The sequence below is a fragment of the Silurus meridionalis genome, chromosome 22 (genome assembly GCF_014805685.1).
Source record: "Silurus meridionalis isolate SWU-2019-XX chromosome 22, ASM1480568v1, whole genome shotgun sequence".
NCBI classification, from domain to species: Eukaryota; Metazoa; Chordata; class Actinopteri; order Siluriformes; family Siluridae; genus Silurus; species Silurus meridionalis.
This window is the reverse complement of record NC_060905.1, coordinates 10810834-11096184: the sequence shown is the minus strand read 5'-3', so window position 1 is coordinate 11096184 and position 285351 is coordinate 10810834. Positions and strand designations below refer to the sequence as shown.

General features: G+C 37.1%; 23 protein-coding genes across 37 annotated transcripts in view; 19 read left to right on the top strand and 4 right to left on the bottom strand.

The window, feature by feature from the left end:
- The first annotated feature begins 848 nt into the window (after positions 1 to 848).
- Positions 849 to 15385, top strand: yrk (Yes-related kinase). 3 transcript variants are annotated; one of them, XM_046834322.1, is made up of 13 exons: positions 849 to 993; positions 6222 to 6258; positions 6461 to 6775; positions 6900 to 7002; positions 8939 to 9037; positions 9685 to 9788; positions 9903 to 10052; positions 11379 to 11543; positions 12799 to 12978; positions 13058 to 13134; positions 13508 to 13661; positions 13907 to 14038; positions 14490 to 15385. In XM_046834322.1, exons 3-13 carry the CDS (start codon positions 6538 to 6540, stop codon positions 14696 to 14698), a joined length of 1611 nt encoding a protein of 536 aa, XP_046690278.1. In that variant the 5' UTR covers positions 849 to 993; positions 6222 to 6258; positions 6461 to 6537; the 3' UTR covers positions 14699 to 15385. The 3 variants fall into 3 exon arrangements, with proteins under 3 accessions (XP_046690278.1, XP_046690279.1, XP_046690280.1); XM_046834323.1 differs by lacking the exon at positions 11379 to 11543 and adding an exon at positions 11795 to 11950 and having other exon boundaries at positions 850 to 993; XM_046834324.1 differs by lacking the exon at positions 11379 to 11543 and having other exon boundaries at positions 850 to 993.
- Positions 15386 to 15525: 140 nt separating this feature from the next.
- ahdc1 (AT hook, DNA binding motif, containing 1) lies at positions 15526 to 40502 on the top strand. Of its 2 annotated transcripts, XM_046834321.1 has the most exons (6): positions 15526 to 17988; positions 23035 to 23118; positions 32164 to 32282; positions 34291 to 34325; positions 34454 to 38952; positions 39160 to 40502. In XM_046834321.1, exon 5 carries the CDS (start codon positions 34677 to 34679, stop codon positions 38922 to 38924), a length of 4248 nt encoding a protein of 1415 aa, XP_046690277.1. In that variant the 5' UTR covers positions 15526 to 17988; positions 23035 to 23118; positions 32164 to 32282; positions 34291 to 34325; positions 34454 to 34676; the 3' UTR covers positions 38925 to 38952; positions 39160 to 40502. The 2 variants fall into 2 exon arrangements, with proteins under 2 accessions (XP_046690277.1, XP_046690275.1); XM_046834319.1 differs by lacking the exon at positions 32164 to 32282.
- Positions 40503 to 43800: 3298 nt separating this feature from the next.
- LOC124376368 (probable methyltransferase-like protein 24) lies at positions 43801 to 50341 on the top strand. Its single transcript, XM_046835418.1, has 5 exons — positions 43801 to 44229; positions 44827 to 44925; positions 45218 to 45339; positions 46854 to 47088; positions 49011 to 50341. Exons 1-5 carry the CDS (start codon positions 43801 to 43803, stop codon positions 49323 to 49325), a joined length of 1200 nt encoding a protein of 399 aa, XP_046691374.1. The 3' UTR covers positions 49326 to 50341.
- A 2088-nt stretch (positions 50342 to 52429) lies between these two features.
- wasf2 (WASP family member 2) lies at positions 52430 to 61029 on the top strand. Its single transcript, XM_046835262.1, has 9 exons — positions 52430 to 52586; positions 54681 to 54838; positions 54968 to 55102; positions 55231 to 55384; positions 56754 to 56871; positions 56970 to 57091; positions 57178 to 57351; positions 57443 to 57909; positions 59504 to 61029. Exons 2-9 carry the CDS (start codon positions 54706 to 54708, stop codon positions 59659 to 59661), a joined length of 1461 nt encoding a protein of 486 aa, XP_046691218.1. The 5' UTR covers positions 52430 to 52586; positions 54681 to 54705; the 3' UTR covers positions 59662 to 61029.
- A 908-nt stretch (positions 61030 to 61937) lies between these two features.
- On the bottom strand, positions 61938 to 65653 carry gpr3 (G protein-coupled receptor 3). Its single transcript, XM_046834356.1, has 2 exons — positions 65069 to 65653; positions 61938 to 64077 (listed from the first exon to the last, which is right to left on the bottom strand). The coding sequence occupies exon 2, from the start codon at positions 64073 to 64075 to the stop codon at positions 63095 to 63097; it is 981 nt and encodes a 326-aa protein (XP_046690312.1). The 5' UTR covers positions 64076 to 64077; positions 65069 to 65653; the 3' UTR covers positions 61938 to 63094.
- Positions 65654 to 67339: 1686 nt separating this feature from the next.
- On the top strand, positions 67340 to 71014 carry cd164l2 (CD164 sialomucin-like 2). Its single transcript, XM_046834407.1, has 6 exons — positions 67340 to 68269; positions 68831 to 68923; positions 69808 to 69885; positions 69983 to 70015; positions 70171 to 70322; positions 70585 to 71014. Exons 1-5 carry the CDS (start codon positions 68194 to 68196, stop codon positions 70215 to 70217), a joined length of 327 nt encoding a protein of 108 aa, XP_046690363.1. The 5' UTR covers positions 67340 to 68193; the 3' UTR covers positions 70218 to 70322; positions 70585 to 71014.
- An 11443-nt stretch (positions 71015 to 82457) lies between these two features.
- si:ch211-199g17.2 lies at positions 82458 to 148344 on the top strand. Of its 6 annotated transcripts, none has more exons than XM_046834576.1 (67): positions 82504 to 82668; positions 88460 to 88555; positions 89752 to 89820; positions 90886 to 90910; positions 91480 to 91497; positions 91636 to 91701; positions 91792 to 91928; positions 92033 to 92143; positions 92221 to 92278; positions 93416 to 93463; positions 93644 to 93712; positions 94278 to 94417; positions 94501 to 94629; positions 95677 to 95734; positions 96267 to 96347; positions 96441 to 96515; positions 97306 to 97358; positions 97507 to 97575; positions 99755 to 99779; positions 99897 to 99908; positions 100020 to 100094; positions 100330 to 100472; positions 100607 to 100708; positions 101541 to 101598; positions 101689 to 101739; positions 101867 to 101929; positions 102259 to 102398; positions 102504 to 102611; positions 102741 to 102798; positions 102914 to 102994; positions 103327 to 103842; positions 104331 to 104405; positions 128542 to 128675; positions 128772 to 128876; positions 136321 to 136378; positions 136473 to 136586; positions 136679 to 136798; positions 137426 to 137503; positions 137597 to 137730; positions 137825 to 137956; positions 138060 to 138105; positions 138365 to 138418; positions 138522 to 138578; positions 139140 to 139199; positions 139305 to 139385; positions 139505 to 139623; positions 139717 to 139827; positions 139918 to 139975; positions 140062 to 140163; positions 140314 to 140415; positions 140528 to 141232; positions 141715 to 141792; positions 141920 to 141988; positions 142073 to 142206; positions 142473 to 142580; positions 142712 to 142769; positions 143425 to 143514; positions 143654 to 143773; positions 144270 to 144338; positions 144418 to 144551; positions 145730 to 145858; positions 145984 to 146041; positions 146141 to 146221; positions 146396 to 146464; positions 146539 to 146697; positions 147615 to 147710; positions 147860 to 148344. In XM_046834576.1, the coding sequence occupies exons 2-66, from the start codon at positions 88529 to 88531 to the stop codon at positions 147674 to 147676; spliced, it is 6528 nt and encodes a 2175-aa protein (XP_046690532.1). In that variant the 5' UTR covers positions 82504 to 82668; positions 88460 to 88528; the 3' UTR covers positions 147677 to 147710; positions 147860 to 148344. The 6 variants fall into 6 exon arrangements, 5 of the variants coding, with proteins under 5 accessions (XP_046690529.1, XP_046690532.1, XP_046690531.1 ...); XM_046834575.1 differs by having other exon boundaries at positions 147857 to 148344; XM_046834573.1 differs by having other exon boundaries at positions 82458 to 82591; positions 146539 to 147710; positions 147857 to 148344.
- A 140-nt stretch (positions 148345 to 148484) lies between these two features.
- si:ch211-199g17.9 (uncharacterized protein LOC108180085 homolog) lies at positions 148485 to 155444 on the top strand. Of its 2 annotated transcripts, XM_046834580.1 has the most exons (11): positions 148485 to 149116; positions 150062 to 150153; positions 151075 to 151122; positions 151442 to 151501; positions 151648 to 151722; positions 151819 to 151866; positions 153654 to 153708; positions 154259 to 154348; positions 154524 to 154587; positions 154747 to 154813; positions 154910 to 155444. In XM_046834580.1, the coding sequence occupies exons 1-11, from the start codon at positions 149100 to 149102 to the stop codon at positions 155026 to 155028; spliced, it is 735 nt and encodes a 244-aa protein (XP_046690536.1). In that variant the 5' UTR covers positions 148485 to 149099; the 3' UTR covers positions 155029 to 155444. The 2 variants fall into 2 exon arrangements, with proteins under 2 accessions (XP_046690536.1, XP_046690537.1); XM_046834581.1 differs by lacking the exons at positions 148485 to 149116; positions 150062 to 150153 and adding an exon at positions 150565 to 150874.
- Positions 155244 to 167006, bottom strand: fam83hb (family with sequence similarity 83 member Hb). The gene is made up of 6 exons (XM_046834577.1): positions 166530 to 167006; positions 160510 to 160979; positions 160192 to 160356; positions 159965 to 160089; positions 156830 to 159854; positions 155244 to 156516 (listed from the first exon to the last, which is right to left on the bottom strand). The coding sequence occupies exons 2-6, from the start codon at positions 160957 to 160959 to the stop codon at positions 156496 to 156498; spliced, it is 3786 nt and encodes a 1261-aa protein (XP_046690533.1). The 5' UTR covers positions 160960 to 160979; positions 166530 to 167006; the 3' UTR covers positions 155244 to 156495.
- Positions 167007 to 174890: 7884 nt separating this feature from the next.
- On the top strand, positions 174891 to 192163 carry kiaa0319l (KIAA0319-like ortholog). 2 transcript variants are annotated; one of them, XM_046834579.1, is made up of 22 exons: positions 174891 to 174999; positions 178292 to 178416; positions 178539 to 178657; positions 180528 to 180880; positions 180980 to 181205; positions 181876 to 181974; positions 182074 to 182171; positions 182257 to 182344; positions 182940 to 183032; positions 183846 to 183978; positions 184676 to 184904; positions 185794 to 185917; positions 186025 to 186157; positions 186285 to 186433; positions 186562 to 186713; positions 186980 to 187118; positions 187761 to 187920; positions 188994 to 189136; positions 189330 to 189452; positions 189571 to 189661; positions 190786 to 190874; positions 190958 to 192163. In XM_046834579.1, exons 3-22 carry the CDS (start codon positions 178546 to 178548, stop codon positions 191152 to 191154), a joined length of 2931 nt encoding a protein of 976 aa, XP_046690535.1. In that variant the 5' UTR covers positions 174891 to 174999; positions 178292 to 178416; positions 178539 to 178545; the 3' UTR covers positions 191155 to 192163. The 2 variants fall into 2 exon arrangements, with proteins under 2 accessions (XP_046690535.1, XP_046690534.1); XM_046834578.1 differs by having other exon boundaries at positions 190741 to 190874.
- A 1615-nt stretch (positions 192164 to 193778) lies between these two features.
- Positions 193779 to 201203, top strand: cap1 (CAP, adenylate cyclase-associated protein 1 (yeast)). Its single transcript, XM_046834466.1, is given in 14 exon segments — positions 193779 to 193935; positions 196321 to 196428; positions 196612 to 196712; positions 196820 to 196897; positions 197001 to 197144; positions 197514 to 197599; positions 197687 to 197792; positions 197908 to 198033; positions 198036 to 198087; positions 198500 to 198675; positions 198768 to 198891; positions 199008 to 199090; positions 199725 to 199868; positions 199982 to 201203. Coding segments are annotated over 13 exon segments (1410 nt in total). The 5' UTR covers positions 193779 to 193935; positions 196321 to 196322; the 3' UTR covers positions 200066 to 201203.
- Positions 201204 to 201682: 479 nt separating this feature from the next.
- On the bottom strand, positions 201683 to 205689 carry ppt1 (palmitoyl-protein thioesterase 1 (ceroid-lipofuscinosis, neuronal 1, infantile)). 2 transcript variants are annotated; one of them, XM_046834467.1, is made up of 11 exons: positions 205598 to 205689; positions 205441 to 205518; positions 205038 to 205146; positions 203920 to 204029; positions 203640 to 203767; positions 203471 to 203541; positions 203212 to 203314; positions 202946 to 203036; positions 202716 to 202814; positions 202562 to 202633; positions 201683 to 202449 (listed from the first exon to the last, which is right to left on the bottom strand). In XM_046834467.1, the coding sequence occupies exons 2-11, from the start codon at positions 205441 to 205443 to the stop codon at positions 202327 to 202329; spliced, it is 909 nt and encodes a 302-aa protein (XP_046690423.1). In that variant the 5' UTR covers positions 205444 to 205518; positions 205598 to 205689; the 3' UTR covers positions 201683 to 202326. The 2 variants fall into 2 exon arrangements, with proteins under 2 accessions (XP_046690423.1, XP_046690424.1); XM_046834468.1 differs by having other exon boundaries at positions 205613 to 205637.
- Positions 205690 to 205770: 81 nt separating this feature from the next.
- si:ch1073-513e17.1 (sialin) lies at positions 205771 to 214184 on the top strand. Of its 3 annotated transcripts, none has more exons than XM_046834465.1 (11): positions 205771 to 205935; positions 208026 to 208180; positions 208665 to 208885; positions 209115 to 209270; positions 209371 to 209545; positions 209729 to 209847; positions 210786 to 210947; positions 211072 to 211204; positions 211388 to 211535; positions 211777 to 211867; positions 211961 to 214184. In XM_046834465.1, exons 2-11 carry the CDS (start codon positions 208087 to 208089, stop codon positions 212123 to 212125), a joined length of 1464 nt encoding a protein of 487 aa, XP_046690421.1. In that variant the 5' UTR covers positions 205771 to 205935; positions 208026 to 208086; the 3' UTR covers positions 212126 to 214184. The 3 variants fall into 3 exon arrangements, with proteins under 3 accessions (XP_046690421.1, XP_046690419.1, XP_046690420.1); XM_046834463.1 differs by having other exon boundaries at positions 205777 to 205935; positions 209037 to 209270; XM_046834464.1 differs by lacking the exon at positions 205771 to 205935 and adding an exon at positions 206261 to 207845 and having other exon boundaries at positions 209037 to 209270.
- A 5143-nt stretch (positions 214185 to 219327) lies between these two features.
- On the top strand, positions 219328 to 222510 carry LOC124375991 (elongation factor 1-alpha). Its single transcript, XM_046834834.1, has 8 exons — positions 219328 to 219466; positions 220080 to 220237; positions 220546 to 220725; positions 220809 to 221105; positions 221207 to 221357; positions 221456 to 221712; positions 221789 to 222023; positions 222113 to 222510. The coding sequence occupies exons 2-8, from the start codon at positions 220094 to 220096 to the stop codon at positions 222235 to 222237; spliced, it is 1389 nt and encodes a 462-aa protein (XP_046690790.1). The 5' UTR covers positions 219328 to 219466; positions 220080 to 220093; the 3' UTR covers positions 222238 to 222510.
- Positions 222511 to 222694: 184 nt separating this feature from the next.
- Positions 222695 to 226538, top strand: eef1a1l2 (eukaryotic translation elongation factor 1 alpha 1, like 2). Its single transcript, XM_046834835.1, has 8 exons — positions 222695 to 222802; positions 223434 to 223589; positions 224069 to 224248; positions 224370 to 224666; positions 224823 to 224973; positions 225073 to 225329; positions 225911 to 226145; positions 226220 to 226538. The coding sequence occupies exons 2-8, from the start codon at positions 223446 to 223448 to the stop codon at positions 226342 to 226344; spliced, it is 1389 nt and encodes a 462-aa protein (XP_046690791.1). The 5' UTR covers positions 222695 to 222802; positions 223434 to 223445; the 3' UTR covers positions 226345 to 226538.
- A 2785-nt stretch (positions 226539 to 229323) lies between these two features.
- On the top strand, positions 229324 to 236109 carry LOC124375754 (cyclic GMP-AMP synthase). Its single transcript, XM_046834357.1, has 7 exons — positions 229324 to 230101; positions 232252 to 232379; positions 232681 to 232901; positions 233349 to 233574; positions 234016 to 234291; positions 234771 to 234870; positions 234966 to 236109. Exons 2-7 carry the CDS (start codon positions 232271 to 232273, stop codon positions 235471 to 235473), a joined length of 1440 nt encoding a protein of 479 aa, XP_046690313.1. The 5' UTR covers positions 229324 to 230101; positions 232252 to 232270; the 3' UTR covers positions 235474 to 236109.
- A 2696-nt stretch (positions 236110 to 238805) lies between these two features.
- Positions 238806 to 241828, top strand: rpl11 (ribosomal protein L11). Its single transcript, XM_046834307.1, has 6 exons — positions 238806 to 238929; positions 239577 to 239727; positions 239822 to 239928; positions 241091 to 241222; positions 241448 to 241558; positions 241752 to 241828. The coding sequence occupies exons 1-6, from the start codon at positions 238924 to 238926 to the stop codon at positions 241779 to 241781; spliced, it is 537 nt and encodes a 178-aa protein (XP_046690263.1). The 5' UTR covers positions 238806 to 238923; the 3' UTR covers positions 241782 to 241828.
- Positions 241829 to 245546: 3718 nt separating this feature from the next.
- klhl43 (kelch-like family member 43) lies at positions 245547 to 253588 on the bottom strand. Its single transcript, XM_046834424.1, is given in 7 exon segments — positions 245547 to 246481; positions 246567 to 246742; positions 246848 to 247147; positions 248727 to 248913; positions 248915 to 249071; positions 249161 to 249841; positions 253565 to 253588. Coding segments are annotated over 6 exon segments (1977 nt in total). The 5' UTR covers positions 249573 to 249841; positions 253565 to 253588; the 3' UTR covers positions 245547 to 245736.
- Positions 253589 to 254085: 497 nt separating this feature from the next.
- eloa (elongin A) lies at positions 254086 to 261399 on the top strand. Its single transcript, XM_046834426.1, has 12 exons — positions 254086 to 254240; positions 255000 to 255056; positions 255723 to 255835; positions 256108 to 256583; positions 256742 to 257013; positions 257125 to 257248; positions 257365 to 257517; positions 258838 to 258935; positions 259063 to 259243; positions 260033 to 260168; positions 260489 to 260625; positions 260769 to 261399. Exons 1-12 carry the CDS (start codon positions 254169 to 254171, stop codon positions 260828 to 260830), a joined length of 1881 nt encoding a protein of 626 aa, XP_046690382.1. The 5' UTR covers positions 254086 to 254168; the 3' UTR covers positions 260831 to 261399.
- A 263-nt stretch (positions 261400 to 261662) lies between these two features.
- On the top strand, positions 261663 to 264834 carry pithd1 (PITH (C-terminal proteasome-interacting domain of thioredoxin-like) domain containing 1). The gene is made up of 6 exons (XM_046834430.1): positions 261663 to 262056; positions 263514 to 263557; positions 263679 to 263756; positions 263836 to 263940; positions 264081 to 264189; positions 264454 to 264834. Exons 1-6 carry the CDS (start codon positions 261856 to 261858, stop codon positions 264553 to 264555), a joined length of 639 nt encoding a protein of 212 aa, XP_046690386.1. The 5' UTR covers positions 261663 to 261855; the 3' UTR covers positions 264556 to 264834.
- Positions 264835 to 265329: 495 nt separating this feature from the next.
- lypla2 (lysophospholipase 2) lies at positions 265330 to 271172 on the top strand. Its single transcript, XM_046834428.1, has 10 exons — positions 265330 to 265419; positions 267079 to 267170; positions 267541 to 267572; positions 268053 to 268118; positions 268549 to 268596; positions 268722 to 268792; positions 268891 to 268964; positions 269149 to 269250; positions 269727 to 269903; positions 270404 to 271172. Exons 2-10 carry the CDS (start codon positions 267093 to 267095, stop codon positions 270452 to 270454), a joined length of 699 nt encoding a protein of 232 aa, XP_046690384.1. The 5' UTR covers positions 265330 to 265419; positions 267079 to 267092; the 3' UTR covers positions 270455 to 271172.
- A 2189-nt stretch (positions 271173 to 273361) lies between these two features.
- Positions 273362 to 276363, top strand: gatad1 (GATA zinc finger domain containing 1). The gene is made up of 5 exons (XM_046834427.1): positions 273362 to 273735; positions 275094 to 275216; positions 275307 to 275366; positions 275465 to 275648; positions 275726 to 276363. Exons 1-5 carry the CDS (start codon positions 273556 to 273558, stop codon positions 275911 to 275913), a joined length of 735 nt encoding a protein of 244 aa, XP_046690383.1. The 5' UTR covers positions 273362 to 273555; the 3' UTR covers positions 275914 to 276363.
- A 2671-nt stretch (positions 276364 to 279034) lies between these two features.
- LOC124375948 (protein naked cuticle homolog 2-like) overlaps positions 279035 to 285351 on the top strand; it is an 8271-nt gene continuing 1954 nt past the window's right edge. Inside the window, exons 1-5 of one of the 2 annotated variants that reach the window (XM_046834768.1) lie at positions 279035 to 279250; positions 279398 to 279424; positions 279513 to 279595; positions 284951 to 285011; positions 285231 to 285322. In XM_046834768.1, coding sequence (XP_046690724.1) covers positions 279226 to 279250; positions 279398 to 279424; positions 279513 to 279595; positions 284951 to 285011; positions 285231 to 285322 — 288 coding nt within the window. In that variant the 5' untranslated portion in view covers positions 279035 to 279225. The remainder of the gene's footprint in view (positions 279251 to 279397; positions 279425 to 279512; positions 279596 to 284950; positions 285012 to 285230; positions 285323 to 285351) is intronic. The other variant, XM_046834767.1, reaches the window with a different exon arrangement.

Sequence of the window (285351 nt, the reverse complement as noted above, 5' to 3'; positions counted from 1 at the left end):
TGTGCATTTAAACCTAAAAACGGGTCGGTGCCGAACCTAACACAAGAGTAAGGTTAAGGCATGTAGAAACCTTGCTATGCAGGTGCAATCAAATCTAAACAATCAATATAAACAAGAATTAAGAATCTGAAGTTTTGAAAGAGGTTTCATTGTTAGGGCATTGGTGCTGAAAAAAATTGCTTATCACGACTGCTCAAATGTTGTTCCAGCAGGAATAGTGACTAAGTGGCACCTGCATTTAGATGTATGGGAAATAAATCGAACAATAGGGCAAGAAATTGTGGTCAAAAGAGCACATTTACTGAACCTGATGGCCACGCATTAGAGTAATAGGAAGTAAGGGAAAAAAAGAGAAGAGCAACTATTCTTCGGGTACTTGACAATAAAGACTGTCAGTGAAAATAGTCCGTTCTGTTAAGAGCAGGATGATATAGCTGACTTGCAAAGACTTTTTGAGTTTAGTGGGAAAAACCCCAAGTGAAAATTTATGGAGGAATTGATATGGTCTGTCAAGTTATATATGTCATATAAGAAGAAAGTTGATAGATAGATAGATAGATAGATAGATAGATAGATAGATAGATAGATAGATAGATAGATAGATAGATAGATAGATAGATAGATAGATTAGCTTCTAGTTTAGAATGGACAACTTTTCATTAACTATTTTCATGTGTTCGGATGGATGGGTGGATGGATGCGTGGGAGGATGGAGGGATGGGCCGATGGTTGCTTGAACAGGTGGTGTGCTAAGTGAACTGTGTGTGTGTGTGTGTGTGTATTTGCATGTTTTTAAGGGGTGGAGATTTATCAGAAAAGTCCGCCCCCTGCACGCGCTGGACAGGAGCGCGCAGACTTTCAGCCCTTCCGGACACAGCGCGAGCGCGTCTGTGGTCAGAGCCGGCGTCTTTTCTTGAGTAAAAAAAAAAAATACCCACTCGGAATAGCGATTCATCGCCGTTTATGTACGTCGGGGTCAGGAGCTTCTTACAGGTGAGTGTCGACGTTATTATAATATTTTTTTTTGCGATCGTGTGTTAAAAAGTGAATAAGGGAAAAAAAAAATCGAGCTTATTCAGCGGGTGCGCGCGCGCCCCTGACCCTGGTGGAGTAAGGCGCAGACAGGCGGACTTAGTCCACATTGGCTCTGTGTTGAAAATATACATCATTGCATGGTTATAACTGCTTCTTGAGCGCTGTGGTTGTTGGTAGCCATTTGCTAGTTAGTTAGAAGTTTGGCACGTTTAAAACACTCACACAGGAAAAGGTTAAACCGCTGGATGCGCCGGATGATTTTGTGCAGTAGCACTTCCCTATTGTGTTGTCAGGCATGTAGGCGAACGCAGAGTTCACTGCTAAACGTTACTTGAAAGCTGACCTTTAACTCATTGGCAATGTAACTCTTATGGAGTTGCTGTTTGTGACTGTGCGCGAGTGACAGACACCTGGTGATGCTTGCGTGCTTTCACTCCGGATGTGGATGACCTCTACCCGCAAGTTTCGATTTGTATTAGAAGGCCCCCAATTTATCGTATACAGGCCAAAACCTGTTTCTGCTGTTATTTAAAAAAACGAAATTAATCTTTAGCGAGCAGCACCTTCCACTGAAATGTGTGCCAGAATGCAGTCTTTAACAGCAATTTGTTCATGCATCCCATTCATCCATCTCTCTATTCATTCATGCATTCATCTAATCTGTTTCCCCATGGATTACCTGCATTTTTCATGTCTATGTTGATAGACACCCAAGTTCAACTTAAACTACTGTATGTCCTTACAGAAAAAAAGTGAATAAATAAGTGGATGAAGTTATTAGCCTTTGTTGAAAACTAGAATGGAATGTCACTGGAACCAGATTAGGCCAGGTTCATCATTTCCTGCTCTTTTACGAGGTCACTTCCTGCCTGTAGCCTCCTGGCGCAATGGGAGGAAGTGGGCCCGACCCTATGTCCTTTCCCTGAAACAGCGAAATGTCCAAACTCAAGTAAGCCTAAGCGGACCTGTGCAATACAATCAAAATGGATCCTGAACATCACAGATCCTGTATTTGTAACTTATTGTGATAATGGAGCTGAAATTTCATGGGCTTTTTTTCTTTCAGACTTGAATCTGCTATTGTCTTTTAATTTGTGTTTCATTTCAAGGTTTGATTCGGTGAGCTTCAGTATAATTTGCAGTTAGGTTGAATGAACAGGGATTTTTTTTGTGTTATATGTCAACACTATTGGAACTGGTTTCAACAGAAATCTCATTTATATATTATAATTAATGATATATGTTTAAGAACCCTGGTTTACTTATTCATCTTCAACAGTTTCATGTGAAAAAAGGAAGTCGTTTTGTGACACTTGGACTAACACCATGTTGTGACCCATACGTCAGTGGTTTTGTTAGTTCACATTCAAGCAACACTGTAGCACAGTATACACACTTGTGCAGCATTTCTCATTTCTTTTCACACATATCTGATGCGTTGTGTTTATTATTGGAAATGCTTCATGCTTTATACGAAAATGCTTAACTAATAGAAACTATTCTGGCCGTCTGTAGTTGTGTAAAAATGTATTCAGTAGCTTAAAATTGTCCACAATTAATTTTGCAGGCATGTGTGTGTGTGTGTGTGTGTGTGTGTGTGTGTGTTCATGTATAAAAAAAAAAAAGTAGAATAACTGTTAACTTCCCTGTATCCTATCATTCCAGCTCCACTCACACAACTCTTCCTGTTAGGGGGAGGGAACTTCCTGTCCCAGAGGGAGAGAGAGCGAAAATGGAAGGGGAGAGTCAAGGGGTACAGGGCAAACAGGAAAAATAAGTAGGAAAAACAAAGAGTGAGCGAAAAATGAGAATATGTAGCAAGGCAGGTGAAGGTGAAAAAAGTTTTCGTTGCAGTTATGCTTTGTCAAACAAGCATAAATGCAATTTTTATATATGCGTTTTATGTATGTAACACTGATGGTCATACATAACATGCGCTATTGTTTCCAGATTTGTTGCGTTTCCGGTATTTTGTTGCAGGAAAGGGCGCTAGGAGTGGTGTAAGGAAGTTGGAGAGAGGAATCAGGGTGCCAAAAATGCAAGAATGTAGGCTAAGATGTAAACATCTGTTCTCATAATGATTCACACACTTGAAAGAGGTGTGTGAGCATGTGTCCAAGATCCACTGGGAGAATTGTTATCTATTGAAGATTGGACAGGAAAGGGTGTGACCGTGAGAAGTTTGTTGCTGTTTGTGAGTTTTTGTGAGAAAATAAATGAATTACCTGCCAACCCCCAAGCCACTGCCGTCTTTTTCCATTCCGTATGCCGTGTTTTTTCTACTAGTATTTTGGGAATAGGCAGTTACCACTTTTTCTTTTTTCCTTTTTTAAATTAAGCTGAATTATAATTAGGGTAAGAATGTTATCAAACAAAATCCCCTTTAACCTGTAATGATATAGTGAAATTTCTTATCATGTTAATTGCGTTGCTCAATTTGACAATGTTATCCCAATCTATTTTTGTAAATGTAACTTAGAAATGTAAGAAGATCACATGATAACTTTACCAATATATATAAAAAATATGATAAAAAATATAATCGTTATTATAAATTATAATTATAATTTTTATATACTATAAAAAATACATGTTTTTAGATAAAAATCACCAATGCTCAAAGTATTCCTAGTATGTAGGCATATTGCGATACAAATATAACAGTAAGCAACTGGTTTATGTTTAGCTTACATGTACATTATGGCACACATTTTGCTATTCGTACAATAAACTAAAGAAAAAGACTTTGGGCTAGGGCAACAACTTAGCTTTCTAATATTAGCCTCTGCTTGTTAGGGACTTAAATATTAGCTGCAATAAAAAAATGCTTTTAACTACTGCTATGTGGTTCTGTTATAATGCCTAAAAAGATTCTTGATATAAGAAAATGACTTGCCAGCGGGAGACAACAGATTTAAATTTGTTCCCATTTTATGCTTCAACACTTTACTGAGTGCTATACCTGCATATCTATGGATATATAACCTGCAATCAAACTTTCATAGATTTACGTTTAAATTTGGCTAAAACGAGGAACCATAGGAGGCAGTTGTTCTTGTTCTGCCCTCTTAAAACAGCCAGTCATTATCTCATGCAAATACTGCCCTAAAATTCAGACTACACAGGCAGCCTCCTGCCATGTAAAATGCAGGGAGAATGAATGTGGTGGTATGTACAAGATTATTGAGAAAAAAAAAGAGTATAGTTCTGTGTAACTTTACCTTTTATATACAGGAAGGAATACAAAAAGATTAAAAATTAAAAACACATCTAACAATCCTTTGTAAAACAAACTTCTCCATTCTCTTTGAAACAATGTTACAACACAAGTATGACCGTATTGATAAAGTAAATAAAATATGAATGTATTTATTACAATATTTCTGATTTGGACTGTCTTAAGAATTCGCTGTGCTATTACACAGATATTAGGTGTGGTTTTAGGTTATCACATATGGCCAGTTAAACGATATGAGATTTTCCCATGTAGATAGATGTTAGTAAAGGAACATATTCTTGACAATCAGATGAAAAACCCTGACTATAAGCATTAAATGGTTGTTTTTTTCATATCGATTTGGTGTAACTGAATTTACATATGTATGTGCCAGTAGGATGTCGCTAAAATAAGATCTTAAATCAATAATAATTTTTCCATGTTAATTCATTTTTATTTGTGATTCATTTCAACTGTAAACTTGTATCTAATAAATTCTCCAAAATAACATTTCCCACTTATTTTCTGCACAGTCCCATAGAGGGCTCATCATATTCTTATAATTTGTAAGTGGCTTTTGTGGCTCACCATCAAAGCACTGTTGTCATGAAGTTTGACAAATTGCTTTAACTTTTATATTTTTTTAAGAGCTCCATTATAAAATTAGGTATTTCTTAATCCATCATCTTGCATGACATAATGCGTGCGTTAGGCTGTCTAATAACTGCTTAATGCAGAAATTATAGTTCTAATTGTGTTTGTAATATTGGATAAAAACTCTTAAAGCCTTTTTAACATTATGCAAATTACTCCATTTTGCCTAAATCCATTCAAAGTTTATCATTGCTATCATATTTATATTTAATTAATGTCTACTACATTAAGATTTTTTTTTGTCCATTAGTATTGGTTTTAAGTGAGAAAAACAGGTCTATTAAATAAACGTTTAGGGTACGCGCTAAAAGTATTGCATTGTATATACAAAAAATTTATGAAATCACAAATACTAAAAATTTAATTTTTATTTAGTGACTTTCGCAAAAGTTGATTGAAAGCTACAAGTGACTGACTTGTTCTTCTGCAAGTGTGGTGAGGTATAGAATCAGAGTGCAGACTAAGAACAGAACTCAGAAATTAGTTTGCACACTATCTAAATTCCTAAACTAAGCAGGAAGACAAACTTCAAATAAAGTTGATCTTCAAACCTGCAGTTGATTTTGTAGTGACAAATTCAGGGAAAACTAGTGAAATACCCCTTAAAATGTAACTGGAAACCACAATATCATCTCTGGATGCTCTTTAGATCTAAATAGATATATCTAAAAGTCTCTGTGATTGTAACTTTCTCATTAGTAGTATAAACAAAAACAGAATACACATTCTTATTTGTACACTGCATTCTGTCATGTTAGTTATCCTTTGATATGCATGACACAGATCAACATATTATGGATTTTAACATGAAGAAAAGTACAACATTCTTTTTATACTGCAAGACCTTTCAGATCTTCCCCTGCTTATTCTCATGCTGTTCATAAGTAGTGTGTGTGTGTGTGTGTGTGTGTGTGTGTGTGTGTGTGTGATTCTCACACTTTTCTGTGGTGTGAGATATGTATGGTGATGGTGTGTCTGATCTTAGTTTGGTGTGCTTAAAAATTAGAAGCAGCCTCCTCTCTTTCAGATCTATGAAACACATACTCTATCTCTCTACAGGAAATAGGGGGTGGTGTTAGAGGGTTGGACAGGAAACACGGGCAACACTGACATCCTGTTCCTCTACTGATGGTCAGTCAGATAGAGATGCTCAACCAAGCTGAGAAATAGATCTGTTTACTGTCCTGAAAGCGGAATGTTGTGGTAGAAAAGAGCAACTTCCTATTTCTTTTACCGGTGGTAAAAGAGGAAGTCAGTGACTCTGTAATTATCTTTCACTTTCTGTCTCTCTGACTGTATGTCTTTCTTTCTGAAGGGAGATGGTGTGGATGAACAGATGATTTGAGAATCTGGTAAGATCCTGATTAACTGCCAAATTGCTAACACTACTGCCACCCATTTCTGGAATACAGAAATATTCATGTATAAAGACTTATTACAAAAAAACAGTGTGACACAGCATAGGAAAGTACACCAGTTAATAAAGGCTTAAGTATACTAAACTGTAGTGTCTTTCACCTTAATGAGTTGCATCTGCTGTCATTTTTTCCACAGGTCTGCTTTCTTGTCTCTTGGGCAGAAGCTCTGTTTCCAGGGTGATGAGCGATATTCTGTGAAAAATCAAGATTACTATGGGGTGTGCTTGCTGTAAGCAGAAAAAGACTGGCAAAATGGCCACTGTGTCATGTAGTGACACATGTGACACAGGAGGTGGGGACAGCATCCGTTACATTGCAGACCCTGTCCAGAGCTCAGGGGCTGACCTCATCCCCAACTTCAATGATTTCCCCAGCACAATCTCTAGCTGTAATGCTTTTCCTGCATCCAGTTTCCCCTCTAACCCTAGCCAACCACGGGCAACCATCACAGGTGTGTGTGTGTGTGTGTGTGTGTGTGTGTGTGTGTGTGTGTGTGTGCGTTTTATTATAGTAGAAGTGGACTTACTGCACATTCTAAATTTGCTAAATGTGTGTATTTATGTACCTGACTACAGGAGGAGGAGTGACAATGTTTATAGCGCTATATGATTATGATGCCAGGACAGAGGATGACCTAAGCTTTCAGAAGGGAGAAAAGTTCCACATTATTAATAACACGTAAGTAAACTTGAGAAAGCACTCGAACTATGTAAATAATTTGTCATACAATTTCATCATGAGCATTAAATATCATCTATTAAACACATTTTCCTAAAACACACAAGACTTTTCAAAGTGGGACAAAGTCAAGAAGTGACAATATATTGTACTATTTACTGTCATGTAGCCATCATTTTCCCAAGAATCTGAATGTTGTGATTGAATACTGAATGACAGGAAATTCTACTAACTATCTGGTGTTCAAAGTTTGAACTGTACCATGTGTAATGTACTGGGTGTAATGAGGAAAAGTCACTAGTTTCCCTTTAATGGAACACTGTGATTACACATAGTTTTAACTGTATTTTTGTATTCAAATACTATTGCAAAGATTGCACCAAGATGCACATAAAGTCCATAAAGTTCAAGTCCATGAAGATCATCTTATGCTTACTTTGTTTAAAGGTCTTGTGTATGTGTGTGCATAGACAAGAGGGAATCAAAGAGATTCTTAATGCCCCAGGTGGTTAGTAGAAAAAGAAAACCTTTATTGATTTATACAGTATCTCACAAAAGTGAGTAGACCCCTTACATTTCAGCAACTAGTTTCAGTTGTCATCTTTCCAGTGTGTTTGGGGTCGTTAATTTATTGGAAAACTGCATTCATTTTCTGAAGGGAAAGCAGCATGTTCTGCTGCAGAATGTCACAGTACATTTGGAATCCATGTTTCCATCAATGAACCTCTGCTCCCCAGTACCAGTAGCACTAATGCAGCCCCAGACCATGATGCTACCACCACCATGCTTGACTGTAGGCACCTGGGTGTCGCCACATATGCTGGACACCATATGAGCCAAATAACTTTATTTTGGTCTCATCAGACCACAAGACATGGTTCCAGTAATTCATGCTTTTGGACAGGTTGTCTTTAGCAAACTGTTTGCAAGCTTTCTTGTGAGCCAGCTATAGAAGAGGCTTCCTTCTGGGACGACGGCCACGCACCTGACTTGTTGCAGTGTGCGGCGTATGGATTGAGCGCTGACAAGTGAACCATCTGCTTCTGCAGCCTCTAAAGCAATGCTGCAGCACTCATGCATCTGTTTCTTGCACCTGACGCACAGCACGAGAACTCAACTTCTTTGATCAACACTTGTGAGGCCTGTTTCAAGTGGAACTCCGTCTTGGAAAACCTTTGTATTACCCTGGACACTGTACTGTAACTCAGTTCTAGGGTGTTCAGGGTCTTCTTATACGTAGCCTCGACCACCTTTGTGGAGAGCAACAATTCTAATTCTCAAATCCTCAGAGAGTTCTTTGCCATGAGGTGCCATGTTGAACATCCAGTGGTCAGTATGAGAGAATTGTACTCAAAGCACCAAATTTACCTGCATTAATACAAGATACACAAATTTGTACGGTCCTGTCAAACAGACAAAAACATGAACATGATGAATAGGACACGTAGCTTTGCATGGTTATACGACGTACAGCTGTTATCACTTAGGGTGTAGTCACTTTATTTCCGGCAATTTTGACAATAATGACTGTATTTTTAGTTATTTTTAGAGGACAATAAATATATACTGCTTTACAAGCTGCACAATAACTACTAAATTAGATCCAAGTTTCATTTCTATAGTATCGTCCGTTGAGAAGAAATAGTAAAATGGTTGCTGAAATTTGAGGGGTGTACTCATGTATGTGAGATACTATACATATAAATATACATATGCATTACAGTACAGAGAAAAATGCATTTTCCACATGAAGTTGGGGTCCGCATGAGACATGAGATGGCAGTCCTGGAACAGATAGACTTAAGAACTTTGCCCCAGACCAGTTTGGTGGAGTTCATCCTTAAACCTTAAACTTTAAACCATCAGGGGTAGAGGCTAAATCGAATTTTTGAATGTTAGACAGGTTGAAATCATGTAACAACATTTTCTTTTACAGTGAAGGTGATTGGTGGGAAGCACGCTCTTTGGACACAGGGAAGTCTGGATTCATTCCTAGTAACTATGTGGCCCCTGTGGATTCCATACAGGCGGAGGAGTGAGTAACATACTGTATATACACTCAGTTTTCCACTAACTTATAGCTACACTTATTGTCTATTTTATCTTATATCATAGATATTATATTAGTTATACATACACTGGCTCTGGGCATCTGTTACAATTCAGCATATTTCTTAGCTCCTTTCAGAAATAGAAAGAGAACATGACAGGGCCAGCAGATATTATTTAGAGAGAGACATTAGTTTCATTTAGTTAAAAAAAAAAAAAAAATCTATATATACAGTAACCCCTCGTTTATCGCGGTGGTTACATTCTAAAACCGCCCGCGATAAATGAAAAACCACGATAAACGGACATCATTATTAGAATTAATAATTATATTTTTATTAATAAATGTCATTATTTAAACATAAAACTCCATAAAAACAATTCCCTATAAGTTTTTTGGTCTATCATGCTATTTGCGAGAGACTGGGAAAATCAACGAAACAGTTTAGTTATGTGCAAATGCAATTCGCTATAAACCAGGGGTGCGGTAAAGCAGGGGATTACTGTGTGTGTGTGTATATATATATATATATATATATATATATATATATATATATATATATATATATATATATATATTACACATAGTATAGGTGTGTGGTTATATATTTAAAAGAGGATATATTTTTGTAGGTGGTATTTTGGGAAGATGGGCCGTAAGGATGCAGAACGGCAACTTCTGGGCCAGAACAGCCCTAGAGGGACCTTCTTAATAAGAGAGAGTGAGACGACTAAAGGTAGGTGACATCTCTCACTTCTATTTTTTTCCCCACTTTCTGCTCTTAACGCCTCTTTCAATTGGTACATATTTCTTTTATTTTGTTTTCTCTGACTGTTTCTCTGTCCCTCAGGAGCATACTCTCTGTCTATCAGAGACTGGGATGAAGCAAAGGGTGACCATGTAAAGCATTATAAAATCAGGAAGCTTGATAATGGTGGATATTACATCACAACCCGAAGCCAGTTTGAAACTGTGCAGCAACTGGTGCAACATTATTCAGGTCAGCTGAAACACAGCAGTTCTTCCTGCACACATACACAATGAAACACATGGTGCCAATAGTGTGTGTTCTGTAGTAGTGATCGCAGTTGTCACTACACATTTTTATATATTTACTGAATGTTACTTGCTTTCTATAATGTATAGGAGTTTCTAATAACTTCTGATGACATGATAAACTGTAAACTGAAGGGTAATGTTTGTAGGTTTATGAAAAAATAAACTCAATATACACCCAGTCCCTTTATTAGAAGCAGCTAAGCCTGTTTATTTAAGTGATTACCCAATCAGCCAATCATGTGGCGGCAATGCAGTGCCTACAGTGATGCAGTTAAAAGTCAGTTAACATTAGAAAAGAGAGAAATGTAATCTCAGTGACCATCACCTTTGCATGGTTGTTGGTGACAGACAGGCTGGATTGAGTATTTAGGAAACTGCTGGTCGTCTGGGGTTTTCACACAGGGGTTTTCACACACCCATCACTAGAGATTACAAAATGGTGCGGAAAAACAAAAGGCATCCATTGAGTGGCTGTTTTGTGGGTGAAAAACTCTTTTTGGCTGTTTTGTGTGTGGAAAACTCTGTTGATGTATTGGATAAATAACATAAACTAGTCATTCACCTCTGATCTCTGTTTCCACGTACAGAACTCACACTCGCAATTACATGTACGGGTGTTTCTGATAAAGTAGTCAATGAGTGTATATTTAACTTGGGGTACTTGGGTTAACACCAGATTTAGTGACTTACGTGTTTAAAGACTGATGCGCTTGATATAACTGTATGCAAACAGTGATGACCTATGTCAGTCTCACATTTCACTTTTTTCCCCAGTTTTCTTCCTTTGTCCTGCTTGATAAAGAACTAGTTGAACTAGTTGTCTACATACTCTTTGTTTCTAGTTTCCTCTTTCTCTTGATTTAATGTGTTTCTGACATGTTTGCTTTCAGGGTTGAGCTTAGTAAGATATTAAAATCTTGCTTGCAGACATGAAAATACACTCATTTAGCAGAGCGTATATGTCCATACAAGTGTGAAACTCAAGATACAGCAAAACCAAGGCTCTATTCCTGTCTGCCATGATACAACAGATATGTTCTCTATTTGTGTTTGTATGTATCTATGCTAAGTTTTACTTCCTTTCAGTGAGCGTTGCTCTGTGACTGTGTGTGTCTGTTATAGCCCATTTCAGCAAATACTTTGTGTTGTATGTAACTTCTTCAGATGACATTTCGTTCCCCTTGTTGCTTTTTTTCTGCGTATCTCTTTTGAATGTCTTTTGTGTGTGTATATAAATGTCACCCTTTCTGTATGTTCTTCGACTCAGATCGTGCAGCAGGGCTTTGCTGCCGTTTGATGGGCAGCTGTAGGCGGGGTATGCCTAAACTTGCTGACCTGTCAGTGAAGACTAAGGATGTTTGGGAGATTCCAAGGGAGTCACTTCAGCTAATTAAGAAACTGGGCAACGGGCAATTTGGTGAAGTGTGGATGGGTAGGAACCCCACCAACTAGAGCAGGTTTAAGGGGAAGAATAAGGGCAACCACCACAGCTAGACAATGAGGTGTATTCTCATGCTTTCCTCTACAGTTGAAGGGCTGTGTTCTGAGGATCACCCAAAAGCTGTGCAGTTGCCATTGTCCTCCTCTGATTCCTGTGTCATTGCATGCGACACCATTTCACTCTTTCTCCATCTCCACCTCTTTCCCTTTCCCTTTTTGTTTTTTTTTTACACACTTTCTTAGGTAATCATGATGGTTTATGTTACTACTTGACCACTCCATGTCCAAATTCCACACCCCAGACCCTTGGTTTGGGCAAAGATGCCTGGGAGATACCCCGAGACACCCTGCAGCTCAAGAGGAAGTTGGGTCAGGGTTGCTTTGGTGACGTCTGGATGGGTGAGATAGTTACCCCAACATCAGTGTCTGGAGCCAGAGTCTGTCCCTGCTAGCTTCAACACTGCTGCCTGTGTCTGGTGGAGGCTGTATCTGTGTCATATGCCTTGCCTTATTATGCTGATCCATGTTAGTTTAAGAATAGAGCCAATTAAAAAAACAAATTATGTTCTTTAAACAAGGAAATGTCTTTGTAGCATATCTGCACTGCTCTTTTAATATGAAATCTACAGTTTTGCAAGAAAAGCTATAGATAACATGGAGAAGATGCTGCTTAGCAACCTATAGCAGTCTTTGTGTTGCACCAGTCTATTTATGTGATCCTCACCTGCTGAGCTCAATGTAAATTTTTTTTGTAAGGTAGGAGTGACATTTATTAAAACAGTCCTTATGGTCTAGTGGAATACCTTGATAATGTTACTATTACAATTCTGAATCTCAAACTAAAGGCACAAAATTCATGCAAATCTAAACTATTTCTCCAGTATTGTAGAGAAAGCCATACACATCCACAGAATTGCTTTTTTGCTATTGATCCTTGAAATGCACAAGAGTTGTCTTTACCATGTTATTGACAGATATTTGTGCGGAAAAAACCCCAATTACCTATGCTTTACATGCTGTTTGTCTGAAGTTGCATAGCTTCTGCTTGTTCCAGTGCATCTGTCTGTCCATTTTATTTAGCCATTCTAATATTCTGGTATCAGATATAAACTGACTTTCTGATATAACCTTCTATAGCCACTACTATAGTTATCTTTTACCCCTCATCCTTTTCCTCACTCCATCTCTTAACCCATAAACCTTTTGTCTCTGTCACACTGTTTCACACTACCTTTAAATGTCTCTAGGGATGTGGAATGGCACTACTAAAGTGGCAGTGAAGACTCTGAAGCCAGGCACAATGTCTCCAGAGGCCTTCTTAGATGAAGCCCAGATCATGAAGAGACTCCGCCATGATAAACTGGTGCAACTTTATGCCGTGGTGTCAGAAGAACCAATCTACATTATCACAGAGTTTATGAGCCAAGGTAAACCTGCACACACAAACACAAAAATAATGGGCACAACAGAGACTAATCTCATTCATACTTTATATTTGTGTTTAAGGAAGCCTCTTAGATTTCCTTAAAGATGGAGAAGGCAGAAATCTGAAGCTGCCTCAGCTTGTGGACATGGCTGCACAGGTAAAAACTTAATCCTTTTACATACATTTTGTGCCAGGCCTGGCTAATAACTTAATGACTATAATTCTCAAATCACGTCTGTGTGTACTACACAAGCATTGGACTTTTGTTTGTTTAAATATTACATAATGTATTATATTTATATAATGAAATTTTAAAACGCAATAATACGTATGTTTGTGTTCGTAAATACACTAATGCATTAATAAATCATTAGCTATTAGTCAAAAGAGCACTGATATGTCTATTACTGTTTGTGTATGGTGATACATGATGAAATTACTTGAAAACCATATTGGTAATGTAATGCCTATATTTTTTGTAGGGTTTCGAGGTATTTTGCACTGATAACATTAAAACATGTTTCTAACAGATTGCAGCTGGGATGGCTTACATTGAAAGGATGAACTACATCCACAGAGACCTAAGAGCTGCCAACATCCTGGTAGGAGATAGCTTGGTCTGTAAGATAGCCGACTTTGGCCTGGCCAGACTCATCGAAGACAATGAATACACCGCCAGACAAGGTCATTTGGTTCTCTACTCTACATATACCACCCAACAATCTACTGTTCTCACTGCATTGTTTTTTGGCACTTGTTTTTTCCTCTATTCTCAACTCAACTTCCACTCTTTTGATTTACTTTTACTTAGATGAGATCTGTGTTCCTTTTTGCTGTTGTATTTTATTGCACTTCTGTATTTTATTGTCCTATTTTTCTTTTTTCATTTGTTGTGTGTAACTAATGCTATTATTTGGTGCGAGTTACAGGAGCAAAATTTCCGATAAAGTGGACTGCCCCAGAGGCGGCTCTTTATGGCAAATTCACCATCAAATCAGATGTCTGGTCATTTGGAATTCTACTGACTGAACTCATTACAAAAGGCAGAGTGCCATACCCAGGTATAATCAGTGTGTGTATTTGTAATGGTGCATTTCAAATGGATCAAAATGCTGCTCGAGTCAGTTATTTGGCGTTTTCTCGTTTTGTTTGGAAGCCCCAATTTGCATTTTGTTTGCATTTGTTGATATTTGTACTTTTCTAAACTGACAACAATACATTTAAAGTATTATGCATATAAATAATAGAATATATGAATATATGAAAACTGAATTCCTCTAACAAAAACAAACAAACAAAAGCAATTCCACAATACTTACATTGGCTCTAAAATGTATAAATGTGAGATAAATAGCAGGAGTACCTGCAAAGCATGTCAGTGTTTTAATTGAAATTGTAAGTGGAGTCATAGAGAGCTCTATATTTTTACAGAATGCTCCTATAAAATAAGTTATACTCTATACAAAAAATGGATATTTAATTAATAGTTAATTTAACTTTGTGTGTGTATAGGGATGAATAACAGGGAGGTCCTGGAGCAGGTGGAGCGTGGTTATCGTATGCCATGTCCACAAAGCTGTCCGGCCTCTCTGCATGATTTAATGTTGCAATGTTGGAGGAAGGACGCAGACGAGCGCCACACCTTTGAGTACCTGCAGGGCTTTCTGGAGGATTACTTTACTGCCACTGAACCACAATACCAGCCGGGAGAGGACCTGTAATGCCATCATGTGCAAAGTGATTTGACTGTTCTTCCAGTGCATTTAATAGGTTTCTAAAGGGATTTTCAAGTGAGGCCCTCATACTAAGTCTTGAAATGAATGTATGTGGGGATGATGTGCGAACCTTCTTCATAGAAAGTCTTTACTGAAAAATTTTAAGTAATTTTAAAGCAAAGAAGCAGTTCCTTCTGAAGTATTACATTAAAAGCATTGACACGTTTTAAAGCATATGAATACTGTGTAAGCTGAATTTGCACAGTGTTCTTGTAATGAGGAGTTCACTCAGCAAAGAAGTCAAACAAGACTTTTACAGGACTTTGGCTGCGGTAAGCATATAGGTCAGAACAAATAATCTACATGGACATATTTTTATAATGTCTTCCTAATTTCTTTAGACTGATTTTTTGCTCAGATATTTTATTGCTTTATCATTAGCCTTCTTTGAGCTACATGATTTTCATAGCTTTATCAACTTGGTAAACATAGGCTGGGAATTAGCACTGCTGTACACTGCTGAAGTTTTGCATTGGGTTAGCATTGACATGACTTTAAGGTATACCGATTATTCAGTATATCAGACACAACAGCTTTAACATCATCTTTACAATTTTATCTAACTTTGATAGTATTTTTATGTTAAAATATACCACTGATAAAAATAAAAACATAAGTGCCTATCAAACTGGAGCTTTCAAGTACTGTCAGTATTTTGTGCTTTGGATTTCTCCATCCTCAACCACATAAAGACTTCATTCATCTCACAAACACACACTGAGTGAGTGAGTGAGAGAGAGAGAGAGAGACAGAGAGAGACAGAGAGAGAGAGAGAATTATAATTTCTCAAGACTTAATGACATTTGTGTTAAAACATGGTGAATTAACAAATTGTCAGTAAACTTTAACAGTCAACATTTCTCTACAGAATATTTGTTCTTTAACTATTGGATTGACCAGATCTTGCATATATGACTTCCTGTTTAAAGGGGCACCATAGGCAATGTATTCCAAACCTCTACAAGACAAGACAAAAAAAAGCTATTTACTATTTTCACAATTTCAAGTAGTTACATAAACTACTTACAATACTAAACTAACACTAAGACTGAGAACTGTTATAGACCTGTGCACAAACAATCTGTCAGAGAAGTGTAAAGAAAAAATCTGGAAAAAACATTACTCTGTTTTGTAGCTTTTGTTTTGGAACTGGACAGTTGAGAGGAAAACAGTACATGTTGGTTTGTGTTAGGAGGCTACATGTAATCCAGAACACAACCTTGATCTGAGTGGTATTAGGCATTAGACCAGTGAGTCTCAGTAAATAATGTATAGCAAAAAATATAAACCTCAGGTAAAATACAAGCAGACAATCTTATAGTAAGTAAATGCTTCACAGTTTCACTCCAGATCCATATAAAATGCCTTACATTCCAAAGTAATGGTCATGCATGTGTACTAAGCTAAACTCAGTTGAACTGCTAAAAACACCTGGATTAAGCTGAAGTGGACTCCAGAGAAATCCACAGATATTCTGTGTGAAGAAATTGATAGATCCTTGGCTATGATTTTCACCAACATCAAACAAGAACATTCAGTATACTTTCTGAATATATTCAACATTCTTTTTTTTTTTTTTCTTTTACTAATTTTTTGCATCTTTTTGGCATTACACGGTTTAATTGCATGACAAAAGAAAGAAAGAAAGAAAGAAAGAAAGAAAGAAAAGAAAGAAAGAAAGAAAGAAAGAAAACTATCATTTTATAAGTCGGTACAATGTGTGCATAACCTTCATTTGTTAAGGCTGTTTATTTGAAATAAACCTTTTTACAAAATATTGCCAAAAACATGTAATACAATATGAATGCATTAGCCAAAACTATATTAAAGTACTATTATCAGTGTTGTTGATTTCCTAAACTCAGTTATGTTATATTCCAGATTTATGGAGAACATCATGTCACATACTGTAGATGATATATGATTATATGACTTGTTAGTAATGGGCATTACGGACAGGTTTAACGCACAGTTGCTCTCAGATGCTCATGAACACAAAACAACAGCAGCAACAGCAACATGAAATGATGCACAGCACTAAGAGGCGTGATTATACAACCCATGGGTCATTTTTGCATTTACCCAAACAAGCCACAAGATGGCAGTCAGAGATGAAATGCCAGATGCAGGCTATATGTTTGAATAGGATGTTGAACTTTTTGTTTTATGTAAATATGTAGTTAATATTCCTCTGATGATCTTGCTTATATTTCAAGCATATTAAATATTGCTAGAGACTTAAGTTAGTTCCAGGAAGATGATGTAGCCTAGTACTGCGTGCATACTTGATTTAATTTTTATTGCATATTACATTTAAACTAAGTTTCTGAGGAATCTATATAAAATGCTTTGCGATTGGAAACGCCCAACTGCAACATCTCGAACCTTAAATAATTCCCTAAAAGATTAGCTCCTAAGATTTTCCTTTTCTGTGGACCATTGTTTTTCTCCAAACCTTTATAATACCGCATTGTAACCATGTCCCAGGTGCCAATACAATTAATGTGCCCCATGAATGTTTAATGCCCTTTTTTAGACAATTCTCGTTTCCTAGAGTCTTCCTAGACAGGGTTTCTGGAAATCTTTCCAGTTTTCATTCTGTGTACACACACATGAATATTACAGAGGCAAACAGAAAGCAAGAACTTCAATACCCAGAGTCCCCCAGCAGGGACAAGCTTGCTCTACGAGTCTACGGAAGCCCAGGAGCTGCTGTTAGGCACGTTTGCACTTCGCGCTGGCGAGGTAGCGTGGAGCCAGTGGGTTTGCAGAGGAAAGAGGAACGGCGCAGGAACGCGCTCACTGCTATCTGACTCGCGTCTCCATCCCCGGACGCATCGGCGTCAGACCTGCAGCGCACGATTTGACACGTTTTGACATTTCTGAACATTTTCATTCAATCGTAGGGGCCACCTTAGGCGCTTTTCTACGTGGTTTCCTTTTTTCCCCTTCATTCTTTTCTTTTTTTGCATTTAGAGTTTTATTTCATTTTCACCAGATGTTGACAGAAAGGACGGCAGGACGCAGGACGGCAGACAGCCGACTGGGAGATGCCAGGAAGCGGCCGGGCAGTGGAGCGCGTTGTGCGCGCGGGCACCTGTGAGGCTGAAGCGGACGCTGCGTGTCCTGGTGTTCTGGCGTTGATCGGTGTGACTGGTGTCGGTGCGCGCGTGAGGAGCTCGGCGGCGGCGCCGCTGCTGCAGCAGCGTGGAGCGTAAAGCGCGTTTCGCCTCCTGGTGAGTGCGCGGCGTCGGGCTTCACGGTCCGCATTTTTTGCATAAACCAAGTCTTGCACCGAGCCGCACAAAATTTATTGTATTATTTGTAAAAAAAAAAATAAAAAAATTTGGTTACATTTCCATTAACCTCATCGCTGCCATTCATAGGTCAGCTGCGCACACGTGCTCAGGTAGCGCTTCATCCATTCCGCCCCGCTCCTCAGCCTAGTCATTCACATTGTGGATTCCCGAAGCCTCACGTCTATCATAGGTGCATGCCTGTGTTGCGTTTTCAGCGACCGCACGAGTGTTATAGGGTGTTAAAAACGTGTTTTCAGATAAAGAACAATTGTTACATGCATTCTGATACACGGATGATTGCTGAGGGGAAAATCTCAAAAATATGTCGTTTTTGGGGTTGAGTGACGGCGACGCGCGCGTCTGGTGCTGTTGTGGATGTGATTACGGATAGACGATATAGTGCACACACACACACACTCGCCCGCCCGCCTGCTCTCAAGCCCGCCTATGGTTCTCTTGATTAGTCTAGCTAATTTTGCCCCCCCGCCGCATCTCTCTCTCTCTCTCTCTCTCTCTCTCTCTCTCTCTCTCTCTCTCTCGATCTTTCAATCCGGCTATGCAGTACATCCGCAGATGCCAATTAAAGTTCACAATCGTCTGATTCTTTTCTTTTTTTTTTATTTGCCACAACAGACCACTGTTTCACATACAAAAACCACATTTTAATATCATGAATAGATTGTCCCAATAGTTAGTTCTTACAGGTGCATACAGGTGTAGGTAAGGGTACCTTAAATGTGGACAAAGGCTGCAAACCAAATGATGGTCCCTTATAGTTTGCTCCAGGGAGCTTAGTGTCCTGGGAAAACCTGTCAGGGTTTACAGCATTTCTCCTGCCACAGCTGCTTAGGTGGCATGCTATTTGGACACTCTGCATAGGGTATAGTGTGGTGTGGTGTGGTAGTGTGCTTGACTCAGGTTAAGTCATCTAGCGAAAAGTGCATGCACAATTTTTATACTCTAACACATGTTGATTATGTACTGGTTAAGAATTTTAGATCACAATAATGATACATGGAAAAATATCACAAGTCAAGAGACTGATTATTTATTCATTTATTAGCACATTGATTGATATATAACACCAAATATTTGCACCATGACATGACAACCAGTTTGGTGGTTGCTGTACGTCAGCACATGTTTTGTAAGGGTATGAAGTGCGTGTGCATGCATGTGTGTGTGTGTGTGGGTGTGTTTGTGTGTGTGTGTGTGTGCGTCCTTTAGACAGCTCTGGTCACCATGGCGACCTTTATTAAAGAAAATTTAGAAGGCCACGCCAGCTGGAGACTTCTGATTGGCAGAGACGAGAGATCCAGCATGACCTTGGTGGTAGCTGTCAAAATACTCATGTCTCTGCCATCTTACATACAGTGCAATAATCCTACATGCTCCAGAATAACTCAAGATGCTTCAGATGTAAGCAGTATGACTGCATACATAACCTCACACAATCTCACACATTCCATGAGACTACACTCCCTATCCTGCTCCTCTTACTCTTTTTGCTCTTCTCTTTTATTCACTTTCTCTCTCTTTATGTCTCTCCTGCTACCTCGCTTACTCTTTGCCAATGTTTCTCTCCCTCTCTCTCTCTCTCCATCTGTCTGGCTGCCTGGCTGACAGAGTTGGTTTTAGGAGAGTTTTCACCTTTGACTCTGGCTTAGGACAGAGTGTGTAGTGTGTGCATACATGTGCATGTGTGCCTCTGTATATGTATGTGTGTGTATGAGGAAGAGATAAAGAGAGTGAGAGAGAGATAGTGTGTGTGTGTGTGTGTGTGTGTGTGTGTGAGAGAGAGAGAGAGAGAGAGAGAGAGAAAGAGAGGAAGGTTGGGTGGGTGTAATGGGATTTGGGGCATGCAGCAAAGCTGACTTGATCTACATCACTGTGTGTGTGTGTGTGTGTGTGTGTGTGTGTGTGTGTGTGTGTGTGTGTGTGTGTGTGTGTGTGTGTAATTTTGTCTGCAGGACACTGAGCCAGGGTTTGTGGGAGGGAGGTATGGATGAGGGAAAGTGAGAGTCTGCATATGTGTCTAGGGGTTCTGTATATCTGAGTGTTCTGCATGCCTCTATACACTGAGCCAACTCTAATGAGAGACTGAACCAACTCAATTATTTAGGGGGAGCTTTGTGAGTCAGAAGATGCAGAGACAGTAGTACACACTATAGTGCAACAGATTGCAGGTCATGTGTATTAATGTTGCTAAAATACCAGATCCTTTGTGTCCATCAAATATAAAGAGATACTGTTTAGGTTGATCTGGTCTGACATGTTGCTAACTGGTAATACTGTAAGGTGAGAGCATCATATCATCTGATTCTATTGATAAAAATGACTTACATAATGACAGTTTCATTGGCATGATACTGCATTGATTCTTGATGCTTATTAGCTGAGATAGCACATAAATGTTAGGAGGAGGTATTTAAATTTCTTGAAACATTGATCTGGAAGTTTTAATGTGTTTCATGTAATATGTTAGAATAGATTGACCAAGTTGTATATGTAACCTATTATAAAGAGCATGCAAAGTCGCTCTGATTCTTTCTTTTTTTTTTATAGAGGATTCACATGTCTCCTCCAAACCACAAACTCTGACAAAAATCCTTTCCATCAGACATTGGAACAGGCACTGTGGACTAAAACAAATCCGAATCTGTTCATACAGTCTCAAAACAGGTTTTACTGAATAATTATCGGTTCTTTGAATTTTAAAATGGTCCTTTTTAATTTAGAAACACTCAGTTGTAGGGTTCTACATGGAACTTTTCAGGGTACTCCCAAAGGACCTCCTGAAAAATAAGTCTTTATATTTTGTGGGGTGGTGGCATCTGCAGCTGAGCTTCTGTTCCAAAGTTTTGCCAAGTTTAAACAGTAAAAGAAAATGATCTGTCTTGTAGAAATCCTAAAAACTATGTAAAATGATCAGGGAGAAGAGAGTACACTACCCATAGTGCATGGTTGATGTTAGACACTGTGTGTAATAATTAGATTTCCAAAACAACAACAGCACAATTAAAAGACGTAGAAATGTATTGTGTCTCTATCTTAGCAGCTACAATAAAGCAGAATATAGTATTGTATCTTATATCACATAGCACAGTGACATATACATCACCATTATTTTACATAAATCTCCAACATTCTTATTTGCATTCCATGTTCTTTAATTCACCAACTTTTGGGCTTAGTCAACTGTGAAACATTTTTGCAATAATTAGGTGTTTTTTATCCATCCAAAAATCCTGCCTGTCCCATTTAGGGTAAAAAAAACAACACCTTATATATATATATATATATATATATATATATATATATATATATATATATATATATATATATATATGTATGTGTGTACACACACACATACAGTATATATAAAAGAGGTACAATGAGGATCTAACAAAACAAACTTATTAAGCTTTCAAATCTGAATTTCTTTAATGGAATTTGGTTTTATGTGACGTGAAATGGGACAGCCAGCTAAACATCATTCATGGTTTTCTACTGTAATGCCCACTATAATACAAACTTTTACTAGGTATTTAATTCTATAATATATTGTAAAAGATATTGGGATCAATTATTTTGCCATGCTATACAGTGCAGTTGTATGCAGTTTGAGATGCAAACCTACTGGTCACTTTTCTCAGAGTGAACTTGCCATGCCTCTGCAATGATTGTGTTTGCCTAATCAATAATTGTCAATATTTTTAGCTCATAATGTATCACTGTCCTGTAGATTTAGTACCCTGGAAAGAAGTATAAGCAAATTTAAAGCACACATCTGCAATCACATTAAGGGTTATTTAATGATCAAAATAATGATCAAATATGGGATTGCATATTTGTTACCTTACTGTATTATGATGATGCAATTCCATGAAAAACAATAGAATAACTTTTAATAACAGTAACAATTTATCTTAACAAAAGGTTTCTGCACATCATAGCACCACTTGCAGTAGTTCTGAACCCTTCCTCCACCACCCCCACCCACACACACATTTTACTTTCATTCACACCTCAAGGCAATTTATCTAAGCCAATCCATCTACAGGTATGTTTTTGGTCATTTGAAGGAAACCAGAGAACACATAAAAACCATGTAGACATGGGGTGAACATTCATAGAAATTCCACCTGGGTTTAGGATTAAGGTTGAGCTGAGAACTTGAGGTTGAGGTGACAATTCCACCCACTGCGTCACCACTTTGTCCACCAGAACAGATGCACCTATTCCATCAGCCATCATTCTTCCACTGTCCATTATTATTTTGAAGTAATAAAAGTATAATATGTTGCTCATAAAAAAAAAAAAAGAGTAAGCTGTAGTTCTGGATTTGGGTTTTCTGATTGTGTTAAAGTTTGAATGTCAGATAAATAATAAAAGTGGACAGAAATAGATGTAAATGAATGAATGAATAAATAAATAAATAAATAAATAAATAAATAAATAAATAAATAAATAAAACAATTTGCTTATCCAAAAGCTTGAACTGTAGAGTAGGTGAGCACAACATAATGTAATGCCAGTTATTGTCTTTATAAAAGACCCTTCAGTTGATATGTTCAGGAAATCCTAAATTTATTTTGGATATTTATTAGAATATTTTCTTTTACATTTGATCAGAAATTAGCTATCTTTTTCGTATGTTAATTATGTAGCCTGCATGCAGTGGCCAAGACTTTATATTTCTTTGACAGAATCCTGAATGAGAACACAGAAACATAGGCTTTAGGAAATGTTTTATGCTCACTGGAGTGTTACATAAAGACAACACAGGTGAGTATGTGTAAGGAGTATGCAAAGTACTGGAGTGTAAAAAACAAAGAGATATTAAGGAGTTTTATAGCATCAGTCTATATGTTTTCTGCTCGGATGTCAACCTTGACTTTGCTTAGCCTCTCTCTTTCTCTGTCTCTGTCTCTTTCTTTCTCTCTCTCTCTCTCTCTCTCACTCTCTCTCTCTCTCTCTCAGGTAACAAACTGGCAGGATAGCATTGCCATGGAAACATGCGATTTGTGAGTGAGAAGAGAATCAGTTGAGAGAATCTAGAAAAAGGTAAGTGTGAGGTTTTTTTTGTTATGCTGCATATGTTAGCACACATTTTGAGTGGGAAGTATGTGTGTGTGTGTTGTGAGGAATATATTCCTCCCTCTGGATGTAATGAAATATGTCAGCGCATGACATGCTAAGCAGCCTGTGCAGATACCTGCATGCTTCATTTTCAAATATTAGCTCCACTCTCCTCCAAACAAAAAGAGACGTAGCCTTCGGCCCACAGTTCCTCCTCCCCCGTTTCCACGTCATCCTCACAGTCTTTTGGCAAACAGGAGATCCAACTTTTGTTAATACAATTCGCACTTCGTTTCAGGGTGACTCATTCATTCTGACTCAGTTGCTCGACCATTCATTCATTGAGATTTTATGGTGTGATTTGTGAAATTATATCGGCAGAAAAAAGTTGTAATGATACATAGGAATACAGGGCTCAAAAGATTTCTGTATAATCTAATTGGAATTGGAATCTAAGGAGGTTTTTTTCCCCTGTTAGAAGTAATGGTATGTAAATGTCACATTTTGATTGTAACATTCAGATTGATAAAATCTGCAAAGGCATTTGAAACTTATATTTAACGTTTGATATTCATACATTATTATGAATCCCGATTTACATCTTCAAATTCTTAAAAATGTATTTACAAATAACAATTCTAACGCTACATTTACACATCACAAGGGAAACTGATATTATTACTCTATTATTGAAGTTTTTGACTAAGACATCTTACTCATAACATTTTGAGGTGCATAATCAATGGGGATGATTGCATAAAGCTTGAGGTGGAGCTGAAATAAAGAGTTCCTTGAGCTGCAGAAACAAATAGTCAAAACCCAGCATGTAAAATGCCTATCTCTATCATCTCCAAACCAACAAAGTGAAATGTAGTGCAAAATAAAAGTGTGATTAATAACACAAAAAGCTCATATTTACAAAGCTGGAGAACAGGAGATGAAATGAGAGGAGAAGAGAAGAAAGAGAGAGAAGAGAGGATATGAGAAGGATGTATATGAAGTGAGAGATGTGAAAGGAAGTTGCCAGTAGAAAAGACTAAGACATCTCCATCTCAAGTAGAAAGATGATGCCTGTGTTTTCTCAAATCCATGTTTAGCTAAATTGCTTGCCTCAGTGAATTATTTTTCTAAATTTTTTTTCCATGCTTATCTGCTCAGATTTGGCACTGGCCATTAATACACTCCGAGCTGAAACATTACCAGGCACAGACAGTTCGTTTTTAAGTGGACCACAGACACTAGAGGACACTCACGTAAAGCCGAGTGTGTCATACAAAGCAGGATTCACATTCTTGGCTCTTGTTCACTGAACATTCCTTAGTGGTGTCAGTGTTACTCTCTTCATCACTTTCATAAATATTTCATGATACAATCAAGTTTGTGTAAATACCAATTGTTTTATGTGTGCAAAAGTTGCACAGGTGTTATATGCACTTTCATTTATGTGCTAGTAATATGCAATAAAAAAAAACAACATTTATAAATGAGATGAAATGTCTAACAAATAGGGAGTATTGATTTTGCAATTGATATGGACATTCATGCTAGTGAACATATCTCTACAAATATGTGCAAATATAAAATATACCTATTTTCTTTATCAATAACTATTAGTTTTACAAAAATAGGTTGAAAATATATTAAAGAACATTAAGTAATATCACAAAACAAAATTAAGGAACCCAAACTGTAATTGGATTTGCAATGAGAACAATACATTCTTTTTTCAAACAGCATGAGAGTCTGTCAATAGTTAATAGTGCTACTTAAGCAGTTAAAAGCAACCTGCTATCATGAAGCTGCAAGAAAAAAGTGATTAATTAAAGCAAAATCACGCCACTTCAATTAGTCTAGCGAGGTGCCTGTGAAAAAATATGGAGGAAAAAAAAAAGTCAAATGGTTGTAGACCTGATGCTAGCTATAAGCCTGAACTAAACTTGGCTGGTCCCCCAAGTAATGAGAACAAGATGACTCACTCATTTTAAAGTAAATGGGAGCAAGACATTTTTTTATTGCTTTCTGGTGTGAGCTGGACTTTTTCAACAATTGTTAAATCTACTTGTGGTTCAGTTCGAAATAATATATATTTATTTTCAGTGAATTCAGTAAGAGTTTATCCCTGTAGGGATGGTGGAGGAATTCACCCTCAAAAGAAATGCAGTCCGATGCAGGGCACCATGCAATCACACATATTCAGTCAAACCAAGGGCCAGTTTAGTGTACCATGATTTTGGACCATCAAAGGACACCAGGGAACCTGCAGGAAAAACTTTGAGTAGTTTTGGGTATGTTTATAAAACATATATTTTTTTCAATGACCTGCATTATTTTAGGTATTACTCTGCAGTGATATTGTCACTATGTTGTCCTGATACTGTGGGTAATCACATGTTTACTCTGCCATTTAATGATAGCCATGTTTATTAAACTCAGAATGATAACACTATGCTTTTTATTATAGGTCACTATGTTTATTACAAGTCATATTTAATATACTTTTTGGCTATGTGCAAACTATTTTGACTCGGAGTCATTCCTAACATTTTGAATCTAAATTTGAATTAGAATCGTGAAAACGATGAGCAGTGTGTTGTATTTGCACATATTTAAAGTTGTTGACTGGATACTCTTATTCTGATCAAATAACAGAGAGGCGGTGTGTCAATAGAAAACCATTAAATGAAAATAATTATTGTGTGATATATATATATATATATATATATATATATATATATATATATATATATATATATATATATATATATATATATGAACCTGGAATTATCAGTGATTGTTTTGTCAGATAACTTTACAATAAAAAATTAGGTAGGTTTCAGAAAATGTTGTGTTAATTAAATTCAGTGTGTAATTGAATGGCATAAGGGTCAGAGTAATAAAACAAACACAAGACAGGCGCTAGAAATTTGTGGGCCATTGACTGGTTAAATTAATTGATCACAGATTCATCAAGTTATCCCTGCAACCAGACAACCACCATTTTAAAAGAACACCCATGTGGACACCTAATTATCATACTAGTATGTGCTTTTGAACATCCAATTACAGAGTTTTTCACACCAATGCTGCTATAACAACTTTCACTCTTGTATCAAAGCTGATATGTGACGATTCAGCCACAACAGCATCAATCAGGTCAGAAGTTGGTGTTCGAATTCCTCCCAAAGGTGTTCAGTGAGTTTGAGGTCAGGGATCTGAGGTCACTTAAGTCCTTCTCCTCTAACCAATGTCAAAGCATGTCTTCTTAGAGCTCACTTTGTACACAGGGGAACAGATTTGGGGGGTTTAGTTCCAGTGAAGAGAAACTGTAATGCTTCAATGCATAAAGACATTCTGTACAATTGGGCACGTAGATATTAATGGCAATAGATTGCAGAAGATCTGCATATGGATGTGATGGGCAGGTGCCAACATACTTTTGGCCATGCAGTGCACTTAACAATTTTTTTGTCCAGAAGAATTCTTCATTTTCGCTATGTTCAGAGACCCATAACAATTCAAAATAAGCCTTTGAGTAAAACCCCAGCCGAAATCTAGAATCGTTCACTATCCAGAAACCTTTGAGGAATTTCTTTTTCTATAAATGCACAGTATTACATAGTTATTGCACAATAGTGTAAATATTGCAGAATATTACTTAATGTAGTGGCATAATTTAATGTGCTTTGTGGTGTAAGATATCTAGCTAGAGTCTCCTGCCAGACTTTATCTAATAACACTCCCATCAAGTATCATAAATAACCTGGAAAAGTGATGAATATCCTGAAAAGTTGCACTTGAGCAGCTGCTTTATGTCTATTACAAGAGTAAAAGATAAATCAGTCCTTGAAGCTTCTTAATTGTTGCGGCTGTTGTTAGGTAGCATTGCCTGCGATTTGATGTCACCTTGCAGCCTATTGAGAATCACTTGTTCTTTAATGAGAACCGTTAGGTGATAGAAAACAGTCATGAGTATCGATAGTTCTGGATTTTTATTAGTAACCAGACCATGTTATACTGCATTGCTACTGGAAAATCCAGCACTTCAGCACACACTCACACTCACACACACCTTTCCCAATATCTTCTAGTACTCTTTTATGTGTAAGCTTACAGCTGCTTGTCCCACTATCAAAACATTTTATCATGCAGCAATCATCATTTCTTTCTTTTTCATGAGTTCTGTGCAACCAGGTGTGTGTGTGTATGTGTGTGTGTGTGTGTGTGTGTGTGTGTGTGTGTGTGTGTGTGTGTGTGTGCACGCAAGACATAAGCCAAGCCCAAATCACATCATTTGTTTATTTGTTATTGCTATTATTATTATCTAAGAATAAGTTACTGTACAAGGAAGAGGTTGAGGTGAGGAGGGTTATGAATTCTGCTCCTCTCTCTCTTTTTGTTTACAGCTTTTTTTCTTACTGTTGCTTTTTGCTCTGTCGATCCATCTCACTCTACTTTTTCTCCCATCTCCTGTCTTTATCCTACCTTTAGTCTCTCTTGCGGACTCTATCGCCCTCCCCCCATCCACCGTCCTCTAGTTCCTCTATCTTTCTCTTTTAGTCTCTCACTACTCTGTATTTCTCCCCTGGCTCTCTCTCTCTCACTCTGTCTCTCTGTCTCTCCCTCGCTCGCTCTCGTCCACGCTCTCTCTGTCTGCTGGAAGTTAATGAGCCCAGCTCCCCCTGGGGAACACACACTTCCTTTGCCAGAAAGGGAGTGATAGAGAGACAGAAAGCTTAACTCTGAGCTGTGAGAGAGAGTGTTGGTGTGTGTGTGTGTGTGTGTGTGTGTGTGTGTGTGTGTGTGTGTGTGTGTGTGAGTGTGCATAAGTGTGTTTGTGAGTGAGTGAGTGAGTGTGTGAGTGAGCGAGCGAGCGAGTGAGTGAGTGAGTGAGTGAGACACATTGCAGAAGAAGATAGTGGGGGAAGGGGAGGGGCGCAAAGGGGAGATAAGAGAGAAACACAGAGAGGAGAATCTACAGAAAGAATAGGTAAGAGTGAATGTGTGCGGTCACCATGCTAGAAAAAAAACACAAAAGTGTGCATCAGAAAGATGAATTAGTTCCCCAGAAACGACTTTTTTTCTTTTTTCTGACTAAAGAAAGAGTGAAAAAGAGAGTAAATAAGATGGAGAGAGAGGGAGAGAGTGAAGGTGATTCACAGAGCCGCTGCGGGGTTTTCATAACGGAGTGAAAGAAGATTCTCATGAAGACACGTCCGTCCGTATGTTTGCATGTGCGCAGGCTTGCATGAGAGCTGCTCTTACCTCTGTGTGTGCTCCTGAGATGGAATGCGCACAAGGCAGCCATTGTTGTTTAAACAGGCAGCCAGCAGCCCTTCTCCTTGGCAACGGGCTCTGCAGCAGTGTCTCCCACGGCAACAGTGGAACGGGGGTGCTCTGGGTTCAGGCTGTGTGTGTATGTGTGTGTGTGTGTGTGCGTGTGTGTGTGTGTGTGTGCAGTGGTCATGTCAGGAAGTCAGGGCCGCAGTGGAGAGGCCCCTCTCCAAAATGCTAGCCTCAAGGTCTCGCTCAATATGTGTGCATGCACGTGTCAGTGTGTTTTTCCGACACAGTGTGCACTGGGAGAGAGTCAGAGGGTGAATGAGACACAGAATGGGTAGAGACAGTACAAATTGTACTGTGAAAGGATGAGTGAGAATGTGGGTTGAAAATGGTTGTAAGAGAAGATGCAGTGGAAAGTAAGGTGTTTAATAAAACGAGGGAGGGATAATGAGAAAGATAGGAGCGAAGATCTATGTGATCTATCTCTATCGTATTTCATGCATGATTTCTGGCCAAGTTCATACAAGAAAGTCATATAGTTTAGGTGCAAATGTTAAAGCCAGCTCTAAACTTACTTGACATTTTGTAACATCATTTAAGTTATGCTGTTTTTTGAATTTGTAAGCTTTTGAGGTGCAGCTTTATCTTGTTATCCTTTGAATACTTCAAGACAAGTAAAACGCCCTTCTTTTTACACACTTATAGGAAAGTTCTACTAAAGATATTTATGTATAATGATTTTTTTAAGTGGTTCATTTTGTTACATTTTTTGAATAGGAAATGCTCTGTGCTTAGATTTAACATTATACCTCTAAGAGTTTTCACAGAATGCACAACATACATTTCTACACATTTATAAGCTGCTGCGTAGTAAAAAAAAATCTAAATAAAAAAATTAACTTAAATAAATAAAGGTCATTATTTATACAGTATGTAACCAAAAAGACAATTAAATCATATGTAAGTAAGTCTCTATCTCTATTTACAACTTTTTCTAACATTAGGCAATTATCAAAATGACACTTTTTATAGCTTTACATATATTGCAGTCAATAAGACTTACTTAATTGGGTAAGCCATTAATTGTGATTGGCATTAAAAAGAAAATATAATAGATAAGCTTTATATGCTCTAAAAAGGTTTACATTAAGAAAGTGATGCATAGTAAGAGTAAAAGAAAGCAAGACAGGTCTCTCTCTCTCTCTCTCTCTCTCTCTCTCTCTCTCTCTCTCTCTCTCTCTCTCTCTGCCTGCTGTTGGATGTTTCTTTCCAGCTGGTGCTGTAGTCACATGACCCATGGAGGAGTGAAGGGTGGATTGGAGGGTCTCTGCAATTCTTAAAATAACCGCTACATGTACACTCTCACAGAAGTAATATTGCTGCAAAGAGAGAAACAGAAAGCAAGATGTAGTAAAAGTGATGTGTGTGTGTGTGTGTGTGTGTGTGTGTGTGTGTGTGTGTGTGTGTGTTGGCAGGAACTAGTGTTGAAGACAGGCTCTGATGATGAAGATTATTAGGAATTTCCTGCAGCTGGGGATGAAGGAGGAAGAAAGTAAGGGAGTGTGAGAGTGTTAGTTGGCTTGGGGGAGTGGGGTGGTGGGTGTAGGGGCCATGGAGAGGTGGGAAGAGGGAGTGGGTGAGTGAGGGAAAGAGAGAGCAGTATGAGAGACAAGCAATGAGACAGGGATAGGAAGAAGTGGAGCGCTTAAGAACGGTGAGGGAATGCTGAGTAGAAGAAGTGAAACCTGAAGAGGAGACACAGGGCAGACGAAGTGTGTTCATGTGTCTGTATACGTGTGTGTCCATATATATGTCTGTGTGTGTGTGTAGGTGATGACAGCTGTGTTTCTTCTGCAGAGTGTCACCGTGGCAATGTCTCTGTGGACTGTGTGACCCACTTCTACCTCTCTCTGTGTTTCCCTTTCTCCTTCCCCCTTTTTCTCTCCCACCTCACTCTCCATTCTGCATCTTTTCTTTTGCCCTCTCTCTCTTTCTCTCTCTCTCTCTCTCTCTCTCTCTCTCTCTCTCTGTATGTCTTGCTCACCCTCCCTCTCCTTCCATCCCCCCCATCACTTGCCCTCACACACTGTCAGGGCTGCTGCCTGTATCTTAGCAACAACTGCACTCTCGTTTGAACTGAGTGAGTGCTTTTCCCTAACACACCCACTGAAACACACGCACTTGTGTAAACACACAAATACACACATATGCACATATATACATGCACACACACACGAAGAATCATGCACTTTCACATTGCGCAAACACCCACACATACACTTGTGTAATTACACACACTCCAGAACCACCATCACTACTTAAGAGTCTCCACTTTTAAACAGGAATTCAACTCTTAATTTATCAGGAAAGGGTGAACTGAGAGCATCTGGCACAGTCTAAATACCAAAAAAGACAACTGGGACAAGACCTAGTACAATTTCTAGAAAATTAGCAGAGGGATTGTTTGTGAACAAATAAAAACTGAAAGAAAGTGATGTCTTGATTGTTTGATGCCACCATGTGATGTGACAGATTCAAAATGTTTGCATAATGCGGTGATATTTCAGTGACAAGTATCAGATATTGGGTATGTGTGTTATGCTATACAAAACATAGCTTTGCAGGCTAACATTATACTTCTACTGTTTTCTTTCAACTTATTTAGATGGCAGACTCTCTACATCAGCGGTCCCCAACCTTTTTGTATCTAAACACAATAACGTGCATATCGTATTACTAGTATGCATGTTATATAATTTAATTACAAATATAATAATTACATATATAATAAAATGTAACTCAACTCACCATAATGCAGAATCAGTGGGAGCTTATTTTTACCGATACAAAAACAAAACAAAACTATGACAAAACAAGCGCAGGAAATTGACATAAGCAGAAGTGGTCATTTCTTTAAGTTAAAAACCCGGCAGACTGTGCAAGTCAATAAAATGGAAATAAAATAAAGTTTTTATGCTATCTGGCCAGGTACCAAATGATCCATGCCCTGGTGGTTGGGGGCCCCTTATCTACATGGTTACTAAACAGATGTCTGTATGACTAGTCAGAAAACATAATATTGTTAGTTTGAAGAGCTATAAAGGTGATTGAAAATAAATTTCAATAAACCGTTATATTATATTCTGTGCAAAAGGGTTTTTTTGACCAGTGTGAATGTATGCAGTTTAAAGGCTATAGGTCTGAATAGAACTACTACTACTACTACTAATAATAATAATAATAATAATAATAATAATAATAATAATATTGCAAGTTTGAGTGAGAATAGATTATCAAATAGATAAGAATGAGAACTGGAATTTAGAGAACATGTAGGTTGTACGATGGTGTGTGTTTCTGTATGTGGTTTTCAGTGCTTTTGAGACAGTGTTTCGGTCCATCATCAGAACATTAGTCATATCTCAAGGTTTAATTTTCAAGTAGTTAAGCACTTCTTCATAAGCTTATTGCTGCATTGCAGATGTGGACAGATCGCTTCTGTAGGTTTATGACTACAGTTAATACGTGGTTGAATGTTTTCAGACGTCTATGAGTGCTTAAACGTTCTATAATCACTTTTAAAACATTACAGTAAAAACGGAACTGATGCTCTTACTGGCCAGTCATTGACTCTTGGTATTTGGTGCTTATGCCTCTGACAGCTCTGAACACAAGCAGGCTGGACAGAGTAGTGACAGAGAAGTATTGTTATTGGCTTACAGTCAGCAGATGTTTTTTTGTTACCCACAGAGCATTGTGGCAGATTCTAAAGAAAATGAGAGAAGAGGATAAGATAGCAGAGGAAAAAAACAAGAGAGAGCGAGAGAGATACAGAGAGAGAAACAGCTAAGAATGGAAGAAGAATAGCAGTAAGTAGAAAAAAGCTTGAACATGACAGTGCCGTTTCGATCGGTGAACATGTAAAATTATTAATTGCATTACTGGCAAATAAATGCCACAAATTCCTCTGTTTAAGTTGACGATACACACACGGAAAGACACACACTTTGTTTTTGAGTTATTCCAGCTCACTAGCATGCACTGGCAGAGAAATGTGTAGTGCGGCCAAAACTGAGTGAAAAGGGGAGGAGAAGCTTGAGACACACTATCTTTCTAAGGCTATGGGATGAAACGTGTGTGCGTGTGTGTGTGTGAGAGAGAGAAGAGAAGAGAAGAGAGAGAGAGAGAGAGAGAGAGAGAGGTATGTGTGTGACTATAATTAAAGTGGTGATCTGCAGTTGTACTCATTCCTGTCTTCAGACTGATGCTTAATTAATTAATAGCATTAATTAAAGAGAGAGAGAAAACACGAGAGAAACAGACAGACAGACAGAGAGAGAGAGAGAGAGAGAGAGAGAGAGAGCATGGTGATGTATGCAGCAGATCTTAGACCTGTTGGCTCTTCGAGTCTTCTAGTTGAGAAAAGTACACTCATGGAGTCTCAGTAGCACTCATGCATGATTTCATCTGGGTTCATCTCTAGAGAATACTTTTACTTGTTCTGAATTATGGAGGCTAATACAGGCTGCAGTCTGTTGAAGAAACAATATAGTTACATCTCTTTAGTTAAATAGTCTTTCAATGTTTGTAGATAGTTTGCTTCCCGGTTTCTGCTTTTCCTCAGTCTGTTTGTCTGTCTGCCAGTGCATCTTTTAGCACACAGGCATGGCAGGGTTTGTTCGGCCCAGAGCACCACAGCACATGTTTCTGCTCTACTCCTTTACTCGTCTCTCCCTGCTTCCCTTCCCCTTGCCAGTTAGTAATAAGAACCATGTGCAAAAGCAACAGTGATGGATGAAACTGTGTGTGTATTAGAGCTTGTGTGTGTGAGAAAAAGAAAGGAAGCGAGTGGGAGTGAGAGTGTGCATGGTATAGTCTTTGCAACTGTAGATGTCTGTTTGTCATTACAGACTTAGTAATTTTTGCTTTACCAAAAATATACAATACTTTGCAAGAGCTTTATGCACATTAAAAGAGTATTTTTACAATTTTAAATGAACTATGGGAAGAAAAGTTTCTAAATAGTGACACATTTAATATTTTGGGCAAGAACACAACATTACTGCATTAATACAGCCTTTGCCTTTGCTTGGAAGGTTGTTCTAGGCATCATTTTAGAGAATTGTTACAGTTCTTGATGTATTTCTTTCATAAACAATGTAAAATGGATTAAAAAAAATTTATTATTTCTTTTCACACAATGATGCACCAGGGAAAAAAAGTCATGTCAGAAAACACTTGCTTGTGGTAGGCATGCTTTTTTTTTTTTGCCTGTCTGCATATTGCCCTAAGAAAGTATGCAAAGGCACTCTGACTTCCTGGCCTTTTTCGTTCATAGATACAAGCACTGGTTTCTATGCAGCTTTCTCTTAGTAGAGGAACACTTCAGCCCTCTTGACACCACTCCTCTCATCCTACTGCTGCCCCCTGTTGATCAGTCTTTAAACTTCATTGTTTAACTTTTTCTGCATTGTCCAAGAAGCGTAGTGTGTGTGTGTGTGTGTGTGTGTGTGTGTGTGTGTGTGTGTGTGTGTGTGTTTGTGTTGGGGTGGATGTGGATGTGTGGGTGTTTAATAATTGTTTGAATTAAATACTATTTTAAGTTTGTTTTAAAACCAAAAATCAAAAATGAATTTTCTAAGGTTTGTTACTTAAAAAGGTATCATGAAAAAATATACTTCATATAATATCATTATTAATTATTTAATACATAGTCTGGTAACTGTAATGCAAGCTGTATTTCTATGGTTTTCCTAAGCAACTGCACTGGATAGGAAAACTGTAACCATGGTTACAGCTCCCCTCATATTCTATTGCCAGGGTTACAATGATTCTCTAAGTGTATCACTATGGTAACAGTTGTCCTTTTGTCCACAGGGATAACACAAAATATGACCATAGCAACGGAAATGGTAAGGACAATAGCAGTGATCATTAAAAAGAATAACCATAACATTTTAAAGTGCATCTTATTTATATTTACTCAACCATGTGTTCATTCTGTTTATATAATGTTTATACAATTTGTTTTACTCCACAGATAAACATTGGCGGATAATTTTCAAGGACTTTACTCGTGAAATCTGAAGCTCTTGTTTACTGCCAGTCTTGCACTCGTACTTGCCAAGCAAGGAACTGCAGGCTGAGAGAAAGGGACTTGCCTTTGGGTCAACTGCACATTAACAAAACATAAGCAGATATTTGCTATCTAAATTATATAAATTATATATGTGTACTTGTGATTTCAATCAATTTAAGAGGCAATGAGTCGACTGTCAGGCCGTCTGAGATCTGGAAGTATGCGTTTGGCTTGTGACGCACTAGCTGGAGAAGACTGCAGTGAAACTGAAGGCTCCTGGATGGGAGACATGGGGCCCGGAGTCACTTCTGCAGGGGCAAGTGGATCTGACCCAACTGCTTCACTGCACTATAGATTGTTTTCACCACCTTCACTTTCTAATGGTCTACGTAATCATAACGACCAGTTTCAGCGCAGAGCAAGGAGACGCAGACAGATGGACCATGTGGAGCAAATGCACATGCATGAACAAATTCACATTCCATCACACACACGCCAACAGATGCACGTACACCAACAACCAATTTCAGCCATACAAAGCACTCACACAGAACATGTGACCACACATCTACAATCCCAAATGCACATTCAAATAGATACCCATGTCCACACCGAGAGAGATGTAATGATGCACAAAAATACACATACAGAGATGGTCAGATCTTCAACTATGAAAGAGGACACCTCTCTTGTCCCAGAAGATCTGTCTATGACTCCAAAGACTGAAACATACACCTCCCTTGTTCATTCAGCCCATCCACTGCATACCAACCAACTCTCACAAAACTACTCAGCTCTTCAAACCAGCTCTGCATCTATAAGTAAGATTGATGCAGAGAACCCCTCTAATACCAGTAAACTGGAGAGAAATCCCTTAACTAACCCTGATTTAGACCATAGTTCTAGTGCAAGCCACAATCCTTTCAACACCCCTATAGAGGCTGAGAGGAAGTATACCCTTAGGAGTTCTGGTCGGCCACGTTTCCCCTGTCACCTTCGCAAGTCATCTCGTTTACGCAGAGCTGCAGAGGATAGTGTAATGAAAAGGGATTTAGAACAAAAAGAGATAGTGGAAGATAGGAACATCTGGAGAGCGGAAGAGAGTAGACAAAGAGAAGAGTGTCCTCTAGATGTTGCTATGGCCACTTCGTCCCTTGAAGTTTCCTCAGCTCCTACTAATTCGATTCATATGGTGCCAAATCATAGTATTGGAATACCATTTGGAAAGGCAGCAAGTGAAGACAGCTCTGTGATCCAGAATTCACAGAGAGCTAAGCAACGAGGTCGTTTTTTAGGTGTGAGAAAGATAGTGGTAAAAATTGCAAGAATCCCTGTGCATCTTAGTCGACGACAGAAAAGCTATAAGATTTCCTCCTTAGAGCCTGTGGCAGTCGGGTCACATGGGGAAGGTTGTACTACAGGAGACCCACCAGAAGGGGGACCTGGTGGAGAGATGGGTCCACATATTTCAAAGGAACCAACTGCTCTTCTTCGCATGAAAAACAATGGAAAGAGTGTAATGGTAATGTTTCCTCCTGGAGAGCTACCAGTCATCTTAAAACGGCGAAGAGGGCGACCACCCAAACAGGCTTTACCAGGACAGCCTGACATGCGAGAGACTAGAGCTGGGGCTGCAAGTGCTGCAGAGCCCAAAAAACCCAGGAGGCGTCGCAGAGTAAAGCTTCCTTCCCCTCTGCCCTCATATGTAAATGACACTAATGATGTTAAAGTTGAATATGCAGATGTTCTCTCTAAACTGGCTTTCTTAAACCGGCAACCTCCTAGCACTGGCCGCTGCTCCCCACCACGCTGTTGGACTCCAACTGAACCTGAGACCTTTCACACATCTGCAGAAAATCCAAATCTGTCCACACTATTGCATCGCCTCACAGGCTTTCGCAGAAGAGGTGGTCGTGCTGGCTGTATGGGAGGGAGAGGAGGGGGTATGACTGGGTGTTCAGAGTCTTTTAAGAGGTCTTTCAGTGATTTTTTTGAGACAATTGGGAAAAAGCGCAAGGTTCCTCTGTCTGAACCAGGAACTCCACGAAAAAGGGGGAAAGGGCTGAGTAGTGGGTTGAAGAGGGCAACGATGAATGAGCAAAGTAGCCTGGTGACTGGTGAAAAGATAAGAAAGCGACGTTCGCGAAAGAATGGAACATTAAAAAGTGGTCAGGGGGTTCTGGATCCAGACTGGCAAAATGGAAATAATGGGTGGGGAGAAAAGTGTAATCCAGATCCAGGTAGTTACCAGGGCTCATGTTCACCTCGTGGAAGCTTTCCGTCCTCTGACACTAGCAAAGGGGGTGTGTATAATAGCCCTGGATTGAGAGGAGCTGGAAGTGCAGAGGAAAGTCAGGGAATGTTTGCAGGATATTTTCGTTCTTTACTTGATTCGGATGACTCCTCAGATTTGCTAGACATTTCTATGTCCAGCCCTACAGGACACCAAGATGCTCGTAAAATCACTCCAGGTTATGAGGTTAGCAGTCAAGGTGCAGCCCACTGCTGGTCTCCAGCTTTCCCTAAAAGAAGCCCTAAAGTAGCAGCTGGTACTGGAGAAGGGGTATCTCTTTCTTCAGCCCAATCTCATAGCAGTTCTGCAAATAGGACACCATATATATACAGTGCATCACAAACATCCCCAACCACTTCTTTCCCAAAATCCCCTGCTCTTTCTCTCTCTCGATCACCCAGTTCTCCTCATCCTTCTTCTGGTTGTTTTTCCCAATATCCAGCCACATATAGTGGAAATGTGCCCCAAGGAGCAGGTGTTTGCCCTGTGACTCAGCAGCAGCACAGATCAAGTGACTGCAGCTTTACCTATGGCACTAAAACAACCCCTGCCTCTTCAACACAACGGCACATGAATTATTTAAGTTTTCAATCCTCTGCTAAACGACAGTATAGTGCATATCCTGGACCTACCAATGTCCCCATGCAGCAGAATGAGTCTGTTGGTCCATCATCCCCAAGTGGAAGTTACATGTCAATATCAAAGACTAGCTCCTTCTCCTCAACATCATCTCCTCCTGAAGGCTCTAGACAATACCAGTGTTCTGCCCCTTGGGTTTACAGACAAGGGGGACCTACCTGGGGTGGTGATGGATTTGGTACTCATCAGTTTCATAGCTTCTCTGACTATGGAGTCAGCGGCACAAGCTCTGAGTCCAAAGACATCCTAGACATATCAAATTACACACCCCAAAAGGCAAAACAGCGTCCCTGCCCAGACACATTTTCTGAGTCCTCTTCTGATTCCTCACACACAGGGATCGTAAGCATGGGGGGGACATTCTGCCCTAGGGATGCACCAGTATCTGAGGGGCAGTCAAGCCTGTCAAGCTTGGAGAAACTGATGTTAGATTGGAATGAAAATTCTGCAGGCCCATCATATAACTGGAGTCAGAATGTCTTGTTTCAAGGTGGGACTAAACCAGGCAGAGGCCGAAAGAAACGGTCTGAGGCACAGATTGAAAAGGAAATGGGCCATATTACACCAGGATCACCTGCAAGTCCTCCTGTGCAGGGATGTGGACCAAAGCGTAGTGCTTCTGCGGGACGCCAACCTAGGGGGAGTAGGGGCAGGGGAGGATTTTCTTCTTGCCAACGAGAGCGATCTTTACCACCAAAGCCCAAACTTCAAAAGCCTGCAACTCCACCAGCAGCAGGACCAATGACTTCATCGGGGGGATTATACCACGAAACATTAGATTATTACAGTGGAGATAGCAGTAGCCTTTCACCACTAAGCCATGCTCCTGAGCTCTGTGAATACCCCTCTCCATACTCAGCCCATACCTCGACTCCATCTTCTGATGAAAGATTTGCTCATGTTTACCCCTCAGACTCTGCCTCTCTTTCTCCCGGTCTGTCAACTCAGACAGATGTCCTTAAGCAGCACCCTAAACCAGCACCCCCTTCACAGACATATGGACATACTACCAGGACATTCAGCCCTACACTATCTCCTAGTCCTCGCCTTCCACCACAGTGTAGCTCAGCCATGAGTCCACACCGGGTGCCAAAGGACCAATTTCCACAGTATGACTCACCCAGTTACAGTAGCTCTCCTTGCTGGTATGGGCAGGGTGGGAGTGTTGCTCATAGTCCCCAGAGCTTTGAAGAGCTGCGCTCCACTGCCATCGCTATGCCCTCACACAAACGGGACATGTCTCTAATTAGCCCTGGGATGAGAGCACCATCCCATTCTCCTTACACTACACCTTTACTAAGAGGACATGCTATGTCTTCTTCTTGTGTGGGTGGAAGTCAAGACTCTTCTCCCCAGCATGAGGAGCTGAGTTATCATGGTAATATGGACAGCTATGCACCCACAGGGCACCGTTATGTGTCCCAAAGTTCCCGAGGGGGGGTTCTCTGCCAACTGTTGGATCAACCTAATGATGAAGGCTTCACTGTCACCAGCCTGTAGTTAGCATTGTTGCACCATCCCAATACAGGTGAGATTCATTATAAAAACCTGCTTGAGACAAAGATAAGCAAGCACATTAATAATTACAATATAATGTTAAATAGCACTCAGAAAGAGTTCCTAATAAATAATGCTATTGCGATGCATGGTCAAGACCATATATCATGGTCAGTAATCATAGTCAATTTGCACACTTTCTACTTTTGTTTAAACGTTGTCTCTTTCCTTTCAACAGATGATTTGGACTACACCATTTTCATATTTCTAATATTTTATAAGAATGTGCTGTTACAGAAGAAACTTGATAGATAGAATTAAGGAGATTTGGAACTGTGGACTACAAGATGATTTCTTCAGCAGTGACAATCAACACACACACACACACAAAACACATACGTGCACGCACACACACATGCACACACACATGCACACACACACACACACACACACACACTAAAACAACTGAAATAGCACATGCATACACAGATAGATGCTCCTACATGCACAAGACCAGTTGTGAAGCTTGGGTGGTGTTTTTTTCTGGATGGACAGACATACGTTAATGTCAACTAAAAGAACTCCTCCGCTGAAGTGCAGAAATCCTCAGAATGCAAATATTACTCATTTAAACAGAAACCCAGATATGCTTGCAACAGTTGTTCAATATGATGTGAGAGATCATGCAAAAGGTTTTTGGCCTTCACACCGATCTCTCTGTTTTTTTCCTCTGCTCTGGTTCTCTATATGTGTCTTTTCTGTCTCTTCTAGTCTCAACATCATCTTTGGTCACGTCAGTAGGGATTAATTACTTACTCCCCAGAATATATAACTTTTTCAGGGTTTTTGATGGTGACCCTACTCCTTACGCAGACTTTATCCCTTTTTCCCACCTTATTTGCTGTCTGCTTCAAAATACCAGCATCTGTACATAAGTCACACCAACCAAGTCAACACCAGAAATAACAATGCAATGATATAAATAACTGAAGCATAGCAATTACAGAAGTGGATAGAGTTTTGCAAAGGCTGTAAATTTATTACCAAATTATTATGAAAGTTACAGAATTTCTGTTATGTCCTTTAAGAAGTGATGTCAATTTGAAAAGTGAATTTAAATGGTTTCACTTGATCCTGTGCAAATAATTACTTATTCTAAACAAGGGTGTTTTTTTTGGCCCAATAGGATTTATCTCAATCAAATGCCTTTCCCTGTTCTTGCTCACGGCCTGCCGCATGGTCATATTTTGCCCAACACCCAGTTCTTGTCTCTGTATTTTTGTAATTTTCTGTCGGGAGGACAGACACTCATGCACTGACCCCAAAGATGCTGCTCTGGCAAAGGTGCTGAGAGGCCAGTCTTTCTAAACATGGAGGTCTGGAACTCAGGGTGTGGACAATGCCTATTCTCCTATTCATACTGCTCTCCTTCCTTTTTTCTCTCTTCACTGTTCCTATTTCTTGTGGTCTGCTGTGTCGTACAGTGATTTTTTTGTGGTGAAATACTGTATCTGTCTGTTCCATATACTGTATCTACGGTGGGAATATTTAAATACACATTCTGTTCTTATCATTGCGTAACTCTGTCCTGCCTCTGCTCTGTGGGGTGGTGTAGAGTGGTAGAGTTCTACATAATTGTCAAGCCAGGCAAAAGTGAGATAACAAAAATATATAACAAAATATATTTAATCAAAATATATAAAACAATTTATTGTTTTACAGCAATATATTTGAAATAGGGATGACAATAGGGCAGTCAGTGCGTATGGTCGCCCCAATTAACAAACCAAAAACACAACTGCATATCAGAAAATGCTAAACTTATCACCCAATAACAGATCCAGAAATAACAAATGTAAAGAGCTTCCTTGCTTGGAATTATGCTTTTTGCTGATTGGACAAGGAGAGTACAATCAACAATATAACAAAGATATGTAATCAGTCTGTTACCTAGTTAGCCTAGCAAAAAAGCAGGATTTTAGTGTTAAAACCTAATGCTGTCTTAAAGTTGACCAGACATCTAACGTTATATAAATATTCTTGATAAAATGAATCATGAATAAAGTCATTATTTTAGCTTCATAAAAATCATCTATCTGTAACATCTTCTAATTGTTTGTTTTCCATGGTTCCCCATACAGATGTACACTAAATGCAGTCAGCAAAAAGCACGTAAAATTATATGAGCATATTCATTTTTTGTTTTGATGTGATGTTTATGTGTTTCTGATATTTCTGTTGGGGTTTTACAGTTGTTTGTGTTTTTGATTTTGCAGTTGTGATTTTGGTTGCTTTTATTTGCATTATGATTTCAGGGTCCCTGGTTTGAATCTAAACTCAAATTACTGTCTGTAGAGTTTCTTTAATGTTCTCTCTGTTTGTTTGTGTGGGTTTCCTCTGTGTTGAATGGTTTCCTCCCACTGTGCAATAACATTGAGGTATGTGGAAAGGATGGTGTCCCATCAGGCTGAATTCTCTGACCTTGTACCCAAGATAGGCTACAGATAAAGAAATTATTTAAGGTGAATGAATGAATAATGTTCTTTGCCGTTATGGGCTACCACACAAACTATGCAGTCATTTTGATGTTAACAACATTAAATGTGGAAAAAAAATGAACACCCCACAGATTTCCCAAAAGGAAACAAAGTACAATCAAACCCAGACTTTTAACATACAATGAATAATTTACCAACACAAAGCAAGATCTTCTAAATAAGTAATAGCTATCATGAACTGCATCAAACCTATAAAGTTAACATAATCTTTTATTTATGTAAATTGTAACGTGCATGGTCAATTTTACTTACAGATCAAATGTTTGTGAAGCACTGCCACTTTCTGCCTGGCTGAGATTAACCAATTTGACCAACCTATTAAAAATGTAGAACTGGTTTTAAACAGTGAATGACCCCATGGACCTTTCCCATAATGAGAAAAGACTGACCAAAATTTCCTTAAAGTGGTCACACTTGAAATAGCTTTATGGATTGTGAGCTTGTGCTGAAATGGTTGTGTGAAAAAAAAAAAATGAAATTGTATAAATCTCGTTGGCTCTGTTTGTTAAAAGGACTGCAACCATACAGCAAGAAAACCTTTCCCCAATATAAAAAAAAATAAATGTGTAAGAAGAATCTTTAGCACTTAAGCGATTAGGATAATCTGTTATTTTCTATTACATTATTAAATGCTGTTTTGTATTGTTTTATTTCAAAGAAAGAAGCTTTAAACGCTGCAATTCTCTGAAATATTATATTGCAGTAACCATGTTAATTTACACATAACTATTTTAAAAAATATATTTTCAGATGTTATTATAGAACATTTCAATTACAAATGTGTTAATCATTTTAAAAAATGTGACTACAAAAAATAAAAATGCTAACATAAAAAATATACCAAAAAAAAAACCCATTTATGATAGAATTGGCTGCTGGGGATGATGAAAAGCATTAGAAATGAGGTATGTTTGCGAGATTTAGGAAAATACCCAATATTCAGCATATTAATTACAGAATTAAATTCACTACTGCAACGTTTAGACCCTCAACATATGCTAATTTGTATTTCTCTCAAAAATGTATTTTATAATACATTTGAATAAAAGGCATGTTTTACTTAAACTATCAATATATCTAAAAGCAATTTACTTCCAATATATAGATTTTTCAAAGAACCAACAATCAAGACCAATGTATCAAGCATTGCAAAAGGTATATGCCAAAAGTATTAGGACACCTGACCACCCAGTCATGGACCACCCTGAGGGTCTTCCATTAAAATGTTGCCACAAAGCTGGAAGGACACAATTGTATAGAATGTCTGGATGTGCATGGGAATTATTATTTCACATTACTGGGGAAAATGAGGGAGAAACCTCTTCTGCCATGGTTTATCAAACCAAGTTTGGTGTAGCTTCAACCCAACTGAACACATTTAGGATTAATTAAATCAAATACAGTTGGGAAAGTGGAGGTTATCACAACATCATGATTAACTCGGAAATAGGATGTTCAGCAAGCACAGGAGTGTGAGCTTATTATAGAATTTATTAGAGCTGTTTGAACACGACATTTAAACTTCGAATTCTTAAAAAAAACAATAAAGGACATTAAAAAAAGACAAAAATATATTTCCCATGAATGCAAAGTAAATGTATTGTAGGATAGGTATGTTTGTGCAGTCGGTACACTGCAGTGTCTGTTTAATCAGTGGGAATATCCAGTGTGTGTTTTAATGTGATTGCGCTTCCCGCGCGTGTTTGTGTGCGTGCATGCGTATGTGTTTGTCTGTGTCTGTATGTGATGGACTCTGTGCCTCGTTGACATTCAGCACCACTCGGGCTTTTCTGTACGAGGCGGGGTTTCACGGCGTCAGACCCTGACGCAGTGCGCGCGGTTCATACCGGGACACGAGCTGGTGCGAAGCCGGGAACGAGCACCAAAGAGAAACAGAAAGCCCAGACAAAACATGGCGTAATTTCATGCATTACACATCCATTGAATTAACCAGGCATACAGCTCAGAGGTCCGCACATTGTTCTGCATATATAACTTAGGATCAAACTGTGATGTCGTGCGTCACAAGTGAACTTTTTGTTTTAGAAACCTTTCTATCGCCCCATAATTCCTATTCCTGAAGTTTTTTTCCGAGATATATAAGTACATTAATTTGCACAAAATGGAACAAAATGAAAACATTTTAACCAATACTTTTCTTATCCCCCTATTCATTCGCAACCACACAGACTCACAGTGAACTAGTAGTTATTCGATTTTGTAGCCTATTTATAATTATTTACAAATTAAGTATAATGTTTAAAAGTGTGTTACAATTAATTGAACTGGCCACTGATGTTAAAATATTTACAAAAAATGTTATGTGGGTGGGGGGGTTGGGGGAGGAGAATGCGCATGCCACTCTCTGCAACAGAGGGACTCCAGCTGTGCAGCTCCTCTGTCCTTATTGCCCTGGAGCAGTGGAGTTTTCCACAGAGGTTCTGGCTCTCCGTCATGCAGAACTGCTTCACTCAGGGGGAGGCATGGCCGCATGCAGCAGTGCTCTGCCAAGTGTGCTCACCCTTGTTTTGTCCATACTACTGCTCCTCCAGCTTCTGGTCAGTTTGATAGTGCTCCGCGATTCGTCCGCACCCGACTTTACTGTCATCAGTATAAGTAGTCACGAATCCGGATCATTAGACTCCGGCGCGGGTGGACGCACGGATAGCGCGTCGGAACTCTGGCCAAATGAGGAGACGGCGGCACGCCTGCGCGCCTACGCCGACGAGAACGAGTTGAACTCTGGCCAGGTAAACACTGCTGAAAGCCTAATCACAACGAATGTCCACGAGGAGGCTATGCTCTTACATAGCCTACTGGCCTGAGAAAGACACCTTCACAGAAGTACCAAAAAATGCTTTGGTGGTAAACAAAAAAAAATAAAAGTAATCATATCTACTGGTGTATTTTTAAATGCACATCAATTGATTAAAACTGGGCTAGAGTAAAGGGAATCACATAAATGTCTATTTTCTCTCTGTGACTAATCTTTTCCTTTATTATGTCTCCATGGATACTATGCTGGACTGGGAAATTGTTGTATTGTTTCAGGGGGATTGTGATGAGGGATTTATCCATTGTTCTGTTTAACACATTTCTCTTAAAATCATACACATACATTGAGACCAGAGCCTTATTAAGTTTCAGGCTTGGACGAAACAAAGAGTGCATGACCCCAAAACATTCCACAACTATTTCAGCTGCCAGAGGCGTTTCACACCCAACCACCACTATTGTAAAGAAACTTTAGAAATGTAGCTCATGTAGCACACAGAGAGAAACAGAGGAAAAAACAGGATTGGGAAATTTGACAAATACTCAAGAAGCCTGTGGATTTGTTTGTGCAGGCCACAGACAGCAAATTTGTGCTTCAACCTTGGGCATCAGGACAACCATCTTTTAGTGCTGAAGTGCAGCGTCTTGTCCAATTCATTAGTACACCAGAGGTATGTGTCCTTTTAAACAGTGGTTGAAACATATGTGCACACACAAGTCACTTTCACTGTTTTTTTTATTGCCCAAATAATGGTATGCTTTAAGGTAAACACAGTAACTCAAAAGAAATCTTTAGGTTTTTTTTTCATATAAAACCTGTATTATTGTAAAAAACATATTGTTCTTCATTGAGACCAGTCAAATATCTTTACAAGGTAAGAATAGTCTACTTGCTCTTATCTTCAGTATACTTGACTTACCAATAGAAATACTACAATAGGTGCTTATGATTTGCGTCTTCAGTTGAATTGTTCCAGATGGCAGGGTTCTGGTGAGTCTGGGTTTGCATATGTTGGGGAAGGATCTGCGACTCTGTGCTTGGATTACTGGAACGCTGACAGTCCTTGTGTTGTTTACTCTTTCAGGTATGTATCCTGGATAAAGTGAGGGTTTTTTGGATAATTGAAAAACAGTGGGTCTAAAATGAAATTATTACAGTTTTTCTCAGTTGCTTTGGAGCATTTCTCAAATCATCCTTAATATTTGCAAACCAGTAAGTGCATTCTCAGAACAATTTGTACAAGCAGCACAGTACACTGAATTTCTTGCAAAAGCCTGTACTTTTCTTCAAATCCTTAGTTCATTGTTATTGTTTACAAACAAGATCATTAAAATGTTTAGTCATGTTATCAGTATGATGGTGCACAGTTTCAGTATTTCTTGATATAAACTACGGATATAGTAAAAATTTGTATTTCTTTTGTACGGCATCTCTGAATTTCAACAGCACAAATGTATTTATTTGATTGCATATTTGATTTATATTGATTGCAAGAGACAAGACACGATTCACACTTCATTGGCATTGACAGTTTTTCTCAGTTGCTTTAGATGCATTTGTCAGATCAGAAATGAAATTCTCTAAACTACATCAGAAATGAAATTCTCTAAACCACATCATTTAGTAATTTGTGCTCATCATAAAAAAATTCTTTGTTCATTACTTTGATCAAATTGTGAATGCTTTAGTACATTTATTTCATCGATTGTGTACAATTGTCTCAATTGTCTTCAAGAAACGAACAAACACTTGTATAATACAGTAAAAGTGTGAATCCTGTCTGGTCTTTTGCAATCAATATAAATCAAATATGCAATCAAATTAATTAATTTGTGCTGCTGAAATTTATAGATGCCAATCAGGAAATCAAACTTTGTGCATTTTCAGTCATTAAAATCCAAACCAAAATTTATATGAAGATATCCTGAAACTGTGCCCCATCATTCTGACAGCATGACTAAACATTTTGATGATCTTGTTTGTGAACAATGACAAAGGGACTTGTTATTCTGATGGGAATGACATGTTCATTGACACAAATACTTTCTTTTGAGAGATGAACTAAGGATTTTGAAAAAAGTATAGCCTTTTGTAAGAAATCCAATGTTTTGTGCTGTTTATACAAATTGCTTTAAGATATGCTTACGGGTTTGCAAATATTAAGGATGATTGAAAAAAATGCTCCAAAGCAACTGAGAAAAATTATAATAACTAGAGAAATCTTAGAAAAAAACCTCTAGACTGTTACACATTTTTAGCAGCATGGTGGTGCAGTAGGGAGTGTTGTTGTTTTGTGCCTGGTTCCATCCTGAGCTTGGATTACTGTATAAGTATAGTATGTTTTGCATGTTCTTTTTGTGTTGACATGGGTCATGGGTTTCCATCAGCTTCTCCTCCAAAACACAAGAGGTCTGGCTATGCTAAATTGCCTACATCTATAAATCTGTGTGAACAATGCACTCAGAAATGGACTAGATCCACTTAAAAAATTAATAAATGAAGGAAAGTTTCCAAAATGCAGCAGAGACACACAGAAGTGTTAACAAGGTACACAATTTTAAAGGGTTTTTGACAATCATGTGTGTGGTGCCTTTGCAGTCTGGACGGGAAGGACGCAGCACTTCTGGAATCTACATTACGTATGAAATGTGAAGTGCATCGCTTTGACCCTAGTACTGGGCACAAACATGGTAGTGGCTTTGGCTATGGATCTGTCCGACATCATCAAGCTTGGCTTGATTGGAGACGCCCCCATGCTAGACCCTACAGGGGAGTTTTGGGGACTATACAACACAGCCTGGTGGACATCATGGACTCACTAGGTCATAGCATGGTACTGTCATACATCTCTTTTCTCATTTTCATTCTGATGGCAGCACAGAATCCCCTGGCTGATGCTTTATCACCATGGAGATGTCTGTGGTCACGCATGGCTGCCATGGCAACAGTGTCTGGTGACTCACATCGAGATGTGATGCCCTCAGAGAATATATGTGCATGTTGTTGTTAATCTTTGATCATTAGACATAGGCTGCACTTTCTCTATGGAGAACATATATGTTCCTTAGAATAACACATAGAAAATGTTTTACTGCATGGTTAATTCTTCCAATACACATGTTCATTCCGTTGGTCATATTTTCAACAAATATCACATCGAGTAGCAAAGTGCCATTTATTGTTCAAATAAAAAATATTGTTTTTAAGGTAAAGGAGAAAGAAAATTCTGTGCTGCTGTGAGTGTTCCTGGCAACCTATAACACACAGCAGTTCAGTTAGAGAGACTCTGAAATAAGTGTCGAGAATCACAAAAAAAAAAAAAAACGACAACAAAAAAAAAAACACAGTACAAAAAAAAAACCTGATTATTAACATATGCTCATTGTCTACTTGGTTAGGAACTGGCCACATTATATGCACATTAGACACAACCAGGCATATTTGTGCTGTTTTTCTTACTGTTCTTTAGCTAGCTAGCAGACTACTGTTAGCCTTATACTTAAATTCAGTACTGAAACTTTCCCTTTCAACAAGAGCTTGCAGTAGCTAGCTAACATTGGACAGCTATCTCTCACAGTAAGGTTGTGTATTGTGTACTGTATTCACACAAATCCATCTATAGCACTACTGTAACTGTGCTCATTGTCCTTAAATGTAGCCAGGAACTTCCAGTCTATCTGATCACTGTTGCTTTGCCAACAATATACATTGAATATACTATATTTATGAAGGTTTCTATGCCTAGCATGTAATTGTAAATGTAATTGTAATTGTAATTGGTCTGTCAAACCAGATTCAATGTGTTTAAAAACAAAGCCTGATGAATCATCATTACAGTTTTTCTCAGTTGCTTTGGAGCATTTCTTAAATCATCCTTTATATTTGCAAAGTGCATTCTCAAAACAATTTGTACAAGCAACACAATACATTGGATTTTTTGCAAAAGCCTGTACTTTTCTCAAAATCTTTAGTTCAACTCTCAAAAGTAAGTATTTGTGTCAATGAACATCTCATTCCCATCAGAATAACAAGTCCTTTTGTCATTATTCACAAACAAGATCGTCAAAATGTTGTCAGTATGATGGCACACAGTTTAAGTATTTCTTGATTTAATCTGTGGTTCGGATTACAATGATTGAAAATGCACAAGGCAGAATTTATTCTGTATGGTATATATGAATTTCAACAGCGCAAATGTATTTATTTGATTTCATATTTGATTTATATTGAGTGCAAGAGACTGGACAGGATTCATACAATTCCTGTACTATACAAATGTTCGTTTGTTTCTTGGTTGTTCATCCATTTTCAGAAATTGTAATTCTGTGTTTTGCTCTGTTGCCAATTGAAGGTTCATGAGATTCACCATTGACCTGTTTAATCAACATGATATAACAACTGATATTGTAGGAAACAGCAGACAAGTGTACACAATCAATTAAATGAATGTACAAAAGCATTTACAATTTGATCAAAGCAACAAGAAATGCTTTTATGATGTGCACAAGTGATTAAATGATGTGGAGGTAAACAAGTAGTTTTAAGAATTTCATTTCCGATTTGTTAAACGCTGCAAAGTACCTGAGAAAAACTGTAATAAATACTAATTGTGATCATTATAATGTTGTATTACTACCCATATCACATGTCCCTGTAGCACCTATAAAATTGGGTGCATACTGGTATTTTATTGGAAATGTACAGGATATGCACTTTAATTATCTGTCTCTCTCCCATGTGTTTCTATATATAAAGGTGCATGTCCTGTGGGCAGATCTTGAGAGTGCAGAATGGCGTGTGCTGGAGAGTTGGGCACAGGATGGAACTCTCAGACGGATCAGTCAGCTCATTCTGACTGTACATCTACAGTGGGCAGGGTTTGAAGTGGGTGGGACTGAGGCCGGAGTAGTGCGATTCTGGTACAGTGTACTGAGTGCTCTGCATAGCTCAGGCTTCCGCCTGACCCGCTCAACTCCTGGGCCAGGACACACTGTATTGAGACAAGAACATCCCAACACACACAGTTCATACAAACTTACCTGGATCAGGAGGGGTGAACAATTTAAATGATAACCAGCAATTCTTCAGATTTAGAAAACTGTCGCAAATGCCAATGAAGAGGAAAAAGACTTTTCTAAAAGAGGAATTGGGTTGGTGGTGGTGTTATTGACAACACTAAAGTATTTTCTATAAGACCATTATATCTGGTATAAAGTGGTAAACTTGAGGTTACCAACCAAGTGACAAGGAGTGTGAGATTGTGACTAAGGTCTGCTTTCACACTTCAATCAATTTGTCAATTCTGACATAAAAAAAAAATGCAATAACTAATGTGCATATTTCATATTTTAAACATTATTCCATATTAAACAGAATTATATGTTGTCCATATTTACTATAATAACATGCATTCACAGTAAAATTTGTGAAATATAAATTAGTGAAATATACATTTACTTTGTTCCGCCAGGGGACGCTGCAGTACCCTCTATTTTGTATGTGAAACGCTTTTTACAGTTAGACGTACAGTATGCTTATGTACAGTATGCCTATACACATGTTTGTAATAATTATAAAATCTGCTCAAGCTAAATGCCATGCATGTTGAGAACTATAAATGTGTAGATAAAATTGATAGGGCCGTTTATTTACCACACATTATTATACAAATTAACGGTGCACTATAGGAATTAAAACAATTTTTAATTATATAAATTAAGCCCTTAAAAAAAACGGATTATTAAGAGATTTCTCTTTGTTGGAATTAGGCTTTTTTTTCTTTTAATAAAGTGGGAATCAATATGGTAATTAGAGCTTTGGAATAACGTTTTAAGTTATATCTTTCATAAATTTCTTTCCTTTTTTTGCCAATTATATAATGTATGTGGTGCCCTCTATTGATCAAATTTAGTTAAAGCTGTTTCTACAGAATTCTAATCGTTACCCTACCCTTACAGTATTCTAGGAGTGCAAACACCTGTCTTTGCATATTTAGAATAATTTTTCACATTAGATTTATCAACCTTTGTTGACGTAGACAATAAAAGTATATGCATCAAATAAATATTAAAGTGTATATAAATTTACATATATGAATGTGGTCTATGTGGATATAAATATCTGTTTGCAGTTTAGTAAAACTATTTGTGGTATGTTTTGATATGCCTTCCTATGATCAGAAAATACCTCCAGCATTAAAATATAAGAAGAATATGAAGCATAGCGTTTTAGCCATGGCAAGTGTGCATGCGCATGAACCCCACAGATCTACAGTAATTGTATTCATACTATCTGTGAGGACATACATTCTTAGAAATCATTCTTCATAGAAATCTATTCTGCTATTGTGTCATTTATACCCACTGGTTTACAATTGTTTATCATAATTATGTTTAACAGAACTATTTTAGTGTGCTGTATGAGTGTCACAGAATTCCATGTGATAGTCCTTAATTAGTTAAATACATTTGTATGAAAAATAAAAAAGCATCTTCTTTACTGTCATTTATCACTTAATAATCTTATTGTATTATTAAATGTTTTTACAGTTGCTTAGACTTTGAGCACAGCACTGACTGCATCTGTTACTCTCAAATCTTTGTGTGTAGATAGATAGATAGATAGATAGATAGATAGATAGATAGATAGATAGATAGATAGATAGATAGATAGATAGATAGATAGATAGATAGATAGAAAGAAAGAAATAACTTTATTGTCATGTGTACAGGTACAAATAAATGCAATTCAGCATCTACCAGAAGTGCAAATAGTAGCATTCTGCAAACTGACAAGTTCAGATACATATGGGATAAATGTGTAAATATATGTACAACAAATAACTATAAATGCTCTGGACAATGAAAAATGTGCAGAAGTTTTTGAGCAAGCACAGATAGAAGTGAAAATAAACATTTAGAATATGTGCAAGGCACAATATACGGAGGAATATGAGATATATACATTTACAATATGATATATGTACAATGGTACAAACATTATACAAAGTCTATACATACAGATGACACATATATGTAGATTATCTAGGACATGCTGTGAATTTACAATGATAGACACTTACAACATAATTACACAGAAATGATACTGAATGCACAGAGGGGAGGAGAACATCATGCCTCATGGTGGAGTGAAGGAGAACAGCGTGTCTCATGGTGGAGTGAAGGAGAACAGCATGCCTCATGGTGGAGTGAAGGAGAACAGCATGCCTCATGGTGGCGTGAAGGAGCACAGCATGCCTCATGGTGGAGTGAAGGAGCACAGCATGCCTCATGGTGGAGTGAAGGAGAACAGCATGCCTCATGGTGGAGTGAAGGAGAACATCATGCCTCATGGTGGAGTGAAGGAGAACATCATGCCTCATGGTGGAGTGAAGGAGAACAGCATGCCTCATGGTGGAGTGAAGGAGCACAGCATGCCTCTTGGTGGAGTAAAGGAGAACAGCATGCCTCATGGTGGAGTGAAGGAGAACAGCATGCCTCATGGTGGAGTGAAGGAGCACAGCATGCCTCATGGTGGAGTGAAGGAGCACAGCATGCCTCTTGGTGGAGTAAAGGAGAACAGCATGCCTCATGGTGGAGTGAAGGAGAACAGCATGCCTCATGGTGGAGTGAAGGAGCACAGCATGCCTCATGGTGGAGTAAAGGAGCACAGCATGCCTCATGGTGGAATGAAGGAAAATATCATGCCTCATGGTTTTGGGAAATAAAAAATAGTATGAACATATCTTAAAGTCTGAATGTTTTGTTATGCTATTTGTAGTTTATTTTCTGTTTTAGTAGATTGCTCTGTTCACCTAAAAATTACTTGTTGGTGGTGCACTTTGAAAACTAAGTGTATATTTGTTATTTCATTTTGGTTTTGGAAAACGATCATTGTCAAAGTACTGTCATGTTTTGCACTCCCAGCTTTGATCTGTATGTATGGAACGTAGGCATGGAGAACATTTCAGCATGTTTCGGATGTGTTGGAGCAGGCCCGGGGATCATTACATTGCGCCCCTCCCTGCGCACCAAGCAGATGTTTTTAACCCGCACGGGTGGAGCCGGAGCCCTGATTTTTAGCCCCACCCTTTGTTAAAAATTGACAGCTGTTTCAGCCAATAGCGTTACTCCTTCTATTCACACTGTGCAATAGAAAGTTAGAAAACCCGGGACTTCGCGGTCCGTGCGCGAGCGCTCTTGTGACGGTAAATGCGGACATTTTTTTATCGACTTGTAAAGTAGGAGCGAAAAAGTGAAGTAATGTTAAGGTAGCTAGATAGTTGAAAAGCACGAAAACTTCGGCGGAGAGGAGTAACTGTTTTATTTCGTGGTAAGTCATCTCCATTGGTCTGTTTTTTTCACGTTTACAAATTAGTTGGTTGTGTATAACTAGCTAGCCACACTAGCTAACAACTCACTTCCTGTTTCTGGACGTTTAGGGTGGGCCGCGATGTTTTACTTTCTAAATGGAAATAAAATTGAACTCGTCTATTTTAAGTAGTTTTCGGTGGCATAGTTTATTTGATACCCCATTAATCTTGGCTGTAGTTGTGTTGTTTTCTTTGTCTTCACATTTTAATTCTCCGTAAAAAGTCAACCAGATTTGATGTCTGAGGGCAATGACTTGCCTTTTTATGTCTACTGTAGTAGGAGCGAACTGGAAAGTTTGCAGCAGAGATTAATCACAAGGATCTCCTCTTTTCACAAAATGAATGAGTTAACATGAAGGTCCTTTTCAAAAGATCTGACTTTTCACACCATGTGTGAGACACCAAAGGTTAGAAACAGTATAATAAAATAAGGTATGCAGTGCATTCATGTAACACACCTGACAGAGTTAACCACAGTCATGACAAATGTTGGATTACATAATCTGGGTTTGTAAGAAGTATAAGGGTAGAAACATCCTTTTAAGCATTCCTGTTATGGGATTTATTTTGCATATAATGTTTACTTATAGTTACATATAATACATATGTAACCGTGTTCATTACAAACACACAAACTCACAAATATGGGTGTAATATCTAAAATTTTCAATCTGTTCCTCAAAACGAGTCCCAGATGGGACAGTGTTGCAAAATGTAGTACTTTATTGTCCCCAATACTCTATATTTACATGAAAGGAATTACACTGAGGGGGAAAAAAGCTCAATAAAGTGTAAAAACTACATGTAAACTTTTGACTGCTCAGTCTTGTGTAAAGTGTTGATATGGTGCCTGGAGTCCCCCCCCTTTCAAGTTTGGATTCAGGATGTTTAAAATGGCCAATTATACTTATCAGGACTTTAATGTGCATGTTGATCTTAGATCCTAGAGTGCTAGGAAATTAACAGTGTCTGCTAAGGCCAGATACGAGTCAGCTAGATTAGAGAGAAACTGTACTATACAATATAGTAGAACTTATTTATTTATGGTGACTTGCATAGTCAGAGTAACCTAATAATATTTTTACATTTGGTTGTTTCCATTCAGATATGTTGTGTATAAATCACTCAATATAATTCAGTGTAATGTGCATATTTGTCAGCAGTGTGACACCAGTAATTTACTGCACTCATTAGTTTATTGCTGCGGGTGAGAGATTCTCACTCGGATGGCTGTCTGTCACCTCTAAACTGAATCAAGTATCAGCTTCCTGCAGTGTATTTGTTTGACTTTAATGAAAAATTACTGTAAGGCAGAACAACTTCCACATTTTAACATGGACAATGACCTCATCTCCAACTACTTCATATAGAAATGAACAGAAAAAGTTGGGCACTCTTGCATGAACTCTGACAGTTTTTCTTTTCCTCATGTATAAAAAAAAAACGTGTCAAAATATTCTTTTATACTTCAGATAGTCCTGTGAAGTGAAAAGATGAGAAATGTTCTACTCCTGTTAATTAAAAAAAAAAAAACCCATGTGATCGTGTTTTTACACCTGAAGTTAAGAGGTGTAAAATCTTGGCATATGATTGAGCAAATTTGACACAGTTGTGACCTGGAGTCAAAAACAGCATAATTGGCCTTATCTTGTGGTAGAGGAAGATTGTTAGTTTCCAAAAAGCCTTTTGTGTGTTTCCAAAATGGTTGCAAAGTCTACTTTTTCAGGCTACATCTTTGTTTTATATTTAGGCACAATTTTTGTGTTGGAAAGGGGAACTGTTATTCCCTTATTTTCTGTTTTAACCTCTGCAGGGAGATCGTGTTGCCTGATTGAGACATTTTGCTAAAATAAAGGATGTAAACTCTGTTTAAAAAGGAACGATCCAGCAGTTTTGGTTCTGCTTTAAACCATACGGTTTGATTGTGTGTTTATAAATGGGCTGGATATGTACATGTGTATAGAAAACCACGCCAGTATGTGGGAGTAGGCTCATGAATGAGTATCTGGAATATACAATGTCAATCTGTGTCATTCATTCACTTGTGTTTTCAGGGAGGAGAGTCACTGATTTCTCATCATGCCTTTGGTGATGCGAAATATCGAGCCACGGCACCTGTGCCGTCAGACTCTGCCCACGGCCGTGAAGAGTGAGCTGGAGTGTGTGACCAACATCACACTGGCTAACATCATTCGCCAACTTGGTTCTCTCAGTGGGTCTTTCTTGTTATTTCTGTCTCTCTATTTCTTTCTCTCTTGCTTTCTTCAGGCTAGTGACACTGTTTTTGTAATGTTAGGCCTATGGTGCTATGGCTGACTTCTACGTCTGTATTATATCACAGGCAAATTTGCGGAGGATTTGTTTGGAGAGTTGTTTGTCCAGGCCAGCTTGTTCGCTGATAGAGTAAATACCCTTGGTGAAAGAGTGGACAAACTTCAGGTCAAAGTCACACAGTTGGACCCCAAAGAAGAAGAAGGTCAGATTAAAATTTATTGTGAAATGGATGATGGATACCTGTCCATGACCCCTTTAATAGTGAAGTTGTTAACTCAAACATTTTTTTTTGCTCCTTCATTGTTGTCTTTGCTGTTTTGTTGTCTTTAGTTTCACTGCAGGCAATCACCACTCGCAAAGCTTTTAGATCCAGTCTGATTCAGGATCAACAGCTCTTTACTCGTCCTTCGCTGCCTCAACCAGTGCAAGAGACTTACCAAACCTGCAATGAGCCACCTCCACTCAACATCCTCAGCACCTACAGGTTCTGCAAAGTTTATCATCTGCAGTTTTTGAAAAAAAATGTTTTGTTTTGTTTTAATCTTAAACTAAATTTAAAAAATGTATAGATTCATATCTTGCTCAATATGAAATACTTTGCATTTTATACTTTTTTTTATTGTAGTTGTATTTATTTATAGCTTTGTTACAGTCATGAATATAGCCCTTTATGCTGGCAGGCATGAAAATGAACCCACTAATTATTCTAAGCTGCACTTTCTCACAGAATATTTCCTCTGACATTCTCATAGGCATAACGTCCCAAAACACTTCAAACACTTTAGATCATATAATGGAGCTTAATACTACATTTCACTTACTGACTAGTGCAAAATGTAACTATATATGGTATGTATAGTAAAGATCTCACCTGAATTATATCAGGAGATGTAGTAGTAATCTGACCTATGCAGCTGGATACTGCTTTAATTACAAAATTCAGCTGGTGAATCCTGCAGTAATCCTTTTACAAAGTGGTTGCCTAATGTTGATTATACTGACATTTTCTCTGTTGGTGTTGCTCATTGTTTAGCGGAACGTTTTTAATAGCGTCTAATGATATTTGTTACATTTTAAATATTACTTTTTTGTTGCCATATTTAATCCTCTTTTATTTATCAAAGGAAATAGCCTTTTGATTAAAAAAAATTGTCAGACACACATTGATATTTCACAATGGTGAACCTTTGTGGAAAGAAAAGTAAGAAATGTGTGTTAAAATACAGGGGTGTGGCTTTCATGAAGTGTCTTATTATTGGGCAGTACAAGACGCTAATCATTCCATGTGCAAATGTCACTTAGATCACGTACTGTATTATTAAGAATAAAATGAACACCTATTGAGTGCAGTTTTGACCGATTACTTATACTTGGGTTCTGCTTTCAGAACACCGAGCTTTTGTTTACAGACAGTCTAAGCTAAAATGTCTGTAAAAGGGAAGAGCTCTAAAGATAGGGAAATTACCCCAGAGTGATGAGTGATGCTTCATGGGTGGCATTTATTTAAGTCAGTTTTATTTCCACAGACACAATCAAAATATGTAGAGTAAAGGACTAGGGAAGAAAAGTGAGATGGTGTCTCTTTGCAGCCCATACACACTCACAGCCTCAACTTAGCCCCAATCTACAGTGCCCACAATGCAGTACACCGTAACATAACCATTAGCTGAACTCAACATGCTCTATTCTATTTGTGGAGCTCCACCCCAAAATGTGCATTGCAAGGCAGGCCTGGATATTTAAGTGATGAGAATGGTCACTAGATATCATGGCGCTGTAATATTATAAAGGGGGACACATCATTGATAACTGCTCGTTGGATAATCCTTAATTTATTTCTGTATTTGTCACAGGGATGATGGAAAGGAAGCTCTTAAATTCTACACTGACCCATCATATTTCTTTGACCTGTGGAAAGAGCAGATGCTACAAGACACAAAAGACATCATGAAAGAAAGACGGAAACATAGGGTGAGACTAGAAACTTATGGGAACATCATTCTAATCAGTCAGCCTTATAGCAGGAATTGGTTTTTACTGTGTCTATTTGTGTATGTTTGTGAGTGTAGAAAGAGAAGAGAGAAAATCCAAACAGGAGCAACCTGAATCCTCGCAAGATCAAAACACGTAAAGAGGAATGGGAACGTCGAAAGATGGGAGAAGAGTTTGTTGTCCCTAAAACTGACGCTGGGTAAGTGAAAGTACTCAATTCTGTGATTGTGATTGTATTTGTTTAAAACTCAATATAAGCTCATCATTGTGTATGTGCACTTTCAGTCATCCTAGGGACATTGCCAATGGCAGCATTGGGTCAGGTGATGACATGGGTACAATGGATTCTGAGGGATTTGACCAAAGCACTGCCTCCTACAGTTATGATCCTGGCTCTCCGCTTCCACCTCCAGTGTTGGATGATGAAGGCTTCTTGCCACCTCCTCCCCCAGATATGACGTAAGATTTGTGTCTATTAATGCAGTCAGTAATTACAGTTTATAGTTAGAGGGCTAATTTGTACTGTTTTCTAATGCTTGTTTCGTTGCAGTTATAATGATGTACCATGTACCTCACCGCAGAGACCAGTTAGCATTTTAAGCCCAACCCATCCTCCCCCAGCCCCTCCAACAATGCCAACCTCTCCTCATGGCCGCCCTTCAGTGGCACCACCTGTTGCCCCACCACCTCCTCCACCCATGGGGATGGTTCCACCCCCACCTCCCTTAGGATTTGATGCCCCACCCTCTCCTCCTCCTGTTTTTTCCTCTATGTCTCCCTCGATTCCTCCACCACCACCCATTGCTTCCACTCTACCATCTCCACCACCTCCTCCAGCTGGGGATGGACCCCCACCTCCACCTCCACCTCCTCCACCACCAGGCCCACCACCATGCTTTGCACCATCAGCCCCTGCCCCTCCCTCTTCAGGTGGACTTTCAGCTGCCCCAGCTCCCAAGCCTCAGCCTGCTCCTGTCAGCGATGGCCGCAGCGATCTCCTGGCTGCTATTCGTCAAGGTAGGTTGAAATGTTTTACCTCTGTGTACCTCTGAGTTCGCTCGGATGAGAATGAACCTTTCCTACAGTTTTTGAAGTATGATGCACTCTGATCAACTGCACATAACTGTGTGGCTTCCCTAATGGTTTCTGCTGAAATTGCAAGTGGGGAATGGGTAGGATAATAAATACAAATAATAAAATATTACTGTTCCAGACATTGTAACCTTTATACACTTTTCATTAAAAATGTTTAAGGAGCAAATCAGACAATAAATCTGAAAAGTATGACTGCTACACTGGTTTCTTGACGTGACGTGTTATGGCATTCTTGCTATATGTCACTAAAATAATAGTTCATTTTGATGATTTTTTATAATTTAACGTGAAATCAATGTATATCCAACAATCATTAATCAAGTCTATATTTAACGTAACACTATTTAATAGGGACACATTGTTTTAAACTAACAACAAATCAGTGTGATTTCCAACTCTTTTTCTGATTAGATTAAGGTGTGATTTCTTGTATATTACAAATGATTTGATTCAGTACTTTTAAACAGTAATTTGTTTTAGCAATATAAGAAATATTAATCCTTTTATGCATTAATTATATCAGCTTGTCTCAAAGTTTCTGTAAAAGGGATATTTTCTTTTGTTGTTTTTGTACAATTTTAAGTATAAATGTATATAAGAAAAAGACTTGGATTATTTATGTACATATATTGCAAGGGACTTTTTTTCTGAGCAAGGATAGAACAGAAATCTTGAGTGAATGGAAATGCTGAATTGGAGTCTTTTGTTGCACTTACAATTACTTTCAAGTAGGTGGCAATCCCTGGGGCTGGAGTGTATTCTATTTAAGAGGCGAATGTGCAACTTTGACATTAAAACCCATGCAAATACAAAATAATGACTAAAATAGCTGCCCACTGTCGTGGTCATCATACATTAAAGAGTTGAGTGTAATTTATCAGATGCTTATTTGCCATTGATTTCATTCTCCATGAGAGCAACCTTCCATTCCCATTCACAAATAATTCTCTTTCACTTTGCTCTAGAATTTCCTGTTAATCATTTCATCTAATGCGTCAATTTCAAACATAGTTTTTTTTACAGTGCCCTGGCATTAATGCGCTAACATTTTACAGAATAAAGCAGAATTGGTGTTTTTGTTCTGATTGATAACAACCTACTACATGTAATCTATATTTGTAATTTGATACATTTTAAGACTTACATTATTGTTTTTTACCATAGTTAGGGATTTATCATTGATTGTTTTGGTACAGCTCTGATTTACTATTACCTTTCACTAAAGACTCATCACTCATGTGTTGCTTATAATTGTGCATTGTTTTCCACAATTTTCTATCGTTCTTGTGATAGCAGATTTAGTATATTTACAAATTATAAATTATGTTTGGTTTGGTCCAGACACAGACAACCTTCTTAAAAAAATTGCAATTAGAGACTAAACCACTTTGTTATTGCTTCAATACTTTAGTGATGGTGAGAACAAAAAAATCTTTTGTGAAAACATATTTATATGTGACTTAATTAAGACTTCTTGATTTCATGTATTACTAATACAAATTTTGTGTGTGTCCAGGTTTTAACCTACGTAAGGTGGAGGAGCAGAGAGAGCAGGAGAAGAGAGATGTCGCGGGCAATGATGTTGCAGCTATCTTATCTCGCCGTATCGCTGTGGAGTGCAGTGATTCTGAGGACGATTCCTCAGAGTTTGATGATGAGGAGTGGTCTGAATAAGGCTATAATATATATCATGAGGAAAAATCATTCCTGTTTGACCAAAACTCAGTTTCCCTTTAATGAGGCCAACTACAGTATATGCAAAAAGGGCCTGTGTGTGTGTGTGTGTGTGTGTGCGCGTGTGCGTGCGTGCGCATGGTCTCTTCTGACTCAGTGAATTATTTAGATGATCAGCCTGCTCTTATTTCAGAGTGCCCGTTCCTCTGTATTAAGATAGAGAGCTTTTTCTTTTTGCATCTAACTATCATATCTGTAAAACATTGGTAATAGTCACCTATTGCTTTGCTTTGTTTATACACCAAAGCCAAGTAAAATGCACAATATGAGAGAGTAAATTACATTAAACTTCTCTTTTAAAGTGTTTTTGCTCTTATGAATACATTTTCTCATGTCATTGGCTTTTATTTCGAACACTCTATTACAGAGTGAAAAGCACAAAGTCTGCAAAAATGAAATTATTAGAAATATTATAATTTGGTTTCTTGACCATCCTGTTGCTTTGCTGGTAGATGTTGTCTAGTGTCTATTTAGGTCCCTTCATTGTATCTGTCCTCTGACCTATTTTCCAGTTGTGGAATTCTAGCATTCTGTGTTCTTATCTTATGTCATTTAGCTGAATGTTTTGTCCTAATCGTTGCCGCTAAACTCTGTATGGATGTTGTGGTATTAAATTTTTGTATTCACTAATGCCAAAATCACAAGCATAGAGGCAGGAAATAAGTGTTTCAGTTCACATACAGTGAAAGGTGTATTCATTCATGCCTGCTTTATGCAATATTAATGCTCAATTGAGCTTCTTAGTATCAAAAAATAATTAGACCAGGCAAAGACTGTGATAGATAATGCAAAAGCATCTAGTCATGCCCAGGTCACCCTACCTGCCTTGTAATAATGGTGGAGTAAGTCTGTAGGCGTATACTTAACTCAGCTCAACGAACAGCCAACATTCCATTTCTTTCCATTTGTTTTCCAATGAAATTTGTTTTGTTTAAAATTTCCAGGGCATTATTTTATGCTCATTTTAAATTGTCATTTGCCTGCACTATAACCTATAAATAATTATTTGACATGCAAATCAGTATGGTTTTTTTCTTTATATACTGAAAGTGTTTTTCTTTCCAACGTGTAGCCATGATAACAGCGTTCAGGTGTATTGATTTAGAATTGTTGTTGACCTTTGGTGGTATCCTAATATTGCAGGCAAAAACCAAACTAGTATGGTTTGATTTATGTGCCTTTTTGTTTGTTTGTTTGTTTGGTTTTCTCAAAAATTATGCAATATTATGAAATCAGTTTTTATTGCATATGGTTTATAATTGTGAAGCTTTTCTATTGGTTATTAAATAAAAGCCTTAAGTTACAAAATGCTGTGTTTTGTAGCCATTTTGAGTGTGAACTGAATGTGCACTTCCAGTCATTCTGGGGATATGGTGTGTATATATATGATATGTGTGTGTATATATATGTATGTGTGTGTGTGTGTGTGTGTGTGTGTGTGTGTGTGTGTGTGTGTGTGTGTGTGTGTGTGTGTGTGTGTGTGTATATATATATATATATATATATATATATATGACACATACGTCTGCATGCATTTTTTTTCTTCAGCTCATGCATTGATGTGTACAATTTCTAGCGTGTTGCTTTGCTCCTTGTTGACTTTGCTCCATTTCCTGTACTCTTATATCTGCTCAGCATTGGTTCTGTATAGATCTCTTTCTGCTCATGTGAAAGTAAGGTAAGAAATTGTATTATAATGTGACATACTCCTTTTCTCTAAGCACAAAAATACTCTTCGGCCAATGTTCGCTGGTGCAATGTACTGTACCTTATACAGGAAAGTTGAAACTTTTCCTACAGATTAATAAATAATTTGATTTCATTACATTTGGGAGGACCTAGCTCTTAAAGCCCTGATTAATCTCAAATTAGCTTCTGTAATGAACTGTTAAGTTGACTCAGATGTGTTACCATAAAATATTAAACCATGTTTTTTGGGGTTAATAGATTGGCCTTAGGTCAAAGACCTAACACTGGCTTTTTGGCAGCCCAGGATTTTGCATTTACAACCTTCCAATCACTGTGTGACCCTTAACCGAAGTACTAGCACTAACTGTAGTCTGCCACCTTGTAACTGTGGCTGATGCATATAAGGTTCGGATTTAATAACAAGTTTATAAAGATTTATAAATAAAGTGCTAAAATATGTGTTATAATCGTATTTCTTTTAAATATGGCCTGTAAGACGTCTTCTAACATCTATTATTCTAGCGAATTGTGACATTGCTGTACGTGATAAAATAAGACACAGTAGCAGTCATTTTACTCAAAACCATTATTTATTTTAATTTTACAAACACAGATCATCTCAAAACATTTCATTAAAAAAAGAATACTCATTAGCTTGAACATTTGCACCCCGTGCAAACTGCACATACCTGAATTATAAAAAGAATGCATCCATAAATTTAACAAATGTCAAGTACATCAGTCAATAAATACATAAATAATTAAATAATTGAAATAATAACATTTAAACTAAATTGGTACAAATTGTCAAGTCATTGTAAAGTGCTATTCTTTTTTTGATTTACTCCAGTACCATCTCTGAATGTCAGAGTTTGTGAAAATAGGCACAAATTGAAGACAAATGATGCAAAACCAACTCTTAGGAAACACGCTTTTCTTTCTTTTTTTTTTTACTGGTCATGTTGTTGTACTTGGTCATTTTTCTTCTTAAGTTATAGGAAGTAAAAGATGAACACAGTTTTATTGGATGTTTTTGTAATACAAACAAACATTAAAACAGAAGAAGAATACAAGACATAAACATATGTTGGAGAGGAGTCTGAGTGAGACATCAGTTCATGTGATTCAGTTATCACAGGTCAAGTGGAAGTCTTGGCTACTTGCACAGTTTCCTAAGGAGGCAATGGTGAGGACACTTTCAGTCAAATGCTTGGACACATCTGTTCATAGAAGAGTTTACTCCCTTTTAACATTTTTTCAGAATAATACTGAATATATAATCACTATAAAACATGATGGGATTATGCAACATACATTAAATGTGTCAATAAAAAAAATGCATGTGGAAAAAAGTGTTCTTGATTAACCTTTGTATACACTTGGCATTTTCAAAACCCAATTGTATATGGGATTGTTCTCTAGGAGGTGGAAAAACAAAGGGTAAAAGTAAAGATTCTAAAAATAATTGAATATATGGGCATTAATCTTAATATTTGTCATGGGAAATGTGAGCCTTTATAAAAATATCTTTTGAACAATAAAAAATAGACAATATTTTTATTCTAGTGTGTCCAAACTTTTGCCTGGCAGTGCATGTGCATATGTGTTCGAGTCTGGTAAGTTAATTAAAGCATGATGTATCATGGCACCAAATGGCATATTTCAGATAATCTTCTGACGTCTGTTAAACGTCACTTGGCGTGTGCGTGTTTTTGTGAAATGTATTTGGAAGGCAGCAGCAGCAAGCCTGTCTCAGTGCTCGTTGTACGTGTGTGTTTCTGTAAGCATAAATCAAGGGGTTGAGCAAAGAGTTTCCTGTGACTGGCACCAGAGTGGCATATGTGTATAGGCCAGGTGATGATCCATCTCCAAGTAGACCATACAGTGCAAAAGGGATCCAGCAGCTGGCAAAGATGGCAAGGATGAGTGCGAGAGTATGCACACGTCGACGTGTGTGTATGCGTGCAGAGGGCAGTGTGTGTCTCTGCAGGGCAATCTGATGGGAGTGGCGCAGAACAACTTGGCAGATCCAGGCATTAAGCTGCAGCATCAGTGCCAGGGCCAGTAGAAAGCCCCCACATAGTGTAGCCAGATGCACTCGGGTCAGTGGCCACACTACGCTACATAATTGTTCATTATCCAAACAGTTCCAACCTAAAGCAGGAAGGGCCCCTTGCAGGCCTGCCAGAACCCATCCCATAGCCAGGGCACAGCGAGTGTGTGTATGTGTGTGGCGTGAGCCATACGTCAGGGCTCGGTGAAGAGACAGGAATCTGTCTAGGGTAATGCCCAGCAAGGAGAAAACGGATGCACTGAGTGCACTTACCAGCAGGCCCACACTAGCCAGCTCCAGTCCCCTTGAGGACACAAACCAGTGAGACATAAAGTACAGCAGCAGTCCCACACCTGCCAGGAAGTCTGCCCAAGCTAAGCTACCAATGAGCAAGAACATAGGTGCCCGCAAAGATGCTGAAGAGAGGATGGTCACTATGATGATTGCATTCTCACAGCAAATTAGAGAACCTGACACACACAGTGCCACGTCCCATGGACTCAACACTGCTGAAATCATGGGGTCAGGTGTAAGGCGAACATCAGAGAGCTGCAGCAGGGGGTCGATCTCGAACACAACCTCCAAGCCCATGTCAGTCTCATTAAGGGCCATTTCTGCAGGAGAGGAGAGAAATGATGCTTTAATGTATCATCAGTACAGAACTGCAAAGCACGTGATATGTTCTGTATATAGCAGATTATTCTGGGATACATTTTGTGGTCAGAAAGTATACAGTGTACTAATGAAATCCCATAATGCACTGCAGTAGTTTAGTATACAATTACTAAGAACACAAAGTTCTGAATAATTTTCAACAGAACAAAAGAAATCCCCCTCATATAACATTTAATAAACATTGCAGTTGCATGCTTATTATTTAAATCCAGAAAGCCAGAGAGTGTTTATATTCTTTTAACTTTCCATTTGCATATTTTATTCAACTGGCATTAGATTTTAGTAGATATAACTGGACTACTTGTTCTTAGTTTAGATTTACCTTTTCAATTCTAGTAGTCAGAAATAAACTATCAATTAACCAACTCAATATCAAATATAATGCTTTTGATTCTAGCAGATTACATCAAATGCAAGATCTAAAAAATGCACGTTGCATTTGAAAGGACACTAATAAGAATTGCTAGAGGAAGTAAAAGAAGAAGATAAGTATGTTAGGGGTACTCCAGAGGCAGTTTTTGTAGTCATGGGCTACTGACATATATCTATTTTCAACAGCAAAGATAAGTGAGGATCTTGTATATTGTATATTTGTATATTATATATTATATAATAATGACATATTCTAGCTATTCTTATTTAGAATAAAAAAATATAATAATATGTCCACGTTAACATGTTTGTTATTGTTATTAATTAAATAAAGATTTTTAGTCTAGTCGAGTCTGTTGTACTCGAACAGTTGCGGCTGAGCGATGAATCACGAGCTGAGCCGAAGCAGTACGAAGAGACACGAACTGCTGAGATTGCTCATGCACCTCTTTTCCAGAGAGCTTAAAGACGAGATGTAATTTTTCGCAGTGGAAGATAATCACCCACTTGTAATTCAGACACTTGTAAATAATTGTATTATGTTAAATGTTAACTTACTGAGGTGGTAAAGTTTGATCAAGGACAGGTTAGATGTTCCTTCAGCAATCTACCATCCAAACAGAGTGTCCGCCAGATGAGAGCTGAAATCCAAGCTCGACCTAAATCACGGAATGAAAGTCCGAGTCTCGGAGCTCTGCGTAAGAAATCCAAGTGTCTTTCCTATGCAAAAGAGAAAGAGTGCTCTGTCTGGGTTTCTGCTCCTTCTTCTCTTGTCTTCTCAGTAGTGTTCGTAAGCTCTTCTGTGTAACGCAGAGTCTGGTGGACTGAACTACCTTCATTGAGTCTCTTCTGACGTCAGTTACGACGAAGGGGGCCGAGTCCCCCCTGCACAGCCAATCACGAAGCGGCTCGAGACACGTTCAGGTGGCGTAATTTCATTCACAAAAATACCGCATTTTTTCACCCCGCCCACTGCGACGGCGAAAGAGGAGAGGCCGTGGATCACCGGCAATCAGTCATGGTATTTATGGAAGTCACGAATAATTGATATGTTGAAGTCCCTGGTAACTGATGCTATATAGTCGAAATGTGTTGCACATCCATGTTGCAAAGCAATCAGATTTACAAGGTTTACGTTAGTGAGTGTGTGTGTGTGTGTGTGTGTGTGTGTGTGTGTGTGTGTGTGTGTGCGCGCGTGTGTGTAAGAGCGAAAGAGTGAGTCACCGCTGTCCGTGGTGCTGAAAGGCACTCAAAGCGCAGAGCTGATTTGTAATGACGTCAGAAATAGTGCACGTGTGTTCTTGTTGGAGCTGTGAAATCACCTTTACTTGACTTTGTCACGATGTACTGGGAGATATTTATGCGCCACACGATGCAGCCATTCTCCAGCTTTGACTGTCTGCAATAACGTGATAGCACTAAAATGGTGACGCTATTTCCTGGCAAGTGAGCCAGGGATTCTCGCACTTTTTGGAGGGAGAGAGAGAAAGGGAGAGAGAGAGAGCGAGAGAGCGAGGGCGTCGCAGTGATAGCCTGGCCGTGCATTTCAATGAAGCAAGTGGGCGAGGAGCTGAGAGCCGGGGAAATCTCCTCTCCTCATCCCTGCCTATATAAGGATGTGCTTCCGGTGCTCTCTATCTGAAGATGAAGATTAACCCAAAAGGACAAAGTCAGGGATGCTGTACCAAGGGGAAATTTCATGGGCATTGATTAGACAGGAGATCCTAAAATATGGTTTAATAATTTCACCTTAAAAAAAAAAACATGATTCAATAAATTACAGCCTCCCTCCTAATCTCAAACAAAGAAATCCAAAATGCAGGCTGACTAAAATTGTTAAACAACAATTTCTGCTTTACACCTGTTGCTTTAGCCACAAAATCTATGTACATCACATTCATCTGATGAAATGACTGCATGATTCTGCTAGTGTGTAACAGCAGTACCACATGACATTTGATGGAACCTGCATGCTTTGTTCTGCCTTTTCCATGGTGATGGAGGAGGGGAAGGACTGAGTGCGTGGGTGAATGTGTGTGAGGAGACTGCGGATTTCCTCCCAGTTACCTAATATAACGAAACTGAGTGTATGCATGTCTAAAACTGAGTGTCCAAATCCCTCGGATATAAAGACATTCACTAAGTATACATTTGTGTACAGTAAGATCAGAGTATTGTGTATGCTACCAAAAAATGCCTGAGACTGCAGAGAGGTGAAGGGCTGAACATCATATTATGTAACTGTGCCAGACTGTTCATATCTTTGGCGCACACACAAACACACACACAGATGAGAAAATGAAAAAGCAATTCTAAGAAAGAGAGAGGCTTGAAATTAAGAGTTTTCATTTAAAATATTGTTTAAAAGAGAAAACATGTGAAGACACTTTTACAACTCAATTTTATAACATTACTGCAGAAGTATAACTGAAAAAATATAAAGAAATATAACTACCTGGACATTGTTTAGTTCCAAACTTTGCCAGAACGTTCCACTTTAAAGCAGTTTTTCAGGTTGGATGTAGATGATTTTGCAATACTTGTGAAGCCTGACACTCAAGATGTAGAATATTGACCACAGTGTAACAATGTATTCACTGAGCATCTGGATCAGCCCAGTACTACCACAGTTTTAATTCCACTTTTTTAAATAGAAGGTTCAACAATAAACATTAAAAAAGCGGCTTAAAGAAAACCAGATGTAGTAAACCAGACAAGACAATAGCCAGAAAACAAATTCACTGAGATGACATGAGAATAAACCTTTAAAATGAGCTTGTTATTGTACCTATTGAAAAATCCATAGCATAAAGCATTACAGTCTGAACAAAAGTAAGAAATTGTTCTTCTGCATTATGTAACAATCTAATATTTCAAAGCTTAGCAGCTTTTTAAGGATGAAAAAAAAATGCTTTTCTATTAACATTATAACTTTGAATGAGACATTGAAGTCAATAACTACCTCAAGGTTTTTCTCTGCTGCACATGATGTAACTGAAAGGCCATCCTTACTTACTACCTAATCAGAAAGTTTTATTATAGTATACAGCTTTGGCCCTAGTAAAATGTATTTTCTTGTGTGGAAATTAATAGGGGGTGGTTTATCAGCATTAAGTTACTATTGCCTTTTACCTGTTTTTACATTATTGAGTATCTGAGATCTTTCATCTGATTTCAATGAACCAAACAACTGTTTGTCATCAACATAGCACTGGTTATGGGTGCATGTGTGTGTATTCAAATGTACTCACTGATTAATACTGACAAGGATCAGACATTGTGGTTGAGATATTGATACAGCTTGACCAGCTGTCTGGTTGCCAAGTAACCAGTCTCACGTTACAGACCTTACAATCTATCTTATTTAGAATGCATGATGTCACACACTCAGTCACACACACTCTTGCTCACACTCCTCTCTGCATCACAGCTACCAGACTGTCCTGTTCCTCAAGGACACAACTTGGAGGCTGCTTTAACTGGTATTTTGATGTGTCATTTGCCAGCTAATACACAATAGATGCCTTTTTAGAGGTTGTGCTTACTAACTTTGGTTAGGACATTCTTGAACTCCCTGAGAGTTCTAGTTAATACAGGCTGCAGTTTTCAAAGTTTCATGCTTTAGAAAGGTTACATTTAAATTTCACATTTCTCCCTTTATTGAGTTTAGAGTGGTTGTAAGGATGAGGTGCGTCACAGTTGTGCTGTGTTGCACTGTGCTGCTAGTGCAGCTGATGATGACCAACTCACAAAATGCAGGTAAGAGTAAACATATTCAAACCCCATAAGTGCATATCACTTATGTGTATTCACTATCATAATGTAAAACAGATTATATGAATTTCCACATATAATCTACCTAAGTACTGATCCACTGGCTATTTCCTTCTTCTACTATTATTCTCTTAGTCTAGTCTAGTGCCTAAAATAGTAACTATATATAATACAACTGAAATGTTTAAAATAAATAGTGAATATTATGAAGTAAAAGGTTTTAGCTGCATGATTTCTGCTGTCATTTTAAAATGTTATAGTATTGGCTATAATTAATCAATTAGAGGTTCAATTGTTACTTGTATATATCCTGGTGCCTTGAACTATTATCTGATGGTTGGACATTTTTAACATGCTATTTTCTATGATTTCTGATGGCTGAACAAGTTTGTTTCAATTTAGGAATTGATTTGTATTGTGCTAAAATTATTGACATGTCTATAAACGGAGGTCTGTTTGCAATCTGAGCCAGCTAGTTTAATGATAATTTATAATGCTTATTTCTCAAGGATTATTATCTGCTCCTTTACTTGACAAATGATGCAGGTGAATGTTCTCAGCTGGATTCATGTGATCGATGCACCACTGGAGACCCTGCCCTCAATTTGACTAATTGTGTTTGGAAAAGCTGTGACAATGGTGAGTGATATATATATATATATATATATATATATATATATATATATATATATATATATATATATATATATTATTCTAGATCAGTCTTTGCTAGCCAAGGAGTCTTACAGTGACATGTGATTCCTTGGGGAGTGCACTTGGGAGCAGCACAGTGAATAATTTAAGTGCACACAAAGTGTCATGGCAGCCATCACACAAAGACATCATCCCCAGTAAATAATTCAGCTCTATTATCTGTTAGAAGGAAAATGGACTGTGAGGAAAATACTCTGTAGAACTGACAAAAACACAATACATAAGTTGACCTACATTGAAGAGAAGTCAGCAATTACGCAATATATTTTGTAATATTTGATGTTCCTTATATTTGAGCAGCAGTAGATAAAATATCTGCTCTGGGCAAAAAAAATCGTCTTTATATATAATAAATGCACAATACATATATTTATGAAGTGGAAATACATGGAGGAACGTATTATCCTACTCACTCTTAAAGCTTTGTCCTCATTCTCAAACTATTTAGCAAACTACAATTTTTGCTTTGTTAGAACATTGTATTATAACGTTTTAAATATTATGACGCATTTTGTGGTTATGATGTTGAAATGTAAAAAGCTAGACTTTATGTAGGGAATATATTTTTAGTCAGGCTGGTTTTGAATTGCACTAGGCTGCTTTTGTCAAGCAGGCTATATTTGCTTTTATCAAAATATACCTTTAAGTTAAAACCTTTAAGTAAAATATACCTTCCTTACTTTTGCAACTACATAGCTTCCTAATTAGTACAGAATAAAATACTTTAAGCCAAATGAATACACAGACAGATTAATTACACTGGCATTTTAAAAGGTTTTAAATATTACATTTGTTATTTTCTTGCTTAGATAATAACACAAGGTGCATACCTGTCACTGAAGACTCTGGAGACTGTGCTGTGTACAATGACACAACCTCCTGCCCAAGTAAGTATCATACTGAAATATATTTCTACAATAATTTTACACTTTACAAACACATAAGCACACTCAGCTGTGTGTATTTGGTGTTTTTGTATTTTAGCAGTTAGTGAGAGCTTTGATGAAAGTGGTTCAGGTAAACATTTTTATCTAGTTTCACCAATTTATAAAACATTTTTCTATTCAGCAAGGGTTCCTTTATCCTTTTAACTGTCCTTCTATAGTATTGCAAACATAATGTCCAATGTGTACACAATCCATTAATAACTGAAATGTCTCTCACTTGTTTAGATGATTCTTCTTCTGGCTCAGAGCCAGAGTACTCAGGCATCATTTGATCTGTCCAGCTTTATTGGTGGGATCATACTTGTGTTGTCGCTCCAAGCAGGGGCCTTCTTTGCCTTGCGCTTCCTCAAAACAAAAGACAGCACCTATGAGACCATGTAAGTGTCATATCATAATATCATCTTCTCATTTATATTTGTGCTTTTTAGCAAAAGTGTGCATATATATATATATATATATATATATATATATATATATATATATATATATATATATATATATATATATAAATGTAAAAGCATTTTAAAATAATAACTACACTATGGATAAAACACATTAGAACTCTTTCAAACAATTACCAAAATAATGTATTTCCAAATGAGTATATATACAAGTTTTTATGCACTTCTCAACATATAGTGACCAACCCCAGTGATGAGGACAAACAGCAAGCAAATGATTGACTAAAGAAAACAAACATGGAAGAAATAAACATCAAGAAATTAGTAAAGCAGAAGAGGCAGCCGAAGAAAAAGTGGCAAGAGTTGGAAGAGCAATGTGTAGTGCTCTTTTTAAGGCCTTATATATTTGTTTGGGTTTTAGTTTGTTTGATTTAGTTTTTTATTTCTATATGTTTGCAGAAGTACATGCTTTAAAATCCTTATTGATCAAACCATTATTTTATATTATCTGTCCTAGATCGTTCTCAGGTCTGTTTTAATTGATTTGTCAACTTTTTTTCCTAATTCTGTTTGTTGGTTTTGTTTGTTGGTGGACAGTTAACGTAAAATCATTAAATCATCAATATATATTGTATATAATAAATATATACAGAATAAATGAATAAGGGTTGGGTGTGATGCTTTGTCTAATGCTATATGGTTTAATTGTCTTTAAAAGTATACATGTGCTCTCTCTATTTTTTTAAGTTTTTTCTAGGTAATTTCATCATGTACAGCATGGTAAATAAATTGAGTAGTTGAACTTACGAGGTGAGTACACAATGTGACATATAGGGGGCAGTATACACGCATAAGTTATCCCTTACTGTCACATTTCACAGGTGTGCCTTTGTTAAGAGTTTATTTGTGAAATTTCTTGCCTTCTTAATGTGCTTTAGACCTTCAATAGTGCGATTAATGCTACTACAACTACTATACAAAACCACTTCAGGTGCAGAGGATAAGGTTATTAGAATTACCAGCCTCAGAAACCACCAATTGTTCACAAATCCTTCTTGGAGATCAAGTGGTAAAGAAAAAGCAAAAGCAGGTTACTTTGAAGAATCAAAAATATAATACATATTCTAGGTTAAGTAACACTTTGTGTTTGTTTCATAATTCTTTACATGCTCTTTTATTGTTTGAGGTAATCAATATTAATGTAGTATGTTGAAAATAAAAAGAAATAAATAATATATATATTAGGTCTGTCAATTGATTCAAATAATAAATTGCAATAAATTGCATGATTGTCATGAGTTAGCTCTGGATTAATCGCAATTTAAAACACACAATTTTATCTGTTTTAAATGTACCTCAAATTAATACTTTTCAAGTGTTTAATGCTGTAATCAACATAGGTGTGGGCAAATATGGATGCTTTACGCAAATGTATGTTTATTATTTGTGAAACCAGACTCAACATCAAGCAAAAAGAAATATTTTCTTGTAAATTCTTGTAAATGTTTGCAAGTAATTATGATGTTTTTTAAATATCTGAATAAAGAAAGGATGCAGTGAATAAATGTGTGCAGCGTTGAAGGTTTTAATTTTGCTTCTTCTATATTTACATTTTTTAATAAAAAATGGTCAAATGGAAATGTACACATTATTAAAAAATAGTGCCATTCAAATTGATTTGCAATAAAATTTTGTTATTAACACGTTAATCTTGACATAGTATATTTCCAAAATTATATTTCTAAAAAAAAAGTCTTGGGTCACCTGGTCATAAGTATAGTATGTAATTTTTGAGCACTGCATTCCACATTTTCCCAATTTGCTCTTATAATTTCCTCCACTCTTCTGGGAAGCTGTTCCACTAGATTTTGGAGTGTGCTTATGGATATTATGAAAGGCAAGTATTAATGTAGGTGAGGAGGCCTAGGGGGCAGTCAGTGTTCCAATTCATCCTAATTGGAACAATGTTCTATAACATGTCACTCAAGAGCGTCAAGATCTTCCTCTCCAAAGTATGTAAACCATATCTTCAAGGAGCTCACTTTGTGCAAAGGGGCATTGCCATGTTGGAACAGGTTTGGGTTTCCAAGTTTAAGTGAATGCTAAATTGTATTATGGCACATCTTAAGACATCCTGTACTATATATATATATATATATATATATATATATATATATATATATATATATATATCTATCTATCAGGGGCATAGCCATCATTTCAAAAGTGGGGGGGATGAAATGTGTAGTGTTACCTGTTTTTTTTCCCCCTCCACTAAAATAGTGAGGGGGATGAATTAACTTTTTATAAAAAGACATGTCCCCCGCGTCCTCGCATTTATGTATGTATATATTGGGACCACAATATATACATACATAAATGAATTATGATAAATAAAAAGCTGAACAGAATTTTTATATGTTGTTGTCAGGCCAGACGAACACAGACAGAAGCCGTAATAGTAATATAAAGTTTAATGAGTTCAAATACTAATAGCAGAGAAAGGGCAGCTATAGCACCAGGACAGTCACTAGAACTGGTGTAGTCCAACAAGGAAAGCAAGAATAGTAATCTGTGGTACACCAGGGACTGGCAAGGCCCACTAAGTCGGATAGACCGGGTGCCCGCACAAGGCAGCACAGAAGGTGTTCCTCCAGCATAACCTGTGAGAACAGACAGTGGCACTTTGGAAGGGAGAGGTTTATATAGGCCTGGAGTTAATGAGCGCCAGGTGCCGGCACTTAGTAGGAAGGCGATTCACTTCGTGTGGGCAGGGTGTTGAGGAGAGGTGAAGCTGGTGGTTCCCTGACAGTTGTATTTGAAAAAGGTTTAGAGACCATCATAACTTAAACTACCTCTACTAAGTTTAAGTATTTAGCCTTTTATAATGAAAGTGATTTTCTTTCTTTCTTTTTTTGAAAACTATGCATTTTGCAGAGTTTCGTTCACATTTGTAGACAAATGTATAGACAACATAGACAACACTCTGTAGACAAAATGAAAAATATAATGTGCACAGCACTGCTCTTAATCCTAGGAATTAGGGCCATTTATTATATTCATGTATATACTGATGTTGTTTACACATGTATGCCACAAAGCTTTAATGCATTTAAAGTACAGATCATGCAGCATTAACGCTACCTTTTCTGTATTCTCCTACCTACATTACACCGTGCATGACATTTTATAAAATGAGTAATATAAAAGTATAAAATGTATTTTTGGACAGTGTGCTCATTTTAACACTTATGTACACTGAAGTTTTAGTTTGTGATACTTTGAAAGGCTTGTCACTGCGGAAGCGACGATAAAAGCCTTGAAAGCACAAAATTCATCTCTTCTTGACCAAATTGTTGATCTTGTGCATGTTTGACAGTCCTCCTGAACTTGAGAGTGCACATTGTGCGCTTCACCCCCACACCTGGTGCAGTGCAATCTCCAAGACCATTCATTGTGTGCTTTCACCTATTTCATGAAAGGAGAGGGCACTGCACTGGGTCAGGCGACGTGATATTAAATACAACGCAGTGCCACTGAGGCGATAACCGGATATGAGTGCAGCCTTAGCACAGCCTTAGCACCTAAATGGCCCAACCAAAAGAGGCAGAAGTTTGGCATATAAAAAAAAAAAATTACAATCTGAAATAATATATCTACAGGAAACCCACCTATGCATTAGTGATCAGATTATGCTCAGGAAATCATAAGTGGGACACATTTTTGACTCTAATTTTAACTCTAAAGCAAAGGGCACTGCCATTTTGATGTCAAAAACATCTGATTTACGGCCTCTGCTTCTATTAAAGATCCTCAGGGTAGATATGTATTAGTCCCTGGAAGTGTATATCATGCCCCTGCCTTATTAGTTAACGTAAATGCCCCTAACTGGGATGATGTGTGTTTTATTAATAAGCTTGCTTCTTTATTGCCAGATCTTAACTCCCATCTCATTAAATTTGGTGTTTATTACATTCTAAGGGGGCCCAAGCCTTATCTACATTCATTGATCAAGCGGGGGCCGTCGATCCTTGGTGATTTTTGTTGCCACGCAGCAGAGCATATTCCTTTTTCTCACAAGTGCACCACTACTATTCAAGAATCGATTACTTCTTGAAAGATAAATCTCTACTCCCTTCTTTTGAACAAATCGATTATTTACCTATTATGGAATCAGATCATGCTCCTATGCAATTAGATCTCACTTGTAATCTAAGGTAAAATGAATGACCTCTGTGGAGACTACATACGCCCTTGTTATCAGATCCTGCATTCTGTACATTCGTAACTACTGCTAGATAACTTCCTACCACATAACAGATACGAATCAATATATTAGCATCTATGTTGTGGGAAAAACCTAAAGTAGTTATCAGGGGAGAACTAATCTCATACACTTTAACTATCAATAAAAAAATTGTAAACATAAACTAGACAATTTAACTGATTTTATTAGAAGATTAGATTGCCTCTATTCCACATCCCCCTCACCTGAACGTTATAAGAAAAGGTTGAACCTTCAATTTTAGTATAACCTGCTATCAACAACTAAAACTGAATTGTGCTTATTATGTTCTAAAGGATACATATATGAACACCGAGAAAAAGCAGGTCAAATTTTAGCCTACCAATTAAAATCTAAAGCTGCCTCTCAAATTATACCACAAATTCACAACAGTGATAATTATTTAATATTTAATCCCATTAAAATAATACAACTTTTAAGAACCTCTTTTTTAGATTTATATACTTCTGAAAGCCCTAAATTAAACTCTGAAATGCTAGAATTTTTAGAAAATGTAGTGACACCTTTTTTTTTTCTAATTTATTTATCTTAACAAATTTCCCTTATTTTCCAGTTATCACCTTCTTTTTCTTGTTTTTATGCAATTCCCCTTATCTTCGAACCCTGGTTCTCCACCTCTTCCTGTGATTCCAAATATGGAGGGAATGAAGTATTTGTATAAAACCTTCATTCCCTCAGGTACAGCTTCATTCTGTTCTCAACCTTTCATGCGTGAACAACCATTTTGCGGCCTATTTTGTCTTCCTGCATCTGCAATGTGTAAGTGTTCTGCTTTTATTCGCTTATATAATGCTATTTACTATCCTACTGTCATTGAATCAAGCTATATTCTTTACTTATTTTGTCTATACGTATATGTTTAACTGTATTGTTCTCCTTATGTTGGTACCTAGATCATACGTCATTCGTACTTTCTGAACTAACTGTTACATAATGGGTTGGGCTCACAGAGATAACATTCATAATCTTGTTACTTTTGTCGCTACATGCACATATTAATTTTTATGTTTTTTGTCATTGTGATTTCACCCTTTTTACATCGTATCTCTGTTGGTTTCCTTTTATTCAGCTTCATCTCGCAGACGTTCTGGGACATCTCTTAGGAGCATTCTCCACAGACAGTATCGTCAGTTTCAACTCTTTTACCTTGCCACTGAGATTGCCCAGTTTATTGAGCATCTCTCTACTCCAGCTGTTCCAGAGAACCCCTGTCTGCCTCCTCGCATCGTGCAGCATACTTTTACACGTGCTATGGGCACGCAGACCTCGTCTGACCTCCCCGCTGTTTATCATCAAAAGACACAAACCAACAATGAAGACTATGACAACTCCCGCATTCCTGCAACAAACCAACCGTCTCCTCCTTATGCTTCATGTTAGTCCCCTACTGATTTTTCTCCTACTTCTCCCGGGTCTGACTGGTGTTATGAGTGTGTTGGAGAAACAGAAAAAGACAACGTACAAGGCAGCTTTAAGCATGTTTATTGGGAAAAAACGAGCTTGTGGACCTCAGCCGCTGCAGAAAACATGGGTGAGTAATCATGATCAGAATCAGGTGAAGTTATGGGAGGATCATAATAATCAGGTGACAGAACCGAAGAAGTAGGAGTATAATTAATAGGAGACCAACATGAAGGGAAAGGAGGAGATGGTTTGTTGCAGGAATGCGGGTGTCGTCATCAAAGTCCTCATTATAGGTTTCGGTTTTCTGATGATAAACAGCAGGGAGGTCTGTGTGCCCATATCATACGTAAAGGTACTCTGCACGGTGCGAGGAGGCAGACAGGGGTTCTCGGGAATAGTTGGGGTAGAGAGGTGTTCAATAAATCAAGCAACCTCAGTGGCGAGAGAGAAGAGTTAAAATTTACGATACTGTCTGTGGAGAATGCTCCTAAGAGATGTCCTAGAACGTCTGCGAGTTGGAGCTGAATAAAATAAACCAACAGACATTACGATGTAAAAAGGGTGAAGTCACAGTGACTAAAACATAAAATTAATATGTGAATGTCGCAACAAAAGTTACAAGCTTATAAATGCTATCTCTGTGAAGCTCAACACACAATGTAACAATCAGTTCAAAAATACGAATGACGTATGACCTAGGTACTAACATAACCAAGCAAAACTATATAGTTAAACATATACGAATAGAGAATCTAAGTGAAATAATATAGCTCGATTCAAAGAAAGTAGTATATCAAACAGCATTATAAAAAAAAAAAAGAAAAACACTTACACATTGCAGATGCAGGAAGACAAAATAGGCCGAAAAATGGTTGTCCACACATGAAAGGCTGAGAACAGGATGAAGCGGTACCTGGCTGTACCAGAGGGAGTAAAGGTTTTATGCACATTCTTTTCTTAATTAAAAAACAGAGAAAAGGCCATAAATAAGGGTAATGGAGGTGAACAGGAAACCCAAATATGGAATCGCAGGAAGGGGTGGAGAACCAAGGTTCGAAGGTCAGGGGGAACTGAAAAAATAAGGTGAAAACAGGAAAATAAGGGGAATGCCAAGATAAAGAAATTAGAAAAAAAAAACAAAGGTAACATGTGTCTCCAGGGTATAAATATGACGGTGTGCAAAGTGTGTGTGCTATCATTTTGATGTGATGAAGTAACCACCCTCACTGGGCTCATCAGAACGTGACTGCAATAAAGAAATTTTTGCTTTTACTCATCGAAGACTGAAGATCTTTCATTGGCTGTTGAAGTCTATTTCATTTTATTTTATTAGGTTAAGAGTGCTACATTGGGAACCAACTGAAACAAAGAATCCACCCGTGATGTGTCTGCTCAGAGATGGGTTCTGAGTTTTAAACATCGTTCTTTCACTCTTTTTTATTATCCTCCCATAACTTCCCCTGAGTCTGATCCTGATTGCTCACTCATGTCTTCTGCAGCGGCAAAGGCCCACAAACTCTTCTTTCCCAATAAACATGCTTAAGTCTTCCTTGTACATTGTTTTGTTTCTCCTACACACTCATAACATCAGTCAGACACTACTCTATTTATTAGTAATTGATTATTATTATTTTAATTATACTTAGAGTAAATCCGTTACATGAGTTTGATTAAAATACAGGCTGAATAGGTTTAATTATGCTACTTTTATTGTATCTAATAGGCTCTACACTAATTATCAGGTCCAATCATTAAATTTGTTTGTTGGATTAATATTAGTTTGAATAAAACACACGCTAGATAAGTTGGATTTAGGATATTTTTCTCGACACAAACCCCTATCCATAGCTTTAAGATGCTCAATGCATTTTACTGGCCTTAAGAGTAGGGGCATTGAACATAGAGTATCTTTCAGTGGTGGGTGGTCAGGGCCAGCAAAACCTTCTCCGCTGGCCAAAACACTATCAGAAGCACTGACCTACATTTACAACCTAAATTCTAATATTTGTTCCATGAAATTGTATTAATTTATTCCCAACAGTTTATTCTCTTCATTTCGTAGTGTTTCTCTTGGCTGCACTGCTTCCAATCAGATTTTAACCTCTATGTGCTGCCATGTCAATCTAATCTGCCCAAGGGCTGCAAAGTCGCCACCAGCTTGCTCATCAGGGACAAACTTACACTTATAAAGAACATATTCATTTTTTATCACCACATTATCTGTGTAAAGCTGCTTTGAGGCAATGTTCATTGTTAAAAGCGCTATAAAAGTGCATTGAGTAAAAAATCGCTCTGTTTCTTTAACCAATCAGATTTTATATCCGCTTCACAGGGAAGCTAGCTAGCCAGGAATAGCATCAGCATTTTTCCGTCGTCTGATTGGTTGGAACTGTTACAGCCAAGTTCGACTGGCAAAACAAGCCTGTAGCGCACTGCACACATGAATAAAGCTGAGTTCGACTTTTTTATGCCTACGGAGAAAGAGAAATTTATTTAGTCTGGGACATACTTAAAAATTTGTTTTCAAGAAAAGCTAGACATCATGAGGAGAGTTTGGCCAATGGGAAAGGGTTTGTTCACCACTTCCAAAGCGGTGAATATAAGCTGTACCACTGGATTACAGCCTCTGCACAGCCCGTCACTGGTATCTTTATATGCCGATTATATATTGTATCTTTCACACCGTGCGTAGGTATTCCACAAGTAGTTAAGATATTAAATCAATTGAAACAATTTTCTGGTTATAAATGAAAATTTTTTTAAAGTGTTTGTTCCCCATAAACAATAAGGGCCTCTATATTTTGAAGAATTATATACTCTTTCACAGTGGCCATTACCTGACTTAATCCAACTCTTAATACCAATAAATAAATCTAGTAATTGTATATAAAATTTATACTTAGTTTATATTTGGATTATTTCCCACACTAAAAAAAAATCACCCCAAAGAGCAGTGACATTTCTAACATTACCTTATCTCTCCAGAAACATGCAGAGCACAGGAATCAGGGTGCACAGAGATCAGGGTGAAGGCCACTGCTTACTTGATCATTTCCAGCAGAACAGCCTTATCTTACAAAACAGATCAAGTTGCCCAGTTCCCACATACTTAGTCACATACCAGTGTTTTTCCCTCTCTGTTCAAAAATGATAATGTTTTTGCAACACTACTTTTCTCAAGGCCACCATTTAATCAGACAGAGTGGTAGCAAAGTATTGGTTTATATGATAGTAAAAGGTTACTAAATAGGGCTGGTAGGACTAGACAGACTTTAAGATGGGCTTGATGGAACTCAGAAGACATGGGTCTGTAAAAGAGATTTAGGAGAGGTCATGGAAGGGTCATTTTGTATAAAAGCGTCCACAGCAGACACTGCTGGCAAGAGAGCAGTCTAGTGGAGAATTCCAAGGTAAAAAAGATAAGAGCTGAGTTGTTCCAGGAGGACAGTTAAATCCACAGCCAAATGGGCAAGCTGACTACACAGGTGTTACGCCCAAATCAGAAAAGGTGGGCTGATGGGTAGATGATGATCTGGCAGGGCATGATAAAAGTGCAAGTGTAACCCAATGTGTAGCATAATTTGTTGACTTGAGTTGATTACTTTACTTCAACCTTATGCTTATATAATGATTCCACTGCACACTGAATTTAAGAGGCAAAAAAAGTTGTCAATATTATTATTATCAATATCCGGAAATTAGTTGGTATAAAGAACGGCATATGAATGTTTTTTGGTATAGGTGTCAGAGACTTGAGGGACACTAATCAGCCACTATGATGGCCACATTCTTGGGTCAGGCGCAGTTGTAGAAGACAGCAGAGTATCAAGAAACAGCGCATATTCAGCAGAAAGTGGCAGTACTATCCAAGTCTTTTAAGGCCTTGTTGAAGGTCACACTGTACAGGGATGTGCCCAGCTGAAATATAACAAGTTGCTTTAGCAATAATTTAAACACGTACACAGAATCATGTTATCACTAAAGTCAGACAGGATACTTACACATGGTCTGAAGAGATATGTGTGTGGGATCGCCAGATGGTCAAAAGTAAGAATCAAAAATGGCAAGGAAGTGGGAAAAATAAGATGGTTTTTGGTTATTTTTTTAGTCTAACCCTAACTAGGCTGAAGTTAATGAGAATTAGAATGATTGAACAGACCCCTAAATTATGTTTTAAAGAAGGAAGTTTTTGAGATAATGGTAACTGGGAAGGGTCAAATTTTTAGGGGTTTCCAAATATAATGGTAATCGAAGGACGCTCAAAATGCATAAATGAAGAAGATTTTCCACTTGTTTTCAGACCCTGTCTGACATGTCATGAGTATGCTCTCTGGTTGATTATGATCTTACTGTAATAAACTCTACTTTGCTTTTCCTCGTCCATGGTTCTTGAAGTCTTTTTGATAAGGATAATTTATGAGACAGCATTGGTACCAGAAAGCACAACTATTGTCGGGGCAACTTTTTGCTATGTCACTATGACAAATGTCACAGATACATGGCAAAGTATTGCAGGAAAAATCTCTTCTACACCCTACATTGATTCAAGCTAGTTCAAAGATTTAAACCATAAAATTAGAGAAAAATACTTATCGTACTTTGAATAAATAACAATCTGGATGCACAAAGACTGGATTCAGATGAGATTGTTTTTTAGCAGTCAAGCAATATGGCAAACAATTTCTGCTGGTACCAGGAGCACCATCTCCACAAACATGCAACTTGCATCAAGATCCAACTGCTCACAGTAGCCTTATATACATTTGATGCATGTTCCTCTTATCAGCCCTCATCAAATCATGTTTCCTCTTTTCCTTTCATCATAATTCTACACACATAGCCGAATTAGCTAAGTTTCCATTAAATCCAAGAAATCCTGGTACGTATGTTCCTTATGTCGTTATCCGTAGAAGGATAATTAAAAGCAATTCAAGTGCTAGGTGTTGTAGAAAACGAGTCACGGATTTTGCTTCCAGAAGATAACGGTCTTTATTAAAAGTAAAAAAAACCCGGAGTTGGTCTGCAGATCGACTGACTCTCCAGTCACAATCCAACTTTATTTATACCTGGACCACAAATTTATGTCTATACACCCCACTTCTCCATCCACACATTGTTCACCCAACATCTGTGTCTCAGTTGGACAACCCTTATATATACACAATGGTGGTGCCCCAAAGTCTAGGTACAGACACACACACACAAACTAACAAACAGCTCTTTAGGTTGGCAAACTATTTCATGCATATATATCACACATGGCATATTCTTGTACGCACACATCAGAAATACATTTTTAATAGAAGTTACAAAGACATATTGCATATGCATATGATTAACCGTATTATTTTACATCGGTTATCAAGACAATGACAAGCAAAGTGGAAAATAGAATGCTGCAATATAGAACAAGCTAAGAAATAGCAGCATTAGAAGGATGAGACAAGTACAAGCTTCCCTTGTAGCTGTAAACAGGAAACCACATGGAAACAGTGACCTTTGAGTTAGAGACTAATCAGACTTAGTTTAAGATTTAAATGTATTAAGGACAGTTAATGTATACATTTCTTCATTACATACAAGATTACATACCATAAATTTACAGAGTATCTGTTTTCATTTGATTACTTGATAATAAAAACGGTCTCTAACATTACACCAACATCAACATCTTAACAATTGTATTCAAGGATCCAACATGAAATGATACTGTATGACAGTTTTATCTGGAATATTTAAATAATACACACTACTGCATGTGTGAGTAAATGTATGTATTAACTGACACCAAGCTTTAAGTTCATTTCGATATGACCTTTCTGTGAATGTGTGAATTTGTGTGTGTGTGTGTGTGTGTGTGTGTGTGTGTGTGTGTGTGTGTGTGTGTGTGTGTGTGATGGAATCTCTCCTAAAAGAAATCTTGGGATTTTGATTTCTATAGCAAATGCTGAGTTGGCTTGCAAACCAACTGGTTGATACAAGTTTGGTTCATCCTTTTATACACAACTCTTCAGGTTGGTTTCCAAACATCACCCACCTGCTCTCTCTCTTGATCTTTTCCATATGGCTCAGGCCTAACCCAGATTACATCTAAATAAACCACACTATACTATCCTAATCTCGTATGGGTCAAATTGGTAACGGTCACAGCCCCCTCGTATATTTTATAGTAATTCAAGATTAATTTAGACCTTAATGTTATTGGTGAAGCAATTTCCTCGGCACAGACACTGAATACTATGTTTTCAATATGATGATTATGCCGCCCTTAGTCAGCAGATACAATAATATGAACTGATAACACTTAAATTAGCTGATAACATTGTAAAATTGTTGCAACTCAGACTTCAGAGTTTTAACACTACACCAGTTTCAGTTTGTATTCATGGCCCAGACGGTGTGCGACCCAGGGAGACCACGTGACCTGCGTCTATATAAATACGACTCGGTTCGATGGAGCGTGTTTCCTGTTAGCCCAAAATACGACAAAGCGATAAAGTTTATTGGCATTTCGAAGCGTCTCAACTTTGAGCAGGTTTGAATGTTTTTTTTTTATACGTATTTTTTCTTTTCGGGAAAGTCAATGAAAGCGGAGTATTTTAATCCGAGAAGGTGAGTACTGCTAGCATGGGAACTTTAGTTAAACTAATTTAGTTGATTAAAATTTAAATATGTTTACACGTCAAAAACGCAAATGCATCATTAAATAGTTTAAAATGTTTTTTTTTAATCCCCTCAGTTTTTTTAATGAGTTTAAATCCTATGTAAACTCTGCAGCGTGTGTATACCTATTCTCCGTAGTCTCACGCACGCGCAGCGACTTGGTTTGTCGTGGTTTAGTGTCTTTTTTTAATGTGGACTCCACGGAAACACTGCTCTAAGATTACTGCAAATATTCCATACTTTTAAGCGTCCTTTTCTTATTTATTCTGAGGAGAAATTCATGCATGCTGCATTACCCAAGACAGTAACAAGAAACGTGGCTTATGCCTTCCTTATTACATGTAGACATGTCCTTTTTTTAAATTATAGTTAGCTTAAGGTGCAGATTAAACTTTACTAATGCTGATATTTATTTTTCAGAGAAGAGGAAAATCCTGGAAGGGAAATTCTTTTAGGGCCTTTCTGTATTGATGTATGTACTGGTTTAAATTAAGTTTAAGCTGTTTGGATTTATGGTTCCACATGTGGTCATTTAAACCTAAACTTAAAAAATAAATCTTATGAAAGTTGTAATTGTTCAAGACAAACCAAGCTAAAATTTGCACTGAACTTTCCATAATAATTTAAATATGCAGATCGTATTCATGGTCATTGTGCTTTATTTATTTATTTTAATTGTATATGGGCCATTGTATTCTGCATACATTATATGAAAAACTTAAGTCGTGTAACAATTATGATAAAAGCTTCAGTTGCAGGTGTGTAAGCCTATATAGTAAAAACGAGCTAGCCACTGCCGCTAGAAAATAATAGAGGATTTGTATTAGGCAGGAAAAAACCGGGAGTGTGTAGTAGTGAGATCATAGGAACCCATGTTGATTAATCACAAGTACCTGTAAATTACCATATGCATACATAGCACAGCTGAATTTGTTGGTGACTTCCTCAAACCACAGATAAAAGCACTGGTCGCATTGTTGTAAGGACAATCAAACAGCAACACTGACAAAAAAAATCTTAAAGTTAAAGGATATATTGACTTGTCTATGCCAATAAAATAGATATTAATTAAGCATGCAAAAGCTAAAATCTGTTTTCCAAGTTAATGAAAGGTTAACGAAAAGATATTTAAAGCAAACTGATCTTTGAATCACTAGCCCTTTTTTCAGCTTAAAAAAAAAAAATAAAAATAGTGAGATAATTAGTCTATATAATCAGAAATAAAGATGTGCTATATCAAACAGACTTAAATAAAAAAAAAAAGATTCAGTGTAGGAATAGTTAGGTAATTATGTAAAATTTGAATAGAAGTAAACATCTAAAAATGTATATAAATTATAATATATGTATATCATAGATAACTGGTGGTTTGGAGAAAGGAGGGTGAAATGAAAATGCACTGAAATGAGTGGCCACACACACACACACACACACACTCTCAAAATCTATTGTAAAAGCTGCCATAAATGCGCACACAGAAGCAGGGCATGATCACATATGCTAAGGTGTGAATCATCAAGTTAAATGATTTTCACAGAGCCTTCATTACTTTTTCCACAAAGTATGGCTTTACAGAACATACTCTTAAGATGCCATGGCAGCTGGGTACATTGGCTGCTTTTTGATTAGGGTTAAATAGGAGTTGTTCAAGCTTCTTGAGAACGAGAAGTCTGTAAGACGCATCAACTATTCTGCCATTAGGGTTATTAAGCAAGCCATTCTTTTTCAAATCCTTGGGATAAAGCATGAAGATCCCTGTGAGAGGTTCTGGGTATGGAACATTAGTCTGATTCAGAAACCATCTGACCATAAGATGAATGTCTGCTGATATATAAAACATAGCATGAGCATAAGAATAATCACAAAGATTATTAAATATGAGGTTCATCATAAACCTTAACTTTATCAACCTACATCATAAATACAATCATTATAAACCTACACAACATACAGTGGTGTTCTAGAAATACTGTTAACACTATGGAAAATGCTAAGAAGAAAGCTATACAAATAGAAAGCCTAATGCAGAGCTCATTTAATTCATTCATGGTGGGGAAAAAGCCTCAAGGTGAAGTTAAAGGCCTTCTTAAGGCCTTGAGGTTGTGAAGCTGTTAACCATTAAATGGTGTAGGAAATTTGGAAAATAAAGTATGGAAATATTATATTACATGATTAAGTGGAGCTCTGAAGAAATTGAGAGAGAGAGAGAGAGAGAGAGCTACACATATAGCTAAACTACGAGTCAACATGACTTACACATATAGGAACAGGAACCAACACAGACACTGAGTGATGTGCAAATATTAACCATTTAAAAAAAACTAAAAAACCACCCGTGGCCGTCTGGAGATTAAGAAAGGTCAAGAAAAGGCCATCTAGTATAGTGGAGATTGTGGACAGTTAATGAGGCAGAAATTATGTTTACCTGGATAATAATAATTTGAGAGTATGTAACAGTGTTTATGTAGAGCACCATGGCCTCAAGAATATGTTAGAAACTTTGTTATTGTAATACATGTGCTTATTTGCGATTGGTGACAACCAAATAGAGGAACATTGCTGAAAAAGAAAATGTATGACTGATCTCAGTGCAGGTTTCATGTTGATGTGACTTGTGGTTGGGTGCAGACTTGCGCTCCTGTGCAGGTTGCACGCTTGTGAAACTCGTAATCCTCGTTCCAGCCGAGTTTGTCTTGCTGTCTTGCTTTACTGCCTCATCTGAATCCATTCTTCATGTAATCTGGCTGATCTTTTGCTTTTTGAAAAGTGTTGTTCCTATAATCAATAGTCTTTTGAGCTAGTCCCAGTCAATATAGAGCATTGAGATTTTCCTTCAGCAGCTCTTGTGTTCATTTGGGATCATCAGCCTCTTCTCTTTTGAAAGATCCTGTGGTGTGTGTGACTATTGAACACTTATATAGACTGCACACCACTGTGTCCACCTAAGAACTGGGATGCAAATTTTTGTTCCATCTTCATAATGACAACCTACCGGACATTAAAATCTATAATCCAACTTGAAATAAAAGTAAAAAAAAAAAAAGAAAAGAAAAGAAAATTTTACCTGAAAGAGATTACCTGTTTTGAAATGCTGCATTATCAGCAGAAGTGGTGAATGCCTTCATGTATCCCAACACAAGCATGATTTAGTATTCACCTTAACCAGTTTGTGCCTGAAATGCAAAGAAAAGCAGGGAGGGCAGAATTCATGGTCAAAATGTAGGAGGGTGAGTAGAAAAACTACAATAGTTCACTGTGGAAAATCAGAATTCTTTTTCCTGTGTACAGTCTCCTCTCAAATGATTGGAATGGCATAGGAATGACATTAAACCATCTGGGTGTGAGACAGTAGATCAGATTCTACATTGATCTGCTAAACACCTTTGAACATGGAACCTTCTGTTTGAATGTACCTGATTTTCTTTTTTTTTTCTTTTAATTTATTTTTAAGAAGTCAGAAAGATTGGAAAATGTAACTGAAATTTTTTCCCATTTGATGCACTTTAGGTTTAATTGTAGGAGATTTAGGATAATAAAATATAAAAGTATTTAAACTGTCTAGGAGAAACTCGGTGGGAGTTAATGTTGGAGTCAATGGGAGGTGAGAAGAGGAAGTAATGGCTATGCAGCGATGGGAATAAGAAGGCACAGAAAAAGCTGCGCCAATAAGCAACAAGCATGTTAACGATAACGGGAAAGTTTTAGATACTACTTAGGACTCCTGGAAATAATGGGAACTTGCATAACTAGAATAAGTGTGTTGAATTGTGATCGGATATAATCAAAAGGGGAACCATGCAAGTGTATGAAGATAGTACTGCTTTGTCTTATTGAGACAAATATGGACAATTTTTTTTTTTATTAATTTATTTGATAACGTCTCTTAATTTTTGATAATGATTGTTTCATGTAGATATTGTGTAGTTACAGGCAGAGAACCTATAACTGGTTCCAAAGCATACAGTGCAAGCATGCAGTTCTGTGTTAGCAGTTATATAGTTCAGTGTCATTATGCAGTATGTAAATGTTGTTACCTGTCTATATATTGGGCAAACCAAGAGAAATCTGACCTATTTGAGCATGTGGTGTTTTTTCTTCTTTAAGATTATAAACAGTTCGGTTCTTTTGTATTTAGTGTGTAGGTGTTGTTAAGAAATGTACATTATTCCAACTTTTTTTAGCATTTATATAGCTTAAGCCAATATCATTCAGTATTATTTAGTATACATTTATTTTGCACTATTTTTCAGTAAAATCAATATCGGTGTAGTAGTAGTTACTAATCAAGTATATGTAGTTTAAAAATGGAGACACAAACCAAACATAACAAATCAAAATGTATAAGCATGAATTGGTAGTTTAATGAAAAAATGACAAAATGATGGGGAATGTACGGAAACTCTGAAATATTGGTGATGCATGAACATTCAAGAAAAACAAGCAAGTTCCATGGCCATGTTTGAAAATTGAAACTGACGATAGAGGAACAAACCTCTCGTAGAGCACCTACCCGAAGCGTGCCCCTGAAAACTGAGCTGAACCATAAAAAAGAATGAACGAAACATATAACCAATTGCAGGAAGTCAAAGTAGGCTGCAAAATGGTTGTCCACACATGAAAGGCTGAAAACAGGATGAAGCGGTACCTGGCTGTACCAGAGGGAGTGTATGTGTATAAAACTTTCACTTCCTCAGGCTGTTCCAGAGGGAGTGAAGGTTTTATACACATACTTTTTTAATTAAAACAGTGAAAGGCTGGAAATAAGGGAAATGGAGGTGAACAGGAAACCCAAATATGGAATCACAGGAAGGGGTGGAGAACCAGGGTACGAAGATAAGGGGAACTGAAAAAAGGTGAAAACAGGAAAATAAGATACCATGTGTCTCCAGGGTATAAATATGTGTGTGCGCGTGTGCACTTGATAGTTTTGATGTGAAGTGACCAACTTCTATGGGCTCATTTGAACGTGAGTGCAATAAAGAAGTTTTTGCTTTTACTCCTCCAAGACTGAAGATCTTTCATTGGCTTTTGAGGCCTATTTTATTTTATTAGTTTGGGTGCTACATTGGGAACCAAATGAAACAAAGAATCCACCTGTGATTTGTCTGCTCAGAGATGGGTTCTGAGTTCTGACACTAAGCTAAACATGGTGCAAGAAGCATAAAAACATATCTGGAAGAATATAACCTTCACATTAAGTAAGAATAATATATGTTCTTATATCTTGACCCATTAAACAATATGTACTTAAAGTAAGGAAGTCTTAATTAGTAGTTAAAAAAATAATAAAATGAGAGGAGTAAACAGCAACACTTGTACATCGTTGAGTAATAAAAGTTGCAGAAGGAAGCACCTAAGTTATTTGGTTATGTAAATAGTTGCCAAGCGAATGCAAAAATATTGAACATGTTGGGGAAGTTAAGACGGGGGAAACACCAATGGGAGAAGTATATGAAGAAACAGAAGTGAAATGCAGGGGATGGTTTTAAACAAGGTGTGAAAAAAAACAGGAAATGTTTTAGACAAGACTAGCTTCATAAAAACACCGGATATGTTTTTTTTAAAGTAGAGTGTCCTAAAAAAAAAAAAGAATAAGTTCTGATAGTGTGCAATAAAGCAGTTGCATGTACTCAGTATATACAGTGTACTTTATTTGCTAAAAACCAGTATGTACTTTCAACGTTTATTGTTCAGTGACTGAAGCTAACCCTCTGCTTTCCTCTTTTTAACTTGTAAACAGAATTGTGATTTGGGAAATAAAAGCTTGGAGTAAAACTGAAAAATCTGACTGGATTCTGACCTGAGCAAGATGAAACCCTTACAGCTCATTTGTCAGGTCAGTTAAAGTTAATCACTCCTTGGCCTTTTTACTAACCCAGAATTAGAATTCCCTAAGTGTTTTAGTAGGCTTGTTTAAAACAAATGTTTAGAAAGTTATTTTGTAAAAATGTTTTGTGTGGTTTATATAAAAAAAATGCAAGCGAAATCTGTTAAGATACACGTTGTATACATGTACACCCCAGGTCGTGAACAAGCTGGTATATGCGAAGAAAGAATTTCACTGTGCTGTAATGTATATGTAACAGAGGCTATTATTTATATATATATATATATAGCGTATTTTCCGGACTATAAGCCGCTACTTTTCCCCCACTCTTTGAACCCCATGGCTTAAACAATGAAGCGGCTAATTTATGGATTTTTCCTGGGTTTTTCCCGGTTTTACAAGCTTCAACCCAAAAAACTGAGCCCCATAACATTAGACCAATGAAATTGCCGAACGGGTTCAGGTGAACCAATGAAACTCTTTATATTAAATCGCACTCCCACTGAATCGGGCCGCACCACATCATAAATATGGATGAGGTTCCTCTGACGTTCGACTTGCCGCTCACTCGGACTGGCAACAGGAAAGGCGTATCATTCGTCACGCTGAAAACAACCGGGCATGAAAAAACGCACTTCAACTGTGTTCTGAGCTGCACGGCATCGAGAGAAAAGCTTCACCGATGGTGATTTTTAAACGCACAAGGATGCCAAGAGATAAACTCTCGAGAGAAATTGTTGTGAAAGGAAGGAGGAAGACAGTGAATAATGACTTTCCTGGTAGGCTACTCTTTAGATACAAGTCGTGTAACAGGCACTGTCTTTCATTAAAGCCTGTGTAAAGTTCATTAGTTTCAATGTAGTCACCTTCGGCTTATAGACAGGTGCGGCTTATTTATGTTCCACACAAAAATCTTTGTAAAATTCAGTGGGTGTGGCTTATATTTGGGTGTGCTTAATAGTCCGGAAATTTGTGTGTGTGTGTGTGTGTGTGTGTGTGTGTGTGTGTGTGTGTGTGTGTGTGTGTGTGTATAATAATAAAAAATATATATGGAACAAAATACAATTTTTACCTTCTGCCAGTTGAAATTAACCTTGCAGCACGTAAAATGTTTTATTCTCATTATAACAATGAATAAAAAAAATATATTAATGTGTCCACTATAATTTTTTTTTTTTCTATTATCACTTCTTTGTTCTCTGCAGAACTGCAACATGCATTATGAGACAATTAAGGAGTTTAAGATTCATATCCGAAATCTGGGACATAAGAAGGTATGCTAATCATCATAACATTCCAAATGCTCTACACATGCTGTGGTCAATTATCAAATGTAATCGGATTTAATAACAAAGTTTAAAAATAGCAAGCTAAAAAAAACAAGGTTTAGGATCCAGGATTGTATTGTCAAAGTAAAATACTTTATTTAGCAGAAATAAGGCCAGGCAGTTCTATTGAAGCACCAAAAATGCATCTTTATATACCCTCTAATGCCCATGTTTTTTCTTATAAATCAAATAATGGTTGCAGAGCCGATTCATCATTTATTTTATTAAAACGTAACTTGATTCACTTATGTCGGGTTTCAAGACTTTCTATTTCGGGAACCACTTCAAATCCAGGCTCTCTACTCATTTGACAACCCTGCAGAAAGATAAAAACGTGATTTGTTGTGCTAATTACTACTACAGGTGTGCTGGTTCTAATCACACTCTAATTACTTCTTTGAATATATTTATTTGGCTATATACAAAAAGAATCTCATGCATGATAAAAACATATACATACATATAATAATTATAAAAAGGTCAAAAGGTTAAACAAACACCACACATACAGAGACTAACACTCCGTGGTTTTACTGTTAGTTTAACCACTGGTTCACTTGTGGGTGAAAAACTAATAGAGACAGAATAATCTGACATCAGTGAAACTGAAGAATATTTAAGGATTTTCAATGAATGGTGGGGGGGGGGAGCACACACTTCAGACAAGCTGATGCAATGTGAGCCATGCTGTTCCAGGCTATTGTTGATATCTGCTAACTTATCTCTTGCAGTTTATGCATGCATGCAGTTTTGGTTATACCACACATCCTCTTTTTCTTTACACTTCCAAATACTACAGATTTAGTCACTTACACCTTGTCCTTTCTTATCCTCGCACTTTTTCTGCACTTTACAGACGAGCAGAAGATAGACATACAAGATAAATATTACTACAAACCTCTCTAGCAAACCTCATTGTCTCTCAGCATTTACACCTCAAATGAATGAAAAACTACAAATGAATTTGAATGTAACATGATTGATTGATTGATTGCATGATTTATTCCACAGGAAGTGGCAAAACTTTATCAGACAGGTAATTTGTACTGATTTTTTTTTGCATCTGTTTGTTTACACAATTTAATGTCTCACCTTTTTATTCCCAGAGCATTCTAGACCATCCTGCCTTTTGTACAGCATGTCTCACTTTTGAATTGCATTACTAATGGCTTAAGAGAAGTTATTTTTTGAAAATTACTAAATATCTATAGGTTTAAGTTGGCATAAAGGAGTATATTCCATGTGAAAGAAAAGTATGTGATATCTGAAACAGCTGTTCTCTCTAATCATGGATGTTCAGTCAAAAATGAATGCAGTGCAAAATATTTTTAATTAAGATCTGCTATTCGAAGTTGATATTGTTACCTAATCCATTATAAAAATTTATCTTGCCAATCTTGAGCTCAACTCTCCTAATGGTAGACTTTCATAAAACTAGCAGGCAGCTAGTCTGAATCAGATTTTTCTGATGGTTGGAATAATTCTGCAAACTGGTTAAAATTTCACCAGGAAATCTAAATTTATTTTGGATAGTAATAGTTGCAATTTCTCGATCGATTAATCACTTTTGAAGTAATTATAATGTTATTTTTTGTACCTTTGTAGCAGTACATAAGGGACCAGGTAAGACATAATATAATATATTTTAAAAAATACGATAATTATATAAATATAAAATTGATTTTATCTGATCGATTATTGTTTGTGTCTGTTATTAATAATGTTATTGTCTTATGTATTAACATTTTATTTGTCCCATAGTTTACGTTCCCATGTTTGTTTTCCTTGATTACTTGAGAAATCCAAACCAGCCTAGTCCACTCATTGGTGAGTGTGGTGTGTGTCGTTGCTTGTGTGTTGTGCATTTGTTTTTATCAGTACTTTCCAGGTTTATCCACCAATTAAAATTGTGTGTAGGTTTTGACACAGTGACGATGTTCATTACTCCTGAAAAAATTGGTGCCTTTTACATGTGCCATGTATGTGAAGAGCAGCTAAGCACTGCTAACATTGTGTCACATCTGTCCTCTGATCATCATTACTTCAAGTACTTGGTAAGTGCCTGCTGTCATAGTCAACAACGATGCCATTTGCTTTTTTTTCTGAGGGTGGAAAAAAATAAGGTCTGAGGCTTGGTTTATATTTTTTTGTGGTTCAGGCCTACACTAATCCAGAGTTGTTGCAATTTGCTTGGCTCAATGACTCCTTTTCTTATCTACAATCAAGTGCTATTAAAGAGTACAACTCCACCGGTGCTGGAAAACTACGGGTAAAAAAACACTACACTGAAGAAAATAAATTTTGTTGCTGTTTTCTGTTTAAGAAGACGTGTGTGTACTTGTACAGGTTATAGAGCTGCCTAATATGATGCTGAGGAAGTATAAAAAACTGCAGTATCCTCAAGGTAAGTTCGTCTGGTTTGTGTTCATGCTCGTCTCTAGATTTAATATGAATTTTTGTACCACTTGAATTCTTAAATCTGATTGGCCAGAATATGTTGATTAATGTTCTATAGTAGCATTGCTGTAAACATCTCTTTTAATAGTGATGTAGTGTCAAATAAAAAATAGTGTAATTCAACTTGTTTAGCTTGTATTTTAATAAAACTAACTTGGAGTAACTAATCAAATATATTTAGCTAATAATGAGTGTAGAACTTATTAGATAAATGTAACATAAATAGTTTGATTAAACCTATTTTGTATACCATTATCAGACATATTTAGCCTATTCACTTCAATAACATTTAACTCAAACTAGCACATAAAGTAAAATGGGGGAATGGAGGAGGTGGGAGAGTAATCAGTAGGAGACCAGCAGGAAGGATAAGGGGAGGATAGAAAAGTTGTTGCAGGTGTGCGAGTGCGAAGGTCGCCATAGTCTTCGTCTTCAGTCTGCATCTCCTGATGACAAACATCAGGAAGGTCAGGTGAGGTCTTGGGAGGATCACATAACAAGAACTTGACACGAGATTGTGCGCACCTGGCAGAACTAAAGAAGGAACAAGAAAATAAGCCTATAAATATCATTGTTAAGGCCATACAACACGGTCAGCTCTAAGACATATAATAACTTAAAATACTGACATGAAGCTTTCAGAAGAAAGTGACGTTTAGCACAAGTTTTTTGTAGCTTGGGTTGTGGGCAGTCCACAAATATAGATGTAAATGTAAATTATAATTGTTTTATTTTTTTTTTGACTATACTAAAAAAAAAAAAAAAAAAAAAAAAAAAGACATTTGTCATTGTTAGTATTAAGATGGGCCTCACACTGGTTTTTGTTTTCCACAACCTTTGGGTAGCATCACACCAACTCGTTATTTGTTATTTTCTGTAGCATTATACTCCATCGTGTTGTATGTAGTTTTTCTTCTCAATGGTCATGGAACCTTTGCAGTCTGGTTCCAAACCTACTTTAGTAATATAATGAAATGCTGATTTATAGGAACTAAAAATTAAGAAAAATAATGTCCCTCTTAATGACAGAATCATAGTGCTCTGACTTAACAAAGTTTTTTGTCTTTTGTCCCCCCCCCCCAAGTCATGGCAGAGTTTTCCAAAACAGACAAGTTAATGGAATGTGTCAAAGGTAAAATTTATTTCACCTATTCTCATGTCTGTGTTTATATTTATTTATATATATATATATATATATATATATATATATATATATATATATATATATATATATATATATATATATATATATATATATATATATATAATAAAAATATTAATAATAATGTATTATTATTTTATCTCTACCCAGCTGGTTTACCACTGAGGAAATCCATTCAGGAGTACATTGCTGAACCTGCCAGAACTAATCCATTATTGGGTATGACATGTTTACATACAGCACTGGTCAAGAATATGTTTTAAATGGAATGTAATTTCCTATAATCAAATGTAAGTTTTAACATAAACAGCTGTTAACATTAACATTTAACAGCTGTTTTAACATTAAACACCTACAACGATTTGAGCAGAATACAATTGATCAAAGGTTTTTCAGCTACAGTGTAATTGTATCTTATATATGTATCAGGTCAATTAAAATTTTTGCACATACATACATCATTGTTTTAAACCCCTGTAGCCTAGCACATTTAAATTTGGGGCTTTAAAAATGGCAGACATTAGAATTACATGCGAAAAGGAGAATGTAGTGGAAATTTAATTTTCATCAGCTGACTTGACTAGTTTAAATTTGTCTAAAATAATGTCTCGAGTGTGACATAAAAGGGAGTTGTGCAGAACAGTGGCTGATCTTCATGCTGTGAATTTCAATGTCTGTAGCTAGTAATGTAGTGTCTAGTACTTCAACTAATGATGCATAGCATTCTATATCTTGAAGATGTCTTTGTCTTTGATGTTATGGCCTTTCTTTTTTTTTTTTCCAGGTCTGAACCTACTGCTTGAGTACTCATGTCCGAAGAAAGAGGGATTTTATGGCTATCTCTGTATTCTTTGCAAGAAACAACTTTCAGCCCCACAATGCATCTCGCATTGCATCAGTTTTGATCATGTTTATTCGTATCTGGTGAGTGCTTATGTCTAAAATATATCAATTTTAATGCAATGACTATCTTACTGAGTTTTTGCTCTGCCTTTTCTCTTTTTTAGGAAGCTGCTCACCCAGCAATTTTGGACTCTTCAAAGAGCAAATACAGTCACTATTCTTACAGTTTCCACAAGAAGATTCTTTGTCTGGCCAATCGTGCACAGACTCTTTGCCCTCCAGCAGAAATACATGTAATGTAGTATTTTTTTTTTTTTTAAACTGATGATTAAAACATTTAAGGTCTTGTTAAAGGTATAATATATTTTAATCACAAAACGTCACTGAGTAAAATGGCAAAAATCCCACTAAATCAAAGCGTTTTGTGAGACCTTATGGATACTCGTAGCTGATGTATAGTCGGAAAGCTGTATATTAACTTGGATGCATGTCCATTCATATGATGTGAGGCAACAAATAAGACAGACAAATAGATTAGGCTATAATTAAGATAAAAGGCTTTTTTTATTGTATTTTTTTTTATTGTTTATATATGTCGTACTTGTTTAGTTCTGGTGGGACTCTGAAACGATTTGATTTTCTTTTACCTTCTCTATACATAAATTCTGTTATTTTCCTTATGCTGATTTTTATTATTTGTAAGTGTACTTTGTTAATGGGTTGTCTGGCTTGTTGCCATGCCATAAGTATGTGAGTACATGGATAAGTGGTACACATTGTCATATGAAAGACCCTTTTATCATAAACTGAGCCAAGCATCCCCTTAACTCTGGCAAATAAATCACCTAAAACATGCTATATATTGGGTAGACTTTCACACAGATGGGTAAAAGGCCGAAACAGAACTCTTGTATTCCTCTGTCTGAAGAGCTAAACTTAACATTCAAATCAAATGAAACCTATGAGAATATCCTGTTTCGAGATTTACCCTAATTTGATTGAAGCATTATTCTAACACAACAGAATAGTGCAACACAACGGTGTGTATTAATTTTTTGTTCAAGCACATCTGTCCAGGATCTTTAACTTGTGAAATATTTCTCCTACCATCGTTATATTAAAGGCATGGGCCTTACTGTTAATCTTTATTAACACTTGTTTACATTCATTATGTTTCTAGAGGACTTGTTTAAAGTGATCAGTTTCTTCCTTGAGCTGAAAATGGTCGTGTGTGTGTGTATAATGCATGCATGTGTATTTTATTATTATTTTTTCCCCCCTCTGCACATTTGTACATAACTGTGGTTGGGTTAACAAATTTGTTCCACATTATCTTTTAGAGCATAACTCTGGATTTGGAAAGCTTTAAGGAGATTCACTTCTCAAGCTACACAACTGGTAAGATAATACTGACATTAGGGACATTAAATCAAGTACTGCAGTCATGGTTCAGTACACTTTACAACTTGAAGCCACAACAGAACTTTTATTACATATGTTGTGATTTGAATGTGTACGATGTTGACTTTTAAAGTCAACTAGTTGATATAAGTGAGAATAACCAATTTGTACAATCATTAGTGTATATGCTATTTGTACTGGCTGTGTTGATTGATTTTAGCAGGGAAAGTTAACTGTATTGGATGATTAAACCAAAGTCCACTGATCAACTTCCTTGCAAACTTTGGAAGGGATGTCCCTACACACGAATGCAAAAGTAGACTAACATGAAATCTTTTAAATTCTGCTGCTGATGTTGTCTACAACTTTTAGTAAAAAACAAGTTTTAGTAAAAAAAAAAAAAGGTTAGCAAAAGTGAAAGTAAACAAGAAGGGGAGGGGAGGAATTTTTTGTGTGTGTATTTTTATTTATTTATTTTTTGCCATTTCTATATTCTCATATTTTAAGTGATGGGTGTCTGTTTGTTTAGCCCTGGGAAAGCTGCAGGCAATATGGAGAAAAAGAAACCAGACTGAACTAAATTTTAGTATTACACCAGGAGCACAGATCAGTAAGTCACATTTATTTATTTATTTATTTAGTCACTCATTTGATCTAGTCTTCTGAGATTGATGCATTTTACCTGCTGTTTGACATTCACCAGAGGACCATGAGCCATCTGCCAAAACAGCAACCACAGACGGCTCAACAGAGCAACAAGAGGAGAAAACACAAATCGGTACAATAGTATTCTTTTTACCTCTGTCAAGAGGACAAACAAATGTCTTAATGTTTGAGGGCATCACAAACCGTTTCAGTTGTTTTTTAGTAAAGCTTATTAGTATGAGATGAAAAGCATTAAAACTAACGTTTTTTTTTCCAGTGCTGCTGGAATTCATCCCCCTTAGTCTTCTCTATTCAAATATTTAAAATGACTTTAGAGTTAAGTGGAACCAGTTTAGAAGTCAAAGTAATGATAGATATTACTAATTGGAGGGAAGCAAAGACAGGGTTGATCTTCAAAAAGAAATTCTATATAGATAGAGACAGCTTTATTGTCATTGCATAATACAGGTACACGGCAACAAAATGCAGTTTAGCATCTACCAGAAGCGCAAAAAGTAGCAATTACACACACGGTGTGTGTGTGTGTGGTGTGTGTGTGTGTGGGTGTGGGTGTGGGTGTGGGTGTGTGTGTGTGTGTGTGTGTGTGTGAGATGTGAGATGTGATGTGAAATAATAGGCAAGATATAAAGTAAGGTGTGTGTGTGTGTGTGTGTGTGTGTGTGTGTGTGTGTGTTTATATATAGATACATATAAATAGGATAGTAGTGCAGTAGTTCACACAGTGGAGCCTCCATACCATAGAGTGATCGAGTTGGTTAGTATGCTCTCAATGATGCAGTGATAAAAAACTCATTAGAATCCTTGGGGACATATAATATCTCAAATGATAAGCCATACATAAAACTTAGTGAGGCAGGGAAAGAGAATATAACATCCTATAACATTTATTACCTTTGTTACAGAAGCTTCTGTCACTCAAACTAAAGACGAGGCATCATACAAAATTCTGTGTGTAGTAAGTAACATTATTTTCAGAGGTTTTTTTTTTCTGGTATGTTTTGTATTTTTTGTTCTAATATATTGATAATTTTCCAACAGGTCTTTGCATTTAAATTTTAATGACTGTTGAAATGATTTATTTATTTTCTGGATGTCTGCCATAGGAATGTGACCAGACGCTAAACTTTATAAAAGATTACAAGCTACACATTACTAGAGAGAAACACAAACAGGTGGGTTTCTTGGTGTCTGCCTTCATCCACATGTGCACATTAGTGTGTGTGTGTGTGTGTGTGTGTGTGTGTGTGTGTGAGTGAGAGAGACGGATTCTACTCTGGCAGATGTTTTTTTAGTTTTAGACAGGTGTGGTTACTATAAATTAAGAATTACTTTGAAAATAGACGTGCAAATAGTAGATCAATAAACAAAATTGAAGTTAAAAGAATAGAAGAGAAATCCAAATCAAATCAGTATATTTTGTGTGACAACCCTTTGCCTACAAAAAAGCATACATTTTTCTAGGCACACTTGCACACAGTTTTTGGAAGAACTTAGCAATTATGTTGTTCCAAACATCTTGGAGAACTAACCAATCTTTTGTGGTTGTAGTTTTTGAAAAATCTTTTTCTCTGTGGGGGCCAAAATTTACTTCTAGAACTCCTTGCTCTTCTCTTTGCTGAGGAATGTTCATAACGTTTTGAAATTACTTCAGTGTACTTGCAAAGTGTGGGGTATTTCCCTCTAGTGGGGAAGAAGGACATGACAGGTGGTGCGCAATGAACTGCTGGACTATTATTATTATTTATTTATTTTTTGTGTGAACCAGTGTTCATCAATCTTCATGAATTTTTCTCTATTAAAAATAAAATCCATATACTCAAAGCAAGCACAAACAATAAATTAGGTCATTAATGCAAGTTATTTAAAACATCAGTTTGGGTGCCGGGAGGTAAAATTGGAACTATTGTGTGAAAATAACTGTTACTGATGGCAAGTTAACTTAAGCAGGCCAATAAACATACTTTAACATAGAGATCTTAAATTCATGGTTAATATGGTGGGGGCAGAGGAAAGACCTGTGTTTGCTTTTGTCTTAAACCGCCAACATCAGATAAAACCTAACAAATTAAGAAGACATGTACACATGCTCCAGTCACATCAATAAGCGACTCCATACAATACGCTCCAGTCATGTCCATAAGTCACTTGACCTATCTTAAAGATAACTGGATGAATACCTAATGGTAAAATCTGCATCAGTTTACAGCAAAGCACAAGTTGCTTTATTTATAGTTGCATACAGTATTGCCCATGGAGAAAAAAAAAAACCACATGATCGGTATGTAGCTCATTCTCCCGCTGCTGTAGACATGGTGTATTAGACAAGCAGTGCAAAATTAATGAAATGGTGTTCTTTTTGTTTATCATTTGTGTGATTTGCATTTGCTCTTTAGGTTCTTTCCAATTTGACATAGTTATTTGAAGATAATGGTGGTTCTAGTAGTTATAAAATTTTACAAAAAGGTTGGTTACACAAATTGCAGAAGAGGGTATATAGTGATTACTCAAAGTGAGTAATCTTACTCAAAGTGATGAAAGCAGTTTCATGGAAGCACCTAAAAACACATTCAGTCCTTCTTGTTTGACACCCCAACGCTGGATCCTGAACTTAGTTTGTTGCTTATGCTTAGCATTTTATTGGCCACGACAATTCAGTACAACTACCTTGTGTCTTGTTGCTGTGCTCAGACTTGAATTAGTGTATGATCTGCGACATGAAACGGTCTTCCGCAGCCTCACCTTATTAGCAGAGTTTGGCTGTTCCTCACCCAGTTTTAAGCATACTGCTGTTTGTTTTAATTAATAAGTGTTTCCAACCTATATAAGAAATTGATTCATTAGCATTTGGTTAATCAGAGTGATTGGATGGAAAAATCCTGACTTTGTGCGGGTGTACAAAGTGTGCACATATAAGAATTGATGCTAGTTTGAAGGGTAGTCACACCAAGTACTGATTTGATTCAGATTTTTTTCTACTCTCTCAATTTGCATTTTATAATATGCATTTTTACACATTTTGTAAAAATGCATATTTTTGAAAACATTGCTGAAATGTTTCTACAACTTGTTAGAGTTCACCCGTGGAAAAGTTTATTGATTGGACCGGATTAGAAATAAGAGGAAAAATCTATTTAAGCAACTGTAGTATCAGGCTGCAACATAAAACTCAAAGTGAAGTGGGTCTGAATGTCTTTTTATTCATACTTGCCATGCCACTAACCCCACTGTGTCATGTGCCAATGTGTGGGTGTTGATAATAAGTTAGAAACTCTGTGTATTTAAACCCAGTATGCTTGTTGAAGCCTTTTTAAGTGCTTACTAATAATTTTCCTGTTTTCATTGTTACTACAGAAACTAATTGAGTTGTTCGGACCAGGTAATATTCTAAAGAAATTTTCATTTTACTTGTTGTGATGTTGGTGTTGATTTAGTAGTGCTTGCTTGCTGATATTGACTAATCATTTATTTATCCTATGTTCTTTTTTTTTTTTAGTCCGGTTTCAGGGTAGGTGCATTTCTTTAAAAATGTTTAATTAAAGATTAAAGCCACCACTAAAATAAATACTTTTTAATAAAGAAATAATCCAAAAATGTAAATGTTGATTTTTCTGGTTAGGAGCCATGTCTAAGATTAAAGTGTATCAGGACTTGTGGAACCGCCATACCAGTAAATCATTTCGTCCACTAATAGGTGAGATGCATGATGTATGACATTTTTACAGTATATGAATGTATTTTGTTGTCATTTTGTATACAAATAAGTAACAGTAATTTATATAATCTCTAATTTAATCAGTGATTGATGTTTGATTGATGTACTTTTCTTCATTTTATTTCTTTGTAATTATGCTTTTTTTTTTTTTTTTTTTGGGGTTTGAGATTCTCAAAATATTGCAACTTGAACACGCACAATATTTTCCCTCCAGGCCTGTCACTGCTTACTGTGTTTGTACAGAGGAACAGTGCAGTTAGTAAACCATTCTACCTCTGCCATGCGTGTGAGCTTAACATCCCTGTCTCCTCGGTGTCAATACACCTTACATCCACGCAGCACTACTTAAATGTCTTTGTAAGCATGTTCTTTAACAAATTATTCTGGTTAAGAAAGCCTTGTTTACACATGATGGTAAAACTATACCTTCACTTTGGAAAAATTTACAAATATTGAATACTCCTGCTATTTATTATTATTTTTCTTAATAGGCATACTCCAAACCAGATCTTGTATATCTTGGTTCCCAAAACTTGGACCAATGTGCAAAAGAAGAAGAACAGAATCAGGGAAAACAAAAAATGGTCCTGCAAGTAAGTTATATAATTTGTTCACATTTCATAATTTGCCATATGGTATAATTTTATTTAATTGTGCATTCAATTCATTTTTCTTACATGCAAAGGCAGCTGGTAAAAAAAAAAAGGCCTGTCTCTTGTTTTTGAAATATACAAATAAAATTTGTCATCCACAGCTTATTTGCTGTTAAAATTGACTATTTTGGACTTTTGTGGAATCAACCAATGTGTAATCATTATCGAATAATGTTTAGTCATTGTGTCTAATCATTATTTAGATGTAGCTATACAGAGATATAGTGAGAAGTATTGTAGAGCCTGGCATCTCTTGTAAGGTCTTGCTGACTTAACATCTTTGGAAACTGTCAGGCTGAGACACTGAGTGACCTGTAAAACCTTAAGAAGATATGGTGGGAAACATGAATGTACTAAGAATTTGTGTATGTAAGGGTTGAGGAACACTCCTCTGCGTGAGGCTGTATTCTAGAATGAATAAAGTTATTTGCAATAACGTGTTCAGCCCATGTCGTTAACGTGTGAAAAACATGAACGCGGTGAATTAAATTTTCAACAGTAATGAGTCCATTGATTTGATGATGGGTTTAGAGCACATGGTTATGTATCCCAACACAGTCATCAGCAAATTGTCTCTGTGTACTAGTATGACCACTTTAATCTGCAATTGCTCAGCTTCCATCTATTTGTGTGATATGAGGGTGTGAGATTGCCATCAACTAATCAACAGTGATACTTTTTTACTTGGTGAAGCAATGTATGTGTTCAAGTCTGTGTCTATGAGGAAGACTAAATACTACAAATGTATTAATGAAAACTGTGTAATCCCCAGGTGTGTGAGCTTTCACCTCGGCAGTTTACAGGACTCCATAACCTAACGTATGAAAAATGTAAGAATTCTAATCATTTTCGCTGTCAGAGCAAATGAGAGACAAAAATATACTGCTAATGCATTTCTGTGATTCGCCTGTGCCTTCTAGGCATGGAAATAATTGGAAAGCATAATCCAAAGCTGAAAAAATGTATTGAAGGTTAGTATGTTGTTGATTCTTTAAACTGTGCATTTAGCTTTGTTTGGTTAATTCAAACCCACATTTCTTTGTTTACTCTATGAATTGTGTGCCACTTCAATAACATGTTCAATCTTATGTTCTACAGTTGAGAAACGAATGACACTGGAGTTATACTCTGACAGTTGTGAAAGGAAGGTTCCGCTGCTTGGTACGCAATACTGCTTACTCTGGTAGTTGTATAGATGACACACAAATGCTGTACACTTACTGGCTACTTCTCCTATATGCACCTGTCCTATTATTAAGTTTATGAACAAATTGCTGCTACCATTTTAATTTTCCTTGTACCTTACTGTTGTTAGGGCTTTAGTAACATTGATCCATCGCCTTGATATTTATGCAGAAATCTTTTTGTTGGTAAATGGTATAGAGCATAAGTGCTTTGTTTGTGCAACGCTAATTCAATGGTGTAACTCAAATGGTGTACATGTGTAGATACTGTATATGTAATGTTTAACATTTTCACCATTTCACCAGGTCTGCAGTTCATGGTGAAATACACTACAACCCAGCATTGTTTTAAATGTGGTTATCTGTGCTTGCTGTGTGAAAAGAAGCTTTCAGAAAGGCAGGCCATTGTTCATGTTTTGCGATTTCCACATATGTTCACCTATCTTGTAAGTATTTCAGATAAAAATATTTAGCAAATTATTGTAAAGTAAGCTTGTAGGGATCTGTGAGTATGGTGCGTTCAGTACCTCGTTGGATGTGTGTTTCTATAGGATATGGCCCATCCTGGTTCCTTGAAGAGAGAAGATTCTGAGCAGGTTTCTCTTATCATGGATTTGGGGAAACAAGCAGAGAAAATCGCTCCTAATACGACTTTGCGGGTCTGAAGCCATTAATTTTAATTTTGTAAAAAAAAAAAAAAAAAGGCAAATGTATCAATTGTGCTGTAACACATTTTTAAATGTGTTGATTGTCATAATTATTTTAACACTATCAATATTCCTTTTAAGAAAGTGGACTTGAGCATTTGGAAATTTAACGAAGTTGATAAAAGCTCCTTTACTTCTGGTGAGTGGTTTCCTTCTACGAGTGAATTTGATTTGACATGGACAAAAAGGTTTACTATAAAATACTTTATATAGTGTTAACACTCTCAAGTATGGATTTTTTTGCTATTTTGTAGCTTTGAGTGTGTTGCAAGCACTTTGTAAAGATGAAGGACTGGGAGAACTTAAACCTACTGTTGTCCCTGGAGCAAGACTGGGTGAGTGAAGCCATTTATACATTTTTGTCTGTCATTTGCTAATGGATGGTAGGTATAAAGGTGGGCTGGTGTATACGTAGCACCAAAGCACTGGCCTAGAGTAAGTTGTGCTGTGCTAAAAAACTAAAATATTATAGTGGGTAGCTTATAAAATGATAAATGAATGTAGATACATGGTGCCAAATACTACTATTATTATTATTATTATTATTATTATTATTATTGTACAATAATGGGGCTACTCTAAGGGCTTTTTTTTTTATAATTTAATGAACAGTGAATTTTTCTATAATTTCTTAATTCATTAAATTTTAACCTTTTTTTTCCCCCAGTCTCCAGTGTCAAGGAGATTAACTCTTCACAGTGTGAAGAACAAGAGCGTACACCACCAGACACAAATAAAATAAACATTGAGGAAGCATGCACAGATACACCCATAAACAAAACAAATAAGCAGTCAAATTCAGAATATCCTGATCTCTTGCATACAAATCACAAAGAGCTTTCAAAAACCTCATTTATATCTTCACATCACGTACGGCCAGATGAATCTTCATTAGCCACAACACATTCAGATTCATCATCTACACAGCCTCCAATTTCATTCTTACATGAAGAGCAATCAGAGCTGAGGAAATTGGACGAGAAGTCTGTGAAGCAAGAAGGATTTCCTGACCAAATTTCCACAAATGATGATCCAAATGTAAAAATGTCACATCCACAAACTCAAGACTCAAGTGTACCTCAACAGCAGAATGTAGAACTGGCACAAAAATCTGTCAAAGAGGTGGAGGGTCTGCAGAAACCAACACAGTCTCTGGCTTGCTCGGAGGCAGAAACCCCAGCAGGTCTGTAAAATGAACTTCTATACTTTACTTTGACAGGCACTGTATAATATTTAATTTAATAACATTTAACATTTTATTTATTATATGTGTTCATGTATGTGTATTTTTTTTTTTTTATATTCTATTTGACTTTGATTATGCATAAATTCAAATTCAGCTTTGATTGGTTAAAATATTCTGGAATATTCAAATTAATGTCTTTCATCAGAACAATTTAACGTGTGCTAATTGTAGTTGCACTAATATAAAGTACTAATTCATTAGATTGGCTCAAGAAAGTTGTACTGGCACTCAATAAACGTAGTATACTGTACTTGCATAGTATTCACCAGTACACTGGGATGGCATTATTGTTGCAGTTGCATATAAAATTTCTTAAAGTAATTATATGGTTTAAAGTAAAAGTCTTAGATTAACTTTTAACTAATGTTGTGGTCTATCCATTTTGTTTTTGGTGCTTACCTTTTTCTTTTTAATATTTACCACAGTTCCTCTGACCCAGTTGTCAACTTGCACAAAACTTCAGTGCTACCTAAAGATGCCCAACAGACAACCTGTAATAGGTTAGTACTACAAAGAAAACTTTGATGTTTAATGAGCTAGAGATGATTAAATGTAATATCAATAATTGGTAAAAGACAGAGGAATTAGTAAATGTAGGTAAATTCTTATAAACAATGGTAAGTAGGTGGAATTTGATAAATCTATGTTTAAACTTTCACTTGAGGTGAATCATACCTTCAGCAAAGCGAAGTTTTGCTTGTAAAAGTGCAACAAAAAATTAAAAATTAATAATGCTAAAGTCACCAAACTAAACCATTGTGCACTGAGGCACTTTGAGCCCAGGCACCAGTTCACCAGGAGAAAATCTAATTTTTATTTATTTGAAAACTTTTTTGATTTTCATATCTCCTGATGTTTAGACCAGAAAAAGATTTGTGTTGGGTGCATGTCTTGTCCGTGTGAATATCTCTACAAAAAGAGACTGGGCACTAGGACAAGGTGTGAAACCTTCAAGACTAAATATCTAAACAGGTGATCTCATTCACCCTTTGCATACATCCAATCCCATAAACAAATATTGACATGTATCCTATGGAAATAATATATAGCTTACTTTTAGTTTCTCAACTGCCCATAAACTTTAGAAAAGTACATATGAATAATGGAATCAGCTGTTTTTGTATTTGAAAAAATAACAAAACTGCAATGTTTGTCTGCTGGCTGCCCACATAGTGTACAGTCAATTACCTTTGCTTCTATTCTGAGAAAGCATGTAGCTGAGCCCTGATAAAGATTACCTAGCAATCACAATTATATTGGTGAGACATGATTGTTACAAAAATTTTGCATTTGTATAAATGTTCACAGTGGTTGGTATGTCTGAATAAACAATCAAAATCCTGTACAAAAATAACTGGTATTGCTCTGTATAAAATCTTGATGTTTATCAGCCACAACAACATGACTATATGAACAATGACTAAATGTGAACAGAAGAACAAAGTACCGAAGGAAAACTGGCTTAAGAGCAGTCAGGACCAAAGATGCGGAGGATGCTTCTAATACGACATGACCAGAGATACAAGGCAAGTTTGAGCTCAATCTTTGGCGTCACTGAAGCAGCGCACCCATCTGACCCGAATGAGCATGAGAGGTTCTGCTGAGAAAAGTAGAGACAAATACAACGCTGATGTACCCAACATTTTTATACTGCTACAGCTTAATGATGTTACTCTGTCTTTGGCTTGTGAATCATTTTATGCTGTCCTTCTATGGGTAATTTTCGGACCCATAGCAATGTTTACATTGACATTTAAATCCAAATTTTCTGATTGTCAAATGTATCTGCTGTCTTTGGTTGTAGTAAGCTTTAGTCTGTAATGCAACTAAAAACTAAAATGTTAAATCCAGGTAATTTATGATTGTATTGTCCATATTTACTGATCAGCCATTACATTTGAGAAAAAAAATGGTCAGTGAATTTAAGAACTTTGTTCACTTGATGCCAAATCAGTTCAGTCACTGTAATGAAATGATCAGGCCGATGTTTCAGTTAATATATTGGAAGCAGCAAAAATGGGCAAGCATAAGGATCTGAGTGACTTTGGTTAGGGCCAAATTGGAAGGACTGGATCAAAACAGGTGTTGAGTTGTTCCTTGAAGCTAGCTAGCACCTAGCAAAAGTGGTTCAGGAAGGACAACTGGTGAACCAGGCAACTGGGTTATTACTCAAAGCTGAAAGTAGAGTGAAGGATGGCTTATGTGGTCCAGTCTCACAGAGGTGTTACTGTAGCACAAATTGCTTAAATTATTATAGTTCTGGCAATGACAGAACTATAAGCATGCCCATGCTGACCCCACTGATAATTTTGACATTTAAATGATTCAGATCAAGGAAATCTTTAACAAAGATAACTTTAAAAAATATATATATACAAAAATGCAGTTTTTAAATTTCATTTATAAAAAAAAAAAATAAGTAATTTAAATTAAAGAACAGATGAGCAACAAAGTAATTGACATGTATCAGTCTGGAAAAGCTTACAAAGCCATTTCTTTGGGACAGCGAACAACAGTGAGAGCCTTTATTCACAAATGGAGAAAACTTGAAACATTTAGTGAACCTTACCAGGAGTGGCTAGCCTACCAGTATTATGATAACTCGTACAGAAGCTCATAATGAAACAACAACAGAACATCTAAAGAACTGCAGGCCTTACTTACCTATGCTAAGGTTAGTGTTAAGAAATAAGAGACTAGGCAAAAATGGCATCCATGGGAGAGTTGCAAGGTGAACGCCACTGCTGACCAAAAAGAACACAAAGGCTCATCTGACACTTGACATAAAACATTCTGTTTCTCCCCAAATCTTTGGGGCAAATGTTCTGTGGACTGATGACTCAAGTGGAACTTTTTGGAAGGTGTGCGTCTTGTTACAGCTGGTGTAAAACTAGTGCAGCATATCATCAACAAAACATAGCAGCAGCCAAACATGGGGGTGTTAGTGTGATGGTCTGGGGCTGCTGCTTTGCAGCTTTGGGACCTGGACGACTTGCCATAATTAATGGAACAATTAATTCTTCCTCCACATCGATGTGAAAGACTTATCGCAAACATTTGATTGAATTTGTTGCCACCAACGATGGCACAACCAGTTATTTGGTATGGGGGAAATTACTTTTTCACATAGGGCCAGGCAGGTTTGGACAGCTTTTCTTTTCTTAATAAATGAAATTATTTAAAAACTGCATTAATTTACCCAGGTTATCTTTATCGAAATGATACACAGAGTGACAAATATGCAACAAAAAAAAACAAATTCAACAAATACTTTTTTTAAAGCACTGTAAGCATCAGAGTTAAAGCATAGAACAATGGAAGAAAATTGCCTAGTCTAATTAAGCTAGCTTTCTCTTACATCATGTGGATAGCAACATGGCTGTGTCACTCACTTGGGCAGAGCTGGCACCAGATGCTTTAGGAAGGCAAACTGGGATTTTTTTTTTTTTTTTTGAAAACTGAGAAATGGCATGCAACACTGAGATGAATAATGAAATATGATTTAATAACATAATGGTGGCAGGTTATTGAACAGAGCTGGTACATCTATAGTCAGTAGAACAGTATGAGGAATTGGCAGGACTCAAATTAAGAGCTTAGGAGGATTGGGGTAAAGAGAATAACAGGAGGGGCAATGAATAATTCCTTTTTTTTTGTGGAGGCATGCAATTCAGTCGCCACTGGTAGTATGCTATAGAACAGAAATAGAGGAATTTCCAAGGAAATTGCAGAGCAAGTTGTTTTAGATGGTGTTGGTCCAGATCCAAAAATTGATGGGCAGAGGAGGACCTGATTGCTAGAGCCGAGAACAGGCAAATAAATAATAAAATATGATTTCTCTCCTGGTAATAACCAGAAATACAATGTTGAATATACACATAGGCAGAAGTACTAACAAAAACTAATTTAGGAAAATAAGGTAATGAGAATGCTTTTTACCTCTAGTTATATTGATATTTACCAAGTATTTGTAAAAGACACCCACAATACAGATTGTTCAAAAGGATGATAACAAAGGCTAAGTCCACTTGGCTCACTGTCCTGTAAAGAAATGCTTTGTGGAAGTGTGGATATTTTTTTTTATATGCCATGAAGAGTGAGGCAAGGTGACTTCAGTAAGCAGAAAATGAAAAGTACTGGGAATTTGAAGCACAAAGTGCTAAAAAAGTATATGATTGTGTTTGAACAATACTAATTGTTGCATTAGCCAACCAGCCACAGTGCATATGCTGATTTGAGCATCAGAATGTAGTGTATTGTGGGGTCTCAATGTATCCGAGTGGTTTTGTTGACCCAAGAGGAATCTACATACAGTGTACCCACAAAGTAAGTACACTTCTCAAATTTCAGAAAACATTTTAGTATGTCTTTGAGTAGTCAATATGCATGTAATATGTAAATGTAAATGTAGTCAATATGCAGCTTGTATGTGTAGTATAGATTAACTGTCCTCTGAAAATAGCTCAACATATAGCCGTTATTGTTAAACTATTTGGAAACAAAAGTGAGTACAATGCTTAGGGTGTACTTCATTTAACCATGCAAAGCCACATGTCCTTTTAATGATATTTTTGTCTACTTGACAGGACCATACATAATTGTGTATCTTGTATTAGAGAAGTTAAAATTTAAAGCTTTGAGTACAATTCTTTCATCTTGACCACTGTTCAACATGGCGCCTCATGGCAAAGAACTCTGAGGATTGGAATTGTTGCTCTCCACAAAGACGGCCAAGGCTATATGAAGATCTTTAACACCCTGAAACTGAGTTACAGTTTAGTGGCCAGGGTCATACAGAGGTTTTCCAAGATGGGTTCCACTTAGAACAGGCCTCGCATGGATCGATAAAAGTTGAGTCCTTGTGCTATGCGTCAAGTGCAGAAGCTGGTTTCAAAAACAGACGCATAATTGCTGCCAGCAATGCTTTAGGGATTGCAGAAGTAGAAGGTCAGCTTGTCAGTTTGCATGGCTGTCATTCCAGAAGAAAGCCTCTTCTGAAGCTGGCTCACAAAGCCAGCAAAAGTTTGCTGAAGAGCATGAATCACTGGAACCATGTCTTTTGGTCTGATGGGACTAAGATAAACTTGTGTGGTGTCCCCCTGGAAAGGTGTACCAAGAAAATTGGTACTGGAAGCATCATGGTCTGGGGCTGCATGAGTGCTGCTGGTACTAAGGAGCTGTGGTTCATTGAGGAAAACATAGATTCCAACATGTACTGTGACATTTTGAATCAGAACACGATGCCCTCCCTTCAGAAACAGGGCCGAACGGTGGTTTTCCAACACAATAACGACAACAAACACACTGCCAAGAAGACAACTGCCTTGCTGAGCAATCTGAAGGTGATCAAGTGGCCAAGAATGTCTCCAGACATAAACTCTATTGAGCACCTGTGGGGAATCCTCAAACGGAAGGTGGTGAAGCGCCATGTTTTAACATCCATTAGTTCCGTGATGTCTATGGAGGAGTGGAAGAGGATCCCAGCAACAACCTGTGCAACTCTGGTCGATTTGATGCCCAGGATTATTAAGATGGTGCTAGATTACAATGATGCTCACACAAAATACTGACTCTTTGGACACAGTTTTAATGTTCATTTAGGGTGTACTCACTAACTGTTTTGACAATGGCTGTATGTTTAGTTATTTTTTAGAGGACAGTAAATCTATACCGCTATACAAGCTGCACATTGACTACTGCAAAGTGTATCCAAGTTTCATCTCTATAGTTTTGTCTCTTGAAAATATATAATAAAATAGTTGCTGAAATGTGAGGGGTATATTCACTTTGGAGAGATACTGTATTAGGCAGATGGTTTTAATGTTATGGCTGAATGGGGAGTAAGTGCTGAATATCAAGATTGGGCTAAAATCTCAGCCCATTAATTTTCATTTTTCAGCAAAAAGTTTTTTTTTTTGTTTTGTTTTTTTGTAGATCTGTATACATTGTGCATGTGACTTATTCAAATGAACCTTAATTCTGTAACCATGTATAGGATGCTGCCTGGCCAAAAGTCACTCCATGGATTTAGGTAAACAAATAGTTAAGAGCCTTCCATTGAATAATTACTGCAGTGATTGCATCAGTTAGGTTTAAATAACTTTTTGTTAGCTGAAACAGTGAGTGGCTTCTCATTTCTTAAATAACCATGTACAAAGACATTTCATGTGGCCCTGGAAAAGATGTTACTCTGTTTCAGAAGCTACTAAAATTGGTTAGCTGGTTGATGAGCTGTTTAACATATTATTAAAACCTGGACGGATAGTGGTTAAACCTTTCTGGAACATTTTTGAGGACGAAATTTGGTCAGAAAAAAAATCTTGAATGTTTGATTTCACCAAATGTTTGTGATGTCAGATCACAAAGTGTAAAAAAAAAAAAACAGTAACAAAAGGCAAACAAAACCAGAAGAAAGCTATGGTTTAATACTAAAAGAAAGAGCCCAATGCAAAGTGAACTCTGGATTTGACCTAAACAGATATATAGTGGTTAATAATGGGGGAGTCTTTGTTTTGTTAGGGATCATAAAGATTGGACTCTGGAGCAATGGATAAGATCAAGACAAGTTTTATAGTGGGGTGTTGGGGTAATAAAAATGGTAGGCGAAGTAATGGATCCATCATGCCTATAGTTTACAAGTCTGTGGGGACAGTGTTAAAAGGGTTGTTGCTGTTGGACAGGTCATCGCAATTCATTGGGCTCAAATTGTGAAAAAATGGTTCAGGGAGCATGAGAGTTTTTCACTTGGATTGGCCATCAGAGTCCGGACCTTATCTCCATTGAGAATCTTTGGAATGTGCTGGAGAACAATTCACACCCCGCCCCAACAGTGGTCCGATTCTCCTATCATCAATATGGGATATTAGACAGAAATTAATGAAACTCTGGTCAGAAATAAACTTGACCTTGCATAAGCTTATCGAAACAATGCCGTGAATGTGTTTCACAATCAAAGAAAACTGACTTTTTTGGCCAGGCACTGTACATGGGTACTTCAAAATGGGACTTGTATAATCATATTTTTTCATGGTTTAGAAATTCCTGCAATGTAACCTAATGTTTGTTAAACTACTATAATTTCCCAAATGTTAATGTAAAATGTTATTGATGTAGTGCAGGGGTGTGCAATCTTTTCCACACAAGTCTGGTTTGGGTGCAGGTTTTCATTTCAACCAATCAAGGCCCACAAATGATAGTCATTAAAAATAAATATCATTAGATTTGAACAGGTAAAATTAGGTGTGGACTTGCTTGGTTTGGAATGATACAGGCCCTTTGTAGAAAAGATTGGACAGCTCTGATCTAGTGGAATGTTGAGTGTTTAATGATCATCATTGTCTCTTTTTTCTTAAATTATCTTTGTGTATTTTTAAACTTACCAACCACTGTGGAATTTAATCAAATGTCAATTTTATTTTGAAATCTAAAACATGAAATGCTTGGCACCATGATTCTATTGGTTAAACAATCCTTTGTGTTAATGGGCCAGATGTTCCTTCCATTTTGCCACAATCTAAATATTGAGTTCTTTTTTTTGTTTTTTTTGTTTTTTTTCTTCCCCCCCCGGTCAAACAGGTTGCTTAAATGTATAAATGTTTGCTTGAGATATTGGTCCAGAGCTACAAAAGCACGTTAGGAGAAGGATGCAAGAAGATTTTGAAGGGATCTCACAGAGTACTGTTTACAGTATCATTAAAAAAATGGAAAGTGTATGGTACTACCAACACAATGTCTAGTTTAGGCTATCTGTCCAAACTGCATAACCAAGCAAGGAGGACATTGGTCAGAGCCAATAAGAGGCCAGTGAGAATTGCAAAGCTTTGTCTGTGACTGGTCAGTCTGTGCATGTGACTATCTCGCAAGCTGTTTTTCTTTCTTTTTTAAAAAAAAAAAAAACTGGCCTGTATGGCTGGGTGGCAAGAAAGAGGCCTTTCCTGAAAAAACTACACTATCATTTGTGCTTTCAAAAATGCAGTTCAGTCTCTGTTATCTGCCAAAATTTGCTGTGGTCTGCTAAGACCAAATTGACGTTTTTTTTGGAATGCAACTCTAAGCTCTGTTTGGCAAAAAGCAAACACCGCCCACAGCACACCATACCGTCTGAAGCGTGGTGGAGGCGGCATTATTTTGTAGGGGTGTTTCTTTTCAGTTAAGAATAGGGCAATTGGTCAGGATTGAAGAAAAAAAATGGATGCTGCCAAGTATATTTAAAATTCTTGAGGAAAACCTGCATAACTCTGCTAGATATCTGAAGATGGACATATCATTTACTTTTTAACACAAAAATTATCGTAAACATACTGCCAAACGAGCAACACAATGGCTAATGATAGGAGGGTAAATGCACTTGAGTGGCCAAGTCAGAACCCTTACCTAAATCAGATAGAAAATCAGTGGACGGACTTGAAGTGAGCAGTCCATTGATGCTCACCATAGAATTTATTGAACTTGAGCATTTTTTTCAGAGGAATGGGCAAATATTCCCCAAACTAGTTGTGCATAGCTAGTACAGACACCTCCATAAAGAATAATGGCTGTAATTAAAGCATTGGCTCTATAAAATATCAAATCAAGGGTCCGGTTATTCAAGCTTTTCCGATTTAATTTTTTGCGTAGTTTAAAGGTGTAAGGCAAATTTTGTAAAAAAAAAAAAAAAGTTTTTTTTATTTTTTTTTATGGGTTTCGATTTTAAGATGTATGGCAAATAAAGTAAATACATAAGTACATGGAGGTCTGGAAGTTTTCTGGGTGTCCAAAAGAACCCTGACTTTCTTCAAATGCATACATGACAATCAAACTGTAGCCTGGAGAAAAGACCACTATTCTCCTTTCATGTTCGTCAAATCTGATTTCCTGACATATGTTTATTCGGTTGTACTCTCCACGTTTTTTTTAATGTTCTCTAACAGATGTGTTGCTGCATGTGCCTTTTTTAATTTTGCATGTGTAGCAAGATCACCCCAGTTTCTAGTTAAGTTGTAAAGGTTGGATGGTGAGCAGACCTGGCAGGAATGCGTTGCAGTTTTATCTGCAAATGACTAGGAACTAAACAAGCAATAGAGTAGCCTCAGTGGGTCAACTGGTAGGGTCTCTTTCTTGATATATGTGCTACAGGCTTGCTCATTAGTAATAAACTGGGGGAACTGTCATATAATTTTCCTGCTGAAATTTATATTTGTTTTATATAGTGTGTGTGTGTGTGTGTGTGTGTATGTATGTGTGTATATATATATATATATATATATATATATATATATATATATATATATATATATATATATATATATATATATATATATATATATATATATATATATATATAGTGGAATCCACTTATCTCGACCTCGGTTAACTCGACAACCCTATTAAGTCAACGTTTTTGAAGTGGAACCGCCAAATTCTCGCTTTGTCTAAGCATTTTTTAATCAGTTATGTCGACTTTTTTATGTCGCCGAACCCTAATTTCTCGAGCACAAGGGGGGGGAAATTTGCCATTTAACGTCAGTTATGTCACTCGGCAGTGTGCAGCCGCAGAAGATGCTACAGGTGTTGAATTGTATACTGGTGAATCTCTGCTGTTAGTTAGTGCACATATACCTTTTGTTGTTAAATGTTATGCGATGAACGGGAGGTGAAAGCCGCGCTTGGTAGGAGCGCGGCACGGAACGTGGGATGAGCAGCAAAAGCATAGAATTAACAACGGCAGGATCTGGGTGAGGGGGAATCCGCGATGCGTTTTGGGAAGAAAATCGCAGCCGTTGAGAGAGTCCCGGTGGGAAGGCACGTACCGGGATACGCATGAGCGATAACAACGACCGCCGTGAACCAACATATACCAACAATAACGGGCGGTGAGAGTGTGGAAGTTTAAATAGGAGCTGGTGATGAGTGCTAAACGAGCACCATATGTGCGCGATTGAAGCCGGGAGCTTCCGAAAAAGCGGCTAAGAAAGCACCTGCCACGCCGAAGGGGGTGGATTCCTGACAGTTAACAAACATGTACTGTATGTACATTTTTATAGCATGCCTTCATTAAACAAATTGCGGCAACGCTGTTGTGTAAAAAAAAAAACCTCCAAAAACATGTGCATGCACATTCTCATTTATTAACGCACATCATGTACATAAAGAAATTTCAAGCACGTTAATATATAGCCACCATATTGATTTTCGTTTATCTCGATCATCGGTTATCTCAATGCTTTTTGGCAACCCCCTAGGACATCGACATAACTGGGTTCCACTGTGTGTGTGTGTGTGTGTGTGTGTGTGTGTGTGTGTGTGTGTGTGTGTGTGTGTAATTAATATATAATATATAATATATATATATATATATATTATAAAACATTATTGTGCAAAAAAAAAAAACACTGATCAAAATTAGAGAACTCTTTCAGATACCTTCCAGTTATTGGTGTTAATCTGGTACCTGGTGCTAATTTCCTTGATTATCTGTCAACCCCTATTTAACTGGCAGCCTAACTTCTAGTTTCACTGACTCTGCAAGATGCTGGGCTGTTCTAAAATGACTGAAAGCCTCCGGCAGCAGGTTGTCCAGATGAAGGCCAAAGGGATGACCCTATCAGCCATAGCAAGACAAGTTGGTCATTCCAAATCTGTAATTTCAAGAATATTGAATCTTTACATCACCACAAACTCATTCAAGTCTGCCAAGAAGGCTAATCGTCTACAGAAGACAAATACAAGAGAGGACAGAAAACTGGGGAGGATCTCAATGGGCAATCGTTTCCACACTGCAGCTGGAATTGCTTACCAGTTCAGCACTGAACAGGGTAAGGATATGTCTCGTCATACAGTGTCTCGACGTTTAAGAGCATTTGGTCTGAGAGCCCACTCTGCAGTGACCAAACCTCTCATTAGCAGAAAGAATCAAAAGGCTAGACTAAGCATGTTGTGTGGACAGAGGAAAACTGGTCCAAAGTTCACTTCATTGATGAAAGCAAGTTTAATTTATTTGGTCCGATGGGAAACATAATGTTCGGCGACAAACTGGAGAAAGACTGAACCCAAAGTGTTTAAAGAAGTCGGTGAAAAGTGGTGGAGGAAGTGTCATGGTTTGGGGCATGTTTTCTGCAGCAGGAGTTGGGCCTCTTATACAGCTACATGGCAGAGTGAATGCAAATGTTTATCAGAACCTTCTCCAACAACATATGGTTCCTTCCCTGCGTTCATCACCCAATCAGCCTGCAGTGTTCATGCAGGACAACGCTCCATGTCACACAGCAAAACAGGTAAAGCAGTTCCTTAAAACTAAAAACATTGAAATAATGACACAGCCTACCCAGAGTCCTGATCTTAACCCAATAAAGAACCTCTGGAAAATCCATAAACAAAGTTATGGCCAAGAAACCCACTACAGTCACCTAACTGTGGAGGAGACTGGAAGAAGAGTGGACCAAAATCACACCAGAGCAGTGTGAGAGACTAGTGCTGTCCTGTAGCAGCAGATGTGCTGACGTCATTCAGAGCAGAGGCCTGTACACTTCCTATTAATTGCTGACTGTTGTAATCTTCAGAAAAATTTTGTTGTAATCTTTTTCCATGCTACAGTCATTGTTCTCTCATTTTGATCAGTGTGTTTTCTGCAAAATAATGTTTTTTTTTTTTTTTGGAAATGCCTTAGTTAATTTGTGGAAAAGGTGTTCTGGTAGCATGGTATAGACAGAACAAAAACTCCTTCAACTGTTGAGCAGTGAATATGACATTATTTCAGAATTGTTCAATTGTTTATAAATTGTTCTCTAATTTTAATCGTGTGTGTGTGTGTGTGTGTGTGTGTGTGTGTGTGTGTGTGTGTGTATATATATATATATATATATATATATGTATATATATATATATATAATGTATATGTATGTATGTGTATGTGTATGTATATGTATGTGTATGTATGTATGTGTGTATATATATGTGTATATATATATATATATGTGTATATATATTATACACACATGTATACATATGTGTGTGTGTGTGTGTGTGTGTGCCTCTAAAGCTGCTTTGGGATTATGTCATTTGTAAAACAGTACTACATATAAATGTATTATATTGTTTCAGTGTTACTACTAAACAATGCAAGGAATAGGTTCTCTGTCACCATTAATATTGTACCTCAGATTATTAAGGATCTGAAAAGTTGCAAAAGGACAACAAAATTAATTAAGGACATTTAACATTTAGACCTTGTAATTAAGCTCTTTATCATACTTTTTTTAAGGAAAAAAAAGAATTGTGTACTTATCCAAAAAGATAAAACGATTTAATCAAAAGATTATCATGTCCAATATTTCACTTACCATCAGTTGAAGTGCTGTGATTGATCTGAAAGCGGACTTCAGATTTTTTATTTTAAAAAGACTGTTACTGTTAGCACACCACTCTATTAATAGAATGATATTATTAGGTCAACCACTGATATCTATTAAAATTATCATGAGCCCAAATACCTCTTTTTAACTACTTAAGAAAAATTGTGCAAATAAGGCCACAGGTGTTGTGGCAAGTCAGTCAGGAGTTTCTTCCATCATTTATTCCTCTAAAAACGTTCTGCTTGCTGTTGAAATGATGCTCAACTGTATGTTCAGGCAAAGTAGATAGCACCAAGCGGCAATCAAAAGTTCAAAACGAAGCGCCTGCTCTACCCTGATCGGTGGCTTGCTGCATGATTGACCAGTTAACTTTTTCCCTTTAATGGGAACACTACACACTGGGTAGGTGTGTCTTTTGCTCTCAAAAAGTTTATTTATTTATTTGTCTCAATTGGCTATATTGCAAAGGCCCTAGTAGGTCCTGCTTCAAATGATGACATTGAGGAGTGATGGTCTCGTATTCCCATGCCATTTGCCACAAAATTACAGCCCAAACAAAGAATGTAATGTAATCATATGAAGTGGTGTTAAGACCGCCTGTGAGAACTATTGAGGAAGGACAAATGGAACTTACCAGCTTAGTCACAAAATAAGCCCTTAGAGCTGCAAGGAACATAGCTTGGCAGACCTCTCATTATTGCACATATGACTACTGACTAAACGTGTGTAGTTGCATGCAGATAACAGCAGAGTCTATAGTTGCAAAAGCTTTGAGATAAATATATCAAACTGCTGGCCAGTAAGTCTGATGTTTTATGACATGACTACTGATCACAGCAAAAGATGGATATCCAAACTGAGTGCTTTACTAAGTTAAGAACACATCTCCAGTGTTGTCCTGAATGCCATCTCAGAAATGCTTGTCTATGCCGCTCAATCGTATACACTGTATCCTCTGCCTCTTCTAACGAAGATTGTTTTTGTCCCAGGAAATGCAAGATGCCAGTATTAAAATATAAGATGATGAACTGAGAAACTACTACAATTACTGTGGCATTTCCATTCTAAGCACAGTGGTGCAGGCTTTTACCTTAGTCATGCAGAAGATTGGTTGTCTGGACAATTTGCTGTTCTCCCAATTGGCTGTCCTCTGTGGTATTATTTTTTTTCCAAGAAGTCATTCTCAAATACTTGAATGTGCACATTCATTAATTTAGAAATTTTTTCATTAGTTAATTTAACCAAAGTTGCACCCAAGTTTACAGTAAAGTGCCACAAAATGCTACAAGGAGTTGCATTAATATACAAAGTAGAAAACTTAAATTTTTCATTAAAAAAAACGAGCAGATTAAAAGATTTCTTATAAGCAAATTTTATCATAGTTTTTCCTTCTTGTTTATCATATGAAACAGCCTGTACATGATCATAAACTTGCCTCTTCTTCTTCTCCACCCACTCCACTCTGCCTGCACTCTTTTCTTTACTTCCCTAACACATTCTCCATTACTTTGCACTGTTGACCCCAGGTACCTGAACTCCTCCGCCTTCTCCACCTCTTCTCCCTGCAACCGCACCACTCCACTGCCCTCCCTCTCATTCACACCCATGTACTCTGTCTTACTTCTACTGACTTTCATACCTCCACCACTCCAGGCTCTTCTCAACCTGCTCACTATTCTCACCACAAATCACAATATCATCTGCAAACATCATAGTCCAGGGAGACTCCTGTCTGACCTCGTCCGTCAACCTGTCCATCACCACTGCAAATAGGAAAGGGCTCAGAGCCTATTCTTAATGCACTCCAACCTTCACCTTGAACCAGTCTGTCGTTCCTACTGCGCACTTTACAGCTGTCACACTGTCCTCATACATGTCCTTCACCACCCTCACATAATTTTCTGACACACCTGACTTCCTCATACAATACCACAACTCCTTTCTTGGCACTCTGTCGTACACTTTCTCTAAATCCACAAATACACAATGCAATTCCTTCTGTTCTTCTCTATACTTCTCCATCAACATTCTCAAAGCAAATAAGGCATCTGTGGTGGTCTTCCACAGCATGAAACCATACTGTTGCTCACAGATGGTCACCTCTTCTCTCAGCCTGGCTTCCACTACTCTTTCCCATAACTTCATGGGATGACTGATCAACTTAATTCCCCTGTAGTTACTACAGGTCTGCACATCTCCCTTATGCTTTAAGATCGGTACCAGCACACTCCTTCTCCATTCCTCAGGCATCTTCTCACCTTCCAGAATCTTGTTATACAATCTGGTTTAAAAACTCCACTGCCATCTCTCCTAAACATCGCCATGCTTCTACCGGTATGTCATCTGGTCCAACCGACTTTCCACTCTTCATCCTCTTAATCGCTGCCCTCACTTCCTCCTTACTAATCCTGTCCACTTCCTGCTTCACCAACTCCACATCATTCAACCTTCTCTCTCTCTGATCTTCCTTATTGATCAGCTGCTCAAAAAACTTCCTCCACCTTCTCAACATACTCTCCTCACTAGTCAACACATTTCCATCTCCATCCTTTATTGCTCTAACTTGCAGCACATCCTTCCCAGCTCGGTCCCTCTGCCTGTCTAGCTACACTGTCCCCTGCCAACACCTTACAGTCTCCAATTTCCTTCAGGTTGCATCTCCTTCATAGAACATAGTCCACCTGTGTGCACCTTCCTCCCCTCTTATAAGTCACCCTATGATCCTCCTTCTTCTTAAAATACGTGTTCACCACTGCCATTTCCATCCTATTAGTGAAATTTACCACCATCTGCCCTTCCACATTTCTTTCCTTAAACCCATACCTCCTCATCACCTCTGTTCCCTCTACCTACATGCCCATTAAAGTCTGCCCCAATCACCAATCTTTCATTCCTAGGTACACCATCTACCACTTCATCTAATTCACTCCAGAATCTTTCCTTCTCCATCTCGCAGCCCACTTGTGGAGCATAAGCACTGATGACATTTATCATGCCTTCAACTTCCAGCTTCACGTTCATCACCCTATCAGAAACTTTCTTCACCTCCACTACACTCTTACTGTACTCTTCCTTCAGAATCACCCCTACACCATTTCTCTTTCCATCCACACCATGATAGAACAGTTTGAACCCACCTCCAATGTTCCTGGTCTTACTCCCTTTCCACTTTGTCTCCTGAACACACAACATATCTACCTTTCTCCTCTCCATCATATCAGCTACCTCTCTCCCTTTACCAGTCATAGTACCAACATTTAAAGTAAAAACCCGAACCACCACTCTCCTAAGCTTCCCTTTTCCCTGCCATCTCTTTAGACGTCTTCCTCCTCTCCTTCTCCTCCTTCGGCCAACAGTAGCCCAATTTCCACCTGTACCCTGTTGGCCAACGATACCTGTGGCGGTCGTTGGTAACCCAGGCCTCGAGCGATCCGGTATGAAATTCTTATTTGTGATCCGCATATTTGATTTGGCACGTTTTACGCTGGATGCCCTTCCTAACGCAACCCTCCCTGTTTATCCGGGCTTGGGACCGGCACTAAGAGTGCACTGGCTTGTGCCTCTCTAATGGCTGGGTTATGATCATAAACTTGCCTATCTACAAGAAAAAGGCTCTAAATTCTCATATCTTGTATTTATTATATATGAGTAGAGCATAAGTATAAATTCAATTCATTTTTATTTGTATAGTGCTTTTAACAATGAACATTGTCTCAAAGCAGCTTTACACAGATAATGTGGTGATATCGAAACATCTTATAGATTTTTAAGTACAAGTTTGTCCCCGTCAGCATACAATACAGATATAAGGGATTTTCTGGAGACAGCCTGCCACACCACAGTCAACAATCCTGAGTGAGCTTGAGAGTAGGGAACAATTATATCCAAACATCCATGTTCACAAGAACACTATATCCATGATCCTATAGACCTGATGCTTTACCCAAGAAAAACCTATTGACAAAAGGCTTGACTAAACAAAAGTGTTCAATTTAGACTTGAACACTGAGATTCCCAAACACTAATTGGAAGTCTGTTCCATAACTTTGGGCCCCCGCTGTAGTTTTCATTGAGGTACCAACAAATAGCCTGCGCCTTTTGATTGACGTTTACATGTTCGATCATAATGTAACTAAAGTTAGCCAGATATTGCGATGTGAAACCATTCAGTTCTTTATATCTAAGCAGTTATATCTAAGTAGTTATCTGTAGTTATGTTCTTTTTAAACACTTTTTTGTGCAACATAAGAAATGCCACTAAAATGTTGCACTATTAGTGGAAGAGTTGTTGTTTGCACTAGGCATGCAACACTTGGTCTAATTTGGCAGACTTTAAGAGAATAGAATGGGCCTCATTGACAATATTGGGCAAAGAGCATACTGAGTACCCACAGTGAATTTATTATATATATATATATATATATATATATATATATATATATATATATATATATATATATATATATATAAAATATGCACACACAGTGGAACCCGGTTATGTCGATGTCCTAGGGGGTTGCCAAAAAGCATCAAGATAACCGATGATCGAGATAAACGAAAATCAATATGGTGGCTATATATTAACATGCTTGAAATTTCTTTATGTACATGATGTGCGTTAATAAATGAGAATGTGCATGCACGTGTTTTTGGAGGGTTTTTTTTTACACAACTATTAAGCCTGCTTCTCAGCCACAGCTGCATGATGTGATCTTTTCGATAAGGCCCAAGAAAATGGGGATTGTCTCTATGTAATTTGTGCTCAAATCCGTCTGAGTTGCTAAAGTCATACAAGCTATAAACTTATTACAGGTAGTCTTTTACTTACGATGGAGAAGTTATGACGACCCCATCGTAAGTAAAAAATATCGTAAGTCGAAGATGGTGCTATGACTGACAGTGACCGCCTGATTTCAATTTTCATTTTCTGCTCTAAACTGATAGCTTTCCTCTTTTTTTTCCACTACCAGCAGGAGAGACAATTGGCACTTGGAAAACATATAATAAATAATAATTTACTATATATGTGTAATATATATATATATATTTAGAGAGAGAGAGAGAGAGAGAGAGAGATCTCATTCTTTGATTGAATTTGATCGAGTAAAATAACTATTTGATACCCTACCAACCAGCGAGAATTCTCCCACACACCCAAATTAGTCCTGTTCCTTTTGGGAAATTACATCTAATATGAACTCATAATTGTATTAAAGACCCCTGACACAGAAGTATAACCTCTTCCATTCAAATCTCTCCACCACCATGGGCAAGACAAAAGCGCTGTCAAATGACGTCAGGGACAAGATTGTAGACCCGCACAAGGCTGAAATGGACCATCAGCAAGAAGCTTGGTGAGAAAGAGACCACTGTTCGATCATTAGAAAAAGGAAGAAATGCAAGATAAGTCAGTTGCCCTTAAGTCAGAATGCTGGATCTCCATGCAAAATCTCACCTCCTTGGTTGAGGATGATTCTGAGAAGGGTGGGGGATCAGCACAGAATTACATAGGAGGAGCTTGTTAATGATTTCAAGGGAGCTGGGACCACAATCACCAAAAAAAAAAAGCATTAGAAACACACCAAGGTTCTTCTGCTCAAGAATGCACATAAGCAGGCCCATGTACAGTTTGCCAATGGTCACCTTAATGATTCAGAGAAGGCTTGGGAGAATGTGATGTGGTCAGATCATCCCCACTGTGAAACATTCTGCCTTGTGTCTGTTTCTCTGCTAAGGTTGCAGGAAGATGTTATAATATCAACAGGACCATGCACTGCAAAAATCTTGGATGAGAACCTCCTGGCCTCAGCCAGAACACTAAAAATGGGTTTTGGATGGGTCTTTCAGTATGACGGTAACCAAAAACATATAGCCAAGGCAACAATCTGATGGTTTTGTAGCCCATTTCAGCCTTGTGCAGTTCTACAATCCCATCCCTGACGTCCTTTGGCAGCTCTTTGGTCTTGACCATGGTGGTGGAGATTTGAATGGAATAGGTTGATTCTGTGACAGCTATATTTATTTACAATAACGAGTAGATATTAGGAGTTCTTTCCTAATTTCCTAGTTTGGGTCTGTGGAATTAAGGATTCTTGCTAATTTGCCAATTGTGTCTCCTGCTGGTAGTGGAAAAAAAAGAGGAAAGCTATCAGTTTAGAGCAGAAAATGAAAATTGAAATCAGGCTGTCACTGTCAGTCATAGCACCATCTTCGACTTACGATATTTTTTACTTACGATGGGGTCGTCATAACTTCTCCATCGTAAGTAAAAGACTACCTGTAATAAGTTTATAGCTTGTATGACTTTAGCAACTCAGACGGATTTGAGCACAAATTACATAGAGACAATCCCAATTTTCTTGGGCCTTATCGAAAAGATCACATCATGCAGCTGAGTGTGGCTGAGAAGCAGGCTTAATAGTTGAGGTTTACTTTTTTAAGAGTGTGGATTCATAGCTAGATCAAGGATGTTGTGTTTTGAGATTGTGTAAAATAGCTTTGTCCAACGATTTGGAAAAAGATATGCAACAGAGAACTGCTGCCACTGTGTTCCTTGGCTGAAATCCCCACAGCTATGCCACCACAGTCATGCACATAGAGGTGAGGTTTAGTGTAATACAGAATTCTCACTGATCATTTTTGGTCAAGCTTTGTGAGACTCCAGCTGCAACAGAAATGGCATGCAGAGACTAAAACCCTTGCAGTTGAGTCTGTTGTAATGATGGTTAAACCCCAGCTACTATGTGCCATTTGGTTGATTGGGAGAGTGATAAGGACATTTTCTGGAGTAGATGGACAAGTAAGATCTGCAGAGGTCAACATTAAGGGTCGATTATACACACAGTCTGTTACGCGTCTCATTAATCTACCAGAGATAGTTGATGATGACTCCAAGATCAAACCGACGGACTTTTAACCTTGATTCAGAGACAAATATGCCTTGGATATTCGGGGGCGGCAGTGTACAAAAGCGTTTCCCTTCGATTGCATTTTGATGCTTCACCTCTAGAGGGAGATTAAACAGTTTATCATACATAAGTTACCTCTGTGACATTAAAGTGCACTGCTTTTGACCGAGTGCTTAAAAAGCCAGAACACTGAGCAGCAGCTGTCATGCGACATCGCGCAACCTATTGAACAGCAGCTAGCAGATGACCGCAATAATCATACCACACACAAGCCGGATAGCAAAACTTCCTTACAAGATTTAAAACTGGAGAGATTATATAGCTTACTTGAGGACAGAAAAACTGTAATTTCATGAGCCCACACAACTAGGTGTGATGGAGGTGTGATTGAATTATGCTTAGCAATCAATAGCATAGTTCAATACTTTGTCTTGGAGTGTGCAGTCAGTATCTGTGCTCGACAGTAATTAATCAGTCCAAGGACACTCTGCATCTATTTCACAGTCTGAGGTCTCAAGAACCTAGTCAAAAGCTGTACACAATCCTAGCATAGATATGAGACCTTTTGCTTCATCCACTGTAGTTTCTGGCATGAAGCTTTAAATCCAGCCTGAGCCAGGTTGTTAGACAACTGCAGAAGTTTTGCATGTCGGATGCATGTTGTTTACATTTGCAACATTCAGCAGACACCCTTATCCAGAGCAACTTACATAAGTTTATGTACATAAGTACATAACTTTGAGTCTAGCAAAGAATAAATCTACGCTGGTACGCAAGATTACAAACTTAATATAAATATAACTTGAATTCTACAACGCAAATTTGGAAAATGCTAATTTAAGTGTTTCAGGAAGAGGTAGGTCTTCAATCGTCACGTGAAGATAGCCAGGGACTCCGCTGTACAGACATCTAGGAGAAATTCATTTCACCACCTCGGTGCCAGAACAGAGAAGAGCCTTGAAGTACACTTACCTCTCAATCTGAGAGAAGGTGGTACCAGTCGAGCAGTGCTGGAGGATCTCGGACAGCGTGGTGCAGTGCAAGATGTGATGAGGTCTCTGAGATAAGATGGCGCTGGTCCATTTTTGGCCTTGTAAGCAAGCATCAGTGTTTTTGAATCTGATACGTGCAGCTACTGGAAGCCAGTGAAGGGAGCGCAGCAGTGGGGTGGTGTGGGAGAACTTGGGCAGATTGAACACAAGTCGTGCAGCTGCGTTTTGGATCATTTGCAGTGGACGAATAGCGAGAGACTAGAGACAAGAGACTAAACAAGCACCTGGGCAGCCTGTTTGGACAGAAATGGTCGAATCCTTCGGATGTTGTAGAAAAGAAAACGACAGGAATGAGCCACATTAGCGACATGTGGGAAAAAGGACAGTTCATTGTCCATAGTTACCCCAAGTTACCCCTCTGCTCTCCCCTTCAGTAGTTATTTGGAGAGCTTGACCTGGAGATGAATCACCTGGGATGACCAGCAGTTCTGTTTTGCTGGGGTTGAGTTTTTTGATGAGCACTCATTCATGAATGTCAAGCATCTGTCAAGCATGCCGAGATCCGAGTGTCATCTGCATAGCAGTGGTAAGAAAACCATGTGACTTTACCAATGGAGTGGGTATAGAGGGAGAAAAGGAGGGAACCAAGTACGGATCCTTGTGAGACACCAGTGGTGAGTCTGCATGGGGCAGATGTGGATCCACTCCATGTTACCTGGTATGAACGACCTTCCAGGTAGGAAGCAAACCATTCCCATGCTGTTCCGTGGATACCGAGGCTCTTGAGGGTAGACAAAGGAGTCTTGTGGTTGACTGTGTCAAATGCTGCTGAAAGGTCCAGGAAGATAAGTACAGATTACAGCTTGGCTGATCGAGCAGCATGCAGTTTCTCAGAAACAGCCAAACGGCCCTCTCTGTGGAAGGTGCCGCTTTGAACCCAGACTGGTTCGGATCATGGAGGTTGTTCTGTGAGAGATAAACAGACAGTTGGGTAAAAACATTTAGATTTAGAAAGAAAGGAGAGAGTGATACCGGTCTGTAATTCTTGAAGTCTGATGGGTCCAGAGCAGGTTGTGATGGTCTGGAGCATAGTTGAAGTGATTAACTCAAGAGGACAGGTGGTGGGATTGCAAGATTGGATGACTTGCAGTAATTCATCTTTTGTTAAGTTTAAGAAGCTTGACAGAGAAATATTGAATTGCTGGCTGTGTTGTGTAGTCATTTTTGGGGAGGAAGTGAAGGTCTGGCAGATGTTTATGGTAGGCGGATATCAGCCAAGGTTTGTGCACTACAGCGGATAACACATCTTGAGTTAACAGAGACTAGAACAGAGATCAAGCATAGTAAAAAATAAATAAATAAATAAATCAGTGAGTTGCTGGTATAGAAGGTCAGGTCAAGTTTATTTCTATATAGCGCTTTTAACAACAGACATTGTCTCAAAGCAGCTTTACAGAATTTTAAGAGTTAAGGTGAATGGTGTGTATTTATTCCTAATGAGCAAGCTATTGCGACTGTTGCAAGGAAAAACTCCCTTAGATGTTATGAGGAAGAAACCTTGAGAGGAACCAGACTCAAAACGGGATCCCATCCTCATCTGGGTGACATCAAGAGTGTGATTATAAATCTTAAACCAATACAGAACACTGGAGAGTGAGAACTAACATGAGCACTGGAATGTAAGATTGAGCAATGTTCTTTTTACAGTCTTATACAGTCATTTGTGGTTATAAAACTAGGATCTATTGAGTAACTCATAAAATAGTTTAACATTTGTGATGATCATAGATTTAACAACAGCTTCTCCTTGCCAGAGCCTTTAAACACTCAAGGAGGTCCAGTGTCAAAACTCCACATGAAGTGGGATGCAATTGGTGCTGGTACGTCTCTAATGAAGGGGATCTAATAAAATCACAATGTTATTAATCTCTTAATCTCCAACATGTTTTGTCTGCCTTCAGAACTGGATTAATTAGTGTTATAAGGTGAATGTATCTCAAAAATATGACATGGCAATAACTGGAACAATGCCAGCATTCTTCTCTTTTGACAGTGGAAATTGTTTAAAGAAAACTGGATAGTGTGTTTTCATGAGTGCATGATAGTTTTATCTGGTTTAAACCTGTCTTGTCTTTGTCCCATAGGTTAAGATTAACTTCACCTTAATTGGGTTTATTAGGCAAGTCTTCTATAGTGTTAAGGAACAATTCTGGGGGAGGTGGGGCTCAGTTGAGAGAGCATATTAAGATTTACAGGACGTAAAATTGGATCCTCATCTGCTCCTATGGAGCGAGTACTTTTTCCTAAAATGGGACCAGAATATTCACACCCAGCAACTGAGGAACAGGTATCACCAGTTTATTATCTACACGCAGAGTAATGTTAGGCCAAGGGGTGATTAGTAAATGATAAATCATAGAAAAATCCCCCCTAGTGGGATTCCATTAAGTAAAATATTGTTGTTGTGTTGGCCTCTGTGCAACAGCATGCATATTTGTATTTTCTACTTGTTGAGTGTATGCCTCCTTCTCTTTTCTTCTGTTTTCATTGTACACTCTTTAATCCAATGACCAGGCTTTGTAACGCGTGGAGTCAGGGTGAATGGATAGCTCGCTAACTCAGTTGTAACAGAAATCATATAAGCACAGACAGGTTTCCAAAACTTGTGCTTTTTAATTTTTCTTGGCAACAGCGTTACGGGTTAGTCAAAGAAACTTAGAAATGAGAGTCAGAAAATAATAAAGACATAATCCTCAGTCTTACACACACGCAGTAATACCGGAAGAATGCAGTGCCAGGCTATTCCCAAAATACAGCTATGCTCCTAAAGGAAGCGTGACATATTTCACCCGTTATACCGTGTGTAACGTGTCTTTCGTTAAAGCCTGTGTAAAGTACATTAGTGTAGATATGCGGCTCAGTGAGCACAGAGACGCAGCAGTGTCTGTACTCACTCTGTGTAGATTGTTGCAGTCTAATGTAGTCCAGGCCAGGCAAATCATTAGCTGAAACTATTCTCTATTTAGTAAAAAGAATGACCAGAATATGTTAGCCAAATAAATCTAGGCTACATTTCATGCTAAATAAGGGAAACTGGAACATTTGTATGTATATTGGTACTATACCAATATAGTTTAAGCAGGCTTTTTAAATATTAAAAGTAGTAACGAAATTGGGAGAATTATTGAGGGCATCACAATTTATCTAGTGTTTACCTTATAAACAAAGAGACCTAATATTTCTTGTCAGGGTGAACTGAAATTGAGAATAATGCATTGACCAAATCAATAACTGAAAGCTACCTTCTTAAAGGGACTGCTCCGGCCGGTAACACATAATAGATTACCGCTAAATTTAAGCCCCCTAGCTAGCAAAATGAACAAAAAACAACACAGTGGAGTCACATTTATTATTATATTTAGAAAATACCAGTTTTTATACCGGTAGTATCATTTTATTTTGTTGTATTTATCCGCCACACCATAAAGGCCGGTTCGTGAAAATATTGTCTGACGTTAAACCGGTCCGTGGCGCAAAAAGGTTTGGGGATGCTGATTTATACAACTAAGCAGTTGAAAGTTAAGGGATAGAGATGGACTCCAAAACACCAGCAATTTCTGCCACTACTCTTTGAAGTAAGGGTAGAGAAGTTTCGTCAAACTGCTTTTTGTCAGTATCCCCAGTAGAGGGAAACACTTGTGCATCTGCTTAGCAGATCTTATGCCCCCTGAGATCCAGATTTAACACGACATCTTTTGGGCCACCTGAAATCTTTTTGTTCCCATGGCCCTTACTATCAAAAACTTCAAATTTAATGAAGGCAAATCACTTGTCTCCAAATGTGAGACTGGACTTGCAGTGTTAGGTGTATGTAAATATTAGTTCATAGTTTCAAATAAACAAATGATTTGTACTAAACTAATGCAGATTCCCAAAGCCACTATTCATATTTAATGGTCCATCACATTATATAAGTTGGATAAGCATAATATAAATTAAAACTGTCCATCACATTATATAAGTTGGTCTCAGACCGATTCAGGTTAATAATTGGATGGAGATTGAAGAATGCACAGTCAGCGAATGGCACATGCAGCCTGGTGCACATTGCAAATCTGTTAATAGTAATTAAAATTGTATAATATTTTTATAATTTATCACCACTGAACATGTATTTGTTTTTTTATTTATTTATTTATTTTAATCAAGTCAAGAAGCTTTTTTTAATTCAACTATATAAAGCTGACACAGTGCACAGTGAAATAAGGCAACGTTTCTCCAGAACCCTGGTGCTACATAAAAACAATATAGAGCTACATACATGTGCATCTGTAAATGGTGTATAGGTAGGGTATCTGGTAGGGGCCAGGATGAAATTGATTTTTGTTGTTGTTTGTTTTTGTTTAGGTTTAAAATCTGTGATTGAATGTTGGACTGTTGGTCAAAAACCATTCTACGTGTGTGTAACATGTGGAGAAAAATATGAGGAGAGCTCCATAATAGAGCATCTTTTAAGCCACAGACATCGGCTCCAGTATCTGGCAAGTGTTACACTATCATAAATTACTAAACACATTGTTGATCAACTAATATTAACGAATATATTTTATACTCATGTGTTTGCTGTGTTGCTTTAGGAATCTATAAACTATGGCCCCAGCCCAGGCGAAAAGGTAACTGACAAATGGTTGCAAGCCAAAGCAAACCTTGTTGAGAAGATGCAAGGATGTGGAGAGGCAGAGGTATTGCTTGTCTGTATTTGTATTTTTTTGTTGTTTGTATTTTACATTGGTCTTGGTGTGTGTAATATATATAATCTCACATTCAAGTCTTTTCAACTTTGTTGCAGCCAGATACTACAAGCATTTAGATTTGGTTTTCTCATTATTGTACCCTGGGTACCCCATTATGACAGAGTAAAAATTTAATTTTGGAATTCCATTCAGCTTTGCATCAACCCTGACTGCAGCAGCCCAGTCCCAGCTGCAGAAAAACACCCCCACAGCATGATCCTGCCACAATCATGCTTTACTTTTGGAAGTGTTTTTGGGCAGCTGATGACTGGGTGCTTGGTTTCCTCCAGATGTAATGTTTAGAATTGAGGTTAAACTGTTGAAGTGTTTATCAAAACAGAAAATCTTGTTCCAAACAGTCTAAGAGTCCTTCAGTTGCCTGTTGGCAAATTCCATGTGGGCTATCATGTGTTTTGCACCAGACAGATTTCCAAAAAGGGGAGGCACCAGAGCTAATTTTCAAGTGTTGTTGCAAAGGTCTGAATACTATTGTACATCTGATATTTTATGGGTTTTTTTTCTTTATAATATTTACAGCCATTTCTATAATTCTGTTTTACTTTGTCATTATGAGGTACTGAGTATATTAATGAGAAGAAAAAAAAACAATCTGAACAACTGTATCAGGCTGCAACATAAAATTGAAAGGGGGGCTGAATACGTTCTCAATGCACTGTGTATGCATACATGCAGTTGTTGGACAATGTAGCTGAAACACTGATTGGAAACCAGACCTTGCAAATATAGGACTGACAACTCCAGCGCTATATTGATCAGAGTCTGAATGTTCAAATAGCAGAGCAATAGGACAACTGTACATAAAATATTGCAATCGAAACATAATACAATGGGAAATATCTCAAAAGAGGACAAATTGTCTGTGTGCATCTTGTGTATCTGCGTATAGGACAAAGACTTGCTTTCCTGGTCACTGTCTGACCTCTTCCCTGAATCTCACACTTCAGGGAATTGTGAGATTCTTCCTGCTTCAGTTTCCACCATCTTATTCTTCTGTCACTCCTCACTCTCCTCCTTTTCTTCTCCACCTCCAAAGCCATCTTACAGACCACCATCTGATGCTGTCTAGCTACACTGTCCCCTGCCAACACCTTACAGTTTCCAATTTCCTACAGGTTGTATCTCCTACATAGAACATAGTCCACCTGTGCACCTTCCTCCACCCTTATGTCACCCTATGCTCCTGCTTCTTCGTAAAATAAGTATTAACCACTGCTTTTTCCATCCTTTTAGCAAAATCTACCACCATCTGCCCTTCCACATTCCTCTCCTTAAAGCCATACCCACCCATCACCTCCTTCTCACCTCTGGTTTCTTCACCAACATGTCCATTAAAGCCATAATCACTCATCTTTCTTTCCGTACACTCTCTATCACTACATCTAACTCATTCCAGAATTTTTCCTTCTTCTCCACCTGACAACCCACTTGTGGAGCATAGACACTGATGACATTTCTTATCACTAATTTAACTTCCAGCTTCACGTTTATATATATATATATATATATATATATATATATATATATATGTATGTATGTATGTATGTATGTATGTATGTATGTATGTATGTATGTGAGAGAGAGAGAGAGAGAGAGAGAGAGAGAGAGAGAGAGAGAGAGAGAGAAACTAAATAAAGTTTATATAAAATAAACTTTTCTGATTTCTCTTTTTTTGCATGTTTGTCACACTTTAATGTTTCAGATCATCAAACTAATTTAAATATTAGTTATTTATCACACCTGAGAATTTCTTTTTGCCACACCCAGGCCTGATTACTGCAACACCTGTTCGCAATGAAGAAATCTCTTAAATAGGACCTGCCTGACAAAGTGAAGTAGACCAAAAGATCCTCAAAAGCTAGACATCATGCCGAGATCCAAAGAAATTTAGAAACAAATGAGAAAGAAAGAAATTGAGGTTTATCAGTCTGGAAAAGGTTATTAAGGCCTTTCTAAAGCTTTGGGACTCCAGCGAACCAAAGTGAGAGCCATTATTCACAAATGTCAAAAACATGGAACAGTGGAGCACCTTCCCAGGAGTGGCCAACCGACCAAATTTACCCCAAGAGCACAGCGACGACTTTTGTGATCCAAGGGGTCACAAAAGACCCCACAACAATATCCAACTTTTGGAAAAAATACTCTGTGGACTGACAAGAAAAAGTTGAACTTTTTTGGAAGGTGTGTGTCCCATTACATCTGGCGTAAAAGTAACACCGCGTTTCAGAAAAAGAACATCATACCAAAAGTAAAATATGGTGGTGGTAGTGTGATGGTCTGGGGCTGTTTTGATGCTTTAGGACCTGGAAGACTTGCTGTGATCAATGAAACCATGAATTCTGCTGTTTACCAAAAAATCCTGAAGGAGAATGTCCTTAAGGAGACCTCAAGCTGAAGCAAACTTGGGTTTTGCTGCAGGACAATGATATAAAACACACCAGCAAGTCCACCTCTGAATGGCTGAAGAAAAACAGAATGGAGACCTTGGAGTGGCCTAGTCAAAGTTATGACCTATTAAGATGCTGTGGCATGACCTTAAAAAGATGGTATATGTGAAAACCCTCTGAATTACAACAATTCTGCATAGATGAGTGGACCAAAATTCCTCCACAGCGCTGTAACAGACTCATTGCAAGTTATCGCAAACGCTTGATTGCAGTTGTTGCTGCTAAAGGCTAACCAGTTATTAGGTTTAGGTGTTCTTGCGTTATCTTTTTACTAATATTTGAATTAGTTTGATAATCTGAAACATTAAATTGTGACAAACATGCAAAAAAAATCTCCACACATATACACAGCGGGTAAAAAAAAAAAAAAGGATTGAACACATTACCAAGGTGCTAGTGACATAACATTTTTACCAGATGATGGTAACAACATATGCAATCCTCACATGTGCAAAAATCAAACTATGGATGTCTAAATATTTTTGTTTACTAATATGAAATGACAAAAGCATTGCACACTTTTACTAAAATTTATTTAATACTTCATACAAAAGCCTTTGTCTGTAATAACAGCTTCAAGACCCCCTCTGTATGGAGAAACTAGTTGCATGCATTGCTCAGGTGTGAGTTTTATTCAATCTTCAAATCTTGAAGGTTTTGTGGGCCTCTTCTTTGAACTCTGATCTTTAGTTCTTTCCGTAGATTTTCAATTGGATTCAAGTCAGGTTATTGGCTGGGCCATTCTAGCAGCTTTAATTTTCTTTCTCTGAAACCAATTGAGAGTTTTCCTTGGCTGTGTGTTTGGGATCATTGTCTTCATCATCCTGGTAGATGGCAGCAGATTTCTATCAAGAATGTCTCAGTACATTTTTTTCCATTCATGCTTCTCCCAGTTATATGAAGTTTGCCAGTACCGTATGCTGAAAAAGTCCCACACCATGATGTTCCCACCTCCAGACTTTGTTGGCATTGTTGGTACGGTGTTTTTGCGGCTGATGTGCAGTGCCGTTTGTCCTCCAAACATGGTGTTTATTATGGCATTCAAAGAGTTCAATTTTGGTATCATCTGACTGGACTATATTCTCCCAGTATTTCACATGCTTTTCTAAATGTTATGCAGCAAACTTTTAAAGAGCTTCAACATGCTTTTTCTTTAGAAAATGCACTCAACCACCATTTTTCTTTAGAAAAATGGTGGTTGAGTGCATTACTTATTGTTTTCTTTGAAACAATTGTACCTGCTAATTCCAGGTCTTTCTGAAGCTCTTCAAGTGATCCTTGGCTCTTGGCCAACTCTTCTGATAATTATTTTCACTACTTTGTCAGAAATCTTGCGAGGAGCACTAGTTTATGGTGAAATTATGTTCTTTCCACTTCCGGATTATGGACCCAACTCTCTCTCTCTCTCTCTCTCTCTGCAATGATTTGCAAATCTCAAACCCATATTTATGATTAATATAGAATTACATTTAAAAAAAAAAACATCAAATATTTAAACTGAGAATGTACCATATAAAAAAAGGTACAAAAACGGTTTTGTATTTTATGGCTGCAACTTGTCTCAAAAATGTTGGGATGGGGCAACAAATGTCTGGAAAAGTAAGTGTTATTAAAATTAAACCGTTGGAGAAACATTTTTGCAGCTAGTTAGTTTAACTAACAAAAAGTCATTAAAATAATTGGGTTATAAATACTGTATCTTAAAGAGGCAGAATCTCTCAGAAGTAAAGATGGGCAAAGCTTCACCAATCTGTAGCAGAAAATTGTGGAACAAATTCAGAATAATATTCCTCAACATGCAATTGCAAAACAGATAAATATCAGTTGAACATAATAGCTTCAAAAGTTTCAAAGAATCTGGAGAAATCTCTGTGCACTCTGTGCTTGTGATTTTTGAGCCCTCAGGCAGTACTGCTTTTAATATGGTCATGATTCTGTGAAGGAAATCATTGCATAGGCTGATTAACACCTCCAGAAATCATTGTGTGTGAACACAGTTTGCCATGTTATCTACAAATGCTGATTAAATCTTTTTTAGGCAAAAACACATTTCACAAACGTTTCCTTCATGTTCCCCAATGTCTAAACACAACACCCTTTTCTAAAGCTACATAAACACAACCACATCTTCTCACTTCAAAACTCAAACTTTCACACCAAAAGAGCAGCTCTAAGCTTTCAAAAATGTAAACACTATACACATCATTACACACTACAGCAAAACAATTGAAAACACAATGCTCAATTTGTGAGAAGGTTCTTTGTTTCATAACTGCCAATGCATATTTTTTAAACTTTACAGTAATGGATGTTCTTAGATCTCTGCAGAGGATTAGGCATTTAGATTTGAGTGTTTTATATGAAGAGTATAAATCTATAGTAAATTCTGCATGTACACTACTGTAACACAACTCAATGCAAAAACAGAATCTATTGCACACAACAGTACTCTTGAAAACATGATCAGGGTGTGAAGTTTTTTTATTTACTTTATTTACACCACACACACACACACACACACACACACCACAATCACTGTGCGGCATCATGTCGCTGAGCTGCATCGGGCCACATCACCTCATCCACATTGCAGGCTATATTGTCTCTTGCCAGGCACCGCGGGAAAAACCGGGCCCTGGAATGGCGAATCCATCCTTGGAAGGCCTCCACTGGGATGTCAACACAGGCCAGCTCCATTGCCCTTAGGAGGTCCTCTCTAGTGTATGGTTGTCTGTCATAAACCTTCCATCTCCATGATGAGAAGAACTCCTCTATAGGGTTCAGGAAAGGGGAGTAGGGTGGCAGACAGACGTTTAAAAAGTGTTTACTGTTGGTGGTGAACCACTCTCTGATTTAGTTTGTTTTGTGGAAGCGTACATTTTCCCAAATGATCACATAAATTTGATGTGCGGGCCCAGGATGGTGGTGTTGGCGGTCCAGGAGGATGTTTTTTAGCTCCTCTAGGAAGGTGAGGAGACGTTGGGTGTTGTAAGACCCAAGGACAGCATGCCGGTGGACAAGCCCCTCCAAACCCATGGCCGCACAAAGAGTAATATTACCCCCCCCCTGATCCTTTTCCTCCACTGATTTGAACTCCTTCTTCCATGGCCAGCTCTTCTCCCTCCTCTGACTCGAATTCCTCTTCCCCGGACTCTGCCTTCATCCATTGTGTTTGTTTGGAATCTTCAGCAAACTATGCACTCTGAACTTGCTTTTGTACATGTGGTCACAGCATTAGCAACAAGTGTCTTCAATTTTTAATCGTTGTGTGTAATGAATGACGCCGGGTGTGTTCATTGTGTTCAAATATTGCTGACTGTGGCAAGCATTTTGCATCACATGAGCTTTCATTTGAGAATATGAGCAGAGTTCTTTTGCAACTTGTGTTTTAGCAAAAAGTAATGTGTTAAGATTTATGAGAACGGAGGATTGTGTTTTGTGAATTGTGTCTTCATGTGAAATGTGTTTATGATATTGGAAAATGATGGCTAGATTTAGTAAATGTGTTTAGACAACTGGTCATTTGGTTTAGAGGATTGGCTTCTGTGTTTTAGCATTTGAGAAAAACTGTAATGTCTTTCTAAAATATGCAAAGCCATGCTAACTGCATACTGCATCTATTACAATAGCATGACTTCATGGTAGAAGAGTCACAGTGCTGAACTGGCCTGCCTGCAGTCTAGACCCTTCACCATTTAAAAAAAATTGGCACATTTATTAAATGAAAAATCCAACAAAGGACACCCAAAACTGTTGAGCAGCTAGAATAAAATCAGACACATATGGGACAACATTCCTCTCCCAAAACTACTTCTCAATGTGAGGAAATGTACTTTATGCCAGCACTTTAAGCACAATTATTATTCAGTTTAGGCATAATTATTATAAAGAATTATGAAATAATGATATTTTAGTGTCCGACAAACAGACTAAGAATGGGAAAATCAGTCAATAGCGCAGTTAAGATTGAGCCAAGCATGAAATAAATTTTTGCTTACATAAGTACATTTTCTTCATGTTCTTATATAAGCAAAAATTAGGGGGTTAAACTCTGAGCAGACAAAGCTGAAAAACAAAGTGTTTTTAAAAAGGAAAATAGAAAAGTTATTTAGAGGCAAAGTGTTAAGAAGATGATGCTGACTAGGCTACCATTGGCTTGGATGCCCAATGGCTAGGTTACCATTGCTGTTGGTAGGTGCCTTCTGAGAGCTCTGATGAACACGCTGTCTGACTGCAATTAAAACAAGCTTGCTCTCTCCCATTAATTTCTGAAGGTTTCTTCATTTTTGTAAAGTTAAATTGTTAATATTAAGCATTTGTGAAGATTTGTTTGTTTTGTTGTTAAGATGATGTATAGTGAGATTGGTTAAGTAAACTAATTTGCTTACTATTTTAATATTTGAAATTTAAATTTGTATTTAGTTTTGGCAAGAAGACTAAACTAAACTTAATTAACTAAACAAATCCAAACATTATTTTTTCTAAATATTTGTAAGAACAATTTACAATAATTTATTAATTAAATTGAGATTAAACAATTGGAGCCTCAAGAACAGAGAAGCATGAGCCATTTTGTGAATGTGGCCACTTGGAGATGTGCTCTGAGTTCCGTCATCAGTTCCCAGATGTTTAAAGGCAGAAGACGGGATGCTACCCAGTGGTAAACATGGCCCTGTCCAAGCTGTTGGAAACCTGTTGCAGCCATCAAATTCAAAATGACCTTACTTAAAATGTTGTATATTATCAGTTTAAACATTTGTTGTTTTCTTTTGTTTGTTTTTATGTGAATAGAATAGAGATTTATCAGATTTGCAAGTAATGTTTTCATATACATTTTGGAGTTGGGGATGGATAGATGGATGGATGGATGGACAATGGCAAAACAGAAAAATTGTCATTCCTTTTTTCCAAATTTCTTTTCTCTACAGACACTAAAGTTGGATGCTAAAGATTACCATGAAATCTCCAGTGCACATATTCTGAATGGTGAGATAAATGGTTTATAACACATTTTTGTTAACATAATACAGTAACAGCTATAAGTTTCTTTTTTCTTAACTCATGATTGTGATTTTTGAAGCTTTGGGAAAGCTAAGGGAGTTTCTACTCAAGCTGGCATCTGAGATCTGTACTCAAAGCCCAAAGGCAGATTGCCCTGACTGCTTCAAAAGTGATGAAAGCCAAGAACCTGAAAGTACATCATAATTAAATCATTGTGAAATATACAATTTGATTATTATGCATGATATTTTATTTAATCGTTTAACTGTTTATTGTTATTTTCAGCATTTAAAAGGATTAAAGAAACTGAAGAAAAGGACATTCCATGTGCTCACTTCAAAGAAACTGTGACATCCACGAAGCCCGAGACGAAACCTGACACAGAGCCTGAAACTTCTATACAAAGTATTCCAAACACTGAATTCCCAGTTTTCAGTAAATGAATTTGAGATGGTAGATGTATTAATCAAGGAAGATTATACTATAATTAAATTACGGTGGTAGAAATAAGAGACAGGGTTCAAGACCACTACTTCAGAGTTAGTAGCCTATACACAAATGCACCTACACTTCGACCTCTCGCTCTCTGGCTCTTTTTCTCTCCCCTTTCTATCCTCTTTCTAGTTCACTACAACAGAGAACACTGATTAGTTAAATCACCTACAGGTGTGTGATCCTAACCCTTCACTCCGTCCGGCTCCGTCCCATTCCCAAATTGACACACGCATGCTGCCGCACCAGCCTTGACATTTGTCAAGCTATTAAACATTATGCCTAAAAACACACAAGCATCGAATGAGACTACATAGTTTACTTGTATGCTTTTGATTACAATTTCTTGTCTTCAAAACTATTGTTATATTTAAAAAATTATCATTATTATTATTGCACATGCTAGTTATATCACAACTTCCTTTTTGTTTGAAGGTGGAGGAATGCACATAATAAACTGTAATTGTAAAAACCTGCTTAATTACTGGTTGTTTGTATACCTGTTGAATTTGCTTTTTAATAAAACTATGATTGTGCCAGGGCCTGATGATCCTGCTCGAGGTTCACCATATTTATGGTCTTACCTCACCAGTGCCACTCGAAAAGAGCCAGTAATTGGTTAGTGCTGCTCTGTCTTCATTTGCTGCTTTCTAATTATGACTAGGATTAGAAGTGTTCTTGTTTAACAGTTTTTATTTGTTTCATTTTTAGGTTTGAGTATGATCACAGAATATCGTAATTCCAATGGTCAGAATTCCTTTCTGTGTTCCTGCTGCAATGTGATTCTTGCTACTCACTGTTATATGGGCCACCTAATTAACCCCCGCCACCGCTTCAACTACATTGTGTGTTATTACACAAAGATAAATGTTACAGTACTTTAATCTGACTGTCATAGTTTGTCCTACTGTTGATTTCTGTTATGTGCTGTTTCAACAGAAATTAAAGAACCCAGAGTTTCTTGCGCACTGGAAAGGTGAAAATTTTGGAACTTTTGAAGTCCGGAAAATTACAGAACTCCAAAAGAAAGCACAGATTTTACAAGACAGTGAGGGCTGGGGATGCCTCAAGGTTGTCTTCTTTTATACTCATTCATTTTTAAGACTAAAAAAATACTACTTACTACTACTTAATGTTTTCATTGTTTGTGATATGATTGTCTTTCTTTTTTCAGGTTGTAGAAAAAGACCATAAGCAGCCTCAAAAACAAGCATCAGATGGTAAAAGAAGAATAAAATAATTACAGCTCATTGGTCACTAATTAAAATCGAGAGATGTTACTTCAAAAGCAATGTTATTCTAATTTTTGCTTAAAACAGTGTTGTTTTAAGCAATGTGATGTGTGCATATTTGTTGCATATAGGAACATTAGCTATTTGCCTGTATTCTGTTGAGTACAGTAAAAAATATCCAGAGTTTTATTATTATTTATTTAATGTTTGGGGGTTTTTTTTGTTGTTGTTGCTGTTACTGAAATAGAGACTTTTGCCAAGGTCCAGAAACTGGAGCCATCTAAAAACAGTGGTGACACTGGTGAGGATAATTTTTGAGGGGAAAAAAGTTTGTTTTAACACTGAGTAAAAGTATAGACCAAGCATTTATATTTGTTTGCATAATATGTGCCTGATTTCGACAGAACCACAGGACCTTATGAGGATTGAGCCTAAACCTAAAAAACGCCAGAACATGATTGGTTAGTGTCATTTTTATTATGAGGTTATGACTACAGTGCTTCAGACGTTCTAGACTTATTTCAGAATATTGTAACTGTGTAACATACTCATTGAGCACCAGAGATGTGAAGTAACGAAGTACAAATACATTGTTACTTTACTTAAGTAGATTTTTCTGGTATTAGTACTTTACTTCACTATTTATTTTTCTGACTTTTTACTTTCACTGATTACATTTTTTCACAAATATCTGTACTTTCTAGAAGATGATCTGTGATTTTGACAGTGGCATGATTGTTTGCCATATAGTAATTATCAGTACAATGACATGTAACAAATTAAAGGGAAAACCAACATAGTGTTTTACCAAGGTGTTGAGCCCCCATGAACCAACACAACTTTCATATGGGTTTTGACAAGTCATCAAAATTGTACTGTACGATGAACACCATTTTCAAGTAATAATCTCTCGGGTGGTGTTTTATGATGGTTGTATTGCTATATAGTGGTGTATAGCAGTCAACTATCCATTTGTTCTATTTAGCTTTTTTTTTTTTTGTATTTATTATATTTTGTTCCAGGGCCTGAGAGTTCAGCCAAAGTCCAGAAAATGGAGCCGTCACAAACTATAGATGATGCTGGTAGGGAAATGTGCATAGACATTGAAAGTCAATTAATAAAGATCCTATTGTTGGTTGTATCCTAAGTCCTATTGTTCTCAAATAATTTGTGCCTATTTCTCATAGAACAAGACCATACTAGCTATGAGCCAAAACCTGCAAAACAACAAAGCAAGAAAAAAATGAACAAGTGCAATGCTGTTATTGGTTTGTACCATCTACCAGATTAACAAGAATAATGTGTTAAATCCTAACTTCATTTAATACATCAGATTAGCTGAATGATTCTAACACTTTCTCCTTACCAACCTGAAATTGTCTTTTAGGACTGAATTTTGTTACTTGTGTGCATCATGGCAAAAAGAAGCTGTACTTCTGTGAACTCTGCTCTGTGCGAGGTCATTTAGACCACATGTCTAGTGTCACCCACAGAAAAAAATATGTGGTAGGTCATTAAGGAGCATTTTCTCTGCATTATATTACATTCGTTCTACATCTGTAGCAAATTATGGATAAATTAATGTATGAATGTGTACAGAAACATAAATATCCTGATTGGACTGCAAGTGATACAAACATGGAGAAGAAGCTGCATAAGATAGCTTTGCGTTTAGCAGCAGTGGAGAGAAGCACTAGGATTGGCATGAAGGTAGAAAAATGATTAATAATAAGTTTAATTTCTGGGTTGTTTTTTTTTGTCATGTTTTTTTAATTTTGCGTTTTTTTTTTTCACCCCTAGAAACTGAATGTCACTGCTGAAGTATTCACAGCCTTAAGTACTGCTCCTCTAAATGAAGGTAGATTATATTTGTTTTTTATTTATCAGGTGTGTGTTTGCATATGAAATCATTTGTTTTCTTATAGTATGACTTATAATTGACAGCCCTGAGTCAGCTAAAGCTGCTGCAGACAAAGCCAGAAGATGCAGCTCATCTGAAAACATCTTTCCAACCTGAAGCAAACACTTTCTCTGACCATGAGCATGGTAAGAATTTGCTTTAAAAACTGAATTTATCCCCAGAATGATTGATCTGTACTCCCATTCTTGCATTATTTTGTTTTATCTTATCTTATTTTCTCTACTTAGTATTCCTGTTAAGCTTTGCCACTGTATTGTATTTTGTTGTTTTTTTAGGAACACACAGTAATTCTATGGATCACATGATCTGTTCTGCTGCAATTACCAACTCTTTGCAGCAGGAGAAATCCCCCCTGCAGAAAAATAATTTAGCTCCAAGTAAGACATTACAGCACAAAACATTGTAGACATATTGATAACAGATTGTTTTATTTTTTTTTTCCAAGAGGGACAGTATCTTTATTGTACACTGTTTTTGCATTTTTTCTAGATGAAAATCCTGATTCTCTAAATTCAGCTGACTCATGTGACACTCCTTCTCTGAAGTCATCCTGTACTTTCTCAATTCCTGTGCCATTTCTTCCTAATAAATCTCTCTTTTCTACAACTGTCCATTCTCCCCTCTCATCTGCTACAGAGCTTCACTCTCCCTCGTCTCATTCTAGCCAAATTTCTCCTTCACCACCACTCCATTCTAGCTCTATTTTTTCTGCCATTCCTTCATCATCTATTGTCAAGATCATGCCTCCTTTCTTCTCTCAACCTGAAAGTCCCACTCAGTGTTCATTTGTACCCCATGCCCTATATGAACCAATTTTACCTCCATCTGCATCAAACTGCCTGGACGTAAGTGATGTTGCTCCTCCAAATTATTTTCCTGCACCTCCTGTGTATGAACCCATATCACCTCCACCTGCATCAAACAGAAAGGATGCAACTGATTCTGCACCTCCAGATTCTTACTATGCACATCCTGTGTATGAACCCATATCACCTCCACCTGCATCAAACATAAAGGATGTAACTAAATCTGTTCCTTCAAATTCTTATCCTGCACCTCCTGTGTATGAACCCATATCACCTCCACCTGCATCAGACAGAAAGGACTTGAACAATGTTGCTCCTCCATATCCATCCGCCACCCTGAGTTCTGCCAAACTGACTCATCCCACTGAATGTGAAGAACCTGCAGATGGTAGGACACACATCCACCTTGTAAAAAACATCCTACCAACAGCAAGTGTGTAGTGTGTAGTTTAGCAGGCTGTGGGATTCATAAGTAGTGCATATTCCGGTTACATGTATAGTTGTGCTTAGATTGTGCTAATATAACTATGCTAAAATTTTACATTTAAAAAAGTTTTTATTGGGATAGCCAGACATGCCTCCTATTACAGACTAAATACGCCTAGTGAGGAAACCATTTCAATATGACATCTAAGACAATATTTATTATTTTTCTAGTTGCGCCTTGCTAATATGAGTCCAAAGGATCCAGTGGATTGGAAATTATAGATTAATCAATGGAGTATATGTCCAATCTATATTATTAGAATACTAAGCTAATTGCATCAGTGAGGTTTCCCTAGTACTTATTACATCCTTTAAACAATTAAGACCTATTTTGTACACTTACTATATATATGCTGCTGAATAAAACTGATTCTGTATTTTCAGCATGTATCAAATCTATCCTGAAAGAAAAGCATGACACAGCACCATCAAAAACACATTGTTTTCCAAACCTACCCAAAGGTTTCTTTTTTTTCTTCAAAATTTTAACATGCACTTATAATTAGAAGCATTCCATATTATTAGAAGGATAAAGTGTTTTTGTTTTTTTTTCTTTTCTCTTTCTCTTATTAACTGTTCTTGATCACAGTGCTGGAACAGAGTAATGCCTCCAAGTTTCTCAGTGTGAAGGGACTTTTTAACACTGATCTAATTATAGGTATATAGTCATGATTCTTTTCATTAGTATGCCATTATGTCTTTGGGGAAAATGTATTTGTAAATGTAGTTTGTGTGTGTGCAGGTCTGTCTAATATTTTGGAGTGCCGAAGAATTTTGAAGCCAACATTTTTCCTGTGTTTGAACTGCACTGATAAAGTCAGCAGGGAGAACTTTTGTGACCATATGACCAGTGAACGGCACAAACACATGTCAATTGTGAGTGCAAGAGCTGTTTTTTAGAATTACTGACTACTTCAATTATCATACCAGAAAAGTAAATCTAAAATCCAGTAATGTGTGGACAGAAATAAGACTGTGTTAGAATGATTTGGAAGTATTTTGATTTGTCAAAATAATAAAATGGTGCCACAGTGTTTGCCCTTAACTGCTCACTGACTACAGCCCATTGTACGTAATTAAAATGAGCTCAAAGCACAACGTTGATTTTGCCTTAAGTATGTTTGTATATGCTGTTGTTTCAGAAAACTCAGTATCATGAGATATTTCAGCAGTGGCAGTCCACTCATCAGACAACTACTCATGACTTGGTTGAGAAATTGGCATTGGCAGAGAAAGGGTTAGATGCTACGGTAAGCTATCTGGAGATTATTGCATCTTAATCTTAAAATCGCTTCCTTGAAGAAATGCAAAGGATATGTTATTAATTACATGGTATAAAAAAAACAATAGCATATCTCAGCACTGTGATTTTATTGTACAGGTCATCAAGTTAACCCAAAACCAGTACGAGTCTCTTTGTTCAGCGGATTTCTGTGATGGTTAGTGCGTGCATGCATGTGTTTTCTCTATACGATGTATATCCCAAAGTATGTTAATGACTGACCATTGCACCCATATGTGGAAGAACTAAAGTGGTAGGCACAGAACCATGAATCCCAAATCACTCCATCAATTCCTAACCCCATTCATGTTCTTGTGGCTGAATGGTCAGACACCCTACATCCATATGCCAAAATCGAGCTGCAAGCCTTTCTAGATGAATGGAGGTCATTATAGCATAAATGGAGAGACTAAATATATATATATATATATATATATATATATATATATATATATATATATATATATATATATAAATATATAAATATATATAAATATAAACATTGTGTATATATAAATATGTTACACAATGTTACATCTGGCAAATTACACCCATGTATAACATCCTATTACAGATTTAGTCTCTCCATTTATGCTATAATGACCTCCATTCATTATATATATATATATATATATATATATATATATATATATATATATATATATATATATATATATATATATAGTGTTAGATTAACAAATGAAGAATGAAGAAAGTCTGCTTATCTTTTTTTGTCATGTTAACCAAAAATGCAAATATGTATTATCATTTATTATATGTTTGTCAGTTGTTATTGTGTTTGCAAATTTTAGCAATTGAAATACTACAGAGGATGTTTGGACCATGTTTGGATGAAAGCGTACAGCTATCACCTTTTGCAGGCCAGAATCAGAGAAACCATGGTAGTGGTACAACCACTTTGTGCAACTTTTTACATCTTCCTTATGTAAAGAATTATACAGTAGTGGGTTTCCTTGTTTTAATCAGCTCTCATGGTCACATTTTACATGATCATATCCTTTATGTCTCTCTGTGCTCCAGATATCTCCTTGGTGAGGCTACTGCCAGAGTCTGTAAAGGCGGACAAAGAAAGAGATAATCAGTCACCACAAAACTATGATAACACAATACAAATTAAGGAAATTCAAGTACCACTCAAAGGTGAAGTTATAAAGATAAGCAAACTATGATTTGGTTGTTGATATTTGTGCACAGGGAAAACATATTTTGTTCATATCATACATTTCATTTTTATACATCATCTCGAATTCTGTATAGTTATAGTAATATAATTGATACTTTTAAATTTTTATTATATTATTTCTATTTGCATGTTTACTTGTTGAACAGTTGTTAAAAGCATTTCACTACGTCATAATATTTGTGTGTGTGTGTGTGTGTGTGTGTGTGTGTGTGTGTGTGTGTGTGTGTGTGTGACAAATAAAATTTGAATATACAGTAATTTGTTCTTTCAGAGATTAGACACATTTTTAAAAATTTTTTTTTTTTTATTACCCACATAATCACTGTAGCATGGGGCAAACATATTCATAGTAATTTTTTTATTGTATTCAGGTCATTATTGAATTTCATTTATATATCAGTATGTTTTTTTTAATAAATTAGTACAATTATTGTATTTTTTTTTACTATACAGGGAATGCCCTCAAGCACATGGACTTAACGTATATAAACAAAACTAGAACAGAGGCAGACGCTGTGGTTGGTGAGTACTTGGTTTTACCATATTACTTTATAAATCTGTACCATTCATTTACATGATTGTGTGTTTATGTTTGCCACAGGTCTGAGCGCAGTGATTGAGTTCAGAAGTGAGAGTGAGACTTCACTGTATTTATGTGTGGCCTGCTGCAGGAAACTCAAGCCTGACCTTATTAGCTGCCACCTGGTAAAGCCTGGCCACAGATATAACTATTTGGTGAGTGCCAGTGCGTTTGAGACGATGGGTTTTTGTTTATTATTCAGTTAATTAAAGCACACTGTAATAAAAAGCCTATGAAAAGCTGGCAGGACATTTGTGGCACTAAAATATTTATCAAGAACGCACACGTGCTAATTTATTTTTCAATTTGTGAAGACTTTACATAACTATTACTATATCAATGTATAATATTCGGTCTTTATTCCCCTCTAAAGTAGGGTGAATAATCGTAGCCAATTTTCACCTGTTAGATATATGGTGACCACAACAGACTAAAATACTTTGCAGCTGTATGCCCAAACTGATATTACACAATATTCTTCACATTAGAGGAATATAGAGATTTAGAGGATTATACTGTTGAAAAAGTTAGATCTTAACAGACCACAGTCTGCCAATAATATAATTTTTTTTTATATGTAAGTTTTAGTTCTAGCAGTTTTAAGTTTTTTTTACTTTCAGTTTATCATTTGATTATCATATTGCAGACTTTTTAAATGAGAATAAAACTGTCCTCTATTCCACTGGTCCCCAACCCCCGTGCTGTGGACTGGCACCGGTCCGTGGGTCAATTGGTACCGGGCCGCACAAAAAGAATACATATCTTACATTATTTGCATTTTATTTATTATCTGATTCTGACCCGATGTTTCATTTTGGAAAATTACCGGATTCTCTCCGCTCACTCTTGATGCATGTCATGATGCCTGGGTCACGTCTTACCTACATCTGCTACCTTCTTAAAGGGGCTGCTCCGGCCGGTAACACATAATATATTACCGCTAAATTAAAACTCCCAAGCTAGCAAAATGAACAAAAACCAACACCGTGGATTCACGATATTATTATATTTTGAAAATACCAGTTTTTATGCTGGTCGTATCATTTTATTTTGTTGTATTTATCCGCCACTCCTTAAAGGTCGGTCTGTGAAATTATTGTCTGACATTAATCCGGTCCGTGGCGCAAAAAAAAGATTTGGGAACACTGCTCTATTCCATTTTAAAATCTAATGGTGGAGTAGAGGCTTTTGGATGTCCTGTGGCAGTGGTCTTTTCTTAATGCTTTTTATACTTGATGACTTTCTAGCACAGCTTGTTTTCGATGAATACAAATAAAAAATCTGTAAATTAAGCTAAGGTACTATATTTGCAATTTTCATTTTGCCTCTTCAGAAAAAACGCTACCCCTTTTTGTTTGTGGACTGGTCTGATTCTGAAAGTAGAACTGAGATATCCACAAGGCTCATGAGGCTTGCTCACAAAGTGGAGATGACTAATGCGGATGAGCCTGGTCAGCTACAGGTAAATGGCAGACTGCCCATAGTAGATTGCAGCAGTGGACCACATACTTCTCTTTAGACCTCATAGAGGTCATATTAATTTATTTTATTTTATTTTATTTTATTTTTTTGTCCTGTCTATTGCAGGTGATGAAACTGAATTGTGATGACTTAAAGGAAATAAAAGCCATGTCATATGATAAAGGTAACTGCATTGGATTTTCATGTACACACATTCTCTGTTTTCATGTGTTCCATCTCTAACTCCATTTCCTTCCACTTTCTCTGTTCTCATTTTCTTTAGCCATCATATATTTACAGAACATTAGAAAAGAGCTCAGCCTTTGTGCTCTCAACACTTGCATTTCTCCCAAGATCACAAAAAGTGAGCATTTAATAATTGACACTTTTTATTGTCATATTTAGAGTCTGTTTGCATGTGAATGCTGGTGGTGATGGCATGGTCAGAAGTATAAAAAATAAATAGAATTCTGTGTGTATCAGAAGAAGTCTGAGTAAAGATATCTAAAATCCAAGGTCATGATGTTTATTTTACTAGATCTGATAAAACAGGAGAGTGTGGAAACAGATGTGACAACCCAATGTTCTTCACAGTTACCTGGGATGAGTAAGTTATGAGAAACTTCAAATTTAACTAGTCACTTAAGCATATTGTTAAAACTCTTAATTTTTCTTTTCTAGATTCACTGGGACCTAGAAGAGCTTTGAAGCGCAGCGCTGTTGAAGATTCGGTTCATCAGACCTCTCCAGAGAGGGAACAATGTTCTGATGTCCCCTCCACTCAACTAAAACAGTCCCATGTTATAGGGAATAAGCAGAAACCATCGGATTTGAAGCGGAGTAAGATCTCAGGCACTGGTTTAGACAATGTTGCAAAGGTCCAAAAGGAATCTTTTATTTTGACTACAACCAAACCCAATAGATCATTACATAGTACACCAGGCTCCGTTTTAGACACTTCTGGAAGTTCTCCCAGAACTTTACACCCCAGTTCTCAGACTAAGGAAACTACTTCAATGGATCAATCTGTAATAAAAAACAATGAAAAGCAAGAATCTACATCAATTATTGCACCTCAGCAAAAGGATCCTTGTATCAACACTAGTACCATTAGTGCTCTGTCATCCATAAAGGGCCAGGAAATTGGTCGACTGTGTGAAAAAAGACCCTTGGTGAAAAAGAGCTTAAGTGAGAACGCCTGGAGTTATGAAAACCGACAATTTAGCCCTGAAAGGACCAGTAAGGCTAATATAAACCCAGTGGCTGACAATTCCACTGAGTCTGTGGTTATGAATCAGCAATGCAGCATTGCAAATACAGTGCACAATAACAACGAAGCAGGAAATCCCCTCTATAACTCTAAAATTGCAGACCACAGTCTGGATACCAATCTAACTCATAATATAAATGCAAATGTGTATAGTTCAATGGTTTCGACATATGGCACAATGGCCTCCGTCACAAGTCAAGTGACACCATCATATGCAGAGTCTAATCAATATCCCATCTGTACCCATCCCAATTACTCTTCTGCTAATACAGTGCCATCTGATTATTTAGGGCCAGTAGATGAAACCGCCATGAATTATGAAGCAGCTCCCCCAGGTCTAGATACAAATGCTACATACTACACAAATTTAAACTCCACACACACATCACATACTGTTTATCATTCTCAACCAGTTTATCAGCCAATTCAATCATTCCATATCCCAGAGATTTATCAAGCCCACTATGCTTGCTATCCTTACAATCAGGTTCTTCATACTACCCAAACGACAGCAGGGGAAGGAAATGCCACTTCCACACCTGCATTTGAACATGGTGTTTATCCACTGGCTAGCTGGCCTCAAGTAAGTCTGGACACCATTTGAACACTCTGAACATTTATTTTTTATATTTATACCATCAACTACTTTCTTAATTTGCCTATTGAGAGCATATACATGTGGTTATTTCTTAGTAGTTGCTAACTAATTTTTCTGTCACTCTTTCACAGCAGAAATGAAGAAACCCAAAGGCCAAATGACTTCATAGATATGTTGAAATCAGACAAAACTATAAGCATGAATCTTTTCTTTAAGATTTTTTTGTGTAAGCTTTTTTTCCAGTCCTACATCCTTTACATGAGGTCTTATATTTCTTTTCATAAAAACTGTTGTTAATTTTCTTTTTTTTTCTGAATAACTGTTCCCTAGCCAGCAGTTACAAGTACATGAACATTAATGATGATTCTGGAATTATTGTATAAATGTTTCTGTAATGGGATTTTATTGGCTAGATACGCCTTTGTTTTGTTTTATTAGAAATAAGACTGCTTTGGGTTTTTTTAAAATAGTTTTACTTAGAATGTTGTAAATGTATATTATTTTGAGAGGGCATATATATATATTTAGATATCTGAATGTTTTTGTAAAACCTGAGATTTTTTTTCTGTATTTTCTTATTTTATAGATATTCTTTGCTAAATAAAATCTCAGAAATGTTTGTTCTATTTTGTTCATTTTAAGCCTGCATTAGCAATGTATGTGAAGAGTACAGTCGATTTATATTTTATGTACAGTAGGTGTACAGAAGATTCATTCTTTATGGAGCTTATAAACTGCTCATTTCAGAAATTTGGTTGTTTAATGAGCTACAGGGTTAGAAGGATGCTTAACAGTAGATAGATAGATAGATAGATAGATAGATAGATAGATAGATAGATAGATAGATAGATAGATAGATAGATAGATAGATAGATAGATAGAAAGAATCATTGTTAAACAATTAAGAGTTTACATAGATCTCCTCAGGGATGCTCAGGGTCTGGCAAACCATACAGTTACACAGGTAGGAAGAGGAAATGTGTAGGGAAGTTCTAGTGTGTATATATACACATATATATATATATATATATATATATGTGTGTGTGTGTGTGTGTGTGTGTGTGTGTGTGTGTGTGTGTGTGTGTGTGTATAATTTTATTTTTTATACACACATTTTGTTTACGACAAAAGAAGCTCACGTGAAAAGAAACTTTAATTGAATTAGTCCTGTTCAGTTTTGTCCACAAGATGGCAGTGAGTACCTGAAATGTGGGAGCTTGTAAATCATACATTTTACAAAATCGTGATGCAGATTTTCTGTCAAACTCGTATGGTAGCAGTGGCCATTTTTTTAGCCTAGCTGTAATGTTTCACTGTTACCTCAACCATTTAACAATTAAAATTTGTATTTACATACACATGCAGTTCTAAGTAATGTTTTGTGATTGCATGTAAGTGTGACTTGTTTATATGTAAATATTACCTCATCGGATTTTCCGGGTCAATTGAGTAGCATCAGTCAGTCTGTCTTCAACTAAATAGAAAGCAGTATTACATCCTACTGTATTTAATGTGCATTTAGTGGAAAACCATATCTTTTTTTTTTTTTGTGGTAATACATGTTAGAATAATCTAAATGTTTGTCCTTAGTTTGCACATGTTCTCATGAAAGCAGTATTTTAAGGACAATAAAAATAATGTTAAACTTTACTGTTAAAGTAGTTATATTTTAGCAACAACATTCATGAAAGTAAACAAATCAGTATGCTTTTCACCAACAAGTAAAACACGAGCTAATACCCATGTAACACCCAAGAAAGATACGCCTATGTGGAATACTTTGATTAGTTCATGTTTCTATAAAAAATAAGCCAACAATAGTAGCTAGATTTGTAGGAGGCAGGTGTAGTTCCTTGTTAGGTTTTTGTGTAATGGTCAGAAAGTTATGGGCATTAAATCCAATGTAACTGTTTTTGCATAAGATTTCATGGTTATAAAAAGGTTGATGGAAATTTCAGAGATAAAAAAAAGTGATAAGTAAATAAGTAAAAAACAACTCAACATTTGAACACTTAATTGTTATTTTACTTAAACGCTATTTAGGATGTAAGCATAATTGAACATTGATATTTTATACTTCAAACTTGGATACATAACTTATGAGTCTAATAAAGCATACCAAAGCATCAGCTTGCTGTTGATGCCATGTTTTCCCATTTATACGTTGTAAACAAACAAACAAAAAAAAGATCTGGGTATGTATATCAGTTGCAGAACAGAAACACTTGCAGATTTTCACATTCTGTACAGATATTTGTGCAGCCACTTATGCAGGAACGATCAAATAGATCATGAATGTATGCCTGTAGCTTTGCTTATAGTATGTTGGTCACTAGATGGCGTTTACAGGATTTTCTGACGAATAGGAAACTCTCCACCTTTTTGGCGTATGCTCATCAGTTGACAGAAATGAAACCTGAAGCCACAGGTGAGTCATCACTGGAAACCATAGAATCACGCCTGCAATGCAATGAAGAGCATTTTGGCGTGTTACTGTTGGTGAAACACCATTTTACTAGATAAGGGTGGCAATATGCCATAAATATATCAAATGACTCCACCTGATGTTTAAACGTGCATATACTTTTAGATACTATAAGTGTATTAAACGGGGGCAAATCTTTTTACCATGTAATCAGAAGGAATTGTTGAGATTGAGATGCTGGAGAAAATATGGTAAAATCAAGTTTTTAGTGTTTGTGGTGATGAGGTTATAGTATATACTGGTATTGGGTATAGGCTATACTTTGCTGTCACTTGATATTATTTTTACTGCCAGTGGATGTAGTGTATACTGATACTGGGTATTATGTATGTTATCAGTGGGTGTAGTCTATAATTGGCTGTCGTTAGGTGTCGTACACTCGGCTGTCGATAGGTGTCGTATTTTCGGCTGCCTGTTTCTAAAACGTTGGTGAATTTGCATGGTACAGCCGATATGCAGAACTAAACGCAAATTCAGTTCAAATTGATTTACCGCGCGAGCGTGTTTGAGCTCTACGCCAACCGACATTCTTTTAAACTTTTGCTAGCTAGCTAACTAAATGTGTTTCTCTTCCAATAGTTAAGCAAAGAACGACTTGTAAATTTACTCGATAAATTGTTTTAGATATCTGTATTTGGTTCGAAGACAGAAATGAGTGTAATTGGTAAGTTTAGGCCAAAAAATAAAGAAATCGTGTTAATTTCGCCTCATATATTTTGTTTGTAAATATTAATTTCTTGTTGGAAAGGGAATATTGGCAAATATATTTCAATATACAGTATATATGTTATATACTGACTACACTACAACATTTGTAATTGACTTTATATATACAAACTACTATAATATAAAATCTATTTCCAGAGTCATCCTTTATTGTTGAAGATGTCTTCAGGTTTCCACAGGTTCCTGGTAGGTTTTATTTTGATCAGATTAATAAAAATCTATGTCCAAGGTTACAAAGTGCATTTGAAAGTGCTGGAAAATAATTTTTTACATTATAAAGAAAAAATATCCATGCATTAGTAATTGCAAAAGCATCACCGTGAATACCGTAGATGTGTGAAATAAAATTTGAGCTATCTGTATCAATCATTAAAATCCAGTAACCTGGGCCAAAATGTGCTGTACGGCTTATTTTTAGTATGAACTGTTTGCTCTGTTCGTGTGATATAGAAGATAATTCAATTTCTCAGGAAATTCATAATAATTCCTGGTTTTGTTCTAACAGCCAGGGGGAAAGAAGTGGAAATTGAAGCTTTGTTAAGTAAGCTCAGGAACTTAAAGCAAGGTCAGTTTATGTACGTTTTAAATAAAACTCTGACACTGATCATTTTGTGGCAGGAGATTAAGAGGTAAATGTATAAGCATTCCTTCTAGTATTTTGGATTAAAAGAAACAAATTTACATTCATGTATGTGTATGTTCCACTGGCAGTCAAGCTAGATCTTGAACAGCAAGTGAAGGAGGCCCTTTCACTGAGAGGGACTTTGAGCGATGAAGACAGTGCTTGTAAGTAACGTATTAATGTTCAGACAGTGGAATAAAAAAAGGTGATATGCTGTGTATTAACATTACAAATGCCCATTTTATTTTATTTTTTAACAGTCACTGCTGAAGTGTTAAAACTAAAGGGAATTTTGAATGAAAAACAAGGTACAGTGAACTGTTAATCATGTCCAATCAACTTTCAGCCATAAACAGTGTCCATTGACTATGCAATAGCTTATGTAAATGATATACAGTGGGGGGAAAAAAGTATTTAGTCAGCGACCAATTGTGCAAGTTCTCCCAATTAAAACGATGAGAGAAGCCTGTAATTTTCATTATATGTACACTTCAACTATGAGACACAAAATGAGGGGGAAAAAAATCCAGAAAATCACATTGTCTGATTTTTAAAGAATTTATTTGCAAATTATGGTGGAAAATAAGTATTTGGTCAATAACAAAAGTTCATCTTAATACTTTGTTATATACCCTTTGTTGGCAATGACAGAGATCAAACATTTTCTGTAAGTCTCCACAAGGTTTTAACACACTATTGCTGGTAGTTTGGCTCATTCCTCCATGCAGATCTCCTCTAGAGCAGTGATGTTTGTGGGCTGTCGCTGGGCAACACGGATTTTCAACTCCCTCCAAAGATTTTCTATGGGGTTGAGATTTGGAGACTGGCTAGGCCTCTCCAGGACCTTGAAATGCTTCTTACGAAGCCACTCCTTCGTTGCCCGGGCGGTGTGTTTGGGATCATTGTCATGCTGAAAGACCCAGCCACGTTTCATCTTCAATGCCCTTGCTGATGGAAGGAGGTTTTCACTTAAAATCTAACGATACATGGCCCCATTCATTCTTTCCTTTACACGGATCAGTCGTCCTGGTCCCTTGGCAGAAAAAGAGCCCCAAAGCATGATGTTTCCACCCCCATGCTTCACACTAGGTATGGTGTTCTTTGGATGCAACTCAGCATTCTTTCTCCTCCAAACACAAGTTGAGTTTTTACCTAAAAGTTCTATTTTGGTTTCATCTGACCATATGACATTCTCCCAATCCTTTTCTGGATCATCCAAATGCTCTCAAGCAAACTTCATACGGGCCCAGACATGTACTGGCTTAAGCAGGATTTGAGTCCCTGGCAGCGTAGTGTGATACTGATTGTAGCCTTTGTTACTTTGGTCCCAGCTCTGTGCAGGTCATTCACTAGGTCCCCCCGTGTGGTTCTGGGACTTTTGCTCACCGGTTTTGTGATCCTTTTGACCCCATGGGGTGAGATCTTGCGTGGAGCCCCAGATCGAGGGAGATTATCAGTGGTTTTGTATGTCTTCCATTTTCTAATAATTGCTCCCACAGTTGATTTCTTCATACCAAGCTGCTTACCTATTGCAGATTCAGTCTTCCCAGCCTGGTGCAGGGCTACAATTTAGTTTCTGGTGTCCTTTGACAGCTCTTTGGTCTTGGCCATGGTGGAGTTTGGAGTCTGACTGTTTGAGGTTGTGGACAGGTGTCTTTTATACTGATAACGAGTTCAAACAGCTGCCATTAATACAGGTAACAAGTGGAGTACAGAGGAGCCTCTTAAAGAAGTTACAGGTCTGTAAAAGCCAGAAATCTTGCCTTTTTGTAGGTGACCAAATACTTATTTTCCACCATAATTTGCAAATAAATTCTTTAAAAATCAGACAATGTGATTTTCGGTATTTTTTTTTCTCTCATTTTGTCTCTCAAAGTTGAAGTGTATCTATGATGAAAATTACAGGCCTCTCTCATCTTTTTAAGTGGGAGAACTTGCATAATTGGTGGCTGACTAAATACTTTTTTGCCCCACTGTATGATCAAATATAATGTTAGTGGTTAATTCTAGTACCTGCCTTACTTAAAACAGACATTTTTGGGAAAAGTAATTAATGACTATATAAATTATTGATTTCTCTAACATGTTTTCATAGAGACATGCAGAAAACTTCAGCTCAAATGTGAGGACTTAGAACAAGAGTCGAAGAAGTGAGTAAAGGGTTTTAAAATACAAATGAATTTCCATGCAGAGTGCATGCATTTGTTCTATTTTTTTTTAATGTAACGTTTCTTCTTCCTTGAAGCCAGGGGTGTTGACTAAACCTTCATGGCCAATAGTTTGTAGTTTAAAACACGCATTAAAACTGATTTAACAAACTGAGCATCGGCTTGTGGGCAACGACACCCTTTCTCCAATCATTTTCCCTCAGGTGTCCTTACTCATGCTCAATTCTAAACCATAATTCTTACAGCACAAACGGCATGTTGTGCAAGTCATTATCAATGTTGATTAAAAGTCACAATAATTGTATGTATCCTTTTGAAATGACTTGTTTACAGTATGGTCTTTGTTTGTAGATGCTTTTACTGTCCTTGAATCTTCAACAGCTTTTTTGTTCTCAGTGTACTACGCACACACACCACCTGTCTAACACAACATTTGCACATAGACCTTTGGAAGGGACTGTTATTAAATATCACTCATTATGACAGCTGTTGAGTGTTTTAGTGTGGTAATATCCCAGCCGTGTCCATGCAGGCAGTTTGAACTGAAACAACTGAAAGAGGAACTTGTGCAACAGTACAGCTGTCAGATTCAGGAAACCAAATTAAGGCACAGGAAAATACGGTATTGTTTCGCATTATGAATTTTTATCACATTTTGTTAGAAGAAATGACAAGTATAAAAGTTTTTATATTTGTATATAATATTACAAATATATTTATATTAGTAGATGTGTTAGTAGTTTTAAAGCTACTCTCTAGCTGAATAGAATATTTGAATGCAACCAATACTATTCTAGGATGAAGTTTGAAAATCAACTGCAGCAGCTGATTGGACAGCATAAGAACTTGTATTCTATGTTTGTAAGTGGCCTCTAAAAAAACAGATGCACAAAACATGTTAGTCTCAAGCCTAAGGTTATTTGCTTGTATGTTCCCAATACAATCTAGACACAATAAAAAAAATTGGCATACTTTATGCATTATTGTATAACTATTAATGCTTTATTCTATCTTAATCAGACTCCAGAGAGACTCCCTATCGAGGTGCAATCTGCTAAATACACCACAGAGCAGCTGCTGAAAGCTGGTATGTAAACATATGTAACCAACTATATGAATGATTTTAGCTTACTCTTTTAACAAGTTTAATATTTCATATGATGTATATGTCTATGTGATGTAGAGAAGCAGAAGTTGGATCAGGTGGCAAATTTGCAGGAAGAGCTGAGTAATGCCCCTCACACGAACATGCATGTGGATGTTGTGACACAGATGCATAGTGAATCGTTTTTACATATTTAACATACCTAAGAGAGTGTTAATAAGAAGAAAGCCACACCTTTTCTCATTAAAAGGCACATTATTTGCTCAGGGAAGCTGTCCCGAGAGAAATAACTTTACAGAAATGTCATGGTTATTGGTCACACTGGTATTTTGGTTGTTTTGGTTTCTATGTTGTTAATATTCCATTGTTGGTAAATAAACATTCAAATAAAAAGTAAAAAGTATAAAGCAAGCAGATTTTACATTTTTATTTGTTTACATAATACAAAATTTACAATATTTTCACCAAAATCTATGAGACAAAAAAAATTTTTAATCAACATAGTATCAATAGTAAAACATAATCATACCTCCAGCTATGTTTTAGAGCTTGTACCTGATGCTCTAGGAGTTCTTTGGTCTTTAACGGTACCAGTTTATCTGGTACTATAATTAAGACTTTCACTGACAAAATACAGCATAGGCCCAGTCCTGAGACTATAATATCTAACATGTATGAAAAAAATCCTTTGTATTGTCATGGTCATCCTCGAAATGTCAGCCTTGCCTCATATACTCAAATACAGTACATTTCCTTTCATTATGAGACAATAAAGTCAATAACTACAACTGAATATAAAATAATAAACAAAAATATTCTCAAAAATACCTTTTGTTTTATGTTTTTATTCATAGTTTTACAAATTTGATTAAAATTTGACTCCAAAAGTGAATTATTCTCAAATTAATTTTTGTTGTTATGATAAGAAAATGTCTGCCCTCATTTATTAATCTATTACCTGCTAGCATAATAGTTACCTTGACTGCATTAACAAACCTCCAAACGTTCTTTTTCTTACCATTTTTCTCTCCTTTCCGCAGTGTCTCATGTTGAGATTTTTGACTCATGTTCTATCATTTGCCACTCTTCTACACTTCCATTTTGCTTTATTTTCGCCTCAAGCTGAGTTTTTCTCGCCCTCATACAACACTGTTTGGATGTTTTAATACAAGTATTCCATTGGCACAGCTAAACCACAGGGGTGGTTGCAGCACGATGTGTCTTGGAGTAGAATGCAGGATTTTGTGAAGGTTTTTTTTTCTTCCTTGAATGCCATACTTTTGTCTAGGCATGTCAGTCCAGTTTACACACCTGAGAATGGTGTAATATTGAAAAGTCTTAAACACTGTACAAGACTGCACAAATCATAAAAATGTTAAAAAACTCAAACACTTTGTTTTGGCCAGGTTTTTTTTCATATCCAGCTGGTATATCATCTGATTTCTGTTTGCACTGATGCCTTTTAAAGGCAGTGTGAAGTGACTGCAGGCCCCAAGTTGGCACATTCTAAGGAACATTCCTCTCACTTTAGAGTCCTCAAATTTGAGGTTGTGTTTTTTCAATGCTCTTTTTCAGAGTTACTCTTTTTTTTTCAGTTGCTGGCACTTTTTTTTTTGAGGTCTCAGACCTTGTTGTAGACTGGATGCCCCCTTTGCCATGTTTTGTTATCCAAGGTTATTCCCCATCTGTTAAAAAGGTGGAAGAAAAGACAATTAAGTACTAATATCTCTCATAATAATTGAGATTTTATAATACCAGTAACAATATATTACATCATATAATATCTGATATAATATTTATTTGTTAAGCTCCAATAAAACATACTGTGGTAGACTAAAACATCTGGAAAAATATAGACATATTACTAAATTATTTCTACATTTCACATTTTTATAATGAACTACTTTATGAATCATACTTATTTATTATACAACTGCAGTGCTTTTTCTCTGTCTTTACACAACCGTCAGGTTACAATTCTGGACTTTATCAAAGTACCTCGAAGCGACTGTAGACCTTCTTTTCTTTGCGCATACTCTCTATTCTCTTCAGTAGGCTGTCCCGCTCCTGAGGGTTGACTTGTGCTCGGTTGAACCGGTTTTGATTCTGGTATCGCTGGAATGGCTCACGATCAAGGTTTGAAACGTGACCTCCTTTATCCTCGTCATCTTTTCCAGTCTCATCAGCTTGCTTGGCCAGCTCCTGTCTATTCTTCTGGCTGTTTGCAGAAATTTGCTCAAGGATTACCTTGGTATCATCCCTGAGGTTGCTACTGAATAGAACAGTTGAGGTAGAAGCCTGATAGCGAGATGGGCTTGGCTTATTAATTGATTTAGAATTGTCAGTTGTGGATGTTGACACTGAATCTGACTGTGTTTCTTTCTCTTTAGATGAAGTTTCCTCTGATACTTCAGGCACAATTTTCATTTTCTTTTCATCTGCAGTACTTAACCCCCCTGCATGCTTTTTATCTCCTTTGGGTGCAAGTAACCCTTTTATTCTTTGTGTTTGCTTCTTCAGAAAATCACGGGCCTTTGTTTCTTTGCCTTCAGACCCTATAACATTTAGGGACACAGTGGAGCCCTGTCGACTCAAGCTAGCACTTTCTTTGGAATCTGTTTGTGACATGCTTGATGAGCTGAGGCTTCGAGACTTTTTATATTCACTTTTTTCAGCATCTGTTGCATCGGTGAAAATATCATCACCGCACGAGGTACGACGCATGTGAGAACTTTTGAAAGGCTTTAGTGTAAACTTAGGTGAAGGAAATGGTTTTGGTAACTTTGGTTCCTTAATTGTTTCTTTCTTCACTGCATCTGTGAACTCCTCCATTATCACAGGGCTATCGATTTGTATTTTCTCTTCACATTTCTTTGACTTTGATGTGATCACAGATGGTACAGCAGAATCTTCTTGCACTGATGTTGTTGCTACTGGTGCTGTTGCTGATGTTGTGGCTGATGTTGTGGCTGATGTTGTGGCTGATGTTGTGGCTGATGTCGCTGATGTTGCGGCTGATGTTGCGGCTGATGTCGCTGATGTTGTGGCCGATGCTGATATTGCTGATGCTGCGGCTGATGCTGCGGCTGATGTTGATATTGCTGATATTGATATTGCTGATGCTGTGGAGGGCAATGCAGGGCTAACTGAAACAGATGGAATTGTGGCTGCCATTGTGCTATGTTGAGTATCAGATGCATCTGGCTTTTTTGAAAGTGGCTCTTGACTTTTATTTAAAGCTTCCTCTGCTTTTATGTTCTTTCTCTTTACAGACAGTTCTTTAAAGTACTGCAGACGACTCAATGGGTCATTCATGTCCAAAAAGGGGGTTTTCAGTTTTGGCAATGAAGACTCTGTTTGTTTTATAATGTCTTTTTCTTTAACAGGATTCTTAGATTCCTCTTTAATTTCTTTAGTGTTCTTAGCAGGGTCCTCTTGTGTAGATGTTACCTCTTCTTGTACCATCTCCGTACTTTCTTTATCATCTGTCTTTTTATGTTTATTCCATATAAAAGGCTCCCTAGAAAATGACCTCCTCTTTTCTAAAATCTCTGCTACAATTGAAGAGGTTTTAATTGCATTGTCCTCATCATCCTCTTGTAGCTTTTCTCCAGAAACTGCAGAACTGTGTTGCTCTACCTTAGAGGAGCTGAAGATAAGGGAGGAGCGTAACCGTGAGCTCCTTTGCAGCACTGGGTTGATTCGGCTCCGGAAAGACTCGTGTTTGGTGATGCTAATCTCCTTAGAATTTTTAGAATCCTTTAACTCCATCTCCTTTTCACTGTCTGTCTCTGCTGATGTGAGTGCTGTAGCTGTATTAGCTGATCTCTTTTGGGAATCTGTTCCTGCAGAAGCCTGATCAGTGATTACATCTTTTACTTGCTTCCTGTCTGGTAAAATAGGTTTACCATAGCGAGGACGTATATCAAGTTTTGGTTTACTTGGTATGGTAGGTGGTTCTACTGTGTTAAAGCGAAGGCCTGGAGCCTCAGGGTTGTACTGTCTAATTTCAGGCTGTTGTGGCTCATCAAAAGCATCTGGTCCCAAAGGTTGTTGCAAGCCCTCCTCCCCAGCATTTTCATAGGTATTAAGATAGGAGCTAATCCTCCAGCTCCGCAATCCCTGCTTAACACTTGGGTCTTCGGTCTGTCTTCCCTGTTCTCCAGCAGGGAACACTTGTTTATGGTCTGGAGGATGAATTTGGGTGGGTGAGCTTTGACAGGCATATGCATGACTAAGAGTTGGTCGTTTTTGGGTTGGTTGACCAAAATGAGCCACGCCCGGATGAAGCCTGTTTTCTGGATCATGGCCAAGATCATCTGAAGATAAGACATTTTGACTTTCTGGTTCCTCTAATTCAAGCTGATAAATAGGGTCAGAATATTGATCTAGCTGGTAAAGACCAGAGCTCCGGAGAGGGTCAAAGCGTCCAGTTTCTGATCCTGCACCTTCTTGATAGAATTGTTGGTCTCTCTGATAGTGTGCCTCCATTTCATCCAGATTGTTCATCACGCGATGTTTCATGTACTGTCGAGATGAAGAGTAGCTCTCACGTGTACCTTCAGCATAGCTATGCCTTTTATATGTGTTCATTTCTAGCTGACGTGAAGCAATTATTGGCCTGCCTTGCTCCATAAAGGATTGTTGCATTCTCATCTGATGTGAAGTGAACTTGCTAGCCTGCAAAGCAGCACCTGCTGGCTCAAGAGAGTGACGGAATGGTTCATCCCTTCTGAAGGACAGAGCAGTATCATGGCGTTCTCCTCTAAATGGGAATCCCAAAAGCTCAGTGTGTTGAAGAAATCCTCGAGGATTCCTCATAGACTGCGATCTTTTTATTCCAAACTGGTTGCTTAAGTAGCCACTAGTGCTGTCAGGTGGCATAGGTACCAAGGAATTTTCAACAACAAGGGGCTGGGATTGAGCGAAGAGAATACGAAATTCCTCATCAAAAGTGGCCACAAGTTCTCCCAAAAACAGATGAGCTATGCAGCGGTGTATCTTCTCAAACGACCACATAAAACTGAAGAAAACATTTCAGAAATTAGAAAAGTGATCATTATTAATTTGGGCTACTACTGTTAGACTATTTTAAATGCCTGTTTGTTGAAGTGTAGAGTGGCTTAAACCCACCTATAATTCCCACTGAGCACTGCTCTGCAGTCAACTAGAAGAAAGCGGTCCATCACCTGTCCTTTAAATGACTTTCCTGTGCGACAGAAATATGTAATGCCAGAAACAGTCCTCACCCGCATCATCTGTAACATATTCAATAGGAAGTCACTAAATAACACAAAAAAAAAAAACCCAAGAACATTCTATTTTTGTAGAAGTAGTCACTTATAACAGGAAGGCCTTACATGAAACATATCCAGGTTAATTTTGCAGCTTGTCACCATGGCAACAAAGTGAGAGGCATTTTGTTCATCCAGTAGAATATACACAGGCACATGCCGTTGAGCAGCATCAAGCAGATCAGCAAATATATCAACATCTGTGAACATATCCATTACCACTGCAATGACCTAGTGGGTAAAAAGAATTATAATTTGGATATTAGTTCAATCATAAATCCTTATCTGCTAGTTGCTCAGTTAATCAAGACCATGTGTTGGATTTTATGCTATTTGTCACTTTTTTATTTCAATTCATTTATTACTGTATTCTTAGGTACTAACCTGCTGTGCATTTTTAATGAGCCTTCTGGCCTGTTCCTTGATACTGGGCATTTCAGGGTCTGAGGGATTTACCAGTGTTGTAACTTCAGTGGGCCCTACAAAACTGTGTTGTTGCAATGGCCAACCAAGATCCAAACCTGGTGCATCCAAGTCAGAGTGCAGTGGCCAGTATGTGTCTGATGAACCATCCGGATCCATGTCGTGATATGTCAATTCTGGTACAGATGCAAAACTTTGTGGCAACTGCACAGTATTTTTAATGTGCTCAATCTCTGGCCTCGATAGAAAATCAACGACATTAGCATTTTGCAAAAAGCTACAGTATCCGTCAACATCATTTTCCACCAGAGCATCTATTGCCAGTCTGTACTCTTCCCGATAATGTGGTGGCAGATAGTTAGGATCCAGAGGGTTATCTCCCACTGACGAACACTGGGAGCGGTGGGCCATGATGTAGCAGGGGGCACAATCTGAGTAAAGAAAACAAATTACACACAAAATAATATTGAATGTTTTGTTTACTGTCTTTAGTTTCATACTGAAAAACTTACCTATAAACATATAGGCTTTTATTTAGGAAAGGACTGGGTCTGAATAGAAATTCCTATTGGTGGTGCCATTTGCCAGTTATAGTTCCAATATGTTATTTGTGGCTTGCCTGCGAGTGCGTGCATTTATTTGTACTCTTTGTCACCATGGAAACATAGTCTGAGGGTTTTTGAATGAGTCATTGTGGGTAAAGGAAGGAGGGTGGCAAAAAGAAGGAAAAGTTTTTGACACAAAGGCAGTTTTCTGTAGAAATTCTGTGTTATTTAGAGTAGATCATCATCAACAGATTGTCTGTTTTTGAATACACAACTATCAAGTTTAACAGATTTAGTGTTAAAAGATTTTCACATACCAGTAAAGAAGAATGTCTCAACATTCTTTTCCTATACCCGTCATATTTTAGCTTCATTTACATGTACATTAATACTTGTTAATTTAAAATTTGCATTCATGCCTTTTTAATTTAAGCAGACACGTTTTGTTTCAGTGTGTTAAAGATGTTTAAACCTAATGATCTCAATAGCAAATTTTCTACATAAAAATGTCTCAGCAAGCATGTGCAAGTCTGGGCATGAGGCATTGATATTTCCTAATGTTTCACCACTGAGGTTTAGGCATGCAGCAGTGTTTACCATAAGCGAAAAGAGAAGGGTTTTGTAACTGATTTTGTTGTTATCTTTCAAGATCTTACTTAAATTCATCTTCATGCTGATTATCACCACTTCTGTTGATAAGCTGAACTCTGTTTCCTAAATCTCTTCCATCTTGATCATTTTAATAAAATCATACCAAACTAACAATATAGCGACTACAATACAATGAATACAGATTAATACAAAGCAAACAGGTCTCAGTGTACAATGCATTGGCTCCTGAGCTTCACCATAGCTTCTGAAACCTGTTTGCTTGACCCGATGCTGTGAAACGCACCCTTCAAATGAATAGAGTTTCAATTAAATATACAAACAAAAACTAATGCTTCTTTCGAGGCATGAAACAACGTTTCCAGATAAAGCTGCAACATCTAATTACACTGTTCAAAAGATGTCACTCCTGAATAAAGCCACTTGTTTGTATACTGTAGCTGTTTTGCTCTCTGCTCTGCCTAATGATTCCTTGCACGGGTTTGTAGTCTATTCATAAAGACTGCTTTTTGTTGTACTTTTATCACTGTCAGTTCACTAAGATTGTTTTTCTATTCTGACTTCTATTCTGCTTTGGATAAAAGTGTCACTCAAATGAAATGTATATGTCAATACTGATAAAAACAAAAAAAGGGCTTTAACGCAATACTTACACACAGCAGTATCCTAACTAAATATAATAAGCCTCTTACAGCACTGAATTTTTTTAAAATGTTGTAATAGTTTTATTTTATATATATTATATCATTTTAATTGTGAAGCGGTTTATTGAACTTAATATTTAAGACTTTAAGTCATGTAAAATAACAATAATAATAATAAGTCTCACATAACTCGAAAATGAATGTCCTGACCCATCACATTGCGCAGTGCAGGGTGTTGGGAAACACTGAGTGAAAGGTTACTGCTTAGGCCCTGAGGGTTTATTAAATGTAATACCCAAGGATCATATTATTACTTACAATATTATTTCTTACATCCAATACTCATAAAACCTACGATCACCTCAAGCTTCTAGTCTAATTATCGATCAAGAGATGAAGATGATGGAATCCCTATATAACAATAGTCAATTCCATGTATAGTAAGAAACTTGCATGGTGATATATTTTTTATAAGATCATTAAATTGATTACATTCTTTACAAACTTTATCAATACTAATTTGCTAAATAAACTTAGCTTCTGATTTAAAGACATATTTTCATGCTGTCATTTAAGTCTCTGTAAAATGGCTTCTTATCTGTGAATTGAATCCATAAATGTGTTTTAGGGGTTTTTCCTATTGAAAAAGGAGGTCAGAGAGATTTGCCGACGTGCTAGACTGAATTAAACAACAGCCATTATTGTCCAAAATATAGGACATCACAAATCTGATCATAGCTTAGCGAGATAGTTAAACACAGAGGACAGGAAAGGACCTTTTTTTTTTACTGATGGTAATCAAGGAGTTTTCCTTCGGTCTGCAAAAGCAACGTATTCCACATCTGAAGTTGGGAAAACACCTCTGAGTAGTTCCTGTAGCAAAACTGCCACCTCGTATAAACTTCACAATTCTCAAACTGAATCAACTGTGGTTTATTTTTCTCAACACAGCGATTGGAAGTGAATAGTGTGTTGGAAGACAGACTAATTGACACTGAAGAACCATCTTTATTGCTAACAAGATGCTACAGCAAGAGAAAAGCCTGCCTCTGGGCATAGAAAGTCTCTACAGAGTATTTACAAATCATAGAGTTTTGCCTAAATATGAATAATCAAAAATTTCTGTCCTGCAATTAAAATAAGAACATTTCCTATTTCTAAAATATCTAGAATCATTCTGGTGTCCATAACGCTAATGGAAAGCACAAAAACATGGAAACACCTTTTTTGATTTCAGCAACTTTAAGTAACATTGTTTGTTCCTTGTATGAACAAGTCCATCTCTGTTAGACTGTTCTGTTTTCCTGGTACACATTCTTTACTGACATTGCTTTATGGGGATCCCTACACTGATATAAAATTTATTTTTTGGTAATTAAGTCATTTAAGTTCATACGTGCATTTATTTTTTTAAGTATTACTTTTACCATTAACAAAAAATATTTTGACTTGGCATTCGAGGTATGTTTACCTGTTAAAGAATTCATTTCAGAGAAATGTATTACACTTAAGGTTTTGCAGCTGCTTTCACTTTTTTTTATCTGGTTTTTCCATGTGTTAATATGACAGTCATGCATTACAGATATCTGCAGATCTGCAATACAGATATATAAAATGAATCGGATTGTAAAATTAGTCCATTTTATTTGCATTTCCTTTTATACATCCAAAGTTTCTGAATAATAATAATAACAATAATAATTTCCACTACACACTTTTAATAAAAAGACTTTGTTCAGGGATACATAAACAAATTGGACAAAAACAAGTTACAGTAACATAGTATACAGTAACATTGTGTAAGTTACTGGGGATGGGTTTAGAATGAACCACAATCAGTCTTGCGTTCAAAAGTTTCAATCAGCTGTCATCAATGCAATTAATTTCATTTAACCCAAGTGATGATCAGCTATGGATCAGCTAAAAGGTAGTGATCAGAAGAGGGTGATTTCCAAAGCATTATTAAAAGTATCATGACACTGTTTAGGCCACTAAAGGCTATTATCAACAGAAAGAGAAAATGGAGCGCCACTGATATAACCAGGACATCCCACCAAATGTATAAAAGGAAAAGATAAATTACTATTACAATAAATATTAACAGCTTACTTTGGAGGCTTCCAAGAGACCTCTGGCAAAAATGTGGGAGCTACAGAAATATCTGACGAGTACGGATTACTTTCTGCATCTTGCTTTATTCTTCATGTCTGAACTGTGGGGTAAGGTGGCTAGACAGAAGCTCTTTCTTACAAAAAAAACACCCAAGCTCAACTAAAATACTACAAATCATGTGGCCAAATATGCTCTGACCGGGTAAAAACAATGCCATTACCACCAGGCTTTAGCAGTGCTTTTTTCAGCCAGAACTGGGATTATCAACTTTATTTAACAACCTGTCTGCTAGTAAACTGAATATGAAAAAGAATTTCAGCTTTTTTATCATGACAATGACCCAAAGCACATATTCACAACAACAAAGTAATGGCTTAACCAGAAGAATGGCCTCGCCAGAGACCTTTGAAAAATCTGACCTGAAGGCTGCTGTGCACAGATGCCTTAACCGAAAAGACTGAGCAGTGTAATCAAATCAAACAATACTTCAGTCTTTGGGTTGTTTAAATTTATGTAACTAGGATTTTATAAGATATTATATGTTTATTTTTCCTTTTCGCCTAACAGAGTGTTTCTTATTGTTTTTTACATTTTTGATGTTTCGATTTTACATTGAAGGGGGAAAACACTCCAGCATGATTTATCTGGGATCCTTCTTTTTATTTTCTTTTTTTTTTTACATTTTATTTACAATAGCACACTTCTTATATCCGTTGTATAAAATTTATATATTGTAATAATGTGCCTAACATTTTTTCAAGGTTCATTATTATTGCTACTCTTTGAATCATTTCCCTTTTGAACGCTAAATAAAAATGTATGTTAATTAATTGTTTATACTTTGCAGCTCAAAATAAGGTGTTAAAACACCGGTCAAGTTCTAACCTCAAGAGTCCACTCAGTGTCTCACCAGTGTGAAAAAAACTAATGTAATACTATAAAAACAAAAAACCCTTGAATTTACAATTACAAAATTGTGTGCTGAATAACATTACATGGTGTAAAACTAATGATCTTCACACACATTTTTTCAGGTTTTTTGGGGGGTTTTTTGTTATTCTTTATTTAAAGTATTACTTCAAGATAAGGTAAAGCAGTCTTCCAGGTCCAACTCTTTTTTATGTTTTCCAGTTTAACACACACTGACATCTCAGAGACTTGATATCCTCACATTGCCTTGGGTGAAGTCAGGCCAAGGCCTGTTATTTCTAAATACCTTCCTTGTTTTATTTAACTTTTCTTCAACCATCAGAAATTACAGTTGCAGAAGGTGCAGTTCTGTGTCACTTTTGTAAGATTTACTTTTCAGATTTTTACATAACAATGTCCGACTATATCAGGCTTTAATTAATAACTCTCAGAAATAAGCAAAAAATAATACAAGAGCTCACAGTCGCACAAAATACAGTCACCACACAATGTTAAACTATAGTTATACCTGAACCCTAACTCTCAGTATATATTTATGAATCTAATTGCTTTTTTCTGTGTTAGTTATGACGCATTAGAACTGCATGAACAGACTATTAGGACTAAGTGTCAACCAAAGTCCTAACAGATAAGACAAGACTAGGCATGAAATTCTGTAATGCAACATGTAAGTGAAGTCTTAGATAAGATGATTCCTAGACTGAAATATCTGAACAAACTGGGTGTGGGATGTGAAATGTGCATCCATTTTTGTTCCTATAAGAGAAGTTGAAGCATTTTAACCATTGCATCAAATGATATTACGTGGCTTGATTTTTAAATGAAATGAAGAAATAAATTCAATCTATGAATGAAATATAATGATGATCCATACCTTTAGCTATGCAGTAAAACCTGGGCAAAATTGTTTTCCGTATTGTTGGTCTTGTTTATGTGTGCTCGCTGTTTTAATATGCTTTCTAATAAATGTATAAAGAGCACAACCCGACATCATCTTGACTACTAATTAGTGTAATGGCTGCTGCTGCCAAAACCAGTACACAGAATAGTGTCATTCCAACCGGAAAAGTTGTTTCCAATATTCTTTATGAACAAACTTGGAAGGTGATCGAGCGCTGGAGGTCTTTACTTTGTATCTTACCTTTGGGTCTTTATCAGGGCGCTTCTATGGAGTCGCCGCTAAGATAACTTGATGTTCCGGCCGGGAAGACTCGTTTTCCCCAGTCCACCGAGTGTGGTATGGCGCCGCGTCACATTCCTGGTCTCCACCCTTCCCTGTTCAGATCTAAGGCCAAAACCAGCCCCGGCAAAACCTGTTCGAGCTCCGTTCAGCTCGCTGTGTACAGCCAACAGCGCTCACTCACTGAAAAAGGAACTACTGCCTCCTTCTTCCAGGTTTTTTTTTTTCCACCATTTAACTCCTCCCAACTTTCCCAGAGCCTCAACGTTCAACCTGGCGTTCAACAGACAAATCCATAATGAATCCCCAAACCGAAAAAAACTCAAACAACATGCAAAGCTTCTTTTGTTTTTCCACCCACTGGGCCAGGTTCGAGATTATCTTCAAAGTAAGCAAATAGTTTGTGTTTCAGAAGAAGCACTCCATATCCCAGACTGCACTGCTTTCTAACTTCCTTTGTGATACTGTAAAAAAAAAAAAAAAAAAAAACACCCTTATGAAAATGTCTATTATTCATTTTAGTGCTAATCATTACAATGCATTTAATATATTGGATATATAAGTTAGATCAGAGTAATAAATGTGACACAACCGCTTTATAAATATATCCAATTCCTTAATTTACGCCTCTACACCCTATTAGAACGTGTGCTATACTTTTATTGCTCTATAAATACACACCCTGTGCCACATTTGCTTCTGTGTATGCTAATGTGTTGATACAATACAATACAATAAGTCATGCTGGTTGCTCTTATGTATGTGGGTGGAGTATTACAGGACACTCGGTCACACCCTGACCCAGAAAAGCCATTCGTTTTTACACAGATTCTCTACACATATATATTATTCGGTATCAGCACTCGTACTCCCTGGATACACTCGGATTACTTTTTGAAGCTTATTTCGTCACGTCCGTAATGTATTCCAAATACTAATGCGCGCTGCGCTGCTGTCAGCACACTTAGTAACATCTAGCAGGTAAAGGGGGGGGTGAGGAAGGGTGCGGCCTTTGAAGGAATGTGCCAGTGCAAGTAAAGGAGTTACACACACACACACCACACCCAGCGCTCACTCATTCTCTGCTTACTCACAGACTAACTTTATTTTATGTACACAAAACTGTCAGATGAAACATTCACATTCTGAAATGTCCCAAAATCATTATACTGTATCTGTATGTATATGTATGAAGCTGTGGTGTTCACACACATGCAAACATAGACATGATTACACGTTTATGAGTTGTTTTTTAATATTTTGTGATTGTGAAATTGACTGTGCTGAAAACATGAGCCTAGACTTGACAGCCAGGAAATAAAAATTCCAGCCTGAGGACAGAACCTTTGATAGAACAAATGAGATTGAATGTGCTGTTTGTTTGGTGCCTGTGTGTGTGTGTGTGTGTGTGTGTGTGTGTGTGTGTGTGTGTGTTCACGCCAGTGCAGTTAAAAGAAATTGGAAGTTAACTTCTTCTTTTAAGCAGATTTGTATACAGATTTAAAAGTAACAGTGAATGTCTTAAAGCGTATATGGGCTTTGTGCTTTTAAACCTGACTCGTAATGAAAATTATATATAAATACAGGGTATTAATAAGTTCCAGAGGTGTAAAACAAAGCCTTAGGAGATTGTAGCTTTAATCTGTTTCCTTTTTTGTTTTTTTGGAGTGATCGATTTAAGTCTTGAACTCTGGTAGGGCTGAAAATGTGCCCTCCCTGTTTTTTGTCATAGACTTGATGCAGTGTTTCTATGCACACACCTCTTCCTGCGGTAATAGTACACCTGTGTCTCATGTGACATGCAGGTCACTCTCTCTTAGACAGTCTGGCACTTTTTATCTGAATGCAAAGCTTAGAAGGGCCCTAGTTGTCTTAGTTATCTTAGTTCCTTTGGATGCTTGTGTCACTGCTGTGTGTTTTTTTGTTAAGGTTATGATTTAAGAGGCTGGTAAATACATACCTTTAAGAAATATATATAAATATATTGTCCATATACACAGATGTCTTGTGCTTGTTTGTGTACTGGGAGCATTTGCCAAAATCAGGTGCCTTCAGACTGGAAACACAACACAAAACTCGAAAACACATACTGTAGGCACTAAAAAAAAAAAGAAACTGCAGTTGTGCCAGGGCACTCGTTATGTTACACAGTTCATTATTATGCAGATAATAATAACTGATTATATTAACTCAAACCATGGAAAGATGAAATAGAAAACAATCAAAAATCATGTAGAACAGGATGCATTATGATGGCCAGAAATGATTTTACAGCAAAAAAAAAACTTTGTTCAATTGTTCTGCCTGGCTCAGGTTTTGTAACAAGCTCTAATTACTCAGTAAATAATGAATAATTAAGTAATTACCATGCTCATGGTAAATGAAAAGCGAGGGGTTGCGATGTTAATGCAATAGGCCTGTTTTAATACCCTAATCCAAATTCTTCCTATGCATATTAAACTCTGTAGATGCTGTTGTATGGGGTTTATTTAATGCTCAATTACAAGCTTCAAGGTTTTTTTATATATATGTAAAACAGTATGTTGTCAAGTCTGCAAGCAAAGATGGCAAAAATAGATTAGTTGGTGCTGCAAACAAATCAATAACATAAACTTATCTGGCCCAAAACCTGTCCTTTAAACTTAAGGGTGCATTTGGTAAGATTAGGCTTTTTCCCCAAATTAGTCATTAATAATTGTGGGTTCAAATGGGTTTACATATACAATATTATTATTAAAATAATAATGATTTAACTGCTAACCAGTTAAACCTGCCTTGTCCCTCATTTCACTCTTTTCACTGTCTCATTACATTGGCAGGAGTGCCTTAATCCCTGTTTTTCCTGTTGTTTAGCAGTCTAAACACAATAACACACTACAACAGGTGTCCAGTGCAGAAATGCCTCTAAAGGTGATGTTAAGAATTGTACATTGTTTTAGATCTGTTCATTATGAGGGGACAGGTACAACAGGTCCTCTAAGGCACATCAGAGAAGAATGCAGTAATTATTCAATGGAATTAAAGTGTTAACTGCTCTGACTTTGTATGTATTATAACAAATTCAAGTAATATGTCAAAACTACACACCAACAGAGTGACACAGTGAATAAAAACAGATTGCAATGAATACTTTATTCAGAATACAACATAGATTACATATCAAATGTTAAAACTGAGAAAATGTATAATTTTAAGGGATTAAGTTGATTTTAAATTTCATGGCATCAACACATTTTAAAAAAGTTGGGACAAAGCCATGTTTACCACTGTGTGGCATCCACTCTTCTTTTTATAACAGTCTCCAAACATCTGGGGACTGAGGAGACAAGTTGCTCAAGTTTAGGGATAGGAATGTCGTCCCATTCTTGTCTAATACAGGCTTCTATTTGCTCAACTGTCTTAGGTCTTCTTTGTCGCATCTTCCTCTTTATGATGTGCCAAATGTTTTTTTATGGGTGAAAGATCTGGACTGCAGGCTGGCCATTTCAGTACCCGGATCCTTCTTCTATGCAGCCATGATGTTGTAATTGATGCAGTATGTGGTCTGGCATTGTCATGTTAGAAACATCCAACTGAAAGAGACGACGTCTGGATGGGAGCATATGTTGTATAGAACTTGGATATACCTTTCAGCATTGATAGTGATTTTCCAGATGTGTAAGCTGCCCATGCCACACGCACTCATGCAACCCCATACCATAAGAGATGCAGGCTTCTGAACTGAGCGCTGATAACAATTTGGTTTGTCCTTATCCTCTTTAGTCCGGATGACATGGCGTCCCAGTTTTCCAAAAAGTCAAGTCAAGTCAAGTTTATTTGTATAGCGCTTTTCACAACAGACATTGTCTCAAAGCAGCTTTACAGAAATCAACAGTCAAGGTGAATGATGTGCATTTATCCCTGATGAGCAAAGGATGAGCAAACTCCCTTAGATGATATGAGGAAGAAACCTTGAGAGGAACCAGACTCAAAAGGGGAACCCATCCTCATTTGGGTGACATCAAGAGTTTGATCATAAATCTTTCAACAATACAGAACACTGGAGAATGAGAACTAACATGAGTGCTGGAGTATAAGATTATAAGTAAATGTCCTTTCTACAGTCTTTGGTATAAAAGTAGGAGCTACTGAGCTCAACATTTGTGATCATCACAGATCCAGCATCAGCTTCTCCATGCCAGAGCCTTTAAAGACTCCAGGAGGTCCAATGTCAAACTCCACACATGCAGTGGTATCCAATTGGCACTGGTACATCTCTAGATGGTTCAGGATGTTTGTGAGTTTGGCATCTACTTCTTAAAAACTACTTCAAAAAGAACTTAAAATTTTGATTCGTCTGACCACAGAGCAGTTTTCCACTTTGCCACAGTCCATTTAAGAGAAAACGCCTGCGCTTCTGGATCATGTTTAGATATGGCTTCTTTTTTGACCTATAGAGTTTTAGCAGGCAACAGCGAATGGCACGGTGGATTGTGTTCATCGACAAAGTTTTCTGGAAGTATTCCTGAGCCCATGTTGTGATTTCCATTACAGTAGCTTTCCTGTATGTGATGCAGTGCCGTCTAAGGGCCCGAAGATTACGGGCATCCAGTATGGTTTTTCGGCCTTGACCCTTACGCACAGATTGCAGATTGCACGCAGAGATGGTTCCAGATACTTTGAATCTTCAGATGATATTATGCACTGTAGATGATAATGATGATGATGATGATAACCTCAAACTCTTTGCATTTTTTCTATGAGAAACTTCTTTCTGATATTGCTCCACTATTTTTCGCCGCAGCATTGGGGATGGGGATCCTTTGCCCATCTTGACTTTTGAGAGACACTGCCACTCTGAGAGGCTCTTTTTATACCCAATCATGTTGCCAATTGACCTAATAAGTTGCAAATTGGTCCTCCAGCTGTTCCTTATATGTACATTTAACTTTTCCGGCCTCTTATTGCTACCTGTCCCAACTTTTTTGGAATGTATAGCTCTTATGAAATCCAAAATGAGCCAATATTTGGCATGACATTTCAAAATGTCTCACTTTCAACATTTGATATTTTATCTTTAGTCTATTGTGAATAAAATATAGGTTTATAAGATTTGTAAATGATATCAATGATAGTGTTCACACTATGATCAAAGTTTCAGGTTTACATGCCAATGATGACAGAAGTTTGAGTGCTAAAGACAATAAGTGCTTGTGCTTTCAGAGAGAACTGCTATTATTCTCGTACCTTACTGTGTGAGCTCACGTACGCGGATGTGGTGCATATAGCTTTAGGAAGTTACTGCTTTCCTCTCAGTGTTATATTCAAGCAGCAGCTGGAAAAGATGCATTGTGAAAGGATTCATGTGTCTCAGAGGAATTACATGACAGACTTGACCTTCCTTACTTGTTGTGTGACAGGGTACTGGCTGGAGGGAATTGGCAGATAACCAAAGTGAGAGAAGAATGTAGTAAACATATGGGATATTCTATGGAGCTTTATTTTGTTGTGTGACAGTTATTTATACCAAATGAGCTAAGCTTGGATTTGGGATGTAAAAGTCCCCAGCTTTAATAAACATTATTAATGTTGCAAAACTACACTACAACACTTTCTATTAGTCATATTATACTCTATTTAATTGAATTATGTTACTACAATTGTCACTATAAAAAGTGACAGGACTAAGTTTTCAATAATTTTTCTTTGTAGGTTTTCTTATTAAAGTCATCTTCTGACAGACATTTTTATTCTGACCAAAAAAACAAGATTAGCATGTTTTTATTTAAATAAATTGCTTAATCCTGCTCATGGTCACAATGGATGTGAATTCTGAATGGGATGCCACTCTGAACTCTGGGCTCCATGTTCATTCATACTTTCTTACACATTCATGGAATTTAGAATAGACAATTCAAAACATACCTGTAGGTGGGATGGAAGACGAGCACCCTGCCAAAAACCCTTGAGTACATAAGGAGAGCACAATAAAATGCACAAACACATTAATCTGAGCCTGTTCCCCTTGAACCAGGGACCCTAAAAATACTAGCAGACAATACTAATAAATGCATACGTTCACAGCAATCAGTTGGAAAGGAAACTTTACAATTTCAAAATTAAAAAAAATGTCTCTAAGAAAAATCCCTGGGGAACATATTGTACATTATTGAAAAGGATAAACACCACACAGTGGCGCTATTTCCCTCATATTCAGAATCAGGTTTATTGGCAAAGTGGGTTGACACACAAGGAATTTGGTTGCAGCTGTTAGTGACTCTGAAACGTACAGACATACATAACAGCACTATACATTTAGCTCAGTCTATTTGAGCGTATTGCTAAAATGTTGAGATATTGATAGAAACATAGCTCAAATTTACTTTCTAATGGTGCCAAAAGCACTGCTTCCATGTGTACCTCCAAGTTAACACCTGTTAGATTTTTTTTATATGAAATGTGTTGTACTTAGTCCATACCTATGGATCATACGGATTACATAATCAGAGAACATTCGTTTTGTAGATTATTTAAAGAATAGACATTTCAAGCTTTCTTTTGGTGTATTTATTATGTCAATGAGGCAAGTATTTTTTTGAGATTTAGGTTGTTTTAATAATGTGTCTGTAAAGAGAGATGACAGAAACAGAGACAACAGACACACACACACACACACACACACACACACACACACAAAGACAGTATACACACACTTATATATACATCCTTCTTTAATGTCTGTCATTTTATTGTTTATAATGACTTCTTTATATAATCAATATAATATATTTTTGTATAATTATTGTTTATCTTAAAAATGGTTTGAGCATGTCTAGGGTTATGTTGGTGAAATGTCTTTATACATAATAATAATAATAATAATAATAATAATAATAATAATAATAATAATCTTCTTCTTCTTCTTCTTTCGGCTTCTCCCATTAAGGGTCGCCACAGCGGATCACCCTTCTCCATACCCCCTGTCCTCTACATCTGCCTCTTTCAACCCAACTACCTGCATGTCTTCCCTCACCACATCCATAAACCTCCTCCTTGGCTTTCCTCTTTTTCTCCTTCCTGGTGGCTCCATCCTCAGCATTCTCCTACCAATATACCCCATGTCCCTCCACCTCTCCAGGCTTTTCTCAACCTGCTCCCTACTCTCACCACAAATAACAATATCATCAGCAAACATCATAGTCCATGGAGACTCCTGTCTGACCTTATCCGCCCACCTGTCCATCACCACTGCAAACAGAAAAGGGTCTAGAGCCAATCCTTGATGCAGTCCGACCTAGATCTTGAACCAGTGTGTCGGTTCTACACTCTTTACTGCTGTCACACTGCCCTCATACATGTCCTGCATCACCCTCACATACTTCTCTGACACACCTGACTTTCTCATACAGTACCACAACTCCTCTCTAGGCACCCTGTCGTACACTTTCTCTAAATCCACAAACACACAATGCAACTCCTTCTGACCTTCTCTATACTTTTTCAACATTCTCAAAGCAAATAATGTGTCTGAGCTGCTCTTCCTCGGCATAAAACCATACTGTTGCTCACAGATGGTCACCTCTTCTCTAAGCCTGGCCTCCACTACTCTTTCCCATAACTTCATGGTGTGTCTGATCAACTTAATTCCCGTGTAGTTACTGCAGGTCTGCACAGCTCCCTAATTCCTAAAAATCGGTACCAGCACACTCCTTCTCCATTCCTCAGGCATCTTCTCACCTTCCAAAATCCTGCTAAACAATCTTGTTAAAAACTTCACTGCCATCTCTTCTGAATAATAATAATAATAATAATAATAATAATAATAATAATAATAATAATAATGATGATGATGATGATGATGATGATGATGATGTGCATTTATGAGCACATTCCATTAGGGGGCACAAAAGACCCAGAAAACGAGTTCTGTGAGCGCAATTCACTGCAAACCTTTTATTTAGCTTGAAATGTAATTATGTAAAAAAAATCAAAGAATATTATATCAGAAACATTATACTGATATATACAACTGAAAATTATACTGTTTACGGCGTAAAATATAATATGACTTAAAAAAAAACCAGACAAGCAAGACTCACGGCGCCATGTTTGTTATGGGCAAAGTCGTCCCCCGATCTTATATAAATCTATTTAAATTAATGTTTTTTCTCCTAATAAATAAATGTTAATTAATATTAAATAGCGTAATAATTTTTTCCCCAAAATTGCTTCCCATCGCTAGCAATTTGTTAAGACGTATGAGTTAAACTGTGGGTGTTACAGCAGGTCGAAGTGAGGGCGGAAGTAGCTTCCTCTCCGTGATGTGTGCATTTCCGTGTGAAGGTGCAGGCAGGAGAAACGCGTGACCTCAGAACGCGTATACTGGCGTCGAGAAAACCTGCAGCACAAATGGCACTGGAGCGTAACCGGTAGCAGGGATCTCGTCGAGGAGGTGAGTGACACTCTTTCACCAGGTCATGATGAGAAGTAGTGTGATTTGTACATGGTGAATGATAATGTTTTATCACCTGTGTCTGCGCAGTGAGGTGTTTATAGCCATGCACCAAAACAGCTGTTGTACCCATAATCTGATCGGATTATTGTTGTGCCAGATCATGTATGTCCCTCAGGATGTTGTGTAATAACGACTGATCATATGCTCTGTGTTGTCAGTGACGTTTTTACATAAGGTTATATATTTTTCTCTGTAACTTTCCATAAGCACCTGCATATGCAGGTTGTATTTACATGATCATATAAACAACAACCGTTTTAACACTTTGAATTTGTTATACATTTAATATAATAATAATAATAATAATGATAATCAAACTAATGATTCTAAAATAAATATCAAAATAATAATACTGTATAACTGACTGTCTCACTCTGTCATTGTTCTTATATTGTCCAAGCAAAACCCAGACTTGCTCAGTCCTGATCAGTGATTAACAAAGTGTTCATTAGTTTAGATCTACATTAGAGTGGTGTGGAGCTCTTGGATCACTCAGTCCCCCAAAAGAGCAGGATGTGGACTTTTTAACTTATCCTGCAGCAGGGAAGGGATTGGCCTATCCACCCAAGACAGATCTGTTATACATCATTATTGTTGGCCTTAACCTGCTGTTGTTCTAAGTTTTTACACTCAGTTGTCTAAGCCAGTTATTCTGTACACAGTGTCTCCCCTGAAGCATAACTGACTGTTGGACTTCAGGTTTAAGAAAAACTTTGTTTACATATGCATGCATCTGAAGTGTAATGTGTTGTACATGGAGATTTTAGTTATATGGATGTAGCTCACATGGTGTCACCTATAAACATTTAGATATTAGACAATATAATGCCACCTTGACAATGAATGAGGTGAGTTTAAAAGGCACTGTTGTTGTCTGTTGTTTTTGTCTGGAGTACATATTCAGATGTGGGGTAGTTTACGCTCCCAGATGGTGCATTTCCACAGTGTTACTCTTACAAGTGTAACACAAGAATGAGGCACAACTGGGAAAATATGTACCATGAGGAAAAGCTTCTGAGACTACAACAGCTTTCTACTTATAGAATTTAATTTAGTTCATTCACACATCTTCTGTGACTGCACTACCAGGGTTATGGTGGGTCCAATCCCTATTCTAATAAATCTACTATATAGGGCCAAAAATATGTGGGTTCTCGATCATCACATTCAAAAATGTGGACCTTATGCAAACTTTTATCACAAAGTTGGGAAGCATATAATTGTACAGTATGTATTTTTTATGATGTAGATATCGCTCTACTAGAACTCAACTGTATTTTATTTAACAGCAAAGAGAAGACTAAATCTGGAATGAAATGTGGTTAGGTGTCCAGAAACGTTTGCCACATGAGCTTTTATTTGTAACTGTAAAAGTACAACCTTGTAAATTCCTCGTTCTGTTTTTACTTATGCAAATTTGGATTTTGCTTTCTTGTGCAAAATTGGCTTAACAACTTAGCTTACCAGTTGGCTTAGTGTATTTACTTTTGGTTATATGAGAAACATTAATGTAATGCAGTGTAGATTTAGTGTATAATTAAGCTTCGATTGAAACTGTATATCATATTAACCAATGAATAACACAAAATGGGCCAGTCCATTACAGGAAAATCATCCTTGTCAGATGATGGGATACAGTTACATAGCAAAAAGTAATTAATTCTTCTTAAATCACCACAATTTTCACAGAATTTGACATTTTTGTCAACTTATAAATTATCGTTACCATTTATTGTTATATTTAATAATATGGAACATCAGTGAAACAAGGTTCTTCCTATTTTTTTTACAAATGTTATAGCAATTATTGACAGATGTTCTCTTCCTTCATTGGACTATATTAGAATTATTACATTCATGTTAACTAGTCATTTATATTAAAGCATGATCTATGGTGCTGTTATTAAAATTAATCAGTGTCTTCTCTACTTGAGAAACCAACTGTGCTGTGGTTTGATATCATGAGTTTCAAGGACGGCATTTTCTAATCTGCACAGACTCAAAATCTTCCTCCAAACACTCGAATCCCGAAAAACGAAACATCCCATGATTGCCAACATCCTACTCAAAGTGGACGAAGCTTTTAGAAATGAGAGTCACAGATTGCAAAATCCCACCATCAAACTCGTACATCTAAAAAAAATGGCAAATGGAACGGGACCAGTGCACACATATAACAAGCTACATCAAATCAACTCAATTATAAACTAAAGACAACTCAACTTTAATTTTTAATCCAGACACCACCAGATCATATATACAAGATACCATATTGGACACTCCAGTATCATACACCCTTTCCTAATAAATGGAAAAGAACCCCCAAAATGCAATTCCTGTAAAACAAACATGACTAAAACACATATTAATGGACTGCATTAGACTTAAAAATAAAAGACAGCCTTTCTACTCAGAAAGTTCATATATAGGAGTCTTCCAAAAATATATCAACAAAGAAAATGCTAGAATACTTACGGAACATTAAACTGAAGGACTCTATATAACTACTGAACTCTACCATAGTCAAAACTTAAAAAATGTCAAAATGTCTTATCATACCTACCTTGATCTTGCCATGGAAATAGCCACCGATGCTGGCATGGCATTACAAAAAAAAAACATTCGATGTGTTTCAAAAAATAGCAATTAGATCATCAATATTAGTTTCAGATTTTGTAGGTTGCCTTAAAACAACATTAACTATTTTTTATTAAGATTTATAAGAATATTACGTTTTTTTTGTAATGTGTGTGTGTGTGGTGGGGGAAGATTAAATTGTAATCTAATAACACAGCCACATCCTGTTGTGTAGGAAGTAAACAAGTAGCAGTTATTTCTCAATTTGTTCTATTTTCTTCATTTGTACTTTAGGTATTACAATTTTTTTAAATGTTCAATTTTCCTGTTCCATGTTGTGTTACCATTAATACATAGATATGTTACAATGAGACTGAATTTGTCATTGTTTTATCCTGATGTTACCTGATGTTTGTTTGTTCTGTTTTGAAACTTGTGACATTTTCAACCATGATACAAAAGAGGTTGTAGGACATTATAGAGCTGCAGAAGCTGCACTGGGTAAACAAGCTCCACTTGGTCATCATTTAACTAACCGGGACTTTATTAGACATAGCAGTTTCTATTCACCTAGATCCCAGCATTATGATCTACAGGGGCATTTTACCTCACATGCATATCCTCATGGACTTCTGATGCATTGTTGTTTCAGATATTTGTCAAAGCTGCAAAGTGCAATGCTGCTGTGGTCCCTCAAGGTGCTGGTGTGGACGCCTCTTCACCTCTCACCCTGTTCCTCCCACCATCCTCCTCTTTTTGTCTTCCATTTTGAGAAAGGTATTTTCAGCCTGTTTTTTTTTCCTTCAGTACATTTGTATTGTATTTACTAGTTGCACTTAAAAATTTTCCTTTGCATTGCATTTGCCCTTTGAAATCAATTTTATCCTCCTTGGTTTTAGTGTCAAGATGCTGCAAGCGATAGAAAGAACACACATCTGTGGTTTGCCACAGTGGATTAGATCCAGTCAGCACTTTCTTCTGGCTTTAGGCTGTTTGTTTTGCCTTTGCCCTCCTGCTGGTAAGCTATATTCAAATTATTGTACATTTTATATGCAGCTGATCTCATCTCTCTGGTGTTAACATGGTTTATGCAGCCTTTAAACTTTAAGATTTTCTAAAGCTTTGACTCAAATCATGCAATATGTTGCAATGAATAGACATCCTAGACTCCTGTGGGGGGATTTCAAATATGTTTGGTTTTTTTTTTAAACAGTGTTATATTTTTTTACACAAGTAACATAGTGTATTGTTTACATTTCTTCTGTGGTTTTTCATGTTCAGATTTTTTTGTACGCCATGTCATTTACTTTGTAACTTAATGAATAAACCTAGTCCCCTCGTGTGGCAGGGACTATAAAGCAGCTCAGTTTCTGGTGTAAAAATGTGACAGGTAGTCATTAGAGAGCGCTGACCTGCTAACATAAATTTTACAATAACTAACACTAGCTGGATACTATGGTTCATCCTTTAGTTAGTAAAAAACTCTCCACAACAAACAGACAGCTGATCTGAAGTGAGATCTCCATCTGCTCTACTCTTTAAATGAATTCAATGCAATATGTCTGAGAAAAAGAAAGATGTGCTATCTGTGTTTCCATTCACCAGCAGAGACTCCACTTGTGGGGCTTGCTTTAAAGGTTGTGGCAGTTGTAGTAATCTACAATCATTTCAACAATTAAATGTGTTTTTTTTTTAATCAATGTGAAACTATGCTAACCAGTGGCTTCTGTAGACATGTATGCCACTGCTCACAAAACTTGCAATACAATCAGACCAAACAGGTTTTTTGCAAGTAATCAAAATGCCTTTGTATTTCTGGAATCTCGCCGTTCTGCTCGATTCTTTATTTATTTGTTACTGTGTTGCCTAAAATATTGCACTATCAGCTTTCATTGTGTATTATAACATTGTTAACTTGATCGGCTGTTACAGTCACAGTGACTGATGGTACAAGGACTAAGGAGTTCAATGCAGGAAGGACAATAGTCTCTTTGTGTATGAGAAGGAAGCTTTCACACGGAGGGGGTATTGGAAAACAGACCTGCAGTGTGTCCCATCTCTAAATAAAAATCCCCAGGGCCCTTAAGTGCCATCAGTGCGTCTTTAATAGCAATCCCATAATATGCTGCTTGGAGCTTGTTTAGCTAGACTGCACTGTGAGTAAGAAGTGTGTTTAGATGAATAAAGAAGTTGGAAAACGTGCTGCAGAGTCCCATCATGTCATTTTTAGAACTAGCTACAAACTCCAGTTAAATGAAGAGAAATTCAGTTGTTAATGTACTGTAATGAATATAAGCATGTCCTGTTGTGAAAAGGAAAATCCTCATTTCCCCTTTCTTGGCCTTCAGTGTTTAGAGTTCTGCTGTTTTTTGCCATATCTTACTCCATCCGTGATTTCTATTGTTCTGAAAAATGTAACTCATTTTTGTTAAGTAATCACTCTTCAGCTAAATCATTTTCAGACTGTTTAGAAAACTATTCCTTGCCATGCAAATTGTTCGTCACTGAAAGTGTTTTTTTTTATTTATTAATGTATTAACTTGCTTGACCTCCACCCATGTTTAATTTAATGACCAGCACCTTCCTGTTACTCACTGTATGATAAAATAAGAGGTTAGTCATCCAGAAACATGGTGAAGAATATGCATGTGGAAAAAAGTAAACAAAATGATGTGAAAAGTTATTATACAATTGTATACAAAAGAGGTATACTTGAAAATAAATATTTAAACTATTAGTTCAACAATTAACATGAACATGGATGAAGACTGGCTTTTTAAGAACAGCAGCAACAAAGACATGGCCTTTTGTTCATAATGTTTGTATTAATGGTGCCATTAATTTTTTTTGACTGGATAAATTTTTATGCTTTACTTTCCCTCTTTTAGGGGTGGTAGCAAGTATGTGCAGAGTGTCAGGTGGTGTGTTGGGGATCCCCTGCAGTAGTGTTATTGGGCTAGGCTGGCAGCCGCTGGCCGTGGACCAGGGTGGCACTCGTTGTTGGGAATCATGCTGTTTGGAGCCCTCGTGCAGTGCAGTGTGGAGTCTCGGGGGCTACTGTGTCCTGCTGAAGTGCGCTCGGCCCAACGGCTGTGAAATCTCTTCTCTGCCGCTGGCTCACATCAATTCTCTGGGCATCTTACAGCTGCTGGACAAGAACAAATCCAAGAAAGGAAGAATCCCACGGCAAACATGGCTTACTGATGTTAATGATAGACCTGAGCATAAGTCCAGCAATTATGTACGTATTTTTTATATATATACAGTATATATTTATATATTTATGTTTGTGCATGAATTCTGTTTTTCTTTGTTTTGTTAACCTGATTCGGAATCTCAGCCCATCAGTACAACACCAGCAAGTGCAGTCAGTGGTATTGTATCCTCTGAGTTAGCCAGTAAAGAAATGAATGAGCCTGTCAATGGTAGTGGAGAGGAAGCAGCTTCATCATCTTGGCAGAATTCAACATTGTCAGAAGACAGTATGGATCATTCATCTTCCAATAGCAGTTCTGGGTCACCAACAAGTGCAACTTATTCTTCCACCCCAGCGGGAACTCCACCAGGTATGAGAGATACTGTTAAATCAAGTTTTTTGTTGATTGTATAGCTATTAAGGTAGAAAAAAATTGTACTGGGTCTTTATTGTGTTAGGATTTGTGGTGACTGATCTGTACTGGTCACAAACTAAGGACACAAAATGGTGTGTTCTAAAAGAAAATGTGGCTCATTGTAATGCTGGAATAGATTTGGGTCCTTTAATGAAATTTAATGATGCCATATCCAAAGCGTCATTTTTTTTGTTAACATCTCAGGGAACAAACATATGGCTAAATAAGTCAGCTGTCCCAATAGGTTTGTACATAGAGTTTATGTATTTATTTGTACTTTCTTTAAACATACTGTATTTGTAATGGCAGTGTTATACTATGTATTGCCCTTGAAAGCCTGTTTATTTAAAGGAATACAGTAGTCATATCTGTCAAAGCTCTACCTGATAAGACAACTGTTTTATTAGACAGCATCACACAACAATTACATTATATAAAAGTAATCACAAATACAGTGGAAAATCTCACATTTTTTGTCAAATTCTGTACCCAGACACTGGCTTCATACAAATTAGTGTTTTAGTTTCATTCATCGAACTTAGGTGATGTGTAAAATGTTTTATTTTTGCACTGCATCTCACTTGTTTTATTAGTATATAGAGATTCTGATTTGTTTCCACAACAGTGAAGGAGCTGGTGGTATCTGCTGGCAAAAATGTGGAAGTCACTCTTCCAAAAAATGAGGTGGAGCTGAATGTTTTTGTACTGCCAGCACCCCCTAAAGGTAACTTCCTGCAATTAAGTCAATTGTGTGCTCCCTGGGATGATGTCCTTTTTATTAAATATTTGGATGACTATTGTTTGTTTTTTGTTCTGCTTTTAGATAGTAACTATGCCTTTGACTGGCGTTTGAGGACTCACCCTAAAGACTACAGTGGAGAAATGGAAGGGAAACATAGTGGCACACTCAAACTGAGCAAGGTAAAAAAAAAAAAAAAAGTATGCCAGCATTTTTCCAGTACAAAGGTTGTAGAGCAGAGGCTGAATTATTGATTTTTCTCCTCAGCTTACTGTGGGTCTGTATGAGTTTGAGGTGATTGTGGATGGTGATGGTGCACATGGTGAAGGCTATGTCAATGTCACAGTTAAACCAGGTGACTGCTTTTACTGTTTATTTAGTTGAGAAATGCAACTTATTGAGGATAAAGCAACAATATACTGTGTGTCAATAATACAAATTGTAATGATCAGTGAGAGAACAGGCCAATTTGCACCCACAGTGTTTCTGAAGCATTTTATTTCATGTCAGGGGTAGGTAATTGAAGTTTTTTTTATTACATTGTATATTCATTTGTGTCTAAATTCATGATGGATGCTTAGAAAGTCTTTCAAATTTAGTTTCTATGGTTACATCACCTTCATTGTATACATTTTAATCCCATTAGGAAAAGAGAAAACTAACGAGTGCCTTCTTACTAAAATGTTTGTCATAATAATATCTACAGCTAGTCTGATGAGTAATTGCTGATAGTGATCGCCCAACAGGAAACACTGCCTTGATTAGAGCATTTTAGAGGGGCATTTTATTACAGATATCACTCTCTAGAGACTGACACTATGAATGTGGTGTGTGTGAGAACTTTAGAAATCAGTTTCTACAGGTTATTACGTAAAATTATTTTGATAGAATTCGACTTCACTTTCAATTAAGCCACTTACAATCTTATGTTGTGAAACCTCTTTCCACAGAACCAAGAGTCAATAAGCCACCAGTTGCTATAGTTTTACCAAAGTACCAGGAGATCTCCTTACCTACAAGCTCCACTGTGATTGATGGAAGTCGTGAGTAACAGTTATGCTCTTTTGAAAAATACACTAATAGAAAAATGGTGTCCTGAATCTAAAAACAGTGTGTAATGAGGATCTTCCAAGATGCAGGATGTAGATACTTTACATTAAGCTGGCATGTTTCTGTATTGCGTTTTAAATGTTTGTGAGCCAAAGGTCTGTCACTGATTTAGATTTTACATGAAAAGTGAGACCTGAAAGCATTTTGAAAGCATTTTGTCTGGTTGTCCGTTTTATGCACAACCTAAACAAAAACTGGTTACTGAATAATTTAGATTCCAGACTTCATGTGTGTATCTAGTCACATGCCAAACTTTTTTTGTGTAACCTTAATATAATTATGTAATAAATAGTAAATCTGTTATAAACTGCTTTAAACATATGCAGTTTAATAATTGAAAAACTGTGGCACCTTCTTCCAAGGCACCAAAAAACATCTGGACCAGAAGTAATACAGCTTTTATATTATATTCTATACAGATGCATTAATAATTGAATACAGATATTACAATTATCATTGTTCCAATGTCCTTAAACAATAAACAATATTTTATACAGATTTATTCAAGGTGTTTTAGGTTCCAGTGGAAAAAGCTTTTGGACACTTTTTCATTGTAAAACTGAACAATATACAATTTTTACCTTTTCTGGTAGAAATTAAACCAAATCAAATGCACAATTGTTTGCCTAATTTTCTTCAGCTGTAAAATTCACCAAAAGTTTTTATTATATTTATTAAAAAATATAACATTTATTATTTTATTTTTAAGTTGAATAGTTTATACTGTGTGCATATACATCCTCCAGATAGTACTGATGATGATAAGATAGTGACATATCACTGGGAAGAGGTGAAGGGGCCACTCCGAGAAGAGAAAGTCTCAGCAGATACAGCTATTCTCACGCTTACAAGCCTTGTCCCTGGCAACTACACCTTCAGGTAAAACTTCTGTCTTCATTCTAATGAGATATGTACAAAAAAAGCTTTTTTTCTGGCATTTAGTGGAATCACTGGAGTTATATGTCATTTTGGAGGTGCAACAACAGACCATATTATTGAAATGGGGCATTCATTAAAAAATGTGCACCACCTATTGTTTCTGGGACAATGTGTTGCTTGCTGGTGCTAAAGCAAAGACAAGCAGCTTATTTTTTAATAGCGTTATTTACGGTTATTTAAGTACCTTCTATTGTTTTTGTAAATATGTGTAAATGTAATGTTTTTTTTTTTTGTTGTTGTTGCCATATCATCATTGCAAATCTGGTCTTAAATTATAGTAGAAGTGGCATTTAAAGAGTCTTCAAAAGTATTACATGTCTTAAAGCATCACATCTGATACGTGGAGTCACTCTGTAAATTTGATGCCAGACGTAAGGAAGTTTTAGCCATTTGCTATATCACTTACCTGCTTACAATATAAAGGAGAGTAACCCAATGTGCTTGGGTTTATAGTACACCAGATTAAAACCCACCCAACTGTCATTTTAGACACTTGTGCCCTTCGATTGTGTCTCAATTTTGCTGAAGGGAGTAATTTAGAGCAGAAATTAGCTTTGTAATATACCTTTGTTAAATATTTCTCCTTAAAAGCTTCTTGTACTTTTTATTGCACTGCTTTACTTGTACATGTTTACAGCCTCACAGTGACTGACTCGGATGGTGCTCAAAACTCAACCCAGGCCATGTTGTCGGTCAACAAGGCAACGGACTACCGGCCTGTGGCCAACGCTGGACCCAACCAGGTTATCACCCTCCCACGCAACTCTATCACTCTCTATGGCAACCAAAGCACAGACGATCATGAGCCTCTGGCTTACGAATGGTCTCTTAGCCCGGAGAGCAAGGGCAAGGTGGTGGAGATGCAGGTACACAAAAGAATGTTTGTTTGTTTGTTTGTTTTTTTACTGTGTGCCATTACCTTACAAAAGTAATGTACAGTCGACCTGCATCCCTAACTCCCAAGACAGTGAAATATCGATAGGCCCCATAGTTTACAACCCAAAAAAAAAAGTAGAACAATTCACTTTACCACAATAGTAAATTCTATAGGATATTAGCATGTAGGTTAAGACACACACAGAGTGAGAAAAAAGCAACACAGTACGCACATACTATATGATGCAATATAGGCATAGTATTTAGATAGCAGCACACTTATTAACTTAAGTAAAACGTATTGTTTTTTTTTTTAATCTATTAAATTTAAACAATAAAAGGTTAGTACATTATAAACAGATTAACAATGCATAATAATAATAATAATAATAATAATAATACATATTATGATGCATTAATGACCTATTCAACTTGCAAAATTCCCATTTGATTATTTTTGTGAAACTTGCTAAATTCATTACAATAATCATTAATCCTGCCAATGACGTTTACAATAATATTATTTTGAAACTTATATTTTATTTTGAATCTATTGCATAGACACACCTTTTATATTATTAGCCGGAGAGGAATGGAATACAACCTGCTGTGATTAAATAAATACACCTATGCTCACCCTATGAGCTATTTATACACTCAATCTACTTGTGTGCACACACGTACACACATATTGCCTTAGGTAACAATCCTTGTATATATATTTACTCAGTAACTTTAATGGAAAGGGATGATGTGCTAATAAAAATAAATCTTGCTATAAAGTAATTAATTAACAGATACGTGTTTGAATATCTTCAAATGTATTTAGATCTGATTTGTGTAAATAATTTTAATAAATATTTTTTTGCTTTCACCTAGGGAGTACGAACGCCAACTCTTCAGCTATCTGCTATGCAGGAGGGAGATTATACGTTCCAGCTCACTGTCACGGATTCATCTGGACAGCAGAACACAGCAAAGGTCACGGTCATTGTGCAACCAGGTGAGTTCTCATAACATCCTGAACACTGTAGATTTTCTTAAAACCAAAGCTCAGCCAGTTACAGTGTTTATACCTAATCATGTGCGCTGTGGATTATCTGTCCTTAGAGAATAACAAGCCACCAGTAGCAGATGCAGGGCCAGACAAGGAGCTGACACTTCCTGTGGATCACACCACCCTCAATGGCAGCAAAAGTAGTGATGACCAAAAAATTGTCAAATACCATTGGGAAAAAACTGAGTCAGTACCATAATAATTGTCCTTTTCTTATTCATCCATATGTAGAAACACATCATAGCAATAGATAAATACAGCATTTCAATCAGTACTTTATGTAACTTCATTATATAACTATGTGATGACACAGAGGTCCAGATGGAGTGAAGATCGAGAATGCAGATGACACCGTTGCCACAGTAACAGGGCTTCAGGTGGGAACTTACACTTTCAAATTGACTGTGACAGATGAACGGGATCTGCAAGGTTCAGACACGGTTACTGTGATTGCTCGTGAAGGTATGTAGCTTGTATGATAAAACCACACCACCTGCTGGCAATCTGTCTCCGGTTTCTGAAAGCATATACAGCACAGTTTTAGTATGAAATACACTAATCTAAAGTCTTTTACTTTTCCTTGGTATCAGAGATTGACAAGCCACCTGTGGCCAAAGTGCAGTCCAGCCTCCCGGTCACTCTACCTGTTCGTACAGCAATATTGGATGGCTCCCAATCCTTTGATGATAAAGGAATAAGCAGTTACATCTGGAAGCGAGACGACAACAGTCCTGCAGCTGGGGTGAGCTCTGCTCATTGGAGGAGAAAATTAGAAATGAATCATTAATTATGTCACTTATACCAGTTATGTTTATTGGGAAAGAGTAAAAGTGTTAAGTTATTGCACTCTTCTGGTATTAACATATTTTTTTGTTTCCGGTAAAGCATGCTTAATTGTCTACTGTTTTATGTGGCAGTAAACAAATTTATTTAGGCTAGTTTTTTCCCAGTTTAAAAAACTGAATTCTTTTCTTTTTTTATTTTATATATATGATTGATCTTTGGAAGGATGCCCTGAACAACTCTGACCACCAGGCAGTGCTGTTCCTTGGCAACTTGGTAGCAGGGAAGTATAGCTTCACTCTGACTGTCACAGATAGTAAGGGCCAAAGTGACTTCAGCACAGGCACTGTGGAGGTGCATCCAGGTAAGTGGGTCTGTAAGAATTTGTGTGTAAGAATGTGCGTGTTAGGGTATGTGAGTTTTTGGGCATGTATTACTTGTATTTAATTCACTATATCAGTGATATTAATAAAATGCTAACGCATAAAATGTATGCGTTGTTAACTGTTTTTCTACTGAGAAAAGATGCAGAAACCCATTTCATTGAAAAGCACTAATATTTAAAATATATGGGCAGTTGTTGGTGCAGTCATTGTATGTTTATCCAAAACATGAAAATTTATCCAAAGATTTTATGTTATGTTCAGTGAGATTTATAAATTAATGTCTAAATCTGTATCATTAGTTTTTAAATCCTAGGGCAAAGTTGTGGTTATGCAGCACAGCTATATTGGGCATAAATTTAAAGTGAACAATTGATTTGATCTATAATCTTTTCTGTTGTACCAATCGGGAACTGACACATTTATTGTATTACACTTGCAAATTGTGTTGTATATTGTATTATGTTTCTACCCTTAGACTTTTTAATCCTTTCTTTACCTGGTACTAGAAACATCAAAATGATGATCCCATACTAAGTCCTCATTTGTTTACAGGCAATAGAGAATAAGTTAAAAAAGACTAGAGTATTCATTTTCAGTTCTCCTGCACTGCTTGTTTATAGATGTGTGGGAGCGAGACCTTGTGGAGCTGGTGCTGGAGGTGGCTGTGTCTCAGGTTTCTCACAGGCAAAGAGACATGCTGTTGAGACAAGTAGCTGTTCTTCTGGGCATACTGGACAGCGACATCACTGTACGGGAAATCAGTGCCTTCAATGAACACAGGTCTGTCTAGACACCATATATAATTGATGCTGCATAAATGTCACAAAAAACTAATCTAATGAGCATCTAATATGATACTTTTCTGGCCACAAGCTTTGTCATCCTGAATCTGAATTTGGCATCCCAGGATACCTCCACATGTACAATTCCATTCATAATTTTCAGATTATTTTGAATTTGACTGGTTAAGAGCTAGCCAGTGGAGTGAAAAACAGTTGATATCAATCTGTCATTAAAAGTCATTAAAGAGTTTTCCTGGAAACAGTTAGTGCTTAGAAGTATTTACTGATGAGCTATGGGGAAAATTGTAGTTTGTCATGTCAGTCTAGTTGAGCTGCAGCTATCGATTATTTGAATAATGAAGTATTCTACCAACTAATCCATCAATTCATCAAGTAATCAGATAATTAAAAACAATACTTAAATACACAAAGAAAATAAGACAGGTCTCTTAAAATTAACAAGTCATTTTTTTCCTTTTTAGAAAATATTACATTTTTATTGCCGACAATGCATACAAGAATATCTGTGAAAACTAAACCCATTTAATGTATTTATTTGCCATATAACATCAAAATTCAAAAATAAAATATAAAAATCAATTCCAAAATTCTTTTAAAATGGTAAGTGCACTGTACAGTGTTTTCTTTCTGTTTTAGTTTTAAATGCTTTCTAACTTTGGAAATCTTTCTTCGGCCTGAATCTTCATCTCACCCCTCACAGTTATCTACCCTTTCCACCCATTTTTCATTTTGCAGCATCTTCTTTGTTACCTGTACAGAGTTCTCCAGAGGTTAGCGGGTGGTGCGTCAGTAATAATGGTCCATGGGGAAACACAGTGCTCCATGTGTAGTTAAATAGAATAAAAAAACTAAATAAAAAAAAACTATAATAAAAACTTTGCGTCAATGCATTTTTTTATTATTAGAATTACTCGAGTTACTTGAGGTATGGTTTCAGCTCAACACTCTAGTGGTCTATTTCTGTACTTTTAATTTAGTTTCTGCAGCAATGACAAAAAAATCTAATTTGTGCCATTTACTGATCATGTGTATGTGTGTGACTTTCCTCAGCACTCGTTTAGTATTTCTGGTGTCTGGAGGACCCGGGCGTTCACCACTGTCTGGTCACAGTGTTGCCACAGGACTCCGTAACAAACTGCGTAAACAAAAAAATGACTTCCTCATCTTTAAGGCCTGGAGTGTGGACACAGTTGGTTAGTAGTAGTGTGCTCTTGCATACAATTTGTGAAGGCTCTATGCCATTGGCTAGTAGTAGTGTGCTCTTGCATGCAATTTGTAAAGGCTCTATGCCATTGGCTAGTAGTAGTGTGCTTTTGCTTTGCATTTGTTAAAGCTTTATGCCATTGACTCTAAATGTTTTATTGTGCTTGTGGATTATGTATTTAGTTTGCCAGCTGAACTGCTCAAGCCATGGAGATTGTGACTCGTTTACGCGTCGCTGTGTGTGTCACCCTTTCTGGATGGAAAACTTCATCAGATCCCAGCTTGGTGATGGCGAGAGCAACTGTGGTAAGGAACACATACTGAGAATATGATGGCAGTGCAGTAAAGAGATACAGAGCATGTAATATAAACACATTTTAAATATTTGTTTAGTTAACTGTGCTGTTTTTCTTTTCTATTTCAGAATGGAGTGTGTTGTATGTGACCATAACATCGTTCATGATAGTGGTTGCCATTGCAACCATTGTATGGGGCCTTGTCTGCTGTTGTAAGAGGTAAAAGATAGGATAACCATGAGACTAATGATTTCCGTTACATAAGACTTGCTTATGAGACAAACCTTAAATTAATCATGGTCTTTCTGTAAAGTGGGAGTAGCTTACTAACTTTGTTATTAAGTAGCAAGAAATGAGGAGTGAAAGGATGTATTTTTTTCTGTTTGGTCACTCAGATATTGTAGGTTGTTTGTGGCTTTATCTGAGAAGGTCAATCTACAGAGAAACATTTTTCCTGAAATAAATGTTGATATAATAACCTTTTTAAATAACAGGTATATGATTATAAAATTAAAATATTAGGACCCTAAAAAATAGGACCCTATACTGTTTTCTTTATGGGCAGTGTTGAAGAGCTTCAGTAGATTAATATTCACAAGACCCAATATATGCCAAATAATTCAAGCTTTATTGCAATTTTGCAGCCCAGAGAGATGTGTGTACATACACAATACACCACCACTCGTCACTAGGATGGGCAAACAGTTTATATTCCAGTTAAAATGGCTAATAACCCTACAATGAACATCGTTCCATATCAAGCTACACATATTGAAGTATAATTCTTCTCATCACTCTTAATTTTAAAGCTCTCACACACACACACACACACACACACACACACACACACACACAAACACACACACAGCATGTTCTTACACACAAAATACATGAATTATACCAATGAATAGTTTAAGTAGTAAAAATAATTAAAAAAATATATTATTGGTCAACATTTAATTCTCAGATAAATGCTTATTTTTCCAACAACAAATACTGTATACTGACAAGGCACATAAGAACACGTACAAAAGCTCACAGACAAGTGATTTGAGGACATTTCTTGAGCCACCTTAGCAGCTTCAGTGCATCTTGCACAGAATCTGAATGTCTCTGGAACTAATACTAGAGGGGTGAATTGCATTCTTCCAAAACATGTCTGTCTGTCTGTCTGTCCGCCTGTCTGTTCGTATGTCTACTGTATATACCATATATGTGTATTTCATACAACATATTATTTCACACATTATTTCAAGAGGCATTTTTATATTATGTTTACTGTAATTTTTTTTTTTTAGAAACATTAATATATCTGTGCCTGCCTGTATGCATGATTTGAGCAGACGCAAGGGAAAAGTCAGACGGAAAAGTCGATACAAAATGCTTGAGGGAGAAGATCAAGACAGTGTGGAGCTGCACCCAACTAGGGCAGGTAAAGCTGCTACAATAAATGTTACTGTAAATAATCTAATAAAATATAATTATCATTAAAGGTATTCATTTTCTCTCCATTAGCCCGGATGAAACCTGTACTTGCACCCTCTTCATCTGCCCTCATGCACTCAGATTCAGACCTAGACAGTGACGATGGACAAGCAGGTGTTCCCTGGACTGATCGAGAGCGTGGTCATCTGCTTCGCCCTCAAAACGGCTCCTTACGCAATGGCCAAGGGCCCCACAGAACCAAAAAACAGAGGGAGGAGTTTATATAGTGACTCAGCATCACTGATATGGACCTTGAATGCAACAATGATATGTCACTTTGAAGCCTCATAGCTGGATGTTAAAGAAACCAGAAACAAATGTAGCCTCTTCAACTGCCACCCCACGCTGAATCTTTGCCCAATCTGAGCCAGAAGACATGTTGATTTAGTAACTAGGGCATTCACTTCTTTTGCTGCTGTCTCTATCTTGTCAAAAAATAAATTTGATGTGTAGAGCCATTCACCCCCAAGGGTAAACAAGAATATATTTTAGAAGGAGACATTGAATATGTTAAAGGGAAAGCTGCTTAAAAGACTTGAAACTTGAGCTAAATGAAGTATCTCTCTGAGAGAGACACTCCATCCCTGTCCTGAGCCTGTCTGACAGTCTCTTCACCCATCATGCTTTGATAAACCGCTGATCTAACCTCTCCAAACACTGCCTTGAACATCCATTAACTAGACCGTTTTCCTACACTGGTGGCAATAGTGCAGAGTAACTACAAACAAGAGAGTTTGTCCTCAGTGCTGCACCTGTATTTGCCAAGTTGTATGACTGCATGTATGACTGTGTGGTGAAAGATTTATTTTATTGAAAACACTGCATGTATTATATTGGATTGTCTAGCCTTTTTGGCAGCGTGTTAATCTCTCACGTAAATCACCAGCAAACAACAATGAAGTCTGCCATCTGCTTGAGTAAAGAGAGCTAAAGGAAAAAAATGATTTAAAAATGAAAATAGACTGGATATAACTCTGGACCTCGCCTTCAGCTTCGCATCTAAGCTTGTCCAAATAAACAGCTTGGTACTCAGCTCAAGATATAGACCATGTGATCATGGATGACTACTGTATGTCTTGTCTAATTCTTTAATTTCTTTTATCTGGTCACTTAATTCTCGTGCAATTTGCATTACACACAATCTGCCTGTTACTCTCCTTTCACAGGTTTCTTTCTAGATGATGTTAATGCTCACTGTTCAGATTAAGAATGTTTTTGATAAAGGCTTCTGTGATATTTTTGTGTTCAGCACACCCCTGTTTTTGTGTTGCTCTTAGTGATGATGTATATATTAACTGGACTACTTGAATTCAGTGTTCACATGGTAAATACTAAAAGAACTGTGATATTTTATCCATGTACACTAATTCTATTGATGCTGTTCTTACAAATGTATAAATGGGAAATCTAGACCCCATTTAAAGCAGGGAAAAGAAAAACAAAGAGGTTTACTTAATCAGTTAAAATCAATATTATAGTGAAGGATTCCCTATGTCATGTGATTTACTCAAACGAAACTGGATTATCTTAATTAAATTCATGTAATTCTAAAAAAGTGTGGTTTTCATGGTGTGGGACTATCAGAGTGTGTAAAATGTTAATTTTATTTTGCAGAATTTAATTTTAATCAGGCTTTTAAGAATAGATATTGTAAAATAATTAAATTTATAATGCACCAGGTTTAGATCTCCCAAACTAGCAACCCAGAGGTTAAAGATAACACTACTAGATTTCACAATCACTTCATGACTACCATTATAAATTGGCTAACAACAAAAGGCACTTGACCATAAGATTCTATGTGCTTTTTGAACATCCCATTCCACATTTAGTCTACATGTAATGTGATCACTTCCATTCTTCTGGAAGGATGTTTCACCAGATTTTAGTGTGTGGAGAGTTGTGCTTTTTTTTTTAGCCACAAGGGCATTAGTAGGTACTGAAGGTATTGAAGGTGAGGTGAGGAGGCCTGGGGTGCAGTCAGCATTCCAATTTATCCCAAAGGTGTTCAATAGGGTTGAGATCAGCGCTCTATAGCAGGCCACACCAACTCATATCTTGCTGGAGCTGACTTGCATATTGGCTTTGTTATGCTGGAACAGGTTTGGGTCTCCTTTGTAGCAACAAAACTGGAATTTCAGGTGTACCAATATTAGATAGTGTGTGTACACACATTTGTATTTCAGCAGTGTCTGGTTTGTTTGTTTTTTGGTGCAAAATAAGTGCCAAATGAAATACACTGTACTAGTGTCAGAATTCTGCAGTAGATTCAAATACATAAATGGTGGTTTGCTTACATGATTTCTATGCTACAACAATTATGTTTAGCAAAAGCTAGACATAAGTCATTATTTCTTTGCTGAATCGATGTAGTGGACTTCTCAGACGGAATCAGGGTCGACAGACTTGTTCCAAAGGTGGACATGGACACCTGCGCCACCCACGCGGCCACACCCATGTGAGTCAACAGTACAGATCTCTACCATTTTTTTTCAACGTGTGCTTGGGAATGTAAATAATAATAATTTCAAAGAGTAATTGATGTATATTATAACTAGGAAGAAAATCCCATCATGTTGACTATGTGTTGTGCACTGCGTTCATTTCTTTTGTATAACATGTATATGATTATGTCTGATGTTATAAATCCGTTAAATATAGTTCTCCAGCCCAAATATGCTTTTGTAGAAGCCAGGAAGAATGTTCCCTTCTTATCTCCCAATAGTTATTTTTTTATGCTAGCGTCCCTCTTTTTTCATGCTTCCTGTTTCTCCACAATTCTTCTTTCTTTACTTTATCACTCCTCTCCTCTGCCCTTATAAGGAAGTCGAATGGTGCGTTCTTCAGCCGAGGCGGAAATGGGGCGCGGGGGCTGATGGGAACTCTGTTACATACAGGAAGACCAGAGACACGGAACCGAGAGACCAAACACACCCACTGAGCTAGACTGGAGAGAGGGAGGAAAAAAAGCTCGCTTGAAACATATTGGGGTTTGTCAGAAGGTGAAGGTAAGGAATTGAGTTTGAAACGCGTTTGTCATTGCTGTAGCAGAGCACACCGGCGGTGTAACTCTGATCATGACAAAGCGGCGGTGCGGGTTTCAGCCCTGAGTTTACAGTTAGTGATGATGACACGGCATGAAGAGCGGCTCAGTTCAGCGTATTTTAATTATCAAATTTTTTTTTTTTTTTTTTTAGCTTATCCGATCTGATTCCTGAAATAGTTGGAAATGATCGGTTTCTTTTAACAGTGTGCAGGCAGAAATCTGAGTGTTTCACTAAATCCAGTTGTTGGTGTTGCACGTCTGCTGTTTGTGCAGTGTGCAGCTCCAGGAAATAGCAGAAGAAGCTTCACTTTCTGTACCTTTTACACATTTGCTTTCTCAAATGAATAGTTTAATCATTTTTTTTAAATTGCCTAATATCAGTATAATATTATATCATATCATATTTTCTGCATCTCGTTTTTTTTTTCGTTTTTTTTTCTTTTTTTTTTTACAACTGCATTAAATGTGGCAGTGTTCACACAGCCTGCTCTAAGAATGAATGTAATCTGGCCTACTTCTCCCAAGACTAAAGCAGAGATGACCTGTTTTTGTCTATACTAGCTGTGCTCAAGAGCGATCCCTTCCTGTCTTTTGCAAATGTGCTCAAACCCTGAGGCTGTTTAACCATGACCACATAGTTATGAACTGTTTCCTACTGAACATTAAAGCCTAGTGGTTTTAGACCTTCAAGGCTGTATTCACATTAGCGACTAATCCTGGCAATTTCTGTCACAGGTTGCAAATTGTTACAAAAATGTAAAATACTTGACAGGGTTATTCCACGTTTGATCACAGGCCATGTCTCCCATTTAAGCTCTCAAATCTGAGCTGTCAGTTCATTATAAAGTTGATTGGAATTTATATGTGATCTGATAAAATGTAATATTTGCCACTTAAACAACACACTGAAGTCAGATGAAAACCTATCCAATGAGGATGTTGGTGGGTGCAACCGTTCATAACATGCCGGGTAGCTAAAGTGCCTGAGCTGTCTACATTGAGAGTTTTCTTCAGGCCATGGCAGAGATCTTAAGGAAAGAGCTTCAGGATTACAATACTGACAGTGGAGTCCTGTGTGCTTTCTACAACCGCTTTTAAAAGTTTGCTGTCTGCCTGCAACATTGTAGCAGGGAAATGATATTAACAGGAACCACATTTGAGTTAAGCCTTGCCCATATGCAAACAACTGAGACAAAGAAATCGGTTTAAAAAAAAAAATCAGTTTTGTGTTTCAAAATACCAGTTTAGAATCTTCATGATCGAATCATCACAAAGAGTTTATTTTCCACAATGGCCATTGTCAGAACAGTGACATTGACATTTATCACACTAAGTTAAAAGAATACATATAGGTACATATTTATTTCTGTGTTTATGCAATGTTTAAAACATCAACTCAAAATGAGCTTTGCATAATGCAATGTCAGCACATTTATCAGTTTACTCAGACCGAGATTCAAAAGGATTGCAATGGTTTGGGGAAATTTTGTACTTTCTGTTGTGCTGTTGGAACAGGTGAGGATGGACAAAAAGGACGCCTGCAGGTTATTTGCGTTGAAATTCAAATTCTCCCAATTTCCCTCTCCTTCTCACTTTGTATGGACATGATCAGTAGGAGAGGTCTCGTTAGATAATAGAGCTCCACACTCTAAATGTCTTGTGTGCATGCAGAAATAAACGTAATGTACTTTAGCTGGCAGATATTATTTCTATATAAGTTTTCCATACAAAATTGCACAGGGCATCATTAGAATCAGGTGGTTCGTGACACACCTGGGTTACGTGTTTTCTCCTTGGAGAACCACTCAGGTGAACACAATGAGTCAGTAGCATGGATTTGTGGATCAGGTTTCTCTTGCATAAGGCTGCAAGGTTTACGTGCGTGCATGTGTGTGTGTGGGGGATAGGAGCAAGTAAAAATTCTGCTTGAAAATCTCCAATTATTTCTCAATGTTCTCTTTCTTCCTGTTTGTTAATAAGGTTATGTTCCTTTATTTTAAAAATAGAATATTTTTGCAATTGTTGTTCTGAGACCAGGAGGTATGCATATTTTGTGTGTGTGTGTGTGTGTGGGGGGTTGAGGGAGAGAAAGCAAGACAGGTTGTGACTTATCCAGTCTCTTGTTCAGGAGTCCTTCATTACTTTGTTGTAGACTGAACTGTACGTTTGATCTTCTGTGCCTTTTTGATTATTTCTTTGCATTCTTGGATAAAGAAGTAATTTTCATTATTAACAGTATATAATACAGACTTTAGATTAAATGTACTTAAATATTTGAGTAAAGTTTTGTCTATTCTAGTTAGTCATTAGATTAGTTATCACTACTAACATTGTGTGTTTCTGATAGGCATGGCAGAGCTGGCGAATCTGGTGCAGAGGTTGGAGGTTGCGGTTGGTCGTCTGGAGGCCATTTCCAGCAGTGGAGGTGCAGGTGGCTGTCCTGTAGCTGGTGGAGGTACTGGGAATTAAACATTTTCTCATTCCTTATTACTGATCTAGTGCTAACCATATTTTTTGCTGGAGTGCAACGGCCAACTGTTTGGCAGAACCAGGCTGTTTTTGGATAATAAACACATTGTGAAAAACATTGCATGTGCAGTTTTTTTGTAATGAGCTCATACCCTTGTTTTGTCTTCAGCTGTATCTGCATATGTGGAGGCTTTCGATGGCCTGATCTCAGGCTCTGTTGCTGAGTACATTACCCTGAGTCAGAAGATAGGTGGTGATGTTCTGAAGCATGTATGTAAAGAGAAATACATAAAATAAAATCAACCCTTCATATTAAATTCCTGTGAATTGCAGCTGTGTTTCTTCTGCTGTACTGATCTGGTTTTATTTTCTTGCAGGCTGATATGATGAAGCAAGCTTTTACCTGTCAGAGGCAACTTTTGGTGACTGCCTCCTGCTCTCAGAAACCCTCTGATGTAAGTAAATTATAGATCCTAGAAAGAGCTCAACTATGAGTTTTATTAAATAAAGGTTTATTGCAATTTAACTCTTCTGTTCTGTGTATGTGGGGGGTCTTAGGCCATTCTGACATCTCTGCTGGCTCCAGTGTCTAAAGTGATCCAGCAAGTGCAGGCGTTCAGAGAGCAGAACCGTTCCTCTCCTCTCTTCAACCACCTCTCTGCAGTCAGTGAAAGTGTGCCCGCACTGGGCTGGGTTGCCATGGTGAGTGCCATCAGCACAGTATTTGTGTGTATGAATGGTCATTTACTAAATCTCTGTGTGTATTTGTTTAAAACAAAACATTCATTCATGGCGAAAAAAAATTACTGTACAGTGGCAGTGTGGCATGGCTTTTTTTTTGTGATCTGATGACAATGGCTCAGTGTTTTAGCCTAGCAACTTCAGACATTTGTATCTTGAACATTTTCTGAACAGTAATAGACTAAACTACAGTTGGTTTTTTTATTATTATTATTACTATTATAATAATATTGTGTGTTCTTAGTTATTTTCCAATAAACTGGCTGTTGAGATTTCCATAGAAAGAAATCTGGGTGGAAAAGCTAAATGCCGCCTCTTTCATTTTGTTAGGCCCCTAAGCCTGGTCCTTATGTCAAGGAAATGCAGGATGCTGCCATGTTCTATACAAACCGTGTGCTGAAAGATTACAAAGACAAGTACGGTTTATTTATTTAATTAATTGCTCCAAATTTTTTTCCCTTATAACCATTTGTTAACTGTCTTAACTGTACTTTATTTTATAGGGACAAAACTCATGTTGACTGGGTTAAGGCCTATTTGTCAATCTGGACTGAGCTGCAAGCATACATAAAGCAGCACCACACCACTGGGCTGGTCTGGAGCAAGAGTGTGAGTTGTGGGCTTAGCTTTAACAGTCTTTATTGTTGGGATTGTTGCTGTGTTGACTTATGGTCTTTTACTAATTATATTAGGTACAATAATTATTGTTTTGTGTCTTTCACAGGGTCCAGTTGCCTCAGCATCTGGAGCTTCTTCTGCTCCAAGTGGAGGTGCTGCTCCTCCTCCTCCTCCTGGCCCCCCTCCTCCACCTGCTGCTCTGGACAAGGCAGGAGGTGGAGATGCAGAGACACCAGTCGTAATGCCCTCTTTGCCTCCCTTAACAAAGGAGCTGATATAACTAAAGGTAAAATTAGACAAAGCTTTTACTGTACCATGTTCTGAATGAATTGTTTTTCTAGCTGTTATGAAATTTAGTTAAGTAAATTGTTAAAAAATCAAATGGTACATGTCACAGTTTACAGCAACATTAAAACTACAAGTTAGACTGTTGTGTGGTTGTAATAATGTTAGATTTTAAAAAGTCTCCTTGGTTCTGAATGTCACCTTAATCAGCATGTACTTTGAAGCTGTAGCAATCATAGAAATATTTATGGAGCAGATGAGCCTAGCTGGACAAGTACAACGTACACATTCATTAGCTAATCAATGCTAGAACCATCAGATATGAGAGGCAACCTTTAAATAAAAAAAAAAAAAAAAGAAAGACATGGTTATAGTCATTGCCTTAAACACCTATCTGTTTAATACATATTCAGGGTTGAAGCATGTGTCCAATACCCAGAAGACCCATAAGAACCCTCAGCTGAGATCTCAGACAGGCCCTCTGCACTCTGGACCTAAACCTTTCTCATCTGCTCGACCAACTGCCAGTGCTGCCCAGGCTCGCTCTCTGCCTCCAGTGCTGGAGCTAGAAGGCAAAAAATGGAGAGTGGTAAGTGCAAATTAATTTTGCTGTTAAGGTCATAATGTTTATCTTCCCTGCTTCCAAATTCACACTTTGTTTGCTTTTCATTGTAATTATAGGAGAACCACGATGGTGCTCAGGGTCTCGTGATCAGTGAGACAGAGCTCAAACAGGTGGTGTATGCCTTCAAGTGCAGCAACAGCACACTGCAAATAAAGGGAAAGATCAACTCAATCACTGTAGGTACGGATGAAACATTGCACCCACCTCACAAGGGATGTTTTATTTTTTGAAAAGTTGAATGTGCAACAAAAAGTTATTTTTGCTTCTTGGTTTTTACCATGTCACTTTCTCTACAGACAACTGCAAGAAGTTGGGCCTTGTTTTTGATGATGTTGTGGGTATTGTGGAATTTATCAACTGCAAGGATGTGAAAATTCAGGTGAGTACATGTGTATAAATGCGACACAAAGAAGGGAACACGTGATTAGGGCTGTCTTATGTCATACTTTCCCTCACTACACTATACAACTCAATTTCTAAACTTATCTTTCACAAATGTGTTTTGTTGTTTGTAAGAAAAGAATTCTGAATGGGGTATAACAAATCACATTTATTCCTCTCAACTTTGTGAAATCGTGAGATGCTTTTTTTATTTCTTTATTTTTTATTTAAAAACAGACATAGGCAATATGTGTTCGTTTTTATGTGGGGAAACATACTTTTTCCGTCATGCATTTGTTGGAGATTTGCTGCGATTAAGTTACTGACAGGAAAACATTTCTGTGTAGAAACCAAATTAATTTTAAGTTACATGTTCATATCTTTTTTTTTTTTTTTTTAAACTCTCTTTTGGGGCAAGCCATAACTTTTTCCTTTTAATGGTTTCTTACATAAACATAGCATATTGTAGCTACATAGCAACAAAAATATATTTTTTTATCTGAATGTATAGAATTATGTTACATTTGAAATTTATTTGAATGCAAGATTTCAAATTTTTTAAGACTTTACATGACATTGGCACACCTGTTCTCCTTGTTGCATATTCTGCATAATGTTTTCCATATATGCAGGTTCTGGGCAAGGTTCCAACCATTTCCATCAATAAGACTGATGGTTGCCATGTGTACCTGAGTAAGGACTCCCTGTCGTGCGAGATCGTCAGTGCCAAGAGCTCAGAGATGAATGTGCTGGTGCCTGGCAAAGATGGAGACTTTGTGAGTGATTGAGTTAATTATATGATCAATAAGAGAAATGCCCAAAAAATACAAATAAGTAAGTTGTTGATAGTTTCATTGTATTGTTCTTTTCTTTTTTCATTTTCTTTCAGACTGAAATCCCAGTCCCTGAGCAATTTAAAACCGTATGGGATGGCAAAAAGCTGGTCACTTCAGCCACAGAGATTGCCGGATAAAGGTGTCACCTGTGATATTTCACCCCCCTTTGCCAATGCCTACCTGACTGAGTGACCAACCAGCCAATCACAAATGAACCTGAAATGCTAATTGTATAAACACACTTCCCATTAGCCAATCAAAGGGGTGGCTGAACATTCCTTAAACCAGTGAGACGGCTGTTTGCTTTCTGCAGATTAATGAAACATTTCATTCCATTTGATGTTTAATAGCAATTCCTTCGTTGCCAACAATCAAGTTGTTTTGCTGTTTTCAAGCATTCCAAGGAAAATAAAACGAACAGCCAAAATTATGCATATTTTCTTTATATTTGTTAGTTGTTTTTATCTATTTTTTGGTCTTGAGTTGACTTTCCTTTTTTTTTTTTCTTCTTTGCTTTAAGTTGTTTCCAGGTGTGGGAGTCTTGGTAATTTCTGTTCTATATATGCAAATCTGTCCTAAAGCACACATATAACACTTAAAAAAAAAGAAATCTGACATTTCAAGAGCAAATAAAACCTAGATTTGTGGTGTCACTGAAATCGGATGACTAACTGGAGCAAATGATGGATTTAGCACTTATTGGTAACTTATTGGTATATTTTATTCTTACAATTTTAACAAAAGTAATGTTAAGATACTGTAATAAACCAATTTCCTCCATTTCTTAATGTATGCCAGCACACAGCACATTTTCTAAAGCACTGTAAAGTAACATTCCATGATGTAACAAATTAAGTGGTACAATAAGGATGGTGGATATTTATGTAGAAATATCCTTGTTTAACTTTTTCTTTCTTTTACTTAAAGAATTGTTTAGGCATAAATGCAGCTTCAAAATTCAGCTTGCCTCTAGATGCAAGCATCATCAAATTGGGCAGTCTATGAATTAGTTATTTAATTATTTCTTATGATGCTCAGTATAATCCTCAAGATGATGTATCATTCATTTTTACTTAATACTCTTTTGCACTCATAGCACTCAGCCATGTAAAATCTTACTTTGTATTGGTAATTTGTCTTTTTAGGTTAGAGTTTGGTCAACAGTTCTGCTCATTATTAGTAAGATCAAATTTTTAAAATAAGAACAATGAATAAGCCACTTTGTTCTGTCATAACTTTGCTTTGAATTTTGTAGTAAAGAATTCTCAACAGTCACATGTCTTTTTTTTTTCTCCAGTTTCTTTAAATAGAAACATTACACTTGTAAATAACCTAAACATTTGGTTTACAGCCTGACCACGAAGTGCACACCCATATACTGCCTTCTTTATCACATGATCTCAAATGCTATTGGAATGGCAAAGTTTACAGTTACAAAAACACACACAAAACAAAAACAAAAAAGTCTACAAATCTGCACTGTTGTCTCACTTTGGTATCAAACCAATCTCACTGTTTCTGTACCTGGCTGCTGTGGGAGCAGTCAAAGAATGCTAAATAAAACTTTACAAAAATATGTGCTTTCATTGGTATGCCACCATCATCATCAAATGAACTTTCACACTTTTTCAAGTTCAAGTTAATGAACAATGCACATGAGCGAGAAACCATAACATGTAAACATAGTCAAAATAGTAAATCTAAGGAACTGAATTCCACATTCAGAGAGAATGAATGGAAACAAACTCATGGTGGAGCATTGTAAAACTTGACCTTTTATTAGTTGCCTTCACATGAAACACATTCACAGAAGAATCCAATAGCTGTGCAAAATCAGTTGGTTCTCTAAATCAGATACACCAGAACCTGAAACCCAATTCATGCATCTTAAAATAACAAAAGACAAAAGAGAATATTTTCAAATCTAAAATAATTACATGTAGTCAATCTGAATTCACCTTTTTAAAATGTAACCCACAGTAGGTTGGTTGTGAAAATGGAGCTCATGTAATTCCCGGTTGTTTTAGATTACAAGGCTCTTGTTATAGTAAGACTAGAATATTTTGAGTGTTGAGTTTCATTACATCAGGTTCAACAGCTCTTGCTAAATATTTCAAATGGTTTTCCAGCTATTGTCACAGTGTTTCCGAATGTAAATGTAATAACACATTTACGATCTAAATATTGATATTTTTATTTTTAAGCATTATGAATTGAGCTTGCAGATCAGGTGAATCTGAACTCAGATCAGCTTAATAAAAAAACCTCAGTGCAATAAAGTTGATCTAATTTACAGTTGGATTATTAGATTAGATTAATCATTAGATTAATAGGCATAAGTAGTTCAGCATTGCAGCATACCAAATAATGGTTCTCTCTTCTTGTTCTTGCTGGGGGATTATTGCAAATAAGGGATTAATTTGGCATTGAACCACTCTCGAGTAAACTGTAAATGATCTCCATCACACTCAAGGAACACCAGTTTCCCAGCTTTATCCATCTCTGCCAGTCCCAGACGATCCTATGAAACATCACAAGACTCAAAACAGGCGGTAGTAGGATAAAAGCTCACCTGGATTGAATATAATTATGTTTATATTTACCTAGAAAAAAGCCATCTGTATAATTCTTACCTCTTTATATAAGGTACTTTCCTGCAAAGTCTCAGTCTCCTGACCCTGACCAATTTTAAAGAAGCCAAACCACTGAAAGAGGAAGTAAAGTAAGCAAAGATATTCAACTGTTCAGCTTTTGATGAGCAGATTTTAATGCCAGACCTTTAATTACCTCTGATATCACAGGGTCCACCATGGTGTCTTGTAGAAACTTTACCATTACAAACTTCTCTAAAGTCATGAGGTTCTTCTTGTAGGTCTCATTCACCACCTTTAAGAAATTGCAATGAGATGCTCAGATATGTTATTACCTAGCACATAAAAGCTTTAACAATTTAAATTCATTAATGAGATTATTTTGAAAACAGAAAAAAATTCTCTTGATGAATAACACAGACATACCCGCTCTTGATTTATATCAGCAAGAAACAGACTACGCTGTTTGTACAGGTCATTGTTGAGTGGATCGTGCCAGTACTGTGCCTGTACCAAGCTAAACCAAAAGAATGTACACAGTTAAGTAAGGAATTAAACACTTTTGGTGGTGTGAATTAACAACAAATGTTTATCATTTTCCACCAACAATGCATTGTAAAGTTATTTCTTCTTTACCTACACCAATATTTAAGCAACAACTTTTATTTAATTAATAAAAATCACAATCTCACTGTTTCTGCACTGCATTTGTGTAAGCCCCAGAATCCAGTGCTTTTCGTATCCAGTCACAAATATGAGAACTTTCACCAGGGCATCGAGGCAAACCATAAACTCCTGTGTAACAGAAAACCAGAACAAAACTAACAAACCAAGAAAAGGAACATGAACTGAAAACGACTTGATAATTAAACACAAACAAGTTGTTATTATATAATTTCAGTGTCAAACACTTTCATGTTTCGGTTAACAAACGAACAGTGGTTTCACTACCTTGATGCTGTCCACCAACTGAGATGAGATTCTTCATTGGAGGGTTTGGACATCTTTGTGCCACAGCACGTCTAAATAAAACAAACATGCAAAAAGAAGAGAAATAAAATCAGTATGTTTTCTTCTTACTTAGATCATCCAAAACTGACTCCTGTATCACAGTACTTACAGAAATTGTGCACCCTGAGAAAAGCCCATTGCATTGTATCCTCCCTTCAGTTTAGGGTCTTGTGCTATTTTATCACATGCAAAAGCCACTTGCGTATTAACATCCATGAAAAATCCACTTTCTGTGTCCTGAAATACAAATACAGAATAAAAAAACCCTTTAAAACAGTCACTTCTTTTTTGGCATATAAAAAAAACCCTAATAAAAATTACTGTGAATAATAATAATAAAATAAAATAATAATAAAAGACGACTGTATCATGCTATTTAACTTGAGTACCTGTGTTACAGTCTTTCCAATCATGAGCGACACCACGTATATACCAGGCAGTTCCTCTTCCACCATTTTCTTTATAGCACCCATGCTCAGTGGGTTGCAGCAGTTATCCCCTATACAAACAATATAAAAAATATCTGTTATTTATTTGATTGCACTGTTACTATTAAAAGAAATTTTTATGGCTAGTATGTTTTCCTTATCTTTACGTTTTTCAATTGAGAAAAGCTAATAATAAATGTCTACATGAATACCCTGCAAACAAATTAACAAAACATTTGTAAAATAAACACCTATTAAAATCTATTGTTTGTAGTTAACTTAAGAAAGATTCAAGAAAGGTTCCTGAGTTTTGCTTGATTTGTTATCAATATTTCTGGATAAATGTCTTTAAATGTATCATTTATATAATGATAATAATAATCATAAATGTAATTTTCCATCTCTGTGATGTTTTTTTAATCATACATAGTACAAACCTCAGTTTTCAATTTGACTCCCTGCCAGTCATATTATGTTTTATTTAATGTCTAATGTATTTTTTTTATTCCTAAAATCATGCCATTCATCTTTATATAATTTAATCATTCATTCAACTTCAGTTTACAAGCACTTTATCCTGGTAAGGTATTCAAAACCTTTCCCTGGGACATGATGGGACATCGGTAGATCTCAGGGCACCATTCACCTAGTGACAGATTAGCATCACCAGTCCACCGCTAGTTTGTGGTTGGTGGACTAAAGCCAGAGGAAACCCATGCAAGAAAACTAAGCCTGCATACAGTCTGCAGCCCAAGCTCATGATTGTGCTGGGGAACCCAGAGGAATAAGGTGCCACCTCAAAGATGAACCACCATGCCCCACAGGATATTAGTATTGAGTCAACAACAAACAATCAAACAAGAATACAAATTAGTTGTTTTGTGGTGTTTTAATCTATAAGTTTTCTGTTTGCATATACTGTTTATATTTACAAATACATTACTTTTTACTGTAATTACTGTTGATTACTGCATTCTGTTACAATATGCATTTGCACCTTATATAAATACTAACCTGACATAGCTAATCAGGTGTTCCTGGTTGATATTGTTTAATAATTAAGATATTAGTGGTCTTACCCATTCCATGCCACATGACTAGAGGGATGGTGTTATTGGACCCTTGAACTGCTCCTAAGAGCAAAAGCAGTGATCCAAAAAACAGCAGCGATGCCATGTTGTGTGCGCCCTAAAACAAAACACAACACAACACAAAACAACTGAGCTCACAAGGAGGCAACGAGAAAGCTTGTGACTGCTCAAGGAGGAAATGCTACAAAGGAATAGAGCTACTGCTACAAAGAGGGGGAGGAGATTTTTATGACGTCATGTGTTGTCATGAAGATTTCCCTTTGGATTGAGGTGCAATTTTAAATCCAGCAAATCTTGATCTGTGGGTTTTTATAAGATATCGAGATTAATAATGTGACTCAGCAAGTCACAGAGCGGACATGATCATTTCAAGATGCAATACTATTCATACCATATATACTGAATCACTTCCTGGTTTCAGCACTGAGTTAGATGTGTTTTGGGGTAAACCGGTGTGCCTTCGCTTTGGCTGTAAAAAAAAAAAAAAAAAAAGTATGTATTTATTTTAAATAGTAAATCAATATTCTGAATGAGTAAAACGCACAAACCTGAAAAAATATCACCTTCGCCGCGTCTTCCTGGTTCTTCAGTCACATGATCGACACCGCAGCAGGGCTGGAACGGGTGTGTTCACACTCTGCACCGGCTGCGCAAATTTTGTTACTTATTCGCTTTGTTTATGCCTTGATTTCCAGCAAGGGCTGCATAAAGAGTTGCGACATCGAACATACACAACCGGTGTAAAAAACAAAACACTGATCAAAAACACTACCGGTTTCACAGGACCCAAGTGGACATTTCACAATGTACTATGTGTTTAGAAAACTTTGTTAGTTAGAAGGTGTTGTTCTACGCCAGCATCTTATTCACCAGCTTATCCACCATGGTAAGAAAAAAGAATACGATGTAAATGTAATTTTTTTCCTTTTGACTATTTGCACTATGAAAATAATTATATAAAGCATCGCTTTGTGAGTTTTAAAATATGGCTTTGTATTTAGCTTTGAGGTGTATATTTTGTCATAGAGGCCTTAAGTAATATTAGGAACCCTATAAAAATAATGCTGTGTAGATTCTAGGTACAATTTATTGCTGGGAGTCTTCTATTTATCCACATTGATTAAGAACTGGTGACGGGGGAAAGCCACTGAAAAATACTGCCACTGTCACACTTAAACTTGGATGAAACTAGTGTGTGTGTGTGTGTGTGTGTGTCAGTGTCAGTGTCAGTGTAAGTCAGTGCCATGGTGCATCACCATGCTGAAAGTAGCCATTAAATGATGTGGAAATTGTGCTCATGACACATGGTCAGCAAGAATACTCAAAAAAGCCATGGCATTCAATTGATGAATGATTGGAGTAACAGCTTTAACATGCCAAGTAAACATTCCCCACAGCGTTACACAACCTTCACCAGCCTGGACTGTTAACACAAGACATGTTGGGTTCATGGCTTTATAATTTTGGTGGCAAATTTTAAATCTCCTTTCTGTCTTCAACTGTTCCCTAAATTAGTTAGACAGACTGATTGATTGACTGATTACATTATTTACTCCGGAGGGAAATTCACAACCAGTGGGAAATTCACATAATCAAATTCAATTTAAAAATATTATATAGCGCTTTTAACAACATGCATTGTCCCACAGCAGCTTTACAGAGATAAACAGTTTATAAAATTAATTAATATGTGCCTATAAGTTGCCTAATGGGCAAGCCAGTGGTGACAGCAGCAGGGAAAACCTCTTTAAGTTTGTATGAGGAAGAAACTTTGAGAAGAACCAGACTCAGAAATGAACCCACCCTCATCTGGGTGCCACCGAATGTGCATTATTGTTTATCATTGTTGAGGGGAGCTGTTAAGTGATGGATGTCTAAAGCCACTGTACTAGACTTTATATTAATTACAGTCCAATTCAATCCTAATAGTTATTGAGCTGCTCAGTAACCTCATGGATACTTAGGCTGTTCATTTGAACCATCTTTAGCTGCACAGATCTGTCTCTAATTGAAGAGAACTCCATCAAGAGGTTCAGGTCAGGATGGATATCCAATTACCCAAAGCTACTGTCCCACATCTGCAAAATGTCCACATATTTGGCTGATTACATAATTGCATAAATGAGTATGTGTACCTGTGCTTGGTAAATGTGTTTTTTGAAAACTCCAGAGACATGGAAATATTGACATTTAATGCAAGTTGAATATGTCACAGAATATTTTACTATTAATATACATGTTTAAGTAAAATGTTTTAAGAATTATTCCACATCTTATTTTGCTACAATTAACATTTAATGCATTGGCTGCATTCAGTACATTCTAACATCCACATAATGTTAAACATTACATAGAATTAACAGTGAAATTATATATAATATAATGAAATCAAATGGCAGATCTACTTCAAAAGCAAAATGAATGAATTTTATGTGAATACCATAACAACATTAGCTATTGAAAACAATTGTTTCAATTGAGCCGACTTGACCAGAGTCCTAATTCTTGAGAAACTTCATTTGGTCACATGTGCTAGCTTGTGCAGTCATGCTCAATACCCATATTGTAAACATAAGCATGAGTGAAACTTTAAAGTTTTAGTGCTGAGCACAGCAGTTACATGTTGAATTGGATAAGGAGACAGCAGTAAAAGTTGTACTTTTGGATTATGGTGATTTGTATTTCAATCACAAGTTCCCCCTCCACATGTGACTAAGCAAATACGGAAAAATTTCTGAAAGCATTTTGGATCTACGACTAGCCACAATGCACCTCAGCTTGGAGATTCAGTATTTGGTAAGTTAGGAAATAGGAAATCGTTGCATTCAACACTATTTTCTCTTAGTCTTGAACTCTCTATACTTTGTTTCTGCCCACCTAGAAGCAAGCAGAAAAACGCTTTTCCATTTTTTCCTGCCTGAAGTTTAGAGTTCACAAATAAGCTGTATGTATATCTGGATTGTTTCCCCCATGCAGGACCTGTGAACACTATGGTTTGATGAGCACATCTTAGAATTGTTGCCCTTGAATATTTACAATGGCACTACATGATGGATGGTCTATTAACACTGTGGAAAATCAGGAGGAAGAGGAAACACCACTGCTGCAGAAACAAACAAAACAACTTACAGGTTGGTTCCCTTTAAAGTTTTGTCTGACTTTTATTTAATTTGTGTATTCTTTATGTAAAGATTGCTTCTGTGGATTATGGTATTCATTTGGGCTTACAAAATATCTATTGATATTGCAGGGCTGTTGCAGTGCTTGTCCTCTGTGAAGTATTTTGCTAGTTGTGAAAATGTACCAAAGTTAAATTACCATTTTGATCGAACTGGAGACCCTAAAGTGGTAAAGCAGAAATACTTTTCCCTGCCACATTTTTTATTTGATTAACATCAGCTGCCCTGTTATTTAACCAAAGGTCACTTACACACTCTATGTGGGCTTGATTTTATATCAACATTTCAAGATGCACATTGCCAAATCTTTTCTTGAAGATAAAAGGTCTCAAAGATTGTAAAATATCAGAAATATCACCCAATAATAGATGAGTTATTGTATAATTGTTTCCTTGCAAACAGCAAATGTAAAATTTAAGTTGTGTGTGTGTAACAGCGCCTCGTCAGTGCTGCTCTGCGAGATACAACCTGGCCTTCATGATGTTCTTTGGTTTTGCTGTGGTGTACGGGCTCCGGGTCAATCTCAGTGTTGCAATGGTAGCAATGGTCAATACAACTGACATCCTGCCATCTTTCAATGCCAGTGAATTAAATGAATGTCCAGCACCTTCTCCTACCTCTAACAGCAGCAGTGAAAATACAGATCAGCCAAATGGAGTAAGCCTTTTAGTCCACACTCCCAGCCACAGCATATGTGTGAAAAGAAATGTCCGTGATTAATTCTTGTATAAAAGCCCACACTGCAGTTTCAGCAGAATTATGAAATGTTCTGCTTCGCATTGTCTTGACTCATTCTCATGTCTGTCAGGTGCCAAGATACCCATGGAATCCTCAGACTCAGGGATACCTGCTGAGTGCATTCTTTTTTGGGTACCTTTTCACCCAGATCCCTGGGGGCTACCTGTCAGGTCGCTTTGGTGGGAGGAAGTTCCTTGGAGGAGGAGTGCTGGGTACAGCTATCCTCACCATCCTCACTCCTTTTGCTGCTCAGCTTGGTGTCAATTGGCTGTATGCTCTGAGGGCTTTGGAGGGTTTTGGTGAAGTGAGTACACATTCAAATGTTTTTTATTTTAATAAATTGATTTGCCCAATTCATTTTTATAGCTTATTTTAAGCCTAAACAAAGTATTTTTTTTGTTTAGGGTGTGACATTTCCTGCCATGATGGCTTTATGGGCATGCTGGGCTCCTCCATTGGAACGAGGTCGTCTGACTACTATCTCAGGAGCAGGAGGAAATTTTGGTGCTTTCATTGCCTTTCCTCTTACAGGCGTCATATGTCACAGTCTTGGCTGGCCTGCAGTCTTCTACTGCTGTGGTGATTAGCTAACTTAAATATATTTTTAACTCAATTTTTTTTCCTTTTTTAATGTACTACACAATTGCTTAAATAACAAGTTATGTTCTCTTCTTGTCGAGGCATTGATTTGTGCAGTAACTCAATTTTGGTTCGTTTTCACTAAAATAACAGTTGGTCTCTATGCTTTTGTTTCGCCACCAGGGGGAGCAGGATGTATTTGGGCACTGCTGTGGTTCATCATGGTGTCCGATGAACCTCGCACACATCCAAGAATAAGTGACCGAGAAAAAGAGTACATTATCACGTCTATAGGTTCAGAGGTATTGTGCGTTCGTCAAATAGGACCTAAAGTTATAAAAGTGGTGTATTTTTACTCTGCACATGTTTGTAATTCTATTTACTGAGTGCATAGGTGGGAAATTAATAAACTACAAATACTTTGTTACTGTACTTAAGTAGATCATTCTGGAATTTAGTACTTTTTTTTTACACAAATATCTGTACTTTCTACTTCTTACATTTTTAAACCAGGCTCGTTAATTTAGTTTTAATCTATTTGACATGATCGATATTGCACACCGTTTTCAGCCCCTCAAACTATTTTTGTCATTGTGCAGTTTTTTCAACCTACCACTGGTGTGTTATCTCCTGGCTATCACGCACCACAAACTTAGAATAGCCTATGAAATTTTAAAAAAGCATGGCAGAAGGCCACAAGAAGTATGGGGCTAAAGTGGTTGAGACAGAGGGAGTCAGCGATGTAAACATGACTGAGAACAGAGACATATCTGGTCATAATCTTTGCTCTGCTTTTGTTCTATATGGTGGTTGTTCAGGCTGGATACATTCATTAGATAACAAAATGTGAAATTCTTTTGTATTTATATATTAATATGATGTCCAGTTACTATCGGACACTAAAACAGGTAGTAATGGCTACTTTTTTACTTATGTGCATGCCCGAGCCCAAACTTCAACTTTTACCAGAGTCTTTTGAAACATAAGTATCTGTACTTCTACTTGAGTGAAGGATGTGTGTACTTTTGCCTTCTCTGACTGACTGATATTAAAATCTGACTGCTTTTAATTGCTTTTTTTCAGTTGCTTGTTTAACAGCAAACCACTGTCTTTTGACCTAAATGTCATTAGTACTACCTACTCTAAAATAATAATAAAAATAATAATAATTAATAATAATAATTATTATTATTATAAGATGCTGAGTGTAATGTATGGCACCCATTTCTGTATTTTACAGGGAGGCTCCCATGGTTGGTCAGTCCCCCTCAGGTCCATGGTGTGCTCAGGCCCACTCTGGGCCATCATCTTAACACAGATGTGCTCTAACTGGTCATACTACACTCTGCTTACCTCGCTGCCTACCTACATGGACACAGTGCTGCACTTTGACCTGCGCCAGGTTAGACAGCTTCAAGGTTTTTCCCCCACTGACCAGTGTCTTTCTGCAATATACATACATGCATACAAATACTATTGGACAAACTACTAGATGTCGTCAAACATTCTCTTACTCTGCCATGCAGAACTCCTTCCTGTCGGCATTACCCTACTTGGGTGGCTGGTTATTTTCTGTGCTCTCTGGTGCATTAGCGGACAAGCTTTTGGAGAAGGAGATAATGAGTATAACGACTATCCGTAAACTCTTTACTTTTGCAGGTTAGTGACAGTGATTGCACACAATGCAGCTTTACATATGTCGTTCTAGATCCCTAATGTACAATAATGTAAGTGAAATATAAAGGACACATTTTGTGACATGACATGAGAAAGAAACCATGGAAGAACAAAAGGAGGAACCATTCTCTTCAGCATGATAATGGATTTTTTTCTGTTTTACAGGTTTGATCTTGCCAGCAGGACTCTTAGTTGCTGTTGGATTTGCCGGGTGCAGTGGTGTCCTAGCTGTTACCTTTCTTACTTTGTCCACAACTCTTGGGGGCTTCAGTGCAGCTGGAGTCTTTATTAACCAGCTTGATATTGCTCCACAGTATGTGCATTAAGATCTTCTGATGACTTTGCTAATGATGAGGACAAATTTTACTACATGAATCCCACTGATCAGTTAAACAGCCATTAATTACACATTCATTATTACAAACAAAACATTAACAGATTTTATACAGTTTTTGCTGTTGTTGGTTTTACTGTTTTACTGTATATTTACAGGAAATCTTTTAACAATCATGCTGTCGTCATCCTTCTTCTCTTAATATAACTCATGTATTCAGGTATGCTGGCATACTACTTGGGATCACCAACACTTTTGGCACTCTCCCTGGTGTAGCTGCACCAATGGCAGTGGGTTACCTTACCAACAATGTGAGCCGTTTGTACATACATTTTTTACACCTAATTATAATGCACCACATTGGTAAAAAACTCCTTCCTTACAATGCTCCTTTCTGATTAAAGCACACACTGATGGGTTGGAGGACCGTCTTCTATGTGTCAGCAGGAGTGAGTGGATTTGGAGCCTTATACTACTCATTGTTTGGCAATGGAGAGATCCAAAGTTGGGCACTAAGGGAGAACCAGTCACAAGGGAGAACAGAGACTGAGACTGAAAGAAAACACTAAACTTGTGAAAAGGACTTAATTCTAAACAGTTACTTGAACACACATTTTTATGGCATTTTTATCATTTTATATTCTTTATCTAATAGATACAAATTAAGGAAATAAGGGAAAATAATATTTTTATATAACTATATAAAAGTATTTTATAATAATTTAAAATCAGTTATGTAGTCAAGGCTTATCTAAAACATTCGATGGAAAGAACTGTTATCTCATACGATATTGGCAATACATCAGCACTATTGTTATAATTCTTGCATTTACACAATGTAATTTTTTTAAACCATTTTGTGTGCTCCAAAACTTTTTAATTTATAGAGATATAAATTTTTTCTTACGATCCAACATGTAGACAAAAATTACATGCAACTATAGCTTTGGTATTCAAAACATTCCACTTATCCACAAATCCACTTATTCCACAAATCTTAATTATTTGCCACTTTTTTGTTAAACAGCCATTAATTATACGGCCATTTTTTAAGTTGAATTGTTCTTAAACATATACCGAAAAATTGTATAAGGTAAAAAGTTTTCTTAGCCTATTTGTCATTTTTTACTGCAGAATCAGTACTGTTACAAGTTTCCTTGTGTGCTGTTATTTTTAAGAGCGATATTAACCAAAAGATAATAATAATAATAATAATATTAATAAAACAAGCACCTTGGCACTGATGTACACTTCCAACCTATGTCAAATTTACAGAGCAGATGTTCAGAGAGAATATGTTCAGAACATATTGTATAGTACAATCTGTATTGTAAACACATAAAGACAGCGGATTGTTTGTTTCAGGAACTAAAATTAAGTATTCGAAAATCTAAAGAATTTGAAGGTTATGTCAAGTGTACATCAGCTGCATACTATTTGTCATTAAATATAACTAAACAGACATTTTCTGTTTAGTAATATTTAATAATGCATGGCTATGAAAGATACAAGCATTTATGGGATATAAAGGGACCCTTAATGTAAATGCATTACATGCATTTGCACCTGTATTTTGTTGTGGCTGCCCAGTAAAAAGTATAAAGAAATGCAAAAAACAATAATTATTAAAAGTGCAATAAGTTAGCTACTTATCACGTATCAGTTCTAGGTTGCTCTGTCACCAGTATTTTTTTTTATTATTATTTTTTTTTATTCTTTTAAAGTAATTGACAAAAATGCAGATTGTAATGTTGTCCAGAAAACATTCCTAGTCAATTCTGTGTCAAAAATGTTACAGCTAACAAAAGGACAAAAAAAAAAGAAGATACAAGACAGCAATTCTGCTAGCAGAAAACTGCTAAATAAATGATTCCCTTCACCATATCGACAATTTATATTTATGTGGTGCATACCCCTGTGAGCTCTTACTTTATAAAAACAGAATTGATTACATTTATATAACTACAGTCTGTGCTGTTTTAAATATTAATCAACATGTTCTGACCAATCGAATTCAGGCATTCAACAGCAAGGCAGAATAAGGGAGTATAACACATACAATATAAAGTCAGTTTTTTGTTATTTGCAAAAAGATGATGTTCTTTCTTATGTATGTCAACTGTCCCCCAGACCTACTGGCCCAAATTCTATACACTTCTTTGTTTATAGGATGTTTGCAACATTTTGGGATGTTTCAGGTTCACAGTTGTTTTACACGTGCAAGGCTGCTGTGATGTTGCCGATGACCTCCTTCTATAAGCACTTTTCAAATTGATTCTTCTCCAGGAGATGAAGGCGTTCTCTTTCTACAAAGTTTCGATCCAATTTAGTGAAAAACTTTTTCATGTGCTTCATTTTTCTCTTGTGGTACTTTTATTGGGTGGTGAGTGAGGAGATTTTAATAATGAGCCACCCCTGTTACCTCCAACAAATTCACCTTTGTAAAATATATGCAATTATTACACAAGTCACACGCTGGACAAAAAAAAGGAAGTTGAGGTTTAAAGGGCCTTTGCTCAGGGGTCCAGTTATGATAATTAAATACTGACTGCCACATTACAAACCTTGTTATACAAATGATTGAAATGTAAGTGTTTATTTCAAAATAAAGATAATCTTTTTAAGTAACTCCTTCGCACTATAACTGTCTTCACTTCTAGTTTAATGCTGGAAACCATATTAATGACTTAATATCGACTCTAAACAAAGAAAGTTTATGATTAAATAAGGAAATTGTTGCCTGAGATGTTTGTTTTCTGTATGTACACGTGGCAGAAGGAAGCTTTATAATTATTTGTAATCAACTAACTTGCTGGACTTATTCTCGGAGGGTCTAAAGGATTTAAAGAACTCAGTAAAGCCAAGGGGATTGCAGAACCTCCATATCCCCGTGTATAATGAAATACGACCAGTCTGACTTTCCCACCTTTCATTAGGTCTTCATTTTATATATGACCCAAATTATTTCAGTTTTTAAACCATCCTCTTGTCGTTTTCAGGTCCTTCCAATTTCCAGCCATTTTCTTTTTATTGCAATTGTCACTGACTCTCTATATATGTATGTATAGCCAACGTTTTAAACACAAGAACTAAATAATGACGTGTCGTTCAGGAATAGTCGACTCTTCGAGCCGGATAATTTTGGTGAGCGCTGATTGCTGAGTCGCATATCTAAGCCTTTTTCTCTTTCACACGTTAAACACATGGATACTGTCATTTTTATTACATTAAATTTATTCCAAATGACTGTTGGATGTGTGTATGGACCGGTGTGACTGAAAAGTCGTGTTGTTTTAGTAGTTTGGAGGACGATCAAATATTAGTGTCAGAGAAAATAAATAAAAATTAATCGTTGATGATTTTAAACCCTGATGTAATTGTTCAGATATCGAGGGCCGATAGAGTCGACTCTTGATATGACTCATTGAAAAAAAAAGATGAAATTCCCATACTAGACCTAAAGCTCGTCGCAGGAAAAACGCGTCACTCAAAAAAAAAAAAAACACCCTCTCGTATCCGGCAATGTCCGACTTTTTTTTATTTCTAGTTCAACTAAATCCTAAAAATAGCACAATTCACACATTTTGAAATGTGTATTATTGTTCATTTATTTGTTTCATTATTATTATTATTATTATTATTATTATTATTATTATTATTATTATTATTATTATTATTATCATCATCTCTTTTATTTTCTTAATGAAGGATCCTACTGTTATAGAAATGGTATTGTTTTTGCTGTAGGGATCCACACCGAGCATTTACATGTTAAAATCCTGTACAACCAAATACATAATGTATTCATATAGACCCATCACTAGTTTAATTTCGAAGGGCTTCTAACCTGAAATAAACACTAAACTCATGTTTATAGACATTACACTTCTATTGCAAATTTGTCTCTGGATGTGGTTACGTCACTTTTTATGAAAGCACACATTGGATTTTCTGCTATATCGGCGAATATTTTTATTTATCTTTTTATCTGAAAGAAAAAGCTGGTACATATTAATAGAACTGACTATTATTACTATTAATTATTGAATGCTAATCATGATTGCTTTGAATTTTGTATTCTCTTGTGATGTGAGATGATTGGATTTTTAGCCTATTTTTTCGATAATATTAGAGTTTTTAATATACAAAATAAATCCCTTTTATTAAACATATTAATGAAATAAACCATTTGATTAAATTGCAGCAGAGTTGTGTAACCACAAAATGTAATGCACACTCAATAGTATGTACTAGACATTGTATTTTTTATATTAGTAATATAGTATGAACTGCATTAAATAAAGTATTACAATTCTAAAATGATCTAATTACGTAATCTTTGTGTATATGGTTGACACATTGTCTATAATTAGACCACCCTATTCCTTTCTCTGTTTTTTTTTAAATCATAAAATTAGTACTGTATTTAAGAACTAATTAATCACACTTTATGAAACTATTTTATCGAAGAAATACATTGTTATATTTTTATATTTTATTTTAAAATACAGCTTTTGAACAAAATGTAATACTGGAAAGAATAAATTAATATGAATGCATCTGCATTTGTTTTGTGATGTAATTAAGCAGCTCTTGACTTTCCATGTGGGGTGCAATGGCTTTACCCCTCTATAGTTGTGAAACACATGGAAATAACTCGCTTTTACACATGAATAAGACTTATTTGCATCTTAAGGTTCTCAGACAGAACCCTAGGATGCTCACACATGGAGGTGTGTGTTACACCCTAAGACATTACACCTTAATTCTCATGAAATGTGTGAATAAATTAGCATGTGTGAGCATTTGGTTTCTAGCTGTTGCAGCATGGGAGGGTGTGGTTGGCCAACTGGAATTATGCTACATTTAAAAGCTTTGGGAATTCTTTCTCTATATAACTGGTTTTGTGACTGTCACATGTTTGTTTCTTGTTACTTTACTGATAGAAGGGCACAGTGAATAACTAATTTGATAAATACAGTTTAATCATAACTTATATATTGTTCTTGTCACTCACTCTGAATAAATACAAGTTCTAGACTGATTTAAAATTAATTTGATTGTTGCTTCTAAACAGAAAATTTACAAAGACACTTCAATGGGCCGACTTAATGTGTATATCCTGGTGGAAAAAAGAAGATTGGGGCCCTTCCTCTCCAAATGCATGACTCAACATTGAAGCCCTGCCCTGCTAGCACTTGACCCAGATCCAGAATACCATGTCTCCTCCCACATGCCAGTCAAAAGGACAAAGTTTACACTGGCGTATACCAAGCCAGAAAGAATAGAAACACATTTCCTACCTTAAATGCATTAACAGGGCATAAACTTTTGAGATAAGTTGGTTAAGAGTAAGGTCTGTTTTTCAGTGGCAGCAAAAGGAAGCCAAATGGGACAAAGGTTAGGTAAGCTGTGACATCTCACAGCAGCAGAGAATGTGGGACGCATAAGGTGACAGTGTGTGAATGGGAAGAGACTGGAAGCACTTGTAGGCTCACTTTCTTACTTGTCTGTGAGAATTAGAGAGAGTGGAGAATTAGAGAAAGCAACTGTTCATCTGCTGTTTAAACTAAAATATTATTCGTTTATGAGCCTGCTGTTGTTCTCCACTTCTGTGATAAATTCTTATCAGTGCCCATCACATGACTGCCCTATTATTTAACTCTTTTGTTTATACTTATGTCTGTCCCACTGATGTGTGTGCCTCACAACCACCCCATGACATTAGCATATAGATTAGTTAGCAATGAAACAAAGCCCTAAAATAAACATTAATTTATTTAATGCCTAAAAAGTGAAGCTCTGCAGAAGCCAAGTCTAAATCAGGCACACAAGCAAATTGAACGCTATATAAATGTTAATAAAAAATGATTGGTAATGGAATTTAAAATATAAGTAAAAAATAAAAATAAAATAATAATTATATATTGTCGTATGTTGAAATATGTACAAATATATAAATAATATAGGTATATTGGGCAAGGAATTGTTTTGTTTATGAAAACAGCCTTTGGGTTATTTTTGGGTTTATATATATATATATATATATATATATATATATATATATATATATATATATATATATATATATATATATATATATATATATACTACACTTTGGGTAAGAACACACACTTTCCTATTTACACTTTTACTGTAATATTGTCCAGGTTTGTTTGGAAATATTTAGTGTTTACTGTATTTGGGGTTTCATTACATTTTGCTTTGCAGGGTTGATGACTGTTCTTATGAGTACAATAGTATAGCATAAAGAAATCTGGTTTCTCAGGTTAGTTGACAAGTAACTCCTTTAACAGCATTTAATTCAAACATGCCTTTAACTGTTGGCTTTCTTGAAGCACTCTATGCACTCTCAACATTTTTGGAAACCGAGAAAAGCTTTTATATTGTTAAAGTTGATCACACACACCAACAAATTAATTTGCACAGATTTGCATTTTAAATCATATTCACAGTTAGGACTTTGCATACATACTGTAACTGGAGACATTATAAGGTTGCTTGAGTGTTTCATAGTTGGCCATTTTAGATTAAACTAGTAGTTTAGTTCAGTTTAAATCAATCAATTCAAATTCTATTGGTTTTGATAAACACTCATATTTTTTCAATATTTAAAGTAAACAACATAATTTTTTTAAGGTCTGTAAATAAGATGCATTTCATATCTGGTTTAAATGTTAAATTCAACCTTATCAGCAAATTTTACAGTAACCAAAGTGTCTGTGGATTAATAATTTGTCAACAAAAAATATGTTGTATTCTATGCCCCATGGAGGAATGTTTGCTAGTTTCATAGTGCCTCTGTCTAGGCCTTGGATATGTATCTCTGTGTGTGTGTGTGTGTGTGTGTGTGTGTGTGTGTGTGTGTGTGTCTATCTGCCCAAACAGTGTCTGACTGAAAGAAGCAGGTGTGTTGAACTGGGGGAGCAAAGGGAGTAGAGATGAGGCTCTGAAGGGATGCCAGCTGCTGGATATAGGCCCATTAAAAATTGATGGAGACTACAAGACCCTCAGCATAATCTGGGACCAGTAGGCTAATATGTTGGAGCTTGGTATCTTGGGTGTTTATGAAGCAAAAAATCCAAACAGACATATATTATTTTAACTGTGCCCTAATATAGTTTTAAAGCAAAGGATAGTTGGTTTTGGCCTTGATTGAATAAGGTGTATTGATTGAGGAGAACCCCACAGTGCCCTGTCTATAGGTAATGTTTGAATGTGAATAGGTGAGCCATTGGGTGGAGGTCTGGGGCAAACAATGGTCTTTCATCTTCTACTATCAGCCAGGTGATTCTGATGTAAATATCTTCTTGTGAATACAATGTACAGTTAAACACTGACTATCCCTTAATCTTTGCTAATGCCAAAGCTCAGTGTGTGATATATATATATATATATATATATATATATATATATATATATATATATATATGTAATCTTTATATACACAGTTCTCTAACATACATGGGGTGTCTTCTTTTTTTTAAGTCCACAATGTCATGGCCTCATGTTATAGGATCAGTGCACAGGACAGTTTAACTCTTTACATGGTTATATTCAATATAGTAATTTTGATCACCATAGTCAGTCTTTACATATGAAAACTGATTAATAAAAACATCTTAGTGACGTTATATGATTGTTTAGTTGAAAAGATTGAACGTTTCAGATGGTCTAGCCCGGAATGCATGAAGCACAGTGATGACGTCAGGGAGCCGAGGCGGGGAGAAAATGCAGTGAAAATGCGTGTGATTTGCGGTTCACTGAGGGAGGAGGGAGGAAACTCGACCGCCTACTTCATATAAATTCCGTGTTCAAGGATTTTTTCGGTCTCTTTCTGTTAACCTGGCAAAGGGGAGCAGCTGCTGCGGACTATTCGCCAAATCTTGGTAAGTGGCCTTTTTTTTTTTTTTGGAAGAACCTGAAAGAAAATAAATGGCCGTTTCATAACTAAAATTAGCGATTAATCTGTCAATATATTTTTTTTTTTCGTTGATAAAATCGGCTTCATTCTGTTTTTTTTTTTTAATGAAAAGATGGAGTGCTGGAATGTTGAATACTTTTCCTAAGCTGACATTTCTAAAAAAAGTATTGTGATGTTGAATATTTTACTCTTGGTAATATATCTGACCAAATATTGGTTGGGTTCTGATGGATGTGATAATCTGGACAATAGCCGGTAACTGGGGTTCAGAACAAAGGCACTCAGTCCGGACTCTTTGGCCTGTGTGACAGTGTATATACTCCTCCAATCACTATTAGATTAAAGTAATTATTTTATTGACTTTATTTGTTGAGATAAATTCGCCTTTTCTCAAAAGGTATTTTCTATACCTTAATCTTACGTGGCCCTAAACACGTGTCGCTCCCAGGCGTGTGGCCCGGCCTACAGGCCCCGGCATTCGGCAGCCATTACTCTGGCGTTATTCCTGAATCATCACTGAACACCAAACGTGTTCGTCATATGTTACTCAATGAGTAATATCTAATTTATTTTAACAGAAACTTAAGAAATCATGGGAAAGGAAAAGATCCACATTAACATCGTGGTTATCGGCCACGTCGACTCTGGAAAGTCCACCACCACCGGTCATCTGATCTACAAATGCGGAGGAATCGACAAGAGAACCATCGAGAAATTCGAGAAGGAGGCCGCTGAGGTGAGCGCTTTACGCCTTTTTTCATGAAAAACGAAGTTCTGACTCACACGAGCCAAGATGGCGCCTGAAGCACGCGTTAGTGGGTTCTGAGCCGGTAGGGTGTGGGGGGGAGGGTGTGGCTTACGCAGCTTCAATGACGTAGCAATGCTGTAATGGCGCCCACTGCTTCTTGTGCTAACATGGATATTGATTTATTTGCTTTAATTTAAAGCATTTTTTCACTCGATCTTTTCAAACAAGATTAATGAACAATTTAAGCTTTTTAAATAGAAAATTGTTATATAATAAACCTGTTACTTTTATTTCAGATGGGCAAGGGCTCCTTCAAGTACGCTTGGGTGCTGGACAAACTGAAGGCCGAGCGTGAGCGTGGTATCACTATCGACATTGCCCTCTGGAAGTTTGAGACCAGCAAGTACTACATCACCATCATTGATGCCCCTGGACACAGAGACTTCATCAAGAACATGATCACTGGTACCTCACAGGTATGTGCTTAGCTTAGCTTTGCTATCTTACTCATTAAACAAGTTTATATTTGTGATTTTTAGCTAAAACCCTCTTCCTGTAGGCTGACTGTGCTGTGCTGATCGTTGCTGGTGGTGTTGGTGAGTTTGAGGCTGGTATCTCCAAGAACGGCCAGACCCGTGAACACGCCCTCCTGGCCTTCACCCTGGGAGTGAAGCAGCTTATCGTTGGAGTCAACAAGATGGACTCCACCGAGCCCCCATACAGCCAGGCTCGCTTTGAGGAGATCACCAAGGAAGTCAGTGCTTACATCAAGAAGATTGGTTACAACCCTGCTGCCGTTGCTTTCGTCCCAATTTCTGGATGGCATGGGGACAACATGCTGGAGCCCAGCACAAATGTGAGTAATTTAAAATTTTATTTACATTTTTGTACTTTTTGTTTTTATGTTGTGGGGGTAAGCTGGTCTATGTGCTAACTTGGGCTTTTCTTTCTTTATAGATGGGCTGGTTCAAGGGATGGAAGATTGAGCGCAAGGAGGGTAATGGTAGCGGCACCACTCTCTTGGATGCTCTGGATGCTATCCTGCCACCAAGCCGCCCCACTGACAAGCCTCTCCGTCTGCCCCTGCAGGATGTCTACAAAATTGGCGGTTTGTATTTTTCATTGTTGGATGCACTTTGTCCAATACTTCCCTCCCACTTTTATAAAAAAAAAACACCCTGCTCATATAGCTTTTGATCTCTTCAGGTATTGGAACTGTACCTGTGGGCCGTGTTGAGACTGGTGTCCTCAAGCCTGGCATGGTTGTCACCTTTGCCCCTGTCAACGTAACCACTGAGGTTAAGTCTGTTGAAATGCACCACGAGTCCCTCCCTGAGGCAACCCCTGGTGACAACGTTGGCTTCAACGTGAAGAACGTGTCTGTAAAAGACATCCGCCGTGGTAACGTGGCTGGAGACAGCAAAAATGACCCACCCATGGAGGCTGGCAGCTTCACTGCTCAGGTAAGATTGCTGCGATTTGTTTGATATCTTGGCTGAAGCCCTTTTCACTTGAGACTAATTGCTTTTTGCTTTACAGGTCATTATCCTGAACCACCCTGGTCAGATCTCTCAGGGCTATGCTCCTGTGCTGGATTGTCACACTGCTCACATTGCCTGCAAGTTTGCTGAGCTCAAGGAGAAGATTGACCGTCGTTCTGGTAAGAAGCTTGAGGACAACCCCAAGAACCTGAAGTCTGGAGATGCTGCCATTGTTGAGATGATTCCTGGCAAGCCCATGTGTGTGGAGAGCTTCTCCACCTATCCTCCTCTTGGTAAGTTCTAATGTGCACTTGTTCCATGCCACCAGGTTTGGTTTAATTTGTCTGCTTTAAGACCTAACCAATGTTTCCCCTGTGTTCAGGTCGTTTTGCTGTGCGTGACATGAGGCAGACTGTTGCTGTCGGCGTCATCAAGAGTGTTGAGAAGAAGGCTGCTGGCGCTGGCAAGGTCACAAAGTCTGCACAGAAGGCCGCCAAAACCAAGTGAATTCTCATTCCAGCTGTTTTAAAGGTGGTGGGGCGTCTTCCCCCATTTCCTGGAATTTCTCTAAATCTGGGCACTCTACTTAAGGACTGGCTAATGCTGATTAAAACTCATCGAAAAAATTTTCGCAGGAAAGGATAATTGTGGCTTCATGTGTGACCGATAGCATCTTTCAGTTGTTAATTTGAGTTGAATGGTTTAGACCTGCACCTGTTGCCACAGTTAAATTGGAAAGAAAGCTGCTGAGAAACTAATAAAGGTATTAAAAAAATTGCAGTATGTGTCAGCTTGATTTGTTTAGACAGTGTTTGCAGCTCACACAGCTGTACGTCACTGCTCCTTTTCTACTACACCGCTTGTGTGGTGGGGTTAAATTTATATCCAATCATGACTGTGGGTGCCAAAGGTGCCTACCAATGGAACATCAGTTTTATATTCATCATAGATCAAATGTCCAGACTTTGGCATCAACCCCTACAGAAGCAGTATAAATTTGGATGGTTGGTGTGCCTCGTTCCTTTTTATCCAGCTTTACTATCCAGGGGTGTTCTGCCAGTGCTGGGAGTTGGTAAGTTGCATGGCCCAGGTTAATTAACTTTTGAGTTGGTACATGTTTCTTGATTAGAGAGTAGGAAAGCCTGGTGAAAAAATTCTTGAAGGTATTCAGGATATTGTTTTGGAGCTACTAATTTAAAAGGGTTTTAAATCCTTTCTTGCTACTTTATCTATAGTCTAGTTTTAGTGACTCATTAACGCCCTCTTGTCATTGAGACGTGCATGCTGTGCTGTCAGGTCTTTTTAAACAACATGGCCGGCACACACGCGCTCCACCGGCTCAACATGGAGGATCAGGAGGAGGAGGGAGTCGGGCTGAGTCACCGTCCTCACAAAACCACTTATACACGACACGGGTTGCCAAATAACCTGTTCACTATTAGACTATTACCGGAGTTAGTGTTAACTGAAAGTGTGATCTTGGCAGAGTATGTAGTTAAAAACGACAGAAATAAACTGCTCTATGAATTCTATGTAGTGGTTTTTAAAAGCTGTATTATAATAGTGGAAACGACCACAAATTAAACCGATTTTTATACCAATGTTTGGACTGTTTATGAATACTTTTTTGACAAGATGTAAGGGATCAGGTCATTTGGGTAGCACCAGACTACTTTTCTCCTAATGCCCGTGTTTGTCCACAGTAAATCGCCAACATGGGTAAAGAAAAGATCCACATCAACATCGTGGTTATTGGCCATGTCGACTCCGGCAAATCCACCACCACCGGCCATCTGATCTACAAATGCGGCGGAATCGACAAGAGAACCATTGAGAAATTTGAGAAGGAAGCAGCTGAGGTGTGGTGCTATGAATAACCGTGAATACATGGAGAAAGCTCGCTGCTTTTCTTTTTATGGGTGCGCCTCTGTAGCAGCAATGTGGTGCAGTAAGAGCGCCACCTACTGTTCAGATACTAACAGATGCGTGACAATCATGTCTGTCAATAATAATAGCAATTAAAATAACGATAATAATGCTACAATAATAAAACTAATAATTAGTATTAGTAGCAGTACACGCTATGAATAACTACTAGAAACACAGCACATGTTTTTATTATTACACAGCTTATTGATTTATTATTATTAGTAACAGGGCATATTATAATTGTATTACTATCAGCCACATAATTGTATGGTTTCATTATTAATAATCAAATGCATTTCCTTGTAATCTTCTGTAGTGTTGCAACAAATTGCCTTTAACTGATGTAAAACAAATATAATTCTAATATAATTTTCAATTGTACTGAATGACACGACACAACTACAACTAGATGGGCAAGGGCTCCTTCAAGTACGCTTGGGTGCTGGACAAACTGAAGGCAGAGCGTGAGCGTGGTATCACCATTGACATCTCTCTTTGGAAGTTTGAGACCAGCAAGTATTACATCACCATCATTGATGCCCCTGGACACAGAGACTTCATCAAGAACATGATCACTGGTACCTCACAGGTATGCGCTTCTTTTAAGCAACTTTAAAAAAAATTAATCTAGGAAATAAAATTGTTTACATAGTAAATGAGACCTTGTATGCCAGTGTATACCTTTTTTTATTATTATTTCTTTGTAACAGGCTGACTGTGCTGTGCTGATTGTTGCTGCTGGTGTTGGTGAGTTTGAGGCTGGTATCTCCAAGAATGGCCAGACCCGTGAACACGCCCTCCTGGCCTTCACCCTGGGAGTGAAGCAGCTTATCGTTGGAGTCAACAAGATGGACTCCACCGAGCCCCCATACAGCCAGGCTCGCTTTGAGGAGATCACCAAGGAAGTCAGTGCTTACATCAAGAAGATTGGTTACAACCCTGCTGCTGTTGCTTTCGTCCCAATTTCTGGATGGCATGGGGACAACATGCTGGAGCCCAGCACAAATGTAAGTACATAATTACATCTGGATTAATCACTGCAAAACTTCTAGATAGCATAACCCTTTCGGCATGCTCAGACTTAGTACCCAAACAATCATAATGAAAAGCAACAAGAACAAAAAATGAATATGTAACACTAATATATTATCTTTTGTCCTTAGATGACATGGTTTAAAGGATGGAAGATTGAGCGTAAAGAAGGTGCTGCTAATGGAACAACTCTCCTGGAGGCCTTGGACTCCATATTGCCCCCCTCTCGTCCCACTGACAAACCTCTCCGTCTGCCCTTGCAGGACGTCTACAAGATTGGAGGTGAAAATTAATTGATTAATTAATGGATATTTATGTTAGCAAACATACATTTACTTTTGTATATATTCATGTAAAATATTTATCGTTCTTCTTTCTCAGGTATTGGAACTGTACCTGTGGGCCGTGTTGAGACTGGAATTCTTAAACCTGGAATGATTGTGACCTTTGCTCCTGTCAACGTGACCACTGAGGTCAAGTCTGTTGAGATGCATCATGAATCTTTGGCTGAAGCTTTGCCTGGTGATAATGTTGGCTTTAATGTGAAGAACGTGTCTGTGAAGGACGTCCGACGTGGTAACGTGGCTGGAGACAGCAAAAACGACCCACCAATGGAGGCTGGTAACTTCACAGCTCAGGTGAGAGATCAAATATTTGAATTTTTAAGTGCATTAGTAGTAAAAAAATAACAATGTAAATGTTATTGTCTATAATCATCTTTATCAAAGTCATTTTAAACTTTTTGAACTTTAAGAAGCATAAATAGAGTAGATGGTCATGTATGCAGTTTTTTTTATCAAAATATATTTTTACTAAATATTTGTTACTTAAAATATATGTTTTTATTTAGAGAATTAAAAAAAAAAATCTGCTGTGTGCAACTCTTCATTGGGAATACTTTAAAGAATTGTAAATGATGCCTTTAACACGTTTCTTGAGCATTGGCTAATTCCATGAGTGTAACAGAAATATAGTAAAAACAAAAAAGGGAAGAAAACCCTTCTTTGAGTATCCTTTCACTTTTCTGGATCTGCATATGTCTCAAGTCTCTTATGACACACTATTTATTTTTAAAAACAAGTCACACAACGATTGTGGACTGCATAAAATTCGCATAATGTAACCCTTTCACCTCATTTATATTTAACAACTAATGTACTATACTCTATAAAATTTATTTTGTCGGTTTATGGGTCCTTTTCTGTTATTATTTTTTCAGGTCATCATCCTGAACCACCCTGGTCAGATCTCTCAGGGCTATGCTCCTGTGCTGGACTGCCACACTGCTCACATTGCCTGCAAGTTTGCTGAGCTGAAGGAGAAGATTGACCGTCGTTCTGGAAAGAAGCTTGAGGACAACCCCAAGAATCTAAAGTCTGGAGATGCTGCCATTATCGTCATGATCCCTGGAAAACCTATGTGTGTGGAGAGCTTCTCCCAGTACCCACCACTGGGTAAGTAAAGTAATATGGGTGCTTGTTATCCACAAACTAGTGCCATCTTGACTTATTTGAGCTGCTTGTTTCAGGTCGCTTTGCTGTGCGTGATATGAGGCAGACCGTTGCTGTTGGTGTAATCAAAGCAGTTGACAAGAAAGCTGCATCTGGTGGCAAGGTGACCAAGTCTGCCCAGAAGGCTGCCAAAACCAAATGAACCCCTTCATCAGACACCCATGACATGTGTAGAGTGTCCCATCCTGTAATGTCTCAGAACCTGAACTTGCTTCTTAAGGACTGGTTAATGCTGATTAAAACCCATCGCAAAAGCTTCCGCAGGAAAGGAGGAGATTATCGTATTTTTTAGGGCAGAGAAAATTATTACAAAATAAAAAAAGATTATTATATGAACATTTTTTTTGTGTTTTCTGCTTTTTCGTTTCATTGTTTAGATAATTATGTTTTGAAATACTACACATTTTAAATGTAATCATTCAACCTACTATAAACATTTACACACTATTGGTGATTTTAATGTAAATAGAAAGTTGCCATTTATGTCTAATTATGCACAACATTAATTCATTAATTAATTAATAAGAGTTAGTGTTTACTAATAGTGTAAGTGTATATGTATTTTTAAATTCAGGACAAAATAGCAAGATAAAGAGAACAGGGACAACAATAATATGATATAATATCCTATAACTTAAATTACTCTTCTTCTTCTTCTTCTTCTACTTCTTCTTTTGGCTGCTCCCGTTAGGGGTTACCACAGCGGATCATCCGTCTCCATAACCCCCCTGTCCTCTACATCTGCCTCTTTCAAACCAACTACCAGCATGTCTTATCTTACCATATCCATAAACCTCCTCCTTGGCCTTCCTTTTTTCCTCCTTCCTCAGTAGCTCCATCCTCAGCAATCTCCTACCGATATACCACATGCCCCTTCACTGCATATGTCCAAACCATCTTAATCGGGCCTCTCTCACTTTTGGAAACTCAATGTTTCCAAAACATCCTACATGCATGGTCCCTCTAAAAAACTGGTTTCTAATTCTGTCCATCCTCGTCACTCCCAATGAAAACCTAAGCATCTTCAGCTCAGCCACCTCCAGCTCCAGCTGCACCTCCTGTCTTTTTGTCAATGCCACTGTCTCTAAACCATACATCATTGCAGGTCTCACCACAGTTCTATAAACTTTCCCTTTCACTCTTGCAGATATCCTACTATTACAAATCACTCCTGCCACTCTTCTCCACCCACTCCACCCTGCCTGCACTCTTTTCTTCACTTCTCTACACATTCTCAATTACTTTGCACTGTTGACCCCAGGTACATAAACTCCTCCACTTTCTCTAACCGCACCACTCCACTGCCCTTCCTCTCATTTACACACATGTACTCGGTCTTACTCCTACTGACTTTCATTTGCCTTCTCTCCAGCGTGTACCTCCACCTCTCCAGGCTCTTCTCAACCTGCTCCCTACTCTCGCCACAAATAACAATATCATCTGCAAACATTATAATTCATGGAGACTTCTGTCTGACCTGGTCTGTCAACCTGTCTATCACCATTCCAAACAGGAAAGGGCTCAGAGCCGATCCTTGATGCAGTCCAGCCTCCAATTTAACCCAGTCTGTAGTTCCTACTGCACACTTCACTGCTGTCACACTGTCCTCATACATGTCCTGCACCACCTCACATACTTCTATGCCACACCAGACTTCCTCATACAATACCACAACTCCTTTCTCGACACCCTGTCCTACGCTTTCGCTAAATCCACAAACACACAATGCAACTCCTTCTGACCTTCTCTATCCTTCTCCATCAACATCATCAGAGCAAATATTGCACCTGTAGTACTCTTGCTCAGCATTAAACCATACTGCTGCTAACAGATGGTCACCTCTTCTCTCAGCCTGGCTTCCACTACTCTTTCCCATAACTGCATGGTGTGACTCATCAACTTATTTCCCCTGTAGTTACTGCAGGTCTGCACATCTCCCTTATTCTTAAAAATCAGTACCTGCACACTCCTTCTCCATTCCTCAGGCATCCTCTCACCTAGAATCTTGTTAAACAATCTGGTTAAAAACTCCACTGCCAAGCCTCCTATGCATCTCCATGCTTCTACTGGTAAGTCATCTGGGCCAGCCTCCTCACTCTCTGTCCATATAATCTCTGTTCTCACTTCCTCCTTGTTAATCCTATCCACTTTCTGCTTCACCTTCTCCACATCATCCAACCTTCTCTCTCTCTCTCTCTCTCTCTCTCTCTCTCTCTCTCTCTCTCGCTCTCTCTCTCTCTCTCTCTCAGTCTCTCTCACTCTCATTTCTGAAGTAGTTGCCCATCCAGCACCTCTTTACCACCACCAAGCCACTCTCTGACCTTTTCCCTGAATATCTCTCTCTCTCTCTCTCTCTCTCTCTCTCTCTTCTCTCTCTCTCTCTCTCTCACATTTCTGAAGTAGTTGCCCATCCAGCACCTCTTTAGCACCACCAAGCCACTGTCTGACCTCTTTCCTGAATCGCACACTACAGTCTTCCTCCTTCATTTTTCACCATCTTACTCTTTTTTCAGTCCTCACTCTCCTCCTCTTCCCCTTCCCCTCCATAGCCATCCTACAGACCACCATCCGATGCTGTCTATCTACACTATCCCCTGCCAACACCTTACAGTCTCCAATCTCTTTCAGGTTGCATCTCCTACATAGAACATAGTCCACCTGTGTGCACCTTCCTCCACTCATATATTTCACCCTATGCTCCTCCTTTTTAAAATATGTATTCTCTACTGCCATTTCTGTCTAAATCTACCACCATCTGCCCTTCCACATTTCTCTCATTAAGACCATACCTTCCCATCACTTCATCATCTCTGTTCCCTTCACCTACATGCCCATTGATGTCTGCCTAAATCACCAATCGTTCATTCCTAGGTACACTCTCTAGCACTTAATTTAACTCCAGAATTGTACCTTCTTGTCCATCTCACAATCCAATTGTGGGGCATAGCCACTGATGACATTTATCATCACCCCTTCAACTTTCTGCTTCACGTACACTCTTCCTTCAGGATTACACCTACACCATTTCTCTTTCCATCCACACCTGGCCTTACTCCCTTTTCACTTAGTCTCCTAAACACACAACATATCTACCTTTCTCTGCTCCATCATATCAGCTAACTCTCTCCCTTTACCAGTCATAGTACAAACATTTAAAGTACCAACTTTAACCTCCACTCTCCTCCACTTCTCCTTTTCCTGCAGTCTCTGTAGATGTCTTCCTCCTCTCTGTCTCCTCCTTTAGCCAACATTAGCCCAATTTCCTCCTGTACTTGTGGCGGTCGTTGGTAACCCAGGAATGAAATTCTGTGTTGTGATCCAAATATTTAATTTAGCACATGTTTTATGCTGAAAGCCTTTTTCAACGCAACCCTTCCCATTTATTCAGGCTTGAGACTGACACTAAGAGTGCACTGGCTTGTGCAACCCTTATGGCTGTTTTGTGGAGGCATTTCCGGGATGCCAATGTAAATCATTTTACAGGGCTGGGCTTGTCAGTAAACGCATGAATTTACTGCTTGACAGGTGAAAAAATATTGACTTATACTCCCATTAACTGATGATCCAAGCTTGTGGCTATATAAGGTTGTACAGGGCAACATCTGAAGCATAGGACAAAAAAGTATTTGTCTTTTGATGGAAAATTGTTGAAAAAGCTATCTTGTCTGACAGCAAATAATTATTAATAGAAACTGTGATTTCCAGCTTTCTGTCTCAAAGATTTAGCACCGGCACGAATGAAAGCCATACTGTAATACTGTATTAAATGGCATTTAAAGTGAAAAGAAACTGAAACTCTTCTGACTGATTATGCATATCTCCTCCTATATAGTAGCTCTTACCTCCGGTATGCCTGTAGCTCCTATTCATTTTCATTTTGCTTCAGACGAGTATCTCATGTAAGTCTGTTTTCATGTTACATTTACTTAATTTTTTAGCACTTTTTCTTTGTGACCTTAGTATTTTAAAGTTCTGCCTGGGTAAAGACTTATAGAAAGTTAAACATGTTATGATCACTTAAATACCTTATTATTCTTAAAGTGTATGTCTATATCTGGTAATTCAAATGAATGTCTTAACATTATATAAGTTAAAAAGAAAAGTTAATAAACAGAGAAAGAGGTTTTGACTAATTTAAAACCACATTGTAAAGATTTTTGGCTTTTTAATAAGTTTTATTTTCCTATATGTACCATCTAAGTTTTAAAATACAAGACACACTTTATGATCAAAAGTATGTGGAGAGTTCAGTGATTCCAAACCTTCCACCTTTGCCATAATTAAATTCCTAAAATTTCTGCCCTGTTAGATCTGTGTAGGTCAGTGGTGGATGAAGTAAACAAACCATGTACTTGAGTAAATGTAAATATACAGCGGTGTGAAAAGTGCCCATTCCTGTTCCTCCATTTTTTTTTGCATGTTTTCACACTTTAATGTTTCAGATCATCAAACTAATTTAAATATTAGTAAAAGATAACACAAGTGAACACAACATGTTGTTTTTAAATTAAGGTTTTTATTATTTAGTGGAAAACAAAATCCAACACGACATGGCCCTGTGTAAACAAGTGTTTGCCCCTAAACCTAATAACTGGTTGGGTCACCCTTAGCAGCAACTGCAGTCAAGCGTTTGCAATAACTTGTAATGAGTCTGTTACAGCGCTGTGGAGGAATTTTTGTCCACTCATCTATGCAGAATTGTTGCAATGCAGTAATTTGTTATTTAAGTGCAGTAACGTATTACATTTACTATTAATGTGAAAAGCATGCATCTAGGAAAAACACCATCTCAGCAGTAAACAATACAAACTAACAGGGCAGGAAAATTAGTGTATTATATGGGTCACTTTATTCTGGACTCTGGAGCAGGGGAAACGTGTTCTCTTGTGTGGTCATTACATTATCTGTGACACTAATTGACAAATCTGGGTTTATCGGATGCCACAAAGCACTATATAGTGTGCATAGAGCCACCGGTACAATTTGGATGTGGATATTAGAGGATATATATCTGCCTTTTCTGCCTCTTACTCCCACTGAAGGTTAATGTTAACGCTAAAACATACAATGACATTTTAGGCGACTGAATGCATTCCATTTTGTGACTGCAGTTTGGGGGGAAGGCACATCCTTGTTTTACCTTATTTATGGTTAAATGGTTTTATGAGTTTGTGTGAGGGAACTCTAGTGGCCTTCACAGAGTCCTGAACATCACATTTGGAATAAAGTGGAACGATAACTGGAAATCAGACCTTCTTGCCTAACATCGGTGCCTGAACATTACAAATGCTCTTTGAATGAATAGGCACAACTCAATACCCATGATACTATAATAACATGTCCAACAAGTTTGTATACATTATAAGTGAGTAAGTTATAATCTTGACATTTATCTCTAATTGTGCCTCTTTTGCACTGTAAAATCAGAAAGTACAGTATCGTGTTGTCCTTGTTGTGTACACTTTCTTATCACAGTTATCAAGCATATGTAGAACATCTCCAGCTAAACATTCCCCTGAAGCTCAATATTTTGATGCTTTAATTCTGTACTTTTTTTCTGAGTAAAAATAGAATTGGAATTTTATTTAGTAATGTCTGCAGGTTCATTCATCTAAAGTTTATTTTGGATGTTGACTGGATTTCTGTTAAGCTTATGAAAAACAATTTATCTATGTTTGTAGACAGAACCTGTGATTTTGTTTTTTAAATATTACACCAGAATCTTGTAAAGCAACATAATAAGAGGAAAGAATAATATAGCCCACATTGATAAAGTTTTAATTATTAAGCAGTTAAAACCAAGATTCGAGAAAGAACCGTATAGAAGCTAGGTTGCAGAATTGGTGAGAAATCATTGTAGCAACAAACATATAAAATATGTGTGTACATTATGGACTAACAAGAGATTATTGAATACTTGTTAGTGTTCCTGGGGGTTATAATAATAATAATAATCATCATCATCATCATCATAATCTTTATCATGATCTTTCTGTAGTTAGTACTCACTTTAAATGGTGAATTTATTTTCTATCATGCAAAATCATAGCTTCAACTGACCTTTCAAAATGGTGCGAGGCCCACCTCTAAAGAAACTGAGAGATGATGATATGGAAAGCTTAAGATCACCAGATTTTCCTCCAGATGCTATCCAGGAGAAGCTACCCTGCAATAAAGGTAAGGATATGAAAAAAATGCTTAGATGTACATACATTATTATATATAGTAAACACACAGTTTAGGATATAAAATCCTTTGTTCAATTAGGATCAAACTTTCAAAGTTGTGACTTTGAATATGTTGTGTAGATTGATATGAATTTATGTATAGCAACAAACAGTTGGTGCCACAACCTGCTGGATCTGCATCATGTAGACAATGTAATATACAAAATCCACATTTTTGTAATTGCTAGAATTTTCAAAGTTTTAGTAGTTTTTATATTTCCTCCATATAAATTTATAATCTTTTTTTAAAGGTGGCCCTGTAGTAGAAGGTACTATCTCTCATGAACTCGACCGATGGATCAGGCAGCGAGGCCGAGACTTACGGCTACGCCAGGCTGACCGCCAGGCTGCTGTGAAACTGGTCAATAATCTGAGAAAGGATTTATTAAAATTCCTGAAGGAAAGTGATGAACAACCTTTTTTCAGGGATGTTTCTGTTCTCAATAGTGGAAGCTACTATGAATTAGTGAAGGTAAACAAAACAAACTTTGAGACTTTGTTCTGTCTGATGTGTAAACAAAAAAGAAGCAAAAAGTATTCAGTTTAATTACACTTTACAATTACATTGAAGTAAACTGATTAAAATGACCATTTTAATATTACAAAACCCAGACACAGAGACTAACTTTGTTTGAGTAAATATGACATTTTAGGTTATTTAAGTAATTTTAAGAGGACGGGTTTCAAAGAACAGTATCTAATTAACAGTGTGAAACAAGTCTTCTGTACACTGTCAGGACTGTCTTTCAAACATATGCTCTATAAATGTGGATTGATAAAAAGGACATGTGGAAATCGTTGTATTAAAACCTTATATTTAATTAAACATTTAGCTATTATCCATAAGTAATGGAATAAAATTTTTCTTAAACATTTATAATAAACTTTTCTTATAATAATTCTTCTTGGTTTGTTTTAGATTAATAAACCCGATGAGTTTGACATCATGTTGAAGCTTAAAACACCCCGAATTGAGTGGAAAAAGCTAGATAAACATAATGGGCTTTTTTATTCAATTTCCCTTTGCCGACCTCCACGTGGTGAAATCCGAGCCTTCGTCTTAGAGGATGGACTCACTATCTCAGCCTCAAAAATAATGAATGAAATGCACCATCTGGTTCAGAAATTCATCAAACTGCATAAAGGTAAAATAATTTAATTGTTTTTCTTTCCATACTACTACCGCTGTTCTAGAAATTGAATACCCAGTCCAGCATAAAGTACAATAAACATTATTCAAGACAATCTTGTTAATTATCAGTAACAATGAAATCTTCATTATGGTCACATACAGGCCACAATGCTAAAAGAATATTCATTGGTTTAATTTGGTGGTTTGTGCAAGAACAGTTTTAGTGATGCAATGATTCTTAAAGATAACTTTATCTTTATATTTAGGTGTACAGTACTTTTAAGTTAAATATAAATATATAACATTTTATTTAAATATTTAAATTTTTTAATGTATATAATTACTTTTACATTACTCGTTTCTAATGAGTATGACTTGCATAAATGAGTAGGTGTACACATTTTGTAAATATGTAAATATTTGCAATTATTTAAATGTGTGTTTTATGCTTCAGTGCCTGCTGATGAAGGTCGCTGGGTGGTGTGCAGGAAAAAGATAAATTCTCCAGCTGTGACTCTGGTATTCCAGGATGCAAAAGAGGGGGCAGAAATATTGTCTATGGATATTGTTCCTAGTCTTGAGGTGCCACAAGGCTGGCCAAAAGATGCACGAGCTGGCCCGGATGTGGACAACTGGCTTGGGAAGAACAATCGGCGCAAATTTGTCGGAGAGCCTGTTTACTTTGTCCCAAAGAGACCCAAAACACGAAACCTCACAGCTGTTGAAAAAGGTTCTAATTAGGAAACAGACAAACTTTACAAAATAGTTCAAGTTAAACACTTTAGAATTTGAAAATCAGTAAGAAATGATTATATGTGAACTGATAAATATTCACATTTTAGAATGTACATCTCAGTAAAAACAAGCCTTTTATGAATCACACATGTTAGGTAATTGTAGCAGTTAATACCTATGCACTGAAAATGCTAATATCTGTTTTCTTACAAAATTATTCGCTAATACTTTAATATAGAACTTTTTTAGAGTCACATTAGAAATACACATTAGTGCATAAATAAAATAAGTTTTTGATGTTTTATAGAACACTTGCTTCCTGTTTTAAATTTAATTAGCAATAGTGTGTAAAGTGCAATCAAATGTATAAAAGAAAAACTTAAAATATTCGAAAACCTTTTAGTGGCAGTCAAAATTTACTGTTCTTAGGCTCTATGTGATTGCTGATAAAATGAATTATGGTTTTATTTGCAGAGAGCTGGAGAATATCATTCTCTCATATTGAAAAAGAGATGATTCGGTACCATGGCAACAAAAAGACATGCTGTGAGAATAAACAAAATGAATGCTGCCGGTAAGAGAATAAGCATGAAATATGTGGGTTTTTTTTCAACAGTTTGAACATGTAGTTTCATTTTGGTGATATTCTTAACCGCCGTTCTCTTTTAGAAAACTGTGTTTGCGGCTCCTCAAGAGCCTGCTTAAGGGACTTAAGGAGAAATACCCCAAAGAGCTTGAACCTCTATGCTCCTACCATGGGAAAACTGTTTTCTTTTACAATCTCTGTGAAAGATTTGAAGACTCACTGTGGACCCCTGGCCAACTCTCAGTCTGCTTTGTGAAACTTCTGTGGCACTTTGAGCATGCTGTAAAAGATGGCTCGCTTCCCCACTTCTTTGTTCCAGACCACAATCTGTTTTCTCCATCCAGTTTCCCTAAGCGTTCTCTCCAGTTTCTAGGCAATGCTTTGCGAGAGCAAATAGAGTCAGGGCTTCCTCTTTTAAAGGTCCAAGATCCACTACATCCTGCCATTGAACTGCAGCCTCAACCTATCACACTTACAGTACAAAAATGTGGCGCTGTGGCAAGTGGAAGCAGCTATTTCAGAAAAATGCTGACTGTAGCTTGTGCTGTTATGTTTTTGGCTACCGTTCTTGCATTTTATGTAAAACCATAACAACTACATTTAGTGTAGATGGCATTGCAATACTGTTAATGCTATTTAAAATGTCATTTTTTAAACAATGGAATCAGCTTAAAAAAAAACATTTTTTTACGTGTTATGATTTAAATAAATATATTTTTTTACTTATGTGCAATTAAAGGGTTTTTAAGGTTTTTTTAAACTGCTTTTTTATTGTCATGGCAGCACAGTGGAGCAGTGTCTAGAGTTGTGGCCTCACGGCTCTTGGATTCTCAAGCTGCATGGTATTTCTGTAGGTGTTATCTGTGTTTATGTGAGTTTCTTCCCCATCCCAAAAACATACCAGTATGGGTTTGGTTACTCTAATGTATGTAAATGGACTAGCATCTCATTCAAGGTTCTCAAAATAAGTTCCGGTTTTTACCATAACCCTAAAAAGAATAAATTATATTTATTTTTAAATTACTAGTCTGAAAAAAATTCTGTTTCATCTTCATTTTATGTGAAATTATGTATAATGAGTAAATTGTTTGATTGCCTGATTTATGTACTACTCATACACTATTACTTCATGTACTACTAATGTAGTGTTTATTATATCTTGGTCACCATAAAAGTAATATTAATTTCTTGCTACAGTAATAACTGTGGAATAAAAAATAAAACCACTTTTTTTCTTTTTGTAAGTTTTTTTTAATGGACTTGTAATATCTTTGTTTGATTAAAAACAATGGCACGTAGTTGATGCCACAAAAATAATAATATTGTTAATTTTTATTGTTACAATTGTAATGACACAAGGAATGTATATATTTATGAAGTTAAGGTATGCTGCTGCTATAAAACTATGAAAACTTAAAATAAAATAATAAAATAATAAAGACACTGCCTGTACAATTGTGCAGTGTCTGTAAAAGTGAGGCAATGCAAATGAAATTATTCTCCAATTAAGTTCAAAGGTGCAGGGAAGCAATGTATTATAGCGTAATACAGTACAGTGGTGTAAAAAAGTGTTTGCCCCCTTCCTGATTTCTTATTCTTTTGCATGTTTGTCACACTTTAATGTTCCAGATCAGCAAACTAATTTAAATATTAGTAAAATATAACAGAAGTGAACACAAAATGCAGTTTTAAATGAAGGTTTTTATTATTAAAAGAAAATCTCAAATTACATTGCCCTGTGTGAAAAAGTGTTTGCCCCCCTGTTAAAACTGTGGTTTATTACACCTGAGTTTAATTTCTCCAGCCACACCCAGGCCTGATTACTGCCACACCTGTTCACAATCAAGAAATCTCTTAAATAGGACCTGACAAAGTGAAGTAGACCAAAAGATCGTCAAAAGCTAGACATCATGCAGAGAGCCAAAGAAATTCAGAAACAAATGAGAGTAATTGAGTATCATTCTGGAAAATGTTATAAAGAAATTTCTAAAGCTTTGGGACTCCAGCGAACCACAGTGAGAGCCATTATTTACAAATGGCAAAAACATGGAACAGGGGAGAACCTTCCCAGGAGTGGCCGGACGACCAAAATTACCCCAAAAGCAAAGAGACGACTCGTCCAAGAGGTCACAAATGACCCCAAACAACATCCAAAGAACTGCAGGCCTCACTTGCCTCAGTTAAGGTCAGTATTCATGACTTCACCATAAGAAAGAGATTGGGCAAAATGGTCTGCATGGCAGAGTTCCAAGACAAAACCGCTGCTAAGCAAAAAGAACATAAAGACTCGGCCTTAGTTTTGCCAAAAAACATCCTGCTGATCTTTTGATGAGACTTTTAGGAAAATACTTTGTGGACTGAAGAGACAAAAGTTAAACTTTTTGGAAGGTTTGTGTCCCATTACGTTTGGCGTAAAAGTAACAACGCATTTCAGAAAAAGAACATCATACCAACAGTAAAATATGGTGTTGGTAGTGTGATGGTCTTGGGCTGTTTTGCTACTTCAGGGCATGGAAGACTTGCTGTGATAAAAGGAATCATAAATTCTGCTGTTTACCAAAAAATCCTGAAAGAGAATGTCCGGCCATCTGTTCGTGACCTCAAGCTGAAGCGAACTTGATCCAAAACACACCAGCAAGTCCACCTCTGAATGGCTGAAAAAAAATTAAGACTTTGGAGCCTAATCAAAGTCCTGACCTGAATCCTAATGAGTTGCTGTGGCATGACCTTAAAAATTCCTCCACAGCGCTGTAACAGACTCATTGCAAGTTATTGCGAATGCTTGATTGCAGTTTTTGCTGATAAGGGTGGCCCAACCAGTCATTGAGTTTAGGGGGCAAACACTTTTACACACAGGGCCATGTAGTTTTGGATTTTGTTTTCCCTCAATAATAAAAGCCTTCATCTAAAAACTGCATGTTGTGTTCACTTGTTATCTTTTACTAATATTCAAATTAGTTTGACGATCTGAAACAATAAAGTCGCACAGTATAATAGTACAGGGTGGAACTGGGTTCTTTCTCTTTAGTTTTTCACCATCACCAGATAGTTGATTTCCCACCTGTAGGCAGACTCATCCCCTGCGGAGATAAGCCAAATTAGAGATGCGTTCTCCGCAAACTTTTAAAAACTGGTGGCTAGAGATGCAGCAGTGGTATACAGAAAAGATGAACAAACACTGCCTTGGCACTGCCAGCCAGGTGGTCTGGGAGTTGCATTATGCATATATATATATATATATATATATATATATATATATATATATATATATATATATATATATATATATATATATATATATATATATATATATATACATATATATACATACATATATATATATATATATATATATATATATATATATATATATATATATATATATATATGTATGTATATATATGTATATATATATATATATATATAACATTTAAAGTTGTATCTAAACCATTCAACATATAGTTTTCAATATACAACAAGATACAATATATACTTAACAACTAAATGTCATTCTTCCCTTTTTTAAATGTTGTTATGGGTGTTTGTAATATTATAAACAGACAGGAGACAGGAGGGGGAGCTGGAGCTGTAGGTAGCAGAGGAGTTACTTGGTGAATTTGAGAGAGGCAGATTTAGAGGACAGGGTACGATGGAGAAGGATGATCCGCTGTGGCGACCCCTAATGGGAGCAGCCGAAAGTAGAAAATATAAACATCAGAGTAACTTAATCTGTTTTTTCTTAAATGTTGTATTTTTATTTATTTATTAAATATAAACAATTTAAAGAAAGCAGTGTGTCTATTATTAAATAAAAAGCAAATTAATACAATACCTAATATTCTATTCTATTCTATTCTATTCTATTCTATTCTATTCTATTCTACATGTTGATTATTATAGATTTGTGTCATGTTCCTGTGCGACAATAATGTAGGAACGTTATACCGCGAGCAGTGTGTTTTGGCCGGCTCATTTTTAGGTGAACACGCTGTTATAAATGCTCTGCGCCGGAAGCGTAACGTCCTCTTCTAGCGATCCAACATGGCGGTGAGTGCATACGATATATTAATGAAAACGGTGTACAGTTGAAATCTAAAAACATCGCCTTGTTCCAGTGGTATTTTAGGGCCATCTGTGATTCCCCGTGTAGTGTTTTATTTACCCTACGATAATCTGGTTATATTTGAGGCGAAAATAATAGAATGTGAGCGATAATAAATGTTTAGCAGTTAGCTTTCCAGTTATCCGGTGCTCCTAGTGAGCGAGTGGCTGAAGCTGAGACCCGAGGCTCCATACATGTGTTTTGTATCGCTGAAAATGTTACGGAACAGTTATTCATTTGTAAACGGATACTTTTGTAGAACTTTCTGAAGCAGTAACTTGTAAATTAGGGTCATTTTATGTAGCTGGAGCCGGTAGCTGAAGTGGAGGTCGTGGATATGTCCGGACATGCTTGGTGCAGGTTTATAGTAACTTTAAATGCTTGTCTGTTAAAACGTTGACATTCCTTTCATATTTTAATGTCGAAAGAGCCATTTATGATCTGTAGCCAGTAAGAATCCTAGTTGTAGGTTGGCCTGTAGAGGGTGATTGTTCATTAATGATCATGAAGTTCACTGTTGTGAAGAATGGCAGCGTGTGCACACAGGAACTACTAGATATGTCTGTTAAACCAGGTTGTATTTATTTTGCAGGACCACAGTGAGAAGAAGGAGAACCCCATGAGGGAGCTGCGTATTCGCAAACTGTGCCTGAACATCTGTGTTGGTGAGAGTGGTGACAGACTGACCCGTGCTGCCAAGGTGCTGGAGCAGCTCACAGGCCAAACTCCTGTCTTCTCTAAAGGTAAGCATCTTTAATTTATGTACTTTTCTGGGTCATGGTTTATTGTGTGTTCAACATCGCATTCAATATTTTGAAAACCATTTCTCCCCCACAGCCCGCTACACTGTGAGATCCTTTGGTATCCGCAGAAATGAAAAGATTGCTGTCCATTGCACTGTTCGTGGTGCCAAGGCTGAGGAGATCCTGGAGAAGGGGTTAAAGGTGAGAATGTTTCAGCTGTTCTGTTTGTTTGACTAGATGTTGTTGTGAGATTCTTTGCAATTTTCTCAATGGTTCACGTGGTCATTTATACTTCATAAATACAAGTTATACGTTAGTGGTGAAAGTAAATAGGATATTAATGGAGTCAATGACCAAAATTTGTAAATATTGAGACTGACAGTTTGGTCATCCAGCATTCTGGATGGATTTGGATTGTGGAGTTTTTCATGGTCCTTAATGAAGCTGCATGTACTCAAAGCCAAATGTCTTGTTGATGCACAAATACAAATGGTTATTCCTAAACATTTGCCAGATTTAGTAGATATTTGGTTGGTTGCAGTGATCTTTGTTACTTGGAAAAGTTAAATAATTTGTTCTACTTAGCTATGCTAGAGATTTGCTACTTGGCAAATATCAGCTGTGAGTGCACAGTGTTTTATTATGAAAATGAAAACTTGATTTGCTTATTTAAGAATGACACCACAAATTGTTATTGTTAAATGTAATGTTATTGAACAGCAATGTAATAACTTGATTACCAGACAGACATTTTCTCATTGATTTCTCTGATAGGTTAATAATATGGAGGTGAAAATTCTTCTAGTTTTATCTTGAAGCGCTAATGTAGAAACACCTGTAATTTTATTTGTCTTCACATCATTGCATGTCTAGAAACATCTGTAATAAGAACAAATCTGTGTTCTTTTCTTACCCACCACTGTTCTCCAGGAAGATTTTGAGGTTCTAATGCTCCACTAGGGGGCATAAAGGAGCAGTAAAGTCTGGATATAAGCTCAGATAGTGAACACTTGTGAATGAGAATTTTGATTGTTTTTTCACTGGCAGTGAGCGAGTGCCTATTCAAGCACAAGGATTTTTTCCCATGATGCTTATATTAATACACTCTGTTGATTCATGATAACATTCCAGTCAAGCCCCTTTCAGTTCTATAATTCAATAGTTTACAACTATTCATTTGATTTGTTGTCTGTTTTTATCCAGTTGCACATTTAAAATGTAGTTTTCAGATGTGGTTGTGTACTACACTTACTGGGTTTTGTAAACTAGTTTATTACCCAAGATGAGTTTAACAACTCCGGATCGAATAACATTTGCTGAAATGAATGCTAATCTTTTTTTTTTTATTTTCTGCTTTATCCAGGTGCGTGAGTATGAATTAAGGAAGAACAACTTCTCAGACAGTGGAAACTTCGGCTTTGGCATTCAGGAGCACATCGATCTGGGCATCAAGTATGATCCTAGCATTGGTATTTATGGCTTGGACTTCTACGTGGTAAGTTTTTTTTTTTTTTTTTTTTTTTTTTTTTATATTATCTTATATCACTTTAAAGTGTTCTGTGTTTTAATAACTGTTCTAGTGTTTCCTTTGAGTAATATGCCATCAAAGGCTCACATGTTGTTTTGAGATTTGCAGCACTGTATTGTTTGTTTTTTGTCTAACTAGCAAATCTAGTAAAAAGTTCTTGATGTACTTTGTTCTTGTGCTTCCTTATCAAAGGTTCTGGGCAGACCCGGCTTCAGCATTGCCGACAAGAAAAGGAAAAGGGGACGCATTGGCTTCAGGCACCGCATCCGCAAGGAGGAAGCCATGCGTTGGTTCCAGCAAAAGGTATGTTTAAAGGCATAATTTTATTCATTGGCCTTTATTTACAGAATATTTTTTAAATTGGCACATTTGTTTCAATGTTTTTTACATTGAAACAAATAAAAAAAAAAAAACAGCAAAGAGAACCTATTTAGGGTTTCTTTTCTTAATTCTTTTTTTAATGTTGGTTCTACTTTTTTTTTTTTCTGTTTTTCAGTATGATGGTGTTATCCTTCCTGGCAAGTAGAGGATTACCACTTTGTTTATAACAAATAAATAAAAGAAAAAGCCCAATTTCTCCTTCTCATGTCATTTTTTGAAAATGAATGTTATTTTATACCAACTGGTTTTAGTTTGTGTGAATCATATACAAATGGGGGTGAGCAAGAAAAAGGATCTTGCAATATTAAGTGTGGACAATTTTATACTCTTTTTAGACTATAATGCATCCAGTTTGCAAACAAAGTATTATATTAGTAAAAGAATTGGTAAAATATAAACTAAAATATTACATGTCGCACACAAGATTTCCCAGGATATCTTTTTACTATGCAACATGTTGGGCTGCTCAGGTTGACCATCTCTGGAAGATGTTTAGCACAATTTGTGGGGACTGAGACATGTGAAATTAGAGTGACTGGGTGATTTTTGCATCGAGGTGAAAATGGTGCCTTGTTCTCCTGTATATGGTCGTCAACATGTTCACACTTTCTCAAGTATGCCTGAGCCACTGCAATGCAAAACTCAAGGAACTGCATTATGTCCTCCTTTGGTGTACTACATTCAATGTTCTCTCGATAATATAGCTGGCCGTTGGCTCATGCGAGATCCATGAACTGCATGATAATCATCTATTTTTTTGGTTCACTCATTCAGTAATAGCTCATCCTCCTGTCTACCAAGTCAACCTCAATCTGTAATGTCATGCTTGATTTCCTCACTAATGGCAGGAATTCTTAAGGCATTGGGCAAGAACATCCTAATTTGTGGGTAAGGCATGCGGGACATGAGCTTATGAGATTTTTTTTTTTTTTTGGAGCATCAATTTTGAAGTGAACATAGCATTTGTGCAGTTAACAATGAGTTTCATACAACTGACAATATTTTGCTCTATATAGTCCAGTGGCTGCCAGCTGTGACGCTCATGCAGACTTTTATCTTTACCCTCAAAATGAACCAAGTCTGGAGTAAATGCAGAAGACTTCTAACACTTGCCATGTGTGTGTTCTGTTGGTAGACATCTGTGCTAGGTCCTAGCTCGATAGCATTTTGCCACGCTAATTTTTACGCACAGCTCCTCTGGATGTCTGCATGCTGTGACGACTTTTTACATGCGCCTAAAAGGAGTTGTAGCTCACTATCACTTTCAGTACTGTTTTGCTGAGTCAATTCTGTTGAATCAGAATATAATGAACATGTAGCTGGTTTACACCAGGATCAGCAGCATCACAGACAAATCCTCCACATCAGAGTTTTTATTTATTTATTTAAATTATTGATTTCAATAATTCTTCTGCAGCGGACAATGAATTGTGCCATAGAAATGCAGCACAGAAAAAATAACCAAAACAAACACTTTAGATTAATGTGCACCACATGCAAGAACTTTTTTTTTTTTTTTTTTATGTAAACTGTTGGTTTCTTATCAAATCTTTCCAAGTTATGTTCCCCTAGTTTTACATTTTCACTTTGCAATCTTACCATCATAAGTCCCAGTTTCCCCAAACGAGTACTTATTAATTAGCAGCATTCATTTGTTTACTATTGATAAAATTTTTCTGTGTGTCACGTTAAACTAAATGTTCTGTATAAATACTCAAATTTTGATGAGGTTCTGTGCCTGTTTTACTTTTATGTCTGACTCCACTGTAGAGTTTGACATCTTGTGTTTCTACTAATCAGTGTATTGCACTTTTTCTACCACTAAATGGTGCTATAAAGTGTCTACTAATAAGGACAACATGTCCAACTTATGAATGAAGTATTATGTGCAGGGAACCCAAAATGTAATGTCTCCATATGAGGACGCAGGATCCCCCAAGGTTAATTACGGTAAACTTTTTTTTTTTTGCAGTTCACTATGATAGTAGATAAGATCAAAGTGGGTGTAATATGGCTAAACCTTGACTCGAGATAGACCTTGAGATTTCCAGTGCTCCTTCCACCATTAGCCATATGAATTGTAATGTACACTGCAACAAAGTTTTAAATTTCTAATCTCACAATAGTTATGTGGTGTAAAGATAACCCAAGACATGCCTTGTTTTGATACATTTTATTAGATTTAACTTTATTCAAGTGAAATGTCATCCTAGAGAATTAGAACCATATGCAACACCTACATTATGTCTCCATTCAACACAACGCAAAAGCCATAATCAGCTGGTGCCAATATAACTATAATAATGGGACCATTGCCTGTCAAATTTCCACATTACAAGTGACGATTCTTCTTAAATTCACATATCAAAAAGCTCTCTGTCTGGAACAGCAAATTCTCTCTAGGATATTCACTGGTTCTCTTAAAGATAGCAGGGCTCTGTATACATTTGGAATTTTGTCAGATGGTGATATTACAAAAAATGCAGATGTATGTTGTCCAGACAAGAAGAAATTGTATTAATCACTGGGTCAGTATTGCAAATTACTGGTTAGATACACACACACACACACACACACACACACACACACACACACACACACACACAGCATTCAGAAAGTATTCAGACCCCCTTCACATCTTCAGTTTTATTATGTTGCTCCAATGATCTGGGCTTTATGGCAGAGTGGCTTAATGGAAGCCCAATGAAGGGCTCTCAGGCTGTGTAGAAAAAGATTGTAATATTTGACCTCAATTCTGAACATTATGCCTGAGGGAATCCAGCCACCGCTAATCACCTGCACAAAAACAACTTGGCAGTGAAGCATGATGGTGGCAGCATCATCCTGTGTGGATGGTTTTCTGCAGCAGGGACTGTGCAACTGGTCATGGTTAAAGTAAAGCTGTATGGAGCAAAGTATCCTTAATAAAAATCTGTTCCACTGTGCTCAGGACCTACAATAACCCTAAACAAACTGGCAAGACTTCACATGAATAGCGTAAATTGAACACTTCTGGAGAGACCTAAAAATGGCTGTCCACTGGTGGTCCCTATCCAACCTGACACAATTTAAGAGATTTGCAAAAAAGAATGGCAGGAAATGGTATGCAAACCCATACCCTAAAAAGACAAGGCTGTCATGGCTGCCAAAGATGCTTCAGCTAAGAACTGAGTAAATAGTCTAAATACTTATGTATTTCTGATTTTAAATAAGTAAAAAAAAAAAAGTTTTATTTATTTCTGATTTGTTCTGATTTTACATTATGGGATGCTGAATGTAGATTGATGCAAAGGGGGTCTTGAATACTTTCTGAATGCATGTTATATATATATATATATATATATATATATATATATATATATATATATATATATATATATGTGTGAGAGAAAAGAAAGAAGAGATTCATTTAAATAGATTTTTTTTTTTATATTTTATGTTATATCTAGATTTGAAATTGTTTTGAAATATGCCATTTTTATTTTTATACATAGAAAATACATAGAAGCATGTTCTCTTTTTACACAGATATTTGAACCTAATCATCTTTTTATGGGGGTGCTAAGTTTGTCTGGTCTAGTGCCCTTTAATAGACTGGATTAGCATCCATGGTATATTCTCACCTCGTACCCTGGTTTCCCAAAGAAGACTCTGGATTTACCATGACTCTGATCCAGATAAAGTGGTTACTGAATGTGAATGAATGAAAAAACTAGTTGTTACATCTTTCTTCCTTGAAATGATATTGTTTTGGTAAATAAATAGACTACAGTAAATATAAACTGAAATAGATAGAAATGTTAATAAATTGCAAGTTGTTAATTTGTAATGAATGTCTAAAACTCAAATGTTTGTTCCATGTACTCAGCAGCTATGTTGGCCTAGACATTTTCACATTGTTAATTACTGGGCCCTATATGAGACTAAACATTCACAGCTTGATACATAATGCTGCCTTAGTGATAAAGGAGTCCTACCGTATTATCTCTTTCCTTAACTTATTGACTCCTCACTGGCTAGTAACTGTCTACCCCTTTTTTTGTTCTTCCATTTCTCTTTCCTTCTCACCACTAATCTTGGCCTCATTATTTCACCCTCTCTCATGCAGCCATGCCACCCTGTTCTTCATGGTTGGGAGTGTTACGATGTTTGCGTGAAGTGTGGCGTGGCGGTAATGCCAGAGCACAGCAGGATACGCCCACTGTGGGTTCAGGTAGCTCCTCCCCAGCGGACCAGCTGTCGGTACCTGGGTCATATCGCTGTACTGCCGCTTTGTAGCGCTTCTCAGCTTCATTCCACCCACCCACAAGATATAGCAGGTCACCTAGCGGTGCCAGACCAGCCGTGCTTACTCCCATGGGCAGGGAGGCAGCCCTGCTCCACTGACCATTCTCAGGTGAAAACACCTCTGTGATTAGCACATCTACACGCTCCCCACTTGGGCCCAGTCGGCTTCCACCCACCACATAAACTTTACCACCAAGTGTGGTGGAGCAGTGCCAGCCACGTGGCATTTCCAGTTGTGCCTGCTCACTCCAGGTGTCACTTTGCACATTGTAGCAGATCACAGAGCGGGAGTAGGCGCAGTTGACATAACCACCACTTGCTAGAATGTCTCCAGAAGGTAGAACAGCACTGGCATGACAGCAGCGTGGCATATCCATGGGAGAGCGGAGCTGCCAGCTGTTGGTGGAAGGCAGGTAGCTCTCAGTAGTGGCCAGCAATCCGTCGGTGTTACGACCACCAATTGCATAAAGGCGGCCATTTGTAGCCACAAGGCTAAAGTGGGTGCGGCGCTGGCGCATGCTACTCAGATGCAGCCATGTGTTAAAGCGAGGGTCATATCTGAGGAGTGGTGCATAGTGAGGAAGTCAGATTCAGGCCATTTTCAATATCAATGCTTTGCAAAACATTACAGTTAAAAATTTACCTGCAGAGAGTGCTGACAGCATGTTTGGCCTGATTTCTAGCATCGTTCTGGTCTTCTCCACCTGCTACATACAAGAAACCATCCATCATGGCTACACACTGGTTAAAGCTCTTAGCAGGAAGTTGGGAAAGATGGCGCCATGTGGCAACTCCATCACGAGGGTCTCTCCATAGTACCTAGAGACAAGAATAAGAGTGAATATAATATGAAATAAGAAATATGAAATAAGGATATAAGCAACTACATGGATTAACGGAGGCAACTGTGAATGCAAGGCTTACTTCTCGACTCAGGGCACGCTCAGTAAGGGAGGGGCGTCCACCAATAGTTAGCAGAACAGTCTGGCTACCTCTGACCTTTGTGCGATGGGACTGTAAAGTGTTCTGTTGGTATGGCAGCAGATGGTAGTTCATGGCATCCACCAGTAGACGGTGGCACTGAGGATCATGCGTCATGCGAGCTACAGGCTGAATCTCCCGAACCAGCTCGCTGGCGGGGATAGTCTCAAATCGTACATGAGACAGTAGGTCATAAGCATGAACCTGCCTCTTTGGATCGAAGTCCAGCCACTTCATGGCCACCTGGATCCAAAACAAAGTTATAGATAGAGCTCCATATCAAAAAACGCACTTGACTTCACATATAGCATCTAGGATTCCATCAGCTCATGTTACCCTAATTTTATTTCTATATAAAGTATGGAAGTATTTATATTTACTACTATTTTTAAAATACTTCTGTATCAGACACATACAGTATCTCACATGAGTGAGTACAACCTTAACATGTCAGCAACCATTTTATTATATCTTCTCAAGGGACAATTGTATAAAAATGAAACTTGTATATTTTTTAGAGTAGTCAATGTACTGCTTGTATAGCAGTACAGATTTACTGTCCTCTGAAAATAACTCAATATACAGCTATAAATGTCTAAATAACTGGCAACAAAAGTGAGTACACCCTAATTGAATATGCCAAAACTGTGTCCAAAGTATCAATATTGTGGCCAAGTTTTTGAGAGAAGGGCAGCATGCTCTGCTTCAGAATGTCACAGTACATGTTGGAATCCATGTTCCCCTCAATTAACCACAGCTCCCCAGTACCAGGAGCACTCATGCAGCCCCAGACCACCATGCTTGACTGTAGGCAAGACAAAATATTTTTGGCATTTAACAGGGCAATGCCACACATGCTGGACACCATCTAAGTTTATCTTAGTCTTATCAGACCACAGGACACGGTTTCAATATTTCATGCTCTTGTACAGGTTGTCTTCAACAAACTGTTTCTTGTGATCCAGCTTCAGAAGAGACTTCCCTCTGGGATGATGGAACTTTCACTTCTGGAACCTCTAAAGCAATGCTGGCAACACTCGTGCTTCTGTTTTTTGAAACCAGCTTCTGAACTTGACGCACAGCACATGGACTCGAATTCTTTGATCGACCCTTATGAGGCCTGTTCCGAGTGGAAACCTTCTTGGAAAACCTCTGTATGACCCTGGCCACTGTACTATTACTCAGCTTTAGGGTGTTACTAATCTTCTTATAGCCTCGGCCATCTTTGTGGAGAGCAACAATTCTAATTCTCAAATTTTCAGAGAGTTCTATGCCATGAGGTGCCATGTTGAACATCCAGTGGTCAGTATGAGAGAATTGTACTCAAAGCAACCAATTATAACTTCTCTAAAACAAATTTGTATGGTCCTGTCCAGTAGACAAAAACATAAACATGATGAATAGGTCATGTGGCTTTGCATGGTTAAGCGATGTTATCACTTAGCCTGGGTGTACTCACATTTGTTGCCAGCTATTTCAACAATAATGGGTGTATATTGAGTTATTTTCAGAGTACAGTAAATCTGTACCGCTATGCAAGTTGCACATTGACTACTCTAAAATATATCCAAGTTTCATTTCTATAGAAATGTCTCTTGAGAAGGTATACTCATATGGTTGCTGAAATGTGAGCGGTGTACTCATTTTTATGAGATACCATAAATAGGCTCTTCACAGGGTCTGTGAATCCCCTCCTGTATGACCTGTCTTGTCTTTCCCATTAGTATGCACAGTATTGCTATACTGTATACAGTAAAGTAAAGCAAATCCAACATGGCTACAAGTAGACAGAAGAAAGGATTTATGTTTGGTGTGATCTTACCTGGAAGGTGGTGACCTCTGAAGGCAGGATCAGACTGTCATCCTGCAGGAAAGCAGTGATCTGTTCTAGGTTGAGCTGGAAAAACTGGGGTGTCTCCGCAAACTGGGCAAAGTTTTCCAGGACAAAACGGCGAGCAGAGTCCCGCACAGGGCCCAGACCATAAGCTGCCCCAATGTTCCAGATGTACACAGGTGTGCACATTTAACTCTACCATCAGGAAGTCCATGCACATCTGGAGAAGGTGGGGGATTTGTAGGGTACAGGCGGCAGATACCGTACAGCCAATAGTGTAGAGAGACATATGCACACGGCCAAGATAAGCAAAGGTGATTACATTGGCTAGACCTGGAGATAGATGAATAATTGATACATTTATTTGCCATTACAATGGAATGCCAGTAATAACACAAAACTCTAGATATGATGCAATTTACCCAAGGGTGATATGGTTGGCAACTCCAAGCGCTTGAGACCTGGATCCTTAGCTAGAACTTCACGCAAGTACTGGCTGACAGACGACATGACTAGCTTGTGGACATCAAAGGCCTTAGTTTTGCATGCCAGCTCCAGGTCAGTGAGGAAGCGCTCCTGTCTCATGCGACTCAGCTCCTCAAGAAGAGCGGATCCATGCAGGGGACGAGTCATTTCCCCACCCAAGCCAAACCCCCTCTCTCCAGGCCGGATCACTGGTGGCAGGGGGATTCCATTGAGACGATTTAGTTGCTCAATGCTGAGAGGCATTTCTAGTTTTTTTACTGATGTCTCAGGCACCACTACCCCACTCTCCAACTGTACTGGCTCTGGGGTTGTCTTTTTGGGGCGGGGTGCCTTCTTCTTGGGTGCCATGCTGAGAGATAAACTAGTTTTGTTGGTTATCTATTTTAGGAGCTGATGGCAGTGATTTCAACTTCACAGGCTGATTTACAGCAGAAATAATTTGAACAATTTGGTAAAATTTTTATTATTTTTGTTTGTTTGTTTTACAATTTTAATGTACACTTCCTGGCATGTGTTCTCAAAATAGCACTGACAGGATAAAGAAAGAGACAGACAGTGCTGATTAACTGAAGAAAATTGATGAGGTGGGTGGAAGATTGTCACACAGCACACAGGACCTAGGAGGAAACACATTTTTTCATTACAAAAAGGACTGCAGAACATTACATACTTACACTACAGAATAATTGTAATCTTAAACTTAAAGAATAAGGGTGATTGGCAGATGCAAGTGGTCTCGGAGCAGAATTTGTCAGAATTGCATTCTGCTCATTTTAATCCAAACTGCATGCTGTCTGACACTGCAAAATATTATATATTTGTTAATGAAGATAGCTAATATTTTGTCAAAGTAGTTGTTTTTTTTCTATTGTGAATTTTGTAAATAAATGGGTTCAAGCCCCAGCACCACCAAGCTGCTACTGTTGGGACCTTGAGCAAGGTCCTCAACCCTCTGTGCTTCAGAGTTGCTGTATCATTTCCTGTGTACCACTGTGTATAGTAGTTGATCATGGATGACCCTGCATTCTGACCCAAACTTCCTAACAAGTTGTGATTAACAAAGAAATATTTTAATCTGCTGTAATGTATATGTGACAAATAAAGTCTCTTTTCTATGTTCTCTATTTTGAAAAAGCTAAATATAAAGTTTGTCAGTGACAATCTAGGAGTAAAATTTTGTTTGTGTACACACAAACCTAGTAGGAGTATGAAACCCAGGTCCAATCAAGTCAGTATCTAAAAATATCTAAAACCACAGGAGAACATGGCTCAAGCTACACTGCTTAAATTACCCTCCTACTGCCAGCTGCCTCTTCCAAGCTCCCCTGTGAATCTCCCTTATTTTCCCTTGGTTTTTCTTTCACCGCTCACTACATAAAGTTGTATAATTGTTTTCGTCCTCATATTCAGGTATGCCTTTACCATGTTTCAGGTATAGCAATATATATGTATAGCATTATATATCAGAACCAGAATTAGAATACTTTATTGATCCCATAGGGAAATGTATATGCTAAGTGTATTCATCTCTATATTACAAGAAAATATACTTTTTAAATAAATAAAAAATGTTGATCTGGACCAAAATCAGGTATGTGCTGGGCACAGTTTTCAGTGTCTTATAATTTTAGGAATATCTATTATTTTATTTGCACTCTGAGAAATAGATACCTTCTGTGTAGGTCTGCACTAAGAAGCTGGTGTCTTCGGCGACGAGACTTAACAGACTGGGTAAACAAATGACCATCATAAAATATATTACTTTGCAGGAAAGATTACATTTCTTTCACAACTTTAATAATATGTATAATCTTGGGTAATATTTGATCTATTATGTATAAATAACTATTTTAATAATGAAGTTGGAGCACTTTATGGCTAATAGTTTTCGTGGGCTTTCAATATATGCTGCAAAAAAAAAAAAAAAAAAAAAATCATAAAATCTCTCTTGTATACTATATAATTATTTACTCAGTTTTATAATCAAGTTGTGTGGGATAACTCCGTCATTGTTATAGCTGCAGCTTGTCAGTATTGTCTCACATAACACCACAGCTGCTGCTGGCTTTGCATAGTGTGAACTGCATTTAGAGCCATCATAGAAATACACAAACACAGAGAGAAATACAGGGAGATGAGAAAATTAGAGGGAAATCAGTGGGAGAATTTAAATGAATTTTTGTTCATCTTGGCTCTAAGAAATGAATATATATGACTATATAGTATATATAGTAAAGCAATTTCAAAGGTCATGGCAGAAATTACACAAATACACATAGAACTCCATCATCATATTGCATTCTACAGCATAATTACACTTAGCAAGAATTTACCAAGAATAAACACCGATAAATAGCACTCTCAAATTAAACATATAGATTTATATTGTAAAACAATTGTCCACAAAATATTTCTCAGGTAGTTTCCCAGGATTAGTACCTTATTCTGAACTGTCTAGTATTAGAAAGACTGGTTGGCCTGATGGAGAAAGGAACATGCAGTGGTGCGATTGGAAACAGGAATAACAGAGAAACATTATGAGGGTAAAGTGAGATGAAAAGTAGTAAAGTAGGCTGAAGGTGGTTTAATGACAACAGGCAGCTGTTATATGCAGCACTTGCCTTCTGGTTGTAGGCCTACTGCCCACCACCCTCAGGCAAAACATGCCTGCTCCTATCTTAGCCTGTTATTTATAGAGACTGGAAAACATGCTGGGACCTTAAAGTGAGAGGCATGACGTGTCATGCCATTAACAGTTTTCAAACCAGACTCTATTTAAATTTAGACAACCTTCCTAGACTTAATTTTGATCCTGATTTATGTTTATACAGTAAATAATGTCAGTCCAAAATGTGTTGGTTTGAGCCTTGGCAAATGTGGCTTAACCTAAACTAATACATATTTACTGTTTATTGTTTAAGATGGCACAAGCATTTATGAGTTTTTTTAATTATTATATTTTATTTGTGCTTGAAAATCTACAAAATCAGAACAAGTCACTTCCCAATGTAATATTATAAATATCCTTATCCTGTACTGTCTACTGAAGGCAAGCAGACACGCAAAACTAAAGCAGCTTAAGACAAAAATGCTTTACCTTACTTTTCCAGCTCTCTTTATCACTCTGTTCTCTTTTGTTGCTCTCTCTTTTTTACCATTCTTAACACATTCCTTTTCTGTTTTCCTCTTCTATGGAACTCTACCCTGTTGTCTTCTGTCTGTCTGTCAGAGCACTGTCCACTTCCAAACGTGAGAGAGACAGCTTCCTAGCAAAGCTACGTAACATTAACCCTGAAGCTGTATCTCCAACTGGACCTCCATCTCCATATACAGCTTGCTACCCCTCCCCACCAAACATAGCCCACATCCAGGACTGAAGCCTGAAATGGAAAGAAGTGGGTATTGCAGTTTTCTTCAGCAATGCCAATATGCTGTGCTCATGGGTTTTTGTTAGAGACTGAGCATAGTCTTTATAGAATGATGGATGCTGACACAGTCTTGGTCTTCAGATCAGATTTATAGTTACACTTTATATCTACTGTTTGTTTTTTGAAACCAGTTGTGAAATACTACTTCTTCTTCTTTCGGCTTATACCATTAGGGGTCACCACAGCGGATCATCCGTATCCATTTCCCTCCTGTCCTCTACATCTGCTCTTTCAAAACAACAACCTGCATGTCTTGTGAATTACTACATGTTTCTTAAATTTTCAACAAGGGATTGATAATAGAGCAATATTACAGGTGGTATATATATATATATATATATATATATATATATATATATATATATATATATATATATATATATATATACACCACCTATATGTTTAAATACATATGTACATTTTTTTCTGGACCCCACAATACAGTAAAACTGCACATTTTAGAGTGGCCTTTTATTGTGGCCAGCCTAAAGCACACCTGTGCAATAATCATGCTGTCTAATCAGCATCTTGATATGCCACACCTGTGAGGTGGATGGATTATCTCGAGCAAAGGAGAAGTGCTCACTAACAGATTTACGGTAGACAGATTTGAGAACAATATTTGAGAGAAATTGGCCTTTTGTGTAAATAGAAAAAGTCTTAGAACTTTGAGTTCAGCTCATGAAAAATGGGGGCAAAAACAAGTGTTGCATTTATAATTTTGTTCAGTATCTATCTATCTATCTATCTATCTATCTATCTATCTATCTATCTATCTATCTATCTATCTATGTATACACACGTGTGTGTGTGTGTGTGTGTGTGTGTGTGTGTGTGTGTGTGTATGTATGTATGTATATGTTTTTATTTATTTATTTATTTATTTTTATATACACATCTAGCATGCTTTACATTCTTCAGTTCCAGAATCCTCAGTTTAATCCTGACCTCAGGTGGCTGTGTGGATTTTCTGTGCATATTTTAGCCTTGTCTTCTATGTGGGTCGGTTTCCTCCAGGTTTTCCAATAAATCAAAATCCCAGTAGGTGGTTAAGGTTTGGATTAATTGCCCCTAGGCCTGTGTGTGCATGTGATGCCACCTTCTGTTCAGTAGTAGTAGTGTCCCAAGGGGTTGTTCCTTATTCTCATTACTGAATGTGAGTAACAGAGTAAGTTATTAATATACTGAGATCGGCTATAAATCATGCATTATATAATATCAAATATTGAATAACAGATTTTTTTTTTGTGATTACTGCTTCTTTCTAGAGTCAGCCCAAAACGTGTCACAATTATCATGCTGATTGGGTAGAAATCAAGTATTTTCAAATTTTTTTCTCCCTGAAATTAACTCCTAGCTGCGCCACGTAACCTTGGTTTTATGACGTTATTGCTGACGTCATAGAGACGTTGCTTGAGCTCAGAGTGATGTATTTCCGGGATCTCGTTGGATCAGACTGGGCAGGCGCTGTGTGTGTGATGAAGTGGTTTCCGCTCACTATATACCAGCTGTAAACATGGCGGAGGAGCTATTAGAAGCAGTGGAGAAGTTGCAGTCACGGCTTTCAGAGAATCAGGAGCCCAGGAAGGTAACAAATGACCATACAAAATACACGCAAATAAAACAAGCTATCATTTGATTAATATGCACAGTAAAGGAAAGAGCACTTCCGGAATCACAATATAGTCAGATGGAGCGATATCGCTTATGTTTAGTGCGACACTTCCAATGCTCTTTAAATAGAGAAGTGCTAGACACTGAGTTTTCCCAGCATTTATGTCCTGTCATTTTTGAACAAATGATAAAAAAACCCTTGCCCTGGTCTTTTCGTACTTTTTCTGAACATTGGATTGGAGGTGTACAAAATGGAGTGGGTTTTTTTTTATAGATTAAAAACCTTACTGTAAGAGCCAGGCCGTGAGTGATCTGATTCGGCAAGCTAACGACATTGTATCCGCTGACGAAGGCAGGAAAAAAAAACGGACACTAAAGTTGTACATGTCGGAGCTCAAAGTCTCCAAACCTTCTCCAGAGATTTGTAAGAGGTTGCTTTCACAGCTCATGATGATGCCAACTTGTGTGGTAAAAAAAAAAATCTTGTTTTTGTTAAGTTGGTGAACTACAATCCTGTCCTTCCAGGCCACGACGACATCTCATGAAACATGCTTCTTAATCTTCTCATAGCAATGATTTATGTGCAATTAATCAAAAGTAATGGGTGATACTTTGCTGCAAAAATGCACTGGCTTTTCTTTCCCAACTTGTTTGCTGAGCAAGTACCCTTCTCTTTTTATATATTTGTTTAACACAAATAATTAATCTTTGATGTATTTTTTCTTGTGTCCAGCTGTTGAAGACACTTAAGAGATTGGGAGAGCTGCCTATGACAGTGGACATTTTGGTGGTAAGATTAAGACACCTATCCATGTTCTTATCCATGTTTTTGATGAGCCAGGTTGGCAAAAACCTTGAAACATTTGGTTATTTTGTTACAAATCAAACCAAATTTACAAATTCGTGTCTGCTTCTTGGATATGTTTGATAAAAACATTGCGGTGTGCTTCACAATTTGATGTCAACAAACATACTTTGAAAGTTGGTTGTTGTTATGTCGGTAAAGTTGTTATATAAAGTGTAATAGAAGAACACCATTAAACAACAACATGAAATGCTTAATCAAAACATTCCCCTTGGCTGATAGTGTTTTTATATCTGTTAGCTAGCAACCAAAATGCTAGAGTAGTATCCCACCACCCCCACCTCTCCTGGTATCACCCGAACCCATCACCCGCCAGCTTCTTTCAGTCATGCAAAAATGGCTGTAGACTTTGCTTCAATTGTTGCTTGTGCAAATATTTTTAATTGTCCATCTCTAAAATGTCAGCATGACTTTGCCAATAATATATTGCTTCTCCACACCTGAGTCCACATACAATTTACTTTGTACTAAATCCTGGATGTTCTGCCAAGGTTTGTCTCCACTGCTGATTTTCTACTAATTTGATACTGTTGAATTCCTGAATAAAAGGTGGTGTGAAAGCGGCTTAATTTCTGTTCTTCTCACCTGCAGGAAACGGGCGTTGGAAAGACTGTAAATTCTCTACGCAAACATAACCTTGTTGGTGAGAATGCAAAGGATCTTGTGGCCAAGTGGAAGAAGCTCGTACCACAGTCCGCAGATAGGTGAGCACTGACATACAATTCAAATTATAGAGTGAAGACCAAGTCATATAACTAAAACCAAGAAATTTGACTTGTACAGCTACATGGCATTATTTATACTATTATATTATTATTATTACAGCATTGAAAAATATGCAGCAGATCCTAATGGAGTCTTAATACTGAATTGCATAAACTTTCCAGAAACACACTATAGCAATGGTGAGACTGTACATTTCAGTGTACAAATGTTGCAACATCAGTATGCATGTGGTATAATTTTCTACCTGCAGACCAAGTAACACTAAAGAAGCACGCTCCCACTCAAGGCCAGACAAGTCCAGAGGTTACAAACGTACTAGAGAACCTTCACCAGAGCAACTGCCACCCGCAGGGGATGAAGAGGAAGAAGAATATCGACAAGAATACTCCCCCTCCCCCCCACAGCACTACAGTCAACAGTATGGTCATAGAAATTCAGGGGGTTATCAATCAGAGGAATATGAGAGTCCGGTAGACGAGCCAGTACCTAGTCCCCCACAAAAACAAATAGGACACAGCAAGCCACACAGGGAGCAAGCCAGAGCACATGGCTCTCATTCCTCCAGGGAGCAGGAGAGACCGAATCGCCCAGCTCAGGTTCAGAGTGAGGCACAGAACCGACAATATAATAAGGAACAGAAAGGAACAGTGACACACCCATCATCAAAACGCAGTCATCAATCCTCCACACAGGAAAGTAAGAAAGAAAAGAAAAAAGTCAGTGATGGTAAGTGTTTGGAGTTTTGTTTGGGTGTTAATCTGACATCAGACTGACGTGTTTTCTATCACATATGTCATAGTTGTTATGTAATATATATTAAGTGATCTGATAATGTGAGATTTCTAGTGATTAGAATATATTCCTGACTCTGTGCCTGTATCCAGGCAGGGAAAAAAGAGAGAAGCCAGAGACAGTGCAAGATGATCATGAAGAGAATTCCTTTGAAGCACCTACCATGTCTTTTGAATCTTTTCTGACTTATGATGAACCTACTCACACTAAGAAAAAGAAGAAAAACTCTCGACCAGCTCAGCCTGTTACCCATGCTTCTTCAGTATCCTCAAAGTCCAATAAATCTAATGGGACTAGCTTTAAACGGCCCGAGTCATCTACCGCATCAGTATCCACACCCATAGTGCCAGAGAAACGCAGAAAGGTGAGCTCATTAGGGCAGTTGTTATCAGCTTGCATTAGTAATAGTTAAAACTCTATCGATCATGACTTTATCTAAAGAACATTAACTTTCTTTATTTTCTTCAAATCTCAGGTTCTTCCTCAGATAGTTGATGTTGTGCCCATTTTACCTGACATTCCACTGCCAGCGATTCAACCCAACTATAGACCGCTGCCCTCAATAGACGTCACACCACTCTCCCCACAGAGACGCAAAGGTTAGGGCCTTTCATTATATTTATTTTGCAAAAACTTTAATCTCACACATGTACAGAATTAAAAAATATTGTAATTTTCTTGTCAGTTGTCATAATTTTTCATACTTTTTCTCAAGTTCCCATACCATATGATGAAGAGGATACTGGCTTTACTGGGCGACGTTTCAATTCCAAAATGGTGGTGTACTCTGGCTCAAAGTCCTCGTGTTTGCCCAAGATGATGACTCTATATGACCAGTGCATTAGAGTTCTGCAGAACAATATTGACTGTGAGTAACATAATTCAAAACACACAGTATATGTGTAGTAAATCATGAGTGACTGAACTTTTAGGCCCATGGTTAGAAATTAACTGTAAGATTTGGGTTGTATACAGATGACTTTGTTCTTTCTACAAGGAAGAAAAAATTGCTTCAGTGCACTGTCCTTACCAAGACTCATTTCCAAGGCCTTTGCTCAGATTCTACTGTGTTATAATAATTGGCCTTCCAAAGTGTATCCAATAAAAAAAAAAAAAAACTTGAATGGGCACAATTTGTACACCCATGAAAGAGAAAATGTTCAGTTTGCAGTACAATTTCTTTTTTTTTTTTTTTTTTACCCCCGAATAAGTTATCTATTCGGGAAGGTTATCTATTCTACACTTTTTTAATTGAAATTGAAATACAATTTGGAAAAACTGCATTCAAATAAACTGCACCTGGTGGCTGGTTTGCAGTTTGCTGCTTCACTGCAGTAAACATGTAATAATGAGATAACGCCACTTCAAACTCAGCAGTCTGTGTGTATAAATTATAGCCTGAGTTTTTGAAGATTATATCAGTTTTTAAAACCCAGTGATAAAATTGCTGTTAAGGTTAGTTTTAAATGATTGAATGAATGTATGTGCAGTTTAATCAGTAGTAGTTTTTCATTATTACACCACATAATTTGAATTTGATAATAAATAATCATTTACAGGTACAATACTGGCAGATGCCCTTATCCATAGTTATTTACACACATGCTTAATGTCTTCGTCTCCATCGAAGCAGGGGCACAACATTAAAGTGTTTGCCTTATTGTGAGTTAGAATGTTGATAATTTCACAGCAAGGAGGAGGCAGGGTCAACAGCTACTATATTAAGAGGTGTCACATTAAATTATAGTAAACTTAGGTATATCTATGTTTGACTCTGATATGCTTTTGTTTTGTTCTTTAATCTTGAATAGTTACTTCTGCTGGTGCCCATTGGAGACTATTTTTTAGCACGTCAAATGTTTATATAAATAAAAGGAATGTAATGCAAGTAATTTGGGAACTGTTTATTTTACCTTCATGTCAGGTTTTTGCAGATGAACTTGCACCAAGTTGTTTCTGTGGCCTGAAATCTGATCTAAATTTAGGAATTAAAGTGTGTTTTCTATTAAACTAAAATGTCTGTCGCCTGAAACTTCTTTTTACTCCTTATGCACACTTCTTGGTTTAAGGTTTTAAACACCACAATGCTGGGTTAAGAATAGTCTTTCAACCAAACTGTGTTCTGCACAATATTCCATGCTTCCTAACAGCCACTGGTTAAGAAAATCTGTCTTTACTATTTCCTTAGCAATTGATGAAGTTGGTGGTGTGCCTTATGAGATTTTGGAGCCAGTTTTAGAAAGATGTACTCCAGAACAGTTGTACCGCATTGAACAGTGTAACCAGGTATGCATATATTCAAAAGCATGTTCATACTTGCATTCATAAACAACCAAAATTGCGTGATGTTTTTTTTAAATCTTTTGGAGATGGTGTTAACAGTGTGGTGTAACGTTATCTACACTTCATTTAGTCTTTTATAGAGGAATCAGATGAGCTGTGGATGCGGCACTGCCAGCGGGACTTTAAGTGTGAGTCTCCTCAGGAGTATGAGTCTTGGAGAGAGTTGTATTTGCGCCTGCATGAAGAACGGGAAGAGCGCCTACGCAAGCTTACACAGAACATTAGCTCTGCCCATGCCAATAAACCTAAAGGTATTCATACTTCCTTCCTGTTTGTGATTTACTAAAGAAAATGGGGAAGCTAGTTATTTGGCCTGTAACTATGGCATGTTTGTTTGTACCAGATGAGCTAGCTTGAGTATTTCAGCAATTGCTTATGTCATGGGATTTTTACATACAATAGTACCTAGTAGAATCTAGAGATTACAAAGACTGGTTAAAAAAAAAGCCTGTGAGCAGGCCAAAACACCTTGTTGTTGAAAAAGCAGTGACCACATCAGGTTCTAATCCTGTTAGACAAGAACAGGAGTTTGAGGCTGTTATGGCACTCACTCAGTCAGACTACACAGTTGAAGCCTAGGACTGGACAAGGTGATGTTTTTCTTTAATTTTTTTTCCTAATCCTCACCTGTCCAATTTCAGTGAGCCTGTGTTCATGGTAGCCTTAGATTCCTGTTTTTGGCTGACCGGTGTGGAACCTAATATGGTCTTCTGCTCTTTTAGCTTATCCACCTCAAGGTTTGATGTGTTGTTCATGCAATGCTGCTTTTTTTTGCTCACCGTGGTTGTAAAAAGTGTTGTGGGTTTTTTTTTGGTCTTTGGCCATCATCAAACTCATTAAGAGCATGCTTTTTTCTCATCCTGATATTTGATGTGAACATTTACTAATCTGTAGCTTCATTATTTATTTGCATTGTGCTGATGCCACATGGAAATTAGACAGCTGCTTAAATGTGCGGGTGTTCCTAAAAAAGTTAATGTTGAGTTATCAAGGATAAATTAATTGACAGCTGGTGTTAAATTACCTGTACCCCTTGACAGGTCGCCAAGTAAAGATGGCTTACGTGAACTCTCTTGCTAAGCCACCTCGTGATGTTCGGAAAAGACAGGAAAAGTTTGGCACAAAGAATGGCTCTACCAGCACCAGCGTTAGTGCTGCAGCTCCCATCCCAGTCAAGTGAGTAAACTTTACGTCAGATTCCATACTGAGGAAAGCAGATGCACTTACTAAATGTACATATCGTGCTTAGGTGCCAACTTTATTGGTCCTGCTAATACTAGTTTACAATATTGTGATTTATAACAGTAATATCCCAGCCCAAGTATAACAATTCAACAATTACCGCTTGAAGCTTACCTTTCTACATTATGGCTTTACTATTATAGATTTTTGTTTAATTGATTTCAGATTAGTGTACACTAATGTAGATGTGTTACGAAGGACTCTATACTAAATTAGATTTACTAGTATGTCATTACAGTCTATATTTATTTCAGAATCAGACCACACAGCTCCTACAGTCAGCCGAGTGATGGTGGCCAGTCTTCCTACAGCAGTCCTCCTGAGCCATCTTATTCTCCTGCTCCAAGCAGCAGTGCTGGCCATAGTTCTAGAGAAAAACCACAGGTCAAAAGTAAGTAAATAACGAAAAAAATAAAAAATTATCCGGTGATGATGATAGTAGTGGTGCTTTCATTATTTCAACTATTGTTTATAAAGACTTCTTACTGTGAGTGGAGTCTCTCTAATTTTCCTATTTCTCTTTCATCCCCACAGAAATTGCCCCTATGATGGCTAAAACTATCAGAGCCTTTAAAAACAGGTTTTCTCGGCGGTGAAGGAAAAGGAGATGAAGCTTTTCTATCATGAGTATAGAGTCCATTCTCATGTTAAAATAATGTTTAAAGCTGCAATGCCCTCGCTTCTTTTTTCATTTTTTAATTTTAGTTGTGGATATGCAGATCACTGGAAAACAAAGAAACAAACACAAAGACTTTTTGCCATAGGATGTGGTCATGTTTCTCTCTTTCAGATGAATTACATACTGTGCAGTACAGTACACTACAATGGGACATTGGATTTTATCTGTTTTTATTTTGGATATTTAATTACTGTTGTAAACAAAACTAGCTGCATTACGCTTTGAATGAGGGAGGAATTTCCACAACAGTGTGATTGTGTTTGTTGTTTCAGTTTGAGTTAATTCATGTTAAGAACATATCGGGAAAGAGGGATTAGTTCGATGATAATGACCCGACACATCCACTTGACTATTTATTTGAAATCCATGGCTCTGCTTTCCCTAAACTTGGGCAGATGGAATTTGAGGACGATCAAAAATGATAATTTTAATGCATTTTAATAAATGTTATATGGACATTTTTAATAAAATGTGTTTTCCCCCTTATTTTGTTTTCTTGTCATGGTTTCAGCAGGACATACTATGTTTATTTGCCTTCATCAATGTTATTATTCACTTTACTCTTAAAATGTACTGCATTATATTCCGAATATTATGTAATCCATTGTTTATAAGGATCACTGATTTACACAAACTTGTCTATTTGCGTTTCATTTCTGACACGCTTTAATAAGCGTCAAAGCCAGCGAGGTGGCGCATATTGTGACGTCAGTGCACGTCAGATTTAAGCGACTATTAAAAACGTTGCTCGCGATTGGTCACACGGGCTTTCTTAATGTCCAATGGGGGAAGCAGGAGATTCTTGTTATTTTGGGCGAGTTTTTGCGCATTATTGTGTTCAAAGGTGTCGCAGTACAGTTACATGTACTGTTTCACAAGTGTCTGAATTCTTACTTCGGAGTGTGAAAGTACTTTTTGTACTGATTTGACAGACCATATGCTATGTCTGGACACGGGCACGGGCACGGACATGGTCATGGTCACGGGTGTTGTGAAGATGATCATGAACCTGCTGAACGCGGTGTGGAGTATGGACTGTACCGGTGCATCGATATAGACAAGCTACAGTGTCTCAACGAGAGCCGGGATGGAGACGGGAAGCTGGTGTTTAAACCCTGGGATCAGCGCACAGATAGACTAAAGGTACGTGACTAAGTGAACACCATGACCCACCCCATGAACCACCTGATTAAGTAAAAAGTTGTTGGATCCGATCAGTTAGAGCAAGAAACTGCCAAAACTGGCTCCAGAGCTGTGTCATCTCAACCCAGCCCCGGAGGACCAGAGTATTATAAAGCTCTCTAATGTAGGAAATGCATTTAAGGCAAGACCTCAGTGATTTTCCATTTAAACCATAAATATCACAGTCAGGCTTATCCGATTGACTTATTTTATTTCCGGAAGTATACTTTTTCAAAGATGTGCATCACAAAATGCAAATTAGGCCTTTTCAGTTAAATACGGGTGCATATTTATAGCCCCTGAAATGAAATTGTTTCAGAGCTTGTATATGTCCCACAGTTTTATCCCATATCTAGAAAACAAATACAGAAATAGTTTAGGTGATATTTTCATTTTAATGGTTTAGTTCAATACCTTAAGGGAAATGGTGGTGGTGTTGGTGATGATGATACTGTGGTTCTACTTTTGTGTTTGTTCAATTAAATGCTCCCTTGACACATTCCACCATCATGGTTTGCATTTTTGGCTCTGCATCTTCTTGCACAGCAATCCCCTTTCCAACCATTACACTTACCACTGTTGAGAGACTGGCATTATTCAGAGCAGTGTTTTTCCAGCTTGGTGTGGTTTAATTACTGAATGTCTAGCTAGCTCAAACTAATCAAGAGCAGCAAACATGTCCTTGGCAAAGTCAAATTATGTTATGTAGATAAATGAGACATCCTCGTGAGTTAAATTAAAAAAAAAGATGGTTATTGTTTTGCTGTGCTTTATATGTAGCTTTTTATTGTAGTTTTTAATAATAGTGTTAAATTTGTTTGAATTTGGCAAGATGTAGATCAGTCAGTCACCCTGATTTCCTGTTTCAAAAGTAAATGTCAATTGACTCCTGCTGTTTTAAGCAGACTTTAATACAAACCAAAATTATTATTTTTTTATGTCAAAAGAACAAAATATACCATGTCAGAATAATGTGCATATGAGTATATACGTGTTCACAAATAAACATGTTTCTATTGAGTTTTGCTATTTCTTATTCATTCTTATATTCAAAATAAGCTAAATAAAAGTACATTTATGCAAATCCTAAACAATTACTGCCATGGCCATAATTGTAATTATATCTGCTGCATCTCACTTTAAGTATGCCTGCTAAGCTAAAAGTATTAAAAATATGTTGAATATGGCAACATTTACTATTGTTGTATTCTAGTTTATATAGCCTGTAAGTTTGGATGTAGCCTATGACTAAAGTATAATACCTTTTCTTAACAGTTATTCAGCATTATTTTTGCTGACTTGTATAAAGAAAAATCACTGTGGTCTAATTTTTAAGTGCTTGAGCATATTTGCTTTAAATGTAGTTGGTGTAATATTTAAGTTGATTAATCTATTATTATTATTTGTGTTATTTCTAGTTTGTAGAGAGCGACATGGACGAGGAACTCCTGTTCAATATCCCGTGAGAGAGTGATTCTGCTTTTGCTTTAATAAGTGCTACACTAATTTAGTTTTCTGTCTAATTTGTACCATCCCCTCCTTTTACTTGTGTTGATTTGCGGTCTTCTTTATTGTTTTGATAGTTTTACTGGAACTGTCAAGCTGAAAGGGATTATCCTTTCTGGAGAGGATGACGAGTCTCACCCAGCTGAAATAAGGCTGTAAATTAAGTATTTTTAAACTTTTTATCTGGCAAATGATTTCTATATTGTTGATGTGGATTTTATGATGTTTGTACAGATTCAAGAACATACCACAAATGTCATTTGATGATGTAAGAAGAGAGCCAGAGCAAGCATTTCGTCTTAACAAAGATCCACTGGCTGAACTTGAGTATCCAACTAAGTATGTTTCTGAGGATGTATACACGCACACAATTGTAAAGATGCACAGACAAAAAAAATTTTATACCTTGTGGTAGTCCATTTTAAGTCTTTTTTTTTTCTTTTCTTTCTTTCATTTTAAAAAAATTTTTTTTTTTACAGGATTGCACGTTTTTCAAATGTCAACCACTTGTCTATTCATATTTCTCGAAACTTTGGAGCTGATGCTACTCGTGTCTACTACATTGGTCTACGGGGAGAATATACTGAGGTATTCAATGGAGTCTAGGAATCAGTGTTCGAGTTAGTGCTAGCTTTTGTTGCTGACATCCAAAAATATTCCAGTCAAATATTATATAAAGTTGTGTGCTCTTGTATTTTATAAAATATTTTTCTCTGAAATAGATCAGGTCTTTAAAATAAGGAAATAAGGCATGAGCTAATAATGGAGACAAAATAAGCATTTGTCCTGCACTGTATCCTATATATTTAAACTTACATGGAAACAAATTAATGATTTTGTTTTCTTTTGCAGGCTCACAGACACGAGGTGACTATCTGTAACTATGAGGCAGCAGCAAATCCAGCAGATCATAAATTGGAAGCAATTACTCCGCAGACATATTTCATTTCTTGATGATTGATGAAAGCTTGGATTGTCCGTTTTGAGAGAGCAAATAGTGGGTGATAATGAGATATTAAGATCATAAATCTACATTATGAGTACAAACATGTTGGTTATAATTCAAAAGGAATGCTGATTACTCACGGAGGTTTGTTCAGTTAAAACATTTTTGTGTGCCAATAAATATTCAAAGATGAAACATGTCTTTACTGAATGAATCCAAGTGGTATTTAAACCATCCTTAAAACAATTGATATGAAATAAATGAAAATAAATGATGGAGGTCATGAATCATTTATCTATATGGTATGGTTTTAATTCAGAATAATATCTAGAAGATTTTACAGACAAAAGAAACTAGGTGCAGCAATGTTGCTTCACAGCTCTAGGACCCCTGGAGTGACCTTGAGTATGGGCTGTATGTCTATATTTTCCCTGTGTGGATATAGGTTTTCTCTTCACTCTCAAAAACCTTGCTAGTAGGTGAAGAAGTTATTAGTGAACAGTTAGTAAGATGTGAATGAGTATGCATGCTGCCCTGTCATGGACATATGTCTTTAGTTCAGGTTGCATTCCCCACTGAAGATTAATAAATGATTAAAAACCTGACAAGAAAATGCTTGGGGAAAAAAATTAACTTTTCTAGGTCAATAACATTTGAGGAACTAGATTATGAAAAACGTCTAAAACATCTTTCATTAGTTTACATTTAAACTTTTTTGTATTTCTTAAAATTGTTGTTAAAAGAGGAATTGTTAGAATGTTTTTGATAAGATTGGGAAGCTTTGTGCGCTAGAGATGACGTCACTGTGGCTATTCCCCGCCCATCTCCGGCACGAGCAGCGGAAGTTCCGTTGTGACCTGGGATAGCAAGGGGTGAGTGTGTGCATTTACAGCTGCCGGGCCTTCGGGTTGTATTTTAGTTTAGTTTAAACTCATTTGGTTACTTGTAAAACAAGAAAATGTCGTCGTCGTTTTGATAAACACGTTGATGACGCAGCGGGGTGTTAAGGAAGAGGCGACAGCTCGGCTCCTGTGCTTTGCTAATGCAGTGTAGTACAGAGGGAGCGGTATTAGCTAGACAATACAGCCTGCTAGCTGCATGTATAAAGCTGTATGTGCTCAATGGGAGAATATGGAGCTGCCTGATTAAGCAGGATTAAGCCTGATTTATTTGCGGGAACATTCCTAGTCCCATGAAGCATTAAGCCGTAGAGATATATCAGGTTAAAATGAGCCGGCTTGATTACTCCTCTCTAGCCTTGTTTGTTTCCATGTCCACCCTTCTTCCTCTTAGTTTGAATAGCAAATGAACGAAGGCTCGAGACGCCACACACGGCCGCTTTCTACTCACTGATTAATTCATTATCTAAGAATGTCACATTGGAGATCAGGAGCCATATTGGTGTATCTGGTGCATTGTGTAGTGACTGCATCTGTGGCCTAAAAGTCTATCTGGTATAAGAATAATTATCCTATAAAAATTGTACAGTGTGCTATTTGGGGCTGATCGATAATTGCTCATCCGTGTTGAGCAATTTGAGTATTACGGTTTTAAATCTTGGCACAATTCCTGATTTTCTTAAATAACACATCTCAGATTCATGCAGGTAGTGAGAAAACAAAAGTGAAAATGTCTGGAAAAGGCCACCTGAATGAAGCTGTATAGATAAGACTTTTCTGCTAAGTTTTATACAGCTATATGAAGTAACACTACCAGTAAACGTGTAGGCAAACTTCCCAATTACATTTGATCTTAATATCATTCGATCTAAGTGTGTCGCATCATCGTTACTCTTCCTTGATGTGACCTTCAATTTATTTATTTTGTAAACATATTTGAATAGGATAGAATAGGCCACTTGTTTTATTAAATCTAATTTAGGTCAGCTGAAGTCTTGTGATGGTGGTGATGTGACCACAGCGGTTCACAGACCTGTTTGTGCTGCTCTCTAAATTAAAAACCATTAAAGCAGCATATAGCCTCCTTTGTGTAGCTTTTATGTCCTGGAAAAGACTGGCACTAAGCCCAATTTGAGAAAATGTACCCTGGTTCGTATCTCAAGAAGGATATTTAAAGTGACACAAATGTAAATATCAACAATTCCTTACTTACATTTACTTTACTTTGCTAGTGTCATTAGACAAAAGAAGTAAGCGTGCCTGGCTTAGGAAGTCAAAACAATCAGCTTATTTCCATAATGGATTTACATCCGATGACTTGCTTGCCCATGTGTAACTGTACATGTAACTGGTCAGAAAGCTTAATGGTTCATGTCCAAGGTTTACACATGAACTGCTTTTAGCTTAACTTGTTAGTGTTTTGGGATGTGTTGTAATTCGCTCAACTGTTTAAATAGTTATGATGAACACTGAATATGGAGCAAGGTCCCATCACAGGGTTAGTTAATTAATTTCTAATCTGCTGAGTAAATGGAATGGAAACATATCCATGTTCTATGTACATCACTGTACATCTTGTCAGAGCTGCACTGACTGCAATTTAACACTCTCCATTTTCTGATCAAATACAAGCCCCCTTCCAGTGTATGTGTGGCAACAACATGTCTGTGCCGCTGCTCGCCGAGGCTGTGACTGTATCTGGGACGGAGAAGGAGACCGCTGCGGTGAGAGACTAAAAGAACCATAGTTTTTCTTGCATAGACCTAAATGATATGGGATTACAGTGTCTGTTAATGTATATATTTTTTAATGTTTAATTCAAGTTTCACTTAAAACATTTTAAGGACTATTCGTTTATGTAGATTTTTTTTGTTTGGTTGGTTGGGTTTAGTTGGTTGTTCCATTTACTGGCTAAAGTACATTTGTATGCGAAAAATGTGCATTCTTAAAGTAATGCTCAGTGGTGGAAGGATATGTATTTTAGATATGCAACATGACAGTTATATTATTTGACCTAATGGCGTGATACCTGGCATGAAGCTCCTAAGACTCCTTCCATTTTTACACATTTTACTCTTTCTTTTTTCTCTAAAGGTGATCTTCCTTCATGGTCTGGGTGATACTGGGTAAGTTCTGATTTCTGTGCATCTGAACATGAATGAAGGCCTACATTGATGTCTGACTCAGATTTATATTGCATTTATATAATGTTAATGACACTTGAAAAGGTAGTTTAATTTGATCAGTAAACCTATTACCAGACTGCCTTTCTGTTTAAATCAGAGACTTACCCTGGAATGATTCCTGACCAGTACAGCATGCTTATTTTAATATTGTCTTGCTTGTAGAATTTAATAAAAAAATGTGCAAGATGTCCATTTACTATGGAAATCATGAGTCCAACATGCGGTCTTCTTTTGTTACTTGCCTCACTAGGGCTACAAGACTAAAGAGTTTATCATTAATATGATCAGCATTATGCAAGCTGTACACTGAAACTGATACTTTCTTTTTAACCCAATCATTTCATGACACTTATTTTAATCATTAAACTGTGTTTATGTACAGCTGTGATTATAATATTGTCACTTCTATTTTAAATATAGGCATGGCTGGGCTGATTCCATGACATCCATTAGGCTGCCCTACATAAAGTACATCTGCCCACATGCGTAGGTATCTGAAATGGTCTAGCATTACTGAACTTTGATAAACTGAAATTCTGTCATTATGTTTTTCACCATTGTATGTAAGGTTTAAAACATCTGCATAGCATTTTGTCTTAGGGTTTGCCAAATAACATGCTTACTGTTAGCAGGAAGATGTATAAATAAATGAGAATGACATTTGTTGTTTATATTCTATTTGTCAAAGTTGCATAATATTTATAAGAACTATTAAACAGATCAGTTTAACATTATAACAACTAGTAAATCGATCATTTAGAATAAATAGATGGCTTTTAGTAACATAACATCAAGAAAATACTACTTTAAATGACTACAATTAAGCTTTAACATTTTAATATATTAGTGTGCTTTGGTGAAGTATTAAAACCATTTTCTATTATTTGCAAATTTATTCATTTGTTTATTCCTACAGGCCCAGAATCCCGGTTACACTCAATATGAAAATGACCATGCCATCATGGTAAGACAAAACCTGATTCTTAATAGGAGTCAGGTTTCAATATTTATACAGAGTAGTATAGAATAGCATGTACTGATTTGTTTGTAGTAACAGGTCCTCCCACCCCCATTTCCACCCCTTTTAAGGTTTGATCTGATGGGCCTAACTCCAGAAGCTCCAGAAGATGAGGCTGGCATTAAAAGAGCAGCAGAAAACAGTAAGTAGCAAATTAAAAGTAAAAAAAAAATAAAATAAAAAAAAGATTATTTGATGATACAATTTTCTGATCAAGGACTACTTTCCCCTTTTCTAAAGTCAAGGCCATTATTGACCACGAGGCAAAAAATGGTATACCTCCTAACCGTATTCTACTTGGTGGATTCTCTCAGGTGAGATAAACTCCTGTCTGACCTAGAAAGTTTTTATAATAGCCATTGCTAGGAATTTTACGTTAGGTTTTTTTTTTTTTTTTTTGAGAGAGAATTTTGAGAGAGAATTGGCATCCAGTCTTAGGTTATTTGGAATATGTATACATAAAAAAAATATATATTTTGCTCTTTTGTGTTTCATCAGGGTGGAGCTCTATCACTGTACACCGCTCTGACCTGTCAGCAGAAGCTAGCAGGTGTAGTCGCTCTAAGCTGTTGGTTACCACTGCATAAGACCTTTCCACAGGTGTGTGTGTGTGTGTGTGTGTGAGGAAAAGTGTTTGTAATGAGTTTTATTAATATGTATTCATTTTAACTTTTATGTCCAGATTTTGAATTTGCGTGTTTTATCCTTGTGTACTTTATCTTGTATAAAACCCTGAATCTGATCATGAAAATTAAAGCTGTCAGTGTGATGGAAAGGACAGAGAAAGCATAAAATTTTTTTTGCTTTCTTCGACTGTGGTATTTTCAGGATTTAAACTCTCGATCTTCCAAAGATCGTGTGCGTTCTTTTATGTAGTGCCTGCAGAGCTGTGGTTTAATCTATTGTTCAGATATAATTCTTTATATCTTTATAACAATTTCAGCAGGTCATTGCATTTTAATTCAGGGTTTTAAAGAGAACTTCTAATTCTAACTTCCTTAGTGGTTTATTTGTTACCTTCATGTGGCCCTTGTGAGCAATCATGTGGTTGAGTTTATAGTTTGTTTCTTCATTAGGCAGCAAGTGGCAGCGCAAACAAGGACATCTCCATTCTGCAATGTCATGGTGAGATGGATCCAATGATTCCGGCACAGTTTGGGGCCATGACCGCTGAGAAGCTTAAGACCATTGTGTCCCCACAGAAAGTCACCTTCCGTACCTTCCCAGGCCTCATGCACAGCTCCTGCCCTCAGGTGAGTCTTCTCAGTTGATGTGCAATATACTGTAAAATAGCAGGCTTAAAATATATGGTTAAAAGCTATTTTTTTATTTTATTATTCGATTTAATCCATTTATGTAAACATATACTGAATGACTAACAGCTCTCTGTATATACTATACAGTAGTGTTGCAATTTGTAGTCATTTGTGAAAGCAAAGTGAAGTACAGTATATACAATCCACTCATAAAATCCCATAGTATATTGGAAACAGTTCATGTCCAAACATAGTAACTCAGGAGGTTTAAAAGAAAAAACAAACAAAAAAATAATAATGCACTTGTCATTTTTCCACTTTCAAAAATAGGTAAGCTGTTTATTGTCACATTGGTAGTCAAATGTGTGAACCTTTTGAACCTGTAGTATGTATCTTTTACCTATAAGGTGCGTTTAGGGTTGCAAAGTTTTGTAGTAATATGGTGAAGTTGTACTTTGGTTAATGCTCTGTCTATGTGGGTGTGTGTGTGTGTGCAGGAGATGTCTGCCGTGAAGGAATTCATTGAGAAGCAGTTGCCCCGAATCTGACCTTACTGTGACCCTTAGTAAACGACCTCTCACCTCTGACCTGCCATTCTCCCACAGGAAACAGCCATAAGCATCCCCTATCTCACACACATACACACACACATACATTCAGACATGCAAACAGAGGCATACACATCTTTCTGTACAAAATGTGAAGACGTTCTTGCATTGGCGTCTCATGCCTTGCTTTGTAAATTCAAATACAATTGATGGACAGTAATTTGAAACAGTGTGTCATTGTACATAATGTAATGTTCAGTGCACACAAATACATGGTCAACACATTTACTCAGTTGTGCCCCACCATATTTGGGAGAATCGCTGTTTTTCATTATACATTCCCATCAACGTTGAAATGTTAACCCATTTCTCTGCACATTTTTAGTCTCTCTCTCTCTCTCTCTCTCTCTCTCTCTCTCTCTCTCTCTCTCTCTCTCTCTTTCTCTCTCCCTCTCTCCTATTAATCTACATTTCCCTCTTGCACGTGCTTTACTATGAGAGCATTGTTCTGCTACACTGTAACTGCTGCCGTCTGGAGTGACTCATGCCACATTGCAATGCATGCTGCTCTCAGTCCATGATGGCAGGGAAAGAGGAGAAGCGCCATGCTAACTCCTGGTGCTCTGGTTTACTCTGAATATTTTCTTTTAGGTTTGATACAGTTGAAATGAAACCTAATGAAACTGCTGAAATAAACCAAATGAATGAACCATGTCAATTTTCAATCATGCCTGGTTTTTCAAACCTAATGTTTCATGTTGTATATAAGGAAATTCATTTGACTAGCAAGGCTGCTTACAATTGTGCCATATCTACTAAGAGTTAAGAACATAAATATTTAGCATAGTTATACTATTTCCATGATTTTATAACCAAAACTATAAATTCAGGAGAGCTTTACTCTGTATTAATAGTGTGCATCACTCCAGGTGGCATCATTTCACAACCCAAAAGTCTTTTTTTAATCACTACACATTTTCTTGACAACTGGTTCTGTTAATTAAATAAAAGCCACAATTGGGCATTTATAGAGCAAACAAACTGCTGATGGTTGATTTAGGTGTCATATGGGTGCATGAATGTGGCAGCATTAACATGATTTAATCTCTGATTGTGGCTTTTTATGGTAGGGTGATATGGGGATCATTTATTGAATTGTTTTGCATAAATATTACATTACAACAGGTTAAAAGGTGAAAGGTCAGGGTTACACAGCTAACAATAGCAAATGCAACATATATAGTTGTTTCTTAAAAAAATAAAAGGAAATTTACTAGGATCTATAAATTAAATACATCGGGGGGAAAAGGACATGGTTTACAAACTTGGTTCATCTCTAACTCGTATTTGCTTATGTACTTGGAAACGTTTAAAGCAGTTTAAATGAAATATAACGGATTGTGTTTGAATGTTATTTCTCACTATTCTTTACTTTAAGCTTGATGCTTTTTACCACATTATCTCAGTATTACTTGATTGTATGCCCTTTTTCTCCTAAGTCCTGTGTTTTTTGGCTTTTGCTTCTATGCTGCCTTTTGCTACCCCTCCTTTTTTTTAGTAACTACTATTAGTAAGTTAATCAATTAGGCTCAGTTGTGTGTGTGTGGGTCTCCAGGCTTGAATGTTGTGTCAATTGGGAGGTGGTGATTCCAGGTTGCGCTTGCTGAGCAGAAACTTGTTGAAAATCTGGGTAAAACAGTGATTTTATCAAAGGATGTTTTTTCCTACGTTGTATCATTAGTTGATGTTTTTATCATTTGTGGTGATTTTAAACAATTATGTTCTGTTATCTGTGTCTTTGATTGAATGTGCTGAGGGACAGTTAGTTCTTTAATTTTTTTCCCTAGACACTTGTATGTCAAATAAATAATTCAAACTGCAGAAATACAATAGTCCTGAATTTTATTTTATTTATTTATTTTTTTATGTGCTTGCTTTTACAAAAAAATTCCAAATTTAGCAAACATTTTAGTATATCTAGAACTTGGCACTTGGATATATTTTGGAGTAGTCAATGTACAGATTTTATTGCAGTATATCTGTATTGTCCTCTGAAAATAACGCAACATGCAGACATTATTTTTAAAATAACTGGCAACAAAAGTGAGTACACCCTAAGTGAACAAGTCAAATCTGTGTCCAAAGTGTCAATATTTTGTGTGATCACCATTGTTATCTAGGACTGCCTTAATCGTCCTGGGCATAGACTTGTCAAGAGCTTCACAGATTGTTGCTGGGATCCTCTTCCACTACTCCATATTGACATCATATTTGACAATAATGGATGTATACTGAGTTATTTTAGGACAGTAAATCTATACTGCTATACAAGCTGCACATTGACCGCTCTAAAAACTATCCCAGTTTCATATATATGTGGGTATGTATGTAGTAGATTTGTGACAACCATGAACCACTTAAATCATGAATTTACCACATTTTAGTGAAAAGGCTCATGCTATTCATCAGAGCAGTATTATGTGCCATAGAGAACAGATCCAACCCCAACTTCACATGCCACAGTAGAATAGTCAAATGTAAACAGGATTCTTTCCAGGACATGACTTGAGTCCTGTTGTAGATCATGAGTGTTGTGCTCTTAGAAAAAAGACATTCTCTCCAGAAGCTAAGCGTGAAAAGGAAATGACAGGAGCTTGCGTATGCATACTTTCTTTTCTCTAATGCTTTATCAATATAGTATATTGATAATAAATCTTTCTGATTTTAAGATATTTGTCCTGTTGTAATTATTATTGTTGTTATTATCATTATTATTATTATTATTATTATTATTATTATTATTATTTTTTTTATTATTTTAGTAATTATACATATTTCACATTTTGTTCGCCAATTTTTTTAAAACTCGTGTCTTTTATTTGCGAGTCTCTTCCGGATAACCCGGAAGTTTTAATCCGGAAGAACTGTGTTTGCATTGTGTAGATAATACAGGATAGAGTTTGGTTTGAATGGCTCTGTTAAAAAAAGAAGTAAAAACATGAATAGATTTACAGGTTACTGTAAGTTTCGGTAACGCAAACTTTGTAGTAGAGATCTAAATATTGTCGAAGTCTTTTTCTTTCTTTTTGTGGAATGAAAGGATGCCGCTGGGATTAAAGCCATGCTGTGCAGTCTGCAAGACAAATTCGTCGTCGATGTGGAAAAAGGGAAACCAGGGAGAAATCCTGTGTAACAACTGTACAGCTAAAAGCAGCATCACAGGACCACCAGGGCTGGCTATCTCCTCCAACACACAGCAGAGTAACGGCGGGGGAAAACAGGTACAGGCACTCATTTAATTGCTACTGCGCAACTCATTAAATAACATTTGAGTTCACCATAGATCCAACATTCCCGAGCCTCAGATCCAACATACCAGAGATAAACACTCAAAGAGGTCCAATGTCCTAACACTACATCAAGTGAAGTGAAGTCAAGTTTATTTGTATAGCGCTTTTCACAACAGACATTGTCTCAAAGCAGCTTTACAGAAATCAACAGTCAAGGTGAATGGTGTGCATTTATCCCTGATGAGCAGTAATAGTGACTGTGGCAAGAAAAAACTCCCTTAGATGTTATGAGGAAGAAACCTTGAGAGGAACCAGACTCAAAAGGGAAACCCATCCTCATTTGGGTGACATCAAGAGTTTGATCATAAATCTTTCAACAGAAATCCAACTGGCAGAGATGTTTCATGTTTTAGAGCTCGGCATCTACTTCTTTAAAGGTCCACAATCTTCACGAGGTGGGACACGACTGGAGCTGGAGCAACCTCGGGATGGGTAGAGAAAGAGAAGCAGTGGAGAGGAATTAGTGTAGCTGCTGTTGCACAAGTTGAAAATCTGCATGTGATCAAATGTACTGGAGTACAAGGTTATGATATGTGATGTGTGTTCTCGCTAAAAATATACTGGGTGAGTGTGTCTGAGCCCGGAACACTGTCAGTAAGACTATTCACAAGTTTAGGAGCTAAATGTGAGAATGTTCTACCACCTTTAGTGGATTTTGCTATTCTAGGAACTACTAGAAGTCCAGAGATTTGAGATCTCAAGGAGCATGATTGATTGTAGCATGTTAGAAGACTGGATAGATACATGGGAGCTTAACCATTAAGTGTTTTGTAAGTAAGTAGCAGTAGTTTGTGATCGATTCGAAACTTAACAGGTAGCCAATGTGGGGATGATAAGATTGGGGTTATATGGTCATATTTTCTCAACCTTGTAAGAACCTTTCTGGACCAACTGTATCTTGTTTATTAATGATTCAGGACAGCCACCTAGTAATGCATTACAATAGTCCAGTCTGGAGGTCATGAATGCATGGATGAGCTCCTCTGCATCAGATATAGACATGTTTCTTACCGTAGCAACATTTCTACGGTGATCGGACATCCTTGCTTTAAACAAAAGGGATAGTTTATAGAAGATCACAAAATAAACCACAAATTAACTGTACTGATCTCTGAAGGCCACCTGAGTCTGGGTAACTTGATAACTGTTTTCTTTTCTCAGTCATCACTTTGTTTAAATGTATAAAATCTATTAAAAACACCCTAAATAATTTTTTTTAATAGTAATAGATAATTGTTTTGAAATTTAAAGGTCTATAAAAATGTGTGTATCTCCTGTATTCTGAACAGTCTAAACAGGAAATCCACCGGCGTTCAGCACGATTAAGAAGCACCAAGTACAAGGCACCTGCGTCTGAAAAGAAGGTTTCATCAAAAGGAAAAGGAAGACGGCACATCTTTAAACTCAAAAATGTAAGTGCTTCTCAACAGCAAATGTTTCAATATTCATTTCAAGTTTCTGCCAAACTGAATGTAAACCGATTATGCTTTTTCCCCCCTCAGCCTATCAAAGCCCCTGAGTCTGTGTCTACTATTATCACATCAGAGTCAATCTTCTACAAGGTAGATAAATGTTTTTATACACTTTTTTAATGGGATTTAAAAGCAATCAAGATGTTTTTTTCAGGTCTCTAAGTTAATAAGTCTTTCATTTCCATCAGGGTGTTTACTATCAAATAGGAGATGTGATAAAGGTAACCGATGAAGAGGATGGTAAACCATATTTTGCACAGATCCGTGGCTTTGTTCAGGACCAGTACTGCGAGAAAAGTGCTGCATTAACGTGGCTGATCCCTACACAGGCTAGTCCAAGAGATCACTTCGATCCAGGCACTTACATAGTTGGTAAGTTATAGTATTCATGTTCAGAGATATGCTGGCGATATTTATGATGATTAAACATGACTGTTTTAATTATGCAGGCCCCGAAGAGGATTTGCCCAGAAAAATGGAATACCTTGAGTTTGTTTGCCATGCACCATCAGAATATTTCAAATCGAGGAGCTCCCCATTTCCGATAATTCCTGTTCGCCCAGAGAAAGGCTACATTTGGACCCATATTGGACCTATGTCCACCGTGGCAGTCAAAGAAACTCTTGGTTGTAACTAAATGTAAATTTATCAACTGAAATCAATATTCAAATGTTGATTAGGAATTTTGTTTTTTATTATGTTAAAGGCAAAATAATCTTTCTCCTGATATATGATGTTCCTCTTAGTGTAATGGTAACCCAATGGTGCTACCGTGTGACTCTTTCCAGGTTAGGTTGTTACCAATGAAGTAACAATACAAAAACAGCACACCATTTCAGACTCATCTTTGGAAAGACATTGTACATGTACAATGTAAAGAGAACAAGCCTAATCATACCATTGTACAACACTGTAATATACAATGCAAAGAAAAAAAAACTAGTCTGCTAGAAGACATCAATTCTGCCCAGTACATTGCAACACGATCTTAAATCTAAACAGTGGGACATGTCTATTTGCTGGATGTTCAAGTAGAAACAAATAATTGTAAATAAAGTGTCATTTTCAAAACAAAAAATGAATTAAATGCATTGTGATTGTCAATTGATTTTCTATTGATTTGTGATTTTCTATTGGCATTTTCAACAGTGCTGGTAAATGAAATGTAAACGTTATGTCAGAGGTAGTTAGTTTTTCTTAGGCTTTTCTTCTTTACTGGATTTTAGATCAGGCTTTTTGTTCTTGTCTAATTGGTGTCTTTTTCAACTTTCACTTGAGGATTATTGGCTTAGATTTACTTGGTAGTTTGACAGCATCTTAACTTTCTTGAATATTATTAAGTGATAACAACATATGATATATTAATTGCATATTTTTTCTTAGATGAATGGAGTTTTCATAACAATATGTATATGACTTTCAATTTAGAAGCCATGGTCAATAATCACATGAGTGTCGTCTGTACATGATGTAACAAAGTTCTTTGAGTCTTACAACTTATTTGGAAAGCTTACTTTTAACTGCTCATATTAGAATTAAGCACAAGGTAGTTACTCTGTGTATAGTGTATAACGTTTACACATTTATTTAGCTGGTGTCATCTAGTTTTGCTGAAATATATGACTATGCCCTCAGAATAGCAGGCTCAGTTAATGATATTTTTCATGTATGTGGTTCCTGTGCATGATCTTAAATTCTGTGCTACAAGGAAGGTTATACATTTTTTTAGAAGATAATGTGAAGTTTTGATTTTGGTCTAGACGAGGGGTCACAACCTATAATTCATACATGGTAATAAGAAACTCTGTAATTAAGTATCATGAATTTTTAACAGATTAAGCAAATATGGATTTTGAGTGCTAATTTTACACATGGCTGACATCTGGAAGATGCATTTAGACAAGCAACATATAAATCAGGATACATTTAATTTGTTTTTTTTCACTGTTTTTCACCAAAAATGGACAAATTTCCCCCATTTGTCAACCTCCACTAAACGAGCATTGTGTCTCATCTTGCATACTATTATAGACCATTATTGACTACTAAGATTAACTGTTTTTTTTTTTTTTAGAATAAAAAAACTAATTCCACCAACAGCAGTAGTTTCTGAAATATTGAAACAACGTATCTGCTACCAAAAATCATGCCAAGGATAAACCATGTCACAGAAATGACACCTTTTCTTCATTCTTCAGTTGGATGTAAACATGAACTGAAACTCTGGACATGTAACTGAATGATTTTACATTCTGCTGCTGATTAGATAGACCGCATAAATGTGAAGTGTACAAGTGCTTCAATATTTTTTTACACGATCTTTACCCGACAAAAATTGCATCCCAATTCCCAGAAAAAACAGTGTCATAAGTAGCACACTAGAGGGTGTAGAAACACACCCGGAATCCTCACTCAATTCAATTCAAGTGTATTTGTATAGGCTTTTAATATTGGACAGCTTTACATCAATAAATGGATTAGTGACCACTGATTGAGGAAGTTCATCCTCCAATTTAGGAGGCCAAGTCAGTTCATCCATCACGAGCAACAGTTCATGTTTATTCTTTATCTATGTTCACCTGTTCCCCATCTCTTATCACAGTTATTGCTGTCTCGATCCTGAGTGCTTGGATGCATTCATAAAATAATTCTTAATATTATTAAAATCTTTAATAATTAAATAATACATTAAACATGTAAATTAGAATGTAATATTAAATAGTGAATTTTCATTAAAAACCTTTTGCTGGGGCACTTTAATACTATTTTGAATACAAATAGTAAAAAAGCAAATAGTAACTAAAATAAGGTGAATTGAGATACACTGATTTCGAATCACTAATTTGTACATTACTTGAATCATATGATACTCTGAAATCCTCAAGAAGCTGACTGTCTTTAGTTGACACATTTGCACATCTCGTTGCTCTGTAATATTGTACAACTGTGGCTAAATCTAACAGAGCAGTTGAAGACTAAAGGACCAATCCAGGGGCCCAGCCTGTTCCAGCATGCCAGTGCCACTGTGTAAAATGTTTCCTCCACAATTCAGCTTGTCGAACAGCTTTGGGATGAACTGGAGCACTGACTGTATCCCAGACCTCTTGTTTTGTTAATGCTCTTGTGGCTGAATGATGAAACCCACACTCCAGAAGCTTGTAAAAAAGTATTTTCGGAAGAGTGGACGTGCACGTTATATAAGCAAAGGTGTGGTTGATGGTATAGGTGTCCAAAAATTACAAGCAGGTAAGATATATTTTGTATATTTAGAGTATACAGTAGGTTTACTGTTTGGTGCTATTTTGTGTTATGTGTGTCTGTCCCACACTTGTGTCTTGTGTGTCTTGTGTGTGTCTGCACTGTTTTTTTGTCTGCACTGTTTGTACTAGGTTGCACTTGATGCACTTTATGTAACTTTATGTTGTGTGTTGTAGCTCCATGTTGTTTAGTGTAGCACTGGGGTTCTGGAGGAACGTTATATCATTTTCACTGTGTACTGTGTACCACTGTGTATGGTAGAAATGACAATAAAAGCCTCTTGACTTGACTTGAATCTGTCTTGCTTCAGAATCTTGTGAAAAGCATTTTCAGAACATTATAGGTTAGGTGCAAAGCAAAGTGTAGGTAATGGTCAGGTGTCCAAAACATTTTGGCCATGTACTATAGATAGGCTTCAGTTGCTGCCCAATAACCAATGAGTAAATAGAGGTGCGTCTAGTGAGAAGGGCGTGGTGGATTTTTCACAATTTAAGATGTGCATTTGTGCCTCAGAGGGCAAAAAGCCTGAAGTGGAATCATCTCCCACGTCGGAAACCACACCACTTCTCCTACATCCCGGTATGGACAATCCCACATGCAGCCCTGCCACTTCAGTCCTCCTCCACCAGTCATGGCTGAGAGAAGCGTTCACAATTTCCTAACTGGCTAATTAGAAGCATTAGAAACAAAGATGGGACTTTTGCACTCAAAAAATGGTAAGATGCGTGTTTTTGTTGTTGTTTTGTTTGAAACAACTATAGTGTAATATTGTAATATAGTGTACGTTAATTATATAGAGGGATAGTAAGTGTATAGTCGGACTGTTTTATATCTCATCTTGTACATCTTTTCTGTTCCTTCAGCTTGTAAACGCAGGGAAAGTCCAGAAGGTATGTAAGCTCTGCGAGTTCCGACATGGTTTTCAGAAAGTTTATTGTGGATAAATTTGCGTTGCTGAGCACATTTTGTGGATTTTAGGTGGAATTTTGGCGACAGGTTCTTTCCTCCTGCAGGGAGAGTCGACTCATCTGAGCGAGTCAGACAGAATCCGAAACAAGCAGGTAAGCGTGAACACACAGCAGTGCTTCCATTAATAGCACGTTTCTTATTATACATAGTGATATTAATCGGTAAAAGTATTAGTAAATATATATTTATATTAAATATATATCTCTCTGGCCCGCGCACGTAGGCTGTAGGATATCCTATATTCTATCTGAAGTGATGGGATAATAATCTCAATAATAAACACACTGAAATGGATTCTATGTATACTTCTATTTATGTCCTAGTGTCACCAGAATATCTACAAACTTGATTTACTTAACAAGTACAGTAAATCAACATTTAAAAAAATGTATTTGCTTTTACATAAAGTCTGTTTTATTATTGTCATCATCAAACTGCATTTGTGTATTCTTCTTCTTCTTCTTCTTCTTTAGAATGGAATTTTTAGGCACTATGAAGCTTATGTCATTTTCACCCATAGATAAGACCTTTTTGTGTCACACAGTGTACATGGTGTCTCACAAGCTTTTTTCTTACATAACCACTAAACCAAATGTATATTTATTAAAATAAGTGAGGAAAAAAATCCTCTGCATGATTTCCATTTCTTTGTAAACACACACTATGTCATCTCTCTCACTCATAATGAGGAGGATGATGATCCCATATCTGGTGTTATGCATGTAGTTGCACTTAGAATACATAGAACACATAAATGCTCCTTTTCTGTGTCTCTATTCTGGTTCTACAGTAGATTAATTTTTTTGTCAAAGAAATTTGGGACACCCTGTAGTTAAAAGCAAAATTACATTACACCCAGAAACCACCTCTAAACACATGCACCAAGCTCTTTAATTGTGCTCTTTCCTGCCTTTTCTGCCCTCTCATTCTGTCAGTTGAGCCTGGAACCCTTATCACAGTGTGAAATGCATATGGCTGGCAGCCAGAAGAGCAGGGCCCTTGAATACAGCTTCAATGCACATCTGGTACTGGTTTTGAAAACGGAGAGGGGCTGTCCTGGGAAAATGGGGGGAAGTGGTTGGAGGAGGAGGAAGGAGGTATAGCTAGTGGGAGGAGAGGCATGACAAAGGGTTGTGGGAGACTACTTTAGAAATGGAGATGACTGAACTTGGGGAGTTGGGGAGTGGTTAATGAGGGTTCCTCATGCCCCAGCACAGGCTTATAAATACCTGTTGTTGGAGATCTGCCCTAAAATGTTACCAAAGAGATAACTTTTTCTGAGGTATGTAGTAAGATCTGAACAGGGATAATCCAAGACTATTTTGCAATGCAAAATATCAAACTGACATTATTTATATTATTTATTTTAATTTATTCTGTTTATATCTGCATTTTATTCACGTAACATACAACAAGGATGAACAATAATGTAAATAATGAATATTCCTGACTGTGGATGTCATATGATTTGTTTGAAAATATAATCTTTTGAATCTGTTTGCCTAATTAATTACAATAAAATAAAAAAAGATAAAAAGATTTTATCCAGAAATATAAATTTCTGAGCATACTGTGCTTTTTCACTAATATTTTCACAAAGATTTTAGTTCATTAGCCTGCAAGTATGTCTTCTGGGCATGAGATTAGCATGGATGATATGTGCGTCTTTTTGTGTGAGTCATAAAGCCTGGGACACTTGAAAGGGCTAGGTCACTGTGCTCAAAGCATCCAGTGTTTTCTTGGAGATCCTAGAAGAAACCCCTCTTTCACCCTTTTTCCGCTCCCAGACACACTTCAAAGGCTAGGGGGAGGGGAGCGTGTGCCCAGCCACTGAGCCGTGACTCTGTCTTGGGGTAAAATCCGGGAGTTGACTGTAACTTGTTTACTCAAATGTTTCAAGATATAAGAAGCCAATCTGATTGGTTGCAGTTGGCCTACTATGCGTTACTCAAATTGTTTCCTTGCAGTTAAAAAAGTGCCAATAGCACTCAGGAATGTGGTCAAATGGTTTATGTAGTTGAGCTAATGTCCTGCAATTCCCCTTGACTATTGTTTAATCATTTACCTGTTGAACTTGCTAAATAAAAGACTGATTAAGATTGCTCCTGTAGCTCTTAGTAGTAAAAGTTCACCCATGTAGCTTGAAACAATTTTGTATAATAAAGAAAGAGGTGGTTTCTTCCTTATATTAAAGAGAAATGAGATATACCAGTTCGTGGATTAGTGTCGAAGTTCATATACCTGACATCCTAGGCTCCAGAGTCTCCCATCAACACTTCTGTGAAGTAATGTGAGTCATGCTGAAGTACTGATACTCACTAAACAGAATAACAAAGGCTCCATTCACTGTTCACCTGTTTGCTTTGACAGACTTAAAGAATGCTGGGCTAAAAGTCAATGCAAAGGATTATATTTAATATGTAATGATATACAGAATATACTGTTTAATAATGTGTATGTATCAAATTATACTCTTAAATATTAAATTATATTCAGGTACAGGGTCTTCAATGCAATTTCATTTATTTGACTTGTTTGTCTTGTACCTGTTTGTTTGCATGAACACAAGTGAAGCATGGTTCATCAACTCCCATCAGTGGAGCCAGTATATCTGCTTTTTCTTAGTGTACCATAAGCCCTGACTGTATCTTAACTGGCTAAGTGATGATGCAATGACTGGACACCCCCCCCTCTCCTTCATCATGTAATAAGGATTTAGTCCAGGTGTTTTGTGACAGGAAGGGAACTGAAACAATGCAAACCACTGTTCCCAGCACTGTGAGTGGGTTCAGAGAGTGGTGCATGTGGGTGGTGGAGAGGAATCAGGGTTGGTGGGGGTGGCTGGTCTCGCGACACCCAGTGTAGGGCAGGAAAAGGCCCCCCTTAAGCTGGTAACATGAGCATACATAAAAGGCCCTAAAGCAGGCCGAGCGTGGCTATGACTTGGCTGTGATGATGGGAGAAATCACTGGCAGAGAAGCCAGTCACTCAATGCACTCGTATGCAAGGGGCTTTGTTCTCCTGCACTGGACTTGCTCGTCTATAGGTTTTATGATCACATATTGTCCTTGCTATTTCCTGCCAGTCCTCATTATATTAGCTTCACTAAGGATGAGGCAATTCCCTGTTTGTTTGAAGTTTAATTTGCTGCAGGTCACTCAGATGTATGACAGATGTTTCCATAGGTCCTTACCTCGTTCTATGGAAAGTGAAGATGCTGATGTGAAACATATGTCATGCACATTTTGTTTTTAAATGATTCCTTTGTGGGTGGTAATGTTTACTAGGAATAAGTGACTTTAAGAGTCTAGTTTCATTATGCAAACGCAAAATTAAGACCATCTTAACTGAGAGAGAGAGTTCAAGTTGCTAAATGGTCTGTGTTCTGTGATGCTTTTGGGAACCCCAACCAATTGGTCAGAAAGTCTTGATTACTTTTCTACAATGGGCACTCTGAGTGTAGTTCCAATTTTAAGGTTTATCTAATCTAGTGCTCATTCTAATAATTTACCTTTTCTATACAAATTAGGAACCGGTATGGAAGCACTTATAAATGGATTTCAAACATGCATTATAATTATTGATATAGTACAGTATTTGCAGTGACACAATTGTAAAACAAAGCATAGATTTTTATTTATTTATTTATTTTTTACAGTCAGTGCTGAAGCTGTTTTTTCAGGATTTCTGCCTTCAGGGCGGAGGGCTTTGTGTTTTTTTTGTAACAGGACAAAATGCATTTTTTCCCCTCATTTTTCGTTTTCTCGTTTCTAGTTGGTGGTGGGTTGATTTTGTACAGCTGCTGTTTCAGTGACATTACAGAACAGGAAATGTAACTATATGGATCAAATTTATAATGTGCAAATTTTTATTAATTAAAAGATCAGCACTTGCAAATTGTTGTAGGACATGCTAAAATAATCAAGAAAAAACACATTACACCACAAATGATTTTTGTAAATATTCATGGGCATCTTTAGCAGTTGCTGAACATTTCCATCAGTCTTACTAACAACAATTACCAATGTATTCACAGCACGTATGCGAACAATTATGTAACAAACATAATGTAATGTAAACCTGTTTGTTTGTTTACCACTAATCAAATGTTGATCTATCTCAGGCAATTAGAGAATGTCTCATATTAGGAATTACTTTTGTAAGTGCAATAATGCCTTAAACAACAAGAATCAATACATTAAAAACACATACAGCAATGATTTACTGCAGCAGAGCTGTCACTAGTGATTCAAATACTGGTAGCTATAAAAGTAATGACAGATTTTAACAGTATTTCACAAATATTGCTTTATATCTTTCATCTGGTGTTCTTTTATTAAAAAATCTGATAAATTCAGATAAAATCAGTTATTTTCCATTTTAGACATTTTTCTGGCTTGAGTTTTTTCTTACACTCGTTTGGATAACAGCTGACAGTTTAGAAGAATCATACAAATATTTTTTTTTTTAGCTTTACAGTGAAACAAACCTACTTGTAAAAGATAATGATCTTATAAATTAAGAAACAGGTAAATACAATTTGTGGGTTTAATCTAATACCTATTTCTCCTTAACATTACTTAAGTAACCTTTATGGCTGTTTTCATACCTTTCATTTAGCGCTTATGAAGCGCTTGTTTCCTCAGTGGATCACTCGGTATAGCCTTTGTGTTCTTGTAGTTTGTACAGTAAGATTGTTAAGATCTTTAGACCTCCCTGTTTTGTGTTGTGTAACTGTGGTTTGAGGCAAGAGTCAGCTTTCATATCTGAGGTGATCGGCAGGGATTTGACTCGTCTTCTGCAACGTTTAGGGGCACATGAAGCAAATTACAACAGAGAGATTAGTTAAGATGCCAAGCTGTTTTGCACTGTAGGCTGTTTTACTTCCTCCTGCTAACATCAACAGCACAAAGCGTCTGGAAACAATTGTGCTCGAGACCACAGGAGTGCAAAGAATGAAGTTAACTTTTTTTTCTTCCCTTTATAGAGGATACATTAGGGGCTTGATTGTAAACTAAGACAGACATAGTTCACCAAGGCTATGTGTGTGCTTTACATATACAAGCAAAGAGCAAAGGAAACTCATGTATTATTATTTTTAAAATATAGTTTCATTTTATAGTCTTGTTTTATACAAGAGGTTGTGAGTGCAAACCGTTATTCAAGATATGTGCATGTGTTTAGAAGGATTGTATTTCAGACAGATTTTTTTGCACAACAATGTTTGCATAGCTTATTTTCTTTTAGACATAAACTTGGAACACATATGAAAGAGCTGGCTAAAGTGTTGAGCCTCTGACCTAGACATTGATATACTACTGCTTTACAGATGTGCTGGATTCTCCAGTTCTCTCTTTCATTTGCTCGAGGCCATGCCAGACATACAGACCGGCCAAACATGGTTATTTTTCACTGTTTCTCCCAACCCATCTGTCTTTTTTGTGCAGGGTATGTGTGGTACAGAGCTAAGGGAAGACCACTTCTTGGATCATGACTGCCCTCTGGAGGGTAAGTTTAGAAGCCCTGATAGATGGTTCCAGAGTAACAAGTTCTTCAGAACCTCTGTGTTACTGCAGATTGTAAATACATTATTTTAACATTGCCAATGTTGGCTGGGGTTCCAGTTATGCTGTTTAAATCATGACTGGGGTTCCAGCTGTGCTGTTTGAACATACAGTATATGCTATTCAGTCACTTGAGCATTATTGGCCTTGTTTTTATTTGCAGTATTCTTGCCACCAGAGAGAGCAGCTGAATTCCAAAGTTACAAAGTTTCACCAGAAAACGGAGACCCCTCCAGGAGGAACGCAAAAAATGATGTGAGTGAACACTCTGGAAAGATTATAAG

What these genes read in the sequence shown, in the direction of transcription:
- yrk (XM_046834322.1), top strand. Translation starts at nt 6,538, where the DNA reads ATGGGGTGTGCTTGCTGTAAGCAGAAAAAGACTGGCAAAATGGCCACT. An exon ending in ACCACGGGCAACCATCACAG is followed by an intron (nt 6,776 to 6,899) that starts GTGTGTGTGTGT and finishes ACCTGACTACAG; the next exon opens with GAGGAGGAGTGACAATGTTT. An exon ending in AGAGAGTGAGACGACTAAAG is followed by an intron (nt 9,789 to 9,902) that starts GTAGGTGACATC and finishes TCTGTCCCTCAG; the next exon opens with GAGCATACTCTCTGTCTATC.
- ahdc1 (XM_046834319.1), top strand. Translation starts at nt 34,677, where the DNA reads ATGAGTCGACTGTCAGGCCGTCTGAGATCTGGAAGTATGCGTTTGGCT.
- LOC124376368 (XM_046835418.1), top strand. Translation starts at nt 43,801, where the DNA reads ATGTGGGTGGGGGGGTTGGGGGAGGAGAATGCGCATGCCACTCTCTGC. An exon ending in AATTCATTAGTACACCAGAG is followed by an intron (nt 44,926 to 45,217) that starts GTATGTGTCCTT and finishes TTGCGTCTTCAG; the next exon opens with TTGAATTGTTCCAGATGGCA. An exon ending in TGTGTTGTTTACTCTTTCAG is followed by an intron (nt 45,340 to 46,853) that starts GTATGTATCCTG and finishes GTGCCTTTGCAG; the next exon opens with TCTGGACGGGAAGGACGCAG.
- wasf2 (XM_046835262.1), top strand. Translation starts at nt 54,706, where the DNA reads ATGCCTTTGGTGATGCGAAATATCGAGCCACGGCACCTGTGCCGTCAG. An exon ending in TCGCCAACTTGGTTCTCTCA is followed by an intron (nt 54,839 to 54,967) that starts GTGGGTCTTTCT and finishes ATTATATCACAG; the next exon opens with GCAAATTTGCGGAGGATTTG. An exon ending in GGACCCCAAAGAAGAAGAAG is followed by an intron (nt 55,103 to 55,230) that starts GTCAGATTAAAA and finishes TGTTGTCTTTAG; the next exon opens with TTTCACTGCAGGCAATCACC.
- gpr3 (XM_046834356.1), bottom strand. Translation starts at nt 64,075, where the DNA reads ATGGCCCTTAATGAGACTGACATGGGCTTGGAGGTTGTGTTCGAGATC.
- cd164l2 (XM_046834407.1), top strand. Translation starts at nt 68,194, where the DNA reads ATGAGGTGCGTCACAGTTGTGCTGTGTTGCACTGTGCTGCTAGTGCAG. An exon ending in TGACACAACCTCCTGCCCAA is followed by an intron (nt 69,886 to 69,982) that starts GTAAGTATCATA and finishes TTTGTATTTTAG; the next exon opens with CAGTTAGTGAGAGCTTTGAT. An exon ending in CTTTGATGAAAGTGGTTCAG is followed by an intron (nt 70,016 to 70,170) that starts GTAAACATTTTT and finishes TCACTTGTTTAG; the next exon opens with ATGATTCTTCTTCTGGCTCA.
- si:ch211-199g17.2 (XM_046834573.1), top strand. Translation starts at nt 88,529, where the DNA reads ATGAAACCCTTACAGCTCATTTGTCAG. An exon ending in AGCACTACTTAAATGTCTTT is followed by an intron (nt 100,473 to 100,606) that starts GTAAGCATGTTC and finishes TTTTCTTAATAG; the next exon opens with GCATACTCCAAACCAGATCT. An exon ending in TACTGCTCCTCTAAATGAAG is followed by an intron (nt 139,976 to 140,061) that starts GTAGATTATATT and finishes TATAATTGACAG; the next exon opens with CCCTGAGTCAGCTAAAGCTG.
- si:ch211-199g17.9 (XM_046834580.1), top strand. An exon ending in GCTCAGGAACTTAAAGCAAG is followed by an intron (nt 151,502 to 151,647) that starts GTCAGTTTATGT and finishes TTCCACTGGCAG; the next exon opens with TCAAGCTAGATCTTGAACAG. An exon ending in AGAGCAGCTGCTGAAAGCTG is followed by an intron (nt 154,814 to 154,909) that starts GTATGTAAACAT and finishes TATGTGATGTAG; the next exon opens with AGAAGCAGAAGTTGGATCAG.
- fam83hb (XM_046834577.1), bottom strand. Translation starts at nt 160,959, where the DNA reads ATGGCCCACCGCTCCCAGTGTTCGTCAGTGGGAGATAACCCTCTGGAT. An exon ending in TTAACCTGGATATGTTTCAT is followed by an intron (nt 160,090 to 160,191) that starts GTAAGGCCTTCC and finishes AATATGTTACAG; the next exon opens with ATGATGCGGGTGAGGACTGT. An exon ending in GTGCTCAGTGGGAATTATAG is followed by an intron (nt 159,855 to 159,964) that starts GTGGGTTTAAGC and finishes TGTTTTCTTCAG; the next exon opens with TTTTATGTGGTCGTTTGAGA.
- kiaa0319l (XM_046834578.1), top strand. Translation starts at nt 178,546, where the DNA reads ATGCTGCAAGCGATAGAAAGAACACACATCTGTGGTTTGCCACAGTGG. An exon ending in CCCAGCGGGAACTCCACCAG is followed by an intron (nt 181,206 to 181,875) that starts GTATGAGAGATA and finishes TTTCCACAACAG; the next exon opens with TGAAGGAGCTGGTGGTATCT. An exon ending in TACCATTGGGAAAAAACTGA is followed by an intron (nt 186,158 to 186,284) that starts GTCAGTACCATA and finishes GTGATGACACAG; the next exon opens with AGGTCCAGATGGAGTGAAGA.
- ppt1 (XM_046834467.1), bottom strand. An exon ending in TCTCAGGGTGCACAATTTCT is followed by an intron (nt 203,542 to 203,639) that starts GTAAGTACTGTG and finishes TGTTTTATTTAG; the next exon opens with ACGTGCTGTGGCACAAAGAT. An exon ending in TGGACCCTGTGATATCAGAG is followed by an intron (nt 202,634 to 202,715) that starts GTAATTAAAGGT and finishes TTCCTCTTTCAG; the next exon opens with TGGTTTGGCTTCTTTAAAAT.
- si:ch1073-513e17.1 (XM_046834463.1), top strand. Translation starts at nt 208,087, where the DNA reads ATGGCACTACATGATGGATGGTCTATTAACACTGTGGAAAATCAGGAG. An exon ending in TAAACTCTTTACTTTTGCAG is followed by an intron (nt 211,205 to 211,387) that starts GTTAGTGACAGT and finishes TCTGTTTTACAG; the next exon opens with GTTTGATCTTGCCAGCAGGA. An exon ending in TGGGTTACCTTACCAACAAT is followed by an intron (nt 211,868 to 211,960) that starts GTGAGCCGTTTG and finishes TTCTGATTAAAG; the next exon opens with CACACACTGATGGGTTGGAG.
- LOC124375991 (XM_046834834.1), top strand. Translation starts at nt 220,094, where the DNA reads ATGGGAAAGGAAAAGATCCACATTAACATCGTGGTTATCGGCCACGTC. An exon ending in TGATCACTGGTACCTCACAG is followed by an intron (nt 220,726 to 220,808) that starts GTATGTGCTTAG and finishes CTCTTCCTGTAG; the next exon opens with GCTGACTGTGCTGTGCTGAT. An exon ending in CTGGCAGCTTCACTGCTCAG is followed by an intron (nt 221,713 to 221,788) that starts GTAAGATTGCTG and finishes TTTGCTTTACAG; the next exon opens with GTCATTATCCTGAACCACCC.
- eef1a1l2 (XM_046834835.1), top strand. Translation starts at nt 223,446, where the DNA reads ATGGGTAAAGAAAAGATCCACATCAACATCGTGGTTATTGGCCATGTC. An exon ending in GGACGTCTACAAGATTGGAG is followed by an intron (nt 224,974 to 225,072) that starts GTGAAAATTAAT and finishes CTTCTTTCTCAG; the next exon opens with GTATTGGAACTGTACCTGTG. An exon ending in CTCCCAGTACCCACCACTGG is followed by an intron (nt 226,146 to 226,219) that starts GTAAGTAAAGTA and finishes TGCTTGTTTCAG; the next exon opens with GTCGCTTTGCTGTGCGTGAT.
- LOC124375754 (XM_046834357.1), top strand. Translation starts at nt 232,271, where the DNA reads ATGGTGCGAGGCCCACCTCTAAAGAAACTGAGAGATGATGATATGGAA. An exon ending in CCTCACAGCTGTTGAAAAAG is followed by an intron (nt 234,292 to 234,770) that starts GTTCTAATTAGG and finishes TTTTATTTGCAG; the next exon opens with AGAGCTGGAGAATATCATTC. An exon ending in AAACAAAATGAATGCTGCCG is followed by an intron (nt 234,871 to 234,965) that starts GTAAGAGAATAA and finishes GTTCTCTTTTAG; the next exon opens with AAAACTGTGTTTGCGGCTCC.
- rpl11 (XM_046834307.1), top strand. An exon ending in AACTCCTGTCTTCTCTAAAG is followed by an intron (nt 239,728 to 239,821) that starts GTAAGCATCTTT and finishes TCTCCCCCACAG; the next exon opens with CCCGCTACACTGTGAGATCC. An exon ending in TGCGTTGGTTCCAGCAAAAG is followed by an intron (nt 241,559 to 241,751) that starts GTATGTTTAAAG and finishes TCTGTTTTTCAG; the next exon opens with TATGATGGTGTTATCCTTCC.
- eloa (XM_046834426.1), top strand. Translation starts at nt 254,169, where the DNA reads ATGGCGGAGGAGCTATTAGAAGCAGTGGAGAAGTTGCAGTCACGGCTT. An exon ending in AAAGAAAAAAGTCAGTGATG is followed by an intron (nt 256,584 to 256,741) that starts GTAAGTGTTTGG and finishes GCCTGTATCCAG; the next exon opens with GCAGGGAAAAAAGAGAGAAG. An exon ending in TCTGCAGAACAATATTGACT is followed by an intron (nt 257,518 to 258,837) that starts GTGAGTAACATA and finishes CTATTTCCTTAG; the next exon opens with CAATTGATGAAGTTGGTGGT.
- pithd1 (XM_046834430.1), top strand. Translation starts at nt 261,856, where the DNA reads ATGTCTGGACACGGGCACGGGCACGGACATGGTCATGGTCACGGGTGT. An exon ending in GAACTTGAGTATCCAACTAA is followed by an intron (nt 263,941 to 264,080) that starts GTATGTTTCTGA and finishes TTTTTTTTACAG; the next exon opens with GATTGCACGTTTTTCAAATG. An exon ending in TACGGGGAGAATATACTGAG is followed by an intron (nt 264,190 to 264,453) that starts GTATTCAATGGA and finishes TTTCTTTTGCAG; the next exon opens with GCTCACAGACACGAGGTGAC.
- lypla2 (XM_046834428.1), top strand. Translation starts at nt 267,093, where the DNA reads ATGTGTGGCAACAACATGTCTGTGCCGCTGCTCGCCGAGGCTGTGACT. An exon ending in CGGAGAAGGAGACCGCTGCG is followed by an intron (nt 267,171 to 267,540) that starts GTGAGAGACTAA and finishes TTTTCTCTAAAG; the next exon opens with GTGATCTTCCTTCATGGTCT. An exon ending in TGCACAGCTCCTGCCCTCAG is followed by an intron (nt 269,904 to 270,403) that starts GTGAGTCTTCTC and finishes GTGTGTGTGCAG; the next exon opens with GAGATGTCTGCCGTGAAGGA.
- gatad1 (XM_046834427.1), top strand. Translation starts at nt 273,556, where the DNA reads ATGCCGCTGGGATTAAAGCCATGCTGTGCAGTCTGCAAGACAAATTCG. An exon ending in GTAACGGCGGGGGAAAACAG is followed by an intron (nt 273,736 to 275,093) that starts GTACAGGCACTC and finishes TATTCTGAACAG; the next exon opens with TCTAAACAGGAAATCCACCG. An exon ending in TCCAGGCACTTACATAGTTG is followed by an intron (nt 275,649 to 275,725) that starts GTAAGTTATAGT and finishes TTAATTATGCAG; the next exon opens with GCCCCGAAGAGGATTTGCCC.